Source organism: Ahaetulla prasina, chromosome 2 (assembly GCF_028640845.1).
Source record: "Ahaetulla prasina isolate Xishuangbanna chromosome 2, ASM2864084v1, whole genome shotgun sequence".
In the NCBI taxonomy this organism is placed as follows: Eukaryota; Metazoa; Chordata; class Lepidosauria; order Squamata; family Colubridae; genus Ahaetulla; species Ahaetulla prasina.
This window is the reverse complement of record NC_080540.1, coordinates 286,174,104-286,462,461: the sequence shown is the minus strand read 5'-3', so window position 1 is coordinate 286,462,461 and position 288,358 is coordinate 286,174,104. Positions and strand designations below refer to the sequence as shown.

The following is a 288,358-nucleotide window of genomic DNA, read 5'->3' as shown; positions in this document are numbered from 1 at the left end:
AACATTTTCTAACCACCCACTGGTTCCATAGTAATGAACCATGTATCGTCGTCTGCGCATGCCTCTTGCGCCTCATGTGGGTTTCGTGTGGGGCGCCGGCTACCAGCTCTGCTTCTCTGTTACAACTGGATGGTGTGGGGGGAGATGCATGAGCTATTCTGGGACAAGGATCTTTTGTTTGTGGTCGCAATATAGCGCCATTAAGTTTCACTTACGTAATGTGAACTAAACTTATATGCGGGCGATACAAATAGTATATTTTCAGAAATTTAAATTGTCATGGGGAATTTTATGAAAACCTAATGAAAATGTTTTTAAATAATACTATGAATTTTTTTTAAAGTCAATTAAATTTAAAAAAAAGGAAAATGCTTCAGTATCGCACAAAACCCCTACCGCCCACCATGAAAGCTGGAACACCCACTAGTGGGCGGTAGAGATCAGGTTGACTACCATTGGACTAAAAGATCTGCAGGATGTCTTCCAACCCTGATAATACAAATTAGCCCACAGATAAGAGGTTACGAAAAAATGTCCTATCAACCAGCATAGAAAACTAATCTGACTGCAGTTTTAAACATTCTTGTGTATTTAAAGTACACTTAGGCAATAAAACAAAATTTCACAGATGCAATCACCCTGGGCATTTCATTGTTGCAACCTTCTACTTCCATGTAATACTAATTGCTATGCCTTTAGCCTGACTGACACTCTGCAAAGGTGAATATGGCTACTCTGTGTATCAGCTGTCATGGGGAAAAAAATGGCCAGCGATAAAGAGAACATCAAAATTATCTTCAGAACTGAAGGAAGAATTCATCTAATGAAGATTGCCTCTCCAGGACTAAAATCACGCTCAATATTTACCCACTTTGATATTCCTCCTGAGCTTGGATCAATCATTACAGTTGCATATTGTGTTCACCTTAATAAACATGTAAGGACTTCTCCTTCTCCTTCTCCTCCTCCTCCTCCTTCTTCTTCAGAGGATACCTCTATTCCCTGGTTGCAAATGCTTTTTGGCATAATTTTTTGGGGAGTGAGTGAGTGAATGAGTATTTTGTTTTATTTTGCTTCCCTTCTTTGTTTTCATGGCCCTTAATTGGTTTATACATTGTCTTTAGTGTCAAATACATTTTTAATTAGGTTATAAAGTATTATAAAATACAAAAGCAAATAAGGGGCCTCTGTGGCTCAGACTGGTAAGACAGTCTGTTATTAACAGCAGCTGCTTGCAATTACTGCAGGTTCAAGCCCCACCAGGCCCAAGGTTGACTCAGCCTTCCATCCTTTATAAGGTAGGTAAAATGAGGACCCAGATTGTTGGGGGCAATAAGTTGACTTTGTATATAATATACAAATGGATGAAGACTATTGCTTGACATAGTGTAAGCCGCCCTGAGTCTTCGGAGAAGGGCGGGATATAAATGCAAATTTAAAAAAAGTGGCTAAGATGCTGAGCTTGTTGATCAGAAGGTCGGCAGTTCAGCAGTTCGAATCCTAGTGCTGCATAACGGAGTGAGCTCCCATTACTTGTCCCAGCTTCTGCCAACCTAGCAGTTCGAAAGCAGGTAAAAAATGCAAGTAGAAAAATAGGTAAAAAATGCAAGTAGAAAAATAGGTACCACCTTGGGTGGGAAGGTGATCACATGATCACGGAGAGGTCATCGGACAGCGCTGGCTCTTCGGCTGAGAAACGGAGATGAGCATGGCCCCTGGAGCCAGAAATGACTAGCACGCATGTGCAGGGGAATCTTTACCTTAACGTCAGATGAGACAGCATTGAAGGAGCACGGGAGTTGAGTTGTGCAGAGTTTAATAAATTAAAAACAAAACTTTTAAGTGGCTCCCAAAACTCCTGTTAATCGATGACAGGGGTTCAACAGCAGGTGAGGGCAAACAGGACAAAGAAAAATTAGAGCTCAAAGAATGAGAGGAAAGCATGAGTATGAGGCTAATTATAGAAGCCTGGATGTGAATTCCAACCTTTGATCCTCAAAAAAATTAACCAGATTATGTGCCAATGTTCTTTGTGTAAGCATAGAAAGAATTGCACAGAGGAGCTATTTTTATTTTCTCCAAGCGATTGTCATCTTTTTTATTTAATCAAATTATATATACTGCATTTTGGCACCGCTTATGCCTTTTGTTTATTCTTTGTAGAGAAGCCACGAAAGCAATAATGTGGCTGCCATTTTGCACTTTGATTTAATTTGCTGAAAACTTGCTACCAACTACAATAGTGAAGGACTCATTTTAAACTTCTGTTTCTTCACAGAGGCACAATTGTAACATTAGCCTAGCTGGCTCCATGTGGGTCTTCTAGAATAGATCATTAAAATGCCATCTCTCAAAGGGACTCAACTGATTTTACATGCAAAAGAACTGTGGCCTAGTCTCCATTACCGATAAATGCCTCTAGCAGACTGGGATTGCACTAACAAAATGCAGCAGAAAATAGCAACCCTCTTTTCTACTAATAAATCAATTCCTGGGGACACAAGTGTCAGAAAAGCTAGTATACCAGGGGTGAAATGCTCCCAGTTCAGTCCAGATCGGGTGATCCGGTAGGGATGGGGGCAGGTAGTTCAGAGAACCGGTAGCAAAAATCCCTGCCCTCCCCCTAATCATGCCCACCCAATTGCCTGGTCCCCACTTGCCTACTTGGCAGCTTGCTGCTTCTTTCAGGCTCGCTCGCTTTTCCTGCCTTGCTTCAGCTGCTGTAATCAATTGCATCAGCTAGCAACTCAATCGGCCTGCCTGAAATCCATCTCATCGGTGAGCAACTCAATCTGCCTGCTTTGTCCCTTCAATTGGGTAAGTAAGGGAGGGCTTTAAAAAAAATAGTTGGTTTGGGGAGGTTTATTTTTTTTAGACATAGCAATTTAAAATTAAGAAAGTTTTAAATTTAGCTGCTTTTATCTAAAAATATAAATAAAATAAAATAATAAAATAAAATATTTGTGCAGCTTTTTGAGATTTGGTGTGTTTCTGTAGTGTTTCACTCTAACTACACAAACACACAAAATCTCACAAAGCTGTATGTGGCATTTTGTGTGTGAGAGAGTCAGTTGTATTGTGTTGTGTTGTATATGTGTAAAGTGTGAAAGTTGGTTTTTGAGCTTTTTGTGGCTGTGTGAGGTTCCTGCTTGTTGCAGGGGACATTTTGGGTGAAGTGCAGCTGCTTTTACATTGTGCGTCAGTTGTGTTGTGCTGTGTGTGTGTAAAGTGTGAAAGTTGGTTTTTAGTATCTCTTATTGTTTTGTGTACTTTGTTTATTATTTTTTTCATTTATTGTTATTGGCCATGCCCACCCAGTCATATGACCACCAAGCCACGCCCACCAATTAAGGCAGGCCAACAGAACCAGTATGGAAACTTTTTAGATTTCACCCCTGCCTTCAAGACTTTCCTCAGAGACCTATTGTTTTTTCTAAAATTCATAGTATTTTTATGAATATTAGCATTCTAGGAAGAAACTTTGAATGGGATTCATTGTAGATCATGACAAGTAGTAGAGATCCACGACTGAGCAAGTCAGTAGCCTGTGTTAAATTTTAGGCTGATAAATTGAGGTGGATTGTGGAAATACAAAGGGTGTTAGTAAGAAAAGATGATGAATTTTCTTATTCTCGGTGCACTGATGGTTGAAATTCAATTCACACGTAAGTATAGAAAAATCAGAGGGTTCACATATCTTCTCTGGGAAAATTAACAAACACCAATCTACTGTGTCAGCTATAGAAAACAAGAAGCGGGTTAGAATTGCAGAAGAAAGCAGCATAAATCATGTCCAATGAGATGATTTTTGAAAGCAAGTTGGGGGTATGGATTTATTGAGAAGCTAAGATTTCTATCTAATTTGGCAGATTGGATGACATCATGGAGCAAATTTTTAACCAAATCAGGTGACACTAGGTAAGTCCCACCTTCCGACACGTTCCATTTTTCCCTGGAGATAATCCAAAGAACCACCACATCTTCTGCACTTCTTTGTGGAAATAGATGCATGTTGGACAAAGGACAATGTCAAGGTTCCAGAAAAACCCCTTCTGCATAAAGAAAACTCAGAAGCCATTGTCTTTAAGAGTTCTTTACTAGCATGAGGAAACTGGCACACGATGAGTGAAATTCCAAAACTGAACTTCCGGATTCTTTTCCCAGTTATACAACCCCCAAGAGTCCCACCCCCCTGACCCCTTTGATGGTCACATGGTCCCACGTTCTCCCAGTTCATTCGAATATCCTCTCGCCACCTCTTCCTGCAGATGTGAACACCATCCGACCTTGACCGTCTGAAGAATGTTACCATACCCCTCAGCCCCCCTTCTTCCCCTCAGGGGAAAAATGTGGCAGCGTCTGGAAACCTAAAGTCTAGTATGGTTTCCAGGCCTGACAGACAAATCCTAGAAGACCCTCTGCCTTCTCCTCCAGAGATATAGATCAGGAATAGAATAGAATAGAATAGAATAGAATAGAATAGAATAGAATAGAATAGAATAGAATAGAATAGAATAGAATAGAATAGAATAGAATTTTTTTATTGGCCAAGTGTGATTGGACACACAAGGAATTTGTCTCCGATGCATAAACTCTCAGTGTACATTAAAAAAAAACATAAAATATATTAGTCAAGAATCATAAGATAACAATACTCAGTGATAGTCATAGTATACTAATAAGCAATCAGATCATACTAGGAAACAATAAAAACAATATAAGTTGTAAAGAGGATATAAGAAGCAACATGGTTATAGCCACAAGTGGGAAGAGATCAGTACTAGTAAGGATGAGAAAAAGAATAATAATTTATTTATTTATTTTATTTATTTATTTAATCATATTTATATACCGCCCTATCTCCCAAGGGACTCAGGGCGGTTTACAGGCACTAAAAACAGATAAATAGAATATAAATACAATATAAAACATTTAAAAAACTTATTCTAAAGCCCGTCCAATTAAAAATAGAAATAAAACCCAATTTAAAACCCAAAATTTAAAATCTAGCTCAGTCCTGCACAATTAAATAAGTATGTTTTAAGCCCGCGGAAGGTCCAAGGTCCAAAGCTGACGAAGTCCGGGGGGTAGATCGTTCCAGAGGGTGGGAGCCCCCACAGAGAAGGCCCTTCCCCTGGGCGTCGCCAGACGACATTGCCTCACTGACGGCACCCTGAGGAGACCCTCTCTGTGAGAGCGCACGGGACGGTGGGAGGTATTCGGTCGCAGTAGGCGGTCCCGTAAATAACCCGGCCCAATGCCATGGAGCGCTTTAAAGGTGGTCACCAAAACCTTGAAGCGCACCCGGAAGGCCACAGGAAGCCAGTGCAGTCTGCGCAGGATAGGTGTCATATGGGAGCCACGAGGGGCTCCATCTATCACCCGCGCAGCTGCATTCTGGACTAACTGTAGCCTCCGGATGCCCCTCAAGGGGAGCCCCATGTAGAGAGCATTGCAGTAATCCAGGCGAGACGTCACGAGTGCGTGAGTAACCGTGGATAGGGCATCCCGGTCCAGAAAGGGGCGCAACTGGCGTACCAGGCGAACCTGGTAGAACGCTCTCCTGGAGACGGCCGTCAAATGCTCTTCTAGAGACAGCCGTTCATCCAGGAGGACGCCTAAGTTGCGGACCCTATTTCTTCATAATACTGTCGTAGTAGTTAATCTGACAGTGTTCTGGGAATTCGTTGTTTAGTAGAGTGATGACATTCAGGAAAAAAACTGTCATGTCTAGTTGTTTTGGTGTGCCCTATAGCATCGTTCTGAGGGTAGAAGTTGAAACAATTTATGTCCAGGATGTGAGGGGTCTGTAGATATTTTCACAGCCCTCTTTTTGACTGGTGCAGTATATGGGTCCTCAGTAGAAAGCAGGTTGGTAGCAATTGTTTTTTCTGCAGTTATAGGTAGTAATTGTTTTTTCTGTAGAATAGAAACTTATGCAGATCTAGATTCATACCAAAGGTAAATTGAGGCAGCTCAATTGGGCTCATAGCATGGAATAATTTACCCAGATAATTCCACTAGGCCATGCCCACCCCGGCTCCACAAAGGCCAAAAAAAAAACAACACAATATGTCACGTGACATGATTGAGTTTGACACCAGTGACTTAGAAGGAAAGCAATTACAGCAGGGGTGAAATGCTCCCAGATCAGACGGGATCGCGCGATCCGGTAGCGATGGCGGCTGCTGGTTCGGAGGACTGGTAGCAAAAATCCCTGGCCCCGCCCCCCCTGCCTCTGCTGAGCCGCACCATCTGCAGAGGTTTTTTTTTTACTTTTAAAAGCCGGTTTTGCTTCAGCCGAAACAGGCCTTTAAAAGTAAAAAAAAAAAAAGGCTTTGAGGATCCCGCCCCTCAGCTGAGACCGGCAGAGACTTTAAACTTAAAAAAAAAATTAAAGTCTCCTCTGCCGATCTCACCTGAGTTCCTCATCAGCAGAACCTTACTTATACTCTTACTTGTAGAAAACATGTTTTCTACAAGTAAGAGTAGAGATTCTAAGGCACTTACCTGATTACTGATGAACGCATGGCTCTCTTTCCAGCCCGAAAGCAGTTTCAGTTTCAGCCAGACAGAATCAATCGCTCAGCTAATCTATTTCCTCGGTGATCAACTGGCTGGCTTTGCTGGCTGAGGAACTCTGGGATTTGAAGTCCACAATAAAATAAAATAATAAAATAAAATATTTGTGCAGCTTTCTGAGATTTGATGTGTTTCTGTAGTGTTTCACTCTAACTACACAAACACACAAAATCTCAGAAAACTGTATGTGGCATATTGTGTGTGTGTGTGTGTTAGTTATGTGTGTGTAAAGTGTGAAAGTTGGTTTTTGAGCTTTTTGTGGCTGTGTGAAGTGTGAAGTGCAGCTGCTTTTACATTGTGTGTGTCAATTGTGTTGTGTTGTGTGTGTGTAAAGTGTGAAAGTTGGTTTTTGAGCTTTTTGTGGCTATGTGAAGTGTGAAGTGCAGCTGCTTTTACATTGTGTGTGAGTCAGTTGTGTTGTGTTGTGTGTGTGTAAAGTGTGAAAGTTGGTTTTCGGTACCTCTTATTGTTTTTTTATACTTTGTTTATTATTTTTATTTTTTATTGTTATTGGCCACGCCCACCCAGCCATCGGACCACCAAGCCACACCCACCAATTAAGCCACGCCCACAGAACAGGCAGGGAAAATTTTTAGATTTCACCCCTGAATTACAGTATGGTGAACTCCACCTGGCATGGAAAGCCAGTGTTAAGGTCATCTGCTGCACTGCTGAAATTCTAGTTATGTGACTTTAAGCAGGGTTTAGACAAATTGATAAGAGCATTATTGTTTAGTAACAAAACTATTCAAAACTATTATAATCCAGGTGTACTCTGAAATATTCCTGAGTTGTTCTCATTTTTCCTTCCAGAACTTGCTGATTAAATAAATCTGAACAACTAGAAGCATTTTTGTGTATAACGTCATTGTTTTACTAGTATGTGAGAATGAATTTTGGAGACAGGAGGAAGAACCGCAGACTAGCTAATTTTCAGACAAGTGACAGCTGAGTCTATAGAAGGAATGGTGACATGGCAACAGTTTCAGAAGGAACTTTCCTTAGTTTCTTGAACCCTCCATAGTTTCTTATGAGCCATGGTGGCACAGTGGTTAGAGTGCAGTACTGTAGGCTACTTCTGCTGCCTGCCTGCAATTTGGTAGTTCAAATCTCACCAGGCTCAAGGTTGACTCAGTTTCCCATCTTTCCAAGATGGGTAAAATGAGGATCCAAATTGTTGGGGGCAATAAGCCGACTCTGGAAACCACTTAGAAAAGGCTGTAAAGCACTGGGATGCGGTATATAAATCTAAGTGCTATTGCTATTCTTGGACTGAGGAGGAGGAGACATACTTTCAAACCTAAAAATTCTATTAATCTAATTTTACAATAACATTAGAGCTCGTCCCTTTGAGTGTGTTTCTTGTCTGAACTACCTCACAAGGCTGGTCAATTTTTGCATTCAGCTAACTGCTGATGATCTTCATAAATTTTTAGACACATCTACCTGGTTATTCAGGAAACCTGTCTATCCAATCCAGTTAGACTACGCTGATGTTCCTATACTGAAAGTTGTGTACTAGCATTGTTAGTTGGATTTCAATCAGGAAGACCCAAGTTCAAGTCTTCAGTCAGCTGCATACTTGTTCATTTGGAGTCAATTCATTCAACCAAGCTCCCACTTTGGTTGTTGTTGGGGAAACAATGGAAGGGGAGTTTATGTATACCATATCGAACCCTCAAAAGAAAAGATTAATAGCTGTAATTCTTTTAAGCATCTTCATCCTCTGCCATTGGAAGGAGAAGCTAGCAGAATTTAAATATGAAAAGCAGAGAAACAATTACATGGCACACTATCATACTAAACACGCGGTAGGTTCAATTACTGGACCATAAAGACACAAACATTTTAGACTGCATTTCATTCTTCAAAGGAAAAGCATGCGATTATCTGCTTCTTGGAAGCATCCATCCATGTGGTAAGAAACAGTAGCTGGAAGGGCTTGCTAATCCTCCCTTTGTGCAGACCAGGCCATGTGGTTCAAAGGGCTTTCAGCCTAGGCCTGTAAAACAGAACAAAGGAAATGTACCGCTTTCAATGCGCAAGGCTCGCTTGGCAACAGGATGTGCGGATCAAAAGCCACAACTATGGCTGGGGAGAAGAGAAGATCGCCATGGCCAACCCAAACAGGCGGCTTCCTCCGGATGAAAATGCCTTGCTATGGGAACAGAATGGCTCAGTGTGCAGCAGTTGTGCAAAAGGCAAATTCCATGCCAGGAGTATTAGGGAAAATAACGAAAAGGGGAGCCTTTATACAAAGGTAGGATATCATTGCTCTTAGTAATAGACTCTACTAGTGTCATAATGTCACATTAAAGGCAGTGGTGGGAATCAGCTGGTTCGGGCCATTTTGGGCGAACCGGTAGTTAAATTGCTGGCTGGCACCGCCCTGCCCCATTCCTTCCAGAAGTCCGGATGTGCCCCATTTTGGCTCCCAGGAGGCTTCAGGGAGACCTCCTAGGCCCAAAATGGGACATGGGGATGGGGCGCGCTCCCCGCACCCCGTTTTTGTTCCCAGGAGGCTGCAGGGAGGCCTCCAAGGCCCAAAACGGGGAAAGGGGGGCGTGTCCCCCCCCCACAGCCAGTTTTTGCTCCCGGGGGTGCAGGAAGTCGAGTGTTGCCTGTCACACCACTTGGCCACACCCACCATAGCTACACCCACCTAGCCGGTCATTAGGGCAGGGAACTAGTTGAATTAAATTATTTGAATCCCACCACTGCATAAAGGGAATTGTAGACTGACAATCTACATTTTCTGAGCTGCAGAAAAATGTGCGGTGTAAAGTGTGTTTCTCATAAGATGTTATCCACTATTTTTTTAAAAACTTTAATCATGACTGTTTCTTGATAGGTTTCTCATTTTATATCCTTGTTGTATGCCTTCCAGAGTCACTTGTAGTGAGATGCACAGCCATATAAATTTGATATATAAATAAATAAAAAATAAAGTTTGATCTACTGGTTCAGGCACCAGGCTGGAACCTGATTTCTAATCCCATTTTAGGCATGGAAGTCAGCTGTATGACTTTGGGCCAGTCTCCTGCTCTCTCTCTCAGCCCATCCCACCTTACAGGGATGTTGTTGGGGAAAATAGGAGGGCGAAAGGATATTAGCAATATTTGCTGCCTTGAGTTATTTATAAAAAATAATAAGGGACACATACAAATAAATACTAAATATAAGTATATTAATTAATATTATCTATTATATTAATTAAATAGATAAAATGGATTATCCAGGTGGCTACATGTGCATTTGTCTTAGTAGAGATGCCTGAAATCTCTTATTTTTTAATTTTTTTTATTTCACATTTCTATCCCCCTACAATATCTTATAAGTAGTGTTTTAATGCTGCTTGGACCAGAAATAGAATAGAATAGAATTCTTTATTGGCCAAGTGTAATTGGACACTCAAGGAATTTGTCTTAGCTGCATATGCTCTCAGTGTACATAAGGAGAATAAAATACATTCATTAAGAATAAAAAGGTACAACATTTAGTGACAGTCAAGGTTACTAATAAGCTGTCAAATCGTACTAGGAAACAAATAAAAACAATATAATTGAAAGATACAAGCAATACGGTTATAATAATAAGTGGGAAGAGATAGATACCAATAAGGAAGAGAAGAAGAATAGTAATACAGTCTTAGTAAATTATTTGACAGTGTTATGGGAATTATTTGTAATTATTTGTAAAATAGAGTGATGGCATTCGGGAAAAAACTGTTCTTGTGTCTAGTTGTTCTGGTGTGCAGTGCTCTATAGTGTCGTTTTGAGGGTAGGAGTTGAAACAGTTTATGTCCAGGATGTGAGGGGTCTGTAGATATTTTCACATCCCTCTTTTTGACTCGTGCAGTATACAGGTCCTCAATGGAAGGCAGGTTGGTAGCAATTGTTTTTTCTGCAATTCTAATTATCCTCTGAAGTCTGTGTCTGTCTTGTTGGTTTTGCAAAGCCAAACCAAACCAGTGAAAAACACTGCAAAAGAAATCCGTTGTCAAATTTATGCTTTTATTCTTGCTTTAGTTAAGATGCCTTTCTTTACCTTGATAGTTGCATAAACTACAGGTGTACGGGGAGGTTAATATCATAAATTATGTGAATACATGAATTCAGAAGATGGTCTTGCTGCAAGAAACAAATAATGTTGCTTTAACATTAGGCACTAGTTATAAGGCAATGCCAAACACAGATGTCTTTTAGTAAGACTGTGATATTTAATCATATACATACACACAAGTGCTGAATAGATAATCAGGCAGGCAGTTAGATCTGAGTCTGTTTTATGAATATTCATCATCTGATTTAAACTCATGAATGTTTTTTTCTTCTTCGTCTGAATCTCCTGCAATTTATCTATTGTTTTAGTAATGCCTAGGAATGTGCCTAGGAAAAGTCAGGTTGTACAGTACCATAACAATCAATAAGCAGTCGCAAAATGGCCACACTCTTTGCACTGTTAAAATTCAGACCAACTACAGTTAGTCCTTGACTTAGGACCACAAATTGAGCCCAAAATTTCTATTGCTAAGCGAGACATATGTTAAGTTGTTGTGTTTTTTTTTATTTATTTATTTACATTTATACCCCGCCCTTCTCCAAAGACTCAGGGCGGCTTACAGTGTATAAGGCAATAGTCTCGTTCTATTTGTATATTTACAAAGTCAACTTATTGCCCCCCCCCAACAATCTGGGTCCTCATTTTACCTACCTTATAAAGGATGGAAGGCTGAGTCAACCTTGGGCCGGGCTTGAACCTGTAGTAATTGCAGGCTGCTGTGTTCTAATAACAGGCTTCTAACAGCCTGAGCTACCACGGACAAAAAGTGAGTTTTGTCCCATTGTACACCTTTTCTTACCGAGGTTCTTAAGTGAATCACTGCAGTTCTTAAGTTGGTAACATGGCTGTTAAGTGAATCTGGCTTCCCCATTGACTTTGTTTTCCAGAAGGTCGCAAAAAGGGATCATGTGACCCTCTCTCCGGACACTGCAACGGTCATAAGTATGAGTCAGTAGCCAAGCGTCTGAATTTTGATCACATGACCATGGGGATGCTGCAACGGTCGTAAGTGTGAAAAATGGTCAGAAGTCACTTTTTTTAGTGCCATTGTAGCTTTGAACCGTCACTAGATGGAGTGTTGTAAGTCGAAGAGTAGCTATATCTGTGTTGCAGTTAATTTGGAGCTCTCATAATATTTTGGATTCATAAACCACCTGTAACTAATCATTTAATCAATCACTAATCTTTCCTCCTGGGGAGGAAAGCTATGGCAAATCTAGACAGCGTACTAAAAAGCAGAGACATCACCCTGCCAACAAAAGTGCATATAATCTGGAACCCATACCACATCTCTGACATTAATACAATCGAATGCGTCCAAAAATATTTTACTAGAAGAGTTCTTCGCTCCTCCGAAAACAACAAAATACCTTATGCTATCAGACTTGAAATCCTGGGATTAGAAAATTTAGAACTCCACCGACTTCGACATGACCTGTGTTTAACACACAGAATCATCTATTGCAATATCCTTCTTGTAAATGACTACTTCAGCTTCAATCGCAATAATACAAGAGCAAACAATAGATTCAAACTTAATGTCAACCGCTTCAAACTTGATTGCAGAAAATATGACTTCTGTAACAGAGTTGTTAATGCTTGGAACTCATTACCAGACTCTATAGTCTCTACCCAAAATCCCAAAATCTTCAACCAAAAACTGTCTACTATTGACCTCACCCCATTCCTAAGAGGACAATAAGGGGCGTGCATAAGAGCACAAATGTGCCTACCGTTCCTGTCCTATTGTTCCCTTTCGTTATAACAAATTAACATGGTTGTTGAATACTTTTGCTTATATATATATATTTCTTTTATAATGTGTTGATTTTCTTATGTTGATGTTTCTGTATACTGTTGTGACAAAATGAAATAATCGAGGCTTTGGTTTTCCTAGTTGCAATGTATGGCTGTGAAAGTTGGACAATAAGAAAGGCTGAGTGCCAAAGAACTGAGGCCTTTGAACTATGGTATTGGAGAAGACTCCTGCGAGTCCCTTGGACTGCAAGGCGATCAAACAAGTCAGTCCTAGAGGAGATCAACCCTGACTGCTCTTTAGAAGGCCAGATCCTGAAGATGAAACTGAAATACTTTGGCCACTTAATGAGAAGGAAGGACTCCCTGGAGAAGAGCCTAATGCTGGGAAAGATTGAGGGGAAAAGAAGAACGGGATGACAGAGAATGAGGATGGAGTCACTGAAGCAGTAGGCGTGAGCTTAAATAGACTCCAGAGGATGGTAGAGGACAGGAAGGCCTGGAGGAACATTGTCCTTGGGGTCGCGATGGGTCGGACACAACTTCGCAACTAACAACAACAACAACTTATCATTTCTAAGTCTAACTTACCAAGGCCAATTTATCTTACTTTAGACACTTTATGCAAATTCTCTAGAGAAGACTCTAATGCTGGGAAAGATGGAATGAAAGAAGAGTGAGTGATTTTCATTGAGGTGGATGGACTCAGCTATATTGGCGATTGGAGCACTATTGGATAACCTGAAGAATAGAATAGAATAGAATAGAATTTTTTATTGGCCAAGTGTGATTGGACACACAAGGAATTTGTCTTGGTGCATATGCTCTCAGTGTACTTAAAAGAAAAGATACGTTCATCAAGGTACAACATTTACAACACAATTGATGATCAATATATCAATATAAATCATAAGGATTGCCAGCAACAAGTTATAGTCATACAGTCATAAGTGGAAAGAGATTGGCGATGGGAACTATGGAACGATTAATAGTAGTGCAGATTCAGTAAATAGTCTGACAGTGTTGAGGGAATTATTTGTTTAGCAGAGTGATGGCCTTCGGGAAAAAACTGTTCTTGTGTCTAGTTGTTCTGGTGTGCAGTGCTCTATAGCGTCGTTTTGAGGGTAGGAGTTGAAACAGTTTATGTCCAGGATGCGAGGGATCTGCAAATATTTTCACGGCCCTCTTCTTGATTCGTGCAGTATACAGGTCCTCAATGGAAGGCAAGTTGGTAGCAATTATTTTTTCTGCAGTTCTAATTATCCTCTGAAGTCTGTGTTTTTCTTGTTGGGTTGCAGAACCGAACCAGACAGTTATAGAGGTGCAAATAGGACCATGTTAGGGGTAGATCATCATGGAGGAAATTTATCTCTCTTTGTGGTCACTAAGAGTTGACACCATTTTATGTCAATCAATCAATCAATCAATGTTAAAGCTTTGTTCCTGATTTGGTTTACCTTCTAGATATCTTTAGCTGGACTGGAATCCCAACATTTCCAGCCAATGTTGCCAACATTGCAAGATGTTACATTTCTTCCATGGCAAGAAATCTAATAGGCACTAATGTGGAGACAACTCTTGAGATCTCTAGATTCTTCTGTAGCATCCATAGCAAAGGTGAAATCCAGCAGGTTCTGACAGGTTCTGGAGAACCGGTGGCGGAAATTTTGAATAGTTCGGAAAACCAGCAAATACCACCACTGGCTGGCCCCAGAGTGGGGAGGGAATGGAGATTTTTCAATATCCTTCCCCCAGGAGTGGGGAGGGAATTGGGATTTTGCAGTATCCTTCCTCTGGAGTGGGGTGGGAATGGAGATTTTGTAGGATTCTTCCACTGCCACGCCCACCAAGCCATGCCCACCAAGCAACACCACACCCATCAAGCCATGCCCACAGAACCAGTAGTAAAACAAAATTGAATTTCACCACTGATCCATAGGGAAGGTTCAAAAATAGAAGTTTGAATTTGAAGCCTTACATCTTTTTATGTAAATCACACACAGTGTGTGTGTGTGCATATGTTAGTTATGTTAGGTTACATTACATAATGCATTATATGTTGTGTTGTGTTGTAGTGTGATTTTGTTTTTTAGAATAGAATTCTTTATTGGCCAAGTGTGATTGGACACACAAGGAATTTGTATTTGGTGTATATGCTCTCAGTATACATAAGGAGAATAAAATACATTCATCAAGAATAAAAAGATACAACACTTAGTGATAGTCAAGGTTACTAATAATATCAAATTGTACTAGGAAACAAAAACTATACATTGAAAGATACAAGCAACATGGTTATAGTAATAAGTGGGAAGAGATAGATATTATTAAGGAAGAGAAGAATAATAGTAATACAGTCTCAGTAAATTATTTGACAGTGTTGAGGGAATTATTTGTTTAGCAGAGTAATGGCGTTCGGGGGAAAACTGTTCTTGTGTATAGTTGTTCTGATGTGCAGTGCTTTATAGTGTTGTTTTGAGGGTAGGAGTAGAAACAGTTTATGTCCATGATGTGAGGGGTCTGTAAATATTTTCACATCCCTCTTTTTGACTCGTGCAATATACAAGTTCTCAATGGAAGGCAGGTTGATAGCAATTGTTTTTTTCTGCAATTCTAATTATCCTCTGAAATCTGTGTCTGTCTTGCTTGGTTGCAGAGGCAAACCAGACAGTTATGGAGGTGCAGATGACAGACTCAATAATTCCTCTGTAGAACTGAATCAGCAGCTCTTTAGGCAGTTCGAGTTTTCTGAATTGGCACAGAAAGAACATTCTTTCTGCGATGCGTTGTGATGTTATTATAATTTGTGAAGGAGTTGTGATTGTGGACTTGCTGCCACAATCTTGTCTTTTTTGTTAAATAAATACCTTCGCCATGAATAACTGAGAATTACTTTGGGGGGGGGGGAATTAAAATAACTCTGTCTGGCTTCTATCAATTTTTATGTATCTATTCTTGGGCAAATTACTTATTATATACATATTAATTAGTCAGATAAGTCTGAGAAGTCTTTTTAAAGGGGAATAAATAACATTTTTTTCCTCTCAGACGCTTCTGCGGGTGGCGAGGTGAGGAGAGTCTAAAATGTTGAAAGCATCTTTTGTTACAGACCTGAATGGCTGCCTGAAAGATTAAAATTTGGCGGCCACGTGTGGCCCTGATTAAGCCGGAATTATTCTGTGCCTTTCTTTGAATATCAAGGTAAGCAGACACAAGAGCAGCTTAAGACCATTAGTCTTCTAAACAAAACCGGAGCCGCTCGCCAACCGCCGTCAGATTAAAAAATTAACACGTAGGCAGGGAGTCTATCCGGAATGGAAATTAATGCTCTCTTTGACCCAAACCTCATCAGTCACCTGAAGCACAAAGGAACATCATTCTGAGCTAAAGCAATATGCCTTCCCCTTGGAATTTAAAACAGCATGACCTCAACATTCGCAGTTATGGAAAACTTATTGAAAAGGAAAAGATAGAGAGAGGAAAGAGAGAATAAAGCTACGGGAGTCCATTATTTCTCCTGTAACTACAGAATTATAAACAAATGCATAATAGAAGCAAACAAGCATTTTTAGGAGGAGAAGGAGGAGGAGGAAAAGAAGAGGAGGAGGAGGAAAAGAAAAAGGAGGAGGAGGAGGAGGAGGAGGAGGAAAAAAGAGGAGGAGGAGGAGGAGGAGGAGGAGGAGGAGGAAAAGAAAAAGAAAAAGAAGAGGAGGAGCAGGAGCAGGAGCAGGAGCAGGAGCAGGAGCAGGAGCAGGAGCAGGAGCAGGAGCAGGACCAGGAGCAGGAGGAAAAAAGAGGAGGAGGAGGAGGAGGAGGAGGAGGAGGAGGAGGAGGAGTAGGAGGAAAAGAAAAGAAGAGGAGGAGGAGGAGGAGGAGGAGGGAAGGAAAGGGAGGGGAGGGGAGGGGAGGGAGGAGGAGGAGGAGGGAAGGAAAGGGAGGGGAGGGAGGAGGAGGAGGAGGAGGAGGAGGGAAGGAAAGGGAGGGGAGGGGCAGGGAGGAGGAGGAAGGAAAGGAGAAGGAGGGGAAGGAAAGGAGGGGAGGGGGGGGGAGGGGAGGGGAGGAGGAGGAGGAGGAAGAGGAGGAAAAAGGGAGGGGCAGGGGCAGGGAGGAGGAGGAGGAGAAGGAGAGGAGGAGGAGGAAGGAAGGGAGGGGAGGGAGGAGGAGGAGGAGGAGGAGGAGGAGGAGGGAAGGAAAGGGAGGAGGAGGAGGAGGAGGAGGAGGAGGAGGGAAGGAAAGGGAGGGGAGGGGCAGGGAGGAGGAGGAGGAGGAAAAGAAAAGGAGGAGGAGGAAGGAAAGGGAGGGGAGGGGAGGGGGAGGGGAGGAGGAGGAGGGGAGGAAGAGGAGGGGAAAAAAGGGAGGGGCAGGGGCAGGGGAGGAGGAGGAGGAGAAGGAGAGGAGGAGGAGGGGAAGGAAAGGGAGGGGGAGGGGCAGGGGAAGAGGAGGAGGAAGAGAAGGAAGAGGGGAGGAGGAGGAGAAGGAGGAGGAGAAAGGAAGGGATGTAGTTCTTGAAAAGGGAGGCATGATGATTGATTGACATGTTTGGCAGCCGCCACAGTATGCAAAGCACAAGTGATGGTGTCAGTCCAAGTACGAGGGCTCCATACCTTACCTTAAGAGATATTTGACAAATTAAAATGGACTTAATGAAAGGCAACAGTGACGATCAAAGGCCTGAAAAATGTGCAGAGACATCAGGGAATTAATACAGGTAGTCCTCGATTTACAACAGTTCGTTTAATGACCATTTAAAGCACATAAACTTGCTATCCCTGAAACTATTGTATGCGACCTGTCCCTTAACACCACACTTCGATTCCTACTATGCTACAGAGCCCCTGACTATGACATCGCACATGCGAACATGTTAACCTCACTACTAACTTGGGCTACCTCTTGCCCATATCCTCTCATCTTCCTGGGTGACCTCAATCTACCTCATATTAACTGGATAACAAACGAATGTACAACTGAACCCATCCATACTACCCTATACAACGCTGTCACAAATCTAGGTCTTGAACAACTAGTAACTAACAATACAAGAATCAACAACTGCCTCGACCTCATCTTCTGCAACAACCCAAACTCAATTTATGGACTACAAATAAAAGAACCCTTTTCCAACAGTGACCACAGCATGATAGACTTTTGTCTCAATATACGCCCTTACAAAAATCGTCATATTAATAGTATTCCAAACTACAATTTCAAAAAAAGCCAACTATGACCTTATAAATACCTACCTCTCATTTCTTGACTGACAAAATCTATTCTCATCCTGTATCACTGCTGAAGACCACTACAGAGTTTTCCTACTTGAAATCAATAGAGTCATTAAACTCTACGTACCACAAAAATCAAGAAAAACAAATTACCCATATCAATAAAAAAGCTTCAATCCAAAAAAAAAATCCCTTTGGAGAAAAAACAAAAAGGGACATGTAGCAAATTTCAAAAACCGATACAGAGATATATGCAACCAAATAAAAATTGAATGCACCAATTACCACACCAAGCAAGAAAAAGACCTTCTGCGCACAAATTCCAATCGTGCTTTTTATAATTTTGTGAACAACAAACTTAATGACTCAAGATCTATCCCACCACTAAAAGAATCTAACGGCAAAGAAAATAATGATGAAACAGTTAAAGCAAACCTCTTTAACACATTCTTCGGCTCAGTCTTTGTTAACAGTAATGGCTCATACCCCACATTCCCCAACCACACTAACAATGACCTAACACATAGAGATTTCACTGAAGAAAATGTTGAAAAAGCTCTTCGCAAACTGAAACCATCCCTATCTATAGGACCTGATGGACTATGTGCATACCTCTTAAAAAACCTTTCCACTAATATAACAGAACCCCTAAGCATAATCTTTGGAAAAGCCTTCACGACCAGTTCCCTTCCCAAACTTTGGTCACTAGCCACGGTCATCCCAGTCTTCAAAAAAGGAGACCCCAGCTTAATTGAAAATTACAGACCAATCTCTCTATGCTGTGTCACCTGTAAAGTTATGGAATCTATCATCAACCAATCCATTGTCCTCTACCTAGAAACAAACAATCTACTCTCTAATAAACAATTTGGTTTCAGAAAAAAATTATCATGTAACTTACAACTTCTTCACTGCAAAAACATATGGACTACAAACTTACGGGACCGCCTGCTGTTACCTCATGCCTCCCACCGACCCGTACGCTCTCACAGAGAGGGACTTCTCAGGGTGCCATCCGCCAAGCAATGCCGGCTGGCGGCCCCCAGGGAAAGGTCCTTCTCTGTGGGGGCTCCCACACTCTGGAACGAGCTTCCCCCGGGTGTACGCCAAATACCTGACCTTCGGACCTTCCGCCGTGAACTGAAGACACATCTTTTCATTCGCGCGGGGCTGGCTTGAATTTTATTGGTTTTTTAAATTTTCTTAAATTTTAATATCAATTTTAAACGGGATTTTAGTTTTTTATATATTTTAAAGTTTCGGGCTAATTATAATAAGTTTTTTAATTTACATTTTAAACTGTACATTGTATTGTCTTTTTTACTTCTGCCTGTACACCGCCCTGAGTCCTTCGGGAGAAGGGCGGTATAAAAATCAAATAAAATAAATAAATAAATAAAATAAAATAAATCTTGATCAAGGCAAAACAATAGATGCAATTTACATAGACTTCTGTAAAGCTTTTGACTCAGTGGTACATGACAAACTTCTCCTAAAAAAAATAAAATTTGAAGTTACCATGGCACTGAAAAATGTGACTCATGACCAGCTTTCACACTTGCAACTGTTGCAGCATCCCCATGGTCACGTGATCAAAATTCAACTGACTCGTGTTTATGACGGTTGCAATGTCCCAGGGGGTCCTGTGATCCCCTTTTGTAACTTTGTGGCAAGCAAAGTAAACAGGGAATCCAGATTCACTTAACAACACTGTTACTGATTTAACAACTGCAGTGATTCACTTAACAACTGTGGCAAGAAAGATCATAAAATGGGACAATTTAACAAATGTCTCAATTAGCAACAGAAATATAGTCGTAAATTGAGGATTACCTGTATATTTACAGCAGCTGACTGTTGGAGGTGAGTTACTGGCCCCAAAGGATAGGGTGCGCAACTTAGGTGTCCTCCTGGATGAACGGCTGTCGTTTGAAGATCATTTGACAGCCGTCTCCAGGGGGGCCTTCCACCAGGTTCGCCTGGTTCGGCAGTTGCGCCCCTTCCTTGATCGGGATGCCTTGTGCACGGTCACTCATGCGCTCGTTACCTCTCGATTATTGTAATGCTCTCTACATGGGGCTCCCCTTGAAGTGCACTCGGAGGCTTCAGTTAGTCCAGAATGCAGCTGCGCGGGTGATAGAGGGAGCTCCGCGTAGCTCCCATATAACACCGCTCCTGCGCAGACTGCACTGGCTGCCTGTGGCCTTTCGAGTGCGCTTTAAGGTGTTGGTTACGACCTTTAAAGCGCCCCATGGCTTAGGGCCTGGGTACTTACGGGACCGCCTGCTGTTACCACATGCCTCCCACCGACCCGTACGCTCTCACAGAGAGGGACTTCTCAGGGTGCCGTCCGCCAAGCAATGTCGGCTGGCGGCCCCCAGGGGAAGGTCCTTCTCTGTGGGGGCTCCCACACTCTGGAACGAACTTCCCCCGGGTTTACGCCAAATACCTGACCTTCGGACATTCCGTCGCGAACTGAAGACGCATCTTTTTATTTGCGCGGGGCTGTCTTAAATTGAATTTTATCTTTTATCAATTTTTAAACGGAGTTTTTAGTATGGAAATTTTTTAATGTTAGGCTAATTTAAATAAGTTTTTTAAATGGTATTTTAATCTGTATATTGTATTGTTTTATCTTGCCTGTACACCGCCCTGAGTCCTTCGGGAGAAGGGCGGTATAAAAATCAAATAAATAAATAAATAAATAATAAATATTTTAGGAAAATAATAGAATAGACACTCATTAAGAAAGGAAGTACTTTGGTTCTGCACTGCAGATACTATCCTGACTTATTTGACCAGACATCTCAAACTACTGTAGGGACACAGTGGCTCAGGGGCTAGGACGTTGAACTTGTCGATCGAAAGGTCGGCAGTTCAGCGGTTCGAATCCCTAGTGCTGCCGTGTAACAGGGTGAGCTCCCGTTACTTGTCCCAGCTTCTACCAACCTAGAAGTTTCGAAAGCACATAAAAATGCAAGTAGAAAAAATAGGGACCATCTTTGGTGGGAAGGTAACAGCGTTCCATGCGCCTTTGGCATTGAATCATGCCGGCCACATGACCATGGAGACAACTTCGAACAGTGCTGGCTCTTCGGCTTTGAAACAGAGATGAAAACCGCCCCCTAGAGTTGGGAATGATTAGCACATATGTGTGAGGGGAACCTTTACCTTTACCTTTACCTTTACCTCAAAGTACTGCTTAAATATGTGAAGGAGATAAAATAAGGCAAGAAGTGGTTTATCCTTATCTCCTCCTAAGGCCATGATGTGTTGCCCTTGGGGTGGGGAAGGCTCGTTTTTGCTCTCCCCAGGCTCCAGAGCCTTTCTAGGAGCCTAGAGGGGGCAAAAACGGCCTTCCCCACCCCAACCTCCGGAGGCCGTCTGGAGGCTGGAAACAGCCCATTTGCCAACTTCCAGTGGGCCCAGAAGATCCGAAAATCAGCTGAGATAGGGCAACGCTTGCATGCCTACCGATATGGCTCCTACGTGCCACCTGTGGGATCAGAAGCCAGCAAACGGGCCATTTCCAGCCTCCAGAAGGCCTCTGGGGGGGGGGCTGGGGAAGGCCATTTTCTCCCTCCCCAGGCTCCAAGAAAGCTTCTGGAGCCTGATGAGGGTGAAAAATGGTCCTACCAGTCCCACTGAGCCATCGCGTGCCAAAAGCAGAGGGAGCATGGGGTGTCATGTGCGCATGCATGGGGAGGCGCATTGAATTATGGGTGTGGGCACACGTATGCGCAACCCCCCCATGCCCTCCACGCTTTTGCCACACAATAGCAAAAAGATTAGCCATTATTGTTCTAGGGTGTTCTAGTTTTTTACTTCCTGAACAAGCCCAGGAGAACCTGTTTTGCCTAGTGGTTAAGGCACTAGGCTACAAACCGAAAGACTGTAAGTTCTAGTCTCACCTTAGCGACAAAGATTGCTGGGTAACTTGAGCCAGTCACTCTCTTTCAGCCCTAGAAAGGAGGCAGTGGCAAACCACTTCCCAAAAACCTTGCCGAGGAAACTGCAAAGCTTTGTCTAAACCAGGGTTGTCAAACTCAATTTCACTGAGAGCCTCATCAGGGTTGTGTTTGACCTGGGAGGGGAAGGGGGGCGTAGCCAGTGGGGGAATGGCCAGTTTGATGTCACTCATGTTGGGGGCATCTGTGGTGGCCAAGCCCTCTGCCAGAGAAAACAGGTTCCCAAGCTCTGTTTTTGGGCTGTGACAGCTTCCTGCAACCCTCTGCCAATGAAAACAGAGCTCGAGAAGGCTAGGCAGCCCTGCAGGCTGGATCCAGGCCTTGGGGCTTGCGTTTGACACCCCTGGTCTAAGCAGTTGCCAGGAATCAAAACCTGACTTGAAGATACACATACACAAACACACACACACACACACACACACACACAAAAGACAAACCCAAAGCTCTCAGGACTGAGAATGTGCAGTAGTTTCCCAGGACCCGGTTATTTACGGGACCGCCTGCTGCCACCGTTTGCCTCCCATCGACCTGTGCACTCCCATAGGGAGGGCCTCCTCAGAATGCCATCAGCCAAACAGTGTCGGCTGGCAACTCCCAGGGGGAGAGCCTTCTCTGTGGGGGCACCTACCCTCTGGTATGAGCTTCCCCTAGGACTTCAACAGCTTCCTGACCTCCAGACCTTTCGCCGCGAGCTGAAGACGTATTTATTCTTCCGCGCAGGGCTGGCATAAAATGATTAGTAATTTTAATTGGGTTTTTCATGGTTTTTTATGGTTTTAATGTGTATTTTAATTAATAGGCCAAATTGAATAAGTTTTTTAATGGGTTTTTTAATTGTATATTATATGCTTTATTGTGTTTTTACCTGGCTGGAAACCGCCCTGAGTCCTTCGGGAGAAGGGCGGTATAGAAATTAAATAATTCTTCTTCTTCTTCTTCTTCTTCTTCTTCTTCAATATTCTTACCAACTCTGATTTTGCTTAGATTTTCTAGGTTAGCCAATGTTGTCTAGGTGCTGTGTCCTGCTGTGCTACAAATTCCAAGTGGGGGGCTAAAGGAAGAAAAAGCTTAACTCTAAGAACAATTCAACAGGGGAAGCAATTACCTCCAACTCTACATGCTGAAAAGGTTCGAGGAGAAACTAGATGAAAGTCTGCTAAGGATTTTTTTTTTTAATTTCCACCAAGAAGGAGATTGGATCAATGGTTTGCTTAAATCCTTCCAACTCTATAACTCTACGTCAAAACATTCAAGTAGTTAACAACTCAGATACATTGGAGCTGTACACTGAATAAAAATTCTGGAATTTGCAGGTCCCACTGTCCAGCTTCTCTGCAGGTGGGCAAGATCAAGAAAGCAAAAACTATGGTGCTTGTTGTTGTTGTTGTTGTTAATTGCGAAGTCATGTCCGACCCATCGCGACACCATGGACAACATTCCTTCAGGCCTTCCTATCCTCTACTATCTCCCAGAGTCCATTTAAGCACACATCGACTGCATCAGTGACTCCAGCCAGCCACCTCATTCTCTGTCGTCCCCTTCTTCTTTTGCCTTCAAGTGTTCAAGTGTTTGCCTTCAAGTGCCTTCATTAGGTTCTTCTCCAGTGAGTCCTTCCTTCTCATTAGGTGACCAAAGTATTTCAGTTTCATCTTCAGGATCTGGCCTTCTAAAGAGCAGTCAGGGTTGATTTCCTCTAGGACTGACAGTTTTGATCGCCTTGCAGTCCAAGGGACTCGCAGGAGTCTTCTCCAGCACCAGAGTTCAAAGGCATTGATTCTCTGGCTCTCAGCCTTCCTTATGGTCCAACTTTCACAGCCGTACAGACATGGTGCTAGACTGGGACAAATAAAGAATCTTGGAAACCATAAGAGGAATGTCTTCCCTTTATTGACAGTGCTTTTGTTAACATGGAATCTCCTTGAATTATTAGAAGTGCTTCCTTGTGACATCTGGGCTAAGTTGCCATTTATGAGTTGAACTGCCAATATTCTTGCCTGCCATCTCTTGAATCTGATCTCTCCTCCATCTCTTCCCCAGCTTCCCCCTGCCCTGAGCTTTCACACCATCACATCTTGAGATTCCCCCAGGCTGGAGAAGAATTGGATTAAAATGTAGTCTGGAATCAACTCAAGTGTGTGTTAAAGCATCTGAGTTAAATTTCCCACTTGAGAGATGTGACTGTATGGACTCCTTGAGGTTCGGCGACAGTAAGAATAAGTGACACAATGCAGTTCAGGTTCTCTAACCTCCCTATTATAAGGTGTTGCAAATGCATTTCCCAAGTCACGGCATTAAGCAGAGTGATTACATTATTCATTTATACTAATTTCCTGCTCGGTAATGATTCAGCTGATTAGGAGCTTGTCATGCAAAAAACCCAGAAATTAGAGTAACTCATTAAAGGGAGAAGAACTCAGCAGTATCACTAACTTAGCTCCTCAGTTTGATGGAGGACTCCTGGCAGCATGTCTGCAGCAGTCTACTTCCATTCCCTAAATAGATGCAAGAAAATGTGGCCTACAAATCAGGGATAAAATGCTACCGGTTCGGCCTAGTTCTGCCGAACAAGTCGCCATGGCGACAGGTGGTTCAGAGAACCGGTAGCAACGGCAGCGCAAGGCTCCGCCCACCTGCCCAGTCATCATTACTTTCTGGTTTTAACCAGGAAGTAACCTATTTTTAGCCCTCTGCTCATGTGCAGAAGGGTTTGCATATGCGCAAAGGGTCTGTGCACGCATATGACATGTGGCGCGTGTACTTCCGAACCAGTAGGGAAGGTAAGTAGATTTCACCCCCACTACAAATGCTCTCTGTAGGGCCACTGCTAACCCACAGATTACAATGTGTTTTTAATGCTTTTTAAAGAATGTTTTATTTGTTAGTTTGATTGTGCACTGCCCAGAGTCACATCTGTGACATGGGCAGCCATATAAATTTGTTAGGTAAATGGTGGGTGGATGGATGAATGGACAGACAGATAGACAGACAAGACATAGATAGATAGATAGATAGATAGATAGATAGATAGATAGATAGATAGATAGATAGATAGACAGACAGACAGACAGACAGACAGACAGACAGACAGACAGCTTTTGAAAAATGTTTGGCAATGTTTGAGTATCTTTTGAGTAGAGAAGACTATGGAGACATGAAGGCATCTTCAAATATCTGAAAGGTTATTGTGCATAATACAAGTTAGAATTATTCAAAGTTGCTCCAGAAGATAGAGACAGACAGACAGAGATGAGAGAGAAAGAGATGGAGATGAAGAGCCATTTTGGCTGAGCCACAATGATGATTTAACTTTGATTCCACAGCAGCCATGTAAGTGTTTCTAGAAATCCCATAAGTAGGGCAAGGAGACAATAACTCTCCCCACTGTTTTTCCTGCTCCAACTTGTATACCTCACTTTATTTTTACAGTATTTTACATAATCATAATCATAGATATTGGGAAGGGGGAAATCCAAAATTTATACAAGATGGATGGATGGGTAGTTGGATTAAGAGGTACTCCAAATCCGCTCAAATAGAACAAATTCAGTAGCCCTGGAATACTTGAAAATTTAACAAACTTTGGCGATTCAGCCTTTGAATTAACTTTGTACTGAAGGAGAGGTTGGTCAAAAAGAAAAAACTATTCAGGTCTCCCAGGAGATAACCTTATCATTAGCTAAAATAGCAACTTGGGGAAACACACCAGGAATACAAGCAGCCCAAACCCAGTGCCTTTCTTGCCCATTAATAATTTAAGCAGTGTACCTACTGAAAAGAAACTGGACTACTTTTACTAACTAACTTCATTGTCTTGCTTTGGGGATAGTCATCAAACCTACCATGCACTATGGAGAACTCTCCTTGTTGACCTCTTCTTGAGTAGTGTATGGCCAAGGTGTTTAGGGTTCCAATACATCCATAGCAAATAGAACTCCGAGGCAGGTAGATTCCTCAAAGAATAGATTTATTGGACTATCATATTGGCACAGGCTGGTGAAAATTGACTCTGGATATTCCCATAATTTTCACCTAATTAAAAGTAAAAGTTTTTTCCCATTTCCCAAACAATCAGTCACATGGTCCAATCAAGGTGCCGCCTGGTTGCCTGGTAACATCGCTCCTCCTTTCTGTGGCCACCTGTGGGAATGTCCTTGGTTCCCAGGAGAAAGTATTTTGTTTGGTTACAAAACTCCATGTCATGTCCCACTCCTCCGCTGACGGCCGGGTCAGGGAAATCCAAATCAGGCTTGCCTCTGCAGCTCTGCCCAAAGTCCTAGCAAAGTCCTCAGAGCAGGCAGGAGACCAGTAAGTGACTTCAGCAAGATAAGTTCGACTTTGCCTGACTCAGAGACTGCCAGAAAGCAGATCCTTTATATAGGCCATGGGGTGTGGCTCCGTGACTCAGCACTCATTAAGGCCTGCCCCTCCCTTCCTTCTGTTGCCTCCGCCTATCCAATCTTCTGATGCGAGGGTCACTCCAATCAGCTGTTGTTGGAAGTAAACTTTCCTCAGGCTCACATGCTGTGGAGGAGGGGGAGGGGTCTAGCTGCTCCGTTTGCCTGGGCATGGAGCCAGGGCTGGGGCCGGGGGATGCTCCCTCCTCTGCAGCCTGCTTGGGCATGGAGCCAGGGCTGGGACTGGGAGGTGCCCCCTCCTCTGCAGCTTGTCTGGGCATGGAGCCAGAACTGGGGCCGGGAGGCATACATTCCTCCGTGTTCGGGAGCAGATAAGCAGACCCCGGCTGCGGTGAGAGCGGACAAGACACAACACTCCAGCTGTTTCTATTCTCCCCCTCCCTACCCCTCAGCTCCAGTGTGGTAATGCTGAAGTTTCAAACTTCGGCCAAGCCAGCTTCAGGGTTGATACAAGGATGATGGAAGTTGTAGTATAACCATTCAAGTTGCATATTAAGACAGAAAACAACTTCTTTGTTCTGCATTTAGATGAATATTGTGTCTTACACTTAGTACTACATATAAGGAAGGAAATTGAGAAGATGGAGTGAGTCCAGTTTATCGAGCAGATAAGTTCCTAGAAGAGAAAACATATGAAAATGGTTGGAAAGATTTGGGTATCTTTAACTTATTTACTTATTAGATTTTTAGATTTAGATTTTTATCCCACTTGATTTGCTTTACAAGTAACTCAGAGGAGAGAAGACTACGGGGAGACACAAAAGCCTCTTCAAATACCTGAAAGGCTTTTGTGCAGAATGCAGGCTAGAATTGTTCAAAAATTCAAAATATTATGAAGAAGTAGTAGTCACTTCAGCATCAGAAAATGTCTTTTAATAATGAGAGCTGCCTAACAATGGAACAGATGTTCTCAGCAGAAGTTTTTTGTTTTTTTTACTTGATAAATTCAAACAGACTGGGGTGTCAAATTCAAGGCCTGCAGGCTGGATCTGGTCTGCAAGGTGCTTAGATCTGACCCGTGGGGTTGCCCTGGAAACAGCAAAGGGTCAGCCCGCAGTGCCTCTGCCAGTGAAAATGGAGCTCAGGAAGGCCGCATGTGGCTCTCCCAGCTCTGTTTTTGACCGTAATGACCTCCTGCCACCCTCTCCCAGTAAAAACAGAGTTCAGGGGGTCTGCGCACTCCATCCTCCTGAGTTCTATTTTTGCTGGCAGAGGGCAGCAGGAGGCCGTCGTGGCCGAAAACAAAGCTTGTGAGCCACCACACACACACCCAACACGAGTGACATCAAGCTGGCCATGCCCATCAGGGCCACACCCCCACCCCGAGGTCAAACACAACCCCGATGCGTCCCTCAATGAAATCGTGTTTGACAGCCCTGAAACAGACAAAGGATGGCTATTTGTCAGGGATGATGTGGTATCATGTTCATACACCGGGCAGGGAAGGATTAGGCCTCTTCCATTCTGTAATTCCATGAAAAGGAAATCGTGAATGGCTGATCCATTGCCCTGTAACTAAATGAAAGATTGTCTGTCTTTGATCACCTCAGGACCAAATTCAGTAAGCCTTCCCCTGTGGTCTCTTTTTTTTTTTGTAATGTTCTCAAGCTATTCACTGTACAGCAATAATCCCTTGATATAATAAATTCAATCTACTTTGCTCTATCCTACCTGTAAGTAATTTCCAGGACCTCAGAGGATAACAAGATTAAAACAAATGATCTCCTCTTTTGAATTCTGCATTCTGGAATGTCTCACGTCATCTTTCCATCAAGCTGTTCCACTTAGTGCAATTAAGAAAAAATACATCACAGGGCAACAAATGATCTAACTCCCTTTATGCTCTCCTCTCTTTGATAAAATTACCCTCTTTTCATGATTCATGTTGACATTTTGGAATCAATGCGGCTTCTGAATTAATTTAGTTTTTCTTACAGCAAGCCTGTTTCTCAATTGCAGGCTTCATGATTCTTATGATTGCTTTATTCCCTCTTTTCTCTTTTTTTTTCATGATTTCTGATAATTTTTGTAACTTTCAAGATCTTCTTCTGCAATCTTACATCTCCTTTTACAGATGTAAGAAGGATGCATACATTATTCCCTGATTGCTTTAGTCTCTTCAAAGAATTCAGAAGGTAGACATGGAATTTTGTCTCTGACCTCAACAAACTTTAGCGTGAAGAGGAAGGATGTTGTTGTTGTTAATTGTGAAGTCATGTCCAACCTATTGTGACCCCATGGACAACGTTCCTCAGGCCTTCCTGTCCTCTACCATCCTCTGGAGTCCATTTAAGTTCATGCCAACTGCTTCAGTGACTCCATCCAGCCACCTCATTCTCTGTCGTCCCCTTCTTCTTTTGCCTCAGTCTTTCCCTGTATTAGGTTCTTCTCCAGTGAGTCCTTTCTTCTCATTAGGTGGCCAAAGTATTTGAGTTCCATCTTCAGGATCTGGTCTTCTAAAGAGCAGTCAGGGTTCATTTCCCCTAGAGCCAGGGGTGAAATGCTACCGGTTCGCTCCAGTTTCCGGCGAACCGGTAGTGATAAAAACTACAGGTTCGGGCCAACCGATAGTTTACTACCAGTTCGGTTGAACCAGTAGTTTAAAAAGCGACCGGTTCCTGCGAACCGGTATTTCCGAAATCAGCTGTGCCGCTTTCTAGCTTTCCTGCTAGAAATCCTGCTTTCTAGTGAAGCTAAATCAGGCGGCACAGCTGATCCCCCCCCCCTCGCTGCTCTACTTACCTTCCCAAGCCTCCCTTTGGTGTGCATTGTGTATGCGCATGCATTGTGAGTTTTGTGCACATGCACGGCCAGCAAACCGGTAGCAAGTGGGTTCAGATTTCCCCACTGTCTAGGATTGACCGGTTTGATCGCCTTGCAGTCCAAGGGACCCACAGGAGTCTTCTCCAGCACCATAGTTCAAAGGCCTCAATTCAGAAAACAGAATATCTGCAAGCTATGTTCTTTATTTTAGAACTCTGAGACAAACCAACTGTTATAGCTTATCTTGCCTGAGCAATTATGATAACTCGTTGTTCTAAGAAAGACACTCTGGGAAATCTCAGATTGGCACTTGATTGTTAAACTCTTCAATAGACCATCTCAAACCAACATCATTCCTTTTAGATCGAGATGGTTGAAGCACCATATTAGTCCATTGCAACAACGACACAAGGCTAATCTTCAAGACCAATTAACGTCAAAAATCTAAATTATGATAAAGAGAACATGAGAACAATTCATTTTTATTTAAAATGGCTCTTTTTTTCTTTTTCTTTTTTTTTTTTTTTGAAAATGAAAGCAACAGTGCCAAACAAGCTGCAATTTGCAAATGTACGTCGTATCAGTTGTAGAAGCTGGCTTTCTCCGCCATTGAATTTGGATTTGTTTGGAGCAATATTGCAAAGCTGACTGTCCTGATCATTGTGACGAAACTTGACAAAAGAACGGCAATGTTTCTTAATGAATCTGGATGTCTCCTGATTGGATGGTTTTCCTGCCAGAGATCAGTGTTTGGCAGAAGAGTTAATGGGAAACAGCAGATTTGCATGGGAAATGCGCAGAAGAGAGGAAGAGTTGTTATCAGGAAGTAGGTGAAACAGAAAATGCTTCATTTACTCCTTAGTAAACCTGCAAGCTGTTGCCCGAATGCCAATTTTGCTTGTACATAGCCTCTTATAATCAGAATATAACTGTATGCTTATCATTTAGTTAAAGACTTCCATAGGTTTTCAATGTTTTGTCATCAAAATGAAAATAATTCTGGAGTACTTGTTCTGGGAGCTGACTCTTAAGAACGTATCCAGAGTAGAATAGATTTTTTTTATTGGCCAAGTGTGATTGGACAGACAAGGAATTTGTTTTGTTGCATAGGCTCTCAGGGTACATAAAAGAAAAGATAAAGATAAATCTACGTTTTATCTTGGGCAACGTTATGGAAATAATGTTCCATATTTTTTTGGGTGGCTTTTTTCGTTTCAATTCCTGGTCTAGGGTACAGCCTTTCACACCCGCTGCTGGGTCATATTTCAACCAATCAATCAGAATAGAACTGGAAGGGACCTTGGAGGTCTTCTATTCCAACCCCCTACTCAAGCAGGAGACCCTATACCACGGTGCCAAACTGGCAGCCCATGGGCCAGATGAGTCACGTGCCGGCCACGCCCACCCTGGCTCCGCAAAGGCAAAAAAGCCACAATACGTCACATCACGTGACGCAGTTGAATTTGATACCCGTGCCCTATCCCATTTCAGATTGGCGGTTGTCCAGTCTTTTCTTAAAAACCTCCAGTGATGAAGCACCCACAACTTCTGAAGGCAAGTGATACTTAAGCGAGCATACTTAAATGATCATCCATCTCGGTTACTGTTTTTGAGTCAGGTTTCGCCTAATCTGTACTTGTACCTTTGGGTTTTTTTTTTTATCCTGCCTAAGTGTAAAATCTTGCTTTTCTCTACATAAATTTCCTTTTGTCGGATAGGGCCCCCATTGTTCAAGTCTGTCAAGATCCTTTCGGATTGTTAGCTTATCTTCTGAGGTGTTGGCTGTTCCTGCTAGCTTAGTGTCATCTGCAAATTTAATGAGTTCCCCTTCTATCCCCTCATCTAAGTCATATATGAAGATATTGAAAAGTACTGGGCCCAGACAGAATTGGGCCAGGGGTGCTATTCAGCAGGTTCTGAAAGGTTCTGGAGAACCGGTAGCAGAAATTTTGAGTAGTTCGAAGAACGGAAAATACCAGGTCTGGCTGGCCCCAGAGTGGGGAGGGAATGGGGATTTTGCAGTATCCTTCCCCTGCCACACCCACCAAGCCATGCCCAGCCACGATCTCTATGACAGCCTTTTAAATATGGAGACAGCTACCATGTCACCCCTAGTTTTCCTATTCGGTAAGTTAGACATATTCTAGTTTCCTCAAGCGTTCATCATACAATTTAGCCTCCAGACCTCCTATCATCTTCGTTGCTCTTCTCTCCATACTTTCTAGGGTCTCGATATCTTTTTAGTATCATGGTTACTGGAACTGGACAAGTATTCTAAGGGTAGTTTCACTTAGGTTCAGACCGGTACAAGCGAACTGGTAGCGGTAACCTGAGGATAAGCCCGCCCATCTGCCCTTGTGCTATGTCGTCCTATTTAGCCGTGTTTTCTAAGCCACGCATATGTGTGCAAGCTGCGTGCACAAGCAAAGCGCATGCGTGGAAGGCCACACACATGCATGGAAGGCATGCTCATTTCGCTCACATTTTCGGTGTGCAGTGAACCGGGATAAAATTATATGAAACTCACCTCTGAAAGGAACACTATAACTTCTCATCTTGATGCTATCATTTTGTTGATGCAACCTAGGACTGCATTGGCTTTTTTGGCAGCTGCAATACATTGTTGACTTTTTACCTTTTAAAGCAGGGATCTCCAACCTTGTCAACTTTAAGCCTGGAGGACTTCAACTCCCAGAATTCCCCAGCCAGCTTTGCTTCTGGGAATTGAAGTCCGCCAGGCTTAAAGTTGCCAAGGTTGGAGACCCATGTTTTAGAGATAAAAACTAATAATCTAGATGAGACAAGGACTTAATTGGGAGGCAAATCAGGATCACAGCCACAAAGAAGAAGAGCAAGAGATTTTCCATTAAATCTCCACATGCCTCAAATCAGTCAAATACTTTAACTTACTAAGTTTGGTGCATTAAAAGGCACTGTGATTTATGATCTGGAAGCTTGCAACTTGTGGTGCCGGGTGAATTATAAATACCCCCACTTAGAATAATAGATTTGCCTGGATAGGTAGCAAACTAATTATAAAATATTGAAAACTTTACATAAATAACTGGAGAATTAGCCCGCAATGCTATACACTCAGGATAGTCTATTTGAGAGCTTAAATCCCCTGGGACTCGCATAGCATGCTAAGTGGCTGGGCTGTAGTATGTATGACTGCCCTAGAATTGAACATTAAATTAAATTTCTTCTAACACTACACCAGAGCAGGGTTTATGTTCCAAGTTCAAGCAACCTTGTCTTGCCAATCTGCCAATTCTAACTTTTGCAAAATGTCTGAAAAAGAGATAATAGCTTGGTCTCCCGGAGCAGGGGTTTTCAAACTTTTTAGCCTGTAGAAAGAAATTCCATTTTCTATCAGGCCATCTCTCAGGCTAAAAACCCTAGAACTCTATTAACTATAAACTTTTTTGTTTTAAGTACCACTAAACAGCAGTAAGCAACTTGTTTATTTTTAACTAGGACATAGAAAAAAAAATAGAAATATGAAGAAAAGAAAAAAAAAGATGAACTCTTTTTAAGGCATTTTAATAAAGTTTCAAATACAGCTAGCCCTCAACATACAACCGCAGCTGAGCCCAAAATTTCGGTTGCTACGTGAGACAGTCGTTATGTGAGTTTTGACCATTTTTACAACCTTTCCTACCACAGTTGTTAAGTGAATCACTGCCATTAGTGACATGGATGTTAAGTGAATCTGGCTTCCCTGTTTACTTTGCTCATCAGAAGGTCACAAAAGGGGATCACGTGACCCCAGGACACTGCAAGGCAGGGGTGAAATGGTTCCGGTTCGGACCAGATCGGTCAATCCGGTAGCAATGGCAGTGGGTAGTTCGGAGAACCAGTAGCAAAAATCCCTCCCCACCCATGCCCAACTGAGTCACGCGATCTTCAGAGCCTTTTTTTTCCTTTTAAAAGCATTTTTTAAAAGGTAAAAAAGCTGAAGTCTGCTAGGCAAAAAATGGGGGGGTTCATTTGAGAGAGAGAGAGAGAGAGAGAGAGAAAGAAAGAAAGAAAGAAAGAAAGAAAGAAAGAAAGAAAGAAAGAAAGAAAGAAAGAGGGAGGGAGGGAGGGAGGGAGGGAGGAGGGAGGGAAAAGGAGAGGAAGGAAGGACTACAAACCTGGCACTAGATGCAGTTTCAGAGGATAATCCAGGGCTGGAAGGGACCTGGAGGTCATCTAGTCCAACCCTACTCCAGCAGGACATTGTTAGTGAGTTTCTGTTTTTTGAACCCCCAGTCACATGACCCCCCCACCAAGCCACACCCACCAAGCCACGCCCACAGAACCGGTAGGAAAGAAATTTAGATTTCACCACTGCTGCAAGGGTCATAAATATGAGCCAGTTGCCAAACATCCAAATTTTGACCGTGTGATCATGGGGATGCTGCAATCGTCTTAAGTGTGAAAAAGAGTCATGTCACTTTTTTCAGTGCCTTTGAAACTTCAAATGGTCACTAAATGAATGGTTGTAGGAGGCCTCCCTGAAGCCCCCTGGGAGTGAAAATGGGGCACAGGTGGGGTGCGCTGTCACGCTGCACCCCATTTTGATCCTAGGAGGCCCCCCTGCAAGCCAAAATAGGAGCCAAAATGGCTCTGTGGTGTTTAGTTTGCTTAATTGAATCCAAGGCTGGATAGTCCTATAAAGAAGAGTTGATCAATAAATTAGCAATTCACTATCAGACAAAATAAAGTCATCTTCATTTTCCCCACTATGGGTTTGTTGTGGTCCGCCAGCAGCCTGCGAAGCTGGCAATAGAGTCAGACAGTGATGAAGTTGAAGAAGAACATGGGCCAGTCCTGGAGGCTAGGAAGGAACAGATGAAAGCTCTGCATCGGAGGCCGAGGTGGGGCCAGGGCCATCAGGGAGTGAGGTGCAGACTCCAGAGCCTCACAGTCACAGAGGCTGACAGTAGTGAAGCAGAGGATCAGGAGGAACCTGTTCCTAATGCACGCATGAGAACAGCTGCCAGAAGGCAAGAGCAGCTCAAGCAAAGAGGATGGAAGTAAGGCCAGAAGATGATTGGCCACTCCCATAAGGCTTAAAAGACCAGCAATGGCGTTTGGGCTCTTTGCCGGAAAACAACGTTGATAGCTTCATCTTGTTGCATTTGTTTTGTATCAGTGTCTTCTGAACTTTTGCCAAGAAAGGCCTTTGGCAGTTTGCCTAATTGGACCAAGGTTGATGATAGGACAGGAATTGTGTTGGGAGGAATTTGTTTTAATTTAGTTGAACTACGCTGAGAATGAATTAATTCTCAGCTGTTCTAATTGTTTGTTTTTACACTGACTGAGTTTCCTACTATCTACTTGGGCCTGGGTCACAACAGGGTTCATCTTTTGACTTTCTGTTGAAATTATACTATTTATATGGATCTATTTCTATAAATCAGCACAGAACATGTTCTGCTCTCTGTGTCCTCTGAGTCAGGAGTCTCCAACCTTAGTAACTTTAAGGCTTGTGGACTTCAACTCCCAGAGTTCCTCAGCCTGGTTCTGTGGGCGTGGCTTGGTGGGCGTGGTGTGGCTTGGTGGGCGTGGCAGGGGAAGGCTAGTGCAAATCTTCATTCCCACCCCACTCCAGGGGAAGGATACTGCAAAATTCCCATTCCTACCCCACTCCAGGGGAAGGATTTTGCAAAATCTCCATTCCTACCCCACTCCAGGGGAAGGATTTTGCAAAATCTCCATTCCTACCCTACTCCAGGGGAAGGATTTTGCAAAATCTCCATTCCCATCTTACTCTGGGGCCAGTCAGAGGTGGTATTTGCTGGTTCTCCAAACTACTCAAAATTTCCACCCCCGGTTCTCCAGAACCCATCAGAACCTGCTGAATTTCACCTCTGCTCTCTCCCAGCTTCATGCAAGAAAAGTCAATGGGGAAGTCAGCAGGAAGTCAAAAGTCATTTCTTCTCCCTGTGCTTTTTTTTGCATACCCACGGTCATTCTGTGTCTTTGTTTTACTAAAGAAACATTTCTGAAGCAATGACCCAAGGGCTCGAGGTTTTGTCTACTAATCTAATAAATTTGTGGAACGGAAGATGCAAAAACAAGGACATGCAGATTTGTCTGTATTGACTCGCCTGATTTATTCTGTGTGAAATCTCTCCTGCACATCATTTTCACTTCAACTGTTTTCTTCTCTATCTAAATGCAGTGTTTTGCCAAACCCCATGATAAACATATTCACTTTGCCAGTTTATAAAGAACGAAAGATTGTTCAAAGCAGCCGTGTTAGACAAATAGGCATGCAATTACCATAACTCTATATTCATTTGCATAATGTGGCTTTATGAAGGAATTCAGGTAGAGTGGGATTTTTGTTCGTCTTTCTTGGTTGCAGACTTCAGTATTTTTCTCTGGAAAAAGGATTATTACCTTCCTGGTCAACAGTATGCAGGAAACTGTATGCAAAGTCAGCCATGTATAAAGGCAGAAAATGCTAATAAAGAAGGATTTCTGGTTTTTACAACGTTAAGCCTTTTAAATTCATACTAAGCCTGCAAGAGCTCAAAACTCCATCCCCAAACTTCTTCAGGATAGCAATTTAAGAATTTCAGAGTCTCAGTGAGATGACCCCATACAAATCAACGGTAGAGTCACATGGTGAGATCACAACTGGCTTAATTTATGGATAATTTAAGGTAGATACAAGTAGTCTTTGACTTACAATAGTTCATTTAATCACTGTTCGAAGTTACAACAGCACCAAGAAAAAGTGACTTATGACTGTTTTTCACACTTAAAACAATTGCTACCAACCTGCCTTCCATTGAGGACCTGTATACTGCATGAGTCAAAAAGAGGGCTGTGAAAATATTTACAGATCCCTCGCATCCTGGACATAAACTGTTTCAACTCCTACCCTCAAAACAATGCTATAGAGCACTGCACACCAGAACAACTAGACACAAGAACAGTTTTTCCCCGAATGCCATCACTCTGCTAAACAAATAATTCCCTCAACACTGTCAAACTAGTTACTAAGTCTGCACTACTATTAATCTTCTCATCGTTCCCATCACCCATCTCCTTCCGCTTATGACTGTAACTTTGTTGCTTGTATCCTTATGATTTATACTGATATTGTTTCCTGATTGCTTATTTGTAGCCTATGACTATCATTAAGTGTTGTAAGTGTTGTATCTTGATGAAGGTATCTTTTCTTTTATGTACACAGGGAGCATATGCACCAAGACAAATTCTTTCTGTGTCCTATTACACTTGGCCAATAAAAATTCTATTCTATTCTATTCTATTCTATTCTATTCTATTCTATTCTATTCTATTCTTATGACCCTTGCAGCATGATCAAAATTCAGATGCTTGGCAACTGACTCATATTTATGACAGCTGCCGTGTCCCAGAGGACAAAGGACACTAACTTAACAATTGCAGAGATTCACTTAACAATCGTAGCCAGAAAAGTTGTAAAAGGTGCAAAATTAACACTTAGCAACAGAAATTTTGGACTTGGTTGAGGTTGTAAGTCGAGGACTACCTGTATTTAAAACTGCAACAGAAAAAGAGAGTCTTAGAGATTACATATAAACCAATGTTCATTTACTGAAGCTTCTTCTATGAAGAGCTGGCAATCACTCTAATATCTGCCCTCCATGTCCAATTTAGAGTTTACAGTTGATGCTGCCAAATTTTTATTTAACTAGTATTGATACACTGAACTTTGCATCTATTCAGGAACCATGAAGTCTAGATGACAATAATGCATTTATTGAGAATTAAGGTTCATTGAATAGTTTCCTCAATGAATACTTGGTAGATCCTCTCTTCACAGTTAACCATTTAGAAATAAAAGGTTAACTTGTGGTTAACCTTTTTAAGTTTAGGTTAACCTTTTTAGGTTTAGGTATGCCTAGTTTAATGAAAAGAAGGACTGGGGAGACATGATAGCAGTGTTCCAATATCTCAGGGATTGCCACAAAGAAGAGGGAGTCAAACTATTCTCCAATGCACCTGAGGGTAGAACAAGAAGCAATGGGTGGAAACTAATCAAGGAGAGAAGCAACCTAGAACTAAGGAGAAATTTCCTGACAGTTAGAACAATTAATCAGTGGAACAACTTGCCTGCAGAAGTTGTGAATGCTCCAACACTGGAAATTTGTAAGAAAATGTTGGATAACCATCTGTCTGAGATGGTGTAGGGTTTCCTGCCTGGGCAGGGGGTTGGACTAGAAGGCCTCCAAGGTCCCTTCCAACTCTGTTGTTGTTTTTATTGTTATTGTAAATATCTGTAGAGATTCTTAGTCATCCAGGTCATGGTTGTCCCAAAGGTGCTTTTTCAGGAGGCAACTGGTCTTTCTTAGTTTTTCCTTCTGAAGACGTTTCAGTTCTTATCCAAGAAGTTTCTTCAGCTCTGACAGGATAGTGGAGAATGGAAGGATTTATATTCCTTTGCAGACAGCTGGTCATTTGCGTCCTTTTACAGGGTCCTTGAAGCAGTTGGAGGTTTATCTGTGTCCTCAGAATCACCTGAGTAGTGCTCCTGGTTCCTGTAATCTACTATTTTTTCCTCTTGAAATCCATTCCTACTCCCACACCATTCAAAGGGTGTTCATCCCCAATTGTGTAGCTAAAAGCCTGTAGAGACTCTCAGTCATCCAGGTCATGGTTGTTCCAAAGGTGCTTTTTCAGGAGGCAACTGGATTTCCTTGTTTTTTTCTTTTAAAGATGTTTCGCTTCTCATTCAAGAAGCTTCTTCAGCTCTGACTGGATAATGGGAAATGGAAGGATTTATGCTCCTTGCAGACAGCTGGACATTTGCATTCTTTTAGAGAGTTATTGAGGCCACTCTTGTGGCATCAACAACTCTCTAAAAGGATGCAAATGACCAGCTGTCTGCAAGGAATATAAATCCTTCCATTCCCCACCATCAGAGCTGAAGAAGCTTCTTGGATGAGAAATGAAAGGTCTTCAAAGAAAAACCGGAAAGTCCAGTTGCCTCTTGAAAAAGCACCTTTGGGACAACCTGGATGACTGAGAATCTCCATAGACTTCCTGTCATGATCCCATCACCAAAAGTTGGCGGTAAATCAACAGGCACCACCAGTTTAATTCAGCTGCTAAATTAGCAGAAGCATCAGAAACTCAGCTCACATTAAATGAGAGTTTTTCTTTCAAACGAGAATGAAAGCCATCGATTGTCGACCACTGAAGTGAGACTGCAGTCTCCCCCTTATATCCATGATGGTTTCAACCTGTTCCTTGTAGACTTTCCACAACAGCTGCAGCAGCTGCAGGTGGTAGCCTTAAGCAGAATACATCCGTGAATGGAATTGGATTATTTTGCCATGAAGAAAAATTCTGATCAATTCTCTTGCTGGTAGTGTATGCAGCAATGATGTTTTTGCTGTAAGGTAATATTTATTTTTTCAGTAATGCACCCATTGAAAGCAGAACTCAGAGGCAGGTAGATTTCCCTAAGAACATCTTTATTGGATACATCATATCGGTACAGCCAGTGAAAACCAACTCTGAAGGTTCCCACCGTTTTCACCTAATTAAAAGAATAATACTTCCTCCCTCCCCAGTGTCATCAGTCACATTCAGTGGTGGGCTGCTACCGGTTTGGACCGGTTCTGGCAAACCAGTAGTTCCGACCAGTGGCTGGGCCCACCCACTTGCCCTAGCGGTATCACGTCACGCGTGCTCACATTTTTGGTTCCAGGCAAGCCGGTTGTTACTGTATGTGATGCCCACCTCTGGTCATATTGTCCAATGAATGTGGCTGGCAGGATCCTCTCCTCCTTCCCCGGCCACCTGTTACGATGACCTTGGTTCCCACAGGAAAACTTTTATTTTGACTGCAAGCTGGGCTATCTACTTCCCCTTCTTTCTCAGGCTTCGTGGCAACTGTGAGGCAGGACAAGATGGCTTCAGCCAGGTTCGCTTCAGAGTTGACACTCAGTTTACCTGAGTGTGGATAAGGGGTGAAAGATATACTGTATTTCTCATACTTATTTCCTAACAAGCATGGGCAGGATGATGCCCATAGCAAATGCCCTTATCTTCTTCTTCTTAAACCAAAATTCACCCAAAGAGAAACATTTCTCATGTCCATTGCATGTGAAGAAAATCAATATAAAATGTTTTATAGATGGCACCTGAGAAACTGACAAAAATGTTTTAAGGATAAATCAGCTAAATGTTGGAAATGTTATCAGTTACCAGGATCTTATTATCATACGTGGTGGACATGCCTGGAAGCCAGAAACTATTGGGAGAAAATAAAGGGTTGGTTAGAAGAAATGACCCAACAACATATTGATTCAAAACCGGAGTTGTTTTTATTGGGGATCCTACCAGAGAAAATTAGTAAAGAAAATATTTATTTGATTATACATGTAATTACAGCAGCAAGAATTGTTTTTGCGCAAAATTGGAAAGCAGAGAAAATACCCCTGGAAGGAGAAATTATTAGAAAAAATTTAGATTGTGCAGAAATGAACAGATTAACTTTGATGATTAAAGAAAGAGAGGATTCAGAATACTTTAAGATATGGGATAAATTTTATTATTGGTTAGAAAAAAGGAATAGATGAGCAATGGACAATTATGTAAGAAAAGGGTAATAATGTATCTGTGGAAAAATGGTAATAGTTTAAATTGGCGTGAAGAAAGAAGAAACAACAAAAGATGGAGCCGGGAAGAAAACACCAAAACGTCACATGGAAGGAATTACTGATGTTTTAAATGTATGTTTGTCTATAAAAAAACTTTTTTTAAAAAAAAGAGAAACATTTTTCCATACGTCCTTCAACTTTGTATGCATTGCTAAAAACTTTCTGGAAAAGCCCTTTCATGCTTAAAACGCATCGTCTTGTAAAGATATAAGCTTCTTTCATTCTTTATACCTAGGTGATAAAATAAGTCTTCTGTAGACATTGGAATGATTCTATAGATAATGGTTATGAATTAAAATTATGCTGTAAAAGAAGTGGGTGTATCATGGCCTGGTTAATAAAAATGGGCTGAATTCAATTCATTTAAAGCTTGATTTTATACAGGCTACCTAGATTGAAGAGGTATATTTTCAAGAGGCTATAATATCATTTTCATTTCTGACATTATTCTGACAGGATTAACAATTATATAAGAGTTTGGATTTACATTGTAATATGCTTCTCTGTCTCTTGGTATGAAATTCAATGAGATAACAGCAGGGGGAAAAAATCACTATTGATTTAGACACCTTGAATATAAAATGATGCCTACTCAATGTGGGAACGGTGATTTCTTTCTATATTTTGTTTAGACAAAATCACCCCTTGCATCTCTACAGTAATATGTAAATGGGGTAACCATCAGCATCTGTGGTGATGCCCAACTTAATTTCCAAGGAATCTGATGCGAAAAAACCTTTGTAGATCCTCCAAGATACTCCAGACAAGAGCACAACAATGAACAATCTTTCATCTTTATTGTAAGGTTACATTAACAGAATTTGGCAAGTATTCTTCCCCTCCTTTATACGTGTCCTCCAGAAAACCAGGGAGGCTTGCTTCTGAGACTCTTCCCATAGTCTCCCTCATTCTATGGCCTGAGATATCTTTCACATAATGGCGACATAATATATACATATATATATTCCCCATTCAGTTGTGTCCAGTTCTTAAAGACTGCCTGGACATTGTTTTAAATTTACCCGCTTGGCTTTCATGTCTAAGATAGGACTGGAGTCCACAATCTCCTGGTTTCCAGCCTGATGCCTTAACCCAGGGGTGTCAAACTCACATCATCAGGATGTTGTCATGTGATGTATCGTGACTTTTTCTCCCTTCACTAAAACTGGTTGTGGGTGTGTTCAGCACGTGATGTATTTGGCCCGTGGCCTGTGAGTTTGACAGTCCTGTCTTAACCACTGCACCAGACTGATTCTCTTGTATGTATGTAAGTGTGTGTGTGTGTGTGTGTGTGTGTGTGTGTCAGAGGTGGGTTTCAGCAGGTTCTGACCAGAAGCAGAAATTTTGAGTAGTTCGGAGAACCGGTAATAACAATTCTGACTGGCTTCCCAAGTCCCAGCTCATTGGGAGGAAATGGGGATGTTGCAGTAACCTTCCCCTAGAGTGGGGTGGAATGGAGATTTTACAGAATCCTACCCTGCCACGCCCACCAAGCCATGCCCACCAAGCCATGCCACGCCCACCAAGCCACACCCACAGAACCGGTAGTAAAAAAATTTGAAACCCACCACGTGTGTGTGTGTATGTATGTGTGTGTGTGTGTGTGAATACACAAATCCGTATGAACGCGCATACACACACACACATATATTGTAGATAGATAGATGGATGGATGGATGGATATAGATAGATAGATAGATAGATAGATAGATAGATAGATAGATAGATAGATAGATCTTTGCTCCCAGAAGCACGAAGCTGAAGCCTGAAGATGACGAATGAGACTTCGTCGAAATGTCGCCAAGACACTTCCAATTTTACGCGGGAGAAAACCCGAATAACCAAAGACCTACATAGATAGATAGACAGATAGATAGAGATAGATAGATTTTGTTTTTCCTTCCTTTACAAAATAAAACATGATTCCTTTGTGAAACTGTTATGAAAATGAAAAATTAACAAGACAGCACAATCATTGACCATTAAGCCCTTATAAGAGCTTTTAAACAGGAAAATATATTCAAATTTCAAACTCAATGCAGAAAAATGGCTATTTGTAATTTGAATTAAGGTTTGGTTTCAGACCAAACCACCGACTGTTTTCACAAAGTTATACCTTGTCCTAACACTTAAGCTATGAATTCTTTTATTCAGGCCAGTTTTTGGAAATGCACTGACCTTAGAAAGCCATATAAGAAAGACCATCCTTAAAAATAAAAGTTAACTACCTACTTTTTGGATGCAAACAGTCCTCCTTAAATTCAGATCTATCACTGAAGTACGATTCAAGTGCAAATGTGCCCTCTTTCTATCTGAAATCAATATTTTTCCTTTAGGTCTCATTCTGAAGGGGAGGCTGCAGTTACAGAAAGCAATCCATAAAATATGAGATATTAGACTTTAACATTTGTAAGAGGGCTGACTGGCAAAGCAATTCGTAAATATATTTCTCCCCTGATATCTCATATAAAAATATAGGGAGCCAATTGCTTCATTATCCTGATATTAAAGAAAAGCCATTTCATATTTTCTCTTGATAAAAATGTGGAAAGGCACACACATAGACACACACACAGACACAACACACACATATCCCTGATGCGTTCTGAGGAAAAATATGACATAACTCGTGAAATATTTTCCTTTCCTTCGTTTCAAGAAAAAGAGGTAAGAGGTAGAACAATCTTTTGTTCTTTAAGAGGTAGACTAAGCTGAAAAGTGAACCCATCTTCAATTAGTTATCCAAGTGTCCATATTTTCTTTATTTACTCAGTGTTCCTAATTAAAAGCCAGCAACACCAGAAGAAAGATTGAGTTCTTGGGCATGCAACAATCCAAGGATCTGTATGGATTGGAAGAATAATTATACTGTGAAGAGCAGACATAAATGAGAAGAGCATCTGATTGGGCTGTGTTCACCCATTGTTCACCAGACCTGTTTGAGTCCTTATCAAAAAATGGTTGGGATGAAAATGAACTATTCAGTTCATACATTGGGCTAATTCACCAGGAGGTTTATTTGGCTTTGGCTAAGCACGTATGGACATAACGAACTGTGATTTATTCAACAAAGCAACACTTCAGAAGATAGGTTCAAGATCCAGAAGGATCTTGACAGACTTGAACGCTGGGCCCTTTCCAACAAAATGCACGTCAATAGTGAGAAAAGTAAGGTTTTACACTTAGGCAAGAAAAAAACAACTGCACAGGTATAGAATAGGTGGTACCTGGCTCATCAGCAGAAACTGTGGGAGGGAATCTAGTCAGGGGTGAAATCTACTTACCTTTCCAACCGGTTTGTAAGTGCAGGCACTGCATGCGAGCTTGAACCCTCTGTGCATGAGCAAACCCTTCTGCGCATGCAGAAGGTTAAAACCAGGAAGTAATGATGACCGGGCAGTTGGGTGGAGCCTCGCGCCGCCATCGCTTCCAGTTCTCCAAACCACTGGCTACCAATTCTGCCAAACCGGGAGCATTTCACCCCTGGATCTCATGAACAATCACTTAAATATGAGGCAGCAGTCAGCTGCCCAAAAAAGCCAATGCAGATCTTGGATGCATCAACAGACGGATAGCATCAAGATCATGTGAAGTGTTAGTACCACTTTCTACTGCACTGGTAAGACTGCACCTAGAATATTGCATCCAGTTTTTGTCACCATGATATAATAAAGATGTTGACACTCTAGAAAGAGTGCAGAGAAGAGCAACAAAGATGATTAGCAGATTGGAAGCTAATGTGTTTGATGAATGGTTGCAGGAACTCTAGTCTTGTCTAACATGATGACATGATAGCAATCTTCCAATATTTGAGGGGCTGTCACAGAGCGGAGGGGATCAACCTTAACGTATGGGTCTGATGGGCACTTGCCCGTGGGCCCCATGAGCACTGTACATAATAATGCACTGTAAATAATAATAATAATAATAATAATAATAATAATAATAATAATAATAATAATAATAATAATAATATCAGAGTTGGAAGGGACCTTGGAGGTCTTCTAGTCCAACCTCCTGCCCAGGCAGGAAACCCTACACCATTTCAGACAAAGGGCTATCCAACATTTTCTTAAAAATTTCCAGTGTTGGAGCATTTACAACTTCTGCAGGCAAGTTGTTCCACTGATTAATTGTCCTAACTGTCAGGAAATTTCTCCTTAGTTCTAGGTTGCTTCTCTCCTTGATTAGTTTCCACCCATTGCTTCTTGTTCTACCCTCAAGTGCTTTGGAGAATAGCTTGACCCCCCCCTTCTTTGTGGCAACCCCTGAGATATTGGAACACTGCTATCATGTCTCCCCTAGTCCTTCTTTTCATTAAACTAGACATACCGAGTTCCTGCAACCATTCTTCATATGTTTTAGCCTCCAGTCCCCTAATCATCTTCATTGCTCTTCTCTGCACTCTTTCTAAGGTCTCAACATCTTTTTTACATCGTGGCGACCAAAACTGAATGCAATATTCCAAGTGTGGCCTTACCAAGGCATTATAAAGTGGTATTAACACTTCACGTGATCTTAATTCTATCCCTCTGTTTATGCAGCCCAGAATTGTGTTGGCTTTTTTGGCAGCTGCTGCACACTGCTGGCTCATATCTAAATGGTTGTCCACTAGGACTCCAAGATCCCTCTCACAGTTACTACTATTGAACAAGGTACCACATATCTGGTACCTGTGCATTTTGTTTTTTTGGCCTAAATGTAGAACCTTGCTTTTTTCACTGTTGAATTTTGTTAGATAGTGCCCAATGTTCAAGTTTGTCAAGATCTTTCTGTATCTTGAGCCTATCTTCTGGAGTGTTGGCTATTCCTGCCAGCTTGATGTCATCTGCAAATTTGATGAGTTCCCCATCTATCCCCTCGTCCAAGTCATTGATGAAGATGTTGAAGAGTACTGGGCCTAAAACAGAGCCTTGGGGTACTCCACTGCATACTTCCCTCCATGTGGATGTAGTTCCATTGAGGACTACACGTTGAGTGCGGTTGGTCAGCCAGTTACGAATCCATCTGGTGGTGGTGCTGTCTAACCCACATTTTTCTACTTTATCTAGTAGTAGGTTTATCTAGTAGTAGTAGGTTATGGTCTACTTTATCAAATGGTCTACTTTATCAAACATATCATATAAATAAAGCAACATATATATTTTACTGCATATTTAAAATTAATGCTAGCATGCAAATATGTTTAATTTTAGCGACTATTTACATTTTTATTCCTGTGAATAGTTGTCGTAGGGGCCCCAGTACACTGCTTTGCCCGGGGCCCATAATGCTGTTAAGAAAGCCCTGGGTCAACAATTAATCAATGGAACGGCTTGCCTCCAAAAGTTATCTTGAAATATTTGAGAGATTGTTCCATGATTTTGCGAAACATCAAATCAGATATAGAGTCATTTCTGAAGTAATATCGACATATAATACAAAGCAGAGGCAGAGCAATCAAGGTTCATCAATCATGTCTCATTTTTTATTAGACCTTTAGAATATAAGTAATCAGAATTTTATGCTATTGGTTCATGGACTTGAATCGTAATTATATGTTCTATTTTAATTTCCATTTAGCCATAATAATGAAAAAGTTACGATAATTACTAAGATACATTTATCACTGCTGTCTTTGCTCTCTCGTGGTTTGTATTTTTAACAAGCTACATTAAGGAGGTCAAACATCTTTAGTCCTGATCTTGGGGGGAAATGTGTTTTGGGTTTTTTTCAAATTTGAAAGTGGGGGCCATAATCATGCTCAGTTTACCTGCACATGAAAGAGACAGTTATTTATGGTGCATGGATTTCACAGAACGATTCCATGTTCAAAAGGTACAACAATTAAAATAAAGACTTTCACTTAGATAGGGAATTATTTAAAAAGGTAAAGATTCCCCTCGCACATACATGCTAGTCATTGCCGACTCTAGGGGGCAGTGCTCATCTCCTTTTCAAAGCTGAAAAGCCAGCGCTATCCGAAAACGTCTCCGTGGTCATGTGGCTGGCATGACTCAATGCCAAAGGCACATGGAGCAGTGTTACCTTCCACCAAAGGTGGTCCCTATTTTCCTACTTGCATTTTTACCTGCTTTCGAACTGCTAGGTTGGCAGAAGCTGGGACAAGTAATGGGAGCTCACCCCATTACACAGCACTAGGGATTCGAACCGCTGAACTCCCAACCTTTCAATCGACAAGCTCAGTGTCTTACCCACTAAGCCACTGCATCCCTTATAGGCAGGGGTGAAATCTAAAAATTTTCCCTACCGGTTCTGTGGGCATGGCTTAATTGGTGGGTGTGGCTTGGTGGTCAGATGACTGGGTGGGCGTGGCCAATAACAATAAATAAATAAAGTATAAAAATAAAAATAAAAAAGTATAAAAATAAAGTATAAAAAACAATAAGAGGTACCAAAAACCAACTTTCACACTTTACACACACACAACACAACACAACACAACTGACTCTCACACAATGTAAAAGCAGCTGCACTTCACACTTCACACAGCCACAAAAAGCTCAAAAACCAACTTTCACACTTTACACACACACAACACAACTCACACACACACACACAAACAAAATGCCACATACAGCTTTTGGAGATTTTGTGTGTTTGTGTAGTTAGAGTGAAACACTACAGAAACACACCAAATCTCAGAAAGCTGCACAAATATTTTATTTTATTTTATTTTATTTATTTTATTTTATTTTATTTTATTTTATTGTGGACTTCAATTCCCAGAGTTCCTCAGCCAGCAAAGCCAGCCAGTATGCTCTCCCTGGAGTGCGGAGGGAATGGGGATTTTGCAGTATCCTTCCCCTGCCACACCCACCAAGCCACGCCCACAGAACCAACAGTAAAAAAAATTGAATTCCACCACTGTTTTACATGTGATGCATGTTAACAAAGAGTTGGATTTCGTTCACACAGTCAACAGCCGTTATCTTGATGTATTTTTACTCCCTGTCCTCCAAACAGATACCCAAACAGATGCACAAATAATTACTGACATACTAAGAAAAGTATAAAGTAAGTGTAGCTTTAAGCAAAACATACAGGTAGCCCAGGGTGTTGGAAGCTGGCATGGGACCAGGTTACTTGAGGGATCATTTCTCCCCAGTTACATCTCCCCATCTCATCATGTCTGACAGGAGGAGCATGTGTGGATTCTGTCAGCAAGAGAATGTGGTTGAGATGGTCCCTCAAGTAACCTTTGTTTACCAGGCCCCCATTTCTTCTGTGGACTCATCTGCCTCTTACCTGACTGTTGTCTAGCCCAGGGGTTTCCAACGTTGGCAACATTAAGCCTGGCGGACTTCAACTCCCAGAATTCCCCAGCCAGCAAAGCTGGCTGGGGAATTCTGGGAGTTGAAGTCCGCCAGGCTTAATGTTGCCAACGTTGGAGACCCCTGGGCTAGTCTATGGCTCTTCTTCCTGTCTCCCAAGGTCATTCCCACATACCACTATACTGGCGAAGTTAACTGAAACCTATGTCTGGTTGGGCTTGCTTGGTTTGGCTGGGGTTAAATTTCACCCACTGAGATTAGTTCACTTATGCAATACAAGCAGTTAGCTGTGCTTAATTGGCTAGCTAGCATTGTCTTGTAATCGTATTTAGTGCACAATGCCTGACTAGCTATGCTCAGGTAATACCATTGATTGGTTGGGAGAAAATGAAATGGGACAATGCTTATTGCAAATGCAACCCAGTGGTGAATCAGCAATTATCGATACTTTGAAGCAGCCCTGAAAATGCTATTAAAAATTCCTGTCCCATTTCTCAAATAATAATAATTATTATTATTTCCCATTTCTTAAATAATAATCTTGCATAGCTTCTTATCCAGAAACACTACACTACTAACCAGAGCATATAAAACATTTGCTAGATCAATTCTTGAATACAGCTCGCCTGTCTGTAACCCATACCACATTTCAGACATCAATACAATTGAACGTGTCCAGAAATATTTTACAAGAAGAGTTCTCCACTCCTCTGAATACAACAAAATACCTTATGCCACCAGACTTGGGTTTAGAAAACTTAGAACTCTGCCGCCTTCGACATGACCTGAGTTTAACTCATAGAATCATCTATTACAATGTCCTTCCTGTTGAAGACTACTTCAGCTTTAATTGCAACAATACACGAGCACACATTAGATTTAAGCTTAATGTTAATCACTCCAATCTTGATTGCAGAAAATTTGACTTCAGTAACAGAGTTGTTAATACTTGGAATACACTACCTGACTCTGTGGTCTCTTCCCAAAATCCCCAAAGCTTTAACCAAAAACTATCTACCATTGACCTCACCCCATTCCTAAGAGGTCTGTAAGGGGCGTGCATAAGAGCATAAACGTGCGTATCGTTCCTGTCCTATTGTTTCCTTTCAATATATCCAATTAATATAGTTATTACATACTTATGCTTATATACTGTATATGCTTATATATTGTATAGTTATTTCATGCTTATGCTTATGCTTATATATACTGTGTGACAAATAAATAAATAAAATAAAAAATAAAAATAAAAATAAAACAAATAAAATAAATTGCATTTGAAGAGCAAAACTGCCTGTTGTCCATTCACTTTAGCAGTAGTGTCCCTTTTCTAGAAAATAGAGAATCTTGGATTCAAATAAAATTGGAGTGGGACAGAATAAAATGTGTTTGCAGTTGTCTTTCGAGGTATGGAAACTACAAATTAATCTGCAAAAATCTGTGGTGTAAGTTGTCCAAACAAGGGGGGGGGAATACAAGCATCATTTTTAGATGCCCGTGTCTAAAATAGTTTTATCAGAAATTAGAGCTAATTTTGATTCCAAATGTTTGAAATTGGTATCAAAACAAGGTCTGCTGAAAACATTGTGAAGAGTACCCATTAATGGTCTGCTCTCATTGAGTAGAAAGATCTGCTAACTTTATTATCTTATAATATAATAAGGGACCTTGGAGGTCTTCTAGTCCAACTCCTGCTTAGGTAGGAAACCCTACACCACTTCAGACAAATGGTTATCCAACATCTTCTTTAAAACATCCAGAGTTGGAGCATTCACAGCTTCTGGAGGCAAGTTGTTCCACTGATTAATTGTTCTAACTGTCAGGAAATTTCTCCTTAGTTCTAAGTTGCTTCTTTCCTTGATCAGTTTCCACCCATTGCTTCTTGTTCTACCCTCAGGTGCTTTGGAGAATAGTTTGACTCCCTCTTCTTTGTGGCAACCCCTGAGATACTGGAACACTGCTATCATATCTCCCCTAGTCCTTTTCATTGAACTAGACATACCTAATTCCTGCAACCGTTCTTCCTATGTTTTAGCCTCCAGTCCCCTAATCATCTTTGTTGCTCTTCTCTGCACTCTTTCTAGAGTCTCAACATCTTTTTTACATCGTGGCGACCAAAACTTAATGCAATATTCCAAGTGTGGCCTTACCAAGGCATTATAAAGTGATATTAATACTTCACTTCATCTATGACATTATTTTAAAGGAATGTTTTTAAAAACCATTGATAGATGATATTCTCCTAAAGAGAAGTTGTAAAATAATTTTATAACAAGGAATTTTGAGGAAATATGGCTACATTTTTTATTAGGAAAAAAAAGAAATAATTCCTAATGGAAATGTCGAATACCCTTGACTTTCAAACACTGCCTATCAATTACGTAACAGTGACCCCTAGAGGCTTCCCTAAGATTTCAGACTTAAAAGTATTACAGTATCCAATCTACAAAATGTGTTTACCCCATCCTTTCTCATATAAGCTTGGACTGCATAGGTGCTCAACTATCAAGACTTTGGTAAAAGAAAAAAACAACAACTCAATTCTATCTCCAGCAGATATTCAATGTATTTCCTAAGAAAATATTCTGAATTTTTCCCTTCTTTGATTCCGCTGCATAATTGTATTTTCATTTCCTGGGAGAATGTAAGACTCCTTCTCTTCAAGAATAGGAGATAACTCAAAGGTTGGTGGTTTGTTTTTAAAATTGAATAAGAGTTGTCATTCACACTTAATAAATTTGGACCATACTTTGTTTTTTTAAATACTATTGTATTGCTAAGGCAATTAAGGCATAGCGAAGACAACTGCCATCCCGAATTTAGAATTTGTCCTGCTGATTTAATTTTCATGTGGTAACAACTCCATGTGGAGGATTGTAACATTTGCCATTGCCTTGCCCGTCTCACTGAGAGGCTTCTTGCCTCTTACAGCTTTTATTAAAACAAATATATCTTATAGCACTTTTACAAAGAAACTGCAGAACAGATTTGCTTGTTGATGCTGGATTTTTCTGTGGGATTGAAAAGGCTTGTTGGGAGTTTCAGGATATCCATACATATATTATTGGACAAATCTTAGTGTAAATAAATTCTCCTAGCATCAACGTGCACAGTGATAGAACTGGTCAGACAGAATAAACATATCAAGGCCAATTCACTAACAATGTGCGGAGACACCTCCACTGTGTGTTCAAAGCATACTATACTCCTCCATCAGAGGTGGGTTTCACATAATTTTACCACCGGTTCACCCAGCACCAAAAATATGAGCATGTGTGCGCCGTCCGTGCATGCATGCGGCATCACAAAACACAGCAATTTGCTCATGTGTGCTGTCTACACATATGTGTGGTGTCAAAAATACAGCAATATAGGACAGGATTGTACCCTGGTGGGGGCAGGCCCACCTGCAGGTCACCACTACTGGTTTGCCCGAACCAGCTGAATACCAACTCTGTCCTCCATATCAGGGGTCTGCAACTTTGGCAACTTTAAGACTTGTGGACTTCAACTCCCAGAGTTCCTCAGCCAGCAAAGCCAGCAAAGACTTGCCTGAGGAACTCTGGGAGTTGAAGTCCACAAGTCTTAAAGTTGCCAAGGCTGGAGACCCCTGCTCCATATACCTAAGCATGTTCACATTGCATTTGTCCTTACACAGAATGTGAACATAGAATCATAGGGCTGTAAAGGATCTCAGAAGTCTTCTCAGTGACAGTCCTTCAAGTACTGGAAGACAGCTATCATATCATCCCTACCATTCTGGTTCAGAATGCGGCCGCACAGGTAATAGTGGGAACAACCCGAGTCTCCCATGTAACACCTGTCCTGCGCGAGCTGCACTGGCTTCTGGTAGTCTTCCGGGTGCAATTCAAAGTGTTGGTTATCACCTTTAAAATGCTCCATGGCATAGGACCGGGTTATTTACAAGACTGCCTGCTGCTACCAATAGCCTCCCATCGACCCATGCGCTCCCATAGAGAGGGTCTCCTCAGGGTGCCGTCGGTCAAACAATGTAGACTGGCGACCCCCAGGGGGAGAGCCTTCTCTGTGGGGGCTCCTGCCATCTGGAATGAGCTGCCTCCGAGGATACGTCAACTTTCTGACCTCCGGACCTTCCGCCGCGAGCTAAAGACTTTTCTATTTCATCGTGCAGGGCTGGCTTAATGAAGTTTTTATTGGGGTTTTATTATAGTTTTATATTCCTTCAGCCTTTAATTTAAGTGGTTTTTAAATGTTTTTTTAACTTTTCTGAGTTGTGCTTTTACCCTGGCTGTAAACCGCCCTGAGTTCTTCGGGAGAAGGGTGGTATATAAATTAAATTAAATAAATAAATAAATAAATAAATCCCTAGACCTTCTTTTTGTTAGGCTAGACCTATGATGGGGAACTTATGGCACATGTGCCAGAGGTGGCACATAGAACCATTTCTTTTTTTTTTTTTTTCATAAAAAGTTTTATTTTTACAATCATATCAAATAATTCATCCAATGTACAGTTATATACAATTAGTCGGGCTTGCCCAGTCACCACTCCCCTTTTTAACACTCTTCCCTCTTCTACCTTCTTTTACTTTCCAAACCTTCCTCTCCTTCTCTTATCTACATCCGCTCCTCCCTCCACCCTACACCTTCCTTCTCCCTCTACTATCCCTCTTCCTTCCTCTTCTCCTCTTCCTACCTCCTACTCTCTTTTCTCCTCCTCACCATTCTAAAATGGTAACTATGCAGACCCGATCCTACATTAATTATATTTCTTCAATAATCCCTGTACATTAACCATCACTCCATCTCTACCAAACCCCCCAATTCCCTCCCCTTACCCCCACCCCCATCCCGACTTCCCAGAACAAAATGCAGGGTATCAAAACTAACAATCATAATCCAAAATAATTCCTAAATTATAATCTCTAGTCACACCACACTTAGTCACACTCTCAATTCCCCTCTCCTTCAAAAATATATCTAATACAAAATATTTCCTAAATTTACTCATATGCTATTCAATATTTTTTTTTATCTGGTACTTATTTTAAATATAATCAATCCACATTTTCCATTCTAGAATATATTTTTCTAGTGTATAGTCTTTCAAGTAAGCGGAGATTTTTGTCATCTCTGCCAGATTTGATACTTTGAGTGTCCATTCTTCGATTGTAGGTAATTCTTCTTTCTTCCAATACTGAGCAATCAAAAGTCTTGACTGTTATTAAGTTCAAAATCAATTTAGTCTCTATAGCTGTGTAGTCCATAATTATTCCTAGTAGAAAGAACTGCGGAGTAAACTTAATCTTCTTTTTCAAAATATTCTGCATGATCCACCATACTTTAATCCAAAATGCTTTAACTTTTTTACAAGTCCACCATATATGGTAATAAGTAGCATCTTCACAATCGCATCTCCAACATTTAGCAAGATCTAATATGTGTTTCTTGTAAACAGGTAATGTCATTTTTAAATTGTTTCAAATAATGAAATACTTTCCTTCTCTTCTACGGTGAGTTCAGGCCATTAACATTCCAAGATAGGAAACTTTTGGAACACCAGCCGCAGATCACATTTTACTTTAGGCCTTGCTCCTCCCACTGTTTCCGTTGTAGTAGTTGCCAGTTGTTGTTGTGCCTTCATCTCTTGTTCCTTGCGTTTAGCAGCAGCTCTAGTCAACCTTTGTTCTTTTGAATCTAAACCCGTCGTAGGTATTTCCAACACTTGTAATAAATCTTCTTCCATCACAATCTGTTCTTGTACCTGCTTCACTTCTCTTCCTTCACTTCAGCCTCCTTCTTCTAGCTTCCAATGGGGAAGACTTCCAACTTTAATACCTCAACATAAAATTCTCTTGCTTTTCCAACCGTATTGAAACGATATACTTTCCCTGCATAATATACTATTATACCAGTTGGAATATCCCATCTATATTCAATCTGATGTTTTTTAAGTTCATTCACCAGGAAGGCAAATTCCTTCCTAGCCCTTAACATTTTTGGTGGAATTTCCTTTAATATCAAAATATCTTGACCAGCAATCTGAATCTTCTCCCCCTTATATGAAGCTTGCAAAATCTGATTTCTCACTGTTCTGTTTGTAAAATAAATAACAACATCCCTTGGCAACTTTTTCTGCCTTGCTATCCAAGAATTCACGATATATTTTATCAATTTGATAAGCCACATCTGCTGGACGAGCTGCTAATATCTCAGCAAATACTTCAGAAAAAATTTCCCTTAAATTCTCTTCCTTATTTTCTTTCAAACCTCGAATTCTAAGAGCAAATTCCATATTTCTATATTGTATCAAAACTATTTCATCCTCTGTTTTTTCCATTTTACTTTGAAATTCATCCATTTTATTTTCTAATTTTAAATTATGTTGCTTAATTTCTTCAACCTCCTCCTCCAATAAAATCACATTCGTTGCCAAACTTCGTACTGCCATTACAAATCCTTCTTTAACTTCTTTATTTCCCACTTGAATTTCTGATATCTGCTCTTTCATTTCAGACATCTCATCAGTTATTACTTTAAATTTTTCTTCTATAAAGCCTTTTAAGTTCTCTTGTAACGCCTCTAAATTCAATGTTCTAGTCTCTGCTGTATGAGCTGGAGAGGCACCAGCTGATAAAGTTCCAGAGCTCTTTGTTACAGTAGACTTTAATTGTTTGGCTGCCATCTTCTATAAAATTATATATTTATTTATTTCCAACTTAATATTCACTTTAAATCTTCTTAACCTCTAAAAAACACAGTCTTTTAAAGCAGTATTTAAAAATCTCCCCTAGATTCTATCAGCAGGCAGCAAAGAGTTAAAGAGTAAAACAGCAAGTAACATGCAAATTACCAACTGCAGACGGAACGCTGAAAGTATCGCTTTCGCTTTCCACTCGTTAACTTGTTAACAATTCGCCTCCATTTTTTTACTGTTTTCAAGCTTGTTACAAAGTATCGGGGAATCGGCTTGGCTACTTGCATAAAGTTCTCCCACTTTCGTTCTGTCCGGTATAATCCTTTATTGTCCAAAATAAATCTCGGCATTTGGTCGTGGTGATTGGTTCCGCCAAAGCAGAAGAATCCTCGGATCTGGAGCACTTCGAGTTACTGGAGGGAACTTAACCCTTCAAACCCCTTTTTTCTCAGGGGCTTTAGGGAAATTCAACCTCTGCCCTCAGCTCACCACCTTCTCCTTCTCCCGAAGAAGGGGTTTTCCGAACCGCTGGACAGCAGATTTAAGCTGTCCTAGCGATTCCACATAATCCAGAGGTTGGTGATCGTAAAGATCACCGCCATCACCTACGGTGCCAAACCGGAAGTCCTCACATAGAACCATTTCTGTGGGCACCTGCGCCGTTGCCAGCTGGTCTTTGGGTTTCCAGCAAGCCAGATGGTCTTTGTGCGCTCCAGGGCACAGGAAACCTGAAGACCAGCTGGCCGGTGCATGCATGCACACCAGCCAGCTGGTCTTTGGGTTTCTAGTGCTCCAGCATGCGCCCATATGCACACATTCTGGTTTGGGCACTTGGTGCTGAAAAGCTTAGCTGTCACTGGTCTAGACATACCTAACTCCCTCAAACATTCATCATACAATGTAGCCTCCCTTTTTGTCTTGATTTCTCTTCTGTGCACTTTCTAATTTTTTGTGGTGATTAAAACTGTATGCAGTATTCAATGTGGGACCTATGACAATTTACTGCAGCCAACTCACCACAGCCATCTATGCCATAGCGTAGGACAACTCGCTGCAGGACAAGAGTTACACTAATATCAAAGAAATGGTGGAACAGCCCTGGTGGCGCAGTGCTTAGAATGCAGTACTGCAGGCTACTTCTGCTGACTGCCGGCTGCCTACAATTTGAATGTTCGAATCTCACCAGGCTCAAGGTTGGTTCAGCCTTCCATCCTTCTGAGGTGGGTAAAATGAGGACCCAAAATTGTTGGGGGCAATAGGCTGACTCTGTAAACCGCTTAAGCAGGCTGTAAAACACTATGAAGCAATATATAAGTCTAAGGGCTATTGATATAGAATCATCAAAGAAAGAATGCAAAAGGAGGGACAGAATGAACTGTGAATGGAACAAGTTAAAATAATTTTTATTTCTTTAAAATAATTAAATAGAATTGTTAAATTGTCCCAAAGCGAGTTGGCTGTGGTGAATTGGCCATGGCAAGTTGGCTGTGGAGAGTTGGTTGTGGTGAGCTGGCCGTGGCGAGTTGGCTACACCAAATTGGCTGTGACAAATTGTCCCATTCCTTTCCATGTGTGGCCTCACAAAGGTGGGAGCATTACATTCATGTGTTGTATAAAAATATCATAAATCTAATGATAAAAGGAGGACAATACAACTTTATAACATTGGCACAGCTACGGGTGAAATAAGGCTTCTTAGGACCCACTTAGGCCATGGAGAGGCACAAGTAGGAAAGGTCATAGGCAGAACTCAATTAAGTCTTTAGTTTGGACAGTCAAGGTAGGAGTTGAGTAAACTAAAAAAAAAAATAAGTTGCTCAATGCACATTATTATTAAGCCACTAAAATTCATTTACAGGAGTATCTTAGAGGCCAAATTTATGAAAAACAATCATGCCCCGAGTTTAGCTTTTTCATAACCAGGCTCTGAAAGGCTCATCGGGTTCCAAGTCTACTAGATGAATGGGTTTTGCTGGACGCTGCTCCCAAATCAGCTTTTCCACACAATTTAGCTACCAATAAGCCTGATAATTGGTCGAGAGTCCCCAAGCAGGCATTATTTGCTAAGGGAGAAGGGTACAAACTAGCAACGGAAGACAAGCGGCACAGCAGGGATTTCAAGCATCTCTATCCTCAAAACAGGAGTGGGAAAGGGCTTTGTCACTTTTACACACATTCAGCTGAAAGGTGTTCGGTCTCACTTCCCTAGCAATAGGCAATTCCTAAAAAAAAAAATTAAAAAATCCGTATCTTCGAATCTGTATTTAAATAGATATTTGCTCATTTTCCTCCAAATATGCAATTTTCAATTTTTTTATTCTCAAATATACATCCTCAACTGCAGATTAAACATTTTCTTTAAAACCAAGAAATGGGAAACTTAATCATTGTGCCTTTCAGCCTACAGGGAGTTGGGCTGAGTTTAGGTCCTCTTTGTGTCTGTAAAAGATTGGATTTCTCAAATATCCTCACTTCAACAACTCTATTAAGGTAAAGATTCCCCTCACACATATGTGCTAGTCGTTGCCGACTCTAGGGGGCGGTGCTCATCTCCGTTTCAAAGCCGAAGAGCCAGCGCTGTCCGAAGATGTCTCCATGGCCATGTGGCCGGCATGACTCAACGCCAAAGGCGCATGGAACGCTCTTAGCTCCCTATTTTTTCTACTTGACATCTCCATTAGTTCTCAGAATTTTCAACCAATACAGTCAACTATTTGTCTAGTTTACTATGAATTAGCTCTCCCCAAGTATTAAACAATGATGATATCTACAATAAGCTTGTAAGATGGTGAGAAATTCTAATCAAGAGAGACATAAAACATAGAATAATAGAATTAGAAGGGACCTTGGAGGTCTTCTACTCCAACCCTCTGCTCAGGCAGGAACTCCTATACCATTCTGGCTGTCCAGTCTCTTCTTAGTAATATCCAGTGTTGGAGTAACCAGAACTTCTGGAGGTGAGTTATTCCATTCATTAATTGCTCTCACTGTCAGGAAATTTCTCCTTAGTTCTAGGTTGGATCTCTCTTTAATGATCTTCAACCTGTTACTTCTTCTTCTACCCGCAGATGCTTTGGAGACTAGGTCAACTTCTTGTCTGTGACAGCCCCTCAATATTGGAAGGCTGCTATCATATCACCCCAAGTCTTTTTCTTTGTTAGACTAGACATACCTATTTCCAGGGGTGAAATGCTCCCGGTTTGGACCAGATCGCCTGATCCGGTAGCAATGGCAGCGGGTAGTTTGGAGCCGCCGAAGAGGTTGTAGAAAAGCAAGCTTTTAAAAGGCTCTGATGATCCCAGCTGAGCCGCGCAATCATCAGAGTTTTTTTAAAACTTTTAAAAGCATTTTTTCTTTGGCCGAAAAAATGCTTTTGAAAGTAAAAAAAAAAGCCTCTGATGATCGCGCGGCTCAGCTGGGATCATCAGAGCCTTTTAAAAGCATGTTTTTCTACAACCTCTTCGGTCGAAGAGGCTCTAAAAAAATGCTTTTAAAAGGCTCCTCTGGCGATCCCAGCTGAGTTGCCTGATCATCAGAGGCTTCTAAAAGCATTTTTTTACAACCTCTTTGGCCGAAGAGGTTGTAGAAAAAATGCTTTTAAAAGTAAAAAAAAAAGTGTTGGCCATGCCCACCCGGTCACATTACCCCACCACCACCAAGCCACGCCCACAGAACTGGTAGTAACAAATTTTACATTTCCCCCCTGCCTATTTCCCTTAATCATTCATCATATGGCTTAGTCTCCAATCCCCAATATTCAACGGTGGGTTTCCAATATTCTTACCACCGGTTCGCTGTCCGCACACATGCTCACTTCATGCACACGTGCACCTTCTGCACATGTGCCCGGACTTCAGTGCATGCACCCAGCCTCAAAAACATGCCTAAATAGGAGGGCATAGAGGAGGGGCGGAGGGGCAGGCCCACCCCCGATCTCTGCTACCGGTTCACTCAAACCGGTGCGAACTGGCCGAATACCATCTCTGCCATTATTGCTGCCCTTCTCAAAAACTTTTTTGAATCATGGTGGCCAGAACTGGATGCAGCACAGAGTTTTTCTAAAGTTGGCTGGCCAACATGAGAAGATAAACCTAGAGTGCATTGCATCTTGAGGAGAAATAGCTCCCAATCCAATTTTAGGTGCAGTTCTTCTTGTCCTTGGCCATGTCTGAAGAAACAGGCTCATTTAGGAGGCAAAGGTATGTTCAGCAGAACCTAGCTTTGTTCTCCACCAGGACTCTACTGACACCCAGTGTTATCCATCAGAAGCAAATGCCTTAACATTAAATCTAATGATGGGGATGGACCTAAAAAGGTTGTCTTGCAGTGAAACTGAAAAATTACTATTCATTCCCATGGTGCCTCCATGAGTGCTGGAGTTCTCAGAACTCCCAATTCATGGTCACGTTGGTTGAGAATTTGAGGGATTCTTGGTTTAAACAGCTAGAGGATGCCAGGTTGGAGATGGCTTGCCTATTCTAGACCTTTCACTCCCTTTGATTAGATTTATATGCCACCCATCTCAACAATATAATGAATCTAAGTGACTTACAATATAATAGTTAAAAAGTGTGGCTGCATAAACAGAGGGATCAAGATCACATGAAGATCCCGTGATTAACACGTAAAGTGTTAATACCACTTTATAATGCCTTGGTAAGGCCACACTTGGAACACTGCATCCAGTTTTGGTCGCCACGATGTAAAAAAGATGTGGAGACTCTAGAAAGAGTGCAGAGAAGAGCAACAAAGATGATTAGGGGACTGGAGGCTAAAACATATGAAGAACGGTTGCAGGAACTGGGTATGTCTAGTTCAATGAAAAGAAGGACTAGGGATGACATGATAGTAGTGTTCCAATATCTCAGGGGTTGCCACAAAGAAGAGGGAGTCAAACTATTCTCCAAAGCACCTGAGGGTAGGACAAGAAGCAATGGGTGGAAACTAATCAAGGAGAGAAGCAACTTAGAATTAAGTAGAAATTTCCTGACAGAACAATTAATCAGTGGAACAAGTTGCCTCCAGAAGTTGTGAATGTTCCAGCACTGGATGTTTTTAAGAAGATGTTGGATAACCATTTGTCTGAAGTGGTGCAGGGTTTCCCGCCTAAGCAGAGGGTTGGACTAGAAGACCTCCAAGGTCCCTTCCAACTCTGTTATTCTATTCTATTCAATTCTTCCCTGGGCCCTGCCAGTTGAAATGCTTTGCCTGACAAGATCTAGGAATTACCTTGTGATATAGACAATTTCCTATTCTTATTGCTTGTGATCTGGTCAATGGCTGTATTAAAGAATACCTATCAACCTGCATTTATTTAATCTATCACTTTTTTAACTGAAAATTAAATATATCCTTTTTCCTCCTTGATGAATAAATGCCAGTGAACTGTAAAACTATCCTACTAGTCCTCTTACTATCATACCAATAATAATCATCACTCATGTTTCGTGTATCCATTTCAATTCATTTGGGAAAACCATTTCATTGAAAAAATACTTTCCTTTTTTTTTTATTAAGCTCACCCTCACAACAACCCTGTGAGGTAGGTCATGATTTCCCCATTTTACAAAAAGGAAGACGGAGGCTCCAAATCCGATGTGGGAAAATTGCACACTTATTGAAGTGCTTCCGTAATTGGGTCAGAGTGCAAATAAATTTCCCAATAAACTTAACAAAAGGCTTTAGCAGCTTGACATTCGGCATTCACTATTTTCACTGAACAATATTATCTCGGCCTAATGTTCAGTAATAGAGATAAGAGCCTTGCCTTAAATTATAGTACATTACTCTAAAAATTGTAATTGCTCTGAATAAAAGTATTTATTTCTCTTTAGAGAATGATGGTGGGTCAATTTACAGATTTTTCCCATTTAGTTATAAAAAAATCTTCTATATAATATATGTACAAGAAATCAGGACACAATTTCTTTTCTTTTCTTTTTTTTTCAACTGGGAAACAATCTGTTTTCCTGATCTATTCTTGCAAAAAATGCACAAATAAAAAAAAGAAAAAGAAGAAAAAATGCTCATTATTTAGTGCTTGCCGGGTTGTCGCTACAGGATCGCCAACTTGGCATCGAAAAAGCTCAGCTTCAGCCTTCAGGAACTGCTTGACATCGCCAAACAAATAAAATAAAAAATAAAAATGAGACTTTTGAAGTCGTAAGACACAAAATAAAAGAGTAGGGTCCTTTCTTTCTTTTTTCTCCCCCCCCCTTTTTTTCTTTCTTTTCTTAACAAGATATCTACATCAAAAATAGAATAATAAAATAATAATAATAATAATAATAATAAGAGCTGAAAAAGGGCATTGGTTTTTAATGCTATTAGAAAGCTATATAAATGTGCAGAGGTCTTCTTTTTCTTCTTCTATCACAAAAGACCAACGGAAATCATAAAAGCGCTTCCAATTTCCAGAAATTTTTATCTGGGAGTCTCTTTCTCTCTCTTTTTTTTAAAGTACCTGTAAAGAAAATGGAGAGGAAAGACAATGAATGATGATGTTTTAAATCAGGGGTCTCCAATTTTGGCAACTTTAAGCCTGGTGGACTTCAATTCCCAGAATTCCCCAACCAGCTTTGCTTTGGTGGCTGGGGAATTCTGGGAGTTGAAGTCCGCCAAGCTTAAAGTTGCCAAGGGTGGAGCACCCTGTTTTAAATGATGTATAATTGTTCTTTCAAGTCAAAAGCTACAACCCAGCAAACCACGGAGAGCCTAACACAAGCTTCCCTATACACCGAAGTCTCAAGATGGCTGTGATAGTTTAACTGAACTTGCCAAGAGCCTCAATTTTCCACAGAAATCCACTTCTCATCATTCTTCTCTTCTCGTTCAGCTGAAAATTAGTCCAACGGAACTCAATGGGGGCACGCAGAAAGATTGAGCTGTCACTGGCTTAAGTTCCTGTTATTTCTTACAGAAATTGGAAGGAGGGAGGGGGAAGAATTGGAAGGGGGGAGTCCCATCTGCCTCTTGTCTGGTGCAAGAAATGAGGCACTGCCTGCAGATAAATAAGTGAATGAGCAGATAGGCCGCACCGGGGAGAAGAGCTCAAAGGGAGTTCTTCAGAATTGGTAGCCATTGTGACGGACAACAGTGTCTGTAAACACTGGAGGCTTCGGTCTAAATAAGAGCTTAGTCAAAGAAATCTGTCTTGAAAGCATCATACATCAAAATGGTATTTTGCTCCATCTTCTCGGGGCGCTGCAATAAAGCATTCCTGGGGATTGGTCTCATTTTTAAACTGTTATACTGAATGCACTTTTTTTTTTTAAAAAAAATAACTTTTTAAAAAGGGGAAGAGAGCCCTGTTTCTGTTTAGGGTTCCATTTCAAACACATTGCTGCTAAGCATTCTGAGGAGGGATTTTTCTAACTCAGAATTTTGCAGCACCTCAGAAATATGGTTTCATTCCTTGCCGTTCCCCACTACATGGAATTCAAAATATAAGGGAAATATTTGTTGTATGCTACCCAGAGTCACACTTTTGTGAGGTGTGTGGCCATAGGAGAGTTGGAGAGATGCAGATTAGGGAGGAAGGGAGGAAGGGAGAAGGGTGTATTAAAGAGATATGTGAGAGGGAGGGAGGGAGGGAGGGAGGTGGGTGACCATATGAGAGATGGAAACATGAAGATTATGGAGGGAGGGACAGAGGGAGGGAGGAAGGAAGGAAGGAAGGGAGAAGGGTGTATTAAAGAGATGTGTGTGAGGGGGGAAGGGAGGGAGGGAGGGAGGTGGGTGGCCATATGAGAGATGGAAACATGAAGATTATGGAGGGAGGGACGGAGGGAGGGAGGAAGGAAGGAAGGGAGAAGGGTGTATTAAAGAGATGTGTGTGAGGGGGGAAGGGAGGGAGGGAAGGAGGGAGGAAGGAAGGAAGGAAGGAAGGAAGGAAGGAGAAGGGTGTATTAAAGAGATGTGTATGTGAGAGAGAGAAAGAAAGAGAGAGGAGAGAGAGGGAAGGAGGGAAGGAGGAAGAGAGAGGGGAGAGAGGGAGGGAAGGTGTATTAAAGAGATGGGTGTGTGAGAAAAAGAAAGAGAGAGGAGAGAGAGGGAGGGAGAAAGAGAGAGGGGAGGGAGGGAGGGTGTATTAAAGAGATGGGTGTGTGAGAGAGAGAAAGAAAGAGAGAGGAGAGAGAGGAGAGAGAGAAAGAGAGGGAGGAGGAGGGAGGTGTATTAAAGAGATGGGTGTGTGAGAAAAAGAAAGAGAAAGGAGAGAGGGAGGGAGGGAGAAAGAGAGAGGGGAGGGAGGGAGGGGAGGTGTATTAAAGAGATGGGTGTGTGAGAAAAAGAAAGAGAGAGGAGAGAGAGGGAGGGAGGGAGGGTGTATTAAAGAGATGGGTGTGTGAGAGAGAGAAAGAAAGAGAGAGAGAGAGGAGAGAGGAAGGAGGAGGAGGAAGAGAGAGGAGAGAGGAGGAAGGTGTATTAAAGAGATGGGTGTGAGAAAAGAAAGAGAGAGGAGAGGGAGGGAGGGAGAAAGAGAGGAGGGAGGGAGGAGGTGTATTAAAGAGATGGGTGTGAGAGAAAGAAAGAAAGAGAGAGGAGAGAGAGGGAAGGAGGGAGGGAGGAAGAGAGAGGGAGGGAGGGGAGGTGTATTAAAGAGATGGGTGTGTGAGAAAAAGAAAGAGAGAGGAGAGAGAGGGAGGGAGGGAGGGTGTATTAAAGAGATGGGTGTGTGAGAGAGAGAAAGAAAGAGAGAGGAGAGAGAGGGAGAGAGAGAGAAAGAGAAAGGAGAGGGAGGGAGGGAGGAAGGGAGGGAAATCATGAGATCATTCTACTACACTTTTCCCCCCAAAACCTTGGACTGTACCTGATTATTTAATTCTTATGCCTCTTCTCCATTGTCCATTTCGACCTCATCTACTTCTGCTGTATCCGTAGCCCGGGACAAGATGTCTGCCATCAGTGCCTCCTCCAGTTTTTTCCGTACCTGTTGCACTCGCTCCTCTTGCTTCCTGTTGAATAATGCAAGAATCCATAAGGGAAAGGTTTTTGGTTCAAGCTGAACATGGAATGCAAAAAACGGTCAGCCAGCCAGCCAGCCTGCCTCACTATGCTGCTGTGGAAGGGCTACGTGCTGAGACACACATCCTTCTTTCTGGGTAAATCACACACCTAGCAAATGTTTTACATCTGCAGAAACGTTCAGGTAACAGAGAACACCCAACATCAAACACAATGCCTCTGGTTGAAGCACCAATGGGAAAACTACTCCCACGTTTATTTGAAATTAAAATCTACTTTCCCTATCAAAGCAGCTAGAAAGCGAAGGGGAGGGGGGGGAAGAGCAAGAAACTTGAGTTCTGTAGATGCCCTAGCCTCATCTTTTCAAAAACCATTTTTCCCCTCTTCCCCAGGAAAAATCTATCGACATCATCCTGTAATTATTTTTCTAGAGATTGAAATGCTCATTTGAAATCAGCTCCCATTTTTAAGTCCTGAGAATTCCCAATCCACCCATTCGAATCTCCACCTTCTCCGCAGCCTCTGCAACCTTGGGAAAATTTAGCACAGCTAAAGAAAAGCACTTTGAAGCTGTGCTACAGGTTTTTTAATGGTAGTTTTATTAAAGTGTGCAATTGCGGAGATAAAAGAAAAACTAATAGAAACTAAGAAAAATATAGAAGAGTAGAATGAGAAAAAGTGAAAAAATACTAAAAGAAATATATATTAAAGAAAAATGATATATATACAACTTCCACTTTCATCATGACAAATACAAGCAACTGCAGTAGCTTATTATCTTCTCTAATACTACAACAAAAATACTCTTCAACATTCAATGAGCATTTTACTCATTTGAATTTTACCTGTATTTGTGGTTTTAGGTTCTTGTTCCATTTACATTTTGTAAGAAATTCGTGTTTGTTCATTTTGAAATTCAGATCATTCGGAGTTGATTCCAGTTTTAAAACAGGGTTTTATTTTATAGTTTTGGGATCTTATGAAAAGTTTTTGAAGAACAATGATTTTTCATAATAATAATAATAAAAATAATAATTTAATTTTTATACCGCCCTTCTCCCAAAGGACTCAGGGCAGTGAACAGGCATATAAAATAATACAATATATTACAATAAAAACACTCTTTAAAAAACTTATTCAATATGGCCTAAAATTTAAAATACTCAGGCTACTTTGTCAGTTGTAAGTTTCTATTATTGTTCATGTTGTTGTTGTTTTGCTATTAAATAAATATTCTATTGATCAATGAAAAAAATACTCTTCATCCAATGTCTCATCTCATATTTAAACAGATTTTTAAAACCTCATTTAACTCTAGTCAAGAAGAATCTATTAGCTGTGATAAGAAACAATAATCTATATATTTCATCCTTAATCAAACAAACTAGTTTATTTTAGTTTAGTTTAGTTTATAATCCTCTCCTTTATTTTTAACACAGTAACATCAGTTTCTCTAAAAATAAAACAAAGAAATGCTCCTTCCCCTATTAACTATGAACAACTCTTTACAACCTCCTCATTTGTTCATCATTTTAAAAATTCCATTACGAAACAACAAAATACACTATACATTTTTAACTTTGACCAAATAGCCTTACTTTATATTCCTGCACTTTACTTTTAACAATCTTAATCTTTATTTCCTTTGAGTAGAGTCCTAGGACTTGATTTGTAAGTGCTCCATCACTGGAGGCTTTCAAGATTGGACAACCATTTGTCTGGGATGATATAAGGTCTCCTGGCTTGGATAGGGAGTTTGACTAGAAGACCTCCAATATCCCTTCCACCCCTATGATTCTATGAATTTCTAAAACTCTGGTCATTCTCCCAGGCCTCGAGATAGTACAAGACCCTCCTTTAGTTATGCTTGTTTTATTGTTCTTCTGGTTGGCTGCGATTTCTTTTTATATGTATTGTTTTTCTTTTTATCTGTAAACTGCCCAGAACTGTCAAGAAGTCCGGTGCCATCAAAACTGGATAAATAAAATAAATTTTAAAAACCCAATATCTATGAATCATTTTATAAAGCAAAGCCTTGAATACCTTTTCAGAACCCACCAAAGATCAGATTCTCCAAGAGAAATAATTTACTTAATAGAGAGCCCTTGAATCAATAAGACCAACCTCTGGCTACCTATCTGAATTTATTATTATTATTATTATTATTATTATTTATTGAATTTCTAGACCACCCTTCTCCCAAAGGACTCAGGGCAGTGTACAGCCAGGCTAAAAACATACACAATATACAATTTAAAAACTAAATTAAGAAACTTATTACACAATTGGCCGAGAAATTAAAATATTTAAAATCTAAAAACCCCAATTTAAAACATAAATAGCATTTAAAATTTAAAAAAACTAAACAATTTAAAAAGTTTAAGCTAGTTTAGGAAGCGTGGAACCTAAACCAAGGAGATACCTAAATGAGGTTCTGCAAGGATGTAATAACTACTCCATATTGAGATGAAAAGCAGTAGCAGAAGAAGGAATATCAGTTCTTGTACTGTTCAAATAGGGAAATATAGAGAAATAAAAGAAATTCACCACAATGCTATGGGAGTAGAATTGGAGTATGGGGTGCTGTTCTAGCACTATGGCGAGATGAAAACAAATACAAACAAAATTTAAGAGGGGAGGGGAAGGGAAGGGAAGCCAATTCACTTTTGGAATATGAGAGATTCTCACTTAATGATGGCAACCAGGACTTCAAGAACTGTGATCATTAACCCCATTGTTACATGGTTTTTCAATTTATAACCATGTTGCTTAATGATAGGCTTTCCAATCCTAATTAACCAAGGGCAACCTGTACTACTCTTTAAAAAGGCAAAAAAAAAAAAATCTCTTGGTTTTATTTTTAACTTAAAGTTTTGGAGATCAAACTTTAGAGTGGAAATCTACAAAAAGAAAAGAGGAAGGCGTGGAATGGATTTAGATGAATCCACGCATCTAAATGTTTGATAATTTAATTCTTCCCACCCACCACCCACCTACCACTGCATTACAGCTTAAAAGAACTGAATGCCTTTAAAACGCTAACACTTTTTTTTTTTATCACGGATAAGATATTACTAAGATTTATTTTTCTTGGTTTATTACAAAAAACAGCAACTTGGATTATTTGCATGCCAAGACTGCAAATGTACTTGGTAAAACAAATAAACGACAACAAAAAAAAGATTAATACATAGAAGTGCTATACAGTGCTGTTTACAGAACTTTTATTTTTATCTTTCCATATGGCATATTACACAGAGCCATATTTTAGTAGTGTTTGGGGGGCAGAGGATGTCAAAACTGATGAATGAGATTTATTTTTAAGCAACATCCAGGCAATGTAAAAATATTTCTATAAAATATAAAGCTGAGGATCTGGATAAAAAGCTATTCGATCCATAATATAATTGTCAGGACTGCCATGTTGCCCCACCAGCTGGGCTTTGCTACATGCCGGTTTAACGTAAGAAATTGGGGGAAGGAACTATGGGGCGGGATAAAGGAGGGCTAGCTTCAGGGGAATCAGAACCACCCATTGTGCCATCCTGTGAGACCCACTGGCAGTTCCAAAGTCACATCATGAAATATTGGTGGCGCAGTGGCTAGAATGCAGTACTGCAGGCTACTTCTGCTGACTGCCAGCTGCCTGCAATTTGGCAGTTCGAATTTCACCAGGTTGACTCAGCCTTCCATCCTTCCAAGGTGGGTAAAATGAGGAACCAAATTACTGGGGGCAATATGCTTACCCTGTAAACTGCTTAGAGAGGGCTGTAGAGCGCTGCGAAGTGGTATAGAAGTCTGAGTGCTACTGCTATTTAGAATATTTAGAATTCTTTATTGGCCAAGAGTGATTAGACACACAAGGAATTTGTCTCCGCTGCATAAGTTCCCAGTGTACATACAACAATAGCGATATCAGTGTCATTGTAAAAACACATTCATCATAAAACATTAAATACAACACTTCATGATAGTCATGGATACTAAATAAGCAATCAACATAAATCATACTAGGATACTAATTAAACAATTTAAATTGGAAGATACACGTAACAAGTTATAGTCATAGGAGGAGAAGATGATAGGTAATAGGGAAGATGAGAATAATGATGGTAATACTGCCTTTCGTAGCTAGTACAACAGTATTGTGGGAATTAGTTGTTTAGCAGAGTGATGGCATGGGGCGGGGGCGGGGGAGACTGTCCTTGTGTCTAGTTGTTCTGACGTGCAGTGCCTTATAGCGTTGTTTTGAGGGTAGAAGTTGAAGCAATTTATGTCCAGGATGTGAGGGGTCTGTAGATATTTTCACAGCCTTCTTTTTGACTAGTGCAGTATACAAGTCCTCAATGGAAGGCAGGTTGGTAGCAACTGTTTTTTCTGCAGTTCTAATTATCCGTGGAAATCTGTGTCTGTCTTGATTGGTTGCCATGCCAAACCAGACAGTTATGGAGGTGCAGATGACAGACTCAATAATTCCTCCGTAGAACTGTATCAGCAGTTCATTGGGCAGCCTGAGCTTTCTGAGTTGGCGCAGGAAGAAAATTCTTTGTTGTGCTTGTTTGATGATGTATACAACTAATATAACGCCATCTTGCCCGCCAAGCCAGAGACTGTTACCAAAACAATTTGTTTGAAAGTAATTGGACAGCAAAAGATAACTAAGGGATGGGGGAGGGGGATGGAAAAGGGAACCAGATGCTTCGGGTGCGAATCTTGAGATTCAGCTTTGCCTACCTTGTAACCAATATGCTCATTAAGGTCTGTTCTTTGGCCTAAAGAGTCTTTGCTAGCTAGCCAAGTTGGGATGGCTGACAGTAATAGTGGGCAGAACGAAGGAAAAGTATCTAACTTTGGAGAAAGGATGTGTTAGGAGTCAGAGGAAGAAGCTAAAGAGAAAAAATGAACGAGTACCGCTGACCATCCTCAGAAATGTATAGCTCAGTAAAGTCAATAAATGTTGACAATGCACAATGTAGACAATGCAGAGCTATGGATCCAAGCTATTTGAGGGTTGGGGTTGGGGTTAGGGTTTTGTTGTGCCTTGTCCTCCCTCCTCTCCTCAGCCGGGCCCCTCCCTCCTCCTGCCGGGCCTGCTATCAGATTCAGACTCTGATAATGAAGAGGAACGGCCTGGCATGCCTCCAGCCCCCAGCCCTGGCACCATGCCGGACAGAATGTCAGGAATGAACAAACAAACCTCACTCCTACAGCATGTGAGCACGAAGCCAGCCACGTGCTAGAATTGCCGGCAGCAGATCCCGAGGAAGGGAATTCACAGTGGATGGATCCCCGCTTCCAGAGATCTGAGAGGCAACATCAGCAGAAGGAAGGGAGGGGCAGGCCTGGATAAGTGTTGAGTCATGGAGCTACACCCCATGGCCTATATAAAGGATCTGCTTTTTGGCATTCCTTGAATCAAGCAAAGTCTCATCTGGTTTGCTGAAGTCACACCTTGGATTCCTGCCTCCCCTGAGAAATCTGAAAGGAATTTGGCAAAGCTGCAGAGGCTTCGTGGCCACGCTTGATACAGACTTCCCAGACCCGGTCGTCAGAGGGGGAATGGGACATGACAGGTTTGGCCTGCCCTACCCATGCTGGCAGGGAGGGAATGCTGCAGGCCCCATCATCCAGAGTATTCCAGCTGACGGGGCCCCGGAGAAGAGCCTTCTCTGCTATTGCATCTGCCCTCTGGAAGAGTGGTGGAATTCAAATTTTTTTACTACCAGTTTGTGGGTAGGTGGGTGTGGCAGGGGAAGGATACTGCAAAATCCCCATTCCCACCCCACTCCTGCGGCCACCCAGAGATGGGATTTGACGGTTCTCTGAACTACTCAAAATCTCCGCTACCGGTTCACCAGAACCTGTCAGAATCTGTTGAATAGCACCCCTGCTCTGGAACATCCTAAACACACACACACACACACACACACACACACACACATTGGTGTGAGGTTGGCCCCAACTCTCCTGAACTTTTGTAAGGGCCTAAAAGCCTGGTTCTGCAAATTAGTTTGAAGCCCCAAGGGGGAGGTTTCATATGGGAGATGGTTGGTAGATTAATAATAGATCCCACCTCTTTCCATCTCATCCTATCCCGCCATCCCCATCTTTTAATTGGGATACAGTATTTGGGTGTTTGTAATATTTTATTTATGTCTGGTATAGTTTTTATCTTTTTTAAGATTGTAAGCCGCCCAGCGTTACCCTGTGGTAAGATGAGGGGCGAAGAAATTTTAGGAAGAAAGGAAGGGGAAGAGAAGGGAAGGGAAGGGGAGGGGAGGGGAGGGGAGGGAAGGGAAAGGAAAGGAAAGGAAAGGAAAGGAAAGGAAAGGAAAGGAAAGGAAAGGAAAGGAAAGGAAAGAAAGGGGTAGGGAAGGCAAGGCAAGGGAAGGGAAGGGAAGAGGAAGGAAGAAAGGAAGGGGAAGGGGAAGGGGAGGGAAGGAAGGAAGAAGGGAGGGAGGAAGGAAGAAGAGGAAGGAAGAAGGGAAGGGAAGAGAAGGAAGGGAAGGAGGAAGGAAGTAGGGGAGTGGAGGGAAGGGAAGGGACGAAGGAAGGAAATAGGGGAGGGAAGGGAAGGGAAGGGAAGGGAGGAAGGAGAAGAGGGGAGGGGAAGGAAGGAAGGAAGGAAGGAAGGAAGGAAGGAAGGAAGGAAGGAAGGAAGGAAGGAAGGAATTATGTAAAGCACATGCCAAAGATGCGAGTTATGAATGCACAATACTGCAGAAGGAAAAGCCAATGTACCCTATGTAGAAACTGCTCTTGTTAAGTTGGTGATCTCCTCCTTCAAACCCATCCTTCTACTCTGCCAGAGTCCTCTAAAAGATGTTGCTCATTCTCTGCCACCTCTGTTCTCAGAGGACCAGACCCATCATTTTCTGTAGGCAAACCCATAGGATTCCCACCAGGTATGGTCCATTAAAATCCTTCCGCAGCAGAATATCCAGCAGGATCTCCAGACCAGGGGAATATTCCCTTTTTCCACAGCTGCATGGTTAAGCTAGCTTGATTTCACTCCTCATTCCATCTCCCAGTTTTTCTCCTCCCGTTCATGTCTTCCCTCCAGCCTTTTTCTTGGGCTAAATTTCTCTGGGAAAAAACGTCACCAGTCTTTAAGCAACTAGAATGTCCAAGTTCTTTTTAAGCTTCTACCTTCTCCTTTTGTAGTGTAACTGTTACCTCTTTTGGAGGGAAAAGCAGGGATCAGATAAATGGCTGCAAGTATCACTAGGAAAACGTAGGATAGACCCCGGGAGAAAATATCAAATTATTCCCAGACACCCCTTTGACCTCCAATGGACAGAGCTTTGAAATATCAGTCTTTTCAATTATTACATCGAAGTACCCTGTATTTTTCAGAGTATGAGACGCATCTTTTTTCCCCAAAAAATGGGTGAAAATCTGGGTGTGTCTTATACTCCGAACGTAGCCCTGCCCAGCTTCTCAAAGGGAGGTTTCAGAGGCTGAAAAAAGCATCAGAAACGAAGCTTCAAAAAAGAAGCCCCCCAACAGAGCTTCAGAGGTTTTTTTTTCTGAAGCTATTTCAAAGGCTTTCAGAGGCAGAAAAAAAAGTGTTTTCTGAAACGGAGTTTTAAAAGTTTCAGAGACAGGAAAGAAAGCAAAAAAAAAAAAAAAAAAGCAAGGCAAGAAGCTCACAACCAAGGAACCTGTTGCTAAAATTCACCTCTGGGAACAGCTGATTGGCGGTATTCCGGGAGGCCGATCCACCTGCCAATCAGCCTTTTTCTTATTTTCCTCCCCAAAAACTATGGTGCGTCTTATATTCTGGTGTGTCTTATACTCCAAAAAATATGGTACATCTTCAGCTAATCAGATAAGGCATCTTGGCAGTAGAGATTTGTCCAGAGGTTTTGTTCTTTGAGATCCAAAGTCTGCAATGGCAGCTTTATTGAAGATGTTGGGAGAATCCTTTCCCTTACTGGATTCATTTCCCTTCTCAGCTGGTTTGCTTTTCTGAGGGAATAACTCGGAACTCCGAGATCCCTTCCCTTCTCTGTTGTTGACATTCTTTCTCCTTCTTCTTCCTCTTCTCCTTTTCTGCTCCTTCTCCTCTCTTCTCCCTCCCACCTTTCTCATTCGCCTCCTTTTCCTTCTCCTAGAACAGGGGTCTCCAACCTTGGTCCCTTTAAAACTTGTAGATTTCAACTTGAAGTCCACATGTCTTAAAGGGACCAAGGTTGGAGACCCCTGTCCTAGAAGGTCTACTGTTGTTGTTTCTTTCTAGATGAAAGCCATTCCCCCCCCCATGTCCAAGACACATTTAGAATAGAATAACAGAGTTGGAAGGGACCTTGGAGGTCTTCTAGTCCAACCCCTTGCTTAGGCAGGAAACCCTACACCACTTCAGACAAATGGTTATCCAACATCTTCTTAAAAACTTCCTGTGTTGGAGCATTCACAACTTCTGGAGGCAAGTCGTTCCACTGATTAATTGTTCTAACTGTCAGGAAATTTCTCCTTAGTTCTAAGTTGCTTCTCTCCTTGATCAGTTTCCACCCATTGCTTCTTGTTCTACCCTTAGGTGCTTTGGAGAACAGCCCGACTCCCTCTTCTTTGTGGCAGCCCCTGAGATATTGGAACACTGCTATCATGTCACCCCAGTCCTTCTTTTCCTTAAACTAGACATACCGAGTTCCTGCTACCATTCTTCATATGTTTTAGCCTCCAGTCCCCTAATCATCTTTGTTGCTCTTTGCACTCTTTCTAGAGTCTCAAATAATAAATGTTTTTCAAATAATATTTTTTTCCCCCGAAAGAGTCCATCAGTTCTGGCTTCAGGTTTTAAGAACTTTGCAAAATGTGTTTTTTAGAAGGCCCCCATTTAGGCCATTAAATCCCTTGCTATGTGCAAGAATATAAATTAAAATATCTCTAACGAATGCAGCTTTTGCCAGATCATACAGGAAAAGGTAAGCCCATCTCCTTTTCTAGGTTTTAATGTCAGCTCACTTTTGCTATTTAAATATTTGTTCTGACAGAGCCAAAATTCTTCTACCTATAACTCAAAACCATTATTTTGTATCCGGCTTTTCAGGATCTTGATTGCTGTCTCTGTGATATCCCTTCAGTTGTCTCTTCTCAAGGTTAAGCATTCTCAATTTGTTCAATCTCTAGTCACTCTATATAATTTCTGTCTGCTGATAATCCTAGGTTGCATTAACAGAGGGACAGAAGCAGTGGTGAAATTCAATTTTTTTTTACTGCCGGTTCTGTGGGTGTGGCTTGGTGGGCGTGGTGTGACTTGATGGGCATGGCAAGGGAAGGATACTGCAAAATCTCCATTCCCTCCCCAATCTGGGGCCAGCCAAAGGTGGTATTTGCCGGTTCTCTGAACTACTCCAAATTTCCGTTACCGGTTCTGCGAACTGCTCAAAATTTCTGTTACCAGTTCTCCAGAACCTGTCAGAACCTGCTGAACGTCACCCCTGGACAGAAGGTGAAGTATTAATATTGCTTTATGAAGCCTTAGTAAGATCACACTTCGAATACTGCATCCAGTTTTGGTCCCCGCATTGCAAGAAAGATGTAGAGACTTTGGAAAGAGTGCAGAAAAGAGCAACGAAGATGATTAGGGAGCTGGAGGCTAAAACGTATGAAGAACGATTGAAAGAACTGAGTTTGTCTAGTTTAATGAAAAGGAGGTCTAGGGGTGATATAAACAGCAGTTTTCCAGTATCTAAGGGGCTGCCACAAAGAAGGAGGAGTCAAGTTATTCTCCAAAGTACCTGAAGACAGAACAAGAGACAATGGATCAGGGGTGGGTCCTACTTACTTTTACTACCGGTTTGCAATGGGGCTGTGCATGTGCACGAGCAAAGCTTCCTGATGAAGTCCGGGTCAATGGGCAGAGCCTCCCACCGGTTTTACTACCGGTTCTTGCGAAACGGTCCGAACCGGGGCCAACCCACCACTGCAATGGATGGAAACTAATCAAGGGGAGAAGCAACCTTGAACTAAGGAGAAATTTCCTGACAGTGAGAGCAAGCAAACAGTGGAACAGCTTTGCCTTCAGAAGTTGTGGGTGCTTCATCACTGGAGGCTTTTAAGAAGAGACTGGACAGCCACTTGTTTGAAAGGGTAGACTGTTTCTGTCGTGTCCCACTCCTCCGCTGACGGCCGGGTCAGGGAAATCCGAATCAGGCTTGCCTCTGCAGCTCTGCCCAAAGTCCTAGCAAAGTCCTCAGAGCAGGCAGGAGACCAGAAAGTGACTTCAGCAAGATAAGTTCGACTTTGCCTGACTCAGAGACTGCCAGAAAGCAGATCCTTTATATAGGCCATGGGGTGTGGCTCCATGACTCAGCACTCATTAAGGCCTGCCCCTCCCTTCCTTCTGTTGCCTCCGCCTATCCAGTCTTCTGATGCGAGGGTCACTCCAATCAGCAGCTGTTGGAAATAAACTTTCCTCAGGCTCACATGCTGTGGAGGAGGGGGAGGGGTCTAGCTGCTCCGTTTGCCTGGGCATGGAGCCAGGGCTGGGGCCGGGGGATGCTCCCTCCTCTGCAGCCTGCTTGGGCATGGAGCCAGGGCTGGGACCGGGAGATGCCCCCTCCTCTTCAGCCTGTCTGGGCATGGAGCCAGGGCTGGGGCCGGGAGGACATTCTTCAGCGTTCGGAAGCAGATAAGCAGACCCCGGCTGCGGTGAGAGCGGGCAAGACACAACAGTTTCCTACTTGAGCAGGACTTTGGACTAGGTCCAATGTCCCATCCAACTCTGTTATTTAGTTATTCCTTGTAAGCCTTTCTTTACACCCATTGCGGTTTGGCTGAATTATTTTTAAAATGTGACATCCAGAATTAAACATAGTACTTAAGGCAGGATCTGCAATGCGTGGGATGGAGAAGAATGGATCATCAATCCGAAACAAACATCTTTGTTTCCTCTAAGTAAAAAACAGAGTTGCAGATCTTTTGAGGAAGCATCAAGCTCTGGGAAGTCCTGGGGGTGGGAGGGGGGGAGGGTTGGCGGATGAGGGTGGAAGATGGTACATGGATTGATTAAAAATGTACAGGTATGACGGAAGGTATGTAACCGAAAAGCAAAAGAATTTGAAATGAAATCGGGGCTGCTCAAATACCACTTCAGACTGAACTGGTGGGAATAAGGGATTGGAAAGGGGGAGGAGGAGAGAGAGGGAAAGAAGGAAGTAGGATGGAAAGAAGAGAGAAGGATGGAAGAGGAAGGGGAAGAAGAGAGGAGTGGGGAGGGAGGAGAGGAAGTAGAAAAGGGAAGAAGAAGGAGGATGGGTAAGTAGAAGAAGGCAGAGAAGGGTAGAGGAGAAGGGAAGGTGAAGTTAAGGAAGGAAGTGGTAAACGAGCAGGCCCGAATAGGTAACAAATGAAAGTTAAAAGGTGATGGATAAATGACTGTACATTAAATATGATGACAGAAAATGAAAAAAAAAAAACCTTTTGGGAAAATAAAAAATAAATAATTTTTTTTAAAAAAAGGAGGAACCCTACAATAGACGCTGAGCTACTTTTCTCTCTTATAGATTTTATAAGAATCAGGGATACAGCTTTTAAAAAAAACCCAGACAGCAGCCGTCTTCCTCTCAACAAATCATGTGAAAAAGCATCATTACAAGTTAAATAAGAGTTCTGCGCCAGAAGCAAATGATTTGTCCATTAAAATGTTCAGCTTGATTTCCAGTCCTAATTTGTAGAAGCAGAACTGTGCGGAGGGGGAAAAAAAGATCCCTTCTATGCAAACGAATCAACCATTTGTGCCGATATATATATATATATATATATATATATATATATATTCTTTTTGTAAAAATGAATAGGGTATGGCAGGCTAGAAATGAGAAGCAGAGACGAACTTTCTAAAGCAGGCAAGTCTTAACGAAAAAGGTGGATAAAACAGAACGTATTCTGTGGTTTTAGAGTGCCCTCTGCTGGCAAATACAGGATATGTGAAATGCTGCTTTTTTTTTTTTTTTAAAGATCCTTTGGAGACTTTATTTTATGAGTCGATAGTCTTCTGCTGGAGGCAAAAAGAATAATGGGGGAAGAGAAACCCATGCTGTGTTAACTATTACACTAATATTACATTGCTCGGGATATGGTGAAGCTCAGAAATGCTTAGTCCAAAGTAAGTGGGGAAGTAAAGTAGGAGCAGTGGGGTGGTGTCATGTCCTCCGCCTGAATCAGCGGAGGAAGACGAGCCGGAACTGGTGCAGATGGAGATCGAAGGGGCGGCTTTGTTGGCTTGGGAAGAAAAGGGGGAGGAGTAGCCCAGTCATGCCAGAGCCTTTCAGGATTGGGACGGCTTATAGGCAGGAAGGAAGTTGGGGGGGCAGGATGACCAGGAGAGACTAAGCAGTGTTGTTGTGACCCAGGCCCAAGTAAGTAAGTAAGAAACTCAGTCCGTGAAAAAACAAACTTTATTCGAACAGCGTTGTTCAACTCAAATTAAAACAAACGCCTCCCAACGCAAATTCCTCAGTCCTATCGCAAACCTTGGTCCAATTAGGCAAACTGCCAAAGGCAAACGTTTCTTGGCAAACGTTCACAAGTCACAAAAATAAAGGCAAGATGTAGATGAAGCAGAAGATGAAGCAGAAGACGAAGCTACCAGTGTTGTTTTCCGTCAAAGCCCAAAAGCCGTTGCTGATCTGTTTTAAGCCTTATGGGAGGGGCCAATCATCTCTTGGCCCTACTCCTGAGTTGTCCTTTTTGCTTGAGCTGCTGTTGCCTTCTGGCAGCTCTTCTCATGCGTGCATTAGGAACAGGCTCCTCCTGTTCCTCTGCCTCACTATTATCAGGCTCTGGAAGCTCTGTGGTCCGTACCTCACTTCCTGATGACCTTGGCCCCACCTCAGTCTCATTACTGTCTGACTCTGTTGCCAGCTCCGTAGGCTGCTGACGGTCCACAACACAGTGAACATGAGAGATAGAGCTCAGGCGATGAGCAAGGACCACCCGCTCCTGATCCTCAAGCATGGAGAGTGGAGAGAAGGCAAGAACAGCACAGACTTACCCAACTACACAGGAGGAGAGCACCCCGCCCCTCCTCACAAGGCACACCTGGGGACTGAGACTTAAGGAGACGCTGTGGAGAGGGGCATTTGTCGGGAACAAACACTGAATTCATGGAGTGTTGAGTGCCAATGTTTGAACTTTCCTGGATTCCTTGCATTCTTTCTGGATTTCTTGTTTTGCAGCCACGATGCTCATAGCATTGGGCTGGACTATTTGCAGCCAGAGGCTGCTTGAGGTGTATGTATCTGTGTGTGTCATCACTTTGTTCTGGGACTTGCTAAAATTTGGGAGCGTTTGGAGAAATTTGGAACAATAAAGAGGTGGTTTGAACTGCCAGCTGCCTGTGTTATCTCTGTGCCATGCCCCAGGTCATCACAGGTGGTGGGATATTGGAGATCATGCAGCTGTGTCCTTTTCTTCCGTTCAAATGTTTCCAAAAACTGATCAATATTTAACAAGTTTTGGTAGCTATCTTACTGAGATTCATTTAACCTAACCAAATGAGGTTCCAATGGCAGCTGGGGAATTCTGGGAGTTTGAAGTCCATACTTCTGAAAGTTGCCAAGTTTGAAAACCACTGATTTGACCCACCCAACTTTAATTTACAAAAGTAAATCATCCAGTTAGCAGTTTTGGAAGAATAGCGATCCAGGACTATTAATCCTGGGCCCGGGTACTTATGGGACCACCTGCTGTTACCTTATGCCTCCCACCGACCCGTACGCTCACACAGAGTGGGTCTTCTCAAGGTGCCGTCCGCCAAGCAATGTCGGCTGGTGGCCCCCAGGGGAAGGGCCTTCTCTGTTGGAGCACCTACCCTCTGGAACGAACTTCCCTCTGGTTTGCGTCAATTACCTGACCTTCGGACCTTTCGCCGTGAATTGAAAACGCACTTGTTTATCCAAGCGGGACTGTCTTAATTTTTTTAACTTTTGAATTTTAATAATTTTAATTGGGGTATTTTATGAATTTTATGGGTCAAATTTGACGGTTTTAAATTTTCGGCCATTTATAGAATATGTTATTTTAATTTTTGTTTTAATTTGTATATTGTACTGTTTTTTAATCTGGCTGTACACCGCCCTGAGTCCTTCGGGAGAAGGGCGGTATAAAAATCTAAATAATAAATAAATAAATAAATAAAAATCAATTCCAATGTTACACTTCCAGTGTAACTTCATATTGCAGTTGTGATGCAATGCAGAACTTCTGATCGTTTTATCAGTGAAAATAACACGGTATCAGAGTAACAAAACTGGTTTATCCGAAAACACCAACAGTGTATTTTAAGATCTGAAAGGCTTATTATCATTATTATACTATCACTATGGTTATTCCACAGTGGACTGAAAAACTGAAACTACCACCTCCAATATGGAAACATAATCTGGTGCTCAGTGTAGAAGTGTTAGTTTCTCTCCTGCAACTTGATATCGCAAGTACAAAGAGGAGGTAGGATGTCTCTACCTAGAATGTCAAACCTAGAATGTCTCAGCAGCTTAATACTTAATGATATCGCACCTTGGTGTGGATTCGAATCATCAGCTACCACACAGCAATGGTCTTGGTTGAAAAGCAGAGGCCGCTGGAGGAGGAACGCTTTAAAAACTAAAAACATGGTTGTTCTGTCTCCTTCCCCACTTCAGACCCACGAGCTGGCCTTCAGCCAGTGGATTCACAGCTCTTATCAGTCCTGGCAGAGAAATTGCAGCGGCCTGCCAAAGTTCAAACAAATGACTCACGTAGCAAGACTTTCAGCTCTTTTTGAAACAGTTCAGCTAAACTTTTGCTTCCCGTGGAGTGAGAGCAGTCCCAAAGCTCCTTATATATCCTGTGGGGTGGGGCAGGAGCACATGTGCAGGGGTGTGGGGCTTTAGCTGAACTTCCTTTTGATGACGCCACCTCTCTAATCTTCTGAAGCACGGGTTAATCCGAGCTTGATTATTATTATCAGCTGGGTCTGAAGGCGTAGCCTGGGGAAGGGAGGAATCAGGGGATGACGGCCTCATTACATCCTCCAACTGGTCTGGTTCTGGCTCCTGGAGCCGAGCCACAGGCATCGGTGCTCCCGAGGTAAGCCTTACCGGCCCTTCCCCCTCACTTTCTGAGTCACTTTCAGGCATGGGGCCAGGTTCGGGGGCTGGAGTCACAACAATGGTGAAACCAGAAAACCTACTAACAAACTAACAGAAGTGCTAATTGTCTCCAGTTGTTCCACTGAAACACTATAGAACTGTGATGGCAAACATATGGCAAATGTGCCACAGGTGGCACATGGAGCTATATCTGTGGGCATGCAAGCTGTTGCCCTAGGTCAGCTCCAGTGCGCATGTGCGCACTGGCCAGCTTATTTTCAGCTGGACCTGCCCACGCCATCCCTCCCCTCCTAGGAGTCTCCACACAGCCCATTTTGGATGCCAGATAAGTACAGGGCTCGTGTGGAGGCTTTAGGTTAGTATTGGGTTTTGGGAAGGGCGTTTTTGGCCTCCAGAGGGCCTCCAGCGGGGGTGGGGGAGGCCGTTTTCACCCTCCCCAGGCTCCAAGAAAGTTTCTGGAAAACAGGCCTACCAGGCCTATTGGAAGTTGGGAAAGAGGCCACTTCTGTCCTCCGGAGGCTTCTGTCGTGTCCCACTCCTCCGCTGACGGCCGGGTCAGGGAAATCCAAATCAGGCGTGCCTCTGCAGCTCCGCCAAAGTCCTAACAAAGTCCTCAGGGCAGGCAGGAGACCAGAAAGTGACTTCAGCAAGATATGTTTAGACTTTGCCTGACTCAGAGAATGCCAGAAAGCAGATCCTTTATATAGGCCATGGGGTGTGGCTCCATGACTCAGCACTTATCCAGGCCTGCCCCTCCCTTCCTTCTGTTGCCTCCATCTATCAAGTCTTCTGACGCGAGGGTCACTCCAGTCTGCAGCTGTTGGCAATTGACCTCCCTCAGGCTCACATGCTGTGGGGGAGGGGGAGGGGTCTAGTTGCTCCGTTTGCCTGGGCATGGAGCCAGAGCTGGGGGCTGGAGATACTTCCTCCTCTTCAGCCTGTCTGGGCATGGAGCCAGGGCTGGGGCCGGGAGGCATACTAGGACATTCCTCCGTGTTCGGAAGCAGATAAGAAGGCCCCGGCTGTGGTGAGATCGGACGAGACACAACAGCTTCAGGTGGGCCTGCTAGGTCCAAAACGGAGCACAGGGGGGTCATGCACGCATGCATGGGGGAGCACGTGTGTGTGTGTGTGTGATGCACGCATGTGCAGGGGTGTGGGGCTTTGAATTATGGGTGTGGGCATGTGCACACAACCCCTCATGCTCCCCCCACTTTTGGCACGCTATGGCAAAAAGGTTAGCCATCACTGCCAAAGAAGATAGAATCATAGGGCTGGAAAGGACCCTGGAGGTCTTCTAGCCCAACCCCCTGCTCAAGGCCAGAGACCTTATACCATCCCAATCAAATAGTTGTCTAATCTCTTCTTGGAGCGCCCGCAATTCTGGGAGGCAAGCTATTTAATTGTTTAAATTTTAGATTTGGTTTTAAATTGGGTTTTATTATTTATATGTCTATTTTAAATATTTGGCCTATTTAATAAGTTTTTTAGATTAATGTTTTACTTTGTATATTTATGTTGCTTTTATATGGCTGTACACCGCCCTGAGTCCCTAGGGAGATAGGGCGGTATAAAAGTATGAATAAATAAATAAATAAAAATAAATTCCATTAATTGTTCTTATTGTCAAAAAATTTCTCCTTGCTTCTAGGTTGGATCTGTCTTTAACAAGCTTCCAACCCACTATTTCTTACTTTAAATCTCATAGAATCATAGGGCAGAAGGGACCTCGGAGGTCTTTTAGTCCAACCGTTTGCTCAAGCAGGACACCTGATACCATTTCAGGCAAGTAGCTGTCCAGTCTCTTCTTAAAATCCTCCAGTGATGGAGTGCCCACAACTCCAGGAACTACTCCATCAATTAATTGTTCTCCCGGTCAAGCAGTTTCTCCTTACTTCTAGGTTGGATCTCTCTTTAACAAGCTTCCACCCATTACTTTTTGTCCTGTCCCCCTGTTGTGACTCCAGCCCCCGAACCTGGCCCCATGCCCGAAAGTGACTCCGAGAGTGAGGGGGAAGGGCCGGTAAGGCTTACCTTGGGAGCTCCGATGCCTTTGGCCCAGCTCCAGGAGCCAGAACCAGGCCAGTCGGAGGACGTAATGAGGCCGCCATCCCCTGATTCCTCCCCTCCTCAGGATACGCCCTCAGACCCAGCTGTTAATAATCAAGCTTGGATTAACCCGCGCTTCAGAAGATTAGAGAGACTGTGTCATCAAAGGGAAGGATAGGGCAGGAGCCCCACCCCACAGGATATATAAGGAGCTTTGGGACTGCTCGCACTCCACGGGGAGCAAAAACTTAGCCGAACCGTTTCAAAGAGAGCTGAAGTCTTACTCTGTGAGTCATTTGTTGGTACTTTGGCAGGCAGCTGCAATTTCTCTGCCAGGACTGATAAGAGCCGTGAATCCACTGGCTGAAGGCCAGCTCGTTACTCCGAAGTGGGGAAGGAGACAGAACATCCCCAGGTGCTTTGGAGAATAAGTCAGTCCCTTCTTCCCTGTGGCAGCCCCTCTAGTACTGGAAGACAGTTATCATGTGCTTGATCCCCTTCAAATGTTGATAACCCCCAGCTCTAACATCAGAAATACAATGATGCAAGAATCCTGGCACACCATTAGTTTTCTCTGAGGGTTATATATTCATGTGTCTGGCTAGGTTGTGTTTCCCAAAGACTCCTGAAGGTTTGCAAACCACACTTCTGATTGGGTCTCTTTCAGTGGTGAAATCCAAATTTTTTTTTATTACCGGTTCTGTGGGCGTGGCTTGTTGGGCATGGTGTGGCTTGGTGGGTGTGGCAGGAGACGGATACTGCAAAATCTCCATTCCCTCCCCACTCCAGGGGAAAGATATTGCAAAATCCCCATTCCCTCCTCACTCCTGAGGGAAGGATATTACAAAATCTCCTTTCCCACCCCACTCTGGGGCCAGCCAGAGGTGGTATTTGCTGGTTCTCTGAACTGCTCAAAATTTCCACTACAGGTTTTCCAGAACCTGTCGGAACCTGCTGGTTTTCACCCCTGGTCTGTTTTGAGGGTGAACGAGGCTGCCTGTTTACTTCCAAAATCATTTTTTTTTACCAGAAGCTATATCTTTCAATATCAGACTGTAATTATTTTTTGTTAAAAAGTCTGAGTGAAAATTCCTACCCTTTTCTTTCTTCGCCATGCAATGCTTTCAAAATATCCAACATTTGGGGGAATGGGCATTTTATTGCTCCGCTTTTGCCTAATAAACACCGTGGTTGTTTACCCAAAGCCCAGCATCTCACAATTTGAAAACCTCAAAGGCTAGTATTTAAACATGCACTTAAGAATAATCTCAACACCAAGATTAATAAATATCCGAACCCCGGGTATCGGTATTTTGAAAATAGAGGAAAACGGAGCTGTATCGAAGCTAACCAAATCACGAGCACATTTCTTGCAGCAATTACCACGAGATCAGCAGGAAATCAATCACGGATAGCAGTAATAAAAGATGATCTGAGTCTTAAAAAGCTGGAGGTAAATGGAGCATTTAAAAAGAAAAATGCAAACATAATCAAGTTGGACTTGGTGGTGCAAGATTGGGAATATGCCCTTTCATAACTCCTACCGCACGCTCTGTTGATTTACTTCCTTGTTTATGAGCCATCACCAAGTGAACGTTGTGTCAGCAAAAGCTAGGAAGGAAGGAAGGAAGGAAGGAGGGAGGGAGGGAGGGAGGGAGGGAGGGAGGGAGGAAGGAAGGAAGGAAGGAAGGAAGGAAGGAAGGAAGGAAGGAAGGAAGGAGGCAGGAGGGAGAGGAGAAAGAAGAAAGAGAAAGAGAGGGAGAGAGGAAGGGAAGGGAAGGGAAGGAGGAGGAGAGAGAAAGAGAGGAAGGTAGCAGGAGAGAGGGATGGAGGGAGAGAGAGGTGGTGGGAATGAGGGAGGTGGCAGGAGGGAGAGGAGGAGGGAGAGAAAGAGAAGGAGGGAGGAAGGTGGCAGGAGGGAGGAGGGAGGAGGGAAGGAAGAAAGGAAGGAGCCAGGAGGAAGAGGAGAAAGAAGAAAGAGGAAGAGAGGAAGAGAGGAAGAGAAGGGAAGGGAAGGAGTGGGAGAGAGAGAAAGAGAGGAAGGTAGCAGGAGAGAGGGATAGAGGGAGAGAGAGGTGGCGGGAGTGAGGGGGGTGGGAGGAGGGAGAGAGGAGGAGGGAGAGAAAGAGGGGGGGGGGGGGAAGAGGAAGAGAGGGGGAGGGGGCAGGAGGGAGGGAGAGAGAGAGAAAGGGAGGTAGCAGGAGAGAAAGGGGGAGTGAACGAACAGGAGGGAAGGAGGCAGGGAGGAAGGTGGCAGGAGGGACGAGGGAGGAGGAAAGGAAGAAAAAGAAGGAGGGAGGGAAGGGAAGGGAAGGGAAGGAGGGGGGAGAGAGAGGGAAAGAGAGGGATGTAGCAGGAGAGAAGGAGGGAGGGAGGGAGGGAGAAAGGAAGGAAGAGAACAAGCAAAGGTGGCTGGAGTGAGGGAGGGAGGCGGCAGGAGGGAGGGAGGTGGAGGGAGACAGAGAGAAAGAGAGGGAGGTAGCAGGAGAGAGAAAGGAAGGGAGTAAGGTTTTTTCTTTTTTTTTAAGATACCCACAGAAAACAGTGCACTTTTCTCAGACACTACAAAGACACCATCCAGACACACTGTGATGCAACTCCCAAGATTTCTGATGCAGACATCTGGAGGGACACAGATCGGAAAGAACGAAAGAAACTGGGCTAACTGGGGTGAAACTTGAATCATGGCTGGCTGGGGAATCCTGGGCGTCGAGGTCCACAAGTCTTAAAAGTTGCCTGCAGGTGGACACTCTGCAGGTCTTCCAAAGAGCCCGGCGGGGTTGCAGAAACCCGGCCTGTCAAGGACTCACCTAATGTCTTCATCCGTGACAATGAAGGCCTTGCAGAGAGGCTGCGATGTGTTTAACCACACAGCTGGGTTTTTTTCCACGGCGGTCGAGAGTTGTCCTGTGATGGGCGCGGAACTCGTGTGCAATGCGCTGGCCACAGCCGACAAGAGGGTGTCATCGTTGTTCCCGGGGCCCACTCCTAGAGACCAAATAGAATAGAATAGAATAGAATTTTTTATTGGCCAAGTGTGATTGGACACACAAGGAATTTGTTTTGGTGCATATGCTCTCAGTGTACATAAAAGAAAAGATACGTTCATCAAGGTACAACATTTACAAATGCAAAATCGGCTCGTTAATACTTGGCATAGAGTGCTATCGGGGGGGGGGGAGGGTTGGGGGAGGAGGGTGGAAGATGGTATATGGATTGATTAAAAATGTACAGGTATGACGGATGATATGTAACCAAAAAGCAAAAGAATTTGAAATGAAATCGGGGCTGCTCAAATACCACTTCAGACTGAACTGGTGGGAATAAGGGATTGGAAAGAGAGAGGAGGAGAGAGAGGGAAAGAAGGAAGTAGGATGGAACGAAGAGAGAAGGATGGAAGAGGGGGAAATGGAGAGGAAGGGGAAGAAGAGAGGAGTGGGGAGGGAGGAGAGGAAGCAGAAAAGGGAAGGTGTTGTGTCTTGCCCGCCCTCAGAGCAGCCGGGGCCTTCTTACCTGCTCCCCAATACTGAGGAATGTATGCCTTCCGGCCCAAGTCCTGGCTCCATGCCCCCACAAACTGCAGAAGAAGGAGCATCTCCCTGCCCCAGCCCTGACTCCATGCCCAGACAAACTGCAGAAGAAGGAGCATCTCCCTGCCCCAGCCCTGACTCCATGCCCAGGCAAACGGAGCAGCTAGACCCCTCCCCCTCCTCCACAGCAGGTGAGCCTGAGGAGGGTTTATTCCCAACAGCTGATTGGAGTAATCCTCGCATCAGAAGATTGGATAGGTGGAGGCAACAGAAGGAAGGGAGGGGCAGGCCTTAATGAGTGCTGAGTCATGGAGCCACACCCCATGGCCTATATAAAGGAGCTACTTTCTGGCAGTCTCTGAGTCAGGCAAAAGTCGAACTTATCTTGCTGAAGTCACTTACTGGTCTCCTGCCTGCTCTGAGGACTTTGCTAGGACTTTGGGCAGAGCTGCAGAGGCAAGCCTGATTCGGATTTCCCTGACCCAGCTGTCAGCGGAGGAGTGGGACACGACAGGTAGAGGAGAAGGAAAGGTTAAGTTAAGGAAGGAAGTGGTAAACGAGCAGGCCCGAATAGGTAACAAATGAAAGTTAAAAGGTGATGGATAAATGACTGTACATTAAATATGATGACAGAAAATTCAAAAAAAAAACTTTTGGGGAAAATTCAAAAAAAAACAAAAACCGCCAAATAAGATCTCTGTCCCTAAAGCAGGGGTCTGCAAACTTGGCTCTTTTAAGACTGGTGGACTTTGCTGGCTGAGGAACTCTGGGAGTTGAAATCCACCAGCCTAAGGCAAAGGTTAGCATAGCAAATTCTACCTGTCATTGATATATAATGCAGGTTGTAAGTCCTCGGCTTACAAAGCACAGTGAAGCCCAACATTTCTGTCGCTACGTGAGACGTTGGTTCGGCGAGTTTTGCCCCATTTTACGACCGTTCTTGTCACCGTTGTTAAAAAATGAAATCACTGCCGTTGTTAAACGGGTAACATGGTTGATAAGTGAATCTGGCTTCTCTCGCTGACTTTACTTGCCACAAGGTCGCAAAATGAGGATCACCTGAACCCCTGTGGGACACTCACTGCAACCGTCATAAATATGAACCAGTTGCCAAGCATCTGGATTTTGTTCATGTGGCCACGGGGATGCTGCGATGGTCATAAGTGTGAAAAGCGGTCATAAATCACTTTTTTCAGTGACGTTGTAACTGCGAACGGTCACTAAACGAACTGCTGTAAATTGAGGAATCCCTGAAGTCTGTTAGAACAGTGTTTTTTTTTCCAACATGGCAACTTTAAGATGTGTGGACTTCAACTCCCAGCATTCCCCAGCCGGGATGTGCGAATGGATTTCCTGCATTTCAGCCCAAGGATTAAACCACTAAATCCATCTGCAAAAAGGGATCCATTAAAACTTCAACATTACCTTGAAGGCCTTTAGGAAGCTCCATGGATTTTATGATTTGCTCACTGACATCTGATGCACTTAAGCCTTGAAGCCTCTTCTCCCAGAAAAGCTAAAAAAGATTTTAAAAAAAACCAAGAACCATGATTAATGGACACTGTAATTATATGTTACTATACATGCACCCAAAAGGGGACCCGGTGGCTCAGTGGCTAAGACACTGAGCTTGTCGATCGAAAGGTCGGCACTTCAGCGGTTCGAATCCCTAGTGCTGCGTAACGGGGTGAGCTCCCGTTACTTGTCCCAGCTTCTGCCAACCTAGCAGTTTGAAAGCAGGTAAAAAATGCAAGTAGAAAAATAGGGACCACCTTTGGTGGGAAGGTAACAGCCTTTCATGCGCCTTTGGCATTTAGTCATGCCGGCCACATGACCATGAAGACATCTTCGGACAGCACTGGCTCTTCTGCTTTGAAACGGAGATGAGTACCGCCCCCTAGTGTCAAAAACGACTAGCACATGTATGTGAGAGGAATCTTTACCTTTACCTTTATACATATACCCAACCATACAGGTAGCCCTTGCATTACAACCATAATAGGGACCAGAAAACCTCGCAAGTGATGTGATTGATAAGCGAAGCGTCATGTGACCACACCCCTTTGTATGATCCTTTTCGCCACAGTCGTTAAACGAATTGGCTGGGGATGTTAAGTGAGACATCTCCTGACCATGACTTGCAACCTTCCCTGCTGGCTTTCCCATTGACTTTGGGGACAATTACAACTGGGGATACACTTCTTTTTACCTGAAGTGATTCCCAAAATACAGGTAGTCCTCGACTTATAACAGTTCATTTAGCGACCGTTCACAGTTACAATGGCACTTTAGGACCGTTTTTCAGAGTTCTGACCTGTTTAGCATCCCCACAGTATCAAGTGATCAAAATTCAGATGCTTGGCAACTGGTTCATATTTATGACCGCTTCTGTGTCCCAAAGTCATGTGATCATCATTTACAACCTTCTCACAACCAAAGTGAACGGAGAAGTCAGATTCACTTAACAGATGTTACTACAGACTTAATTTTCCTTTCCTTTGTGTAACAGGCGTAACTTGTCAACTGCATTGATTCACTTAACAAGTGCTGCAAGAAAGCTTGCAAAAATGGGGCAAAAAACCATTCTACATGGGGCTCCCCTTGAGGGGCATCCGGAGGCTTCAGTTAGTCCAGAATGTGGCTGCGCGGGTGATAGAGGGAGCCCCTCGTGGCTCCCGTGACATCTATCCTGCGCAGACTGCACTGGCTACCTGTGGCCTTCCGGGTGCGCTTCAAGGTGTTGGTGACAATCTTTAAAGCGCTCCATGGCATAGGGCCGGGCTATTTACAGGACCGCCTACTGCTACCAAACACCTCTCACCGACCCGTGCGCTCTCACAGAGAGGGACTCCTCAGGGTGCCGTCAGCTAGGCAGTGCCGTCTGGCAACACCCAGGGGAAGGGCCTTCTCTGTGGGGGCTTCCACCCTCTGGAACGAACTCCCTCCAGGACTTCGTCAACTTCCAGACCTCCGAACCTTTCATCGCGAGCTTAAAACACACTTATTCATCTGCGCGGGACTGGATTAGATTTTAAAGTTACTGGTTTTAAGGGGTTTTTTACTATTTATACTGTTTTTAATAATTTGGCTATAGAATAAGTTTTTTAATTGTCGTTTTTAATCTGTATTTATATGTATTTTAACTGCCTGTGAACCGCCCTGAGTCCTTAGGGAGATAGGGCGGTATATAAATATGAAAAATAAATAAATAAATAAATAAAACTTAACAAATGGTTCCCTTTACAACAGAAATTTTGGGCTCAATTGTGGTCGTAAGTCGAGAACTGCCTTTAGATTTTTCATCTCATGGCTCTTTTGTAGCCGTTAGAACAGGAGCCACTTTGACCTATTTTATCCATACAGCTGCAGCCCTTGACCACGGTTGAAACCAGGACTTCTGTTGCTAAACGAAGAAGTCGTTAAGTGAGTCACTGCCGGATCGTATGACCTTGTTTAGCCATGGTTGTTAAGAAAATCACTGCGGTTGTTAAGCGAATTCTACAGTCATTAAGCGAATCTGGTTTCCCCCCATTGATTTTGCTTCTCAGAAGCCATCTGGAAAGATTTTTAAAAATGGTAATCAAATGACCCCTGGGACATTGCAACCATCATACATACATGCAAATTCTGATCACATGACCATAGGGATGCTGCAATGGTCATAAGTGTGAGGACTGGTGATAAGTCAGTTTTTTTCAGTATCATTGTAAGTTCAGTCGCTGAGTGGTGCGGTGTTGTGACTTGTCCTCCCTCCTCTCCTCAGCCGGGCCCCTCCTGTCTCCAACTGGGTCTTTTATCAGACTCCGAGTCTGATAATGAAGATGAAATGGCCTGTCATGCCTCCAGGCCCCGGCCCTGGCCCCATGCCCGGAGAGGATGCCAGGAGTGAACGAACAAGCCCGATAAACCTCACTCATACGGCGTGTGTTCCTTTGGCTCAGCCGTCAGAGGAAGCCAGCCAGGTGCTGGAATTACTGACAGCAGATCCAGTTGAAGACAATTCAGAATTGGGAGGACCCTCGCTTCCGGAGATCTGAGAGGCGACGTCAGCAGAAGGAGGGGTGGGGCAGGCCTGGATAAATGCTGAGTCATGGAGCCACACCCCACAGCCTATATAAAGGACCTGATTTTGGCATTCCAACATTGAGTCAAGCAAAGTCTTAGCTAGTTTGCTGATATCGGACTCTATCGCTGAAGTCACAACTTGGACTCCTGCCTGCCCTGATAAACCTTGAAGGAACTTGGCAAGCTGCAAAGGCTTCGTAGCCAAGTCTGTTATGGACTTCCTTGACTTGTTCGTCGGAGTGGGAGTGGGACACGACATGTGGTGGCCTAGAGCTGGAGCTCTCACCTCACAATCAGGAGGCTGTGGGTTCAATCCTAGGTAGAGGCAAATATTTCTCTCTGGGCACAATGAGAATTTTATCAGCTGAATATCACTCCGCATTGGCGACAGGAAGAGCATCCGGCCAGTAAACACTCAGCTCCATTCAGTTGCCCAGACTCTACCCACCCAGTAAGGGATTATGGGGTCATTAAAAGGAGAAGATGATGATGGTGACTGTAAATTCAGTCGCTGAACGAATAGTTGCAGGTTGAGGACTACCCATATATAAAGATACTACAAACTGCTGTCTCATGCACACGCTGAAGGGAGACCTTTACAAATACTACCCAACTATCACAAAAGTTGCTGTTTTTCCCAGAAAAAAAAAAAAACATTCCCAAAAGGAGACAGAGAAAGAAATCCAAAGAATGCTCAGCCCAGCAATTTATTATTTAAACCAGGGGTCTCCAACCTTGGCCACTTTAAGCCTGGAGGACGTCAACTCCCAGAATTCCCCCGCCAGCAAAGCTGAAGTCCTCCAGGCTTAAAGTGGCCAAGGTTGGAGACCCCTGATTTAAACAATCCTTTTTTTTCACAGACCTCATTTTTCTCTCTCTCTATCTGCCATAATTAATCATCCTTCCGTGGTTTACTTTCCGCTGCCTTTTCACACTCAAGCTAGCAGGCACCCTTTTAAAGCCGCCTGCCTGCCGAGCGCAAAGCGAGATGTAAATGCACATTTGCGTTTCACGGGTTGTTTGAAAAACCACAAGCATTGGCAGCCCAGACAGTCCTGGCTAAGAATAAAATCGCAACCGGTGTGGGAGGCAGCAAAAAAAACCCTAAACCCTTCAAAGGTCTTTACCGAAACTGCTATTTGCATGGCCAATTATATTTCTCACTGCCTTGATGGACATTTCCACCCCCTCAAATATCAGCTTCAACGGAGGGATCTTAGAACTGAGGATGGGGAATAAAGGGTTAACCCTTTATTTAATAAAGGGTAACCCAACACACACACACACACTCTCTTAACAGTACAGCCCTTCCTTCCTGTTGTAAATTTGACATTTAGCTGTCACCTCCAGTCAATGCAAATCATTAGCCCTGGGGTGTCCAAACTTGGCAACTTTAAGACTTGTGGACTTTAATTCCCAGAATTCCTCAGCCAGCTTTGTTTTGCTGGCTGAGGAATTCTGGGAGTTGAAGTCCACAAGTCTTAAAGTTGCCAAGTTTGGACACCCCTGCATTATTAGGCTAATAATGCAAAGATGCACTTCATGCCCTACAGAGCGGGACCCTGGAGGTTTGAAACTCTGCAACAGGTTTGTCAAAGCGATGCTTGATAAGCCCGATGGGGATTAACGTCTGGTGAGAGATGACGCTTGGATAAGAAGCTGGATTTAATGGCCTAAAGCGGGGATGTCGAACCTCAGCAACTTTAAGACTTTGGACTTCAACTCCCAGAATTCCCCTGCCAGTGATAGACATCCATGCCCTAAAGCACTGTGTATTTTCTTTGAAGAGTGGAGTGGACTGGACTAGATTAGACTGGACTAGACTAGACTAAACTAGGACTAGGACTAGACTAGACTAGACTAGGACTAGAGTAGGACTGGACTACTCTAGGACTAGGACTAGACTAGACTAGACTAGACTAGACTAGACTAGACTAGACTAGACTAGACTAGACTAGACTAGAATAGAATAGAATAGAATAGAATAGAATAGCTTTATTGGCCAAGTGTGATTGGACACACAAGGAATTTGTCTCCGATGCATAAACTCTCAGTGTAGTTCTTTAATTTGGGTTTAACATATTGTAGGAACATAGGCACAACTCCAGTGGTGGGATTCAAATAATTTAACAACCAGTTCTCTGCACTAATGACCAACTGAGTCGGCATGGCCACGGCAGGTCCGGCCAGGGGGTGTGATAGGCTGCACTTGGCCTCCCGAACCCCACTGGGAGCAATAAAGGGCCGTGGGGGGATGCCCCCCCACGCTCAATTTTGGGTCTAGTAGGCCTCCCTGCACTTACTTGGGAGCCAAAATGGGGTGCGTGGGGACTCCTGGAAGGGGTGGGGAGGGGAGGGGTGGGGCCAGCTGAATCACTGCAGTTGTTAAATTGGTATCACAGTTGGTAAGCGAATCTGGCTTCCCCCTTGAATTGGCTTATCAGAAGGTCATAAAATGGGGATTACATGACCCTGGGACCACTTCCACCATCACAAGCAATGTCGGCTGGCGGCCCCCAGGGGAAGATCCTTCTCTGTGGGGGCTCCTACCCTCTGGAACAAACTTCTCCCCGGCTTGCGCCAATTGCCTGACCTTCGGACCTTTCGCCGCGAGCTGAAAACGTATTTATTTACTCGCGCGGGGCTGGCTTAAATTTTAAATTTTTAAATTCTAAATTTTTAGATGAATTTTAAGGGTTTTTAGATTTTAAATGTTTTTAAATTTCGGCCAATTATATAATAAGTTTTTTAATTTTGTTTTAATTGTACATTGCTATTGTTTTTATTTTGGCTGTAAACTGCCCTGAGTCCTTCGGGAGAAGGGCGGTATAAAAATCTAATAAATAATAATAATAATAATAATAATAATAATAATAATAATAATAATAATAATAATAATAATAATAATAATAATAAAAAAAATGTGAATCCATTGCCAAGCACCCAAAAGGAAATGAAGTGACCACGGGCATGCTGCAAAAGTCGTAAGTATGAAAAACGGCCGTAAGTCACTTTTTTCAGCACCGTTGCAATTTCGAACAATCACTAAGCGAACCGTTGTAAGTCAAGGACTACCCGTACATAAGCCTGGGGGGAAAAAAAACCCGTTTTGGCTGCATTAAGGAATGGATTGCACAGTGCTTGAAACAGCTACACATTTGTTCTAAGTCTGCTTAAAAGCCAGAAAAACAATAGGCAAACTTTAAGGAATAGCCAAAGCTGTATATTCCCGCGAGACCTTCTTCCAAATTGTTTTGAACTACATACAGCCCTAGTAATTATTCAGCCTACATTAATTGCTCATTAGGAAAAGGACAATATGTTTCTAATCCCATTGCATTTAGCTGAAGCAGGAACACAAGCGATACTAGTATTTTCATTTGCCATTTGCATGATTACTGGAAGGACTTTATAAAATGCTCTCATTTGTTAGTTTTAAATCAATTTAGGATACAATTATGTCAAATGTTATGTGATCCCCGAAGGGCACGCCTGGACTGATAATGTGACGGATGAGATTTGTATGTTAATGTAATTGCTTGGCTGCAATGCTCCCTGTGCAAATCATTAATACTTCATTGTCCAATTAACATCAATTTTAAGTCAATCATGATAGAAACCGCTTGGGTCACAAAGCTTCATTCACTATTTACACATTTAGCACAACTTAATTATTTTGTTGCCCGTTTTCCTTTGTCTTAAAGATCAATTGTTTGCTATTTCAAAAAAATAAATAAATAAATAAAATAAAATAAAAATGGTACCAGCTGGAAGAGGAAAAACAAAGGAGTTGTTTGGTTGCACAAGAAGTTAGTTCTGCAGCAAGATCAGTTGCTTAAGTGGCAATGCCTGAAATGACCTTATAACAGGCTGAATTAATTGTTCACGCACGTTGGGATCTGATAAATGATAGTATGGGAGATTCTGGCTGAATGTTGAAGAATATGTCCTTCCAGTAGTCATTCAGAAATAATAAAATAATTGAGGGTGGTAGGAACCTTCCAGCCTTATGAGAAGCTAGGCAAGCATTACAAAAAAAAATTAGTTTCATTTGGATCCTAGCATTGGGAACTAGTAAGGTGGGTTTTCTATTTCTGTGATTTTTGCCTGCCATCAGTCTTCCTTGGTCTTCTTGCCCAACCTAGCTCTTTCCAAATTTACTAAACTTTCATTCTCATCACTAGCCAACATCAATGAATGAATGAATGAACGAATCAATCAATCAATCAAAATCAATCAATCAATTACTCAATCAATCAAATCAATCAATCAATCAAATATTTAAAGTCCTACACATCTGAAGGACAATAAGTTCAGGAAAAAAATATATCGCACACACTTTTCTGTTTGGTCTTTACTGGAGATATGCTGTGAAAAAGGACTCCTACACTTTCAGCAGACAAAGCATGCGGTCTGCAAAGGAGCTATTTAAACCATTGCTCACAGAAATTATGGGAACTGGAAACACTAGTAATGCTGCAAAGGAGGGAAACTCTGGAGCACATGCCCAGAATCAGGACTGAATGGAAAGCCAGTGAAGCAGGGGTGAAATGCTCCCGGTTCGGACTGGATCACCCAATCTGGTAGCGATGGCGGCAGGTGGTTCGGAGAACTGGTAGCAAAAATCCCTGCCCCCCCCCCGCCATCCCAGCTGAACTGTGTGATCATCAGAGGTTTTTGTTTTTTTAACTTTTAAAATCATTTTTTCTTCGGCTTTTAAAAGTCTCTGATGCTTGTGCAGCTCAGCTGGGATCATCGGAGCCTTTTAAAAGCATTTTTTCAGCTGAAGAGGTTGTTAAAAAAGATGCTTTTAAAAGGCTCCTCTGATGTTCCCAGCTGAGTTGCCTGATCATCAGAGGCTTTTTTTTTCTTTTAAAGGCAAAAAAAATGCTTTTAAAAGAAAGAAAAGCCTCTGACGGTCAGGCAACTCAGCTGGGATCGTCAGAGCTTTTTAAAAGCATTTTTTTACAATCTCTTCGGCCAAAGAGGTTGTAGAAAAAATGCTTTTAAAAGTAAAAAAAAAAAAAAAAAGTTGACCACGCTCACCCAGTCACATTACCCCACCACCACCAAGCCACGCCCACAGAACCAGTAGTAACAAATTTTACATTTCACCACTGCAGTGAAGGTGTTTTTCACCCGAGGTGAATTAAAAGGCGGAGCATATAAAGTCCTGGGGGAGAGTTCAGCAAAGCCTAACCTAAATGTAGTATTCCCTACCTATACCTGCTTCTCCATCTTCATTCCCCCCACTCATACAGATAGTCCTCGGCTTACAAACACCATTGGGACCAGAATTTCTGTGGTTAAACAAGGTGGTTTTTAAGTGAATCATCTTTTTGCTACATTTGTTAAGTGAATCACTGCAGTTGTTAAGGGAGTCATACGATATATCAGGCTTCTTCCATTTACTTCGTCTGTTGGAAGCCAGTTGGGAAGATTGCAAATGGCAATCAGAATATGGACTACCAGAGGTGAAAGAGACCTTGGAGGTCTTCTAGTCCAACTCCTTGCTCAAGCAAGGGTCACTGTGGCTCAGACTGGTAAGACAGTTTGTTAGTAACAGCAGCTGCTTGCAGTTACTGCAGGTTCAAGCCCCACCAGGTCCAAGGTTGACTCAGCCTTCCATCCTTTATAAGGTAGGTAAAATGAGGACCCAGATTGTTGGGGGCAATAAGTTGACTTTGTATATAATATACAAATGGATGAAGACTATTGCTTGACATAATGTAAGCCGCCCTGAGTCTTCGGAGAAGGGCGGGATATAAATGCAAATAAATTAAAAAAAAGCAGGAGACCGTATACCAGGGGTGTCCAAACTTGGTCCCTTTAAGACTTTTGGACTTCAACTCCCAGAGTCCCTCAGCCAGCAAAGCTGGCTGAGGAACTCTGGGAGTTGAAGTCCAAAAGTCTTAAAGGGACCAAGTTTGGACACCCCTGCCGTATACCATTCTGGGCAAATGGCTGTCCAATCTCTTCTTAAAAACCTCCAATGTTGGAGTACCCACAACAATGCAAACATTGTAAAAAAAAAAAAAAAAGAAAAAGCCAGTTGCCTGATATTTTTTGATCATGTGACTGTTGGGGTGCTGCCACTGGCTATAAGTCACTTTTTTTTCAACGCTGTTGTGACTTTGAATGGTCATAAACAAATGGTTGTAAGTCAAGGACTACCTGTATGCATGTGGCAAGAGATCTATCCTGCCATCTGGCCGTCTTTAGAAACACTATCCTTTCCAGCTCTCAGATTAGCCTCTCTGCTGATTGGCTTCTAGAGCAGGGGTCTCCAACCTTGGCCGCTTTAAGCCTGGCGGACTTCAACTCCCAGAGTTGAAGGGGATTCTAGGAATTGAAGTCCGCCAGGCTTAAAGCGGCCAAGGTTGGAAACCCCTATTCTAAAGCCATGTTGGCCTAGTGGTTAGTATGCAGTATTGCAGACTAATTCACTGCTCACTGCCAGGAGATCGGTCCTGACCAGCTCATGCTCAACTCAGCCTTTTATCCTTCCGAGGTAGGTAAAAATGGGGACCCAGATTGTTGGAGGCAATACACTGACTCTGTAAATCACTTAGAGAGGGCTGTAAAGCACTATGAAGCAGTGTATAAGTCTAAGTGCTATTGCTATTGCTTCTAGCAATTCTTTTCTTACAGTGTTTGCTCACTCAAGAAACTTGACTAAATCCAGATTTGAAAAGAAATAACCGCTGGGTCAGGCAGTAAAAGCTGCTGTTCTTTCTTCTCATCCACTTAAGCTTAAGGGAAAGTGATGAAGCCATCAGGGCAGGTCAAGCGGGCTCATTATTTCTTTAAATCTGGGACCGCCAGCCTCTCCTTCGGCCTCTTTGTCCTTGAACCTGGATGGACCTCAACGTAAGTTGGTGAATCCCAACATACAAATGCACTTGAACTAGGCCTTTGTCACTGTCCTAGTTGTGTTTTTCTCTCCCTGGAGTGGAAACGGATCAGGAAAGGTCCACACAATGCACATGCGGTATGTGGAGAGAGGGAGGGAGGGAGGGAGGGAGAAAGAGAGAGAGATGATAACTAGATAGCTAGATGATAGATAGATAGATAGATAGATAGATAGATAGATAGATAGATAGATAGATAGATAGATAGACAGACAGATGATAGATAGATAGATAGATAGATAGATAGATAGATAGATAGATAGACAGACAGACAGATGATAGACAGATAGATGATAGACAGACAGATAGATGATAGATAGATAGATAGATAGATAGATAGATAGATAGATAGACAGACAGATGCTAGACAGATAGATAGATGATAGACAGACAGATAGATGATAGATAGATAGATAGATAGATAGATAGATAGATAGATAGATAGATAGATAGATAGATAGATATAGATAGAATAGAATAGAATAGAATAGAATAGAATAGAATAGAATAGAATAGAATTTTATTGGCCAAGTGTGATTGGACACACAAGGAATTTGTCTTGGTGCATATGCTCTCAGTGTACATAAAAGAAAAGATACGTTCATCAAGGTACAACATTTACAACACAATTGATGATCAATATATCAATATAAATCATAAGGATTGCCAGCAACAAGTTATAGTCATACAGTCATAAGTGGAAAGAGATTGGTGATGGGAACTATGAAACGATTAATAGTAGTGCAGATTCAGTAAATAGTCTGACAGTGTTGAGGGAATTATTTGTTTAGCAGAGTGATGGCCTTCGGGAAAAAACTGTTCTTGTGTCTAGTTGTTCTGGTGTGCAGTGCTCTGTAGCGTCGTTTTGAGGGTAGGAGTTGAAACAGTTTATGTCCAGGATGCGAGGGAGAGATAGACAGACAGACAGACAGACAGACAGATGATAGACAGATAGATAGATGATAGACAGACAGATAGATGATAGATAGATAGATAGATAGATAGATAGATAGATAGATAGATAGATAGATAGACAGACAGACAGATGATAGACAGATAGATAGATGATAGACAGACAGACAGATAGATGATAGATAGATAGATAGATAGATAGATAGATAGATAGATAGATAGATAGATAGATAGATAGACAGACAGACAGACAGATAGACAGACAGATAGACAGACAGGTAAGATAGGCAGGCAGGCAGGCATAGACCATTTAACAAGGAGGGGGGAGGAAGAGCAGGGGAGAGAGAGAGAGATGATAGCTAGATAGCTAGATGATAACTATATGAAAGTACACCCTCTGAGTTCTTTGTTTTATGTATCTTATAAATAGTAAATCTATGTAAAGGACATAGTAAAAATCATCCACTCCTTTGCCATTCTAAAAAGTAGGTAAATACAAGCTCAGATGAACAGCAAAACATGACATATCGCACACACCATGTTATTACTTATCTTGCAAAGAGAAAGCCAAAAGGGTGTACTCTCTTTTTCACAAGACTGTAAGTGCAAAAAATAATAATAATCCAATAGCAAAGGTTTATTTTATTTTCGCCACATTTAAAAGGCTAAGTGTAGAAGAAAAAGGTTAGATAGTGACTATATTCACCCCACATATTTAACAGGATTGACTAAAAAGCTCAAAAAGTTGATTTGCAAAAGACGCCAATGTTAATGCTAACCTTACTTTAGGTTCGCATGTTGCACAAATCCAATAAACCTGGTAAATTTATGCAGGAACCCAGCAGTGAGTTAATTCACTTTCTACATTATGGGTTCCTGAGTAAATACAGCTAATGTTCTCCAGCTTACTTCACCCGTTTTTGTTTTTTTTTAAAGCAACTTTTCCCAAACTTGATACCCTCCAGATGTGAGTTCAACTCTTAAAATCCTAATCAACAGCCCTGCTAGGTAAGAAATTCTGGAGATGAAATCTTACGATGGGAAGAGAGACCTCTGGCACATTTCAAAAGGGGCATCATTCCATTATCACCATTTTGAACTTCAAAATTTTTAGCAACGGGTTCTCTGCCTGGTTGCTGGGTGGGCATGGCCATGGTGGGCGTGGCCTAATCGGCTTCCTGCACCATGGGGGGGGGGCGTTTTTGCCCTCTCCAGGCTCTGGAGGCTTTTCTCGAGCCTCCAGGAGGCAAAAACGACCTCCCCAGGCTCCGGAGGCCAGAAACGGGCCTGTTTTTCTTCCCGAACTTCCAGTAGGCCCATTTTTCGCCCTCCCTGAACCTCTGCATGCGCCCTGTACTTACCTGCATTCAAAATGGGCCGCGTGGGGACTCCTGGGAAGGGTGGGGCAGGGTGGACGAGGCCAGCCAGGAGTAGGATTTGGGGGTTCTCCAAACTGCACGGAATCTTAGCTAGAGGTTCTCCAGAACCCCTGCGAACCCCCAGCAGCCAACTCCTGATTATCACTCCTCGTCTTTGACCTGTTGAGGTGGGCCAACCTCTTCTCTATTTGCAGCATCACACACCCCTCTCCTTGAAAGCTATCCTCACACAAAAAAACCAAAACAAAAGTTTCTTTTCCCCAGCAGCACCCCATTTTCACCATCTCTGCCCTGTTACCTCAATATTGGCTTCAACGACATCAGAATTTTTTTGGCAGGGGGGAGGTCTCCTTTGCTAACCAGCCATTATCAAAAGGATATCCTGTAAAATTAAGACCCGCTTGATAGCGCTGCCCACTGCTTCTCTGAAGAAGAAATGCTATAGAGTTAAAAACGAGCAGACTGGGTTGAGCTGACATTCAGCGGCCTCCTCTCGATTATGGAATTCGTGTTTATGCTGTTCTATTCAAGCTGTATTTAAAAGCAATCATTTTCTTTCAGTGGTTTTAAACACAGGCTTTCCCAAGTGGGCTGGAGTGCTTTCAGATCTCAAGAGGATAAACAGACTAGTTCTAAAGATCTTTTGCCTTCGTCTCCTGCTGGTTATCCTCAGAAAGGAGTGGAGCAGAAAAAGAAAATAAAGAGTTTTCAAATGCCCAGCATGTGCCAATTCAGGGATATCTTTTTATCCTGGTAACGGATGGCTGAGGGATATAATTCTAAATTACCAGGAATCGACTGAAAATCAAATAACCTCCTAGCTAACATTGGCTGGAAAAAGAATGCTTATGTCTCCAAAGTGTCTGAAATAGGAGTATCTGTTGATTTGGAAGACCTTGGTCCTCAACACTTTAAAGGTGGACTTGAAAACTTCTCCAGAAGCTGCCACAAATTGTAATTCTGTGGGTGTAGAAGAGGGGAGGTGCTGAATTCGTTGTTAAGCATTAGGCAAAGATAAAATCTCACTGGAGTCAAACTCAAGGTTTACACCTGCGTGGAAACTCTATGCCACAGTATGGAGGTAGATGGCCTTTTTTTTCCCCCTAAAAGATTTCATAATTTTTTGACTGGGGTATAGATAGTACTCATTTAATGTTGACAATTGGGACTGGTATCTAGGTCATTAAGTGAAGCAACAGCTAAGTGAGATGTCTATGGAGATTCTAGGTCAGCCAGGTCATGGTTGTCCCAAAGGTGCTTTTTTCAAGAGGCAACTGGACTTTCTGGTTTTTCTTTGAAGAAGTTTTGCTTCTCATCCAAGAAGGTTCTTCAGCTCTCTGAAGAAGCTGGAGACGTTTCTTGGATAAGAAGCAAAACGTCGTCAAAGAAAAACCAGAAAGTCCAGTTGCCTCTTGAAAAAACACCTGTTCTGTCCCCTCCTGGCCTCAGCCACGTGAGCTTGCTAAATGAGCCAGTAATTGAGTGCATGGCTGCTATCAGTCCTGGCAGGGAATCTGCAGCTGCCTGCCAAAGTCTCCCTTATCTTGGGGTTGCCGGGCAACCAGGAAGTCAGCAATCCAGGCCGAATGTTCAGCTCAATTCTCCACGAGTCAAAGAGTTCAGCTCACTTCTCCACAAGTCAAAGAGTTCAGCTCAATTTTTGCTTGTCACGGAGCAGAAGAGCAGCCAGGGCTGCTTTTATACTCTGTGGGCCTGCCCCACCCCTTCCTTTGTTGTAGCCACCTCTCGTATCTCCGAAACCTGGGATCTAGCCAGGCCTGGTTGCCATCAGCCGGGGAAGAGTCAGTGGATGGAGGCCTCATTATCTCCTCCACCTGGCCTGCCTCTGGTTCCTGGAGCTGAGCCAGAGGAGCCGACGCTCCAGAGGTAAGTCCTGATGGCCCATCCCCCTCACTTTCTGAGTCACTTTCTGGCAGGAGGCCCAGTTCGTGGGGGGGCACAGACACAACAGCACCTTTGGGACAGCTAAGTGAAATGACAACTGTGCTCATGATCTTATTTAGCGTTGTTTTGCTTTATAGACCTTTGAAAGTCATAAAGGTGAACATTGGTCATAATGTTACTTTTTCATCACTGTCACAACTGTGGATGGTTGGTAAAAAGGAACTCACTAACTGAGATCTATTCATATTTCTTACTGATTCAGATAGTAACCAGGTCCAATTCTGTGTAACTTTTCAAGTTCAGGTAAGCTTAATTAATTCAATTTCACTTAATAATTTATATCCAAATTAGCAAATAAGCTTATTATTTGTTTAAATTAGAGGTCTATGCTGGCTGGAGAATTCTGGGAGTTGAAGTCCATAAGTGGCCAAGTTTGGGGACCCCTGGTTTAAATATACTGCAGGTTAGTGCAGACAAAAGCCAGCTGTAGTTTCTGGCTTATTGTCCCTGACTAATAGCATGGTTAGAAAGACTGCTGTTATTTTTTTAAAGCATCTCTCTTCATAAATCTCATTTCCTTTCATCCCAATAAAGAGTTTACTAAATTGCATCCTAAATGGCTTGCAAACGCCAAAAAAAAAAAAAATCCAAGCAGCTCCTTCCTGCTTATGATAGCCATAAACCAATTTTTATCAAAACCTCTGTAACCATAAATGAATGTTCAGGGTTCTGTTAACCCTGTGCTGTTGGGTGCTAAAACTGGAACATATGTTAATCCAAGTGATATGTTCATTTGGGAGAATAAATTAAATTTGATGGTGGCTTTCAAGAAATGGTCTGAGATTACTTAATTAAAACGGAATTAAAAGTTAGTTGGAGCAGAGTCTTTGGGTGACCAGATGCAAAGAAAATGAAGAGGCCCCTGCAGTTTTTGAAGCCCTGGGCACATCTATCAGGAAATCAGAAACTCTTGTCCTCATTCCCACCTGCCAATCCCAGATGGGAACCCATGAAGAGGAACCAGACGGCATCTGAGTGTGTGCGGGATGTCAATTAACTGAAATCATTTGGGTAAAAATCTGGAGGGAAAACCAGTTGCCTTACCCTTTTGTCCAATTGTACAACCCAATAAATATTTCTAAGTTTGCATTACCGTATGCAAAAGTTATGCACGCGGAGATTGGCGACATATGGCCCACGTCTTTTAAGTACTCAGTAAAGCCTTTTGGAAGACACTGTCACGCTGAGCCAAGCTGCCTAGCTTTAATAAAGTTGTAATTTGTATAATATTGAATATCCAGCCCTCAAGGCTTAGCTCAGGCTTAGCTCTACTGTGGAAGAACATTGGGAGAAGAATGGATACTTGAACCAGGCCCTTTCACTCTTCAGAATTTTCTTATAATCCAAGAGAGAGCTGTTTAACCTGAATGATGCTTCTTTTGTAGCATTTTTGTCCAATTCGTGGCTCCCAGTTCAATGTTCTCTTCATAAACTGGTCTGAAAAGCTGGGGCACTTTCCCCAAATGCATCGGCAGCTATAGCTATAGTAATAATGCCTTTATAATTCTAGAACACATAAAAGATCTATCCTGAATCCTGTGCGAAGCAATACTTGGACATGAAGAAGAAAGGTGGATATTTACTACCGCAGAATGAATTCCAGCAAGTCTGTATCATTTTTTTATTTCACTTGGCTGCTAAACCAATTTTAAACTCCTTACCGAGTTGGTCAAGGGTGGAATAAAATAATATAGAAGTTTATGCCAAGTGACATTCTTTTGTGGGTTGAATATGCCTTCAACACATCCTGATGAACCTATTATGATATACCTTGCATTTAAGGGCATTAATAAGCCATACCAACATTATCTAGTTGGCTGCACTGACTGTAAGAGCGATTTTCCAGATTATCATATGAAATTCTTTCAAATGGAAAACAACAGGTACTGTGACATCCAACATTTGGGAGGGGGAGGGGTTCAAGGTTAAGAAGCACAGCTTGAATGCTTCTGGTTGGTTTTCAACTCAATCCCAGGTCTGGTTGGCCTCATAACCACACTAACTTGAATCTCAGGGAGCTCTGTCAACCAACTGGATCCCTCTTGCAGATCAAAGCTGGCTGAAGAATTCTGGGAGTTGAAGTCCACAAGTCTTAAAGTTGCCGAGCTTGGAGACCCCTGCTATAAGGATACACGCGCTACTTTATTGTAGTAAGGCGAATCACTGAAGAGCCAAGCTTCGTTCCTTATTACAACCACAGTTCACTCTTGACAAGAATATATAAAAGATGAGCTGAATCCTAAGGAGAACTAATTTTCAATCTGGAAACCTTCAGCAAGTCTACATCTTTCACTGTTTCCAGATAGCATAAAATACACCCTCTTGGGAAAGAATATTTGAGTTTCTGATGGGGGACAATTTTAAGAACTCCTGCATGAAAATGAAGTAAAACTATTTTAGAATGGCCTAGTCATCCAAAGAACTCAACCCAACATTTCTGATACTACAGAAATAATCATCTCAGAAAAGTAATTGGTTGTTTCACCCCATCTTAATACATTTAAAAATATGGAATATTATTATCCTGAAAAAAGTTACAGATAGTCTTTGACTTACAATGCTTCATTTAGTGACTGTTTGAAGTTACAATGGTGCTGAAAAAAGTGACTTATGACCATTTTTCATACTTATGACTGTTGCAGGGTCACATGATTTACATTCGGATGCTTGATAATGGATTCGCATTTATGATCGTTGCAGTGTCCAGGGATCATGTGATCACCGTTTGTGACCTTCTGACAAGCAAAGTCAATGGGGAAGCCGGGTTCACTTAACAACCGGGTTACTAATTTAAGAACTGCAGTGATTCACTTAAGAAATGTGGCAAAATTTGATTATTTATCTAATAACAGCGGCTAGAACAGTATTTGCACAAAACTGGAAAGCAGAAAAAATCCCGTTTAGAAGGAGAAATAATAAAGAAAATTTTAGAATGTGCAGAAATGAATAGTTTAACATTAAGAATAAAAGATAAAGAGGAATCGATGTATTTCAAGACATGGGGACTTTTTTATGATTGGTTAGAAAAGGAATATGAATAAAAAAATTAGAGATAAATTGGATAGGACAAAGGCAATTGAGAGAAAAGATTAAAAAGGAACAGATGACACCTGGGTAAATGGAAAAGGGGGAAGGAGGGGAAAAATGGAAAAAGTGTTATTATATAAATGCACATGAATGATGATATAGGTGTAATTACTAAACAAAAAAATTGAAATGAAGATGTATGTAAATAGAAAATTGGGGCTGCTCGAATATCATTTTGAAAAGACATTGAATTGAAAATGAAAACAATGGAGTAGAAATAGAGAGAGAAGTAGAGAGACGGATAGGAGAGGAGAAGAGAGGAAAGGAGAGAGAGGTATAGAAGAGAGGGAAAAGGAGAGGAAGAAAGGGAGGGGAAATTAGAGTAGGAGAGAGGGTTAGAAAGGGAGGAAGACGGGAGGAGTGGGGGAAGGAGAGAAGGGGAAGGAGAGGAGGAAAGAAGAAAGTAGAAAGGAATAGAAGAAGGAAAGGAAGAAGCAGAGGAAAGGTTGTTGTAAAATAAGAGAGAGGGAATGGTAGAAGAGCAACCCCAAATACATCCTAATTTTTTAGGATGAAGAATGAATTAATATAAAAGTCAACAGATAATATGTATGATTAATGATGGATAAGAGATTGTACATTTAAGTATGTTTATGAGAAATAAAAATAAACTTTTCTTAAAAAAAGAAATGTGGCAAGAAAAGTCATTAAATGGGGCAAAACTCACTTAACAAATTTCTCACTTAGCAACAGAAATGTTGGGCTCAGTTGTGGTCATAAGTCGAGGACTACCTGTATTTGATCTGATCTTAGAGATACATTTGATTTAGACACAATGCAAGGAGAGAATTCAAGAAAGTGCAGTTTCCAATTGATACAGGACCACCTTGGATAAAACAGACTCAAGTACATACATTTTCAATATTATTCTTCTAGAACAGGGGTGTCAAACTCAAGGCCTGGGGGCCGCATCCAACCCATGGGGTGCTTACAGTAGTGGCCAAAATTGTGGAAATCTTTGAAAAATGTATTGTCTAAAACTAGCTAATAACACCACTTTTTTATTGGAGTAGTACCATAAAATTATATATCAATGGAAAGACAATTTACCGTATATACTCGAGTATAAGCCGATCCGAATATAAGCCGAGGCACCTAATTTTACCACAAAAACTGGGAAAAACTATTGACTCGAGTATAAGCCGAGGGTGGGAAATGAGGCAGCTACTGGTCAATGTAAAAAATAAAGATAGAGCCAAGTAAAATAACATGAATATTTATTTGAACGAAAAACAATAAAAGTGCAAAAGGGGGAAGGAGGATTCCCAGCTTTAGAAAATTTAGAACTACGCCGCCTTTGGTATGACCTGAGCATAGCTCATAAAATTATCTGCTACAATGTACTTCCTATCAATGACTACTTCAGCTTCAACCACAACAATACACGAGAACACAATAGATTCAAACTTAAAAGTGAACCTCTCCAATCTAGATTGCAGAAAATGTGACTTCAGTAACAGAGTTGTTAATGCCTGGAATGTGCTACCTGACTCTGTGGTCTCTTCCCAAAATCCCCAAAGCCTTAACCAAAGACTATCTAGTATTGACCTCACCCCATTCCTAAGAGGTCTGTAAGGGGCGTGCATAAGAGCACCAGCGTGCCTACCGTCCCTGTCCTAATGTTCCCTTTAGTTGTATTCCTTTTATGTATTCAATTCATGCTTATATTTATATAATTATTTAATATGTATTTGACAAAATAAAATGAATGAATGAATGAATGAATAGAATAGAATAGAATAGAATTTTTATTGGCTAAGTGTGATTGGACACACAAGGAATGAATGAATGAATGAATGAGTGAGTGAGTTACTTCAACAACATTGTCTCACAGAAATTGACAATACAACTGCAAGCATGAAAATGAGTCCTCCTTTAGCTTCCAAGGGACCAGGGTGCCTCTGAAGGTCAGTGCTCTAAGCACTAAGAACCCAGCACAAATCTAAGCCTGTATGCACACCAATAGTGAAAATACCCTGCACAGTGTCTCTTGGCAGAGAAGGTTAATTTTCATAGACGTTGGGGTGGCTCTTTTTTTTTTTTTTTGGCAGGGCAATAAGGGTCTCTAATATCATTAAACCCAAGTGTGAGGAAAAAGACAGCAGCTAAAATGTTAAGGCCAGTTGTGTGACCTTCTCCAATACAGTTGGCCTGGCTGTTTGCCAAAACTTAAAACACCCTCCCATGCCCGTCCCCCTGCTAAAGCTTCTTTCTTAAAACAATTGTGGTCTTTGCCTTTCATTGTGCCAATCGACTTTAGAAGTCTGTGTGTGTGTGTGTGTGTGTGTGTGTGTGAGAGAGAGAGAGAGAGAGAGAGAGAGAGAGAGAGGGAGGGAGGGAGTGCAAAAGGGGGAAGGAGGATTCCCAGCTCTAAACAAAGGAAATCCCGGAATGCCAGCGAAGGCGGTGCTCATGTTCCTCCCCCCTTGCTCAAAAGCCCCAACTTGATATTGGAATTGGATGCCATTATATACCTGCTGAGGGGATAATTTGAATAACTTGAAAGATATAAAAGCTCTAAACATATTTGTTTAAAAATCTAAAATCTATACTTAAAATAAATGAATATAAAGTAATAAAGTTCTTTAAAGTTGTAATTCACTTTGCTGCTGAAAAGAAAAGAAGCTTAACACCTTAAATGGTATTTATTAACTGAAATATCATCAAATCAAATATATAATGAGGTATATTATAATGACCTTTGTTTTCAGAAAGAAGCATGATGGAAGTTTTTCAATAAAGGGGAAATATAGAAAAACTTAGTGTCATGCTCATATATCATCTTTACAGATGTTGTTAACACTATACTATGGCAGCATATGATGGTACAATGTTTCAATCAATTTCAGGATGAAAACTCATCAATGAGGAGGAGGAGTATAATTTATTAACCTTGTATGATATCAGTTTCTCAAGGACTCTAGAAGGACCCGAGGAAGAAATCTCTGCCCCCTCCCCACTTTCCCTTTCCAACCCAGCCTTCCAAGGGGGACTTTGAGGGGGGAATCTCTGCCCCCTCCCCACTTTCCCTTTCCAAGGCAGCCTTCCAAGAGGACCTCTCGAAAAGAGCGAAAGCTTTCTCCTGGCCGCTTTACCACCACCACACCTCCACGCCGGCCATGGCACGAGCTCAGATTGCCGGCTGGGGATGATGGGCGCTGCAGTGCGATCTCGGGAGAGACTAGGAGGGAAGAAAGAATGACTGTTTCCCCACACCCTAGGATTGGGGAAAACATTGACCCCCCCCTTAGTTGCGAGAGGAGGGTTGCGCTCAAAGCGGTCGCCCATCCATCAATCCATCCTTCCTTCCTTACTTCCATCCATCCATCCATCCTTTTTTTCCCCAGCGAGCGGTGCGTGTGTGACATGCAAGCAAGACGCCTCACGGGCGTGTGTGTGTGTGTTTGTGGTGGGGGTCTCGTCCCAGCCACCCACCCACTCGCTCCCTTTCCCTCTTCGGAGCGTGGGCTGTTCCCGTTCGCCCTGGCCTCCGTCCTCCGATCTCCTGCGCTGGGAGCGAGCGAGCGAGCCAGCGAACGGCTTCGGGCACCGCGGACTTTGGCAAGGAGGAAGGTGGGAGGGAAGCGGAGCTGCCGGCTGTGGGGGGGTTGAGGGGCGTGCAAGAGGAGCGAGCGTGGAAAGGCCTTTTTGTGTGTGTGCGTGTGTGTGCGCGCCTGTGTGCCCTAGGGAGGGAAGCGGAGCTGCCGGCTGTGTGGGGGTTGAGGCGTGCAAGAGGAGCGAGCGTGGAAAGGCCTTTTTGTGTGTGTGCGTGTGCGCGCCTGTGTGCCCTAGGGAGGGAAGGGGAGCGGCCGGCTGGGGGGGGGTTGGGGGGCGTGCAAGAGGGGTGAGCGTGGAAAGGCCTTTTTGTGTGTGTGTGCGCGCCTGTGTGCCCTAGGGAGGGAAGCGGAGCTGCCGGCTGTGTGAGGGGGTTGAGGGGCGTGGGTCCGCGCGGGCGGGCGGGGAGCCGCCAGCCTTCTCGGCTGAGGGAGGAGGGTTTCAACGGTGAAAGCGCCGGCCGAGAAGGCTGGCGGCTCCCGCCCGCCCGCTGACCTGTTAAGCCGGTCCCAATCCAGCCGAACGGTGAAAGCGGAGCAGCGCCGGCATGTCGCTTTCACCGCTCGCTGACTGGGACCGTGGGAGGGAAGCGAGCTGCCGGCTGTGGCGCCCGCCGAGCCGAGCCGCCGCCGCCGCCGCCTGGAAGAGGGAGGAGGTGACCTTCACGCTGGAGAGGGTGGGGATGGTGGGGTTGAGGGGCGGCAAGAGGAGCGAGCGTGAGGAAGAGGAGGAGGCGCGCCTCTTGCACGCCTCAACCCCCACACAGCCGGCAGCTCCGCTTCCTCCCTAGGGCACACAGGCGCGCACACACACGCACACACAAAAGGCCTTTCCACGCCGCTCCTCTTGCACGCCTCAACCCCCACACAGCCGGCAGCTCCGCCTCCCTAGGGCACACAGGCGCGCACACACGCACACACACACAAAAGGCCTTTCCACGCCGCTCCTCTTGCACGCCTCAACCCCCACAGCCGGCAGCTCCGCTTCCTCCCACCTTCCTCCTTGCCAAAGTCCGCGTGCCCGGTTGCTCGCTGGCTCGCCGCCGCTCCCAGCGCAGGAGATCGGAGGACGGAGGCCAGGGCGAACGGGAACACTGCACCACCAGGGCTTCCCGCGCCAATGCACAGCCCGCCAAGTTTGCGCCCGCCCGCTGACCTGTTAAGCCGGTCCCAATCCAGCCGAACGGTGAAAGCGGAGCAGCGCCGGCATGTCGCTTTCACCGCTCGGCTGGACTGGGACCGTGAGGGAAGCGGAGCTGCCGGCTGTGGCGCCCGCCGAGCCGAGCCGCCGCCGCCGCCTGGAAGAGGGAGGAGGTGACCTTCACGCGCGGAGAGGGTGGGGGATGGTGGGGTTGAGGGGCGTGCAAGGGGAGCGAGCGTGGGGGAAGAGGGGGGGGGGCGCTCCCCTTGCACGCCCCTCAACCCCCCCACACAGGCGGCAGCTCCGCTTCCTCCCTAGGGCACACAGGCGCGCACACACGCACACACAAAAGGCCTTTCCACGCCGCCTCTTGCACGCCTCAACCCCCACACAGCCGGCAGCTCCGCTTCCTCCCTAGGGCACACAGGCGCGCACACACGCACACACACAAAAGGCCTTTCCACGCCGCCTCTTGCACGCCTCAACCCCCACACAGCCGGCAGCTCCGCTTCCTCCCTAGGGCACACAGGCGCGCACACACGCACACACACAAAAGGCCTTTCCACGCCGCTCCTCTTGCACGCCTCAACCCCCACAGCCGGCAGCTCCGCTTCCTCCCACCTTCCTCCTTGCCAAAGTCCGCGGTGCCCGGTTGCTCGCTGGCTCGCCGCCGCCCCAGCGCAGGAGACCGGAGGACGGAGGCCAGGGCGAACGGGAACACTGCACCACCAGGGCTTCCCCGCGCCAATGCACAGCCCGCCAAGTTTGCGCCGTCCGCCCACCAGACACGGGAATGGGGGCCGGCCTGGGGGCGACAAATCTCGCGAGACCTCGGCGGGCCCGCTCCCGTCCTCCCATGGAGTCCGCTCGTACCCCTCCTGTGCGGGGTTCCCGAAGACGTAGACTCGAGTATAAGCCGAGGGGACGTTTTTCAGCACAAAAAACGTGCTGAAAAACTCGGCTTATACTCGAGTATATACGGTAATCAAGAATGTAATGCAATAACTTTTATGAAAGATTTGCTATTAGAATAGCAGTTACAGTATAAAGAAGAAAAGTGAAACACATAGAAAAAATGAGATATACAAAATTATCATGCCAGTTAATAATTAGTTGGGTAACCTTTAGCATGAATTACGGCCTTACAACGTCTTCCCATGGAGTGAACCAAGTCTTTTAGTTCTGCAGCTGTTATAATGTGAAACCAAGATTGAATGATTGCTTCTATTAATTGGGTTTTATTGCTGGGTCTCTTCTGACTAACGAGTTTCTTTAGTCAGTTCCATAGACTTTCAATCGGGTTAAGGTCTGGGTTATTCCCAGGTCATTCCAGCAGTGGAATAGGATTATCTTGAAACTCCAAAAAAAAAAAAAAAAGTGGTGTTATTAGCCATCAAATCTCAAAAATTCACTTTTCCCAAAAGGTTTCCACAATTTTGGTCACTACTGTAGATATGGCCCGCGGGACTGCCCTGGAAATAGCAAAGGACCAGCCCGCGGTATCTCTACCAGTGAAAATGGAGCTTGGGAGAGCCCTCCCGATCTCTGTTTTCATTGGCAGTGGGTGGCAGGAAGCCATTGCAGCCAAAAACGGAACTCAGGAGCCCATTTTCATTGGCAAAGCGCTCAGGCCACCACAGGGCACGCTCAACACAAGTGACATCAAGCTGGCCACGCCCCCCAATGTCAAACACAACCCTGATGCGGCCCTCAATGAACTCGAGTTTGACACTCCTGTTCTAGAACGTATTAAGAAAAGGAAGTCTATCACCACCCAACACACTCCATTACCTGTCTCGGCTGTTCAATCACTCGTTGGGGGTCAGATTTCACTTTGTTGTTAGGATGGTTCGTGACTTTGGTAACAGGCTGTTTAAAAATAGAAGCTGTTTGTCTGATTGGCAACGTTGTGTTTAAATCTGGTTTACCCTGTATTGGACAGGAAGGAGAGAAAAAATAATCATATATTACCTTAGGTTGATATACCAACCTGGTCGGTATGAAAAGTCAGTACTTGATCAAAATGATAAGATCCCAATATTTTTTCGAGCAGAACATGAAATGTCTCGTTAATTAGTTCAACAAAAGTTTGGATGTTATGGACTGGTTTATATTTGTATAATACATAATTCCTCAAAGCCTGGGATCTCTGCTTATAATGCCAAGAAAGTTTAAAAAAAAAACATTCTTGATCCTCAAGCCAAATTATTTCAAAATGGCAAAAAAAGAGAGGTTATTTTAATATTTGTCAGACTTCTAGAAATCTCCACAGCGTGAAAACTTTCTCTGCAACAAAAAATTGCATCATTCTGATGCAGAGATACTGTTGATCCAAAGCTTCTTTGAATGTTTTCGAGACAGAAAATAATCCACCCTTCCTGTTTTGAGAGGTTATTTTCAAGGATTGTCTAAAAAGTGGAGAAATGTGTTTATAAAACCAGTGTGAAATGAGGTCAATCAAAGATGGAGAAGACAAAAGAACGATGTGGTTTGTCACACGGCTGAATTCATTGACCTCGGATCAAGTGACATCTCTAAGTTAAATTAGAAAAACTGGACCAGAGCAACATCTGAAGAGAAACACTAGAGCAGTGGTTCTCAACCTTTATAGTGTTGCGACCCCTTTAATACAATTCCCCACGATGTGGCGACCCCAACCATAAAATTATTTTCGTTTTGAATTTATCGCGCCTGAAGCCATATTGGCTAGAGATCTGAACTGCTTGCGATTGCCTTGAGGACGGAGACATTAAAGCGGAGACTCCTCCCCTATTAAGTTTATCGCGCCTGAAGCCAGATTAGGCTAGCGATTGGGAGTGATTGCAGCTGGCTTCAGAGGGAGACATCAGAGCAAAGATTTCTCTCTTTTTTAATTCATTGCGCCTGAAGCCGAATTCGGCTAGCGATTTGAAGAGCCTGCAGCTGGCTTGTGGAGACAACCATCGGAGCGCGATTCTTTGACTCGCAAGTATACTTCCCATATTTCCGATGGTCTTAGGCGACCCCTGGCAAATCTTCATTCGACCCCCAATGGAGTCGCGACTCACAGGTTGAGAACCGCTGCACTAGAGAGTGCCATCAAGAGAAGAGAATATTGGTAGCTCAGGGTTGAATTGTGGGTTCTTGCTGCTCAACAGAGCCTTTAAAAGCATTTTTTTACAACCTCTTCAGCCAAAGAAGTTATAGAAATAATGCTTTTAAAAATAAAAATAAAAGTTGGCCACGCCCACCCAGTCACATTACACCCCCCACCAAGCCACGCCCACAGAACTGGTAGTAACAAATTTTACATTTCACCACGAATTTGACACCTCTGTCCTACACAGTATAGTAGCATTAAACTATTATTATTTTTTTGTTTACATTTATACCCCGCCCTTCTCCAAAGACTCAGGGCGGCCCCAACAATCTGGGTCCTCATTTTACCTACCTTATAAAGGGTGGAAGGCTGAGTCAACCTTGGGCCGGGCTCGAACCTGCAGTAATTGCAGGCTCTGTGTTTTTTAATAACAGGCTTCTCTATTGCCTGAGCTATCCCGGCAATAGTAAACTACTATTGTAGTTTACCCAGTTTGAAGGTGTTCCATAAACCGCTGTGGATTTTGCATCTGTTCATTTTGCAACTGCTTAAAATTTCCGCTACCGGTTCTGCAGAACCTGTCAAAACCTGCTGGATTTCATCCCTGGTTCAAAGACCTGTCCCCTTTGTCTGTCATAATGCACATAAAATGGGATGAGGCTTCATTTATGCAGCCACCATCAGGAGTGAAATTCAGCCGGTTCTATCCAGCTCGGCGAACCTACAGCAGCAGCTGCGGGAGGCTCCGCCCACCCGGACAGACATCATGATGTTGCTTTTTTGTGATAATTTTAAGCCTCTGCACATGCGCAGAAGGCTTTGCGCATGTGCGGATGCCACCGCGCACGAGCAAAGCAAGCGGGCGGACATTTGCGAACCTGTAGGGAAGGTAAGTGAATTTCACCCCTGGCCACCATGTAAACTTCTTTGATCTTCCCTCTGACCCCCCACAGTACATCTTTCTCCTAAAGAAAATTTTTGCTTTGTTTTCTTCTAGAGAAAGTTTTGCTCTGTTAGCATCAAACTCCAATCTCCACATCATTCTCCTACTCTGTAAACCTAATAAATCTATGGCAGAAATGGTCAGTTTTACACAAAAGGTTTTTCCAAGAGTCTCAAACCATACAGGAGAATCAAACTCCCTCACAAAAAATGGACATGTGTAATAGGAAAACAAAGCCAAGACTTTCACTTGTATTTTCAGAATAACAGAATTGGAAAGGACCTCAGAGGTCTTCTAGTCCAACCCCCTGCTCAGGCAGGAAAGCCTACACCATTTCAGAAAAATGTGTTGTCCAATCTCTTCTTAAAATGCTCCAGTGATGAAGGACCCACAACTTCTGGAGGCAAGTCATTCCACTGATTAATCGTTCTGTCAGGAAATTCTGATTTAGTTCTAAATTGGATTTCTCCTTGGTTAGTTTCCACCCATTGCTTCTTGTTCTGCCTTCAGGTGCTTTGGAGAATAGCTTGACCCCCTCTTCTTTGGGGCAGCCCCTGCGATATTGGAAGACTGCTATCATGTCACCCTTAGTCCTTCTTTTTTTTCTTCTATTCAATCATGTCCAAATTCGCAGAAACTGCCTGGACAAATCCCTGCAGCTTTCTTAGCAAGTTTTTCAGAAATGGTTTGCCATTGGCCTCTTTCTTAGGGGTGAAAGAAAATGACTTAACTCTCACGGTCTCCCAGTTTCTAGCTAGATGCTTAATGAATATGTACCAGTTTTCAAATTATTTCCCATTTGGCATTCTCCTTGTTAAACCTCCTTATTTTATCACCCTTTAATACTGCTTTAAAATCCGCACCCGCTCCTATCCTTGATCAAGGTAAATGCAAAGTTATCAAGGGAATTATTAAAAACGGTAAACAGATGTTGCCTTTCCCTTTTGATTTCAAAGGTTTTGCAACGAACGTATAGCCTGCTTGCAAGCAAACCTTGTTTTGATTGAGTGAATCGTTCCGTAATTTCTGTTTGTTCTTCTGCAATTTACTTGGCATCATCTTCCCTGTCCTGAAGTCGAAACTGCTGAGGTCAACCGTGTTCCCCAAGTATCTGGCCAACTGGGGTTTGCTTCGGAACTTCTTCCCACTTGGACTGCAAGATTGATAGAAGAAAAGGGGAAAAAAATGCTTTATTATTCAAGGCAAGGACTCCTTTTTAGACCACTAAATAAATGGGGAGATGTAATGGCACCAAAGAGTTACAAGCAACATTCAAGATGCTATTCAGGTGTAGATAGCTTGGGGATAGACCAAGGATGAGCAGCCGTGGCCCCTTTATGGCTTGTGGACTTCAACTCCCAGAATTCCCGAGCCAGATATGCTTTCTGGGTCCATCTTTTGAATATTCTCGCTCTTCCATTGCACAATTGCTCAGGTTTATTATTCTGATATGTAGTGGCCCTTTTCTCACAGTGAACAAATTGTTGAATTGGAACAGGAGAAATTCAGGCTCAACTTTAATTCCACTCAGCTAAGGACTTTAGACAATGGATTTTACATGAACTTACCAGTTCAGATATACTGTGTGTATCTTTCTATATTCGTAAATCTACAAGAGCTCCTTTATTCATGTTTCTACATTACTCAGTGTCTTTTTGCTCAGTTATGGTGAACTTAAAGGTATGACTTCAAGGCGGAATCAATAGCCTGACTAGGTGGCTCAGTGGCTAAGACACTGAGCTTGTCGATCAGAAAGGTTGGCAGTTTGATGATTCAAATCCCTAGTACAGTTCTCCTATGTGAGCAGGGGGTTGGACTAGATGACCACCAAGGTCCCTTCCAACTCTGTTACTGTTACCTCAAAAAATGAATTGGGGCAAGAACGATTCAACCTGACACTCCTCCTCAAAACCTCAGCACCAAATCTAAGCCACTTATCTATTATTAAACCAACTGACATGACAAGCTAATTCTACTAAAAGGAACTCTGGGCAACCATATACACTTGCTAAATAAATAAATACTTCATGGCATCAAAACATGCTTACATGGAACAGCCTAAGGAAACTTTTGGAAGGACATTTTCATTTTTTAATAAAATCTTCAACATCCCTGAAAGAGTTTCTAAAGCAGGGGTCTCCAACCAGCCTGCAAAGCTGGCTGAGGAATTCTGGGAGTTGAAGTCCACAAGTCTTAAAGTTGTCAAGGTTGGAGACCCCTGTTCTAAAGCAAGGCAACTTAACAGTTTACAAAAGGCTCTTTTTAAAAAAACACAATTCAGGGATGGGATGTTGGAAAATATTGAGCCGGTTGAAGGCTTATTTTGAGGGATCCTTGGGAGGGATCTTTGAGCTTGGTTGGTTGCCAAGTTAGCGTCATGAAACATCTGCAAGAAAACAGCCAAGCTCAGAGGGCATCAAGGACCATTTCATTTCAACCCTGAGCTACAGATATTCTCCTTGAGAGTTTATTCTCTCTGGCTGCGGCTCTGGAGCTTTGCAAAGCTATATAAAATTACAAAATACAGTCAGAATGAAAGTAGCTAGACTTCAGAACAGACATTTCGAAACTAAACTGCACCAGCAAGTTTCGAACACGCGTTTATTCAAATCTAAAGCTAACCTGACATTTTTCCCCAGACCTCTGACTAAAACAGGATTGTGTTAACAGGTTTCCTGTAAAGTTGTATTTTTTCTTTCTTCTTAAAGCACAGAGGCCAAAAAGAGAGACTTTTCTTTGAGTCATGCTTGACTTCTGATGACTTCATCAGCACAGCCTTGAAGGTTTTCTGGCAACCCTCCAAACCTCTTTCCATCCTCCGCTTCTGCCATTTTCTTCCACTTCCTTTTCTTGTTTACAAATCCCTTAGAATTCCTTAGTCTGCCATCTAAGCATTAACCAGGAACAATCCCATTTAGCTTTTGTGTGGTGCGGTGGCCTAGAGGTGGACCTCTCGCCTCACAATCAGGAGGCTGTGAGTTCGATCCTAGGTAGAGGCAGATATTTCTCTCTCTGGACAGACTGAGGATATATTTGCTGAACAAAACTCCGCACTGGCGACAGGAAGGGCATCCGGCCATTAAAACACTCTGCTAGCTTCATTCAGTTGCCCAAACTCCACCCCGCAAGGGATTATGGGGTCGCTAAATGAAGATGATGAATCCTGTTTAGCTTTTATAAAAAGGTAAAGGTAAAAGTTCCCCTCACACATACGTGCTAGTCGTTGCCGACTCTAGGGGGCAGTGCTCATCTCCATTTCAAAGCCGAAGAGCCAGCGCTGTCCGAAGATGTCTCTGTGATCACGTGGCCGGCATGACTCAACACCAAAGGCGCACGGAACGCTGTTACCTTCCCATCAAAGGTGGTCCCTATTTTTTCTACTTGCATTTTTACGTGCTTTCGAAACTGCTAGGTTGGCAGAAGCTGGGACAAGTAACAGGAGCTCACCCCGTTACATGGCAGCACTAGGGATTCGAACCGCCGAGCTGCTGACCTTTCGATCGACAAGCTCAACGTCCTAGCCCCTGACCCACCGCGTCCCTTATAGCTTTTATAGGATCAGCCAGAATCAAATAAGTAGATCCTCCTCCCCTGCATTTTCACATAGGTGCAAGCTTCATTTTTGGGGGGAGGGGGGGTGGGGGTGAGATCAGCCAAGTTTGCCAACAGAGCATTGGAATGGATTAAAAGCCTAACTGCATTTCCTTTTAGTTTGCACATGTCAATTAATTTCCAGCTGTTTTCATAGCCTTTTTGGCTCTGATCAAACCTACCACGTAGTCTTCAACAGGTATCTCCTAAGGGAATACACTGGGGGGGGGGAATTCTGGGCGGGGGGAGGGTTGAAGTCCACATGACTTAAAGTTGCCAAGATTCATCTAATCTCACCTTAGGAAGAGATACTTTGCAAATGATCATTTCATCCCCAGACTTCAAGAAAAGTTCTGTTGTTTCTAAGATGCATTGACAAGCTACCATTTCTGTCTTCACAATCCAAGCATGCACAACTTTGTCAAGTTTACTCCAGTGTTTAAAATATAGATATTGTGAAACCCATCCAGCTTCCATAAAGCATAGGACGACAATCTGAGCATCTTCTCCTATTAATCTTCCTTAGAAGATTTAGACCTTAGACCTCCAAGGTAAAAGATTATTCTCAGTTTCTGTCTCTTATTCCCTGAGCTGCTACAATAAACCGTGCTGTATAATGCTACCTTTAAAAAGGGCTCAGGAAGATCCCTGAGCACAAAATGCACACACACACCCCAGAAGGAAAAGGGCAAGGCAGATGAATGGGATGGGATGGGATGGGATCAGGGGTGAAATGCTACCGGTTTGGACCAGTTCAGCTGAACCGGTAATGATGGCAGCATGAGGCTCCGCCCACCCATCTGGTCATTACTTCCTGGTTTTAACCAGGAAGTAACCTGTTTTTTACCCTCTGCGCATGCGGAGAACGGTTTGCGCATGCGCAGAGGGTCCATGTATGCATGTGATGCATGTGTGGCGCATTCACTTTCCAAATGGTAGGAAAGGTAAGTAGATTTCACCCCGGGATGGGATGGGATGGGATGGGATGGGATGGGGTGCGGTGCGATGCGATGCGATGCGATGCGATGCGATGCGATGCGATGCGATGCGATGGAACGGAACGGAACGGAACGGAACAGAACAGAACAGAACAGAATTCTTTTTTGGCCAAGTATGCTTAGACACACAAGGAATTTACCTCCTGTGCAGAAGCTCTCAGTGTACACAGGCAAAGCAACAATGTAATAATAATAACCATCATCATAATAATACCAATAGGAGGAGGAGTAAGAAGGATAATAAAAAGGATAAATAGCAATGGTGCAGTCACACTACTTGGGTAAATACACATAGACAATAGTCAGCACTGTGAGACCTAAATGTTCACCAGTTTGACTGGTTGATTGTTCTCACTGTCAGGAAAGGTCTCCTTAAATCTAGATTGGATCTCTCTTTGCTAAAGCTTCCATCTGTTGCTTCTTGTCTTGCCTGCAGGTGCTTTGGAAAATAGGTTGACCCTCCCTCTTCTTTGTGGCAACCCCTCAAATATTGGAAGAAAGCTATCATGTCGCTCCTACTCCTTCTCTTAGCTAGACTAGACATACTTAGTTCCCTCAACCGTTCTTCATCTATTTTAGCCTCCAGCCACCTAATCACCTTTGCCACTCTTCTCTGCACTCTTTTTAGGGTTTCAACCAGGAGTGAAATGTAAAATTTGTTACTACCGGTTCTGTGGGTGTGGCTTGGTAGGGGGGTAATGTGATGGTGGGTGTGGCCAATTTTTTTTTTTACTTTTAAAAGCATTTTTTCTACAACTCTTGGCCAAAGAGGTTGTAGAAAAAATGCTTTTAAAAGGCTCCTCTCATGATCCCAGCTGAGTTGCCTAATCATCAGAGGCTTTTCTTTTCTTTTAAAACCATTTTTTTTCCTCAGCTGGGATCGCCAGAGGAGCCTTTTACAATGATAAAACCATAAAAAACCCACATTTAAAATATGTTAGGCCAGCCCTGCATGATAGAACAAGAAAGTCTTCAGCTCGCGTCGAAAGGTCCGGAGGTCGGGAAGTTGACATATCCCCGGAGGCAGCTCATTCCAGAGGGCAAGAGCCCCCATGGAGAAGGCCCTCCCCCTGGGCATTGCCAATCAAAATTGTTTGTGTTATGTATCTTTAAATATTTTGGCGGGAAACAAGCACGTTGCTGATTGGTTGAAGCCGCCGGTTAAACAGTATATAAGGAGAGGTTTTTCCCCAGCCAGGTTGCTGGGTTCACCCTATATTAAAGAGCTGTTGTCACTACCCTGGTCTCCAGCCTCGTTACTTCCCGAACTTAACACTGGCGACGAAGGTGGGATTTCGAGGTTAAGGAGCACCAGAACCGAGCTGAAGCACGGAAGAACCGAACCCAGCAAACCTAGGGCAGAAACGCGGGGATGGCCAGTTACACTCCGCCCGCACCGTTTGACCCAGCCAGAGAGAAATGGGGAACGTACATGACCCGTTTCGAGAGCTTCCTAGAAGCCAACGAACTGCAAGGAGTTCCAGACAACCGCAAAAGGGCATACTTCTTGAGCCACTGCGGTCCCGAGGTCATCGACATCGCGGAAGCCCTGGCAGAGCCAACGCCGGTACAATCGGTATCGTGGCAAACTCTGCAAACCCTGCTTAAAAACCATTTCGCGCCAACGCCGTCCAAATACGTGCGGCGTTTTGAATTTGGTGAGCGCAGGCAGCTGGAGGGCGAATCCATCAGCGACTACATGGCCGCCCTGCGGAAAGCCTCCAAAGACTGTGGGTACCGAGACCTGGACGAGGCGCTGCTAGAGCAACTTATCCGTGGGGTCAGAGACATGCGTTTGCGGAGGCGGCTGCTATCAAAAAGCAATCTAACGCTGGCAAACGCCCTGGACGAAGCCAGAGCGCATGAAATGTCCACCCAAGCGGCGGAGACCCTGCAAAAGCCACTCACACCGAAGGCGAGCACAAAGTCAACCCCGGTGCACCAAGAAGAGATCCAAACCGAATCCGACGGTGAGGATGAGGAAGGGGTTTGTCGAACCGAGAAACGCGACAAAGAAGACCGGGATGAATGCGGAAGTTGCGGAGGTCAACACCAGCGCCAACACTGCAAGTTCAAGGGCGCTACATGTCGGCGGTGCGAGAAGAAGGGGCACCTAGCTCAAGTCTGTCGAGCTCCCCAACCTTCCCGCCGAAAATTCAAATCAGCCAATCAGAGCGCGGGATCAGCAAGGCGACCTGTGATTGGCTCAAACAAAAAAGGCGCGAACTCGAATCAAACGACTGTGATCATAGGCCGCGCCACAACCCGGGTGGAGAAGAAAATCTTCACCAATCCCAAAATAGAAGGAGTACGGTGCCGACTCGAAGTGGACACCGGGTCAGCGATCACCATCATGTCCTGGGACACTTTGGCAAAGGCGTTGCCATCAGTCGCGAAGCGCCACCTGCAAACTCAACGGCTACGAGTCCACGATTACCAAGGGAATCGCATCCCTGTTCGAGGGACCACCTCTGTCCGAGTCGAGTACGGACCACACAAGAAGACCCTGCCCATCACGATCGTCGAAGGGACCCTGCCTAGTTTGTTGGGACTAGACTGGTTTCGTGCACTGGGCATGGGAGTGACTGGCATCTACAGAAGTGACTGTAACCTGAAAGACATACTCATGAACGAGTTCGAAGATGTCTTCAAGGACTGCCTGGGCAAGTACAAGGGGACCCCTATTTCCTTCAACTTAGATCCCAGGTAGCCCCATTAGGTAAAAGGCAAGGAGAGTCCCTTTTGCCCTTAAACCTAAGATTGACAAGGAGCTAGATAAGCTCATAAATCAGGGGATTCTGGTGCCAGTCGATCACGCAAAGTGGGAGACACCAATCGTCACCCCAGTAAAACCAGATGGGTCAGTTAGAATCTGCGCTGACTACAAGGCGACGTTAAACAAAGCCTTACAGAAAAGCGCTTACCCGGTTCCCGTGGTGCAACACTTGCTGCACTCTTTGGGGCAAGGGCAAGTCTTTGCAAAGTTAGACTTGGCTCAAGCCTATCAACAACTGCCCGTAGACGCCAACACAGCCGAAGCCCAAACGATTGTAACTCACAGAGGTGCTTTCAAGTGTACCCGATTACAATTTGGGGTGAGTGTGGCACCGGGGCTGTTCCAAAATTTAATGGAACGACTTCTGCAAGGGCTCCCAGGGTAGTCCTACTGATGATGTATTGATATCAGCGAAAATCTAGATGAATTGGGGAGCGTTGAGAAAAGTTCTGGGCATTTTCCGTCAGCCGGACTAAAGGTTAAAGTGAACAAATGCCAGATAGGGGTAGAATCCGAGTTCTTGGGCTACCGAATAGACAAGAAAGGAATTCACCCCACTGAGAGCAAGGTCAAGGCAATCAGAAAGGCTCCAGCGCCCAAAAACAAAACAGAGCTACAGGCATTCCTGGGGCTAGTGAATTTTTACGCGGTCTTTTTAAAAAACAAGGCGACCATTGCTGAGCCGCTGCATAAGCTGCTGGGAAAGAATACTGTTTGGTCTTGGGGAAAGTCGGAAGCTAGGGCTTTCGAAGCAGTAAAAAACCTACTCTCGAGCGATAGCCTACTGATCCAGTATCATAGCTCATTGCCATTATTACTGGTTTGCGATGCCTCCCCTTACGGGGTGGGGGCTGTGCTCAGCCACAGACTTCCAAACGGCACAGAAGCCCCTATAGCCTTTTACTCCAGAACGATGTCCTCCTCAGAGAGGAACTATAGCCAGCTGGATAAGGAAGCGCTAGCAATTGTGTCGGGGTAAAAAAGTTTCACGAATACGTTTTCGGGAGAGACTTTGAAATTGTTACTGACCATAGACCGTTGTTAGGGATACTGGCTGGCGACCGCCCAACGCCTGTGGCACTTTCGCCACGATTGACCCGATGGACTATCTTCTTAGCCGCTTATTCCTACAAGCTGCAGCATCGACCGGGAAAAGAAGTGGGGCATGCGGACGCTTAAGCAGATGCCCACTACCAGGGCGATCAAGACCCCACCCGGGACGCCCATCCTGCTAATTGACTCTTTGACTCTGGCCCAGTCACATCTAAGGAAGTGGCTCGGCATCATACCGACATTACTTTGAGGACTGTACCGGTTGGGTACAAAGAGGGTGGCCCGCCGGACGAGCGTTTTAAGGAATTTGTAAAAAAACGTGGGGAACTCTCGGCTCAAGGGGGGTGCCTGCTATGGGGCGATCGAGTGGTGATTCCGGAGAAATTGAGGGAAAGGGTATTGGACCTCCTCCACGAGGGTCACCCAGGGATCGTAAGGATGAAGGGGCTAGCAAGAAGCTATGTTTGGTGGCCACTCATGGACTCAGAAATTGCTGAGAGGGTAGGAAAATGCCAGGCTTGCCAAGAGTCCAGACCTCTACCCCCAACGGCCCCAGTCAGGGAATGGGAAAACCCCAAGGGCCCTGGTCAAGAATCCACATTGATTTTGCTGGCCCTTTCCACGGCCAAACCTTCCTAGTGGTTGTCGACGCGTTCTCTAAATGGTTGGAGATCATTCTCATGAAATCCATGACAGCCGAGGCAGTAATCGCAGCCCTGCGCCACCTATTCGCAACCCACGGGTTGCCTGACACGCTAGTATCTGACAACGGCCGCACCACGGCAACCCAGTTTGAGGAGTACTTGGCAGATGAGGGCATCCGACATGCCCTCTCTCGCCTTTCCACCCTGCGTCGAATGGCCTTGCAGAGCGTTCCGTCCGGAGCGCTAAGGAGGCATTGTCCAGACTCAAGCCAGGCGACTGGCAAACAAAGATAGATTTCTTTCTGGCCGTTCAGCATAGAACCCCCAGCACTGCTACAGGCAGAAGCCCAGCCGAATTATTGATGGGACGGAAGCTCCGGTGCCCACTTGACCGTTTGAATCCCCATTACACACCAGAGGGTTACAAGGGGGAACTGGGAAAAACTAGAGAAATGGGCATAGGCGACCGAGTGTGGGCCCGCAACTATGGGGACGGCCCAAGTTGGCTAGCAGGGCAAATCATAAAAGCAACCTGTCCAAAATCATACTTAGTTGAGTTAAAAGACAACCGAGTATGGAGGCGCCACATAGATCTGATAAGGAAACGAATAGCCGAACAACCCGAGCTAAATGAGACAGATCATGACCACTCATTATTTGAACCCACAGCTGACCATAACCCGGGGGAGGCGCAAGACTTAGCTGAGTTCCCGGAGGTCCAGCGACGCCATCAGGTTCCCGATGGAAACAGCAGGGAAAACTCTGCAAGTAATCCAAGGCCGGATGGCCTAGCAAAAGAGTCTGCAAGTAGTCCAGGGCCGGATGGCCTAGAGAGAGAGCTGGGAGGAGCAAACAGCCCCTCCGACCAGCTCAACCCACTCCCAAGGACGGAACCGCGCAGGTCCGAAAGAATCAGGAGACGCCCAGGTTATTTGCGTGACTACGTCGAAAAATAACATGTAAATAATATGTAAATAGAGGTAAAGTGTTTTCTGGGAGGGGAGGAGTGTTATGTATCTTTAAATATTTTGGCGGGAAACAAGCACGTTGCTGATTGGTTGAAGCCGCCGGTTAAACAGTATATAAGGAGAGGTTTTTCCCCAGCCAGGTTGCTGGGTTCACCCTATATTAAAGAGCTGTTGTCACTACCCTGGTCTCCAGCCTCGTTACTTCCCGAACTTAACAGTTTGATTGACGGTACCCTGAGGAGGCCCTCCCTATGGGAGCACACAGGTCGTTGGGAGGCTATTGGTGGCAGCAGGCGGTCCCGTAAATAACCCGGTCCTATGCCATGGCATAGGCATAGCATATGCCTATGCTATATATCTTGTAATGTTGATTCTTAGCCAACCCATTGAGAGACAGAGGGGAAAAAACAGCACAGAACTATTTTAACCAGGACATCTCCACCTAAGGAGCGCAAGATTCCTATAGGACAGTACATTATAGGGCCGTGATGGCAAATCTATGGCATGCGCACCCATGTCGTCTGGCACACGTCACCTGTTCCTCTTCCGGGTTTTTGGTGTGCATGCGCACGTGACGATTAGCTGGCCTTTGTGCGTGCGGCAGTTCTGGAAATTGAAACAGCTGGTCTTCCGTTTTCTGACATGAGTATGCGTGCTGGCCAGCTGATCGGCGCGTGCGCATGCGTGCCCGGAACCAGAAGATTTGCTTGCACACTGGAAACCCTTATTTGGCGCATGCATGCCCCCTGGGCAGCTCCTCTTCCTCGTTGTGCCCCTGATGAGCGCATGCGCGAAGTGCTCCCTGTTTGGCATTTGATGCTGCGCACGTGCATGCGCTCCCTTTTGGGCACTCGATGCCGAAAAGGTTCGCCATCACTGTTATAGGGAATCCTTGATTTACAAGCGTTCATTTGGTGGCCATCTGAAGTGCCAGTGCCACTGAAAAAATTGACATATATCTGGTCCCCACATTTACAACCGTTGGAGCAACCCCATGGTCATGTGATCAAAATTTGGATGCATACAACAGTTACAACATCTGTAGATTGCCTGTTGTGACCCAAGCACCAGTAGGTAGTAGGAAACTCAGGCAGTGAAAAAACAAACTAACTTTATTCGACGTTTAGCTGAGAACTCACAGTCTCCTGGTTTCTAGCCTGGAAACCTCAACCAGCCTCAACCACTAGACCAAATTACCTCTCTTGTCATGCCCAAAGCGTTGACCTGATTTAAAACAATTTCTTTGTTCTGGTGAATAAAATCCCAACTGGTTAACACCTTTGTAAGTCATAAATCATTAGTTATAATATATAATGGCTGGTCTATACAAGCCAGACCCAAACAGACCACTTTATGGCTTATATTTATAGCCTTAATATTTAAAAAGCCAAAAGGGGCCTTGTGGGATCATTTCCCAGGTAGGTAGCCAGTTCTCTCACCTCCTTTCCTTTCTCTTTCCCTGCACTGGAAATCTGAAGCAGCAGGAAAGAAGCAGACACACATATATTACAGGTAGTCCTCAAATAATGACTGTAATTGAGCCCACAACAATGGTGGTAAGTCGTGATAGTTGTTAACTGGGTCACCATGTCAAGGTCAATTTTATTGACCTTTTATGCAATCATACAGTGAATCTCACAATCGTTAAGCAAACCAAATGTTCAATTTGGGGCATTTTTTGCTAGAAACTGGAAGTAAATGCTGGCTTTCAGCAAAAACATTATAAACTGCCATCTCATGACCATGCATAAACGCAAGCTGGTTGCGGAAAAAATATAATCATGTGACCATGGGGTGAGGCCCGGCTATTGGAACTTCAAATCCAGTACCCTTTGCGGGGGTGGGGGTGTCCGTTATGATTTGAAACGGTTGCTAATCAGCCAGACATACGTTGAGGACTACCTGCCTGTATACCTTTTTGGCATATTCAAGCTTTATGATAGTATTTCTCAAGCTTGGTAATTGTGGACTTCAATTTCCTTTCCCAAAGTTTTATTTTTCTCCACTTTCCCCTATGTTCATGTTTTAGTCAAAGATGCATGGACTTCAGCTCCCAGAATTCCCCATGCTGACTGAGGAAGTCTGGGAGTTGAAGTCCATACGTCTTCAAGTTGCCAAGATTGAAAAAAAAAATACTTTAGGGCAGGGGTGTCAAACTCAAGGCCCGGGGGGGCTGGATCGGGCCCAGGGGGTGCTTAGATCTGGCGGGGCCACCCTGAAAACAGCAAAGGACTGGCCCGTGGTGCCTTTGCCAGCAAAAACACGGGAGGCAGTCCAGAGCTCTGGTTTTGCTGGCAGAGGATTGCAGGAGGCCGTCGCAGCTGAAAACGGAGCTCGGGAGCGCTCGGGCCACCACAGGTGCCCACGACAGGAGTGACATCGAGTTTGCCACACCCACTCTGGCCATGCCTCCTCCCCGAGGTCAAACATAGTCCTGATGCAGCCCTCAATGAAATCAAGTTTAACACCCCCGCTTTAGGACATTAAAGGGGCGGATAGAGACAATAACTAAGTGTCAGGGATTAACCAGAGGTGTGCTGAACCAGGACACAATTTTGCTCGGTGTATCTATTAAGCAACAAACCTCACTATGATTATTTCTTACTTATTTATACAAATACTTTGCATGAAGTATGAATCCCTTCATTTTAGCCCTAATAATTCCACTTTCCCTCAGAGCAATAAATCCACTAAAGACTTGCACTGATCTTGTTTTTAACACTTTGATTATGCTTTTCTACATAACCAGATCGTGTTAACCCAAAAGTATTTTTTCCAAAAGGCAACAGGACTTTCTTGGGTGTGTGTGTGGTTTTCTTTTTTTTTCCTTTGAAAACATTTCACTTCTCATCCAAGTTCTTCAGTTTGCTTCTTGGGTGAGAAACAAAATATTTTCAAAGGAAGAAAAAAAAATCTCCAAGAAAGTCGCGTTGCCTTTTGGAAAAAGCAACCATGACCTGGATGATTGAAATCTCCATAGACAAATAGCAGTACTTAGCAGTATTCCAAAGTCGTGTTTTAACCATCCAGAACTCCATCACTGATAAGGTGAATTATCTGAATTGGTGCAATCAACCAACATTTTATAGCTGAAGGCTGGGAGATTCTGTTCCTTCTGTGTTACATTGCCTTATGGCTCCGTATACAACGTGAAACAAGTACATTCATCTAGAAGAGAAGATTACCTATTTTTAGTGGTAAAATTAAGTTATTAAGTAAATTGAAATTAAGAACTGGAATCCCCACTCGAAAAAGCTTAAAGTGTAAGTAAAGATACTGCACCATGGAGCGTCTGCCCTTATTGTAAACTGTTCTTACATAAGGTTTTTGAAAGATTTATGAACCCTGTTCATTTCCTCTGCTTATCCTCAAGGCTTCTGAACATGCAACACCCTCTGTGTTTAAAACATGGCCATCAAGCTTAAACTTGTCCTTTTCTGCATTTTTATGGACTGAATTTTGAGCACCTACAACTGTTGTAATTTTTTTTTTTTGTTTAAGGTAAAGGAAAAGATTCCCCTCGCACATATGTGTTAGTCATTCCCAACACTAGGGGGCAGTGCTCATCTCAGTTTCAAAGCTGAAGAGCCAACACTGTCCGAAGACGTCTCCATTGACATGTGGCCAGCATGACTAAACGCCAAAGGCGCATGGAACACTGTTACTTTCCCACCAAAGGTGGTCCCTATTTTTCTACTTGCACTTTTTACATGCTTTCGAACTGCTAGGTTGGTAGAAGCTGGGACAAGGAACGGGAGCTCACCCCGTTACGCGGCACTAGGGATTTGAACTGCTGAACTGCCAATCTTTCAATCGACAAGCTCAGCATCTTAACCACTGGGCCACCGCATCCCCTTTTCTTTCTTTAGCCCCTTAGAAATCAATATCCTTCAACCTCATTCTAAAATGAAAAGAATCGCAATCAGTTATGCAATGTTCTTATAAGTATACATTATGTCTGTCCTTATGCTTCATGCTTAACTCTATTTTACCGAATAAACCACAGGGAATGGAATTCACAGAACACACTAAATCCAGAGTCATGAAAAACAATTACTGAGATTATAGTTTAAAGATAAAAGTCTGGTTCACCCAGCTGATTAAGATAATAGCCGGGCCCCCACAACCAGCTGAACCACAGACTATCTCACCTTACTTTAGTGTTTAGTGTTCCTTAGAACTCAGATTCTGAAACTTAAATCATGGTTTACCTGGTAGAATGGCGGGTTTGTACAAAACATTACGCCAAAATCAAACAAACTATATTGTCAGTAGGATTTGCATGGCCTGGAGCTGAAGCCAAAAATTCTTGAAACCGATACACTTTGTTCATCCATAATTATAAATGAGTAAGCTGTGTGAACCAAACCATTATCAGCAGCATTAGAAATAGAAATAAAATAATTTATAAGTCTCTTTTCCCCTTCCCACCATACTTCAACCCAGCTTTTAAATATTTATATATTCATGTATTTGTAACCTGGTGCCTTAACCAGTAGACAAAACTGGCTCTTGTATAAACATTATAAACTAAAGCCACCCACAAGCTGAGCTCATTTCCTGATGATAACTTGAGTACATGGAGAAGGGGCACAGAGTGGTGCAGTGGCCTAGAGGTAGAGCTCTCACCTCACAATCAGGAGACTGTGAGTTCAATCCTAGGTAGCAGCAGATATTTCTCTCTCTGGGCATGTTGAGAATATATCTGCTGAATATAACTCCGCATTGGTGACAGGAATCGCATCCGGCCAGTAAACCACTCAACTCCATTCAGTTGCCTAGATTCCACCCTGCAAGGGATTATGGGATCATTAAAAGACAAAAAGGGGAGGGGGGCACACAATCCTGATTTGCCCTTGTCTTCTTCTGGGATTCTTCTAAGTCTATTACTGGGGGAATTCCTAGTGGTCTGCTATCCGTGTACAAGTCCTGCTTACTTTTTCATAATCAGTCAAAGTTGGCTGGGTGCTCCCACCTGCCTGAGTTTTCAAGCATCATCTTTACCATGAATCAGCCGCAATACAACTGGCTGCTACTACAGATTTAGAGGCCCAGATAAGTAGTTTTTAATGCTTTCTTATGCAGGAAAGGTCTAAATTGCTTTAATGATGCCAGGAAGTGGCACCGGATCTGATGAAGAAAAGAAAAAAAAAATCTAACAGTGCTCAGTTTGTGGGTATCTTCAGTTTGTAATGTTGAGGAGCTGTGCTGGGATTTTTCAGTACCCTGCTGCATCTAAAGTTTTCCAGAACTTGTGAAACTTTTTTGGGGGGGTGGGATTCAAGAATAAGGAATTAAATGAAAGGTAGAGAAAGAGGGAAAGGGTGGAATCCTTTATACTCTCGGTTGTTTTCTTGCAGAGGTTTCATTACCCAGCTAGGTAACATCATCAGTCTTGCCCTGCCAATATTAGTGGGAGTGGTTTTGGGGGAGGGATTTCTTGATTGACCTGTTATATACCGTTAGCTTGTTTGTTGTTAGTTCCATGATTAGGACGTCGTTGACTTCTCGATTGTTGGTCTATTGTTAATCTTGGTGTTAATCTCTGCACATATGGATATTGATTGCTGGCCGGGAGGTGTTTTTGGAATGTCAACAAGACCATGCACATATATATACCCAATCTCCAACTTAGTACTCCTATAAAGGGGCATAGACAACATACTAAATCTAGACAGCATACTAAAAAGCAGAGACATCACCCTGCCAACAAAAGTGCATATAGTCAAGGCTATGGTTTTCCCAGTTGCAATGTATGGCTGTGAAAGTTGGACCATAAGAAAGGCTGAGCATCAAAGAATTGAGGCCTGGTGCTGGAGAAGACTCCTGGGAGTCCCTTGGACTGCAAGGCGAACAAACAAGTCAGTCCTAGAGGAGATCAACCCTGACTGCTCTTTAGAAGGCCAGATCCTGAAGAGGAAACTCAAATACTTTGGCCACTTAATGAGAAGGAAGGACTCCCTGGAGCCTAATGCTGGGAAAGATTGAGGGCAAAAGAAAAAGGGACGGCAGAGCGCGAGGTGGCTGGATGGAATCAGTGAAGCAATCAGCGTGAGCTTTAATGGACTCCAGAGGATGGTAAAGGACAGGAAGGCCTGGAGGAACGTTGTCCATGGGGTCACGATGGGTCGGACATGTCTTCGCAATTAACAACAACAATAGCGCAAAACCACTTCAGCCTGTCACCCCCAAATCAATCACAACTGAAAGCTGAAATACACCCGGTAAAGAAAGCCTGATCCTCAAGCTTAATTCAAAAGTTGGAGACAACTCCAGAGAACTCTCATTCCACAAATACAAAGAGGAGGACCTTCTGCTTCTTCTCTCAATGCCTTTATGATCAGACTCTCTCTTTTCCCCCCCCACTCCCCCTCCCAGCCAAGAGTTGGCTTTTGCAGAGGGTCAACTTTCTGAACGGATTGCATCACACAAGGCCACGGTGGTGAGATGATGCCCGAAGCTGGCCAATGACAGGCTGGCTCATTTGCATACATCTGGGGACACCAGGGAGGGGTGGGACATGACGCAAGACAAACCTTGGAAAGTGGAGATAATAAGGGTTTGGGAGACCAAGGGCACAGCCTTCAATCTCCTCCCGGAGAGACGCCCAGCTGCCTGCCAGCAATTTCTTGATTGGAAGCCAAGATCCTCTGGCATCATTTTAAACCACTTGATGGTTGACAGAGCAAAAATGGGACACAAACATTTCTTTTCCTAGGAGAGCAAAGTGTGAGTGTGTCTGCCTGTGTCTGTGTGTGTGTGTGTGTGGTGTGCGTGCGCACAAGCGCTGCCAACCGTTGGTGCTAAACAATAGCAAGAGAAGCCTTGGCTGGCGCAGCTGCTTATAAACCGGGGGGGGGGGGTGCAAAACAGTCAGAGAAGTAAAGTACAGATGCTGAACCGAGACTATAATTCTATTTGTAGTTCTATGGTTCCAGATCACCAACTAGGGCAAAGTTGGAATTGCGGTGAAAATCAGGTCGTCTGTAAAGAGGGATCTGTTTGCAGCTGGGAGGGACAGGGAAGTTTTTAAAAAATCTATGATATAATTGAGTTTGAACTGTCCATTAGGTCTGTCAAATTGTCCCCATTGTATGAGAAGAGCCTGTTCCCTAATCAAACTTGTCAGTGCGATACACACCACTAGCTTTCTAAAAAATGCAAGCAATATCACCCACCCACCCACCCACTCCTGCAAAATTTCAATTATTGAGTCTGTCATCTGCACCTCTATAACTGTCTGGTTCGGTTCTGCAACCCAACAAGAAAGACACAGACTTCAGAGGATAATTAGAACGGCAGAAAAAATAATTGCTACCAACCTGCCTTCCATTGAGGACCTGTATACTGCACGAATCAAGAAGAGGGCCCTGAAAATATTTACAGATCCCTCACATTTTTTTTTATTTGAATTTATATCCCGCCCTTCTCCGAAGACTCAGGATGGCTTACAACTGTGTTAAGCAATAGTCTTCATCCATTTGTATATTATATACAAAGTCAACTTTTATTGCCCCCAACAATCTGGGTCCATCCAGGACATAAACTGTTTCAACTCCTACCCTCAAAACGACGCTATAGAGCACTGCATACCAGAACAACTAGACACCAGAACAGTTTTTTCCCCGAAGGCCATCACTCTGCTAAACAAATAATTCCCTCAACACTGTCAAACTATTTACTAAATCTGCACTACTATTAACCTTCTCATCGTTCCCATCACCAATCTCTTTCCACTTATGACTATATGACTGTAACTTTGTTGCTGGCAATCCTTATGATTTATATTGATATATTGACCATCATTTGTGTTGTAAATGTTGTACCTTGATGAACGTATCTTTTCTTTTATGTACACTGAGAGCATATGCACCAAGACAAATTCCTTGTGTGTCCAATCACACTTGGCCAATAAAAAATTCTATTCTATTCTATTCTATTCTATTCTATTCTATTCTATTCTATTCTATTCTATTCTATTCTATTCTAGTGTGTTACTTTAAAAAAACTAGCAAGATCATCCAATTTGCAAAACTGAATCGGGGTTCCTTGTTCAGCTTCCTCCTTTCCGAAGTTTTATTTTTCCCTTCAATCTTCCTGCTTTTCGGCAGTCCCCCCCCTTCCCACGTCTCCAGCGTTTCTCAACCTCAGCAGACTTTAAGAGGTTTTATTTTTCAGCTCCCAGGATTCCCCAGACTGGCTGGGGAATTGTGGGAGCTGAGGTCTGTTGCACCTTAAAGTCGCTGGGGTGGGGGAAAAAAATAATTTCGCTATTCAGAAAAAGAGTCAGTGGGGATTTTTCTGCTTACTCCTGGGATGTAAATGAGAAATGGAAAACAAGGAGGGTAAGAAGAGAAGCTTACACAGTGATAAACAGGTGCCCCCCCCCAAAAGCCTTTAGTCAACTTGTATAGGAAGTCCTCGACTTACGACCACAACTGAGCCTCCACTACTAAGCAAGGCGGTTGTTGAATGAGCCGTGCCACAGTTTACGACTTATTTTGCCACAGTTAAGTAAATCACTGCAGTTGTTAAGTGAATCGTGTGGTTGTTAAGTGAATCTGGCTTTCCCCCCCATTGATTTTGCTTGTGGGAAGCCAGCTGGGAAGTTTACAAAAAGTGATCACACGATCCCAGGACAGGGCAACTGTCATAAATACATTCAGTTGCTAAGCACCTGAATTTCGATCGTGTGACCATGGGGATGCTGCAACGGTCGTTATGTGTGAAACCTGTTGGCGACGTTGTTACTTCAAATGGTCACTGAAGAATGGTTTCTAAGTTAAAGATTATCTGTAGCGGGAAAGCAAGAATACCACTGTCCTCTCCACACCCACCGACAAAATTTTCAGGGCCTCTGGTGGCTCAGATTGCTAAGACAGTCTGTTATTAACACAGCTGCTTACAATTACTGCAAGTTCAAGTCCCACCAGGCCCAAGGTTGACTCAGCCTTCCATCCTTTATAAGGTAGGTAAAATGAGGACCCAGATTGTTGAGGGCAATAAAAAGTTGACTTTGTATATAATATACAAATGGATGAAGACTATTGCTTAACATAGTGTAAGCCGCCCTGAGTCTTCGGAGAAGGGTGGGATATAAATGCAAATTTAAAAAAAAATTTAAAAAAAATCTTCAAATCATCTCAGCCATCCTATGAGAAACCGTGATTGATGCCTTCGCGCTGGTGGAAATACATATTTTTAAAAAGGGAAACATGGAGGGAAAATCCAGGCTGACGTTATAGAGATGCCTTGGCCCACACAAGAATATTCCCTATCTTCAATATTTTAGTTTTTACCACTTCGATTAAAGAAAAGAACATAACTACTTTTGTTTCCACATGGCGACAGGCTTCTGAACTTCATGCTTGATGTGGAAAAGAATGAAATTCTGACTTTGGGTTTTACCGATTAGGCCAGGGGTTTCCAACCTTGGCAACTTTAAGCCTGGAGGACTTCAACTCCCAGAATTCCCCAGTCAGCTTTGCTGGCTTGAGCGTGTCCAGAATTATTTTACAAGAAGAGTTCTCCACTTCTCTGATCACAACAAAATACTTTATGCTACCAGACTTGAAATTCTGGGTTTAGAAAATTTAGAACTCCGCTGCCTTCAGCATGACCTGTGTATAGCTCATAAAATCATCTGCTACAATGTCCTTCCTGTCGAAGACTACTTCAGCTTCAATCGTAACAATACACAAGCACACAATCGATTTAAACTTAATGTGAACCACTCTAATCTTGATTGTAGAAAATATGACTTCAGTAACAGAGTTGTTAATGCCTGGAATGCACTACCTGACTCTGTGGTCTCTTCCCCAAATCCCCAAAGCTTTAACCGAAAACTATCTACTGTTGACCTCACCCCATTCCTAAGAGGTCTGTAAGGGGCGTGCATAAGAGCACCAGCGTGCCTACCGTCCCTGTCCTAATGTTCCCTTTGATTGTATCCAATTCGTATGGTTATTTCATGCTTATATATACTTTTGTGTTTGACAAATAAAATAAAATAAAATAAAGTTGCCAAGGTTGGAGACCCCTGGATTAGACTGCTAGATCTTTATAGAAATGGCTTGTTCATATTATTATGGAAAAGCAAAAAGTTGTGGTTTGATGTTAATGCCTTATTTTACTGTAACAGAGAAAGTTGGAAGTCAATGCTTCTTCTTTTACCCCCTTTATTTTTCCTCACTTCTCTTTCCCCTCCCCCTCCCCCACTGCTTTTCTATTTACTTTGTATTTTCTATTTTACGGTAGTGGCCAAAATTGTGGAAACCTTTTGGGAAAAGTGTATTTTTGAGGTTTGATGGCTAATAACACCACTTTTTTTTGGAGTTTCAAGATAATCCTATTCCACTGCTAGAATGGCCTGGGAATAGCCCAGACCTCAACCCGATTGAAAATCTATGGAGCCGACTAAAGAAACTTGTTAGTCAGAAGCAACCCAGCAATAAAACCCAGTTAATAGAAGCAATCATTCAATCTTGGTTTCACATTGTAACAGCTGCAGAACTAAAAGACTTGGTTCACTCCATGGGAAGATGTTGTAACGCCGTAATTCATGCTAAAGCAGTGGTGGGATTCAGCCAGTTCGCACCACTTCAGAGAACCCGTTGCTAACTTTCTGAGCAGTTTGACAAACTGGTTGTTGGAAGAAATCCTTAGGGCAGAGAACCGGTTGTTAAATGACTTGAATCCCACTACTGTGCTAAATGTTAACCAACTTAGCATTAACTGACACGGTGAGAATTTTTATATATCTCGTTTTTTCTACGTGTTTCACTTTTCTTCTTTATACTGTAACTGCTATTCTAATAGCAAATCCTTCATAAAAGTGACTGCATTACATTCTTGATTAAATTGTCTTTCCATTGATATATAATTTTATGGTAGTACTCCAAAAAAAAAAAAAAAAGTGGTGTTATTAGCTAGACAATACACTTTTCCCAAACGTTTCCACAATTTTGGCCACTACTGTATAATACTTTATAACTCAACAAAAATGTTGACCGGGAACATTTTAGGTTTTTTTACAAACATCGCTCCAGCCATCTTATCCAGGCTGGAATAGCAGCTGCAAGGAACGCCTCTTGCAATTGGTTAAAGAAATACAGTAAGCTTGTTTTCTGGCTGATGCTAACTGAATGGAAGGATTGTGATCTCACACTGAGTGCTTGATGCTGAATGGGATATAAATGGGATGCGCTACATGCCTAGAACAGGGGTGTCCAACTTTGGAACTTGACGAGTTGTTAACTTCAACTCCCAGAATTCCCCAGGCAGTCATGGAGCCTGGAAAATTCTGGGAATTGAAGTCCTTAAGACACAATGTTGGTTGGCGGCCCCCAGGGGGAGGGCTTTCTCTGTGGCAGCACCGGCGCTATGGAACGAGCTGCCTCCGGGGTTACGCCAACTCCCCGACCTCCGGGCCTTCAAACGTGAACTGAAGACTCTACTATTTCATCGTGCGGGACTAGCCTAAGAAATATTTTATTGTAATTTTAAACGGGTTTTAAATCGGTCTTTGACCGTTTTAGTTGATTTGGCCATTAAATATTTGGTTTTAATTTGTTTTTAAATATTGCTATTTATATTTGTATTTTAATATGGCTGTAAACCCCCCGAGTCCTTCGGGAGAAGGGTGGTATAGAAATTAAATTATAAATAAATAATAAATAAATAAATAAATAAATAAATAAATAAATAAATAAATAAATAAATAAAAATAAAGTTGCCAAAGTTGGAAAGCCCTAGCCTACGGTGAGCATTTCCTATATGGCAACTTTTCTATCCTTTCTACCAATGGGCCAAAAGAAGGAAAACACCTGTATTTTTTAGTTAGAAACCGTGTCTCTCATGAACTATCTTGACAACAGAACCAGAACTGGAGGGGGTATCTTACGACCAGTCCTTCTACTTATGACCATTGTAGCATTCCCATAGTCACGCATTCCAGGGTCATGTGACCACCATTTGCAACCTCCCCAGCTGGCTTCCAACAAAGTTAATGGGGGAAGACAGATTTATTTAATGACCATGTGACTCACCTACAGTGTTCGCTTAACAACTATGGCAAAAAAGGTTGTAAAATCACCTTGGTTAGCAATGGAAGTTTGGAACCCAAATACAGTCATAGGTTGAGAACTACCTGTAATAGTCTAACCTTCATAGCAAAGCAATGCCAAGTGGCAGGTTCCTCAAGAAATGGTTGTCCTACTACTGAAAACTTTCAATCGGAACAATTTCACTTGGGAAAATGTTTATGGAGATTCACAATCATCCAGGTCATGGTTGTCCTGAAGGTGCTTTTTCAAAAGGCAACTGGACTTTCTTAACCTGAGAACAATTTAAACTGGGAACCAATTACAGGCAGTCCTCGACTTACAACATTCATTTCGTGACCGTTCGAAGTTACAACGGCACCGAAAGAAGTGACTTATGACCATTTTTCACACTTATGACCGTTGAAGCATCTCCCTCAGGGGTGAAATCCAGCAGGTTCTAATAGGTTCTGGAGAACCGGTAGCGGAAATTTTGAGTAGTTTGGAGAACCGGCAAATACCACCTCTGGCTGGCCCCAGAGTGGGGTGGGAATGGGGATTTTGCAGTATCCTTTCCCCAGGAGTGGGGTGGGAATGGCCACGCTCACCAAGCCACACCCACCAAGCGACACCAAGCCCACCACAGAACCAGTAGTAAAAAAAATTGAATTCCACCACTGAGCTCCATGGTCACGTGATTTACATTCAGATGCTTGACAACTGGTTTCTATTTACGACAGTTGCAAAGTCCCGGGGTCATGTGATCATCTTTTACAAACTTCTGACAAGCAAAGTCAGAAAGTCAAAGTCAATGGGGAAGCCAGATTCGCTTAACATTCGGGTTACTAATTTAACAACTGTGGTGATTCACATAACAAACGTGGCAAGAAAAGTCGCAAAATGGGGACCAAACACACTGAACAAATTTCACACATAGCAACATAAATTCTGGGCTCAGTTGTGATTGTAAGATGAGGACTACCTGTAACCAGAGGTGGGCTTCATATACTGTAGCAACCGGTTTGCCCAGCACCAGAAATGTGAGCGCACACATCCATGCATGTGTGCGGCATCACAAAACATGGCAATTTGCTTACATGTGCTGTCCACACATGCATGCAACATCAAACAACACGGCAATTCGCTCTCGTGTGCCATCCATATATGCATGCAGCGTCAAAAACACAGCAATATAGGACAGGATTGCGCCTGGGCAAGTGGGCGGGCCCACCAGCAGGTCGCCACTATCGGTTCGTCCGAACCGGTCCGAACCAAACTGAATACCACATCTGCCTGTAACCCATTTTTTCTACTGAAATTTGTCTTGTCTTTGAAAACAGACAACAAGTACACATTTCTCCTCCTCTATATTTGGGGAGCAAGGCTATTTCACACCTAGCCTGAACTTCTCTATTTCTTTATACCCTTCTTAAACAGCAACATCGACAGGTAGACATCAACTTACAACAGTTTGTTTAGTGACCATTCGAAGTTACAACCGCACTGAAAAAGTGACTTGTGACCATTTTTCACACTTATGACCATTGCAGCATCCCTACGGTGACGTGAACAAAATTCAGATGCTTCTGCAACTGACTCATATTTATGACGGTTTGCAGTGTCCCGGGGTCATGTGATCACCATTTGTGACCTTCTAAGTCAACGGGAAAGCCAGATTCACTTAACAACCATGTTATTAACTTAACAACTGCAGTGATCCACTTAACAACTGGGACAAGAAATGTCGTAAAATGAGGCAAAACTCATTTAACATCCTGCTTAGTAACAGAAATTTTGAGCTCAATCGTGGTCGTAAATTGAGGATTACCTGTACTGGAAAGTTCTCAGTCCCATTTATTTATTTTGAGCAGTTACAATAACAATCTTACCCCCTTGATCCATTCCTGCTGTCTCTCAGTACCTGACAGATTTTTGTCTGTGCTCAGAAACTCAGCAGACTTGGATCTGGTTAGTAGCTTTCCCAGGAAGTCACCAGAGAATTCCAGGGCTGGAAAGTCAACAGGAATGTTGAAAACCATCCCAGAAGGAAACAGTGACACACAGCACTTGTTACGTTGCCAAGAAAACTCCATCACTGAGTTTGCAGGAGACCAGCTCAACTCAAGGAATTCTTTGCCTTTAATTCTTGCTAGCCGTGGAATCCTGGCACTGGTCCAATCTAGGTTCAGAATCCTCCCACATTGTTGGAAGGCGGAGGGAAAAAAGCAAACTGACTCAGAGAGAAGGCCTCGCCTAAGGCTACCTAGAGGCTACCTAGAGCAGAGGTCTCCAACCTTGGCAACTTTAAGACTTGTGGACTTCAACTCCCAGAATTGAAGTTGAAGTCCACAAGTCTTAAAGTTGCCAAGGTTGGAGACCCCTGACCTAGAGAGTTTGGGGCAGAATGAAAATTTGAACTTTAATTCTTTGTGATTCATAATTAATAAGAGAGACCTAAACTTGCCTAACGAAAATAATGATTCATGCTTCGGTAGAAATATCTTGAGGGTTGCAAAGCAATGAGGCCCTTTTTTTTTTCTCAAAGTGACTACATGGAGAAGACCTCATCTGTGGCCTTGGTAGTGGCAAAATAGCCTTGTCTGATTAAGAAAAAGAAGATAATTGCAACCCTTGGTTGACTTTTTACAGAAAACTGGGGGGGAGGGAATGAATTTGGATCTACGGGTTTGATGAATATGGGGAAAGAGGGAAACCATCACATAAGAGAGAGAGTATAAAATAGGAATGTATTTATTTATTTATTTATTTATTTATTTATTTAATCACATTTTTATACCGCCCTATCTCCCGAGGGACTCAGGGTGGTTTACAGCCTATTAAAAACACAAAAACAGATATAAATACAGAATAAAACACTAATTAAAAAACTTATTAAATAAGGCTGACTTTAAAATTATAATTAAAATACTAAAACCCCATTAAAAACTAAATTAAAATTAACAACCTAGCCCAGTCCTGCGCAAATAAATAGATGTGTCTTAAGCTCGCGGCGAAAGGTTCGAAGGTCAGGAAAGTTGACGGAGTCTTGGGAGAAGTTCGTTCCAGAGGGTGGGAGCCCCCACAGAGAAAGCCCTTCCCCTGGGTGTCGCCAGTCGGCACTGCCTGGCGGACGGCACCCCAAAGAGTCCCTCTCTGTGAGAGCGCACGGGTCGGTGGGAGGCAGTTGGTGGCAGCAGACGGTCCCGTAAGTAACCCTCGTAAGTAATTTATAACTGCTGTGAAGACTGGAAGAAACAAAATACACTCTAAAACCCACATGTTCTCGAAAGTCTAAATAAATATGCCTACTGGGTTAAAAAACAACAACAACAGAGGATTTCTGCTGTAAACTTGAAACAGGCAGGTAAAAAAATGAATGTTTTTAAAACAGGGACTCTTTGTGGAAGCTCTATAATATTTGTGTTTCACACAGTCGTACAGAAAGCAGCTCTGTCCAAAATAGCATGGAATTCTGCATGAAAACCAAAATAAAAGTTGCTCTTGCTTTGAACCCTAATTCTCAGACTGGATTTAAACACCCCTGCTTAACCATAGTTGACATAATCATGGATTATTGAATAAACTAGTAACAAAACAACGTTAAACAGGGTCAAACCATATTAGTAGACCATATACTACATTAATAATAAAGGGCTAATTTTACTTTAATTTTACTTTAATTTTAGGGACACTGTGGCTCAGTGGCTAAAACACTGAGCTTGTCGATCGAAAGATCAGCAGTTCAGTGGTTCAAATCCCTAATGCCACATAACGGGGTGAGCTCCCGTTACTTGTCCCAGCTTCTGCCAACCTAGCAGTTTGAAAGCACGTAAAAAATGCAAGTAGAAAAACAGGGACCACCTTTGGTGGGAAGGTAACAGAGTTCCATGCACCTTTGGCATTTAGTCATGCCGGCCACATGACCACGGAGACATCTTCGGACAGCGCTGGCTCTTCGGCTTTGAAACGGAGATGGGCACCACCCCATAGAGTCGGGAACTTCTAACACATATGTGCGAGGGAAACCTTTATCTTTACCTTAATTTTACTTTTTATAGTTGCCAAATGGCTAAGATGTGGCCATTTGTAGAACTGCCTTATCTCTAATAAGCCTTTTTGGTGCTTTAACAGACCTTTGAGTCTGAATCTGTCCCTTGACCCAAAATTTTTAAATACATCTCCTGTCTGACTTTCCCAGTTTTTTTTTTTTTTAAAGCTGACTTTTTTTAAAGCTGACTTTCATTCTAGGGATGCAATGAGTTAAATCCTCACCCTATTTCATTTGCTTTTGGGGGTGTTTTTGTCTAGGTTGTTCCTTAAAATGTTTCTGATTATCTTAAAGGCCTGGAAAGATTTCATTACTAGAATGGCAGGTAAATGCCACAAATCCAATCCAATTTAGTAATAAGCAGATGGATAAATAAAACTGATCATTAATGTTAGTAAGTTAACTGGTGCAAGGTGGTCTATTAAAGGGAGAGGAAGACAAATGTTGGTTGTTTGGGTGCAGCGTGCAATAGTTTCGGAACATCCAAAGTGATGCTCTAAGTCAGGGGTGTCAATCTTGTTTTCATTGAGGGCCGCATCAGGGTTGTGTTTGATCTCGGGGGGAGGGTGCATGGCCAATGTGTGTGTGGCCAGTACAACGTCACTCGTGTTGGGGGCACCTATGTTGACCCGAGCTCTCTGCCTACGGAGCTCCCGACCTCCATTTTTGCTGGCAGAGGCATCACAGGCCAGTTCTTCGATGTTTCCAGGGTAGCCCCGATGGGCCAGTTCTAAGCACCCCGTGGGCCGGATCTGGCCCACAGGCCTTGAGTTTGACACCCCTGCTCTAAGTCACACACATGTAAAATAGGCCAGAAAAATCTGTGCATAGCATGCATCTTTCTTTTTAAACCATGTGTCTCCAACCTTTTTAACTTGCCTGGGCTGCACTGAGTGAAGAGAATTTTTTTTCGGGCCACATGTAAAATATATAATATAGTTCTTGTATATAAACCACATAATAATGTTAAACGTTTATTTTCTTGTGGGTGGCACATTACTGGCTGTCCAGGGCTGCATGCGGCCTGTGGGATGCGGGTTGGACACGCCTGTTTTAAACCGTTCCGAACTACTTTTAAGTTTCTGTTTCCCCCAACTTTAAAATGGAAAGTTAAATTCAGTGCCACGCTGGGGAAACTCGAAATGACAAACAGAAGTTACAAATCCACTCCTTCCTTCGTACTACAAGATGCCCAGCTCCAGTTAATAAGCCAAGGATGCTGGTTTCTCAAAAGAGAAGGAGGGAATATTTTGCTGGAACAAGGTAACATCTGTACAGGTTTGGCTCCCCAGGTGCAGAAGCTGCTGGGTACACGGCCTGCCAGCCACAGGAAAGGCAGCTGCTACAACCTCAGTGTGCAGTGCGCATGCAACAGGACAGATAAAGAGGTCTGTGGCTGTCACACCTGCCTTCCTGCCTTCCACCCCACCCCCCCTCAAAAAAACCCACCCCAGTTATAGTTTTGTAAGTGTATCCTGAACAGAGTTCATGGTTTCTTTGTTTTTCTCCAACATTTACAAAAGTCACAGGTGCAAAATCCAGTGAAAGCTTGGTACACTAAGAAACACACTGAACGATGTATCTCAAACTATCACAGGAAAGCCAACAACTTGAATTAACTTATATCACATCTCTGCCACTAAATTCCCTGTTCAGATAAGGCGCTTTCTTTCTGTGTTGTATTTTAAATACACACTCACACACCCAAATACACACAGCTGCGTAGAAAGAGGGGGGGAAAGAGCAGTAAGTTGCAAGTAGAGAAGGCTATTTCTTTAGCTATTTCTTTTCTAGTTATTCCTTCAAGTAAATATTACTTGCAAGAAATGTCCCATAAGGAAAGGGGAGGGGAGGGGAGGGGATGTTGGGTTTTGGGAGACAGGAGTAAAATAAGGTTTAAGTAAGTATTTTACCAACCCCCCAAAAACTGCTTCTTTATACCCAACTGAGCCCCCAGTTCCTTTTTATTTATTCTATTGATTTAAATATCATGGAACATTGAGGGAAATTTATGTCAATCTGTGGTAGAAAAAAATCAGGAAGAGCCTGATAGCACCTAACACATTTTAGTAAAAGGCTGAAGTTCACAAGGCTTAAGTTCACAAAAGCTTAAACCCTTAAATAAAACCCGTTCATCAGAAAAAAATGCTGCTAGACTCTTTTAGAAAATTATTTGAGACTTTCAAGAATTCGCTTCTCAATGGTAAAAGCTGGGGGCAAAGAAATGGGGGATTCTGGGAGCTGAAGTCCACACCTCTTCAAGTTGCCATGTTTGACAAACGATCTGCAACCACCTCATTAAAGTGTTAACTCACAGTTCGTAAGCTATTAGTAAAGACAGTAAGTCTCAGCCACAGTAACAAGCAGAGGATGGAGCTGTTTTCAGTTGGAAAGCGAAAGAGACAATATCAAGTTGAAAATCAAAGTTGAAGGCCCATTCAAGATCAGACGTCAAGGGGTTCTTCTGCCGTGCTCTCCAGCAGATAATAAAAATGGAGGAACACCCAGCCTTGGATTCCAGCCCACGAGAGCGAAGAGTAGAATCATGGGAATATTATTATTACAGGATTCCCTTCAAGCAGAAACAAGAATGCCAAGTCGCTTTGGTTAGCCAGACCTGTAGTGGAGTTTTGCGTTTTTTTTTTGGAATCTCCCCAAAATTGGGGAGTGTCAGTTCAAACCTCAAGAATGGCACACCAGGCTGATGGAGGAAAGGAACCACATGTTACTACTGCCTTGAGCTGAATAAGATTAAGCAGGGCTGCCTTTTAGTATAAATCTGGGTTCCAGTAGGACGCTTCCCTCATTTTACTGAAGTAATCCACTGAATTGTAAACTAACCAAACAGGCTGAGTTCGCACAGCTTGCTAAGCCACCAACCAACAGTGAAATCAATCAAGCGTGGCAAGCTGTTAGGCTTTAACTGTCTTGGTTAGGCTTGGGTGGGTGAGGGCAGGGTTTTCATACGGGTCACCAAGCAGTCGTCCAGGCTTATGTTCCAGTAAAGCCTCCCACTATCTCCCCCCCCCCCAATACACACAGAGCCAGAGAAAGAGGCCGAGGACGACATGAGCAAGACCCGTGGCCTCTCTCCTAGCCCCACCTAGGAAAGCCACATGTCCTGGACTTCACTCCACAAACATTGCCAAGTTCACCTTATCAGGCGCAAACAGCTCAGTTTTTCGTAGGAAAAAGTCGTTTGTTTTCACAGCGGGCTTCTCAGAGCTATAAATGGATCCATCCAAACAAACAGAGAGAGAGAGAGAGAAAACCATCTTGCCCCCCTCCTTTCCCCCCTCCTCCCACAGTAGCCAGCCCGAACTATTAACTCAGGGGAACTATTAACTCAGGGGATATGGTACAAACACGTGGCCCCGGACATCATGAACCAAGTGGAAAGAAATGAAGTTGAAAGCACCTTCCCCTGGGCTGCCAAAGTTTCCCTCGCTGGATTAAAATGTTCAAAACATGCAGTTCACCCAACCAGCCAAGTGGCTTGGAAAATCCAACCGAAACCATCGGAAGAACACCACGCTGAGGAGCTGAGGACGGAGGCTTCATCCTTGCCCCCATCCCCACTCTCTCCCATACCAGCTTTTAAAAACCAGGTTCCTATACTTGGCAAGCGGAACAGCAGCCCAGAAGTTTGATCCCGCTTCTGTAGGATTTTTTTTGGTGGAGGAGGGGAGGCTATCCTGCCACTTGGAGTTTGGAGAGGAAAGTTGGGCTGTCAAGAGTCAGAAGTTTAGAAACTGTAGAGGCCACCTGCGGTCTGATGTAATGCAGAACCAGGCTAAATCTGTCAGATGGCTATTGCAGCCCAAAAAGGTCGGAGGCAGAAAGGGGTTTATTTTCCCCAAAAGATAGGAAGATGAAACTTCAAGGATTGGAGGGAGGAGAGAAGGTGGGGGGGTGGAATGAAGTAAAAGAAGGGAAAGGAGTGGTACCCGAGGGGCAGGGGAGGATTCGGAGAAAATGTGAAATCAATCCAAGGGGGTTGGAAGGGAGGGACCGATCTACTGGAGCACCACTCTTCGCGGCGCGAAAAAGTTGGAAGTTCGAAAATTAGGAGTGTCAGAAGCCGCCAAGCTTTCCCGAAAGTTACCACTGCTAAACTTTCCCCACAAACACACACACACACACCGATTCCCACGCGCCTGAAAAAGCGAACTTTTGTGGGGGGGGGGTTCCCCAGACGCGTGGGGGACGAAACCGCTTCTTCCCCAGTTCAAACAAGCACCGCCTCAAAAAGTTGGACCTCTTCGGGAATGCCTCCCCCCCACACTTCTCTCTAGACATGCTCAGAGGCACCGCGGCCGCTTCTCGTCTGGCCAAAGCGAGACCCGGAGCGTTACGAAACCTCCTCCGGGGTTACGCCCTGACTCAACCCTGGCAGCTCGAGCTTCCTACGCGGGCGGGGAGGCCAGGTCTCCCGGGGGAGGCGGGCTCCGGCTTCTTCGGCGCAAGCTTCTCGCACCCACCCACCCACCCCCGCCGGCTCACCTGAAGTAGTAGACATCGCTCTTCCCGGCGCTGAGCCCCGATTTGCGGATGACCTCCTCTTTCTTCCAACCGGGAGGCAACGCCGGGCAGTCCACTCTCTTGCCCCGCTTCTCCATGCGGGGGCCTCGGCGGCGGTGCCCCTCGGCCGGAGACGACGGAGACGACGGAGGAGTCGAAACCGGAGAAAGTGGGGCGCTCCCCAGCCGAGGCCTGCTGCTGGCCAGCTCACCGGCCCCTTCGGCAGGGGCGGAGGGGAGAGGTCGGCGGCGGGGCGCGCTGCCGAGCAGGCGCCAAGAGCAGCGCCGGCCCTTTCTGACCGGGCAGCGGCGGAGCGGCTGTCCAGCAGCGGCGGCGGCGGCGGTTCCAGTGCCCACCCGGGGCAGCCTCCTTCTCGGCGTCCGCTGTTGCTGCTGCTGCTGTTGCCGCCGCCGTCGAGCCCTCTCGGCCAGTGCCGGGAGGAAGAGTCGGGGCTGCGCGCGCAGGGCTTGGCTTCGGCCAGGTGGCGGCGGCGGCGGCGGCGGCGGAGCAAGAGAAGGAGCAGGCGGCGACAGCGGCGGCGGGGGGAGCAGCGGCGGCTGCTGCTGCTGCTGCTGCTGCTTCCGTAACTGAGCCTCGGAATCCGTGTCATCGGCGCTCGGAACCTCGGGGTCATAGAGCCCGCGCGGCACAGCCAAGGGAGGGAGGAGAGTGGGAAGGATGACGGCGCGCCAGCCAGCCAGCCAGCGAGCCGCCGCGCCCACGCCCGCCCCAGCCACGGTCCCAGCCCCGGCCTCGGCCAGGCATTCCCGGCTTCCAAAGACCGCCCCTTTCCCCTCGATCCCGCCCCGCTTCAGCCTTGGAGCGGCGCCGGTCGATGCTGCCCGGTTGCTTCCAATCCGGCGCCTGCCTTGGGAGGGGGGGGGGCGGGCTTCAAAGGACGGTTTGCGAGCCTCGTGGTGGTGGGGTGTTAAGTCGCTGCCTTGACGCGCCTTCGAAATGGCTGGTCGGAAATCCTGGAATTCCTTTTTTTTTTTTTTTTTTTTTTGTGCCGGGAATTGAGAATTGAAGATTTATCATCGGAAAAGACAGGCGTGCCCGGGACCATGTGCAGAGTTCTTATCTCCTTAGATTTCCTCCCCCCTTCCCCAGGACGCTTAGTAAATCAATGTCTTTGGAAATGCGCGGAGGGTGACAACGATGGAGTTGCAACTCTTAGTCCGGACTTTTGAGCGCGTGCAGAATAGCTCTTCATGGCCAATATAAGACAAATAGATTTCACATATCTAAACTAAGACGAAACTTTCCAGCAGAGCTTCTGAGAGTGGGTTCCCCACCCCCTCCCGGGATACAACCTCTGAAGCTAAGAATCGGGGGGAAAGAACGGAGTTGCGATTGTCAAAATAATCTCTGACCACGTGCAGAGTACTCGCCCCAGATCATTCCCCCACCCGTCCCACCTAACTTGCCAAGCTGGAGCAGTAGTTTTCAGGAGCCCAGATTTATAAAGTAAAAACGAAACACCGCGTGGGTGGGCCGAACCCACCGAATTATAGCCGGGAGCTCCCACGCAGGACCTCAAAGGCCCGTAGAGAACCTAGAAGTGTTACGAGCTTCCTATGGGGAAAGTTTCCGGGCATGAAAATTGCTCTCAGATCTGTCAGCAGACGCCGCAGATGCGGGGGTTATTTGAGGGCGTAGCAAGCTCTTTTGCTGGTGGCATAGGCGAGGGAAGCGAGAAGAACTTACTGGGCATTCATAGGTTCGTGGAAACGGGTACATGAACTAGTCTAGTGAAGAGAAGGACCAGGGGAGACATGATAGCCGTCTTCCAATACTTGAGGGGCTGCCACAGAGAGGAGGGGGTCAAGCTGTTTTCCAAAGCACCTGAAGGCCAGACAAGGAATAATGGATGGAAACTGACCAAGGAGAGATTCAACTTAGAAATGAGGAGGAACTTTCTGACAGTGAGAAAAATCAACCAATGGAACAGAAGCTGCCTTCGGAAGTTGTGGGAGCTTCATCACTTGAGACTTTCAAGAAAAGATTGGACTGCCATTTGTCAGAAATGGTATAGGCAGGGTCTCCTGCTTGAGCAGGGGGTTGGACTAGATGACCTATAAGGTCCCTTCCAACTCTGTTAATCTGATCAGAAATGATGACGGACCCCCTTCGCCCCACATCCACTCTCTTCACGGATTTTCAAAAAAAACTAGATAAAAAGGCCTTGTAGAAATTACGGAAGTCCGTCTCCTGGCACTTGAATGTCGTTTAATGCTTCTACGTGGATCAAAATGAGCTTTTAAAGAAGATTAAGAGGTCGAAGGCCACTTAAAAGAAGAGAAGCGATCAGTGAAGTTAACGTGGACTTTTTTTTTTTTTTTTTAAAGAGGCGCTTCCTCGGCAAACTTTTCCCTAACTTGGCGCCCTCTGATGTGTATTTGGCTCCAGTGAAAATCAAAATACTACCCTGGAGAAGTTGGCTTCACAGGCTGCTATATTATCACAGTAGCTTAACGTCGTGGGGGGTGTGTGTGTTTAAGGTCCACCTGTTGCATTTCACCTGTTTAGTCAGGGCAGAGGTTAATTAAGTTGTCCTACGAATCCAGTCCCTTGGCAACATCGAGCGCCGGGGTACTACATAACCCAGAAAATGTCCCAAAGGCTCTTTTTCCAAAAGGCAACTCGACTTCTTGGGAGTGGGTTTTTTTTTTTTTGGAAAATGTTTCGCTTCTCCTCCTTAGAAGCTTTGATACGTTTTCAAAGGAAAAAAAAAATACCAAGAAAGTCCAGTTGCCTTTTGGAAAAAGAACCTTTGGGACAACCATGACCCGGGATGATTAGGAATTTCCACAGACAACTCAGAAAAATGGGTTAATTAATTTAAGAATATGATTTAAACTGGTTGTCTGAACACACCGTCGCACGTATTACAATTTCTTTAGCCCTAGCGCAGGGGTCTGCAAACTTGGCTCTTTTAAGTCTTGTGGTCTTCAACTCCCAGAGTTCCTCAAAGCTGGCTTTGTGGAACTTTGAGGAACAGAGTTTCAGCAAAGTTGGCTGAGGAACTCTGGGAGTTGAAGTCCACAAGTCTTAAAAGAGCCAAGTTTGCAGACCCCTGCCCTAGCGTATTGTTCGGCCCCAAACCATAAAGTTAACTTCTGGTTCATCATGTTCTCCAAACTCAAAACATCCTCCAGTGAACTTGGCGAGGTCCCTACAATAGGCTCACCCATGATTTATCACGAATAAACCACATTGGCTGGATATATATTTATACACCATACACATTATGTTTTGGGTTGATGTGCGGTGCGAACCCAAATCCTGAAATTCCCACTCAAGTTCGTTTGTTTTTTGTTTTTTGTTTTTTTTTTTAAAAAAATCTGTGCTGGCTTTTTCCAATCAAAAGGGTACAATTTTGTTCTTCTTGTTTCTATTCCCGAAAAGAAAGTGTTACCAACGTCTCCGACGACAAGTGCAACTTTCGATTTCGTTGCGAAACGGAGAGTTCCTAATATTAGAAAGGAAATGGGATTCTCCTCTTTTAGGGGGAATTAATCGCTTTTATTCACCACGGTATATTCTATTAGCGCACCAACGAGCCATGTAGGGGATCCGGCCCATCTCGGGTGGCCTTTTCACACGTGGTTATTATCCCTTGTTAAAGAGACGGCTTCAATCCCTTTCACTTTCTTAGGGAAGCGAATTTAACTCAGGAAGCGTCTAAACTAGACTTTCGTTTCGCGCTTCGAGCCCTTGGCAGCGAAGCACGTGACTTGTTCCTGGGACGGTCTCTGAACCCGCAAGCTAATCCTTAAAAGGCTGAGTTCGCACAACCCCTGAGCTAAAACGAACCTGGCTAGTTTGCTCGGTTGAAGGTGGCCGAGAAGCGACTTTCCGGCTTTAAAAAGAAAGAAATTCAAGGGTCTAAAGCAGGGATCTCCAACCTCCGCCTTGCTTTAGACCAGGGGTGTCCAACCTTGGCAACTTTAAGCCTTGGGAGACTTCCACTCCCAGAATTCCTCAGCCAGCAAAGCAGGCTGGGGCATTCTGGGAGTGGAAGTCCTTCAGGCTGAAAGTAGCCAAGGTTGGACACCCCTGGTCTAAAACAAGGCGGGGCGACCTATCCGTGATTGGGTCCCGCGTTCTCATTGGTAGGCGCGCGGAGAGAACAGAAGGATGATTGGACGGGCTGCTCTTAAAACTCCTCCTTCCAGGTTGGGCATCTCATATCGGGCTCCGGACGGAGGCGGAGCGCTTTGGCTGGTCTTGCCCTGCCCTGAGCCGCCGCTGCGCAAACGCCGCGCGAAATGGAGGACTCGGAAGGCGAAGGGGAGGAGACTGAGGCCGAGTGGCTCTTGCCGGGACCCAGCAGCGGACTCCGGAGAGATCCTCCTGGGGCCGTAGAAGGAGTCTCGTGTAAAGTCCCAGGCAATCTTTCATCCACCGAGGGATCTAGGCAACCTTGGTCCTCTGGACTGGGAGTGGGGCAGTGCGTACTCCGAGAGAAAGCACGGGAGATAAGATGGGGCTGGGGTTGGGGTTGGGGTTATGATCCGAATAAGTACATATAAGAGAGAGAGAAAGAGAGAGAGAGAAGATAGATAGGTAGGTAGGTAGGTAGGTAGGTAGGTAGGTAGGTAGGTAGGTAGGTAGGTATAGCCCCAGTAAACACGTGCATATATATGTGTGTGTGTGTGTGTTTTTCTGGTTATTCGGGTTTTCTCCTGCATAAAATTGGAAGTGTCTTGGCCATGTTTCGACGAAGTCTCATTCGTCATCTTCAGGCTGGTGTTTACAGCTTCATGCTTCTAGGAGCACGAAGCTGTAAACACCAGCCTGAAGATGAGGAATGAGACTTCCTCGAAACATGGCCAAGACATTTCCAATTTTATGTGGGAGAAAACCCAAATAACCAAAGACCTACATACAAACACCTGCGAAACCTCAGAAAACATACATATACATATACATACATACATACATACATACATATATGCATGCCAGTGGTGAAATCCATTTTTTTTTTTTGCTATCAGTTCTGGGGACCTGGCTTGGTGGGCATGGGAGGGGAAGAATACTGCAAAATCCCCATTCCCACCCCATTCCAGGAGAAGGATACTGCAAAATCCCCATTCCCACCCCACTCCAGGAGGAAGGATACTGCAAAATCTCCATTCGCACCCCACTCTGGGGCCAGCCAGAGCTGGTATTTGCCAGTTCTCCGAACTGCTCAAAATTTCCGCTACCGGTTATCCAGAACCTGCTGAATTTTCACCTAGTATGTTATGTGAGTCTAGCCCAAGTAGTTTATGGGTTCAGTGTGAAGTGGAAATTCAGAATAAATATATGAAGATAATCTTGTCTCTTGTGCCTCCCAGTTTTGTAGTTGATATCAGTAGTGCATTGGAGCTGATGGAAGATTTTCCTTTTGCAAAAAAAAAGGGGGGGGGTGGTTCAGGAGGCATCTTCAAAGTCAGAGTTTTATTTATTTATTTTGTCAAGCATATATAAGATTACAGATAAAAGTATGAACATGATTGTGAATACATGAGATGGTTATGAATAAAAGGGGTCATTAGGACAGGGACAGTTAGGAAAAGAGCATTCATACAGTTCCCTGCTTGCTCAAATGGGAAACAAACCAGGATCCTTTGCAAAAAGGGATTCATTTTGGCTTAGACAGGGAGACTGACTTTACTGGAATTTACTTCCTGGAACCTTTATTTCCTGGAATTTTACCCCCTCCTTCTGGGGAAGAGCAGGAGGCCTCCTAAGTGTTGTTTTTACTAATGTGTGATTGGTATTTAATCAGTTTTCTGCATCCATTCAACACTTTGAAGCAGACACTAGTGGCTGTGGCTATATTTGCATGGTAATCTTGGCCAAAATGTGTTTGGCTTTGTTGTAATTCCTTGTGCTGCGGAAATGCAGAGATTGAAATTATTCTACAGGCTGCAGTCTGCAACTCTGTGATATTTCCTCCAGAATGCGAAAAGTCTTTGCATCTGTTTATGTTCACAGAGCTTGTTAAACCAGACTGGTTTGCTCAAGAAACCCAGTTGCTGGGATCAGTTCGCACTGAACGATATTTTACAACTGGGTCACAAACCAGCCAACTCTTATTTGCAAACTTGTATATGAGATAGTGGGACGCGGTGGCTCAGTGACTAAGACGCTGAGCTTGTTGATCGGAAGGTCGGCAGTTCAGCGGTTTGAATCCCTAGCGCCACCTAACGGGGTGAGCTCCCATGACTTGTCCCAGCTTCTGCCAACCTAGCAGTTCGAAAGCAGGTAAAAAACGCAAGTAGAAAAATAGGGACCACCTTTGGTGGGAAGGTAACAGCGTTCCGTGTGCCTTTGGTGTTTAGTCATGCCGGCCACATGACCACAGGGATGTCTTCGGACAGCGCTGGCTCTTTGGCTTTGAAACGGAGATGAGCACCGCCCACTAGAGTTGGGAACAACTAGCACATATGTGCGAGGGGAACCTTTAACATAGGAAGATCCTAAGGATGCTTGATGCGAATAGAAAGAAAATGATGTATGAACTGTGGGGTGATGTTTTAAACAGAAAACTCTTTATCAATGGACATTAAAACAATGTTTGGATGTTATTTAACCAATAATGCATCACTGTTAGAAAACAACAGGTGATTAAAGCAATCCGGAATTCAGCATTGTGGTTTGAAAGATCCCAAAAACAGAAGTGATTGTGGCTAGGCTGAATGATTAAGGATTAGGAGGCTGGAGACCACAGAAGTAATATGAAACAGGTTTTTTTTTTTTCCTGAATGTCAAATTTGTTTGCAGGTTATCATGGCCAAGCTGTACCAAAAGGAAATGCTTGGAACCGAATCATTGTGCATCTGGATTTGGACTGTTTTTATGCCCAGGTAGAAATGATCTGCAATCCTGAATTAAGAAGCAAACCTTTAGGTAATTTTTGAATTTTGGTGGGTATTGCCATTCCGTAGGATATGTTAAAGGGTCTCTATTCCCGAACTCCTTCTAAAGAAACAAGCAATATATACCGTGTTTTTCGGAATATAAGACGCCCTTCCCGCCCTTCCCGCAAAACAGTCGGTGGAAATGTCTGTGCATCTTATAGACTGAATATTGGCCCATTTTTGGCCTCCCAAACCCTCCATGCATCTCATTTTCACCCTCCCCAGGCCCCAGAAGCGCTCTGTGAAAACGGGCCGCATGGAGAGTTTGGGAAGCCAAAAACGAGCCTATTTTTGGCCTACAAAGTGCTCCTGGGGGCTGGGGAGGGCAAAAACCAAGTCAACCCAATCAGATGTTTCAAACCAATTCGGGGGTGGGGTGGGGAAAGAGCCGTTTTCAGTCTGATTCAGAAAAGGGGCTCAGTTCTGACATTCAATCAAAATGAAACTGTGTGTTTTCAATTTCATTCATATTATGGACAGCTAGTGAGCAGATTGCTCACTTCAGTGTGGGACTGCTTCTGAACACTGAGAATAGTCTGTTTCAGGCTTGAAATGATACAAATGTTTTCTATCCCCACTATTTTGAGAGCCAGGTTGAGTGCCCTAGTAGCCTAGTTGTGAAAACATCCACCTCCCACTCAGAAGGTTGAGAGTTCAATCCTAGGTAGTGGCAGATGTTTTCCCTCCCAGGGTGCAAAGAAAAAAGATCTGATGCGAACTCCCATGTAGACGTCAGGAAGGGCATCCGGACAGTAAATACTCAGCTCTATCCAGTCCCCTGGATTCGACCCCAAATCGATTTCAGGGTCATAAAAAGGGATTTTTAAAAAGGTTGGTATAGCGGTTTAAGGCGTTGGAGTAGGAGGGCAACTCTACTCTAGCTCAGGAAATCACACCTTCTCAGCCCTAGTAAGAAGATTATGACAAACCACTTGTGAAACATTGCAACGAAGTTTAATGAGCTTGTTAGGAAAGCGTGCAGGGCTAGCTTAAATGTAGTTTTTAATTGGGGTTTTTTAAATTGGGGTTTTTAAATGGGGTTTTTAATTGTATTCTAATTTTTAGGCCGTACATTGAATGAGTTTTTTGTACTGTTTTTAACTTGTGCTATATGTACCTTTGTATTTTATTGGCTGTGAACCGCCCTGAGTCCTTCGGGAGAAGGGCGGTATACAAATTTAATAAATAAATAAATAAATTAAATAAATAAATAAATAAATAAATAAAGGCAAATAGATACACTCCTATAGACCTATTAGCAGCAGTCCATTTACACGAGCTAAGTAGTGAAACATTATGAGGTATCTTTTATTTAGAAGTGCTTAGTTAGAAGGCTAAATGTACTTGCTGCCTGCAAGATGCAATAGTTGTTTAGAAATTTTTTATGCCCTAAATACCTGCAGTTATTCTTGCTGCATAAATAGTCAATGATCTCCTAGAACAGGGGTGTCAAATTCAAGGCCCGAAGGCCAGTTGCAGCCTGCGGGATCTTAGATCTGGCCCACAGGGCCATCCTGGAAATAGCAAAGGACCAGCCCGCGGTTTATCTACCAATGAAAATGGAGGTCCTTCCATTTTTTGCTGGCAGAGGGCAGGAGAATCTCCCCCAGCCCTGCCAGGCCACCACAGGTGCCCCTGACATGAGGGATGTTGAGCTGGCCATGCCCACCCTGGCCACGCCTACCCCCAAGGTCAAACACAACCTTGATGGGATCCTCAATGAAATCAACTTTGACATGTCCTCGAACTTCTTAACTGTACTAATCAGCATTTGGCAAGGGCAAAGTCTTGTATTCGTTCATCCTTTGACACAGAAATGGGAAATAGAAAACAGAATAACAGAGTTGGAAGGGACCTTGGAGGTCTTCTAGTCCAATCCCCTGCTTAGGCAGGAAGCCCTACACCACTTCAGACAAATGGTTATCCAACATCTTCTTAAAAACTTCCAGTGTTTTGGGAATTCACAACTTCTGGAGGCAAGTTGTTCCACTGATTAATTGTTCTGTCAGGAAATTTATCCTTAGTTCTAGGTTTATCTATTTTTATTTATTTATTTTTATTTATTTGCATTTATATCCCGCCCTTCTCCAATGACTCAGGGCGGCTTACACTATGTCAAGCAATAGTCTTCATCCATTTGTATATTATATACAAAGTCAATTTATTGCTCCCAACAATCTGGGTCCTCATTTTACCTACCTTATAAAGGATGGAAGGCTGAGTCAACCTTGGGCCTGGTGGGACTTGAACCTGCAGTAATTGCAAGCAGCTGCTGTTAATAACAGACTGTCTTACCAGTCTGAGCCACCAGAGGCCCTTGGTTGCTTCTTTCCTTGGTTAGTTTCCACCCATTGCTTCTTGTCCTGTCCTCAGGTGCTTTGGAGCAGCGGTCTCCAGCCTTGGCAACTTTAAGCCCAGAGGACCAACTCCCAGAATGCCCTAGCCAGCTTTGCTGCCTGGGGAATTCTGGGAGTTGAAATCCTCCAGGCTTAAAGTTGCCAAGGTTGGAGACCCCTGCTTTGGAGAATAGCTTGACTTCCTCTTCTTTGTGGCAGGCCCTGAGATATTGGAACTGGAATTGGAATATTGGACTCTTAATGATACACATGACAGGATCTAATGTGAGACACATGAAGTTGGCTAGGCAGCCATGAATGTATCCAGAAATCAGCTCCATTGAAAAGATGGAATTGTAGCTGAGAGTAAATTTACACAAAGTTGCATTGCAAAGCTTTGGAAATAAGAGTTCCATTGTAAAAACTGTTGAAAGTTATTTGGCATGAAGCCACCTGTCATTCTTAACTGCTGTGCTTGTACCCAGGTGTGCAGCAGAAATACCTGGTAGTCACCTGCAATTATGAAGCCAGGAATCTTGGTGTGAAAAAACTCATGGGTGTGAAAGAAGCAAAAGAAAAATGTCCGGATCTGGTCCTAGTTAATGGAGAGGATCTGACTAAATACAGGGAATTCTCTTACAGAGTTACAGGTACTGGTTTCATTTGATCCTTTTAACACTGGAAAAGGTTTCCTTGGGTTTGGTTACAATATGCCCTCTCTGCCTAGAAAGACTATAAGTAGTCCTTGACTTACAACCACAGTCGGGACCAGAAACTCAGTCGCTAAGCAATGTGGTTCTTAAGTGAGTCACCCCCCAACCATGTGTGATTTTATAAACTTTTGTGACAAGGTCATTAAAGCGAATCCTACTTGGAAACCGCTTCTAGACTTCGTGCTTGAGGTGGTGGTGGGGAAGCAGGGGTGAAATGTTCCTGGTTCGGACCAGATCCCCCGATCCGGTAGCAATGGCAGCGGGTGGTTCGGAGAACCCGTAGCAAAAATCCCACCCACCCCCCATGCCCAGCTGAGCTGCATAATCATCAGAGGGTTGTTTTTTTTTACTTTTAAAAGCATTTTTCCTTCGGCCAAAAAAATGCTTTTAAAAGTAAAAAAAAAGCCTCTGATGATTGTGCGGCTCAGCTTGGATTGTCAGAGCCTTTTAAAAGCTCTTTACGGGACCGCCTGCTGTTACCTCATGCCTCCCACTGACCCGTACGCTCACACAGAGAGGGACTTCTCAGGGTGCCGTCCGCCAGGCAGTGTCGGCTGGCGGCCCCCAGGGAAAGATCCTTCTCTGTGGGGGCTCCTACTCTTTGGAATGAATTTCCCCCTGGTTTACGCCAAATACCTGACCTTCGGACCTTTCGCCGCAAACTGAAAACATATTTGTTTGTTCGCGCGGGGCTTTCTTAAATTGTCTAGATTTCGAATTTTAAATTTTATTTAAGTCTTAAACTGGGGTTTTTAGATTTTTAACCATTTTAATTTTCGGCCACATTGTATAATAAGTTTTTTAATTTACTTTTAATTGTACATTGTTTCTTTTTTACCTTGGCTGTACACCGCCCTGAGTCCTTCGGGAGAAGGGCGGTCTATAAATCTAATAAAATAAATAATAATAAATAAATAAAAGCATTCTTTTTACAACCTCTTCGGCCGGGAAAAAAAATGCTTTTAAAAGTAAAAAAAAAAGAAAGCTGGCCACACCCACCCAGTCACATTACCCCCACCCCCACCAAGCCACACCCACAGAACCGGTAGTAACAAATTTTACATTTCATCACTGGGGGGAGGGGGAAGGAAACTTTGATTTTGGGTTTTATCAATTAGATCAGTGCTTCTCAATTATTTTCTGTCATGCCCCCCTAGGAAGAAGAAAACATTTTTCGCGCCCCCCCGCACGACTTTCTTTCAGGCGTTTTTCTCCTTGAAAGGGAGGAGCATGCGCAGTCACATGTACTGGCAGTCCCACACTAAAGATGGCTCTGACAGGCTCATGTCACAAGGGTTTTGGACAGCCAATCAGATGCTCCCCTTGTTCTCTGATTGGATACAGAGACATAAACACGGGGCTTAGCTTGTTTGCCGAGGTCAAACGCGCCCCCCTTTACGGAGCCTCGCGCCCCCCCTGGGGGGCGCGCCCCACTATTTGACAAAAACGCTGAATTAGATAGATTTGTTGTTATGGAAATGGCTACTTTAAACTATTGTTAAAGACTTGAGGTTTGATGCTAATGCCTTATTCTACTGCACCAAAGGGAGTCAGAAGTCAATGCCTTTTCTTTCTCCCCCTCCCCCTTCTTTTCCACACTTTTCCCTTCCTTTTCCCTTCTCCTACTATTTGCTTTTGTATTTTTTTGTATGTTTTTTTTAGAATAGAATAGAATAGATTTTTTTTTTTAATTGGCCAAGCGTGATTGGACACCCAAGGAATTTGTCTTGGTGCATACGCTCTCAGTGTACATAAAAGAAAAGATACGTTCATGAAGAATTATAAGGTACAACACTTAATGATAGTCATAGGGTACAAAAAAGCAATCAGGAAGCAATAAGTATCAATATAAATTGCAAGGATACAAGCAACAAAGTTAGAGTCATAAGTGGAAGGAGATGGGTGATGGGAACAATGAGAAGATTTACGGTGGTGCAGATTTAGTCAATGGTTTGACAGTGTTGAGGGAATTATTTGTTTAGCAGAGTGATGGCGTTCGGGAAGAAATTGTTCTTGTGTCTGGTTGTCCTGGTGTACAGTACTCTATAGCAGGGGTCTTCAACCTTGGTCCCTTTAAGACTTGTGTTCAACTCCCAGTGTTCCTCAGCCAGCTTTGCCCCAAACTCTCTAGGTCAGGGGTCTCCAACCTTGGCAACTTTAAGACTTGTGGACTTCAACTTCAATTCTGGGAGTTGAAGTCCACAAGTCTTAAAGGGACCAAGGTTGGAGACCCCTACTCTATAGCGTCATAGTTTATGTTTTAACATAAAACTAATAAAAATTGTTAAATTAAGCGAATCAGTCTTTGCCCACTAACTTTGCTTGTCAGAAGCCAGTCGGGAAGGGGCACATATGACAATCACTGGACTCCAGGATACTGCAACTATTGTAAATACACGCCAGTTGCCAAACACCCAACTTGCAATCACATGACCTTGGGGATGCTGCAATGGTCGTAAGTGTGAGGATTGGTCATAAGTCAGTTTTGTTAGTGCCATTGTAACTTCAAACGATCGCTAATGGTTGTACGCCAAGGACTACCTGTCTTCCTACATCCGTCCTTCTTTTAATCATGCCTAATGCTAACTCATAAAGCATGATTTGTAAGCCACAATGGCTAGGACGGTAGACATCCCATATTAAATCCAAACCAAAAAAGCCCATGCTGTGGTTTAACATATTTAAATCTAGCCATTAAGGATGTAAACATGAATTACCATTTAACAAATCATGCCAATCCAGCCAAGTTTAGTGTTGTGGTCCGCCAGCAGCCTGCAGAGCTGGCAACGGAGTCAGACAGCAATGAGGCTGAGGAAGAGCATGGGCCAGTCCTGGAGCCTGGGGAAGGCTCTGCATCAGAGGCAGAGGTGGGGGCCAGGGCCATCGAGGAGTGATGTGCAGATTCCAGAGTCTCCAGAAGCTGACAGTAGTGAGGCAGAGGAACAGGAGGAGCCTGTTCCTAATGCACACGTGAGAAGAGCTGCCAGAAAGTAAGAGCAGCTAAAGCAAAGAGGACGACTCAGGAATAGGGCCAAGAAATGATTGGCCCTTCCCTTAAGGCTTAAAACAGACCAGCAATGGCGTTTGGGCTTTGCCGGAAAACAACGTTGATAGCTTCTTCTTGTTGCATTTGTTTCGTATCGGCGTCTTCTGAACTTTTGCCAAGAAAGGCCCTTAGCAGTTTGCCTAATTGGACCAAGGTTGGTGATAGGACTGAAGAATTGTGTTGGGAGGAATTTGCTTTAATTTAGTTGGACTACGCTGAGAATGAGTTAATTTTCAGCTGTTCTAATAAAGTTTGTTTTTACACTGACTGAGTTTCCTATTACCTACTTGGGCCTGGGTCACAATATTTAGCTTATTCATATCATGGTTTGGCAAAAGCATGTGAATCCAGTCCTCGCTAACTATTGTGACCCAGGTTCCTGGACCCGGACTCCTGGACTCGGATGATTCAGAAAGTGAGGGAGAAGACCTGGCAAGGCATGCTTCTCTTGGGCCCTCTCCCTCCCTGGCACCCACTCAAAGGGAGGAGGAGGGGCCGGCAAGGCTTGATTCTCCCGAGCCTTCTTCTGATTTGGCAACGCCCCAAGAACAGTTTTGGAGTGATGCAAGACTGCGCAGACGTGACCGGCGCGCGCAGCAGAGGAAGCGTTGGGACACAGCTAAGGAATGATGGTCATGCAGTGACATCTGCAGAGACTATAAATAGGAGGCGGGACTTCCTGGTTTTTTGTCTTGGACAAAGCAATTAATTTGCAAACTGTATCAATGGAGGGAAGAATATATTCGTGAGTAATTCTGGCCTTATCTATAATTTCCTCGTTATCTCCAGAGACTTGGCAGGCCCGTGGGTAGACGTGGCCAGGACATTTATCTATGTAATTAAATTAGAAGAGAAGGCCTTTGACTGACTCTTTGTTGGGAGTATTGGGGGAGGGAAACAGAACACTAACTGAATCTTGTGATCTTGTCCCTTCAAACATTTGTGTCAAATTTCTAGCAAGCTGGATGTCGCCATTCACTAGAGGTTTATCGAGAAAGAAGTAAATATGGAAAGACTGAAGGAATTCCTCTTTCTGCTCCCACTTTTGTTACACTTTGTGTAATCAAGCCAGGAGACCATAGCTGAGGATTTTCCTGAAGGAATTTACTGTGGAGGAATGATGTCATAGAAGTGTGTTCTGAAGTATTGTCCCTTAGGTTCAACTTGGTTTTTCAGGAAGGGGTCAATCCAGGGGTGAAATCTACTTACCTTCCCTACCGGTTCGGAAGTGCACACGGAAGTGCGATTTTGGACCCTCTGTGCATGGTCAAAGCCTTCTGCGCATACGCAGAGGGTCAAAAACAGATTACTTCCTGATTAAAACCAACAACATCCAGGCAGGTGGGCGGAGCCTCACGCTGCCTCCACTAGCAATTTTCTGAGCCATGCGCCGTCGCCTCTACTGGTTCACCCAAACTGATGTGAACTAGTAGCATTTCACCCCGGGTCAGTCGGTTCAGAGCAGAGGTGGCTAACTTTGTAGGCATATTTCCTACCCTGTTTGTGTTGATTCCAACAGTGCTTGTTCCTTTTAAATCAGGGATGTCAAAAGCAAGGCCCACCTTGAAGCGCACCCAGAAGACAACAGGCAGCCAATGCAGTCTGCGCAGGATGGGTGTTGCATGGGAGCTCCGCACCGCTCCCTCTATCACCTGCGCAGCTGCATTCTGGACTAACTGGAGTCTCTGGGTGCTCTTCAAGGGGAGCCCCATGTAGAGAGCATTGCAATAGTCCAAGCGAGAGGTAACGGGAGCATGAGTGACCGTGCATAGGACATCCCGGTCCAGGATCTGGCGAACCTGATAAAAAGCTCTCCTGGAGACGGTCGTCAAATGGTCTTCAAAAGACAACCGCCCATCCAGGAGAACGCCCAAGTTGCGCACCCTTTCCATCGGGGCCAATGATTTGCCCCCAACAGTCAGCCGCAGCTGCAGCTGACTGTACCGGGGTGCCGGCATCCACAGCCACTCCGTCTTGGAGAGATTAAGCTTGAGCCTGTTCCTCCCCATCCAGACCCGTACGGCTTCCAGACACCGGGACAGCACTTCGATAGCTTCGTTGGGGTGGCTCTCTATATGTATAGAGAGAGGGAGGGGATGAGACAAAGATGAAAACTGTATCTCCACCTTCCCAAAGTACAAATGAAATTGGGGATGACTCAACAAGAGGTTAAACATTACAGAATTGTAAAACATGGTAAACCTGTACAGTCAGAGTAAAAATGGATCTCATTGGACTTACCAAATGTGTGCTGAAATGCATCATTAAAATAAAATAAAGCTGAAGGAAGAGATTTTTAAGCAAATCTTTGTAGGTGAAAAGCTCTGTATTCACCATTAGACGGGAAACTGAATAAAATTAAAAAGGTTAGTACACACTCACGGCTAAGTTACACAACTGGTTATGGTTAACTTATCCATAATTCGATCAACTTAGTTTTTTTCGATTTGCACCATGCAGGTAGTCCTCTACCTATGACCTCAGTTGAGCCCAAAGTTTCTGTGGCTAAGTGAGACATTTGTTAAGTGCCCCATTGTATGACCTCTCTTGCCACAGTTGTTAAGTGAATCTGGCTTCCCCATTGATTCTGCTTGTCAGAAAGTTGCAAAAGGCGATCACATGACATCAGGACACCACAGCTGTCATAAATATGAGTCAGTTGCCAAATGTCTGAATTTTGATTATGTGACCATGGGGATTCGGCAATGGTTGTAAGTGTTGTGGTCCGTCAGCAGCCCATGGAGCTGGCAATGGAGTCGGACAGAGATGAGGCAGAGATGGGGCCAAGGCCATCGGGAAGTGAGGTGTGGACTCCAGAGACTGATAGTAGTGAGGCAGAGGAACAGGAGGAGCCTGTTCCTAATGCACACGTGAGAAGAGCTGCCAGAAGGCAAGACCAACTCAAGCAGAGAGGACAACTCGGGAGTAGGGCCAAGAGATGATTGGCTGTTCCTATAAGGCTGTTCCAACAACGTTGTAGCTGCGTCTTCTGCTTCAAATCCTTCTTTGTTTTTGTAGCTTCTGGACATTTGCCAGGAAGGGCCTTTGGCAGTTTGCCTAATTGGACTAAGGTTTGTGAGATAACTGAAGAATTTGTGTTGGGAAGGATTTGTTTTACTTTGAGCTGAACGATGCTGGGAATGAAGTAATTCCCAGCTATTCGAATAAAGTTTATTTTTCCACGGACTAAGTTTATTACTGCCTACTTGGGCCTAGGTCACAACAGTTATGTGTGAAAAATGGTCAAGTCACTTTTTTCAGTGCCATTGTAATTTCAAATGGTCACTGAACAAATTGTTGTAAGTCAAGGACTACCTGTATGCTGAAGTATAAACTGACATTCAAATTTTATAAAACCATGCTGGATTAAAATGTGTCTTTCTAGTTTGTGGTCCATGTTTTTTGGTGTGTGTGTGTGTGATTAAGGATAGATCTATCTACATGTATGTGGCTCCTAAGAGTTGACAACAACCTGATGGCACGTAATCAGGAGTGAAATGGTCTCGGTTCAGACCGGATTTCCCTATCCAGCAGCGATGGTGGCGGGTGGTTTGGAGAACCAGTAGCAAAAATCCCTGCCCTGTCCCATGCCCAGCTGAGTATAAAGTTTGCTTGGGTGAGAGTTGGGCATTTGTGTGAACTCACCTACTTCAGTTTGTAACCAGTAGCCTGTTGTGTTGTGTGAATTCAGTCAATTGTGGCCCTTAATAACCTTTATGGAGGGGTTTTTTATGTATATTGTGGTGGTTTTTATATATATTTAATAAATTTGTTGCATAATTTCTATATTTAATTGGAAGAATAATATGGACATTTTCTATATTTAAAAAGTTAGTGCTTTTAACCCAGCTATTACATATTAACAATTACGTGTATTCTTGTTTTAACATTTACAGAATTGTTAAAAACATTTACTCCGCTTGTAGAAAGGCTCGGATTTGATGAAAATTTTGTGGATATCACTGAATTGGTCGAAAAGAGACTGATAGAGTGGAAAAAAGCAACACTTCCTAAAATCTTTGTTTCTGGTCATGTATATAATAATCAGAGTAAGTATTATTATTTTTTTAACCACAGTATCATATTTGCACAGCAGATCCCATAATAATGCTACGTTGATAACACAAAGGACCTTGGCAGCATTGAACGACATTCAAGCTTGACATATAAATGCAGGTCATCTTCGACTTACAATAGTTCATTTAGTGACCGTTCAAACTTACAACGGCACTGAAGAAAAGCGACTTCTGATCGTTTTTCACAGTTATGACGTTTGTAGCATCCTCACGATCATGTGATCAAAATTCAGACGCTTGGCAGCTGGTTCATATTTATGACCGTTGTTGTATCCCAAAATCCCCTGTTGTGACCTTCTGACAGGCAAAGTCAATGAGAAACTCACTTATCAGCTGGGTTCTTCACTTATCAACTGCAGTGATTCACTTAACAAGAAAGGTCATAAAATGAGGCAAAACTCACTTTAAAAATGTCTCACTTAACAACAGAAATGTTGGGCTCAATTGTGGTTGTAAGCCAAGGATTCTGTATACAGATAGTGCTTGACTTACAACCGCTCATTTAGCAACCATTCAAAGTTACAGCGGCACTAAAAAATTGAGTTATGATGGGGCCTTTCACTTAACGACCACTGCAGCACCACCGCAGTCATGTGAGGAAACTTTGGGCCCTTGGTTCTGACAATCCCAGCTGAGCCACACGATCATCAGAGGCTTTTTTTTTTTTACTTTTAAAAACTTTTTTCAGCAGAAGAAAAAATGCTTTTAAAAGTAAAAAAAAAACCCCTCTGATGATGATGATGATGATGATGATGATAATAATAATAATAATAATAATGATGATGATGATGTTTTAATTTGTATACCGCCCTTCTCCTGAAGGACTCAGGGCGGTGAACAGGCAAATAAAATACAAATAGAAACATACACCATAATTAAAACAACCCTTAAAAAACTGGTTCAAATTTGCCAGAAAATTTAAAATAACATTACACCCCATAAAAACTACAGAAATTTAAAACCCACAATTAAAATTTAAAATTTAAGATTTAAAATCAGGCCAGTCCAGCCAAACGGAATAAATAGGTTTTAAGTTCGCGGCGAAAGGTCCCAAGGTCAGGTAGTTGTCGAAGCCCGGGGGGAAGCTCGTTCCACAGGGTAGGAGCCCCCACAGAGAAGGCCCTCCCCCTGGGGGGGCCGCCAGTCGACATTGTTTGGCTGACGGCACCCTGAGGAGTCCCTCTCTGTGGGAACGCACCGGACGCTGGGAGATAGAGGCCGGCAGTAGACGGTCCCGTAAGTAGCCCGGTCCTAAGCCATGGAGCGCTTTAAAGATGGTAACCAATACCTTGATGATCGCACGGCTCAGCTGGGCATGGGGAGGGGCAGGGATTTTTGCTACTGGTTCTCTGAACCACCCGCCGCCATCGCTACCGGATCAGGCGATCTGGTCCGAACCGGGAGCATTTAACCCCTGCTTTGGAAGGCTCTGATAAGGAACCAGTGACAGAGGCAGAGCCAGGGCTTTCCGTGCTGCCTCAGGTGGAGAGGTAGCTGTCTTCAGGGCCTGAGCTGAGTGAGGGGGAGGAACAGATGGGGCCCAACCCAGATGAATGTATGCATAGGGAGGAGAGGAGAGGAGAGCAAAGGAAAACAATAAGCTGGCTCTCCGGGAAAAGCAGACGTAGACACGAACCAGCACCTCCCTGGCTGGGAAATAAATAGGAGGGGTTTGGGAGGGGCAGTTGTCACAAACAACTGTTTATTTTTAGTATACATCAAGCAATTGGCTAAACCCAGGTTTGTTGGGCCTAATTGCGTTTGATTTTTTATTTTTATTTTTTTGGTTTATCCATGTGAATAAAAGACTGTTACTGCCCTGTTATAAAAAGGGGGGTTGTTTTACTCGTGAGTGAAATGGCTTATTGTTACTTGTGAAAAACTGGGTCAGAACAATTCGTAAGGATAAATCTGCCAGGTGATCTCGTAAGATTTTTGCTCCCCTCTTTCCTACACAGCTGTTGATTTCCACGACCCGATGCATGTGAGACTAGCTGTGGGATCTCAGATTGCAGAGGAGATGAGAGATGCCATGGTCAGCGGGCTAGGGCTCACGGGCTGCGCAGGAGTGGCCACCAATAAGGTCCTCTCCAAGCTGGTCTCTGGGACCTTTAAACCAAATCAGCAGACAGTTCTTCTGCCTGAGAACCGGCAGAACCTGATGGCCAGGCTCGATCACCTCAGGAATATCCCAGGTGAGCTGACCTTAGGTTTTGAAGATAAGATTGGACTTGACTTGAGAAATATTGCAACTTTTTGAATGTAGACTGATTTCCATTTGATATATTACTATCTTCTAGATCAGGGGTCTCCAACCTTAGCAACTTTAAGACTTGTGGACTTCAACTCCCAGAATTCTCCATGGTTGGAGACCTCTGTTCTAGATCAGGGGTGTGTCAAACTCAAGGCCCAGGGGCCAGATCCCACAGGGCCGTCCTTGAAATAGTGAAGGATCAGTCTGCAGTGCCTCTGCTGGAGAAAACAGAGCTCCGTTTCCGCTGGCAGAGGGTTGCAGGAGGCTATCACAACCGAAAACGGAGCTTAGCAGCCCATTTTCACTGACAGAGCGCTCGGGCCGCCACAGGCAACCCCAACATGAGTGACGTCGAGCTGTCCATGCCCACCCCGGCCCCCCGACGTCAAACACAACGCTGATGCAGCCCTCAGTGAAATTGAGTTTGACACCCCTGTTCTAGATGAAATTGAAATAAGAACATTTAATGAATGCTGGCCTTTAATATGAGCATTTTAAGATATTTTATAGAATGGTGTGATTTCTTTAAATTTAGAGAGAGGTGATTGTACTCCTTAGGTTCTTCCATAGCTTCTGCCAACATCTCAGCTATCACATCTGGCAAGTTTTCCCCTTTTTCCTCCTCTATATTTTGAACTCTTAAATAACAGTCAGAACGCTCCTCCTCTAGCAAAATAATCGTTCTCTCTTGATTTTTTGTCCACTGAAGTCAGTTTTTCCTCTAATTCTTCTACTTTCTTTTCTATCAAATCTGCCTTTTCCTCTACTTTTTGAATTCTTTCTTCATTTTTCCCAATCAACTCCTTCACTTCTTCTAAGTCCTCTTTCAAAGGACATCATCATGAAGTGACTGTATAACATTTTTTAACTCCATCGCCTCAGATGCTTTTTGTGTTTCTGTCGTGGAGGGACTCGCTGCTGAGTGCAAATGTGCTGTAATTTTCTTCATCTCCAAACTGTTTAGATCTAATTTGTAGTCCACTAATGGTTTCTTTGTAATCCAAATATCTAATCCACTCCATTGGGTGGATTAGAAAAAATAAAAAATGGAAAAAAAGAAGGAAAAAAGAGATCAATCACACATACCCCCAAGAAAAATACAAAAAGTATTGCCAATCAAACAAACGGAGGGGAAAAAAAGTGACGCCAATCCTGTGAAAAAAAGAAAAAAAAAAAAGAAAGAAAACAAAAACTCTTCAGGCTCTTCTTGACTTAATCCAAATTCCAGAAAGTCGGAGGTCACTTTTGTTATATTTGTCTGATGTATTTTGTTAACTTGTTTTGTCACTCCCTTTCCCCTTCGTGTTAGTTTGTATTTTAAGGTATGATGTCTTAAGTCCCACACTTCAGGCAGGAAAGCCATTGAGCCACGGTAGCGCAGTGGTTAGAATGCAGTACTGCAAGCTAATTCTGCCGACTGCCAGCAGTTCGATTCTCACCGGCTCAAGGTTGACTCAGCCTTCCATCCTACTGAGATTGGTAAAATGAGGACCCAGATTGTTGGGGGCGATATTTTGTAAACTACTTAGAGAGGGCCGTAAAGCACTATGAAGCAGTATATAAGTATGATTGTGATTGCTGTTAAAACCTAATGAAGATATTATAATTTAAAAAAAAATGAAAATACCAAGTAAGATGGGTAAACAAACAAACTTGCTTTGGCTCTGATACATGCACATAGGTGAAAGAAGAGATCAGGTGCCTTGCAGTTCTGTATGAACTTCATTTCATAGCCCATGCGAGGGTGATTTGTCTGATAAGCTGCTGTAGTAAATTCTCTTTCTTGTGCAGGGATTGGCTTTCAAACAGCAAAGCGCCTCCTGAATCTCGGGCTCTGCACTGTGCAAGATCTCCAAAATTGTTCAGCTGAGATTCTGGAAAAAGAACTGGGAATCCCAGCAGCCCATCTCATCCAGAAGCTCAGTTGGGGAGAAGACCATTCTCCGGTTGTCCCATCAGGAGCTCCCCAGGTAGAACTGAAAATAGTATCTAAAGATAAGAATGGCCCTATCCTTTGTTTCTGGGAATTCTAGGTGAACTGGGGGTTTTCCAGATGTGAAGACTATACATCTGATTGATTTCTCACTCAGCAAAGACCAGGGTTGTATATAGAACAGAACAGAACAGAATAGAATAGAGTTGGAAGGGACTTTGGAGGTCTTCTAGTCCAACTCCCTGCTCAGCCAGGAAACCCTACACCACTTCAGACAAATGATTATCCAATATCTTCTTAAAAACTTCCAGTGTTGGACCATTCACAACTTCTGGAGGCAAGTTGTTCCACTGATTAATTGTTCTAACTGTCAGGAAATTTTTCCTTAGTTCTAGGTTGCTTCTCTCCTTGATTAGTTTCCACCCATTGCTTCTTGTTCTGCCCTCAGGTGCTTTGGAGAATAGCTTGACTCCCTCTTCTTTGTGCAACCCCTGAGATATTGGAACACTGCTATCATGTCTCCCGTAGTCCTTCTTTTCATTAAACTAGACATATCGAGTTCCTGCAACCATTCTTTATATGTTTTAGCCTCCAGTCCCCTAATCATCTTTGTTGCTCTTCTCTGAACTCTTTCTAGTATATATATATCAGACTTCACAGAATTGGTGGTCCCAAGCCATCTGGAGAATTATCTTGAGAAATTTTGTCCCATTATAACTGAATGGACAGTTGCATTTCTCAGGAGGAGATCCTACAGACCCACATATTAGACTAAACAATTGCAGTTTGTTTCGTTTGGGTTTAAGGGTTCCATGAATAAAGCTGCTGTAGGTTTATAAGCCATAGCTTATGACAGGGGTGTCAAACTCAATTTCATTGAGGGCCACATCAGGGTTGTGTTTGACCTCAGGGAGGGGGGCACGTGGGGGGCATGGCCAGGTGGGGCGTGGCCAGCTCGATGTCATTCATGTCGGGGGCACCTGTGGTGGCCCAAGCGCTCTGCCAGTGAAAATGGGCTCCTGAGCTCCATTTCTGCAGGCAGAGGCACTGCGGGCCAGTCCTTTGCTATCTCCAGGGTGACCCTGCCAGCCAGATCAAAGCACCCCATTGGCCAGATCCTGCCCCCAGGCCTTGAGTTTGACACCCTATGTTTATGACAATGCAGGAGGGCATAAGTATGTTTAAAAATGAAAAGTTTCATTGATGTTTTTAATGACTGGCCGATGTGCCTTGATCTTTGGCCTAGTATGCTGGAAAGGTAGTTATTCAATAAATCATAATTAAACCTTTCTCGGAGTTGAAGTCTGCCAGACTTAAAGTTGCCAAGGTTGGAGATCCCTGCTTTATGTGATTTGTGCATTTATTGATCTAAATTATTATATTCATTGTTTTATCTTTAAACAATCTTTATACTGCAGTCTCTCAGTGATGAAGATTCCTTTAAAAAATGTTCTTCTGAAGCAGATGTTAAGAAGAAAATTGAAGAATTGCTCACTAACCTTCTGGAGAGGTAATTTTAACTTAACTAGTTCCACGGTATTTGGGGTCTGAGCAAGATTTTGAAACTGGGGGCTGCATTGTGTATGTGTGAATATATAAAACGGGTGGAACAAAGGCACAATGAGATCACAAGTAAATATTCAGTCCCTTTTTTAGTTATTTGCATATTAAACACTTCAGATTTACACACTTTTTTCACCAGTAGTTCCTTCTGGTGGGGTAGTAATCCTTGACCTCAGTTGGCCTGGCAGGAACATGAGAAAGTATGTTCACCTACAAATCCTCAAAACAATGTAAACTTCTGTTCTTAGGGTGGGGGGTGTCTCCATAGTTCTTGAGCTATGGCACAGACCACGATGGCAGGGAATTATACCCAGCATTTACCAGTTCAAGGAAGCCAGAATTAAGCAATAGCAAAAGCACTTAGACTTATATACCACTTCACAGTGCTTTACAACAGTGGTCACCAACCGGTGGTCCGCGAGAAAATTTTGGTGGTCTGCAGAAAAATTATTTGCATTTTTTATATTGCACTAAATACTATTTATCTTTTTTAAAAAATCATATTAGTGGTCCTTGGGATTTAAAATTATGAATTTAGTGGTCCCTGAGGTCCGAAAGGTTGGTGACCCTTGCTTTACAGCACTCTCTAAGCGGTTTACAGAGTCAGCATGTTTCCCCCACCAGCGGTGGAATTCAGCCAGTTCGGACCGGTTTGAGCGAACCAGTAGCACCAATGGATATTTGGCTTCGCCCACTCACCCCTGCTCTATCCTGTCCTTTATTTCCTGCTTTGTAGCTTATCTCAGTCACGCGGCACAGCTGATTCCCCCACCCCTCACTGTTCTACTTACCGTTGCTGACTTGGAAGGTAAGCAGCTGAGCTTCTAAATGCTCCATTTAGCTTGCGCTGCGTGTAAGCACCTTAGGCGCACGCTCAACAAACCAGTTGTTAAACCGGCAGCATTCCACCGCTGCCCCACCACCACCACCACCAATCTGGGTTCTCATTTTATCAAAACCTGGATGGAAGACTGAGTCAACCTTAAGCTGGTCAGGATAGAAGGAATCAAACTCCTGGCAATGTGAACAGAGTTAGCCTGTAATACTGCATTCTAACCACTGAGTCACCATGGCTCATTCACCACTCCACAATCTGATGATCTTTCTTACTGCTCCCTTTGTTCTACAGATTGCTCATTTAGGAGGTTATACTTGGTGAATTGCCAATTTGCATTAATGCTTGACATATTGTAGATTACTGTTCTGGATGGGGAGGGAATACTTCTCCGTTTCTTGAGCCAGGCCAGACTGAAATGTAGAAACAGTGGACATGTTGGTTGTTGATGGCTCCATGTTTTCAACAGGTTGTACAAAGATGGCAGAAAGCCCCATACCATCAGATTAACTATCCGTCAGTATTCTGCTACCAATAAATGGTTTAATCGAGAGAGCCGTCAATGTCCAGTTCCATCTCACTTGGTCAAGAGGATCGGTTCAGGTAATTGTGTCTCATGGCCCTAATTTCCTCCTTTGACTTGATGTCCAAGAGAGTTCATGAATATTGTATTTTTGGAGAATAAGACTCTCTTTTTCCCCCAAAGAAGAGGGTGAAAATCTGGGTGCATCTTATACTCTGAATGTAGCCCCACCCAGCTTCTCAAACGGAGCTTTCAGAGGCTGAAAGAAGCTTCAGAAGAGAAGCCCCCAAACAGAGCTTCAGAAAAGAAGCCCCCAAACAGAGCTTCAGAGGCTTTTTTTCTGAAGTTCTGTTTTGGAGGCTTTCAGAGGCAGAAAAAAGTTTTTTCTGAAACTCTGTTTCAGAGGCAGAAAAAAAAAAGCAAAAAAAAAAGCAAGGCCCAGAGCTCACAACCAAGGAACCTGTTCCTAAAATTCATCTCTGGGAACAGCTGATTGGGGGTATTCCGGGAGGCCAATCCACCTGCCAATCAGCTTTTTCACAGTTTCCTCCCCAAAAACTAAGGTGTGACTTATACTCCGGTACGTCTTATATTCCGAAAAATACGGGTATATTGCTTCCCCCCCTCCTCTCTTTCTCATTCACATAACATGCAACATTGGACTAAGTATATCAACTTTTCTAGTTGGCCCCCTTCAAATTTCTTAGGATTGCAACATTGGTAAGACCCGATTGTCTTGGAATTCTGGGAGTTGTAGTTCCACCATATCTAGTGGGTTGTAGATTGCCCATTGAACAAGTCTCCATTTGAAGCAGATCTCCATGTCACTCATTCATGCATCACCTCACATCTTCAGCTGGTGCTCCAAGGAAGAGTTAGATACTACTTTGGGAAGAGTGAGATACTACTTTGGGAAGAGTGAGATACTACTTTGGGAAGAGTGAGATACTACTTTGGGAAGTCCATTCCCTTATTTTATGAAGCCTTGTCCCAAATCCTCATTGTTGTCCTTGCCTCTGTCTATCAGCTTTTTTCTTCTCAAGTTCACTGGTTCTTTGTCCATGGACATCCTTCAACGTCATCTTCTCCATCTTTTCAATCTCAGCCGACCTGAACGCTTTCCTTCACGGAAACTAGATCAGCCTGCTTGCTCGCTAGGGAATGTCAATTCTTAAGCTCCTTAAGCTTGGAGAACAAGAATTCAGTTTGTCAGGTGACAGCAAGTTCCCAATCATTTGGAGCTTGGAAATACTCACTACTCAAAGGCATTCATTGTTAGTCACCATCTTCCCAGGGCGATTCTTACAGGTTAGAGGTTTTTTTTGCTGATTTCACAGTGTTGATGTCCCAGCTATTACTTTTCGGAGTATAAGACACACCTTTTCCCTGTTAAAAGGTGGAAATCTTGGTGTGTCTTATACACCAAATAAAGCCATTTTTGGCCTCTTGAAGCCCTGCCCTGCACGTCCCATTTTTGTGAAAAAGGGCTCATTTTTCGCAAAAACAGGGCGCGCAGAGGCTTTGGTAGCCTGCAGTGTGCTCCTGGGGGCTGGGAAAGGTAAAAATGCCCCCATTTTTGCAAAAAATGGGCTCGTTTTTGGCCTCCCAAACCCTCCATGTGTCACATTTTTGCCCTCCCCAGCCCCCAGGAGCACTTTGCACGCCTCCCAAACTCTGCGTGCCCCATCTTTGAAAAAACGGGATACGCAGAAGGTTTGGGAGGCCTGAAGAGTGCTCCTGGTGGCTGGGGAGGGCAAAAACTTTTTTTTCTTGCTTACCTGTTCGAAATCGTGGTGCGTCTTATACACTGGTATGTCTTATAGTCTGAAAAATACGGTATTCTCTTCTTGGAATTTCATCAATGCCTTAAAACCCACCAATTCCTGCATTTCTCCATTCCTTTGTTATGCAGAGTTGGAATTTTTTGTTTGTTTTCTTCTTGAATAAGAGTCTGCTTACATGATTTTTTTCCCCCTCCATGATTTATTTCCAGGAGACGCTAGTCTAAAGACTCACCTCGTTTCCATTCTTATGAAACTGTTTCGAAAGATGATCAATGTTGAGGTTCCATTTCACCTGACCTTACTGAACATCTGCTTTTCAAATCTTAAGGACCCACCAGCTTCTTCCAAGGAATCTATTCAATTTTATTTGAGTCAGTCCTCACCTTCTTTAAGCTCCAGCAAAGTTTTTCGCGTAAGTTTGACACTTCTTAATATACATAGAGTTAGGGGTGAAATCTAATTTTTCTGCTACCGGTTCTGTGGGCGTGGCTTGGTGGTCATGTGACTGGGTGGGCATGGCCAACTTGACCCGTTCCTCATACGGGCTGTGCATGGAGAGCGAGCTAGCAAGAGAGCTCTCCAACCTCTGTTTTTGTGCATGTGTGGGAGGGAGGGAGGGAGCGATCTGAAGCTGAGCCACCCAAACTTCTGGCAGCGGCGGGGGTGGCTTCTGAGCAGCCCTGAATCAGCCAGCCCCCTCCCCACTCAAGCAGCGGCTTCCCTGCTCAGCCCCAACAAGCTATGCATCCATGGTGCCCGCACCAGCATCCGGAGAGAAACAGAGAAGAAATGCTGCTGCTTGAGGGGGTGGGCAAGGAGAATGGCGAGACTCAGGGAATAGGTCAGGTGGAGCTGGCTGAGGTGAGGTTGCCTAGAGATGGAGCTTTCACCTCACAATCAGGAGGCTGTGAGTTTGATCCTAGGTAAAGATAGATGTTTCTCTCTCTGGGCATGTTGAGAATATATCTGCTGAATATAACTCCGCATTGGTGACAGGAATCGCATCCGGCCAGTAAAAACTCAGCTCCATTCAGTTGCCCAGACTCTACCTTGCAAGGGATTATGGGGTTGTTAAAAGGAGAGGATGGTCTGATTGTAGAAGGATTCTCTCTTGTATTTAGTTTAAAAGAGTTCTCATTTGCTATGTAGACAACAGAAGACAGAAATTCCGAAAACACAAGGATGGAACATCAAGAGGAAGACAGTGATGTTTTATCTGGAGAGAGAAACACAAGATGTGTCCAATCTCAGCTCCACACTCCTTGTCTGCCCACAGCAAGTGATCTTCAATGCCCAAGTCCACCGCTTCCTGCTGGAATAGATTACGATGTGTTCAACCAGCTTCCAAGTGACATTAAGGAGGAAATCATCTCTAGCCAAAAGAAGGTTAGGGATTCCACACAGACTTTGTGGAGCCATGGAGGGTCTGAACTAGGGGGAAAACCACCGTGCCATCCAAAAGCCAAAATAAGCTCCATTTCCTTGCATTCTGGAGACCTTGGTCAAAGTACTAGAACTCTGGCATTTTCTGGCATTGCACCCACAAATGAAGAACCACCACCAGAAAGGCAAAAACCCCATGGAGAAGGCTCATCCCAAAATCGTTCGAGCCCAGGATCAAAAGTGGCCTTCCCTCCTTCTGTAGATCCCAAAACGTTTTCTGAGCTGCCTGCAGAGATGCAGCAAGAACTGTTGACCGAATGGAAGAGTCAAAAGAGTGTTTCCAAAATGCACATCAGCCAAGTTGTTAAAGGAACCAAGAAAGGACAGAAATCATGTCCAGGGTCAAACAGTTTACTACGCTATTTCAAACCAAGATGACTATAATTTGGTGGAGAGACTATGCTTGCAGATGAAGTATGTATCTGGAGATAGAGCCTGTTCTGACCTAGGTTTCCTGAGACAGTAAAAAGCACACAATTAGTCCAGGGGTGAAATCTAAATTTTTTTTCTACGGGTTCTGTGGGCGTGGCTTGGTGGTCAGATGACTGGGTGGGCGTGGCCAATAACAATAAATAATAAAAATAATAAAGTATCAAAAACAATAAGAGGTATCAAAAACCAACTTTCACACTTTACACACATACAACACAACAAAACACAACTGACTCACACACAGTGTAAAAGCAGCTGCACTTCACACTTCACACAGCCACAAAAAGCTCAAAAACCAACTTTCACACTTTATAAACACACAACTCTCTCTCTCTCACACACACACACACACACACACACACAAAATGCCTCATACAGCTTTCTGAGATTTTGTGTGTTTGTGTAGTTAGAGTGAAACACTACAGAAACACACCAAATCTCAGAAAGCTGCACAAATATTTTATTTTATTATTTTTTTATTTTATTTTATTTTATTTTATTGTGGACTTCAAATCGCAGAGTTCCTCAGCCAGCAAAGCAGGAAGTCAAAGCAAGCTTTTTTTTTTTCTTCAGTAGCTGAAGAAAGGATGGCGTTGCCAGCCTGAAAGAGCAGTAATTATAGGTAAGTGAGGAGGGGGAATTGGCTGGGCATGGGTGGGGGCTTTTGTAAGTGGGGGCTGTTAAAAAGTGAGTTTAAAAACCTGTGAGGATCAGGAAACTCCTCTGGGATCGCCAGAGGAGGCTTTTAAAACCGGGTTTTTTTCTTTTTCCCCCCCCCTTCGGCTGAAGAGGGTTTTTTAAAAAAAAACTTTTAAAGGTTTATGATGATCTCTGCTCAGCCCAGCGATCATCAGAGGTTTTTTTTTTTACTTTTAAAAGCATGTTTCGGCTGAAGAAAAACTTTTAAAGGTAAAAAAAAACCTCTGCTGATGGTGCGGCTCAGCAGAGGCAGGGGGCGGGGCCAGGGATTTTTGCTATCGGTCCTCCGAAGCAGCAGCTGCCATTGCTACCTAATCGGAAAAGCCGGTACGAACCAGGAGCATTTCACCCCTGAATTAGTCCCAAAAATCCTCTTTATTTCAACAGCTGCGAATTATGTTCATTCATAGCCCGTTAATGAGTCACAAATAGTTTGTAAAGAGTCCAACAGAAGTCTGCCACAGTCCTTTGGGATAAGGCTGAAAAGTACCCACCTTTATCTCCCTTGACACGTACCCAATGAACAGCTGCCCATTGCACATGAGCGTGACGGAAACCTGGATGTTTGGGTGCTGGCTTGCACATGCGTGACGGAACATCACTCTCACTGCTCCCGCGTGCATGACGGCCAGCTGACCGGCGCACATGTGTGCACAGGAACATGTAAGAGGAGCCAGTGAGGCCGTGCATTCCACAAGGGGTGGTTCTGCAGTCCACTGGTGGCACACATTTCATAGGTTCGCCAACACGGGTATCGGTCAGTGATAGTGAACCTTTTCGGCACCGAGTGCCCAAACTGGAATGTGCATGCTATGCATGTGTGTGTGTGTGTGCGCCGGAGCGCTGGAAACCTGAAGATCAGTTGGTGGGCGCTCACATGCCTTTTTTTTTTTTTTGGCCAGTTTTCAGGCTGTTTTTGGACCGTTTTCAGGCCGTTGTTCAGGCCATTTTTAGCCCCCCAAAAACAGCCTGAAAATGGGCCCAAAAACAGCCTGTTCTGGAGCCATTTTCAGGCTGTGTTCTGGTGGTCTGGTGCCCATGACCAGAAGAGCGGCTGGCGATGGCGCACGTCCTCACAGAGAGGGCTCTGCTTGCCACCTCTGGCACACGAGCCATAGGTTTGCCATCACGGTGATAGGTAGTCATAACATAACATAACATCAGAGTTGGAAGGGACCTTGGAGGCCTTCTAGTCCAACCCCCTGCCCAGGCAGGAAACCCTACACCATCTCAGTCAGATGGTTATCCAACATTTTCTTAAAAATTTCCAGTGTTGGAGCATTCACAACTTCTGCAGGCAAGTCGTTCCACTGATTAATTGTTCTAACTGTCAGGAAATTTCTCCTTAGTTCTAAGTTGCTTCTTTCCTTGATCAGTTTCCACCCATTGCTTCTTGTTCTACCCTCAGGTGCTTTGGTGAACAGCCTGACTCCCTCTTCTTTGTGGCAGCCCCTGAGATATTGGAACACTGCCATCATGTCTCCCCTAGTCCTTCTTTTTGTTAAACTAGACATACCCAGTTCCTGCAACCGTTCTTCATATGTTTTATCCTCCAGTCCCCTAATCATCTTTGTTGCTGTTCTCTTCTCTGTCCTCAACTTAGGACCCTGATTAAGCCCACAATTTCAGGTATAAGTCGTGATGGTTGTTAACCGGGTCGTATCCAATTTTACAACCTTCTCTACTACTGTCATTATGTGAATGGAGCCGTTGTAAAGCGAACACTGATTATTAAACAAGCCCATTGTTTATTCTGTTGTTGTTTTGCCAGAAATCAGAAGTAAATGCCTGATGGGCTTAATGACCGCCAGGTTCACACACTTTGGCAAGAAAGGTTGTAAAATCGGTCATGGTCACCTGGTGACTCTTTAACAACTTCCACGGCTTAACAACCTTAAGTTCAGGTTCCAATTACGGTCATAAATCAAGGACTTGTGGTGCCTTTAATCCTTTATATCAGGAATTTGGCAACCTGAGGAAATTGGGTGAAGCGCCTGTCCTCTTTTGTTGGCCTCTGAAGCTACTTTTTTTTTTATTATTTGAATTTATATCCCGCCCTTCTCCGAAGACTCAGGGCGGCTTGCACTATGTCAAGCAATAGTCTTCATCCATTTGTATATTATCTACAAAGTCAACTTATTGCCCCCAACAATCTGGGTCCTCATTTTACCTACCTTATAAAGGATGGAAGGCTGAGTCAACCTTGGGCCTGGTGGGACTTGAACCTGCAGTAATTGCAAGCAGCTGTGTTAATAACAGACAGACTTAGTCTGCTGAGCCACCAGAGGCCCCTGTGACCATAACTGCTGAAAACCGGCCAAATGACTCCCTGCCATCTTGAGATTGGAAATGCCACAAACTGACAATCCCAAAGGTGCTTTTTCAAGAGGCAACTGGATTTGCTTGTTGTTGTTTTGCCAGAAATCAGAAGTAAATGCCTGATGGGCTTAATGACCGCCAGGTTCACACACTTTGGCAAGAAAGGTTGTAAAATCGGTCATGGTCACCTGGTGACTCTTTAACAACTTCCACGGCTTAACAACCTTAAGTTCAGGTTCCAATTACAGTCATAAATCAAGGACTTGTGGTGCCTTTAATCCTTTATATCAGGAATTTGGCAACCTGAGGAAATTGGGTGAAGCGCCTGTCTTCTTTTGCTGGCCTCTGAAGCTACTTTTTTTATTATTATTTGCATTTATATCCTGCCCTTCTCCGAAGACTCAGGGCGGCTTACACTATGTCAAGCAATAGTCTTCATCCATTTGTATATTATATACAAAGTCAACTTATTGCCCCCCCAACAATCTGGGTCCTCATTTTACCTACCTTATAAAGGATGGAAGGCTGAGTCAACCTTGGGCCGGGCTTGAACCTGCAGTAATTGCAGGTAGCTGTGTTTTTAATAACAGGCTATGTTACAGCCTGAGCTATTCCGGCCCCCTTTGAAGATGTTTCGCTTTTCATCTCCTGAAAAAGCACCTTTGGGACAACCATGACCGGATGACTGAGAAACACTGCAGTTTTTTACAAACTGACAATATCCTTTTCTCTAAACATGGAGGGAGGGGGCTGGGAAAAGGGGAAAAAAAACCAAAATTCTATTTTGCATCCCTTCACCCCCCCCCCCCCAATGTTGAGTGAAGTTCTCGAGCCCCCAAAAACCTTGCCTATCTCTTCTTGACATTAGACCAAATGTGGGCCTGCTGTGTATTGAAGACAAACTTCCTCACACCCTCTGGCAGGGTTTTTATGTTGTTTGTTTTAACATCTTTAATCCAGTCTTGCAATCGGTCACAAAGTTTACCAGGGTCATGGGCATAACGGAATTGATCACTGAAGGCGTTAGAAACCCTCCCAGATCCACCTGGACGATCATCATAAATTTGGTGTGTTCTGGGTTCCTGAAAGAGAAGAATTGGGTTTTATATCAAGAGTTCTGAGGAACCTTCCTCCCCACCTTCTCTGAATCGAGTGTGGATCGATGGGTTTTAACCTCTGGGAAGTGCAGGAATCCCTTTGACCCTTTCCTCCTTCTCTTCCCCAAAAGGCGATCGATAGAGTCTGCTGGTTCCCTCTCTCCAAATTTCTCCACCTAACCCAGGGCTGTCAAACTCAAGGTATTGGGATGGTGCTTAAATCCAGCCTGGGGTGCTGGCCTAGAAATATCAAAGGATCGGCCCATGGTGCTTCTGGTGGCTAAAGTGGGCTGTGTGTGCCCTCCCCCATGCCTCATTTTCACCCTCCATGGCTGCCTGCAGCACTCTGTTGGTGAAAACATGTTAAAAAACAGGCTGAAAACAGCCAGCAGTGTGCTGCAGGAGGACATGGAGGGTGGAAACGACTCAGGGGAGCCGCACGCAGATCCCCCATGCCCCATTTTGACTGGTAGGGTGCTGCAGGAGGCATCCATCCCACCCACCCACCACTGCCGGGGGGCCCCACCGGCCCATGAAGAACTACAATGCTGATCCGACCCTCGAAGAAATCCAGTTTGACACCCTTGACCTAACCCATCTGATCATAGTTTAATCTTGGCTTCCAGCATTCAAACTTTGGGTTTGCAAGGCTTTCTCCAACAAACTTTTTAAAGATGTGTAGAAAATGTTACATTCACACATTCAGGTAATAACATCAAGCCGTCATCTGACACTTCTGGAAAATGAGTAGAGTCAGGATCATTTAGAGCAGGGGTCTCCAACCTTGGTCCCTTTAAGACTTGTGGACTTCAACTCCCAGAGTTCCTGCTGGCTGAGGAACTCTGGGAGTTGAAGTCTACAAGTCTTAAAGGGACCAAGGTTGGAGACCCCTGATTTAGAGTGCTTCCAGCTTTCAGGTTAAATGTTTTCCCAGGAATAAATTTGTTTTGCAATACAGCAGCTCAAAATCCTTACTCTGGTAGTGGGCGACAGGCGTAGCCAGAAGAGAAAGTGGTGCCCCGAATATAAGCTGGAGTTGGAAGAAAATCGGGATGAACCACACTGATGGCTATAAGAAAGAACAAAGCAAACGTTGAAATCTTTTTAAAGAGCCATGCTCTCTGAATCTGAGAGCCGTCCAAATATGAAGTCCATTTTTATTAAACCACAGACTATGCTGATCATTGAACTGGAAGGAAAAGGTGTTTATGTATCCAAACTGTTGTGTCTGCGCCCCCCGAGGCTGGCCTCCTGCCAGAAAGTAACTTGGAAAGTGACGGGGAAGGGCCATCAGGACTTATCTCGGGAGCACCGGCTTCCCTGGCTCAGCTCCAGGAGCCAGAAACAGGCCAGGTGGAGGAGATAACAAAGTCTCCGTCCCCTGACTCTTTCCCCCCCACACACCTCCAGACCCAGCTGATGGCAATCAGGCCTGGCTGGACCCTAGGTTTCGTAGGCAGGAGAGGCAGGAACAACAGAAGCAGGGGTGGGGCAGGCCTAGGAAGTGCTGAGTTATGGAGCCACACCCCACAGGATATAAAGGCATCAAGAGCTGCTGTGCCTCTTTGTAGCAGGAAAATTTACTGTTTAACTGAGAGCTGAAGTACTGTTTGTTCCTGGGTGACTCATCGGTGTCGAGGGAGATAACAGAGACACTTGGCAGACGCTCGCTCTTTTGCTGCCAGAGCTGATAGTGCCGGCTAATTAAGCCATCACTCGGACGGAGGCGAGGGGGGACAGAACATAGTTTGGGTACCTTTTTTTTGGCAGTATGACACCATCAAAGTTTTGGGGTTTTTTACATTTAAAAGCATTTTTTCTTCTGCCGAAAGAATGCATTTAAAAGTAAAAAAAAAGCCTCTGATGATCGCGCGGCTCAGCTGGAATTGTTAGAACCCTTTAAAAACATTTTTTCTACAACCTCTTAGGCCGAAGAGGTCTTAAAAAATGCTTTTAAAAGGTTCTGGCGATCAGGCAACTCAGCTGGGATCACCAGAAGAGCCTTTTAAAAGCTTTTTTTCCTCTGGAGATCCCAGCAGAGATGCCTGATGATCACAGGCTTTTAAAAGCATTTTTTTACAACCACTTTGGCTGAAGAGATTGTAGAAAAAATGTTTTTTAAAAGTAAAAAAAAAAAAAGTTGGCCATGCCTATCCAGTCACATTACCCACCACCCCACCAAGCCACGCCCACAGAACTGGTAATAACAAATTTTACATTTCACTCCGATTCAACTCAATTTAATTATTCAAAATAATGGGAAACTATTTTAATTTTTGTCATTCACATTTTCTCCTTCCTTTGGCATCCTTTCTTTAATGATTCTATTAGACTTTTCTTCAATATTAGTGTAACTCTTGCCCCACGGGCGAGATGGCTGTAGCGAGTTGGCCGTAGCGAGTTGGCCATGGCAAGTTGGCTGCAATGAGTTATTGTAGATCCCCCCTGACAGTCCTTCTGATGAACTCTGACATAAAAGATAGGGTGATGACATGATCTAAATCAGGGGTGTCCAACCTTGGCAACTTTGAGACCTGGCTGGCAGGGGAATTCTGGAAGTAGAAGTCTACAGGTCTTAAAGTTGCCAAGCTTAGACAACCCTGGTCTGTGATAGATGGAATCTTATACCCCATGGGTCCTCAGAAACTACTTTCTGAATAAATGGAACAGATTAAAAGGGGAAATAATTGACTTCTTAAACAATTTCACCATTCAGAATAGTGTTTCTCAACTTTAACACAACTTCAAGATGTGTGGATTTCAACTTCCAGAATTCTGGGAATTGAACTCCGTATATCTTAAAGTTGCTAAGGTTGAAATACGCTGCTTTAGACTCTTGAAAGACTGGGGAAATGGAGCTGTTCCATAAGATTTAGGGTACCCAGTTTATCACTTAAAGCACCATCAATCTCATCAAAATAATAAAAAGCAGCAAAATTGGGGGACTTGCCACTCATATTTTGTTTGTTTGTTTGTTTACATTTATACCCCGCCCTTCTCCGAAGACCCAGGGCGGCTTACAATGTATAAGGCAATAGTCTCATTCTATTTGTATATTTTTTTACAAAGTCAACTTATTGCCCCCCCAACAATCTGGGTCCTCATTTTACCTACCTTATAAAGGGTGGAAGGCTGAGTCAACCTTGGGCCGGGCTCGAACCTGCAGTAATTGCAGGCTCTGTGTTCTAATAACAGGCTTCTCTACAGCCTGAGCTATCCCGGCCCCTATCAACTCTATCAACTGCATTCCACTGGCAAGGTATAGTGATATGAGTTTGAAGGGACATTGTTGTATTGGGACAAGGACAGAGGACTTAGTAGTTTGTCAGGTGCAAATGATCAGGACTAAACTGTTTTAAGTTGCACTCAAAAAGATTTATAGCTCAAGCTTATACATAAGAATCTAGTGAACTACTGTTCAATGCTACATTAGGGGTAGATAAGGGTCAACAGAATTCAAGAGGGGATTGACTTAAACCATTTGTGGGAATGTAACAATTCTAGGCTGATGGCTCACTTAACTCTGCCCCCAAGTTCTGCCTGTTCTTTTCCTACAGTTGTTTAACTAATTGCATTCATCTGTCTTTCCTGAATATTTGTGCCTGCACACACACATTTCTCCCTTAAACACCATAATTTTTATTTTCTCCCAGTAAACAATTACTTACAGTTTGTGGTCATTAAATTTTCATCATAGGTTTTTACGTGCAGCAGATAGACAAAATCTCTTGGCGAAACCATCCCAAAGCCGTAACTGTGAGTAATACTGCGATAAATAAAGGTGTCCTATGATTTAATTTAAAAAAGTCCACCAATGAAAATGCTGCCTAGTGAATTAAAACAGGTAGGCTGTCAGCTTAGGAAAAAAAGTATAAATCAAATTATGCAATTTTTTTAGCCTGAAATATTTTTTATTGCCCATCAGTGGACCTTACTTAAAAACTAGATTTGTAAAGTCATGTTTTTATGTATGAACTATCAGTGACTGTCTTAAACACTCTTCACTGCAATTCTTCACTGAATAAATTAAGGCACTACATATAATTGACACAGAACAAATATCCTTCATGTATCTATAAAGAATATGACCTGCTAATAGTTTATAGAGAACTTTAAATTGCTACATCCTGCTTGCCACTAATCACCCATTCAACAAATTTTTTATGCAGAAGAAAAATGTTACTTAATGATTCCAAACATTAGATGACCCTAAAGTAGAATAACTGGGCACCAAAACTATCAGGTTCAATCGGGTTTTTATATAAAGTTGGTTCTTTTAGTAAAGGTTTCCATGATTGGTTGCAAGAACCTTTCTTGTATTTTTAGAAACAATTCTAAAGATCAAGCTCATTGGTTATGTTCACACATGCCTAACTTGGTTATTGAATTAATCCATATTTACATGGATATTTTCACTGAACACTAAAACATAAAGTAACAAATTGTTCTCCTAACCATGAAAACAATTAACCAGTGGAACAATTTGCCTTCAGAAGTTTTTATTTTTATTTATTTATTTATTTTTGTCACAACATCATATAAAAAGGATTATATAGTATATAAACATATATATGAGTAAATATTAGGAGGTATAAGCATCAATATATATATAGGAAGAAGAAAAGAAAAGAAAAAACAAAAACAAAAACAATAGGACAGGAACGGTAGGCACGTTTGTGCGCTTATGCACGCCCCTTATGGTCCTCTTAGAATGGGGTGAGGTCAATAGTAGAAAGTTTTTGGTTGTGGGTGCTTCATTACTGGAAACTTTTAAGAAGAGACCATTTGTCTGGAATGGTATGGAGCAGAGGTGTCAAACTCACATGGTCATGGCGGCATCACGTGATGTATCCCGACTTTTCCCCCCTTCGCTAAACCAGGCGTGGGCATGGCCAGCACATGACACATCCGGCCCATGGGCCAGGAGTTTGACAGCCCTGGTATAATCTCCTGCTTGAATAGGTGGTAGGACCAGTGGTGAAATCCAAAATTTTTTACTACCGGTTCTGTGGGTGTGCCTTGGTGGGCATAGTGTGGCTTGGTGGACGTGGCTTGGTGGGCGTGGCAAGGGAAGGAATCTCCATTCCCACCCCACTTCAGGGAAAGGGTACTGCAAAATCCCCATTCCCTCCCCACTCTGGGGCCAGCCAGAGATGGTATTTGCTGGTTCTCCGAACTGCTCAAAATTTCTGCTACCGGTTCTCCAGAACCTGTCAGAACCTGCTGGATTTCACCCCTGGGTTGGACTAGAAGACCTCCTAGGTCCTTTCCAACTCTATTATTCTGTTTCCTGTCAGGTATTATGCCAATGTTTTTCAACATTGGCAAATTTAAAATTTCAACTCCCAGAATGCTGGCTGGGAAATTCTGGAAGTTGAAGTCCACACATCTTAAAGTTGTCAGGGTTGGAGAACACTGCATTATAATCCCAAAATGAAGAAGGAGCGGGCTTTTCAGGATCATAGTGGTATGCCTACACAGATATTAGATTTAAACAGACTCTGCATATTGTGCGAACATAAGCAAATTGTCTCTTTTCATATCTATGGAGATTCTCAATCTTCCTGGTCGTGGTTATCCCAAAGGTGGTTTTTCAAGAGGCAACTGGACTTTTTTTTTTTTTTTTGAAGATGTTTCACTTCTCATCCAAGAAGCTTCTTCAGCTCTGACTGGATGGCGGGGAATGGGAGGATTTATATTCCTTTGCAGACAGCTGGTCATTTGTATCCTTTTAAGAGAGTCATTGAGGCCACATGGAGATTTCTCCGTGTCCTCAGGGTCACCTGAATAGTGCAAATGGATGTAGAGGCTTCTTGGAACTGCTGAAAGGATTGTATTGTGGAGCTTTGCTTTCTGCAGGATGTTTTCTGTCCTGTGTCCCTTCACTGATGAACACAAGTGCAGTGTTGGGGATGAGTTTGTGTGGTCCCATCTCAAACTGAAGCGCAAATGGTTCCTATAGTAATTATATAATTATGCTGGAAATCTGTTCATACTCCAACATTCAACAGTGTTCATCCCAAAGTGCATAGCTAAATGTCTATGGAGATTCCCAGCCATTCGGGTCATAGTTGTCCCAAAGGTGATTTTTCAAGAGGCAACTGGACTTCCTTGCTTTTTTCTTTGAACACGTGTTTTTCATGTATCGTGGTAGTGTAGAGATGGTTTTAATGAAACAGCCAGCCAATTATGCACTTCAATCACAAGGTGAAAGAAAATAGACAAAGGACCTGCTTCACGCCTAGCCATAATACATCATAGTTTTGCCTAATGTTTAAATGCAGCTTTGGTTTTCCATTTTATCCTAAAATTGCATATTTTTCTTGCACAGACTTCAACTGTGGACTTCAACTCCCCAGAATTCCTGAACCAGCGGGGCGGGTTCAGGAATTCTGGGAGTGAAGTCCGTAAGTCATAAAGGGGCCATTGTTCCTCACCCCTGCTGTAGTAGTATGTGGCAGTGAACTTGGGAAACAGGAGGAGGAGCTATAGACTAAATAATCATCATGTAAAAGATATTTTAGTCCAGAGTGGACTTTTCCTTAAATTTCCAAACAATAAAAGAAAAAAAGGGAGCAAAAAATTTCAGATTTATAAAATTTTGTTACTGTACAGTTACAATAAAGATAGAGCTAGTACTCATAGTTGTACACTCTTCCCCAGACTACCTTGAAAGGCTAATAGAGGGCAACCATTGAGTACCAGAAGGTTCACTATCTATATCAGATGAGGAACGTCAGCCATTTTAGGACTTGTGAGTTCAACTCCCAGAATTCCTGAACCATGCTGGTTCAGGAATTCTGGGAGTTGATGTCTACAAGTCATAGAAGCAATAGTTCCCCATCTCTAATTCATATCCTCAAATAACACTCCAAAGTCAGCTAATTGTTGTCTTGTGTTTCAGTTCCCCTAGAAACAGCTACCCTATGAAAAAAAAAGCAATTTGCTAAATGCTAAATTGCAGCTGCTCTTCCTTATCTCGCTGAATCACCTGGTCAATTCTTTCTACAATTTTATACGACTGCAACGATTTGTCCCACTTGCTGCGATACTCAGGCTGGTAAACAAAAGGAAATAATTCGTGAGGGGGTACTTCCAGCAATGCTTCTGCCCGGTATCTGGAAACAAACATTTCAGGGTTAATTGAACAGAGGATGATTGCCAATATATCTCTGCGGAAAAGCCTTTCTAAATTCTCTAGGGATAAATTGTTGTGGGGAAGAAAGTGTTTTTTGGGGGGGATTTTGTATGCCCCTTTTGTTAAAGAGTGAGAGTTGCTAAAGAGTTGAGAGCAGTGATGGACTGCGGTTTAGACCGGTTCGGGAAAACCGGTAGTTGTGACCTGAGGGTGGGGGTGGACCCGCCCCGCCCACCTGCTCTGGGGCTATGCCGTCCTATTTAGCTGTGTTTTTAAGCCATTTGCATACGTGCAAGCGCACGCACGTGAGCAAAATGCATGCGCGCGTGTACTTGCACGCATTCAGGGTCACCTGGGTGTGGAGCCTTCTTGGCTGGAGGATATCTACTGCCCTGTGTCCCTTCACTATTGGAGACAGGTGCAAGGTTATTGGGGATGAGTCTGTGCTGCCTGCATCTCAAACTGAAGAGCAAATGTCTGCAGTTTTTCTGGAAATCTGTTCAATCTCGCCTGCACCATTCTAAGGGTGTTCATCCCAAAGTGCACAGCTAAAAATCTATGGAGATTCTCAGTCATCCAGATTATGGTTGTCCCAAGAGTGCTTTTTCAGGAGGTACCTGAAAAAGCATCTTTGGGACAACCATGACCTGGATGATTGAGAAACTCCATAGACTATTAAGAACTGTCTTGCTTAGCAACAGAAATTTGGGGTTCAATTGTGGTTGTAAATCAAGGACTACCTGAGAGATAGTTGACTCCTCAGCTGATGAAGATGTCAAACCATGGCCCCTCCCTTTGATTCATATAAATAGTATCCTATTAAAAAGTAAAGGTTCTCCTTGCACATATGTGCTAGTTGTTCCCAACTCTAGGGGGCGGTGCTCATCTCCATTTCAAAGCTGAAGAGCCTGCGCTGTCCGAAGATGTCTCCGTGGTCATGTGGCCGGCATGGCTAAATGCCAAAGGTGCACGGAACGCTCTTTCCTTCCCACCAAAGGTGGTCCCTATTTTCCTACTTGCATTTTTTACCTGATTTCGAACTGCTAGGTTGGCAGAAGCTGGGACAAGTAACGGGAGCTCACCAGTGGTGGGTTTCAAAAAATTTTACTACCAGTTTTGTGGGTATGGCTTGGTGGGCATGGCTTAGTGGGCGTGGCAGGGGAAGGATACTGTAAAATCTCCATTCCCACCCCACTCCAGGGGAAGGATACTGTAGAATCCCCATTTCCTCCCAATCAGCTGGGACTTGGGAGGCAGAGAAAAGATGAGGGCGGGACCAGTCAGAGGTTGGATTTACTGGTTCTCCGAACTACTCAAAATTTCCGCGACTGGTTCTCCAGAACTGGTCAGAACATGCTGAAACCCACCTCTAGAGCAGGGGTCTCCAACCTTGGCAACTTTAAGACTTGTGAACTTCAACTCCCAGAGTTCCTCAGCCAGCTTGTGGACTTCAACTCCCAGAGTTCCTGGGAGTTGACGTCCACAAGTCTTAAAGTTGCCAAGGTTGAAGACACCTGCTCTAGAGCTCACCCCATTACACGGCACTAGGGATTCGAGCCACTGAACTGCCGACCTTTCGATCGACAAGCTCAGCATCTTAGCCACTGCATCCCAAAGTATCCTATTACACGATGTCTGTTTGTGAAGGCAACCTTCTTTAGTTGTTCTCAGAATAGAGAAGCCTCTTTCAAAGTATCCTGCTTGTTGATGCTGCTCTTCACAGCTCTGGTGGGTAACCAAAGGCATCGAAAGCAAAAGTGATACTTACAGGAGTCCTGGAAATTCTGTTGAAGGTTTGGCCAGGACATCCATTTGTTTCTCAAATAGAGAAGAAAGCGAACAGGAATTAATAACCATTCTATATCTCTGCAATATCCGTATAATTTTAACTGCATAAAGTATTGTTTCATTCCTACTAGCAAAACTACGTACTCTGCAAGGAAACTTATTCCTAAATAAAGACATAGGCTGAATGAAAGGAATCAGTGGCATTTCAAAAACTCCGGAAAAGCTTTCTGTATTTTTTTTTAATAAGTAACCATCTTCTACCTAGGAGTGTCTGTGGAAATTCTCAGTCATCCAGGTCGTGGTTGTCCCAAAGGTGCTTTTTCGAAAAGCAACTGGACTTTGTTTTTCCTTGAAGACATTTTGTTTCTCATCCGAGAAGCTTCTTTAGTTCTGGAGAACTGAAGAAACCGAAGAAACTTCTTGGAGGAGAAGCGAAACGTCTTCAAGGAAAAACAAAGCCCCGTTGCCTTTTGAAAAAGCACCTTTGGGACATCCTGCCTAGGAGGGCGTCTCTATGCTCTAGCATCCTCTTTTTCATTTTATTTGCAAGGGACAACTAGTTCAAATAAGACAAACATAGATCATTTTCTTACCGTTGATTTTACCACTTTCCATCCTTCTGTATCATGGAGATAGAAAAGAACTTTTGCGGAGACCTCTTCAGCTTTTTCCTTATAATCCATCTAACTGGAAAGTTATGAAAGCAATGCATGTATCAGTGGCATGGGATATCCCAACAGCAGCACAGAAAAATGGAGAGATTTTTCTCTCCAGTGTTCCCTCAAAGGAACTTCTATTCAAAGTTTTTAAGCACGTGTGCAATAGCGCACACACACACCTGCAATAGCACCCACACACACACCAGAGGTGGCTTTCAGCAGGTTCTGACCAGTTCTGGAGAACCGGTAGCAGAAATTTTGAGTAGTTCGCAGAACCGGTAAATCCCACCTCTGACTGGCCCCACCCCCATCTATTCTTTGCCTCCCGAGTCCCAGCTGATCGTGAGGAAATGGGGATTTTGCAGTATCCTTCCCCTGGAGTGGGAAGAGAAATGGAGATTTTGCAGTATCCTTCCCCTGGAGTGGGGAGGGAATGGAGATTTTGCAGTATCCTTCCCCTGAAGTGGGGAGGGAATGGAGATTTTGCAGTATCCTTCCCCTGGAGTGGGATGGGAATGGAGATTTTGCAGTATCCTTCCCCTGGAGTGGGGTGGAAATGGAGATTTTGCAGTATCCTTCCCCTGAAGTGGGGTGGAAATGGAGATTTTGCAGTATCCTTCCCCTGGAGTGGGGAGGGAATGGAGATTTTGCAGTATCCTTCCCCTGGAGTGGGATGGGAATGGAGATTTTGCAGTATCCTTCCCCTGGAGTGGGGTGGGAATGGAGATTTTACAGTATCCTTCCCTTGCCATGCCCACCAAGCCACACCCACAGAACCGGTAGTAAAAAACATTTGAAACCCACCACTGACCCACACACTGAACCAGGGCAGGCTTCTTCAACTTGATGCCCTCTAGAAGGAACTGGGGCTATAGTTCCCAGAGTTCTCGAATCAAGATGGCCAGGCTGGGAATTCTGGGAGTTGTAGTCTCAACATAGCTGAAGTATGCCAGTTGGAAGGCTATTGTGAACTCATCCAAAACCCACTTCCTAATATTCTATCACCATTTCCACACGATTGTGTCCTACTTTCAGGGAATGCTTGTAATACAGGCGACTTCAAATCCCCTGTTGGCTTTGTAATCCGTGAATATCTTTGTGAATCAAGCTGTAACAATCCCTTTAAAAGATTAGCTCCCACCTGAGAGAGAAAGAAGAAAGGGAAGAGGATAGGAGGAAAGGTAGGGGAAATAAGAATAGGAGAAAAGGTTAGCTAGAGTGAAAGTAGGGAGATGGTGGAGAAAGGAAGGGGAAGTAGAGAAAGAGTAGGAGAGAAGAGAAGAAAGTAGGTAGGATGAAAGGAGGGAGGGAAAAGAGTGTGAAGGAGAAGAAAGGATTGCTGTGAAAAGGAAAAGATGAAATGAAAGAAGGGCAACCCCGAACATATTTGAATATAAAAATTGAAATAGTTAAAAAAAAAAGAATGAAAGAGAATGAACAGTAATAAAAACGGAGATATTAGAACTTGAGGGCGAAAGAAGATTAATAAAAATTATGAAAAAAGAACATATTGGCAAAAATTGTAACTAAGTAAAATATATTTGAATATATTGAATTGTATAAGGTATGATATGGCCAATACTCTGTTCATAAATCATGTATATGTGTAGGGGGGAAACTAAAAAATCAATAAAAACTTGTTCAAAAGAAAAAGATTAGCTCCCACCTGAGTCTTGCATTATATTGTTTTCTTGACTGCAGCATGAAGTGGTTTGCTACTGATTTCTCTCAGAAAGTTCATTTGATCCTCTGGTCCAGGGGTCTCCAATCTTGGTCCCTTTAAGACTTGTGGACTTCAACTCCCAGAGTTCCTCAGCCAGCAGGAACTCTGGGAGTTGAAGTCCACAAGTCTTAAAGGGACCAAAGTTGGAGACCTCTGCTCTGGTCCACTTTCCCAGGATTTTCTTTAAAAAAACCCTTCGATTGTTTATTAAAGCAGCGCATAAAAATACTTGAGTAGGGTCAGAATGGATGGGAGATCTCTAAGAAGACCTCAAACTCTAAGAATATCTGAGATTTTCCAGGACAAACTGCCATCAGATGTCTGTGGAGATTCTCAGTCATCCAGGTCATGGTTGGCCCAGAGGTGTTTTTTAAGAGGCAATGGGACTTTCTGGTTTTTCTTTGAAAGGTGTTTCGCTTCTTTTTCTTTTCCTTTTAAATATATGTATTTATTAGTTTATAATATAACATAGAAAGACAATACAAAAGCAAATATTTGGGAAATTAGGGAGGGAAAAGCGCCTTTGGTACAGTTTGAATAAGACATTATGATCTATGCTCAACTTTTTACTTTTTCATAATAGTAGGAACTAGCCATTTCTGTAACGACGAAGACAACTTTTTGACTGGATGGTGGGGGAATGGAAGGATTTATATTCCTGTAACTTTGTTGCTTGTATCCTTATGATTTATACTGATATTGTTTCCTAATTGCTTATTTGTACCCTATGACTATCATTAAGTGTTGTATTATTAAGTGTTAAATTTGTACCCTATGAATATCATTAAGTGTTGTAAGTGTTGTACCTTGATGAAGGTATCTTTTCTTTTATATACACTGAGAGCATATGCACCAAGACAAATTCCTTGTGTGTCCAATTTATTTATTTATTTATTTATTTAATTTGATTTTCATACCGCCCTTCTCCCGAAGGACTCAACAATTTTATAAATAGAATTAAAAAAACATTTTAAAAAACCTATTCAAATTGGCTAACCCCATTTAAAAACTATAATTGAAAGATAATAAAAACCCCAATTTAGGGTATATTAGGGTATGTAGTGTATTAGGCCAGTCCTGCGCGGTGAAACAAAAAGGTCTTGAGTTCACGGCGGAAGGTCCGGAGGTCGGGAAGTAATCGTAACCCCAGAGGAAGCTCATTCCAGAGGGTAGGTGCTCCCACAGAGAAGGCTCTCCCCCTGGGGGTCGCCAGCCGACATTGTTTGGCTGACGGCACCCTGAGGAGACCCTCCCTGTGTGAGCGCACAGGTCGGTGGAAGGCTATCGATGGCAGCATGCGGTCCCGTAAATAGCCCGGTCCTATGCCATGGAGCGCTTTAAAGGTAGTAACCAGCACCTTGAATTGCACCCAGAAGACCACCGGCAACCAGTGCAGCTTGTGCAGGAGAGGTGTTATATGGGAGCCACGAGCGGCTCCCTCTATTACCCGTGCAGCCACATTCTGGACCAGTTATTTTATTTTATTTTATTTATTTATTTTGTCAGAACAATATATGTAAGTATCATACAGAAAGGTTTTATAGTATATAAACATATATATGAGTAAATATTAGGAGGTATAAGCATATATATATATAGGAAGAAGAAAAGAAAAACAATAGGACAGGAACGGTAGGCACGTTTGTGCGCTTATGCACGCCCCTTATGGTCCTCTTAGGAATGGGGTGAGGTCAATAGTAGAAAGTTTTAGGATAAAGTTTTTAGGATTATGGGAAGAGACCACAGAGTCAGGTAAAGTGTTCCAAGCACTGATGATTCTGTTACAGAAGTCATATTTTCTGCAATCTAGATTAAAGCGGTTAACATTAAGTTTAAATCTATTGGTTGCTCTTGTATTATTGCAATTAAAGCTGAAGTAGTCTTTAACAGGAAGGACATTACAATAGATGATTCTATGAGTTAAACTTAGGTCTTGTCGAAGGCGACGGAGCCTCTGGGTGCTCTTCAAGGGGAGCCCCATGTAGAGAGCGTTGGCCAATCACACTTGGCCAATAAAATTCTATCCTATCCCATCCCATCCCATCCCATCCCATCCCATCCCATCCCACCCTACCCTACCCTACCCTACCCTACCTACCCTATCCTATCCTATCTTCCTTCAAGACAGCTGGTCCTGTCAGAGCTGAAGAAGCTTCTCGGATGAGAAGCGAAACGTCTCCAAAGAAAAACCAAGAAGTCCAGTTGCCTCTTGAAAAAAGCACCTTTGGGACTGCCATCAAATGTTCCCCCCCCTCCCCAGGACAAACTGCCATCCAACAAATTGCTGGCAATTTTATTTCTTTGAAAGAAGTGCAAATTGCCTTGCGCGGGTTTCCTGACGCTGTTGCCTTCCAGATGTGCCGGGGGCAGCTGTGATCTTCCCGTCTTCTCGAGATCCCCTCTTGGCTTGGACAAAAGGGACCGAACCGAAGGCATTAAAAGTCCCATCCCCGGACATAATAACCACCATGCCCATGGTACCCGTCCTCACCTCCGGGCATCTCTCGCCGCCTCCGCCTCCCGGGCTGCCAGCTGTAACTGCGAAATCCCAGCAGTAGAGGGCGGTGTGGCTGGCCGGCATTGTGATGCCTTGGGCCCCGAGGCCTGCTGGGAGTTGTGGTTCCGGGCTTTGCGCTGCGCTTCGCGTGAGCCAATGGACGCGCGGCAGTTACGGAGCATGCGCCTTGGAGTGCAAGCCGACGCCATTGGCATGGAGGGGCTGAGACGTTTTCAAACGGGCGGGCGGGAGAGCGAGGAGATCTCGCCGGGGATGCAGGTGAGATCGAGAAGGAGAGCGGTTGGATTTCTTTTACGCGGCCCGGAATGAATTAGACTGACCTCTGAAAGTGCCGAAATTCCCCCTCAGTTCTAAAAACAATAAAAGCCCGTGAGATTGTTCTCCTGCTTGAGCAGGGGGCTGGACTAGAAGACCTCCAAGGTCCCTTCCAGCTCGTTCATTCTGTTCTGTTCGACTGATAAATTCTGCACAGGTAGTCCTCGGTTTACAACAGTTCGCTTGGTGACCATTCGGATTAGAGCGGCACTGAAAATTCTATTCTATTTTTCACAGAATAGAATAGGAATTAGAATAGAATAGGAATAGAATTAGAATAGAATAGGAATATAATAAGAAATAGAATAGAATAGAATAGGAATATAATAAGAATTAGAAGAGAATAGCATTAGAATAGAATTAGATTAGAATAGGAATAGAATAAGAATTAGAAGAGAATTAGAATAGAATAGAATAGGAGTATAATAAGAATTAGAATAGAAGAGAATTAGAATAGAATAGGAATTAAATAAGAATTAGAATAGAATAGAATTAGAATAGAATAGAATAGAATTTTTTTTATTGGCCAAGTGTGATTGGACACACAAGAAATTTGTCTTGGTGCATATGCTCTCAGTGTACATAAAAGAAGAGATACATTTATCAAGAATCATAAGGTACAACACTTAATGATAGTCATAGGGTACAAATAAGCAATCAGGAAACAGTCAATATCAATATAAATCATAAGGATACAAGCAACAAAGTTACAGTCGTACAGCCATAAGTGAAAGGAGACGGGTGATGGGAACGATGAGAAGATTAATAGTAGTGCAGATTTAGTAAATGTTTAGTTTGACAGTGTTGAGGGGATTATTTGTTTAATTATGACCATTGCAGCATCCCTAGGGTTATGTGATTTACATTTGGATGCTTGGCAACTGACTCACATTTATGACCGTCACAGTGTCCCGGGGTGACCTACCCACCCCACTTTTTTTCTTTTTTTTTGCAAACTTCTGACAAGCAAAGTCAAAGTGAAAAACCAGGTTTGCTTAACAACCGAGTTACTAATTTAACAACTGCGGTGATTCGCTTAACAATGGTGGCAAGAAAAGTCGTAAAACGGGAAAAACTCATTTGACAAATTTCTCACTTAGCAACATACAATCTATGGCTCAATATTGGTCATAAGTTGAGGGCTGCCTATATATGTTCTGAGATGTAACTTCATGTGGCTTCTGGATCTAGTAGCCCAGGCAACCCCACGTAGGCTTTATGATTTTAGGTTATTTTCTGGTAAATGGAAGTAAATTGATGGTTTAGGCATGAAGTTTGTCTTAGGGGCATGGCAGAAACATAATATTAACTATGAACAGTTGGTAAGTCTGTTATCTCAAGGGTTCTTATTCAGGATTTGATTTAGCAGTTGAATTGGATGGATGTACAAACATGCATAATATTAGATTCTTTTGAGATTCACTTTCAATTAAAAAAAGCAGCTTTGCTTGCAACAGCTTACATCCTGTATCTACACTTCTAACACCAACAAACTTCAACATCTGGACTTGATAGGTGGACAAAAATGCCAACTTCAGTCTGAACATCTGGCTGGCTACACAGAGGACCATAATATTTTTATTTTTATAAGTGCCTTGGATGCAATCCCAAAACAACTGGAGCACCACTCGAACACCATTGACATTAAAGATGGTATCTTTAACACAATTAAACAAGAGCATCTGCCTATCCAAGGCCCCTGGGAAGGACTTGATCGGTGGATAAAAATATTAAATCCAGTCTAAACATTTGTCTGACTATGAAACCAACCATAATCTTTTTAATTATTGATTGAAATTATTTGAAATAATAAAAAATGTAAATTATTATTAATGTAGTTAATTGAAATAATAATTTAAGTTATTGCATAATTTATGGCTAAAAAAAAGATGGTACCAATAATAATAGATGCCTTTAAGTTTTTCCAGGTAAAGCTACCTTTTGCAAGTGACAGATGGGGATTTTGTGAGTACAGATGATTTTCAACTGGTGCCCCAAATATTTTGGAATCACAAAAGGCAGCTTTATTTGGAACATCTTGCATCCTCCCATAATACTTTTAACACCATCAAACAACAACATCTGCTTGTCTCAAGTCCTTCCCGGACTCAGGTGGATAAAAATGTCAAAGCTAGTCTAAATATCTGGCTGCCTGTGATGAACTATAATAAGAAGAGATTACTGGGTTGAGGTGCTAATTATAGCTCCTTTACAATGTAAATCACAATTGACTGGTTTCACACAATTCAGTAAGCCACATTATTACATTTTGCAAGCCATAATGCTTGGATAAACACAAAATGCTAAACTAGCAAACTTAGAAACCAGAAAACACTTTTTGCTGTCCAATTTAGCAAAAATATTATTTTGGTTTTCGATCATTAACTGTATAGTATACCTATAGCACTATAAAACTACTACAGTCAATATAACTTATAAATGAAATAATTTAAACAAAATACCTTCTCTTTGGGGAGGGATGTTAAATGTGAAAATTAAGGCAAATTTGAAAATGTATTATTATGTCTCAGAATGACTCAAAAGCTGTATTTTTATTTTTTTTTACTTATTGACAGCTCTTGAAAGCTTCAGGAGAAGTTGCAAAAGGCCCCTGAATGAAAAGTAATGTCCTGCTTGGTTAAAAAAAGTAATATCTGTTCTCCAGAAACAACTGTGTCATCTCTTCTTGCAAGTAGCCATGACTCCTTGAGTCACAGTTCAGTACAATACAAGGACAAATTGTATAATTCTGCCTCTCAAGCTTTAGAGGCCTATATTAAAGATTTCAATCTCAGTCTTTCATCGCCAGGCGTCAGAACTGGAAAAATTGAAATTCTTCCAAGGGCTCCTGAAAACTTCAAGTTCTCCGAGGATGATTTTGAGGCCAAGAGTGGTATGTGTGCATGTTTCCTTTTCAGTAATGTGTGTGGGGAGGAATCTATATTAGAGGTCACTCGGAAAATAACATCCAAATGTAAAGCTAATATATATTTCTTATTTATTCATTTATTTCTTAAATGTATTTATTTATTAAATTTTTATGGTACCCATCTTTCTGTAACCAACTCACACAATTTCCTGCTTTTCCTTATACAAGTTTGGTGTTATTTGTATTCCCTGCGTTATGTATATTTGTGGGTTTTTTTAACATGGGCTGGTGCAGGGGTGAAATGTAAAATTTGTTACTACCGGTTCTGTGGGCGTAGCTTGGGGGTAATGTGACTGGGTGGGCGTGTCCAACTCTTTTTTTTTTTTAACTTTTAAAAGCATTTTTCTACAATCTCTTTGGCCGAAGAGGTTGTGAAAAAATGCTTTTAAAAGCCTGTGATGATCAGACAACTCAGCTGCGGGATCACCAGAGGGAAAAAAGCTTTTAAAGGGTAAAAAAATGCTTTTAAAAATAAATTTAAAAAAGCCTCTGATAATCGTGTGGCTCAGCTGGGGGGAGGGGGACAGGGATTTTTGCTACCAGTTCTCCGAACCACCCGCTGCCATCGCTACTGGATCGGGCGGTCCGGTCCGAACCGGGAGCATTTCAGCCCTGGGTTAGTGATACATTTCATGGAGAATATAAGTGAAAATTAAGCCCATGTAGTTGATGATTTCAACTTCTTTCTCCTCCTCCTCCTCCTCCTCCTCTTCTTCTTCTTTGCCTTGATTTTCTAGAAGTATCTAATGTTATTTGGATTCCCTATCTCGTAGTGCATTTATGTTTTTTAATATGAGTTGGTGATACGTTTTATGGAAGTAAGTAAAAGCTAGCCCATGTAGCTGATACAATAATTGTTAGCCATTATTATTATTACATTCATATATTGCCTGTATTTTGTAGAAATGAAAGTGATGTACATTATGCTTTAGCTTCTTTTTCCCTCAAGAAACAACCCTGTGAGGGTGGTTGGGCTAAGAATGAGTCATTACCTCAAAGTCATGCAGCCCTCAGTATGACTTGAAATACTGGACACTAATTTGTCTTTGCATATTTATGTTTGTTACTTATGTGATGAAACAGTCAAAATAGTGTATTTGTATTCAGGTAGGACAGGTATTTGACAAAAAATCATATGTCTATCAAGAAAGGACTTTAGTTAGCAACGGTCAGTGGCTGATGAATCACCGTTATATCCTAAAATGATCCCTGTAGGTCCCGAAACCAGTTTTAACAGCTGTCCCAAACATTACAATATCAGCAAATCTCCCAAGATTTCAGCATTGTTATATGAAATTTTAGATCAATATAATGAAAATCTTCAAAAATTTCTGGGCTCCACATTCTTTAAAGTCTGAAATTTTTGAAGATTTTTCAATATATTGATCTAAAATTTTAGACTTTAAAGAATGTGGAGCCCAGACCATCATTTGATAGCACCCATGGTCTGAAAAAAAAGACCTCATTTCTTGATGAAAATGTGTCTTTTAATCTCTAGAAATGAGCCTCAACATTAGAAGGAAAAGATGGTATAGAACAGGGGTGTCTAAACTACGGCCCGCGGGCCAACTGCGGCCCGCGGGTCAGTTTTTATTGGCCCGCAGCAAATTCTGAAAATATAATTGAATATGGCCCTTTTCGGCCGCCTCCCGGTGCTTGCCCGATGGTTCGCTGCGAGGCTCGCGGCTCCTCCCCATGGGCGGGGAATAATGAAGGGAGGGGCAGAGGAAGCAGCGAGCGGGAAAGAGGCTGCTGGCCGTGCCTGACCCCAGCAGTTCTACCCTCGCCTTCCTCGGGCCGCCTGGCAAGGCTCCTCGCGCCTCCCCATGTCGGACACGCGTGGCGGCAGTGACAGCCATCGAGAAACAGGTGAGGAGGAGGCGAGCGGGAAAGAGGCTGCTGGCCGTGCCTGACCCCAGCAGTTCTACCCTCGCCTTCCTCGGGCCGCCTGGCAAGGCTCCTCGTGCCTCCACCCCATGGGCGGGGAATAATGAAGGGAGGGGGCAGAGGAGGCGAGCGGGAAAGAGGCTGCTGGCCGTGCCTGACCCCAGCAGTTCTACCCTCGCCTTCCTCGGGCCGCCTGGCAAGGCTCCTCGTGCCTCCACCCCATGGGCGGGGAATAATGAAGGGAGGGGGCAGAGGAAGCGGCGAGCGGGAAAGAGGCTGCTGGCCGTGCCTGACCCCAGCAGTTCTACCCTCGCCTTCCTCGGGCCGCCTGGCGAGGCTCCTCGCGCCTCCCCATGTCGGACACGCGTGGCGGCAGTGACAGCCATCGAGAAACAGGTGAGGAGGAGGCGAGCGGGAAAGAGGCTGCTGGCCGTGCCTGACCCCAGCAGTTCTACCCTCGCCTTCCTCGGGCCGCCTGGCAAGGCTCCTCGTGCCTCCACCCCATGGGCGGGGAATAATGAAGGGAGGGGGCGGAGGAAGCGGCGAGCGGGAAAGAGGCTGCTGGCCGTGCCTGACCTCAGCAGTTCTACCCTCGCCTTCCTCGGGCCGCCTGGCGAGGCGCCTTGCGCCTCCCCATGTCGGACACGCGTGGCGGCAGTGACAGCCATTGAGAAACAGGTGAGGAGGCGGCGAGCGGGAAAGAGGCTGCTGGCCGTGCCTGACCCCAGCAGTTCTACCCTCGCCTTCCTCGGGCCGCCTGGCAAGGCTCCTCGCGCCTCCACCCCATGGGCAGGGAATAATGAAGGGAGGGGGCGGACACACGTGTCGGCAGTGACAGCCCATAGCCACATCCACTCAGTCACATGAGCAGTTAGCCATGCCCACCGAGTCACATGAGCAGTTAGCCACGCCCACCAGTCAAATGACCACCAAGCCACACCCCAAAATAAGCCACGCCCACAGAACTGGTACGAAAAAAATTAGACCCGACACCCCCCCCCCCCCCCCCGTTCAATGGTGTGGCCCGGGCCTTTGCTTATTTTTCTGTATTTGGCCCTCACCAAAAAAACTTTGGACACCCCTGGTATAGAACGTTCTGTTGGCTGGCTGACAAGAATGATTACAAGTAACTTTTGAGATATTTCCTTTCCTAGAACCTGTAGATTAAATCAAATTATGTCTCTTCTTGTTTTAGAAAATGTCAGGCAGCATACACGTCTGGGAAGTAGAATTGCTTATGAGCCAGATATAGTCAGTCTGACTACAGATGATCTTTTAGCATTTCCTGCAGATGGTTCCCACTCTTTCAGGATTTCTCGGCCGTTAGCTCAGAGAAGCAATGTGAACAGGAGGTCCTGGACGGCATCTGCTTCTTGTTCTCATCACTGGACTTCGTCCTGCCGCGATAAAGAAAAAGAAAATTCTTTGAAAAATTCCTTGCTTCCCTCCTCATACCATGAAGGTAGCAGAAAGAGAGGCACACGATATAAGTTTCAAAAACATCATTCTGTGCTGCCTGGGAATGACCAGCTTGCCAGCCAAGAGACCGTGCTTCATAAGAATTATCCAAGATGGCTGACAAGCCATAAAACTGAGTTGAGCATTTCAGACATAAGCAGTATTCCTGAATCCAAATATCCCATCTGGCTGAAGAATCATAAACTTTTACTGGATTCAAGTAACGAAAATTCTACACGAACCTCACAAGATAGTCGGGAGTTGATGGAGTTTCAAAATATCAAAAGACATAATGATGTGTTGAGCCTAAAGCACGAGTGTGATATTCAATCAAATTGCCCAAAAGATTCTCCAAGTGCCTGTTTTCTACTGCAGGGTTTAAGAGAGCACAAGGATCCTCTTATAGGTAACCCGTAATAGCATTTATTTTGATGTCAGACTTTGTCAACTTTTGGGAATGTGGCACAGTTAGTGATTCAGTTCAGATAAAGTGAAGAACCATTTAACAGTGATTTAATGAATAAAGTGCAGTTGTTTATTTCAATTCCCAGAATTCATGGGCTGGGCCTGGTTAGGGATTTCTGGAAGTTGAAATCCACTGATCTTTAAAATTGCCGAGGCTGTGAATAGCAATTTAGATTTAGATTTAGATTTATTAGATTTTTATACCGCCCTTCTCCCGGAGGACTCAGGGCGGTTCACAGCCAGAATAAAAACAATAACTATATACACAATAAAACAATTATTAAAAAACTTATTAAATAACAGGCCAAATTTCTTTCTTTTATGTACACTGAGAGCATATGCACCAAGACAAATTCCTTGTGTGTCCAATCACACTTGGCCAATAAAATTCTATTCTATTTCTATTCTATTTCTATTCTATTAAAACCAGTTAAAACCATAAAAACCCCATATAATTTACATCAAAATATTAAAAGCTACTAAAAATTTCTATGCCAGTCCTGCGCGAATAAATAGGTAAGTCTTCAACTCGCACTGCCCCACAGTGCTTTGCAGCACTCTCTCAGGATATTGTCTCCAACAATCTGGGTCCTTATTTGACTGACCTCAGAAGGATGGAAGGCTGAGTCAACCTTGATCAAACTCCAGGCTGTGGGCAGAGTTTGCTTGCGATACCACATTCTAACCACTGTTCCCGAGGGCTCCTATCCCTGCTTTAGGTTCTTGTATTTATTTGAAAGAATACGCAATATGTATCCTATGCATGATATGTGACTCTTTCATTGTGACATAATTATTTTAGATGACACAGAGAAACTAATTCAGAAAGCAAGGAGGGCGCTGGAACCTTCCGCTGAGGAATCAACTAGTCTCCTGAAAAAGGACGGGAGTCCTTGTACAGTGGATGTACTAGAAGCAGAAAGATTGTGGGATAATGTTCCAATTGGTTTGTGAGTATACGAGAACCCCACTAAGTTTTTTTTATGGATACACAGTAAGGCACTTCAGCAATAGCCTGAGGAATACCAGCTTCTTCAATCTACCTGAATGTCATAAAATGATGGTGTTTGTAAAAGAAACATAAGAAGACCCCTGCTAGACCCTGTTGTCATAATGGTAAAGCCAGATTCTTCATGAGTTTGTCCACTCCCCTTTGAAAGTCATCTCTTTCACAAGAGCATCTTTAGCTTAACTGTATGCTCTCTATCTCTTCTGGCTCCTCACCCATTTAGCTTCATCAACTGACTCCAGATCATTGCATTAAGAAAGGAACACAGAGTTCCAGATTCACTTCTTAGTAGCTTGAGAAGCTACCAAATGGCAAGTGGCATCCACAGAACTCTTTGCTGCTAGTATAACCCACCAGTCCCTGTTACCCACTCACTTCACACTGGCTCACTACCCACCGAGGGACAAATAATTTTCCTTGAAGATTTTTAGCCTTTTTCTGTATGTCAAGAGCCAAGCCTGCTTATGTGCTCAATATAACCGGTTATTCCTTTTGTGCTTACTACATTCTCCACAGGATTCTCTGTTATAGGAGCGTGCAATGCTTTTGGAAGGTCAAGGGTGATTTGAGTAATGGCCAGGAACTGTGTCAAACGTGTGGGCAGGGCTGTGTTTGAGGAAGGTTTCTGTGTCTTTTTTTTTAAAAAAAATGTGATTTGTGTACTTTAAGAATGTATGCTCTAGTCTCCATATGTAATGAAGAGGGAAATAGCTGTCAGTATTCATGGTCACAAGACGACAAAGAAGAGAGTTGGGAAATGCAGAGTTACTTTCCCACAGGCTTTGTTAGCCATTGACATTGAATACAGAGAGTCCTTGACTTACAACCATTTGTTTAGTGACTATTCTAAGTTACAATGGCATGTTGAAAAAAGTGACATGACCAGTTTCCATACCTTGGAGCTTTGCAGCATCCTCATGGTCACATGATCAAAAGTCAGACACTTGGCAACTGGCTCATATTTATGACGGCTGCAGCATCCCAGCGTCGTGATTCCGTTTTGCAACCTTCTGGGAAGCAGAATCAATGGGGAAGCCAGTTTCACTTAATAACTATGTTCCTGTTGTGACCTAGGCCCAAGTAGTCATTACGAGACACAATCAGTCCTAAACAAACATATTTTATTAGATCAGTTGAGAATTACTTCATTCTCAGCTTAGTCCAAATTAATTCCAAAACAAATCCTTCAGAAAAAGCCCTTCGGCTTTATCACAAACCTTTGTCTTCTTTGGCACCCTGCCAAAGGCTTTTCTTTGCAAAACCCCACAAAGTTCAGAAACAAGAGACGCCCACTAGAAACAACACAGAAACAGTAGCAACGTTGTTTCCTACAAAGAGTCCAAGAGCCGTTGCTGCTCTTTTAAGCCTTATGGGAGGGGCCAATCATCTCCTGGCCTTACTCCCGAGTCATCCTTTTTGCTTTAGCTGCTCTTACCTTCTGGCAGCTCTTTGCGTGCACGCACTAGGAACAGGCTCCTCCTGCTCCTCTGCCTCTTTGCTGTCTGCCTCTAGAGGCTCTGGAGTCCATGCATCGCTCCCAGATGGCCCTGGCCCCATCTCTGCCTCCAACGCAGAGCCCTCATCTGGGCCTTCTCCAGACTTCAGGACTGGCCCATTGCCCTCCCCAGCCTCCTCACTGTCCAAGATATTTTCTTGGCAGGTTCTGAGCCTTCAAACTTCCATCACTAAATGGTGCAGTTGTTAAGTGAGTCATCATGTGACTGTGACTGATTTTATGACCTTTTGGCCGTAGTCATTATGCCAATCACATGGTCAAGTGAATTGTGTGGTGGTTAAACAAAACTGGCTCGAGTCCCCCATTGACTTTGCTTATTGGAAGTGGGATGGGAAGATCACAAGCAGTGATCCTGTGAGTCTGGGATGCTGCAACCATTGTAAATACTATGCCAATTTTCCAGTGCCCAAATTGTGATTATATGGCTGTGGGCATTCTGCAATGGTTGTAAGTGTGAGAACTGATTATAACTCACTTTTTTCAGCCCCATCGTAACTGCAGACAGACACTAAACAATAGTCGTAAGCCGAGAGCTATCTGTAATCAGCCAACCATGGCCAGATTTCTTTCCTTCCTTCCTTCCTTCCTTCCTTCCTTCCTTCCTTCCTTCCTTCCTTCCTTCCTTCCTTCCTTCCTTCCTTCCTTCTGTCAGGCTACCTCTGATTATAACTAGGAAAGAATTCACCTTGACTTCATTTGGAATAAAGAAAAGTACTTTTACTAGTTACAGTCTTGATGGCAGCTTAGTAAAGTTGGATCTGAGACAAAATATGGCTAACATATCATATCCCCCCAATTGTCCCTCCTCCTTCAGGAGGTCAGGCTTGTCTGGTCCAATGCCAGCTCCTTCTCGGCCCCTCGTGGTAATCTTCTTCCACAGGTCTCTAGTTGTCATTCATCTTAGGAATGCAGTTTCTGTTGGAAAAGCCCGCGCTCTTAACACTCAGCCGTTAATCACCCCTCCCACACTGTTATGTCAGCCGACACTCTTAATAGGCTCCTTTCCCTTACCCTGCATGGTGGTATGATACATCTCATTTCCTTAACTGTGTTATAATATAGAAATAAACATTTCACATTCTATCTACTGATATAAATTGTACAAAAGTATACGAAGATTGGAGTGGAGGCTGACACCTTCCTTCCTTCCTTCTTTCTTTCTTTCTCTCTCTCTCTTTTCCTTCTTTCTTTCCTCCTTCCTTCCTTCCTTTCTATCTTTTTTCTTTCTTTCCCCCTTCCTTCTTTCCTTCCTTCGTTCCTTCCTTTCTATCTATCTTTCTTTCTTTCTATCCCACCTTTATTATTTTTTCAAATAAGGTGGAAACACACTTTCCTTCTCTTATTTTCCCCACAACATAATGAATGCATGCTCTATTCACCAGCCCATCTCAGCAATTTACTTGCTTGTACTTAATAAAAAATCTTTTTTATGGTTCTGGAGACCTTTTATGTGAGATCCTCATTTCCTTGAAGTCCACTCCAAAACCTTTCTCTTCCTAAAACCCACACAACGAAAAAGGTACTCCTATTTAGTCAACAAGGTGACAAGTGTCTTGCAGACATTTGCCTGGCAACAAAGCTGGGGGGCGGGAGGGGAGGGTGGCAAAATCCACCTCAGTGATTCTTTGCTCATTTTGACATTTGCTCATTTTGTTCCGTCTCTTAAATTCGGCTAAGAATTGAGTTGCATTTTCAAAATGTAATTTTTCATAGAGGATAGTAAAGCTGGGGACAGGCTCTTTAGAAGGACTGGGGAGTTGGAAAAATGGTAGCTGAGAATCTGTCTGTGCAGTTTTATTGTTTTCTAACCCTTTTGACCTTGTGCATTTGTTGCTTGGTGAATAATAGCTCAAGTTTCAAGGGAGGGAGGAAAGGAAGGAAGGAAGAAAGAAAAATGAAGGAAGGAAGGAAGGAAGGAAGGAAGGGGGAACAGTACTGGTTACTGATAGTGGACCAAACAAGAAAAAGTTAACTTCACTCTTTTAAGCTAGGAGGCAAGGCTTAAAGATTTCTTACTGTCCCACAAAAAAACCCAATGCATGCATTAGCTTTAGCTGAGTGTACTTCAGCTTCTTCTTTATTCAATAATTCACTGTATCAAGAATAAAAACCTTGCCCAGCAAGAAATACCAAAAAGAAATTACAATAGCAAAGTGAAGTAGTTAATGATTAAATTTTTAATTACTCTGAGTCTGAGTCCTTCTGATAGGGTGGGACCAGTGGTTAACAACCGGTTCTCTGCCCTAATGATTTCTTCCAACAACCAGTTTGCCAAACTGCTCAGAAAGTTAACAACCGGTTCTCCTGAAGGGGTACAAACTGGCTGAATCCCACCACTGGGTGGGACCATCTGGTCCATCACCAATGACCAGAGTGGTACTTCGTAGTAAGTCTAATACAATTCTTGGTGTTAAAGGATGGAACTGACAAGAAATGAATATTGTATAGCAGGAAGTCAAATCCGCCTATTTTCTAATGAACTTAGAAGATTTGCCTCAAGTCCCCACATTTCAAATGCCTCTTACTATTTGGAAGTAGAACTGCTAATGTAGCCACTCCCCTGAAGGTGGAAGTTGTGATGCCATAAGATAGCTGTATCTTGCTGGTTGTGTATATGAAAGCAATGTATTCCCTGACCCACTAGCTGATGAAGGGTATCTTCCCAGTTTTCTTGCTCCATTGGGGACAAATAACCCTTCAGCCCTCTAGCCCTCAATGTTACATCTCTGGTATTAATAACCTGGAGACATTTACCTGGTGCCAGGGGTCAAACCTGAACTGGCCTGGCCGAAGCCATCTTGGGGCTTCAGTGCTGCCACACTAGAATAGAATAGAATAGAATTTTTATTGGCCAAGTGTGATGGGACACACAAGGAATTTGTCTTGGTGCATATGCTCTCAGTGTACATAAAAGAAAAGATACGTTCATCAAGGTACAACATTTACAACACAAATGATGGTCAATATATCAATATAAATCATAAGGATTGCCAGTGTCGTGTCCCACTCCTCCGCTGACGGCTGGGTCCGGGAAATCCGAATCAGGCTTGCCTCTGCAGCTCTGCCCAAAGTCCTAGCAAAGTCCTCAGAGCAGGCAGGAGACCAGTAAGTGACTTCAGCAAGATCAGTTTGACTTTTGCCTGACTCAGAGACTGCCAGAAAGTAGCTCCTTTATATAGGCCATGGGGTGTGGCTCCATGACTCAGCACTCATTAAGGCCTGCCCCTCCCTTCCCTCTGTTGTCTCCGCCTCTCCAATCTTCTGATGCGAGGGTCACACCAATCAGCTGTTGGTAATAAACCCTCCTCAGGCTCACCTGCTGTGGAGGAGGGAGGGTCTAGCTGCTCCGTTTGCCTGGGCATGGAGTCAGGGCTGGGGCAGGGAGATTCTCCTTCTGCAGTTTGTGTGGGCATGGAGCCAGGACTGGGACCGGGAGGCATACATTCCTCAGTGTGCGGGAGCAGGTAAGAAGGCCCCGGCTGCTCTGAGGGCGGGCAAGACACAACAGCCAGCAACAAAGTTACAGTCATACAGTCATAAGTGGAAAGAGATTGGTGATGGGAACGATGAGAAGATTAATAGTAGTGCAGATTCAGTAAATAGTTTGACAGTGTTGAGGGAATTATTTGTTTAGCAGAATGATGGCCTTCGGGAAAAAACTGTTCTTGTGTCTAGTTGTTCTGGTGTGCAGTGCTCTATAGCGTCGTTTTGAGGGTAGGAGTTGAAACAGTTTATGTCCTGGATGTGAGGGATCTGTAAATATTTTCACGGCCCTCTTCTTGATTCGTGCAGTATACAGATCCTCAATGGAAGGCAGGTTTGTAGCAATTGTTTTTTCTGCAGTTCTAATGATCCTCTGAAGTCTGTGTCTTTCTTGTTGGGTTGCAGAACCGAACCAGACAGTTATAGAGGTGCAAATGACAAACTCAATAATTCCTCTGTAGAACTGAATCAGCAGCTCCTTGGGCAGTTTGAGCTTACTGAGTTGGCGCAGAAAGAACATTCTTTGTTGTCCTTTTTTGATGATGTTTTTGATGTTAGCTGTCCATTTTAGATCTTGTGATATGATAGAACCTAGAGTTGAGGGATAGGTAGGGAGGGGATTAGAGATAACTGAGGTTGGTGTAGTCAAAATAAAATACTTTTTCTTGGGAACCAAGGATGTTCTGACCCCTGGCCGGAGGAAGGAGGAGTGAGGTCACCAGACCAGCGGGTGGTGCCTTGATTGGGCCATGTGACTGATCATTTGGGATTGGGGGGCGGAAACTTTCTCCAATTACGGTAGGTGAAAACCGAGGGACCCTTTAGAGTTGGTTTTCACCAGATCTGTGCCAATATGATACTTCCAATAAAGCTATTCTTTGAGGAATCTACCAGCCTCGGAGTTTTTTGCTTGCAATGGGTCTGTTACCTGGAACCCTGACACCAGGTTCATTTTGTCGGATGGGCAGGTCAGGAAGAAATTGGGAAGCTCAATCTCTTGGGCTCAATGGAATCTGGCACTGATCTTAGTCACAAAAAAGGATACAGGTATAGCATTGCCTTGTCTTGATGGAATTTGCATGGCTCCCTTCATGCCGAGAAAGCCCCTAGTTGACCAAGGGTCTTAGTTGAGATTAAAGCTACCAAAAAGGCTGACTTGCAGGCAAGGGTTTTAATGAGGGTCTGTCTGATGAGTTTGAAAGGAGCAGTTAGTTAGAGTTCTCAAAGCCAATAGCAAACACACAAAGGAAAAAAAAGGACAAGCAGCTAAAAATTGAAGGGAAAAACAGAATGATTGGGATTTGTGAATATATTGACGCATTGGGCTATTCTTGGATTGTAATGGTTTGTTTTTCCATTGCAGTGTATAAACATAATTCAGAAACTTTAAAAAGTGTTTCTTACTTCAGGTTCCTAATTTCTACCTTTCTGTCTACAGAAAATCTCCGGTACCTGTATCCTGTGTGGAGGAAAATTCTCCACCGAACCCCAAAGCCAGGATGGTCAATAACTTTTTAGAAGACTGTTTGCAGAATGGTCAACAGGTAAATAAAACATGAAGGGATGAACTGTAATGTTAAGCCTGCATTAGTTAAAGCAGGGTTTTCCAGAAATTTTGCACAATTCTCAATACCAGTTAGGTATATGGGTGATTGTGTGAATTTCATTGAGGCAACGATAAAGCCAGGAATGCTGGCATGAGAATTAGATATACATACATATCTATCACACTGTTTTCTTTCAAGCTAAGAAGTGTTATGCAAAGTGCAGAAAGAAAGTAAATAGTAAACAAAATAAATTAAAGGCAAAATATAAAAGTAAAGCAAATTTAAATGTAGATTCGACTTTTCCGTAATTATCTTTCTTTCCTCACTTTTACTGTGTCCATAAACCTATTCTTTTTGTTCTGTCTTTTGTTCTTTGATCATGTCATCTCTTTGGAACTGTCATCAACTTATCCAATCACAATTATCCTTTCTTCCTTCGTACATTTTTGTATTTCTTTTAATTTTTTTTGTATAACCAAATAAATTCAGAATACTTATTTCATACTGGTCATTCACTCTGGCATTCGCCAGGACTTCGCCAACTTCCTGACCTTCGAACCTTTCACCGCGAACTGAAGACATATTTATTCATCCGCGCAGGACTGGCATAGGGTTTTAGATTTTATTTGGTTTTAATTTTAGTGGGTTTTATTGTTTTAAAGATATTTTAATTCGGGCCAAATTGAATAAGTTTTTTAAATATTATTTTATTCTGTATTTATTCTGTTGTTTTTTATCTGGCTGTAAACCGCCCTGAGTCCTTCGGGAGAAGGGCGGTATAAAAATGTGATTAAATAAATAAAAATAAATAAATAATTCAGTTCATATTCATCAGGCATTCTTTTCTGACCATACTATTAGCCACACAATTCTTAAATTTCTCATTATAGATGGCTTGCTTTTATGTTTTCTCCCTTTTTTATGTTTTCCCTGGCATAACCAACTCTTGCTTCCCTATAACAATAAGAGAAACAAGCTCTTACACCAAGACATGTTTCCATTCATTGCAACAAACATTAAATTCTCACAAGAGACAGCATACTGTCTTTCTATCAGCATTTGCACATCTTAAAATGTCTCTTCTTTTTTTATCTTTATTAAACATTTTGTGAAGATACACAAATTAATCTGTTTGTTCCAATTGTTTACCATTGGCATATAATTTGCAATAAGTTGTGTTTTCCCTCAACTACTTTGATCTACCTTTTAATTCCAGAAAAACCCATATTCTGGAGGGAATCATGGTACTATACTTCTGTTTCAAGTACCACTGCTGTCCAAATGCCCAGAGCTTAAAGGAAATGTTTTGGTTAGACTTCTTAACTTCTAGGTTTTAAATATATGAATATAATATTTCTACCTTAGGACAGAGCAAAGGCTAAAGAAGAGATTTCCTACAGAGACTGCAAAATGTTCTTTATAGGTAATAGGAAGTAAACACAAAGGAAACATTCCCTTTTACATCACAGTCCATTTGGGAAAGATAATTTTTTTCAGTTTTGTTTGCTAGGCAGAGTCTTTCTTTCTTTGATTCCAGGAGAGTACGTTTTCAGGTGGAAATCATCATGGTCCTGTAGAAGCTTTGAAACTCATGCTGTTTAACCTTCAAGCGGTTCAGCACAGCTTTCACAAAAACAAGTCTGACAGACCAAATGAAGAGTCCCCAAAAGTAAGCGGCTCTATAAAATGAGATTCTCTATGGTGTTTAGTTATTGTATGCTTATCTGCATCTGGCTCTGTGCTATTAGCTCCTGACTGCAGGTTGGAGTTCCTAGATTTATTCTTGAATGGTGAGGCTTTGACATTTTCTCCCAAAGGTGACAAATCAGTGGATGGATGGATGGATGGATGGATAGATGGATGGATGGGTCCAAGGACCCAGCCAGGAAACACACCCACATGTGCTTCTACCTTTACACTCTACAGTTCGGAGGGGGGGAGATCACCTTCTTTTAGCTTCTTTGCCAATGAGTGTTTTCAGTTTCTTGTGAGTCCTACTGATAAAATTATTGGAATCAGAGTGCAATTACAGTTACATTATAGTTTGGTGGTTTGTTTTGTTTTTCATTCTATCACTTGATGTAGCCCTACAGCTCTGCCTTTTAGAAAATAAAAGCATCTCCTTTAAGGTCCATTTTGAGACAATAACAGCATGATATGGCATTCCCACCCACCCCACACACATAAAAGAAGGATAGAAAGAAAGAAGGCAGAAAATGAAACAAGATCAAATAAAGAGCAAGGAAGTATGCATATACAAGACATGGTAGGCAAAGTGTAGGTAGAAAAATATATAAGATCAGACTGTGATGGCAGGCGTAGCCATATCAGTGGGCACGCCGGCTCAGCTCCAGCACGCATGCGCATGCCAGCCAGCTGATATTCAGGCCTTCTGGGCCTACCAGAAGTAGGGAAACAGGCTGTTTCCTGCCTCCGGAGGTCCTGCCGGAGGGGGGGGGGCATTTTTCTTTCTCACCTGGCTCCAGATCCTCTCTATGCATCTAGGGAGGGCGAAAATAGCCTTCCCCAGGTCCTCTGGAGGCCCAAAACGTCCCATTTCCTAACTTTCAGTTGGACAGGAAGTGACGTTTTTGCTGTCCCCAGCCTCCAGAGACTCCTAGAGAGGCTCTGGAGGCTGGAGTCAGCAAAAAACATCATTTCCGGTCCAACCGGAAGTTGGGAAACGGGCCATTTTGGGCCTACTGAGAGCCTCTGAGGGGGTGGGGAAGGCTGTTTTCGCCCTCCCCAGATGCATAGAGTGGACCTGGAGCCAGGCGAGAAAGAAAAATGGGCCTATCGGGCCATTGCGTGCCAGGAGCTGGTGGGGAGGGGGGATTGCGTGTGCAGGGTGGGGCGCAAAGAATTATGGGTGTGGGCATGTGCATGTGCGAACCTTCCCCCCTCCCCCCCCCCAATCTGGCACGCGATGGCAAAAAGGTTAGCCATCACTGAGATAAGAGATCAAAATAAGGATCCATGGGAGGGCCTTTTTTGGGTGTTGGAAACATCTGAAACCAGCTGGAAGATAGATGTCACTGGAGAACATGAGGTCCAGAGCCTCAAGTGATGCTGTGCCAGGAGATTCCTTATCCATTTTCACCTTCCTTTTCCTCCTTATGGAAGAGCCAACGAGGAGAGGTATGCTCATTGACAAGTGGCAGGGAAAAAAGAGTCTGGACAGGGAGCATGTAGGTGGCATGACCATGTAGGGGGTGAGCGGCCAGCCATCTTCCATTCCCCAAATAGGCAACCTGTCTCAAGCTGCTTTCAGCCTTAAGGACCACGGTTAGGCCAGGTAGCACTAACAATGGTGACCTCCCATTACAAACACAGAAAGCTGGATGGGCCAGCAATCCTTGGGTATAAAAAGAAGGGGGCATGCAATAACAACACCCTCCATAAGACAAAGCGATGTCTTATGTGGCAGCATGTATGAATAATATTCCATCGGAGTTAAGGCAAATCTTGGCAAACTGGCTTATCTTCACATAGATTCCTCCTCACAGTTCGAAAGGAAGCAGATAATGAAAATGGAGAAGTAATACGGTAGCTTTGACAAATACAGGGGGAAGAATCTCGGTAGATGAGAAAAGATGCTACAAGGGGACCTCGCAACCCATTTTCTTAGCCTTCCGAGTTCCGATTCTTTCACTGTTTAGGACTGGTTAAACACATCTCTGTTCCAAAGCTTTTAATTGGTAACGTTATGAATGCTCAATTGAATGTTCGTTTTATATGTATCCATTGACTTTTGTTTTATTATTGTAACAGGAATGCAGGAGATGCGTTGAATAATCAAAGCAAAGAAAAATAACATACCTGTCTGACCAATTTAGTTAAGGACATAATTATGGCCACTTCATTGAACGATTAGATATGATTGGATTTGAGTCAACCCTTCCCTATAATCAAAACTAACTACAACTTTTTTCTCACCTCTCTGTAAAGTCCTCCCTATAATTAAGGAGTCAGGTCGTGCCTGGATCACAGACATTTATGAATACTTCCATTTAACAACAACAATAAAAAAAACCAAAGGCCTATTATACAGAAAAAAGTTAGAGAAGTTGAACTTACAGGGGTCTGTGATGTTATGCCAGTTATATGGGTGTTATGCTAGAAGGAAACCAAGCCCTGCATTCTTCAATACAGGTACTTCTTGACTTATACCAGGGGTGTCAAACTCAAGGTCCATGGCCCACATCCGGCCCGCTGTGTGCTTAAAACTGGCCCATGGGGCCCGCCTGGAAATAGCAAAGGACCGGCCCGCGGTACCGCAGGCAGCCAAAATGGGGTGCGGGGGTATCGCACAAGCCCCCCCCCCTGCCCGGTACCCCTTTTTGGCCTGCAGGAGATCTCCGTTCCATCTCTCTTCTCCCCCCCACACCAGTTGCCCAGCGGATGAGAACTACAATGCTGATCCGGCCCGCGAAGAAATCCAGTTTGTTACCCCTGACTCACACCCATAATCGACCCCACCATTTCTGTTGCTAAGCAAGACAATTGTTAAACGAGTTTTGCCCCATTTTACGACCTTTCTTGCTACACTTGTTAAGGGGATCGCTGCAGTTGTTCAGTTGGTAACGTGTCGTGTCCCACTCCTCCGCTGACGGCCGGGTCAGGGAAATCCGAATCAGGCTTGCCTCTGCAGCTCTGCCCAAAGTCCTAGCAAAGTCCTCAGAGCAGGCAGGAGACCAGTAAGTGACTTCAGCAAGATAAGTTCAACTTTGCCTGACTCAGAGACTGCCAGAAAGCAGATCCTTTATATAGGCCATGGGGTGTGGCTCCATGACTCAGCACTCTTTAAGGCCTTCCCCTCCCTTCCTTCTGTTGCCTCCGCCTATCCAGTCTTCTGATGCGAGGGTCACTCCAATCAGCAGCTGTTGGAAATAAACTTTCCTCAGGCTCACATGCTGTGGAGGAGGGGGAGGGGTCTAGCTGCTCCGTTTGCCTGGGCATGGAGCCAGGGCTGGGGCCGGGGGGTGCTCCCTCCTCTGCAGCCTGCTTGGGCATGGAGCCAGGGCTGGGACCAGGAGGTGCCCCCTCCTCTTCAGCTTGTCTGGGCATGGAGCCAGGACTAGGGCCGGGAGGCATACATTCCTCCGTGTTCGGGAGCAGATAAGGCCCCGGCTGCTGTGAGAGCGGGCAAGACAACATAATGTGAGTGCTAAGCGACTCTTGATTCCCCGTTGACTTTGCTTGTCAGAAGGTCGCAAAAGGTGAACACATGACCTCTGGACACAGCAACCACCATAAATACATGCTAGTTGCCTGGCATCTGAATTTTGATCACGCAACCGTGGGGATGCTCCAGTGGTTGTGTGACAAACGGTCATAAATCACTTTTTTCAATGTCAGTGCAACTTCAGTTGCTAAACAATTTGGTGTAAGTTGAGGACGACCTATACAGGTTGTCTTCGACTTACGACTGGTCACTTAGCAACTGTTTAAAGGTACAGCAGACCTGCCCAATGGTACAGGTAGTCCACAACCACAATTGAGCCCACATCTCTGTTGCTGAGCGAGACACTTGTTAAGTGAGTTTTGCCCCATTTTTATGACCTTTCTTGCCACAGGGGGTAAGTGAATCACTGTAGTTTGTTTTAGTAACCCAGTCGTTAAATGAATCTGGCTTCCCCATTGACTTTGATTGCCAAAAAGTCACAAAAGGTGATCAGGCGCCCTCGGGACACAAACAACGGTCATAAGTGTGAGCCAGTTGCCAAGCATCTGAATTTCGATCACGTGATCCCGGTTACAAAGGTGGTACGTGTGAAAAATGGTCGTAAGTCCCTTTTTTCAGTGCAGTTGCATCTTTGCCTGTACTTAACCCAGTTCTGAAATCCCAACAGCTGTCCCCCAATTCTTTAGTCACATGACTGCATTTCAGGTGCTCGGTAACCAGGACACATTTACAGCCGTTTGCAGCATTACAACATTTTTGTCCCAAACCTGCATTTACTTCCTGTTTTCAGCAACACCTGGCCCGTAACAAGCAGTTGATTTTCCTAACGACCACTGCAAAACAGATCATACATTTGGGTAGGTCATGTGGGTGACCCGCTTTATGCTCATCTCAACTTAAAACTACAATGGGCATGCTCCACTGAGCTCATAAGTCAGGGGCTACCTGTGAAGCGCATCATAATCAAGTGTCTCTAGCATGGCAGAAGTAGGGTCATCCTTTGGGGGTGGGTCTTCCTCTGTAGATCCTGTACCACAGGCCATCCTTGAAGGAAGCCTGACTTCAGCCTATCCCACAATGGCAAAGGAGACCGTTGAGCTATCTGGCTCACTACTGACATTGGCTCAGGCGGACAGTTTTCCTAAACACAGAAACATAGTGTTTCACAATGCCTAAGTCTGAGAAAGATTATGGCAGGAACGAGCTTTTTCATGGTAGAAAGCCCTTAAGAGTTTGCTGAGCTGAAGCAGTTTCCCAGGCAAAACGATGTGAAAAATTGATTGTCGATTACAGGAAATATCAACAGGTAAAAGGTTGGGCAACTGATGAGTAAATCTAGATTAGGTGTCCACACAGGCATATTGCAGGTTGGAAAGTTTTGTTTAGGAAATAATTGAAAGAAGCACCCTCCTTTACTGTTACTTATTTGCTTAAACTTCCTTGTGTCTTCTCGTACATCAGGATTTAAATCAGGGGTAGTCAACCTTTTTATACTACCACCCACTTATGTATCTCTGTTAGTAGTAAAATTTTCTAACCGCCCACCGGTTCCACAGTAATGCGCCGTGTATCGTCGTCTGTGCATGCCTCTTGCGCATCGTGGATTGGATTGAGGGGGGGCGCCGGCTACAAGTTCTGCTTGTCTGTTACAGCTGGGTGGTGTGGGGGGAGATGCGCGAGCTATTCTGGGAAGAGGCACTTTTGTTTGCGGTCGCACTATAGCGCCATTTTGTTTCATTTGCGTAACGTGAACTAAATTTATGCGCGGGCGATACAAATAGTATATTTTCAGAAATTTAAATTGTCGCGGGGAATTTTATGAAAACCTAATGAAAATGTTTTTAAATAATGCTACAAAAATTTTTTAAAAAGTGAATTAAATTAAAAAAAAAGGAAAGTGCTCAGTATCAGACAAAACCCCTACCGCCCACCATGAAAGCTGGAACACCCACTAGTGGGCAGTAGGGACCAGGTTGACTACCATTGATTTAAATGAATCTCTGATAACAGTCAGTGCCAAAGACACCTATCGGAAATACGAAAGGAGGTAGGTATTTTTTCATGGAATTATATGGAGCTCCAAATATTTAAACTTGAGTAAGTTGTATGATGATATTATTCTTTCTGGTCAATACCTTGGAAAGTGAAACATCCTTTTAAACTTGTCCTTGGATTTTCCCTCGAGGAGAAATAATAATAATAATAAAACAACTTCTACCTCAGGCTATGCTATTGAGCAAAATTTCCTTCTTTTTTCTTTTTCTTTTAAAAAGGTTTCAAGTGAAGATGAAGGTTTCAAGTTGAACGATTGTGATATGATCCCTGTGGCCCGGTCTCTTCAGAGGTAAGAAGTGCTGACATTCAGAGGCTGAGATTCCCAGTCTAGCTATACTGAAGTGTGCCTTGGTTGCAGTTGATCACCTTTGAAGCACCTTTTCCCCTGTCACAATCTAGGAGTTTTAGGATCCATGCCAGTAGCCTATCCTAAGGTGACCTTATGTGCATGTTCAACTCTTTTCATGTACAAGAGAAATCATTTGAACGTTGCCTGTTGAAGCTGGCATTTTCATTGAGAAAACCCTGAATGAGATGACTTACAGCTGCCAGATTGATGTGGATGTGGACAGATGGATGCAGCTGGGTCAGTGCGACTGGATGGGTACGGATGGCTCGGTGCCTCTGACTCAGTGCAGCCAAATGGATGAGGCCCAGGGGTGAAATGCTCCCAGTTCGGACCGGATCAGCTGATCCGGTAACAATGGTAGTGGGTGTTTCGGAGAACCGGTAGCAAAACTTTCTGCCCCTTCCCCCCCACCCCCATGCCCAGCTGAGCCACATGATCGTCAGAGCCTCTTGTTTTACTTTTAAAAGCATTTTTTTAACAACCTCTTCGGCTGAAGAGGTTGTAAAAAATGCTTTTAAAAGGCTCTGATGATCCCAGCTGAGTTGCCTGATCGTCAGAGCCTTTTAAAAACATTTTTTTACAACCTCTTTGGCCGAAGAGGCTGTAGAAAAAATGCTTTTAAAAGGCTCTGACAATCCCACTTGAGCCGCACGATCATCAGAGGCTTTTTTTTACTTTTAAAAGCATTTTTTCAGCCAAAGAAAAAATGCTTTTAAAAGTTAAAAAAAACAACAACTGATGATCGCACAGCTCAGCTGGGCATGTGGGGTGGGGAGGCAGGGATTTTTGCTACCGGTTCTCCGAACCACCCGCCGCCATCGCTATCGGGCGATCCCATCCAAACCAGGAGCATTTTCACCCCTGGTAAATCACTTTTTCAGTGCCATTGTAACTTCACTGCCATTGAACAGTCACTAGATGAATGTTTTTTTAAGCTGAGGACTACTTGTACTTTGTAACAGGTCCTATTAAAATGGCGAGGTTTTCTTTTTAACTAGACTCTCCTAAATTACATGACAAACCAATTTTTATTATGTTATTTTTAAACCTGGATTGGATGGAGAAGAAATTGTGAATTTATTTCACCTATAAATCTTAAATTGGATTTCTTAGCCCTCCCCTGAGCCACTTAAAATTTCCCTTTAGTTATACAGCTGGCCATGATGGGGAAGCATGTTACTGAACTAAAGCACACCTTGAAGCAAATTCTTTGATGCGTCATGAAAAATAATCTCTGGGTCAACCTATGGATATGCTACTCTCCTGTTGTTCTGTCTCCTTCCCCACTTCACACACACGAGCTGGCCTTCAGCCAGTGGATTCACGGCTCTTATCAGTCCTGGCAGAGAAATCGCAGTTGCCTGCCAAAGTTCAAACAAATGACTCACGTAGCAAGACTTTCAGCTCTTTTTGAAACGGTTCAGCTAAACTTTTGCTTCCCGTGGAGTGAGAGCAGTCCCAAAGCTCCTTATATGTCCTGTGGGGTGGGGCTCCTGCCCAACCCTTCCTTTTGATGACGCCACGTCTCTAATCTTCTAAAGCGCGGGTCAAGCCAAGCTTGATTATTATTATCAGCTGGATCTGAAGGCGTAGCCTGGGGAAGGGAGGAATCAGGGGATGACGGCCTCATTACGTCCTCCGACTGGTCTGGTTCTGGCTCTTGGAGCTGAGCCAAAGGAATCGGTGCTCCCAAGGTAAGCCCTTCCCCCTTATTTTCTGAGTCACTTTCAGGCATGGGGCCAGGTTCGGGGGTTGGAGTCACAACAACTGTCATTCCATCATCATCATTGGTTCTTTTCGCGCAAAGCGCATAGGACAGCAAGATTCTCCCAGTGAATCCTATCTGCGGCAGCATACTCTAAAAATATGCATGTGGAGAGAGATTTGAAAAATGCAGTTATGGTTTTTTTTTAATCCCATGTTGTGTCTAAGTAAGAGCAATCATCCTTCAGCCTGAACAAAAATGCTCCAAAGCCACATTTAATGATGCTTTTAGAGGTACATAATCTCCATTATGAGGAACATGTAGCGGCATTGACTTTGCCTGTTAGGAATTGAGTTCTTGGAATTTGGTAGTCTGGTTCACACATAATATAGTAAGTAAAAATGTTTTGTTTCAGGATCAACGTAATGTATAATATGCCGCTAATCGTGTGGACCAGAATACTATAGATTGCTCAATAAATCATAAATTCCTAGCTTGGCAAATTGTGAGAATACTATTGTTGTGGAATTAGTATGTCAATTAGCTTTATATTGTTGTATACTTACATTGTAAGCAGAATAGTTGTTGGTTTTTTTTCCATAGAGCTTTGCATCATTTATCTCGACTTAAAGGATTGGTTAACGATACAAGTGGTAGAGAAGAATCGCTCAAGACATGAAGCATTGAACGTAAATATATCTACAAAATAAATATAATTTAAAACATCAGTTAAATGCAGGGGCACATATTAAGATACTGATGAACCTATGAACTCAGCTTTTTTCCAGATCTTGTATTTATGTAAATATAAATGTATTTAACTAGAGTCTCCAGAGGCATATTATCTTTTATGAAACTTTGCCAGGCCCTAAAGAAATGTGCAAATTATAGAAAAGGGTTGCTCTATTTTGAGACTTTTTCTTCCTTAATAGCTTTTTCTATCCTAGTTGGGTAGAAATAGTGAGCAGCACAGGCATCTGCTAAAGAAAAAAGCAAGTTTTAAGCTCCCGAAAACTAATTTTATAATTTTTTACTATTCCTGGCAATAGATGCCAGAATACAAATGATTATTGTTACATCAGATGTGGTATGGTCAAAAATAATAATTGTATAAAGGGATAAGGATAATCCAGATGAAGAAATGAAATGTGAAGGTAACATTATGGTAGAAATGAGTTCTTGTATGTTACTCTGATAGAACTGCATAAATATAACTTATTTTTAAATACACGATTGGTCTGTTGGAATTTAAAATACTAGTCTCCAAAGATGGACTCTGTTTCCATATTTTTATTCTTCTTCCCCTAAACCACAGATTGGAGTTCAGCATAACAAATATTTTGGATATGCATAGAATAACATCACAATTCTCTGCAAAACCATCAGAGTTAAGCTATGTTGTATAGTGGTTATTACTGAACTCTGCTACATTGGATCTTTATCTTGAGAACCACTATTATTGATTCAGACAGTTGTTTCTGAGAAGACAAAAACATAGATGACACATACATTTGTTTTTCGCTCCAGAATTTGTCAGAGCATGTGGTTCTAGGCAATCTAAAAGTCTGATTCAACTTGATCTCTGAATGAGATCCTCCATCACTTAGTCAATCTCATTTGGAAAACTGCTTCAGTTGGGAGAAAACCCTTTTTATACATGTGCCAAAGACCATCAAATAGCTGGATCAACTTGGAAAGCGTTGATTCAATTTAGATGTCTAATTTAGAAAGGCAACTGAGTTCAGGGATTTGATTGAACTGCCTTCAAACTGCAGTCTTTTGTGCAGCTGTAATCTGCATGAAATGGTTGATTGGATAAGTGTTTCTATCTGCTGTAATTTATTCAATAAACTATGCTTTAACTATGATTAAGTGTGGTTTATGAATCTAAACTATGCAAACACAGGCAACCCACAACACCAGTTCATTTAGTGACCATTCAAAGGTACAACAGCAGGGAAAAAAATGACTTGGGTCCATTTTGCACAGTTATGACCTTTGCAGCATCCCCATGATCAGGTGATCAAAGGTTCTATCATATCGCAAGATCTCAAATGGACAGCTAACATCAAAAACATCATTTAAAAAGGACAACAAAGAATGTTCTTTCTGCGCCAACTCAGTAAGCTCAAACTGCCCAAGGAGCTGCTGATCCAATTCTACAGAGGAATTATTGAGTCTGTCATTTGCACCTCTATAACTGTCTGGTTCGGTTCTGCAACCCAACAAGAAAAACACAGACTTCAGAGGATAATTAGAACTGCAGAAAAAATAATTGCTACCAACTTGCCTTCCATTGAGGACCTGTATACTGCACGAATCAAGAAGAGGGCTGTGAAAATATTTGCAGATCCTCGCATCCTGGACATAAACTGTTTCAACTCCTACCCTCAAAACGACGCTATAGAGCACTGCACACCAGAACAACTAGACACAAGAACAGTTTTTCCTCAAGGCCATCACTCTGCTAAACAAATAATTCCCTCAACACTGTCAGACTATTTACTGAATCTGCACTACTATTAATCGTTTCATAGTTCCCATCACCAATCTCTTTCCACTTATGACTGTATGACTATAACTTGTTGCTGGCAATCCTTATGATTTATATTGATATATTGATCATCAATTGTGTTGTAAATGTTGTACCTTGATGAACGTATCTTTTCTTTTATGTACACTGAGAGCATATGCACCAAGACAAATTCCTTGTGTGTCCAATCACACTTGGCCAATAAAATTCTATTCTATTCTATTCTATTCTATTCTATTTTGCGACCGTCTGACAAGCAAAATCAATGGGGAAGCCGGATTCACTTAACAACCGGCTTACTAACTTATCAACTGCAGCGATTCACTTAACACCTGAGGCAAGCAAAGTCGTAAAATGGAGCAAAACTCACCAAATGTGTCACTTAGCAACAGAAATCTTGGGTTCAATTGTGGTCATAAATCGGGGGGAGACCTGTAATCTAAAGCATCTTCAATGTGATCAGAGTGATTTATCTTATAGTTGAGTAACTAATAGAAGAAGATCCACAGTGACTGGAGTTCCAGATTACAAGATAATTGTTCCCCACTCTCTTTCTTGAAATTAGGAATTGGTGAGAGCTTTTAAGGAGTTCTCTATGGGCCTATTTTTTAATATACTAATTTTAGTGGAAGCCTTGATTTGTTACTGCAATAGAATTTTAGTCATGGATATTCCCGATGTTCTTGGCCAATACATGAGCCATAATTTCAAGAAGTTAAAGCACACATGACTGAGAATAACCCAGGTTAGTTCCTTATGCCATGAAGCTGGAGAAGACTAAGTGAGGGGCTAAAAGCAATTCCTCAAACTAGTTCCTTCATTTCTCTTGTTCCTCACAATGATCAAGTCTGCACTGAAGATAGATGTATATGGGAATTTACTCATACCACCAGTAGCAACATTATGACTGTATCTGATCTGTATACTAGATAACTCAAGAATACCAACATAAATTTACCAACTCATTGATCAGAACTGCATATGACTGTTTTGATAAGTGCTTTACATTTTCAATTTATAGTGATATATAAATACCATTAAAGGAAACCATTGCTTTTTCAATGCTATTTTTTAGTAGTATACTCTAGCCCAGTGTTAGAAATGTACTAATTTGATCAGATTATGTAGGAGCAGTGCTGCTTAAGTTTAGTTTGCAGGTATGCTGTATAAAGGTTTGTAATGACCACAGGCATGTGGTCTCCCATGATCATCTGATCAGCAAACCTGGTATGGTTTGAGATGTCCCTTTGTTCTCAAATGAAACAACAAACACTAATATGGGGGAAAAATATGGGGAACAAATTATAAAATGACATTGTCGGCCACCTTCAAAGAAAATATTTATAAAATATTTTATAGGTGGCATTTACCCGTCCCCCCTGCAAGATTGGCTAAGATTTCTCTGAACAATTCACCGCACTGTTGGAAATGCAACATGCACAAGGGACATACTACCACATGTGATGGACATGTCCCAAAGCAAGAGATTACTGGCTTAAAATTAAAAAATGGAGAAAATGACTGGAGAAAAAATACATTTGAAACCAGAATTATTTTTGTTAGGGATTATAAAAAAAAATGACTAAAGAAATTCAGTACCTCATCCTCCACATAATTGCAGCCGCTAGAATTTCATTTGCCCAAAACTGGAAGCAACAATATACTCCAACAAACACGATGATTATAAAAAAGGTGCTGGAGTGTGCAGAAACAGATAAATTAACGATGAAACTTAAGGACAGAGGAAACGATTTATTATGAAATATGGAACAGATTTATTTATTTATTTATTTATTCGTACTTTTATACCGCCCTATCTCCCTAGGGACTCAGGGCGGTGTACAGCCATATAAAAAACACATAAATATACAAAGTAAAACATTCATCTAAAAAACTTATTATATAGGCCAAATATTTAAAATAAACATATAAATAATAAAACCCAATTTAAAACCAAATCTAAAATTTAGACATTTAAAATTTAAAACTCTAGTCCAGTCCTGCGCAGATAAATAGGTGTGTCTTAAGCTCGCGGCGGAAGGTCCGAAGGTCAGGAAGTTGACGAAGTCCTGGGGGAAGCTCGTTCCAGAGGGTGGGAGCCCCCACAGAAAAGGCCCTTCCCCTGGGCGTCGCCAGTCGGCACTGCCTGGCCAACGGCACCCTGAGGAGTCCCTCCCTGTGAGAGCGCACTGCCCGGTGGGAGGCATTCGGTGGCAGCAGACGATCCCGTAAGTAACCCGGCCCTATGCCATGGAGCGCTTTGAAGATCATTACCAAAACCTTGAAGCGCACCGGGAAAACCACAGGCAGCCAGTGCAGTCTGCGCAGGAGGGGTGTTACATGGGAGCCACAAGGGGCTCCCTCTATCACCCGCGCAGCTGCATTCTGAACTACCTGGAATCTCCGGGTGCTCCTCAAGGGGAGCCCCATGTAGAGAGCATTGCAGTAGTCCAGACGAGATGTCACGAGAGCATGAGTGACCGTGCATAAGGCATCCCGGTCTAGAAAGGGGCGCAACTGGCGAACCAGGCGAACCTGGTGAAAGGCTCTCCTGGAGACGGCCGTCAAGTGGTCTTCAAAAGACAACCGTCCATCCAGGAGAACGCCCAAGTTGCGTACCCTCTCCATTGGGGCCAATGACTCGCCCCCAACAGTCAGCCGAGGCTGCAGCTGACTGTACCGGGATGCCGGCATCCACAGCCACTCCATCTTGGAGGGATTGAGCTTGAGCCTGTTTCTCCCCATCCAGACCCGTACGGCCTCCAGACACCGGGACAACACCTCGATAGCTTTGTTGGGGTGGTCCCAACGAAGATGGTATGATTGGCTGGAAAAGGAATAAAAAATTAATGGATAGCGTATAGTAAAAGAAGATATAATGAAATGTTATATTTAATGCGTAGTAGGCATGTATATAAAATGTATTGATTATATAAATAAGTTGTGACAAACAAAATGCATATGTATATAATCGGCCGAAAGATAGTGGATATTACTAAAGATGCCGGTATTGGAAAGCTGTAAAAGTAGGGCGAAATTACCAAAGGTTTTTTTTGAAATGATGGAGGACTTGGAATTAAGAGATATTTGGAGAGAACATAATACAGAAGAGAGGGATTTTACCTTCTTATCTGACAGGCATCAATCATTTTCGAGGATTGATTTTATTTTGATTTCTAATGATTTGTATTCTAGAGTGAAGAAGACTAAGATTTGTTCAAGAACTCTGTCTGATCATAGTCCGGTTTGGATTGAAATTGATCGGGAAAAGGAGGCTAGGAGATCATGGAGGTTGAATGACAATTTGTTTAAATATGAACAAAATGTAAATGAATGTAAAAGCAAATGAAGAATTTTTATTATGAATATGAAAAAGAGACATCTATAGAGATGATTTGGGACGCTAGTAAGGCTTATATGAGAGGAAATCTTATACAAATGAATATTAAATACAAAAATAAATTGCAGAAAAGAAAAAGGAATTGGAAGAGGAAATTAAAAAAGAAAGAACAATTATTGATAAATAGCCCAGGAAATAGTAAAATAAAAGAATCAATAAATATATTAAGAGGTCAGTTTAATATGTTGATGGCAGATCAAGTAGCAATTAATTTACAATATGTAAAACATGATACGTTTAATAATGCCAATAAGCCAGGAAGATGGCTTGCCTATTTAATAAGGAAAAACAGAAATCACGAATGATTGATAAATAGAATATAGGGGTAAGGAAGTTTATCAAAAGAACTTGATTAAAAAGCATTTTAGAGTATTATAGTAAATTATATACTAGGGATATGATTGATGATACAGAGATAGAAAGATATTTACAACAACAAAATATTTGTGAGCTTACAGAAAATCAAAGAGAAGAACTGAATCAATTAATTACTTCAGAGGAAATTTTGTTAGCAATTAAACAACTTAAAATCGGTAAAGCACCAGGAACAGATGGTTTAACAGCTGTTTATTATAAAAATTTACAAAATGAGATGGTTGAACCACTTAAAGAGTTATTTAATAAAATTCAAATGGGAGGAGATGTTCCCCCTTCATGGAGGACAGCCTTTATTTCGTTAATACCGAAGGAAGATCGAGATGGTATTAAAGCAGAGAATTATAGGCCTATATCACTTTTAAATACTGATTACAAGATATTTGCCAAGATACTTGCTAATAGATTAATGCCAGTGATGAATCAAATAATTCATAATGATCAGTCAGGATTTATTAAGGGTAGGCAGATGAGATATAATGTGAGGCAAATTGTAAATTTACTTGAATATTTGGAACGAAACAACCAAGTATCAGCGGCTTTTTTTTTTGGATGCTGAAAAGCTTTTGATAGATTGGATTGGCAGTTTTGTTTAAAGTAATAGAAAAAATGCAATTTGGGGATTATTTTATCCATGCAATTAAAGCAATATATCAGAAGCAAACAGCACAAATAATAGTAAATGGTGGGTTAACAGAAACTTTTAAAATTGGGAAAGGGAGAGACGGGGATGTCCCTTGTCTCACTACTTTTTATTTTAACTTTAGAAATTCTTCTGAATAAAATACGTGGTTCTGATCGAATAAAGGGAATTAGAGTTAAACATCAAGATTACAGATTAAGAGCTTTTGCAGATGACTTGGTTGTTACTGTATCTCAACCAATATACTCAGCTACTGGTTTAAAAGATATAATTGGTCAGTATGGCAAAGTATCTGGATTTAAGGTGAATCAGCAAAAGACAAAGATGATAATTAAAAATATGAATGTACAACAAAAAGAAGAGTTAGAAAGAACTACAGGTTTTGAAATAGTTAAAAAGGTTAAATATTTAGGAATATATATTACAGCTTCAAATGTTAAATTATACAAAAATAATTATGAGGTATTGTGGCAGAAGGTATGGAAAGAAATGGAGAGTTGGAAGAAGTTACAACTATCCTTGTTGGGAAGAATAGCGGCTATAAAAATGAATGTTTTGCCCAGGTTTCTATTTTTGTTTCAAATGATACCGGTGCTTAAGAATGATATCAAATTACAGGAATGGCAAAAGGGGGTTAATAACTTTGTATGGATGGGCAAAAAACCAAGAATAAAATTAAAAATAATGCAGGATACAAGGGAAAGAGGGGGTCTTAAAATGCCTAACTTGAAATTGTATTATGAAGCAGTTGTTTTATCATTAATTACTGATTGGATTAATTTAACTGAGGAAAGAGTTTTGAATATAGAAGGTTATGGTTTGTTATATGGGTGGCATGCCTATTTATTATATATAAGAAAGTAGATAAAATATTTAAAAATAATATAATTAGAAATGCATTATTGAGGGTCTGGAGGAAATATCAATATAATTAGATGGAAAGATTCCAATATGGGCAATCCGAGACACATGATAGAAAATATAAATATATATCAAAAGATGGAGGTAGTTACCTATAAAGAACTTCTTTGTATGGAAAAGGGGAATTACAATTAAAATCTAGAGAAAAGATGGGCGAAGAAGGGAAAAATTATACATGGTTCCAATATGGACAATTACAAGCTAGATGGAAATTAGATCAAAAGATAGGTGTTAAGCAAACTGAGGATAATTTGTTAAAACAAATGAGAGATCAAGGCCAACAGCATATTAAGAGGTTGTATAATGTATTAGTAGAAATAGACTCAGAGTCCGAACTAGTTAAGGATTGTATGATTAAGTGGGCACAAAATTTTCAGCAACCAATAATGTTGGAAACTTGGGAAAGAATTTGGGTGAGGAATGTTAAATTTACACAAGCGGAAAATATGAGAGAAAAATTTTATAAGATGTTTTATAGATGGCATTTAGACCCCAAAAAGTTATCATATATGTATCTTAATGTACAGGCTAAATGTTGGAGATGTGATTGTGAAGATGCCACTTATTACCATATATGGTGGACTTGTAAAAAAGTTAAAGCATTTTGGATTAAAGTATGGTGGATCATGCAGAACATTCTGAAAAAGAACATTAAGTTTACTCCACAGTTCTTTCTACTAGGAATAATTATGGATTGTACAGCTATAGAGACTAAATTGATTTTGAACTTAATAACAGCCGCGAGACTTTTGATTGCTCAATATTGGAAGAAAGAAGAACTACCTACAATTGAAGAATGGACACTCAAAGTATCAAATCTGGCAGAAATGGCAAAAATTTCTGCTTATTTGAAAGACTATACACTAGAAAAATATATTTTAGAATGGAAAATGTGGATTGATTATATTCAAAATAAGTATCAGATAAAAAAATATCGAATAGCATATGAGTAAATTTAGGAAATATTTTGTATTAGATATATTTTTGAAGGAGAGGGGAATTGAGAGTGTGACTAAGTGTGGTGTGACTAGAGATTATAATTTAGGAATTATTTTAGATTATGATTGTTAGTTTTGATACCCTGCATTTTGTTCTGGGAAGTCGGGGTGGGGGTAAGGGAGGGAATTGGGGGGTTGAGTAGAGATGGAGTGATGGTTAACGTACAGGGATTATTGAAGATGTATAAATATAATTAATGCAGGGTCGGGTCTGCCCAGTTACCACTTTAGAACGGTGGGGAGGGAGAAAAGAGAGAGTAGGAAAGAGGAGAAGAGGAAGGAAGAGGGGTAGAAGAGGGAGAAGAAAGGTGTAGGGTGGAGGGAGGAGAGGATGTAGATAAGAGAAGGAGAGGAAGGTCTGGAAAGTAGAAGAAGGTAGAGGGAAGAGTGTTAAAAAGGGGGGTGGTGACTGGGCAAGCCCGACTAATTGTATATAACTGTACATTGGATGAATTATTTGATATGATTGTAAAAATAAAACTTTTTATAAAAAAAAAAAAAAAAGAAAGCTGTAAAAATGTAATTATGATTTAAAGACATAAACGTTGAATAAAAACAATTTTTTTAAAAAAGAAACAACCAAACACTAGAATGAGATAAGGTCTACCTTTATTTATAAAAGAACAATGATCATTGGGAACTTCTCCCTAATGGGCAGTAGCCAGTGTGATTAAAAAGAAGAGAGAGAGAGAGAGAGAGAAAAGCAACCTAGAACTAAGAAGAAATTTCCTGACCGAACAATTAACCAGTGGAACAACTTGCCTCCAGAAGCTGTGGGTGCTCCAACACTGGAAGTTTTTAAGAAGAAATTGGAAAATCATTTGTCTGAAATGATATGAGGTTTCCTGTCTGAGCAGGGGGTTGGCCTAGAAGACCTCCAATGCGCGGACTCTGGAGCTTCAAGAGGTGGACAGCAGAGAGGCAGAGGAACAGGAGGAGCCTGTTCCTAGTGCACGCGTGCAAAGAGCTGCCAGAAGGCAATAGCAGCTAAAGCAAAAAGGACAGCTCAGTAGTAAGGCCAGGGGATGATTGGCCCCTTTCATAAGGCTTAAAAGAGCAGCAATGAGCCATTGGGTTCTTTGTGGAAAAGCAACCTTGAATTCCATTGCTTCTTGTCAGTGTCTCTTGAACTTTGTGGGGGTTTGCCAAGAAAAGCCTTTGGTAGGTTGCCAAAGACAACAAAAGTTGGTGATAAGGCCAAAGGACTGTTTATGAAGAATTTGTTTTGGACTAATTGATTTGTTTTAATAAAGTAAGTTTGTTCAGGATTAATTGTGTTTGGTAATCACTACTTGGGCCTTGGTCACAACAATTAGATGGGCAGATTCTACTTGGAGTAGGTGGTTCTGAAGACACAAAGATTGAGAGTATAATGAATTTTTAGAGGCGATGATAATCACCCGGTTTCAGAAGCCAACCAGCATCTGATGCCACTCCAGTATATCTATGTGAATTCTGTACTAGCTACCACCTATCAGCAAGCAAACTGCCATATTCTGCATCAGCTACATCTCTTGTCCCCTGGTAGTTCATATGAAATGGATCACTTTTGCTCCACTAACTGCCCCAGGAAAGGCGGCAATTGGTATAAAGCTAGCACTGACAAAGGTGGTCCTTGCAATGTTCTGCAGCTGCTATGGTAGTATCTACTGTAAGACCAAGAGGACATCTAGAAGACAGAAGCAAAAATCATGTCGAGAGATTAGAGAACTCGATTGGAAACGACAGAATGAAATTTAACTCAGACATGCAAAGTTTCTACTTGGGAAAAATATAATGCCACAATACCGAATGGAGAATATGTGGCTTGTTAAGAGTAGTCTTTTGCAAACTGAATATGAGTCAGCAGTGGTGGGATGACTTCAGCAGAAGGATAATTTCCAAATTGTGGGAAATAATAGTTCCTCTATATTCTGCTTTAGTTACCCTCTGCCTTCAGAAAGCTGAACAAATGCAGAGTCATGCAACGAAGAGCGCTGGGAGTTGGGAACTTGATTTGATAACATTCAGTAGGAAAATCGGGTGAAATCTAAAAATTTTCCCTACCGGTTCTGTGGGTGTGGCTTAATTGGTGGGCGTAGCTTGGTGGTCACATGACTGAGTGGGCATGGCCAATAACAATAAATAATAAAAATAATAAAGTATAAAAAACAATAAGAGGTGTCAAAAACCAACTTTCACACTTTACACACACACAACACAACTGATTCACACACAATGTAAAAGCAGCTGCACTTCACACTTCACACAGCCACAAAAAGCTCAAAAACCAACTTTCACACTTTACACACACACAATTCACTCACACACACACAAACACAAAATGACATATACAGCTTTCTGAGATTTTGTGTGTTTGTGTAGTTAGAGTGAAACACTACAGAAACACACCAAATTTCAGCTGCACAAATATTTTATTTTATTATTTTATTTTATTTTATTGTGGACTTCAAATCCCAGAGTTCCTCAGCCAGCAAAGCAGGAAGTCAAAGCAAACTTTTTTTTTCTTCAGTAGATGAAGAAAACATGCTGTTGCCAGCCCGAAAGAGCAATAATTATAGGTAAGTGAGGAGGGGGAATTGGCTGGGCATGGGTGGGAGCTCTTATAAGTGGGGGCTGTTAAAAAATGAGTTTAAAGCCTGTGAGGATCAGGAAACTCCTTTGGGATCGCCAGAGGAGGCTTTTAAAACCTCGGGTTTTTTTCTTTTTTTTCCCCCTTCGGCTGAAGAGGGGTTTTTTTAAAAAAAAACTTTTAAAGTGTTCTGATGATCTCTGCTCAGCCCCGCGATCATCAGAGCGGTTTTTTGTTTACTTTTCAAGGCATGTTTCAGCTGAAGAAAAACTTTTAAAAGTAAAAAAAAAAAAACATCTGCTGATGGTGCGGCTCAGCAGAGGTGGGGGGGGCAGGAATTTTTGCTACCAGTCCTCCGAACCAGCAGCTGCCATCGCTACCTAATCGGGTGAGCCGGTGCGAACCGGGAGCATTTCACCCCTGAGCAAAATTATTTTAAAATTCAGTAAATCTAAAAGAAAACGAAGTATTTCATGGAAAGAGTGGAGGAACTGGGTATGTCTTGCTTTGGGAAAGGATAACAAGGGACTTGTTAGGGACATGGTGGCTCAGTGGCTAAGACGCTGAGCTTGTCAATCGAAAGATCAGCAGTCCAGCCAGTTCGAATCCCTAGTGCTGCATAACAGGATGAGCTCCCGTTACTTGTCCCAGCTTCTGCCAACCTAACAGTTTGAAAGCACATTAAAAAAATGCAAGAGGAAAAATAGGGACCATCTTTGGTGGGAAAGTAACAGCGTTTCGTGTGCCTGAGTCGTGCCGGCCACATGACCATGGAGACGCCTTCGGACAGTGCTGGCTTTTTGGCTTTGAAACGGAGATGAGCACCGCCCCTTAGAATTGGGAATTATTAGCACATATGTGTGAAGGGAACCTTTACCTTTACTTTTAACAAAGGTACAGCCTTTTTCTAATGTCAGAGAGACTGTACATAGAATAAAATCAAATAAAATTAAAAAAAATTAATAAAATCAAGTAATCGTTGACAGGTAGGACTGTCAAGGTTCCAGAAATACCTCTTCTGCGTAAGTCTAATATGGTTCCCAGGCCTGACAAGGACATTATAGCAGATCATTTTATGTGCTATGCTTAGGTCAGACTGATGGTCACGTAGTTCTAAATTGTCTAATCCCAAAATTTCAAGCCTGGTGGCATAAGGTATTCTGTTGTAAGCAGAGGAGTGGAGGACCCTTCTCGTAAAATATCTCTGGATTCGCTCTATTGTATTAATGTCCGCTATACAGTGCGGGTTCCAGGCAGATGATTGATCTAACTCAAGTCACATGCAACCTACAAGACAAAGAGAAGTGAAAGAAACGCAAAAACTACAAACAGAACTCCATTTACCTGATGTTCCACCTTTGTATCTCTTGCCAGAATTCCCATCCACCTGATGAGCCGAGACGGAAGGTCAATCTCATTCGTCAGTAAAAGAAGACCCCAGAAAACTGGTTCTTCCCAGTATGCGACTCCCAATAAAACACACAGCTTTATTCTGCACAAAAGGAAGGACACAGGAGAATCGTTCTCACTGGGTCTGTGGGAAGGCTACTTCTTCAGCAGTATAATTTTAATAGGTACTTTTCCAACAGCCCACCTAAAACCAACTCCTCTTAAGGCATCCTGGAATCAGTTTTCTGAAACCACAGACTTCATGGCTGTAAATAGATTAGTCATTGTGAAATCCTTCCTGCTATAAATTGTTCTGCTGAAAAAAAAGGGGATATCCTCATTTGCATTCATGCTCACACTGAAATTTCCATTACCAAACACTTATCATAAAATAAGTTGCCTTCATCATCTCCAGAAGTATTGGTGATAGGACCAAGGTATTTTTTTTTCCTCCCACCTTTTGATGCATGCGAAATTGTACTTTGCTAATACAAAATGGATAATTTGGGATTAGAGCTGAATGAAAGAGCACCTCCAAGCAACTTCTCCAAGCCAGAAAAGATTAAGCAAGAATGCCATGTAAGTTTCAATAGTTTACAAAGTTTGTAAAATATTTAGAAAGCTAGGTTAGTTCTTCTTAATTGGAGGGGAAAAAATCTGCATTATAACATGAGTAGGGAAATATAAAATCTAGAGAACGCACAACTAGACATTATCTTTTCTCCCCCATTTCTAGTTAATCCAGAGAAACTGTTTGATGGACCGAACTCTAAAAAGTAGAGTTTCTCACCCTACATAAGAGGGCAATAGTTAGGAACAGACAGATCTTCTGAGGTTGCTTTCAGTTTTTGGGAAGATCATGATGAGAAGTAATTTCCATAGTCTGGACACATGTTTGTCCTGCACAGGGTATGCAGTAATGCTATGTATTCCAAACTGACAAATTCATAACTGGAGTTAGGTCTTAGATAGTGACAAGACCTAACTATTTTTATTTTTTTATTTCATCAAGCATGTATTAGATAATAGATATAAGTATAAACATGATTATGAATACATGGAATTGATACTAATAAAAGGGAACATTAGGACAAGGATGGTAGACACACTGATGCGCTTATGCATGCCCTTTACAGACTTCTTAGGAATGGGGTGAGCTCAACAGTAGACAGTCTAAGGTTAAAGTTTTGGGGATTTGGGAAAAAACCATCGCGTCAGGTAATACATTCCACGCATTGATCAGTCTGTTGCTGAAGTCGTATTTTCTGCAATCAAGTTTGGAGTGGTTCACTTTAAGTTTGTATCTATTGTGTGCTCTTGTATTGTTTCGGTTGAAGCTGAAGTAGTCATATTGAATTTACTTATTACAGTAAATTAAATTACTTATTATTAAGTAGTCATATTGAAGTTACTTCATATTCATATTAAGTAACATATTGTTAGCTCCATTTAAATAAAATTCATACACAGTAACTCTGGTTAATGAAAACACTAGGTATGATTAAGGAAAGTGTGTTTGATGAAAACAATCATCATGATTTCATACCATTCACCTGACAAGCTAAACCCACAAGATGATGGCAAGGAAACCTATCTTGCATGCCCCACACATGCAAATTGGCTCTTCCAACTGAGTAGCAGGAACATTTAGAGTATGCCAGCAAGGCACTAAATAAATAGATCTGTTTGCATATATATATGTAATTTTTCAACCTTTATCTTAGTATCCCGTTCAGGCATTTTATCATAAATTATGAAGCTAGCTTGGTCTCCATAACTATAATTAAAATAGGTTATCCGTCTCAAGCCAGGCAGATAATAAAACTGGTCTGGCTAAGAGGGGAATAGGAAACTTTGGATATTGCAAAGTTAATATTGATTAACTTATTGTTAACTTTTCTTCCACAGTGGAAGAAAACAGCAGGAGAGAATTGGTTCAGTGTTTGTTTTAGTATTAACTCAAAAAATTCTGTACCTTACTTAGAAAATTGAACCAGGACAAGATAATTCAATTATAGAATTGAACGGCAAAGCTAAAAGAAAGGATGAAAAGAAGAACTTTCCCTACTTGAGTAAAGCAATGGATTTGTTTCCCAAGCTCATCAGTCAGTGTTATCTTTGATCATTACAGCAACAAAGCTGCCTGTTGCTTCACTGTCTTCCGGAGCTGCGAATTTTATAGAACATAGATTCATAGGGCTGTAATTGGGGATCTTACAGTGAGTCCAACCCCCTTCTCAAGGCAGGAGATTTTATATCACCCCAAAAGAATGGTTGTCCACTCTGTGTTTGAAAACCTCCAGTGATGGAGTATCCATCCAACTCTTGGTGGTAGTTATTCCATTGATGAATTGTTCTCACTGTCAGGAAATTTCTCCTTATTTCTAGTTTGCACCTCTCTTTAATAAGCTTCCCACCCACTACTCTTTGTCCTACTCTCAGGTGCCATGTTGAACCCCTCTTTTCTGTGACATCCCCTAAAGTACTGGAAGATGGTTATCATGTGTTGTCATCCCCCTTAACCCTTTCTCTTTGCTAGACTAAACATACCTAGTTCCCTCAATAATTCATTATACAGGTTAGCCCCTGGCCCCTTACCATTTTGTCACTCTTCTCTGCACATATATCTTTTCCATCCAGACATGTCCACAGAGTTTGTTCCAGAAAGTCAAGACAGCAGCCATGATGGTGATGTCAAAGCTATGTCCATTTTCATATATGTAATTTTTACTAAAGGATTTTTTAAATACAAATTTAAAAGCTACAAAATAAAAATAAAAAGGATGTAGAAAAGAGAAAAAATACATAATGAGGAAAAATAGGGAAGGATGGAAGAAAAAGTAAACAACAGTGTAGGTCCCGAAAAGAGAAAGAAAAAAAGTATTTAAAGAAGTGACTTCTAATCTTCTTTGCAGCAGTAAGGAGCTGCTGATCCAATTCTACAGAGGAATTATTGAGTCTGTCATTTGTACCTCTATAACTGTCTGGTTCGGTTCTGCAACCCAACAAGAAAAACACAGACTTCAGAGGATAATTAGAACTGCAGAAAAAATAATTGCTACCAACTTGCCTTCCATTGAGGACCTGTATACTGCACGAATCAAGAAGAGGGCCGTGAAAATATTTGCAGATCCCTCGCATCCTGGACATAAACTGTTTCAACTCCTACCCTCAAAACGACGCTATAGAGCACTGCACACCAGAACAACTAGACACAAGAACAGTTTTTTCCCGAAGGCCATCACTCTGCTAAACAAATAATTCCCTCAACACTGTCAGACTATTTACTGAATCTGCACTACTATTAATCGTTTCATAGTTCCCATCACCAATCTCTTTCTACTTATGACTGTATGACTATAACTTGTTGCTGGCAATCCTTATGATTTATATTGATATATTGATCATCAATTGTGTTGTAAATGTTGTACCTTGATGAACGTATCTTTTCTTTTATGTACACTGAGAGCATATGCACCAAGACAAATTCCTTGTGTGTCCAATCACACTTGGCCAATAAATTCTATTCTATTCTATTCTAATAAACATAATTAATAGTTTCTTCTCTCCCGAATTACAAATATACTCTTCCTCCCATATATACTTTTTAATCAGTAAATCCAGAGATCACTGGTTTGTTTTTATCCGTTTTCAGGAAAAAATCCGTAAAGACTTTCCAGTCTTTTACAAAAATAGTTATTGCTTCTTCCCTAATCAAACGAATCAATTTAGGCATCTTGGCAAGTTCACCATGTGTTCCACATATAAGTATGTGGAAAATGGTTATGGTCTGTCAGGTCTGTCTATAGTTCTGGGTTTCCAGATGCTGCCTTCAGGGACAGTGAACTATTCTACACCCTTCCTTTTTTCCTGTGCTGAATTCTTCAGAAAATTCTTACTTCCTGCAAGAAAAGCTGAGAACAAAACCTGTCACTGTTGCAGGAAGTAAAGTCTCCTGAACGCCTTTGAATCCGTGTTGATTCCTGGCAACTGCCTGGACAAGTCCCTGCAGTTTTCTTGGCAACATTTTTCAGAAGTGGTTTTTTTAATTGCCTCCTTCCAAGGACTGAGATAGAGTGACTGGCCCAAGGTCATCCAGCTGGTTTTATGTCTAAGGCAGGGCGAGAACTTACAATCTTGCAGTTTTTAACCTGGTGCCTTAACTACTACTCCAAAGGAACCTTAATTTTAGGTGGTGATGTTTCAAATATCATTTCCCTTCACTTTCACCCAACAAAACAGACTTCAGAGGATAATTAGAACTGCAGAAAAAACAATTACTACCAACCTGTCTTCCATTGAGGATCTGTATACTGCATGAGTCAAAAAGAGGGCTGTGAAAATATTTACAGATCCCTCACATCCTGGACATAAACTGTTTCAACTCCTACCCTCAAAACAATGCTATAGAGCACCAAAACAACTAGACACAAGAACACTTTTTTCCCGAACACCATCACTCTGATAAACAAATAATTCTCTCAACACTGTCAAATTATTTACTAACTCTGCACTACTATTAATCTTCTCATAGTTCACAGCACCCATCTCCTTCCACTTATGACTGTAACTTTGTTGCTTGTATCCTTATCATTTATACTGATATTGTTTCCTGATTGCTTATTTGTAGCCTATGACTATCATTAAGTGTGACTATCATTAAGTGTTGTAAGTGTTGAACCTTGATGAGGGTATCTTTTCTTTTATGTACACTGAGAGCATATGCACCAAGACAAATTCCTTGTGTGCCCAATCACGCTTGACCGTTAAAAAATTCTATTCTATTCTATTCTTTCAAACATCTGAATTCGCTGTTAAATAAGTGACGGTGGATGATTTGATACAGTTGGGAATATTTTATCCAAAAGCTGAATGGTAACTTGCTCTGAGAAGATCTGGATGGTGGTACAGCTATGCAGATATAGCAGGAATATAGCAATATTGTTGTGACCCAGTTCTACAGAGTTGCCTTTTAATTCTTTTTCTTCCTTTCTGCCCTAAAGGTGAAAAAGAGCCACTGGTCTCTTCTACATATCTTTCTGGTTTGTCTGTTGGCCTGTGCAATAACCACAGTGGTGGGGGTCTTGATTCTGTCTCTGGTTTATGCTAGCACTCTTGCCTTTAAAAGACAAGAGCATGAAGTGAATCTAGAAAATCTTGGATCAGCTTCCCGCAAAATTCCAATAACTTCAGCCTACAAGAGCCAGGTGGACCTCAAGTTCCAGTTTCTCCACCATCATACTAAATCCAAGGTATAACAAAACTATTTCTTTGCCATATTTGTTTTGCACAGGACAAATATTTGAAAATCTTTGTTTTTAAGGATTTTATCCCCGGATAAACTGCTATTATTTGGTGAAATCTGGCTAGCCTGCTGTTCTTTGGTGAAACTCAAAGAATAGGTAGATTCTTTAAAAAGGGGCCTAGAAAAACTGAACGGCAAAAACGCGTGGGTTAAAGCCAGGGCCGTCACTGATCTGTAAGGCCCCTTTGTGCAGTTCCCGCCCCGCCCCCCCCCCGGAATTGAATGAATGAACTGTAGAAGCTTCTTCAATGAGAAGCAAAATGTTGTGTTTTTTTAAATAACAACCAAGAAAGTCCAGTTGCCTTTTGGAAAAGCATCTTTGGGACAACCATGACGTGGATGATTGAGAATCTCCATATTTTGCCACCAGAGCATCAAGTCATGTCAGGGGGAAGCTGTGGCTTCCTGGCTCTTCATTCTACAGCACTTGTGCAGATGTGGATGGGCTTCTTCCTCCCCGATCCTGGCACCTGCAATGTGGCACTAGGCTACTACCGTTCCCATAATTTGGTATCTCCTAGGTCATGCATCTTTGTGTAGTATACAACTTTTACATCTGCTGTGGCAGTCCTTCCTGTTGAAGGATCAATCCTGGATCTGTGCTTTATTAGCAGCAACAATAGCCCATAGACTTATATACCGCTTCATAGTGCTTTTACAGTCCTCTCTAAGCGGTTTACAGAGTCAGCCTCTTGCCCCCAACAATCTGGGTCCTCATTTTACCCACCTCGGAAGGATGGAAGGCTGAGTCAACCTTGAGCCTGGTGAGATTCGATCTGCCAAACTGCAGCTAGCAGTCAGCTGAAATAGCCTGCCATACTGCACTCTAACCACTGCGCCACCTCGGCACTGTGTCTCTTGATCGTCACAGTTTGGCGATGTATGGACCTCAGCTCCTAGAATTCCATAACCAGCATGTTGGTTGGGGAATTTGGAGAGCTGAAATCCACACATCTTCAATTTACAAGGTTGAGAGATACTGTTTCAACACTGCTTTCAAACATTTTGGCACCAGCGACCAGTTTTGTGGAAGACAGTTTTTCCATGGACCAGTGGGAGAACATGCAACCTAGATCCCATGCATGCAGTTTTGCTCGCCCGCTGCTCACTTCCAACTGTGCCTCTCGGATTCTAATAGGCCCCAGACCTATCTGCAGCCCAGGGGTTGAGGAACCCTGCTCTAGTGTAATGTTCATTGACTGTTTCACAAATTTCAAACCTTAGTGAACTTTATCTGTAAGTAGACGCAAGCCTTTTCCCTTCCATTGCTTTTTTTCTGGGTTATAGATGTAGACAAAGTCAAAACCATTGCTGCTCCAGGCTGCCTAAAACCACAAAGATCAAAAAAAGATTCACACTATGGATCAGTTTGTTCAGATTCGATGATTAAAATGCATGTTTAAATAGCTGAGAAATTAAACAGGCATTATCTGATTAATCCACCAAGTTAATATCCTTTGATATCGAGAGGGAGCCAATCTTCATTGGATTTTTTTTAAAGCTATTTATGAACTGTATTAAAACCATTAATATTGTTATGCATCTACGACTTCCCAGATGCACCAGTTTCCAGGAGGTGCTATTCAGTGGTCAAGGTTTCGCAGAAATGGCGATGAATACCAGAACAAGGAAGAAATGGCCTTTGGAACAAGTATCAACGCTCAGCGTTCCAAGATGATGTTTGGGACTCTTCTGATCAAAAGCAAAGGGTTGCGTGCTCCACATTGGCATTTCAACGCCAATGAACAGGGTTACCTCTTAAAGGTAATGTTGAAAGCAGCATTTTAATTTACCTTAAACAACTGGAGAGGGGGAGAAAGACTATAAAAATAACTAATAGTGGACGAGTGGAAGAAAAGTGCTTACAAGTCGTCCTCAATTTATGATCATTTATTTATTTATTTATTTATTTTGTCACAATAGTATATATAAGCATAAGCATGAAATAATTATAGTGTGTTTTTTTTAATTTGAATTTATATCCCGCCCTTCTCCGAAGACTCAGGGTGGCTTACACTGTGTTAAGCAATAGTCTTCATCCATTTGTATATTTATATACAAAGTCAACTTATTGCCCCCAACAATCTGGGTCCTCATTTTACCTACCTTATAAAGGATGGAAGGCTGAGTCAACCTTGGGCCTGGTGGGACTAGAACCTGCAGTAATTGCAGGCAGCTGCTGTTAATAACAGACTGTCTTACCAGTCTGAGCCACAGAGGCTCAAAATTTGTGTTGGTAAGCAAGACATTTGTTAAGTGAGCTTTGCCCCATTTTATGACCTTTCTGGCCCCAGCTGCTGTGAATCACTGTAGTTGTTAAGTTAGTAACACGGTTGCTAAATGAATCTGGCTTCCCCGTTGACTTTGCTTGTCAGAAGGTGGTCAGCGACCTCGGGACACTGCAACTATCATAAATATGAGCCAGTTGCCAAAGTATCTGAATTTTGATTGAGGGTCCGTGGGGATGCTGTAACGGTCATAAATGTGAAAAATGGTCATGTCACTTTTTTTCAGTGCTGTTGTAACTTCGAACAATCACTAAAGGAATGGTTGAAAGTTGAGGACTACCAGTATTGAAACATCTGTGCATACACCTAAAGCAGATGTCGCCAACCTTTGGCAGCCCAGAGCAGGGGTGGGGGGGGGGACACAGGGGATGATTTTGGGGGAGGGGCAAGCACATTTTGGGGGAGGGACAAGCACGTGTATGCGCGTGTGCACACGGGCGTACCTGCAACATTCATGGCAATGCTTGTGCAAGTAGGGCCACAGGTGTATGGGACAAGGCTTGCACAAATGGGGCTGTGTGCATGCGTGGAGGCGCGTGCACTGGCCAGCCATTCACATGGCGGTTTGGTGACGATTAGCCTGCAGCCCGGTAGTGGGCCAAAACCCACAGGTTGGGGACCCCTGACATAGAGCACCTAATCCCTTCCATCCTCCCATCCCAACCCAAATAAGGCAGAGATTAGCTAGGCAGGCAGCATTTTCTCAAAAAACCCTATGAAATCAAGATGTCTCAAGATCACGTGAAGTGTTAATACCACTTTATAATGCCTTGATAAGGCCACACTTGGAATATTGCATTCAGTTTTGGTCGCCACGATGTAAAAAAGATGTTGAGACTCTAGAAAGAGTGCAGAGAAGAGCAACAAAGATGATTAGGGGACTGGAGGCTAAAACATATGAAGAACGGTTGCAGGAACTTGGTATGTCTAGTTTAATGAAAAGAAGGACTAGGGGAGACATGACAGCAGTGTTCCAATATCTCAGGGATTGCCACAAAGAAGAGGGAGTCGGGCTGTTCTCCAAAGCACCTGAGGGTAGAACAAGAAGCAATGGGGGAAAACTAATCAAGGAGAGAAGCAACTTAGGACTAAGGAGAAATTTCCTGACAGTTAGAGCAATTAATAAGTGGAACAACTTACCTGCAGAAGTTGTAAGTGCCCAACACTGGAAATTTTTAAGACGATGTTGGATAACCATCTGTCTGAGATGGTGTAGGGTTTCCTGCCTGGGCAGGGGGTTGGACTGGAAGACCTCCAAGGTCCCTTCCAACTCTGATATTATTATTATTAAATAATCATTTGGAGATAAATCTGATTTTTTAACTCTTTAACCAAGATATATTTAAAAATAATTCAAAGATTATTTGGTAAATAATCTGCCAGGTTATGGGAACCAAGGATAAGTAATGGGACAATTTACAGTCAAGACAAGAACTTGAGAACCTGTAAGAGACTCTTTGTGATGGAATGTAGTGAGGGGGTGGTTTCTTAGGAGTAAAGGAGTGTATTCCAATGGTGGGTTGTTATCGGTTCGCTCCAGATCGGGTGAACTGGTAGCAGCAATGGTGGTGGGAGGCTCCGCCCACCTGCCCAGACGCTTCTGCGCATGCGAACCAGTAGCAAACTAAATTGAAACCCACTACTGGTGTATTCCAGAGAAGTAAGAGGCAACTCAGCCTGAATATCATGTGTGTGTGTGAGAGAGGCTGAAGACAGCTGCTCCTTAATTGTTCACAGAGTATATTGTATATGCAGATAGAATTTTTTTTTTTACATTTATATCCCGCCCTTCTCCGAAGACTCAGGGTGGCTTACACTATGTTAGCAATAGTCTTCATTCTATTTGTATATTTATATACAAAGTCAACTTATTGCCCCCAACAATCTGGATCTTCATTTTACCTACCTTATAAAGGATGGAAGGCTGAGTCAACCTTGGGCCTGGTGGGACTAGAACCTACCGGTTCAGGAGCGCATATGCCGTGCTGTGTCATGTGCGCGCTTGGACCCTCTGGACCTGCGCAAACCCTTCTGTGCATGTGCAGAGGATAAAAAATAGGTTACTTCCTGGTTAAAACCAAGAAATAATGACAATCAGCCAGGTGGGCGGAGCCTCATGCTGCCACTGCTACTGGTGCTCCAAACCACCCGCCGCCATCGCTACTGGTTCGGACAAACCAGGCTGAACTGGTAGCATTTCACCTCTGGTTTACCCAGATCACAAATTTGGTATAGTTGTTGTTCAAGCCAAATCAATTTCAGATTCTCATTTGCTGAGGTATTCTCTCCCCACATGATTTCCTGGTCAATTGTAATATTTTGTTTTGTTGCTGATGTGTTTCACAGGGAACTGCATGGATTGGGGTAGTTGAAGCTGGTGGAGATACAATAGCTACATACAACGTCACGGCAGGACAAATTATTTTTTTCCCTCGAAATACGTTGCATTGGGTCAAGAATGTTGGTGTAGAAGAGTGTTTGTTCCTGTTGTTTTTTACAACCCATGAGGAGCTTCAAACTCTGGACCTTGATGATACATTTTTCTTGACACCCAAAGACATTGAGGCAAGATCTCTAAAGGTCCGTACAAGAATTCCAAATCCTATTTCGTAACAGATCCACAACTATTTTGACTGCCATGCTGAATATGTGCTGAATCGCCTGCTTCCTGGATACCTATCCATTGCCAAATTCGAATATCTTTCTGGATAAGGATATAAAATAAGCAAGCAGACTTTGGCTGAAGCTAACCTTGAACATTTTTTCTCCACGCCTTCCCTTCAAAAGGAGAAACTTTTAAAATCTTGCAACTTAATCTCTGTAAGAGAAGGAATGGCAGAACCATTCCTTGACCATGGAGTCAAAAGAGGAATCAGCCTAGAGTCTCTAAGACTAAGTCCAGCCCCTGCTGAATTCTGTTGACCCTTATCTAGTGCCAAAATAATGCTAACCATTACTTGAATAGATTCCTGTGCACAAGCATGAATAGTAATAAATAATTTTAACTGGACTGTCACGTGTGTTCTTGATCTTAGGCACCTAACAATCTTCTGCATTTGGCTCCTTACCACTCACCTCTTTGTAAGCAAAAAGTACCTTTATTGGATGAAATCATTGCCATTCCTACCTGGATCTACGAAATACGATATTTACTTGTGTTTTCTAGCCTCAAGGTGGTGTGGATTTCATCCGGTCATTCCAGAAACAAGCAGATGACCAAGCCATCAATCTTCCACCCAATCTAGCAGAGCTTGTTCAGAATGCCAACTACAACCAGTCAGCAGATATGCTTGTATGGCGGTACTTCTTTGACCTAAAAGGTACTACAGAGCCAGCTAGGGGGACATACAGAAGAGAATCACATTTGCCTTATAAGTTTTTTAGGTTTTTAAAGGGTGGTGACATCATCACATTTTCATGCATTGGATTTCCAATCAGATACAGAAATGTTTACCCTGGAAATAATATAGGAGTGTGATGGAATGGCATCCAGAACAGGGGTCTCCAACCTTGGTCCCTTTAAGACTTGCGGACTTCAACTCCTAGAGTTCCTCAGCCAACTTTGCTGGCTGAGGGACTCTGGAAGTTGAAGTCCACAAGTCTTAAAGGGACCAAGGTTGGAGACCCTGGTCCAGAAGTTCTTTCCCAGGGAGAAAAGAGACAATAAACTTGGAATCTTTGGTATGCAGGAAAAGGGTGAAGAACCACTCTCCCTTCCTGAGCAGTTCTTAGGGTGTTTCTAATAGCCATGCAAATAAGTGTTTAGTCAGCAAGATTTCTGTCTATAGGCAAGCAACAATAAAGAAACTATTCTGAAGTTACTGGTCTTGTCATTCTTAGTTTCTTTGGACCTGAAAAGGAGTCTCTAACTATACGGATCAACAGCCTGAGAGAATGCCTTCTCCCATAAAAGCTACACAACAGTTGCAATCATCACTGGAAACTCTTCTGGTTGTGTAATATCCTGCAGATAGTATTTTGGCATTGGCTAAGAAGGCCTTTTCTTGCCTGCTGCAATAAAGCATGCATTGATATTGCTACAGAATAAAAAAGATGGAAAGGACCTTGGGGGTCTTCTAGTCCACCCCTCTGCTGAAACAGGAAACCCTGTAACCATTTCAGACAAATGATTGTTCAATCTTTTCTTAAAAACCTCCAGGGATGGAGCACCCACAGCTTCTGGAGGCAAGTTGTTCCACTGATTAATTGTTCTAACTGTCAGGAAATTTCTCCTAAGTTCTAGGTTGCTTCTCTCCTTGATTAGTTTCCACCCATTGCTTCTTGTCCTGCCCTCAGGTGCTTTGGAGAATAGGTTGACACACAAACATCCCACCAGATTAAAGTCCATGTTGAAACTTTGTTATGACATTTGACATTTTTGCATTATTTAGGTCCTAGATGTTTGCAAAAAGAAAAAAAAATCTTTTGTGAATGTATGTATGCTTGATACTGGTACTATAGACATGATAGACCCCAATACTATAATTCTGCTCTCTGTCCAAAAAAAAATTGAAACAAAATCAAGTGATCTTTCTTATTTTTAAGTTGAAGAATTAAATCAAACACTTTTAAAATATAAATTTATAATCATATCCTTGTTAGCCATATAATTTCTTCTATGCCCTTTGAACCAGGTATGGAAAAGAACATCAAAAAATCATACTAAAATGATAATATATTGTGTTAAATAAAGTTAAAAAAATATTGTAAGATCAGCATCAATTACACAACTCTTTCTCAACATCCTGTTATTTTGAGAATATATTTCTCCATTCCTAGCAAGCTGCCCCTCCACATTATTATTGGCCAGAGGACCTCAATAGAATTAACACTCCATTGGTAGCACCCCTTTGGAATATTGAGCTGATGATAAATCATCTTGCAGAGAATCTATCTTCATTGTTGTTAATTTCGCCGTGAGCTGAAAACGCACTTATTTATTCAAGCGGGACTGGCTTAATATTAATATTTTTAATATTTTTAAATTTTTAACTGGGGTTTTATTATTTTAGGGTTCATAATTTTAAATTTTAAATTTTTAAATGTTGGCCATTTTTTCTAATATGCTCGGTTTTAAATTGTTGTTTTAATTGTATATTTTTGTGTTTTTTATCTTTTGGCTGTACACCGCCCTGAGTTCTTTGGGAGAAGGGCAGTATAAAAATTTAATAAATAAATAAATAAATAAAAATAATCATCAACACCTAATTGATGGCACATAATCAATCAATCAAAACTAAGACTTCCTGCAGGCAGAAAAGGTTTTGGGATTACTGTAGCATGCATATAATAAAAGTTCAGTGTGCCCGCTACACAACATGTAAAATATTAGCTCTCTAGCAATCAAAAATAATACTACATAAAATAATGGAGCTAACATAAAGCCCTCGATCATCACTCAGGAGCCTACCAATTTTTCCACTATGTTTATTTTCAATTCAGGATCTTCCAAATTCCAGTTTCCAGGGGGAGTCATCCAATGGGCTCGGTATGTAAAAGACGGAAAAGGCTTAAAACCCAATGAAAAAATTTACAGTGAATTTCTCCATTCGGTAAGCATCCTGGTAAAAATTGCAATCTTACTCTGGAAACTAGTTAAGGCAGCCATGATCTTTTGAAAATTTTATTTTGGGGGGTGGGTGGTGGTGGAAGGAGGTGTCATTAAAAACTCCTATAAAATGTGAGTTTATACAGTATACACAGTATGTATCCATTTGCAATATTGGAAATTATTTCACTCTTCTACAATTTGTGGACTAAATGAGGAGTGAAATCCAGCAGGTTCTGACAGGTTATGGAGAACCGGTAGTGGAAATTTTGACTAATTCAGAGAACAGGCAAATACCAGAGTGGGGTAGGAATGGAGATTTTGTAATGTCCTTCCCCCAGGAGTGGGGTGGGAATGGAGATTTTGCAGTATCCTTCCCCTGTCATGCCCACCAAGCCACGCCCACAGAACCAGTAGTAAAAAAATTTGGATTTCACCACTGGACTAAATAAATAATTCACTCCAGACTCCAAGGTATGCATAATATGAAAACATCTGTGGTAAATACAATGATCCACAATCAATTAAAATTTAAAAGCAAATAATGATAAGAAGGATGCCGTCACAATTTCCCCATTGCTACTGTTGTGTATGTGCAAAATATGTTTCTTCTTTTCAGAAGGAAGATGCTCTTACCTTAGCAACACTCCGGATCTCTAGCAATGCTTTACGTCAGCCCCATTTCCATTTCAATGCCAATGAAATGGGCTACGTCATCAGTGGCTGCGGAAAGGTAATAATTTAAGTTTAACCACTGTGATGCAAGCCAACATTTCCCAACATTAAGAATTCTGGGAATTATATGGTAGTTGAAGAATGCCACATTGGAGTAGAACGATGTAAGCTGCAGTATTGTTGTGGTCCGTCAGCAGCCTACAGAGCTGGCAACAGAGTCGGACAGCAATGAGGCTAAGGAGAGGCCAGGGCCATTGGAAAGTGAGGTGCGGACTCCAGAGCCTCCAGAGACTGATAGTAGTGAGGCAGAGGAACAAGAGGAGCCTGTTCCTAATGCACGCATGAGAAGAGCTTCCAGAAGGCAAGAGCAGCTCAAGCAGAGAGGATAACTCAGGAGTAGGGCCAAGAGATGATTGGCCCCTCCCATTAGGCTTAAAACAGACCAGCAACAGTATTTGAGCTTTGCCGGAAAACAACGTTGCAGCTGCGTCCTCTGCTTCGTGTACGACTTTGTTTTTGTGGCTTCTGGACGTTTGCCAGGAAGGGCCTTTGGCAGTTTGCCTAATTGGACTAAGGTTTGCGAGGAATTTGTGTTGGGAGGCATTTGTTTTACTTTGAGTTGAACAACGCTGGGAATGAGGTAATTCCCAATAAAGTTTGTTTTTTCATGGACTAAGTTTATTACTACCTATTTGGGCCTGGGTCACAACAAATATCTTCCCTAAGAAGATGTGTACTGAGTCTCATAGGTCCTGGATAAGTTTTATAAGTAGCCTTCAACTTACAACCATTCATTTAGTGACCACTCAAAGTTACAACAACACTGAAAAAAGTGACTTATGACATTTTTCACATTTATGACCATTTCAGCATTCTCTTTTTTTTTTTATTGAAAGAGTTTTAAAAAACAAAAACATTTTCCCCCTTTTTTCCCCCTCCCTCCCAAAAAAAAAAAACAAAAAAAAACCCTTCCCCCCCCCCCCCCGGCTTCCCGGGTCAATCACAAGGTATTGTTATACATAAACCAAGCATAGAATAAAATTTTCCCTTCCAATCCAAATAACCACATCCAAAGCTTTTCATCTCCCAACCCCCTCCCCATTACATAAAATAACTTTCTAATTATTCAAAGGCAATCTGATATTTCTTAATCTGATATCTGTTTTGTAGATAATCAATCCATTTTTTCCATTCAATTAAATATTTTTCCTGCGTATTGTCTTTTAAAAACGCTGAGATTTTAGCCATCTTTCCCTTGTAATAATTCCATCCATACTGGGCTATGGTCAGTTAAACACCTCGGAAATATCTTCGTTTTCTTCACCCTAGAAAGCAAGTCATTAGAAATTAAAATAAAATCAATATGTGAAAAAGATTGATGCCTATCAGAAAAAAAAGTAAAATCTCTCTCATCTGGATTCCATAACCTCCATATATCTCTAAATTCAAAGTCTTCCATCATTTCAAAAAAGGATTTTGGTAATTTTGCATGTATAGGTATCTTCTTGGAGGAGGTTCTCTTATCCCTTCTTGTATCAATTACTCCATTCCAGTCTCCTAATAAAATAAACGAACTATAATCCCAGAGGGTCAACCTCTCATGTAACATTTTGTAAAACTTTTCTTGTTGCTGATTAGGTGCATAAATATCTATCAGCAAAGTCTTTTTTGCATCTATCACCAGTTCAATAGCAATAAATCTTCCTTGAATATCTGCCTCAATTAACTTAGCTGGTATATCCTTCCTGATATATACAACAATTCCATGCTTCTTTTCCAAAGCTGATGCAACAAAATGGTTACCCAATTTTGAATTAATTAAATATTTTTGGTCTGATAATTTTATATGTGTCTCTTGCAAACAAATCACATCATTTTTAAATTGTTTCAAGTAGTGAAATATTTTCCTTCTTTTCTGAGCTGAATTCAAGCCATTAACATTCCATGACAAGATTCTATTTGCCATTACTGGCCTCCTGAAGCTTTGAAGCAGACAACGGAAGCGCCTCCTCCGGTATCTTCCGTCTAGCTCCTCCCACAGCTTCCATACTGGGATCCTGACTTTTACTTTGAGACTGTTGCTCTTCTTTACGCTTAAGGGCTCCTCTTGTCACCCTTTGCTCTTGTGGTTCCTCTAATACTGGCAGCAATAAAGGCTCTTGGATCACCACGCCTTCTTGAGTCTCTTGAAGTTTTTCTATCACTTCTATTTCGACTTTCAAAACTGTAGAAAGAAAACTTTGCCTTTAAAACAGTGTCAATTCTATATCTCCTTCCTTGATAGAATACTGTCAGTCCAACTGGCACCTCCCATCTGAATTGAATCTGATGTTTTTAAGTTCTTGTGTAAAAAGCAAATTCCTTCCTGTCTCTTAACATCTTTGAAGGAATCTCTTTCAACACCTTCAACTCCTGTTCTCCAATTTTAAAGTTGTCTGATATGAAACTTGCAGAATCTGATTTCTCATAGTCCTTTTCACAAAATAAACCACAATGTCCCGAGGAAGCTTTCTCTGTCTTGCAATCCAGGAATTAACTCTATATATTTTATCAATTTGGTAAGCTACCTCTTGGGGTTCCACTTCAATAAATTCAGCCAATGCTTCTGATATAATTTTTCTTAAGTCTTCTCCTCGCTCTTCTTGCATACCACGAATTCTAAGAGCTCCTTCCATAAGTTTATATTGTAATATCACAACCTGATCTTCATTTTGATCCACTTTTTTCTGAACACCTTTCATTTTGTCTTCTAAATGCTTATTTGACTGAGAGATCTGTTGCATTTCCACTTCCAATCCCTCAATTTTTTTACTCAGTCCTTGAACTGCCATGAGAATATCTTCTCTTATTTTTGCATTAAAATTCTCCATCATCTCTTTTTGCCTATCTTCAGAAAGTTTTAATTGTTCTTTCAATATTTCCTCAAGACTTGGTTCAGATCCCCTTCTTCCAGAAGGCTTTAAAGGTTTAGCTGCCATTCTGTCTTCAAAAGAATCAGGAATTCAAACTTAATAACTCTCCTTCCCTCCTTTCAGTATAAAAAAACTCCGTTTGTAACAATCCACAAATAACGCTGCTTCATCGTACTAAAAATTTTTACTTTCACTTTCAGACGCCATTTTAAAAGTCAATTAATCAAAGACAAAGAAAGGTTTCAAGTTTCAAAAAGGGAGTCGGTACTTGCCGTGCTGATTCTTCATCAAAGATCGAACGCTTGTGAAATTCCCGTCTGCTTAGAATATCAATCAATTTAATAAGTCCTTTAGAGCAGAAGCGACATTCCCACTCCTTTTTCCTGATAAAAACAGGAGCGTGCTGAAGTTGGAGGGAGTGGAATTCGGTGGGGTCATAAATCCAGGAAAATTCGCTCTTGAGAGCAAACCCCCTGTCAGACCTGCCACTCTTCCACAACTCTGATAACCTCTTTCACCCAGAGATTATGCTAAGCTCAGTGAACAGTGATTTTTTTTCTGTTTCACTGAGTTTTACAATCTTCTAACACGGAGTGCTCTGTTAGAGCACCCAGCAGGAGGGTGACGTCACTGGAGCCCATTTCAGCATTCTCATGGTCACATGATCAAACCTTAAGCTTGGCAACTAGTTCCTATTTATGTTGGCTGCAGGATCCCAGGGTCATGTGGTCATGTTTTGCAAACTTCTGACAAGCCAAGCCAATGGGGAAGCCAGATTCACTAATAACTGTTTTACAACGTTAACAACTGCATTGATTCACCTAACATCTGTGGCAGTGGTGGGTTGCTACTGGTTCACCCCAGATCAGGCAAACTGGTAGCAGTGGCAGTGGGAGGATCCACCCGGATGTCTCTGTGCATGCGCAGAAGCTTCTGTGCATGTGCAGAAGTGTCGTGCACAAGTGCGAGCATGCACGTGCCCACAAGCAAACCAGTAGCGATGGGATTTGAATCCCACTATTGATCTGTGGCAAGAAAGATTGTAAAATGGGGAAAAAAACTGACTTAGCAACTGTCTTGCTTAGCAACAGAAATTTTGAGCTCAGTTGTGGTCGTAAGTCAAAAACTATTTGTTTTTCAATTTCTGGTGAGGTAGAGTTGAGGAGGTAATAAAACAATCTATTGGCCCATGACAGATGTTACCATATCCATCAATTTATTTCCAAGAATGAGATTATCCTTCCCCCATCATATGGCAGCTTTTCCTGATGCATTCATACAGCTTACTGTTATATTAATCAGGCAATTTGCTCATAAAAGGAGGCCACCTTCACTGTGAATCAATCTGCAGCTATAAGCCACCTAACATGTTAATTTTGTAATAAGGGTAGTCCTTGACTTATGATTACAATTATTACTTGAATTTCCATCGGTAAGCAAGGTGGTTGTTAAGCAACTTATGCCTGGTTTTGGGAACTTTTTTCCATGGTTGTTAAGCAAATTAGTGCGGTTGTTAAGTGAATCACATAGTAGTTAAGTGAATCTGGTTCCTTCATCTGCTTCCTTCATTGTCAGAACCTGGCTGGGAAGGTTACAATGGTGAACCATGATACTAGGATGTTTCAACCATTGAGACATGGTGGCACAGTGGTTAGAGTGTAGTACTGCAGGCTACTTCTGCTGACTGCCGGCTGCCTGCAATTTGGCAGTTCAAATTCCTCCAGTCTCAAGGTTGACTCAGCCTTCCATCCTTCCAAGGTGGGTAAAATGAGGATCCAGATTGTTTGGGGAAATATTGCTGACTCTAAAACCACTTAAAGCACTGTAAAGCGGTATATAAGTCTAAGTGCTATTGCTCTTGCTATTGTAAATACATGACAGTTGCCAAGCGTCGGTATTTCAAGCACATGACTCTCGATATGCTGTGATGGTCATAAGTATGAGGCTTAGTTGTAAGTCACTTTTTTCAGTGCCATTGTAACTTTCAATGGTTGCTAAATAAATGATTGTAAGTCAAGGATACCCTGTAGAATAGAATGAAACCAAGTTTCTGGAAAGACAAGTACTGTATTAATTTGTTCTGGTGCATCTTATTTGCAGGTAGGTGTTATTGTTTCATCTACTCTTTCTACTGACTTTACCATTGAAGTTGGAGATGTTGTGTTCTTCCCAGTTGGAACCCAACACTACATCAAGAGCACATGTGATGAGGAGCTGGTTCTCATTTTGGCATTTAGCACTGGCAACCAGGTAAGACATCTGTTTGAGTTCCTAGAAATGTTGCTATACATGCCATGAGAAACCTACAATTTCATTAGGCCTCTACATCAGGGGTGAAATTCAGCAGGTTCTGAAAGGTTTTGGAGAACCGGTAGCAGAAATTTTGAGTAGTTCAGAAAACCAGCAGATACCACCTCTGGCTGGCCCCAGAGTAGGGTGGAAATGGAGATTTTGCAATATCCTTCCCCTAGGAGTGGGGAAGGAATAGGGATTTTGCAGTATCCTTCCCCTGGAGCGAGGTGGAAATGGCGATTTTGCAGTATCCTTCCCTTGCCATGCCCACCAAGCCATACCATGGCCACCAAGCCATGCCCACAGAACTGTTAATAAAAAAAAATTGAATTTCACCACTGTTCTACATTACTATGAACCAAGCGCAAGTGTTAAATGTCTGGGAGATCAAAATAAAACAAGTAACTGTATACATTATGGTACGTTGTATATATATTACTAAAATTGCTCTGTGCCCTTATCCATAATGCTGATGCTGATGCTAGCCGATGGCCTTCCTGTGGCCTTCCTGTGGCAAATTTTGAGTTTTGCTTTATTCCATAAGATCCTCAATGACTGCTGATCAGAATATCAGGGAAAACAGCTTCCCCCATACAGAGCTGCCTATTAGTTGTGATTACCATTGATTGAATAATGCTTGATTGAACCACTCTGTGTTTTTTATTAAGAGCCCCAGTGGCCCAGTGGTTAGAATATAGTATTGCAGGCAAACTCTGCCCATAGCCTGGAGTTTGTTCCTGCTGCGGCTTAAGGTTGACTCAGCCATCCATCCTTCTGAGGTTGGTAAAATGAGGAACCAGATTGTGCGGGGCAATATGCTGGTATTGTAAACTGCCCATAGTGCTGTAAAGTACTATGCCGCAGCAGTAAATCAGTAGTCTCCAAACACTTAAACCATAGCTCATCTTCTCAAGCTGACTTGGCAGAAGACCTGTAAGTAAGAATTCAGCTAGATTAAGATCTTTGGGGAAGACAAAAATGGAGTCTCACATATAAAAGCTGATTTCCCCCAGAAATGTAAAGTGCCACAGATTTCTATATCTTCTTGAGGGATTAAATCCTAGGGTTCTTCTTCCTGCCGTCCTGACTTAACACAAAGGAGGTGAGCCACTTAGTAGCTTTGGGCATCTGTGATAGGATTACCTATTGATGTACCCCTTGCCAAAGGAGGCTGCTGAAGAGCCAGATCTTCACAGATCTTATAAGAAACAGGAGATTGGGACCCATCCAGATCGTGGGGAGGATCTCATTTCAAAGGGCAGGCACACTTTCTCATAATAGTACATAATATTGCATATTATTATTCACATGTTCACATACTATTACTTCGATGATATATACTGTAAACACTGACACATACTCTGATGCCTCCAATCCATATGTTGTTTGTTTATTTGTTTGTTTATTTGTTTGTTTGTTTGTTTTGGCAGTTGCAAACTCTAGATATGGATGACTATTTCCATGCAACAGCAGACCAGATATTAGCCCAGCTGTTCTTCAAAAAGCAAGATGAATTTAAGAAGATCCCAAGGTTGAAGGAAGATCAGGCAATTAACCTACCATAGAAGCTTATCCTTATTCTATGTTTTAGATTTTAATTCTAATATATAAGCTACCTAGAGTTGCCTTTGCAACTGAGGTGGTACATCTGTTGATTAATGAAAAAAAAATCAACAGCAATAAAAGGACATCTCTATTAATTCTTTTTTTTTTTAAAGAATGCCAAAGGTACCTGTCATTTTCTAATCTCGTGGTTGAATTTTATAATATACTTCAAATAAAATAACTTAACAACTGATATGGGCATCCCATCTTCATTTGCAACAGTAACAGAGTTGGACGGGACCTTGGAGGTCATCTAGTCCAACCCCTTGCTCATGCAGGAGACCTGTCTTAGGGATTCGAACTGCCGAATTGCCGACCTTTCTGATCGACAAGCTCAGTGTCTTAGCCAATGAGCCACCTAGTCAGGATATTGAATTTAGTAGCTGGAACAATGAAGTGTACAATAGGACAGAGCACACAGTTGATTAGTTAGAGAGTGCTGAATCATGCATGAGGCAATCTACGCTATGATTGGTTGCTGTAAGTAAAAAGGGGGAGTTTCCCTTTCTTCCCGCCTTTTTCTTCTGTGAGTTCTACATACAGTTTTAGATTTACCTCATGATGTTCCTGTCTCCCTGTCGACTATCATGTGTTCTTTCTTTTCTGGATGATGACAAAGACTGATGAAAATTTAAATGTTAAATATATTTCTATAAAAGACTATAAGTTTATGTCAATTCTTCATCTGGACAGCTGCTGCACAATTCATTGACAATTCGCACCTGCACCTCTATGTTTTGGTTATAATTAAAGGCATTAGAACAAGGTTATCGACAGTTGCCAATCTCGTAAATTCCAGCACATTTTAGGACTTCAATGGTCTTGAAAAAATGCTAAGCAGGATCAAACTTACTTAGTATTTCTGACACTTCTAGGAAATTCTAGGGCAATAGGCTAGACTCGGTAAAATATTCTGGGATATGGCACTAGCCAATCACTTTCTTATTGTTGCTGAGAAAACTAGATAAGTATATCCATAAAATTACCCGCAGTTAAGCTTGACTTAGGATGTGTCTCTTTTTAGAAGACAATAGGCCCGCATTGTCTGTAATTTGCTATTGGTCATTCTCTCAGGGTTAAGCTAGATTCACTTTCTAAACCTTCAGAGACTAAGCTACCCTTAAGAATTTTAAAGCATCTTTTGGTCCTCAGATCCAAAGCATTGCAACACATATGTCTGGATCGGTGGTGGGTTGCCTCCAGTTTATTTATTTATTTATTTATTTATTTAATTAAACTTTTATACTGCCCTTCTCCCGAAGGACTCAGGGCGGTGTACAGCCTACATTTAAAACAATTAATAGACACACTAAAATAACAATTAAAAAACTTATTCAATAAAAGGCCGAAATTAAAACCGTCCAATTGACCATATAAAATACCCAATAAAATTACAATTAAAAATTAAAAATTTAGAATTTAAAAATCAGGCCAGTCCCGCTTGGATAAATAAATAAGTTTTCAGTTCCCGGCGAAAGGTCCGAAGGTCAAGCAATTGGCGTAAACCGGGGGGAAGTTCGTTCCAGAGAGTAGGTGCTCCCACAGAGAAGGCCCTTCCCCTGGGGGCCGCCAGCCGGCATTGTTTGGCGGACGGCACCCTGAGAAGACCCTCTCTGTGAGAGCGCACGGGTCGGTGGGAGGCATGTGGTAACAGCAGGCGGTCCCGTAAGTACCCGGGCCCTAAGCCATGGAGCGCTTTGAAGGTGGAAACCAAAACCTTGAAGCGCACCCGGAAGACCACAGGTAGCCAGTGCAGACTGCGCAGGAGTGGTATTATCCGGTTTGGACCGGTTCGCAAGAACCGGTAATAAAACTGGCGGGAAGCTCTGCCCACTGATCCAAACATCGTCAGGAAGCTTCTGTGCATGCAAAATGCGTGCACAAGGTCCAGTTGCAAACTAGTAGTAAAGGTAAGCAGAACCCACCCCTGGTCTGGATATATGGTTATATATACCAACACAAACATACGTGCACACAAGTATCTATGTATGTTTTTTTGGATTTATGTAAGGAAGTACACACTACCACAGTCCTCCTGGATGAACGGCTGTCTTTTGAAGACCATTTGACAGCCGTCTCCAGGAGAGCTTTCCACCAGGTTCGCCTGGTACGCCAGTTGCGCCCCTTTCTAGACCGGGATGCCTTATGCACGGTCACTCACGCCCTCGTGACGTCTCGTCTGGATTACTGCAATGCTCTCTACATGGGGCTCCCCTTGAAGGGCATCCGGAGGCTGCAGTTAGTCCAGAATGCGGCTGCGCGGGTGATAGAGGGAGCCCCTCGTGGCTCCCGCGTGACACCTCTCCTGTGCAGACTGCACTGGCTACCTGTGGCCTTCCGGGTGCGCTTCAAGGTGTTGGTGACAATCTTTAAAGCGCTCCATGACATAGGGCCGGGCTATTTACGGGACCGCCTACTGCTACTGAATACCTCTCACTGACCCGTGCGCTCTCACAGAGAGGGACTCCTCAGGGTGCCGTCAGCTAGGCAGTGTCGTCTGGCGACACCCAGGGGAAGGGCCTTCTCTGTGGGGGCTCCCACCCTCTGGAACGAACTCCCTCCAGGACTTCGTCAACTTCCGGACCTCCGAACCTTTCGTCGCGAGCTTAAAACACACTTATTTATCTGCGCGGGACTGGATTAGATTTTAAATTTACTGGTTTTAAATGGGTTTTTAGTATTTATACTGTTTTTTAATAATTCGGCTATAGAATAAGTTTTTTAATTGTCATTTTAGTTTGTATTTATATGTATTTTTAATTGCCTGTGAACCGCCCTGAGTCCCCAGGGAGATAGGGCGGTATATAAATATGAAAAATAAATAAATAAATAAATAAATAAATAATCTTAGACACTGAATTTAGATATTGCTGTTTCTTCTGAAAGTCAACAGGAAGTTGGCTTCTTGTTGAGTTGCTCAATTCATGTGTGATAAAATGTTTATCAGTTGGAACTATACTGATAGTTCTAGTGATTAATCTCTGCCAAGTACAGAACAAGGTGCTTTCCAGCAGATGTCTCTCTTTAGCTGTTTTTTAAAAATACATTGTTTAACTTAAAGTTTTGCTATATATTTTTCTAAAAGAACCTGTGGTTCAAATGGTATGCTTAAGTCATTTGGATACACTCACCGACCACTCAAGAGAGCAAAACCAAATATTGTTCCTATCCTCAAGTAGCTCAACAGGGACAACTGTTAATAATTAAAAAATATTCATTCAGGAAACTTTATAATAAAATCAAAGCTATGTTGTCCCATTAAAAAAAACGGAAACCAGTTGTTGGGATAGTAATAATATATAGGCAGATAAAAATGCCAAATCCAGCCTAAACAGCTGACTGACGACGTGACCGACCATAATAATTGTTTAGATTTATAAGGCCTCCAAATCATGGAGACAAATACCATAGCACAAAAAAAAAAACAACATGTAAACTTTTGATTTCTCAATAATTCAAAGGATGGTAGAATCAACCAAGTCTCAAAAAATACAACAACAACAAAAAAAAAACCCACCCCAAAAAAGCCCAAATACTGCATTTTAATCTTGTTGACTTCAGGTTCAACACGATTTCGGTATGTCAGTTCAATATAGTATTTGTACTAGATCCTGTATAATAGTGTCAGATTTTGTTTCATATTCAAGCAACCACAACCGCAACAGTTTGATTCTTACACATACTAAGTCAAAACATAGCATTGCATAACATAGAATAACTGAATTATACTGTTGGAAGGAAACACAAGGATCATTTAATCAGGCAAGAATCTTCTATGTGCAAAAATGGAAACACGCATCAATTCCCATAATGTATCATGGATGTTAAACTGATGGTATCAATGGAGATGGCAAAGCTGAATGGGTTTAGGACAACTTGCCATGGCCAACTCACCATGGCCAACTTGCAGCAGGACAAGAATTATACTAATATTGAAGAAATGGTGGAATAAAATAATTGAAGAAAGGATGCAAAAGGAGGGACAAAATAACATGGGAATGACAAAAATTAAAACATTTTTAAAAATTATTTTAAATAATTAAATTGAATTGCTGAATTGTCCTGCAGCGAGTTGGCCACAGCAAGTTGTCCCTGTGGCAAGGTGGCCGTGACAAGTTGGCCACAGCAAGTTCTCCATAGCAAGTTGGCCCGTTCTAGAGCCAATTGCTTTAATTAAAGACAAGAACTGATCCACCTGGAAACTGTTTCCGGACTTCATGAGCAAAACAGAAAAGATGAAAAATTAATTTTAGCTTTGGATAATTAGACTAATATTGTGGCTGCAGAAATAGTCTGTGTCTATTAGAAAGGTAAAGCAAAAAAGTTGTGATTGTAACCTTTTTGTACTCTTCTGCACTGAAGAAGTCAGAATTCACTGCTCCCTACGCCATTTTTTTGTTTCTATTATCCTTGTACTCTTTCCCATTTCTCTTCTCCCTTTCTTTTCTGATATTTTTCCTTTTTTTTTTTTTTTTGGCATTTATATCCCGCCCTTCTCCGAAGACTCAGGGCGGCTTACACTATGTTAGCAACAGTCTTCATTCTATTTGTATATTTATATACAAAGTCAACTTCTTGCCCCCAACAATCTGGGTCCTCATTTTACCTACCTTATAAAGGATGGAAGGCTGAGTCAATCTTCGGCCTGGTGGGACTAGAACCTGCAGTAATTGCAGGCAGCTGTGTTTAATAACAGACTGTCTTACCAGTCTGAGCCACAGAGGCCCCTATTTGTATTTTATATCATAATAAATATCTTAAAAACATCATGTAGTCCTTTAAAAGAAATGAGTCCTTGACATTCAGGGAAGAGACTGCTAAAGGCACAGATGGTGTAGCTTTTCCCACTAAAGGGCACAAAGATGAAACAGACTCTTATTCGCTTGCTTGTTGGTTTATGAAAATATTTGATTTTAATCCACTCGAGTGTGCTTAAACAAGCTAATAGCTGGCAGCAGATATATACAGATAATTTTTTAAAAATGTAAGCAAATAACTAGCACATAATCGTCAAAGTGTAGCAATATTAAAACTAGGTAACATCATCAGCAATATCAATATGCTAGCGTAGCATCTAGTTTGGGTAATGAAACATCTGCAAGAAAACAAGCAAGCTCAGAGAGCACCAAGGACCTCTCATATCAACCTGAGCTACAAATATTCTTCTTTATTAATATATGCATGGACAAGGTTGAGGCTTTGTTGCTACCATCTTGACTTTTTCCCTTCCCTCCCTCCCACCCACTCACCCCAAATTCAGTTTCTTCTGAGTGAGGATCTTGAGCTACCTCATCCTGTTTTATTGATCCTCTTTATATACTGTATTTACCCCAATCTGATTGATTGATTTATTGTTTGTTTATTTATATCCCACTTTTATTTAGCTCATATGCAACACACCTTCCTCCTCCTATTTTCCCCACAACAACAACCTTGTGAGGTCAGCTGAGAAAGAATGACTGGCTCAAAGCCATCCAGCTGGCTTTCATGGCTAAGGCAGGAGACGAACGTATAGTCTCTTTCTAGCCAAGTACCTTAACCACTCAATCAAACTGACTTGCTTGCTTATATTTATTTATTTATTATTGAGAAACAGGTTCAAGATGTTTGAGGAAAGCAGTATAATAAGATGTTGTACACATACATAGTTCTCAACTTACGACCATAATTGAGCCTGGAATTATAATTGTAAGTTGTTGTGGTCATTAACGAGGTTACTATGTGACCAAATCCAACTTTACAACATTTTTAAAGTAGTTGTTAAACAAAGTGGCAAGCAAATCTATTATACTGTACCTATTGGGTGTTCTTTGCTGGAAATTGGAAATAATCAACAGAAACAGACAAAAGGTAAGTGATCATGGGTCTTATCGCTGTGAGCCAGTTACCAAGCCTCCGAAATGCGATCATGTGACCGGGGAGGGATTGCAGCTGTCATAATTCTGGATCAAAAAATTGGATCATAAGTATTTTGAGTGGTGGTTTATTGTAACTTCAACAGGTTACAAAGCTGTTGAGGGCTACGTGTGAGGAAGTGAATGGATGGATATGGAGGGATAGAATGGGAAAAATTGAGTGCATAATAATAATAATACCTCTGATATAATTCTGACAAGGAAACTTTCACATTATTTTAAATGATGTCAATGCCACTATGTTTTTTAGGTATCTCTGGGAGAACTTAAAAAAATCAAACCACGGAACATAGAAACAAATGTGCAAATATTTCTGGCTTTATATCCTTCTAGTTCTTTTCAGGCTAACGTAGCATTAAAAAAATTCTGCAGGCTGATTAGAACTGAGAAAACTTCCAATCAATAACAAGAGTCATACAATATTAATGAAGCCTCCAAGCAAAATTTAAGCCCATATTGCATTAAAAAAAAAAACCTGAGAAATTGACAAATTGGTTTCCAAGATATCTTTTTCTAGGGTATATAATATAGCTTACCATTGCCCAGAAATAATTACATTAAAGTGAAATGGATTATCAACCAAAATCTCGGCAAGAGAGCTTATATTTGGCATATTGTAAGCTTTTAAATTTATTTTGCAGGGCTAAAACAGGAGAAAAACTGAAATAGGGCTTTAATAACTGGAATTAAATTGTGCTTCTTTGTTTTCATCAAAATGCAAAGGTACAGGAGACCAAGTAAATAAATAAGTGCTTATGTAAAGACAAAGAAGAGGATAAAGTTTCATGAAAAAGTATTGCATTTGTGAAATTCTCAACTCAATTTCATTTGCAAAGAGGGAAGAAGCATGTGAAATAACCATGATTGGCTATGCTTGTTGTCACAGACTCTTCTTTCAAGAGAACCTTGTGCTCCCATCCAAGGTCACTCTGCAGCTGGAGTGCTAGCTGATCTAAGTGACTGCATGATGACTTCCCCAACTACTCAACAGTTAGGTGCAATCATCTTACTCTTAAGAATCTCTCTTTAAAAAGCTAAATCAAAGGAAATTGGCTCGAAGGTTTTGCAGTGAGAAGGAAAGCAACTACATAATAATAGTGATTCATAGCTGAGATACCTTCTTTCTAAGATGTTTTATTTATTTATTTGTCGAGTACGTATTAGATAATATATATAAGTATAAGCATGAATTGAATACATAAAATGAATACAATTAAAGGCAACATTAGGACAGGGACAGTAGGCACGGTGGTGCTCTTATGCACATCCCTTACAGACCTTTTAGGAATGGGGTGAGGTCAACAGTAGCCAGTCTAAGGTTAAAGTTTTGGGAATTTTGGGATGAAACCACAGAGTCAGGTAGTGCATTCCAGGCATTGACCACTCTGTTGCTAAAGTAATATTTTCTGCAATTGAGTTTGGTGCAGTTTACCTTAAGTTTGTATCTATTATGTGTTCGTGTATTGTTGTGGTTGAAGCTGAAGTAGTCATTGACAGGTAGGACATTTAGCAGATGATTTATGAGCTATGCTTAGGTCATACCGAAGGCAGCGTAGTTCTAAATTTTCTAAGCCCAAAATTTCAAGTCTGGTGGCATAAGGTATTTTGTTGTGAGAGGAGTAGTAGAAGACTTTTCTTCTGAAATATTTCTGGACACGTTCAATTGTATTAATGTCTGATATGCAGTGTGGGTTCCAGACAGATGAGCTGTATTTTTGAATTGGTATATTACCGGAGAAGAAGCTACGCAAGATTAGGTTTACAACCCTTAATGCCTTTTTGGCATTGTTACAGTGGGCTTTGGCACTTAGATCATTTGATATGAGTACTCCAAGGTCCTTGATAGAGTGAGGGTCATCTACAAGGTCATGTCCACTCAGTTCGTATTTTATGTTCTGATTCCTTTTGCTAATGTGTAAGACAGAGCATTTGTTAGTTGAGATTTGGAGTTGCCAATTTTTTGACCATTCCGACACAAAGTCAAGGTCTCTTTGAAGGGTAGCAGCATTGTTAGTGATGTCAAATAGGTTTACATCATCGGCGAAGAAAACACAGTAACTTATAATATTCTATAATATATTATATTATGTTATATATAATATTCTCATCCAAGAAGATGTTTTGCTTCTCATCCAAGAAGCTTCTTCAATTTTGAAGAAGCTTCTTGGAGAAGTGAAGTGTCTTTAAGGAAAAACAAAGAAAATCCAGTTGCCTTTTGAAAAAGTACCCTTGGGACAACCATGACCTGGATGACTGAGAATCTCCATAGATGTCCAAATGTAGGGATTTCAATATGATTATTGCTGAGATTTTTGGAAGGTGAAATCTATATTTGAGGGGTACCAAGTACAGAACAAATTAACTTTAGCCAAATGTCTTGGAAATACCTGCAATACAACTAAGCCTATAGGATAACAAACATTCATTATTTCTTGACATCACTTTGTCTTCATTTACTGCATCTTTCAGAAAGGCCTCAAAATATTTCTGGTCTTTATGGCAAAGCGAGAACTGACTTTGACAAGGCCACAAGGTTATTTTTTTTCTTTAATGCTGGAATTTGTCTTATGTTCCATTTTTTCCATAATAAATCAAACAAAAATGGACTTTTGATCTGCATAACTACAGCAATTTGGAAGTAATTATGGAAATAATATGACGTTAAAAAAATAACAGGAAGGCAAGATTGTTGAAAACATTAAAGTCATTAAATTTCTGACATTTGACTATGAAATATTTTGGTGAGGAGAAATTGTGTCTTCTGTTTTTGAAACTCCACTTTAGGAAGATCCTAGTATAACTCCATAAACTCATGGATGGAAAGAACAAAATAAAAGCAGACAGACTGCACATACATCAAGAGATGCTTAGACATTGCACCATGGCAACAAGAGTAGGGGGAACATTGTCATGGCAACAGAGAAGCAACTGCTACCATAACATCTGAGAGGCTATCTAAACTTTCATAAGAATGCATGGTACAGTTCTTGCAAAGCTTCCCATAACTGCATTAACACATTAAACTTCCCTCAGTTCTGAATCAATCCAGTTACTAGCTTGGTAGCAGCTCTTAACACCACAAATGAACCAACTAAGCTGCATTCACACAGGACACCAAGTTAGAAAAGTGCAAACTGAGGTTAATTTAAAAAAAAAAAATCATGTGTTGTGGGAATGCATTCCCAAGCCTTTTCATAGAATTAGTCACATTCTGTGAAGGCAGAGTACAAGGAAGTGTTGAAGGGAGACAATTTCATATGAGCTGTGCTCTTTGAGTGCCGCTGAGGGCACCAGGCAAATACAGATAACAGAAGCAGGTATCAGTGTGGCCACCTGGAAGACTGAAGATGCTTTCAAATAATTTACAGACTGACATAAACCCCGAAAAATTGTAGTACTGAAAGCAAATATTTCCTGTAGGAAATCAGCATAGAGACCATTCTAGAAAAAACCCACTGGCATGTGCCTGCAAGAAACCTCATGATGGTTCTGGACTTATGCAGTAGAATCAGTCCTAATGTTCTGTGATAATATAGGTAGTCCTTGACTTATGACCGGTTGCTTAGCAACCTTTGAAAGTTATGGCAGACCTTACTCAAAAGCTACTTATCATCTGGTTCTGACGTGTCAACAGCTGCCTTTCCCTGCAGTCACACAACAGCATTTTGGACATTTGGCAACTAGCTTGAATTTACAGCCACTCGCAGTGTTCCATGGTCATGATTTATGACATTTTTTCCTCAGAAATTAGCATTTATATCCAGTTTCCAGAATGAGTTGACTTAACATGGCATTTGCTTTATTTCTGCCCCCCAAAAATGTCATAATGACAAGTCTAGTCATATGATGTGATCTGCTTTAGGATTGTCATGACTTAAAACCATAATTGCCAGGCTCAATTAGAGTTGTAAGTTATGAACTGGTTGTAGACCTCCTCCAAGAAAAAATTCAGTTGCAGAGGCACTGTCTTCTCAAGTATCATAACTGGAAAAGGACTCTATCAAAATAAACCTATCCAATTGAACTAGATAGTGCAACAGATTACCTGAGTGTGATCTGAATCAAAAACAGCATTCATGTGAGCATGGAGACAATTGATTTTATAGCACTAGCACTTAGACTATATACCGCTTTACAGTGGTTTACAGCAATCTGGATCCTCATTTTACCGGCCTCAGAAGGATGGAAAGCTGAGTCAACCTTGAGTCTGGTGAGATATATTTTTTTTTATTTGAATTTATATCCCGCCCTTGTCCGAAGACTCAGGGCGGCTTACATTGTGTTAAGCAATAGTCTTCATCCATTTGTATATTATATACAAAGTCAGCTTTTATTGCCCCCAACAATCTGGGTCCTCATTTTACCTACCTTATAAAAGATGGAAGGCTGAGTCAACCTTGGGCCTGGTTGAACTGCCAAATTACAGGCAGCCGGCAGACAGCAGAAATAGCTTTCAGTACTGCACTCTAACCACTGAGCCACTCTGGCTCATCCACCAGATGCCTTGCAAATTTGCTATTGCAAAAATTTGAGGACAAGTCTCTGGGTTTTCTGGGGTAGCTACTGGACTGCCCTAAAGAGATACGCTGTGTTTCTACTTGAGAATGTACTGGCCACATGACCGCAGAAATGTCTTTGGACAATGCTGGTTTCCTCAGCTAAGAAATGGAGATGAGCAGCATCCCCTAAAGTTGGTCATGACTGAACAGTGTAAACTTTTACCTTTAAAAAGTTTTGCTGTAAAGGAAGAGGGAGTCAAGCTATTCTCCAAAGCAGCTGAAGGCAGGTCAAGAAACAATGGATGGAAGCCAGTCAAGAGAGAAGCAACCTAGAACTATGAAGCAATTTCCTGACACAACAATTAATCAGTGGAACAACTTGCCTCCAGAAGTTGTGAATGCTCCAACACTGCAAGTTTTTAAGAAAGAAGAGATTGGACAACCACTTTTCTGAAATAGTATACTGTTTCTTGACTAGCGTTGGACTAGAAGACCTCAAAGATTCCTTCCAACTCTGTTATTCTAATTCTAATACTTTACAATGTAGTGGAAAACATAGGTTAAGACTTCTTTGGGCTTTCACTACCATACAGTAGACAGGACTTTAAAGTACGTCCATTGGAAATAAATCTTATCTGTGCTGTAATTTCCTTTTGGCCTCTTTAATCAACGAAATCTTCCCAGTAAATTAGGGAGACCTGTATGAGAACTAAGAATGGAAAACTCCCCAAACCATTTTATACTTAATAAGGTTCTATTGGTTTATAGAACAGCCTATCTTAATGTCTCCCTCAGCTAAACTACAATGCCAACATATCAAACTCAAAAACAGATCATGCCAAACCAATCTTATTTCATTCTAGTGACTAAATTAGTAGACCATACTGTGGACATAATATACTTAGACTTCAGCAAGGCATTTGATAAAGTAGACCACAACCTACTTCTCCGTAAGCTAGAAAAAAGTGGGATAGATAACTTCATCGCCAGATGGTTTCACAACTGGCTAACAAACCATACCCAATGAGTAGTCTAATGGGTCTAAGTCTACATGGAGAGAAGTAGGCGGTGGGTGCCACAAGGTTCCATCTTAGGTCCAGTACTCTTCAATATCTTCATAAACAACCCTGGCGAGGGAATAGAAGAGGAACTTACCAATTTTGCAGATGATACTAAGCTGTCAGGAATAGCTAACAACCTAGAAGATAGGTTCAAGATCCAGATGGATCTTGACAGACTTAAACACTGGGCCCTAACTAACAAAATGAAATTCAATGTAGAGAAAAGTAAAGTCCTACACTTACGTAAGAAAAACCGAAAGTACACATATAAACTGGGTGAAACCAGGCTTAATAGCAATGATTGTGAAAGGAATCTTGGAGTCTTAGTGGACAACCACTAAGTATGAGTCAACTCAATCCTAAATTGTATTAACAGAGGGATACAATCAAGATCAAGTGAAGTACTAATACCACTCTGTAAAGCCCTATAGTAAAACCACACCTAGAGTACTGCATTCAGTTTTGGTCACCACACTATAAAAAAGACTAGAAAAAGTGCAGAGGAGAGCAAGCAGGATAATTAGGGGACTGGAGACTAAAACATATGAAAAACGGTTGCAGGAACTGGGGTAGTCTAGTGAAAAGAAGGACCAAGGGAGACATGATAGCAGTGTTCCAATATTTGAGGGGCTGCCACAGAGAGGAGGGGGTCAAGCTATTTTCCAAAGCACCTGAAAGCCAGACAAGGAATAATGGATGGAAACTGACCAAGGAGAGATTCAACCTAGAAATGAGGAGGAACTTTCTGACAGTGAGAACTATCAACCAATGGAACAGCTTGCCTTCGGAAGTTGTGGGAGCTTCATCACTTGAGACTTTCAAGAAAAGATTTGACTGCCATTTGTCAGAAATGGTGTAGGGTCTCCTGCTTGAGCGGGGGGTTGGACTAGATGACCTATAAGGTCCCTTCCAACTTCTTTAATCTGTAATCAATTGTGGACTGACCATGCCAATTGAATAATATTTAACTCCATCAATACCCAGGCCTCAGCCTCCTCTCTTCCAGCAAAATCCAACTCAAGGATATGACCCACCATGTGTTACATACCAGTAACAGTTGGACTGATCTATGGCTTCCATAAAGACAAATCCTGAACTGGCCCTAGCACAAATGTTAAATTCTCAAGGACAGTAGGTTTGAGTTCTCAAACATCATACTAAAGGTATACCAGCTTAGTCAGGGAAGATATTGAACAACAGAATGAGCCAGTGTTTCTCATCCTTGGCAACTTTACAATGTATGGATTTCATTTCCCAGAATTCCCCAGTCCATACATCTTAAAGTTGCCAAGCTTGAGAAACACTGGTTTAGACCAGAGATCTCCAACCTTGGCAACTTTAAGCCTGTCAGACTTCAACTCCCAGAATTCTTCCCCAGCTTTGCTGGCTCGGGAATTCTGGGAGTTGAAGTCCAACAGGCTTAAAGTGGCCAAGGCTGGAGATTTCTGGTCTAGACTATTCATTTATGTAGTACTGGAGGAGAAGAGAAGAGCTGCAGGGCCTGTATTGGGCATGTAGCCTCCAGCCACAACTTTTGTGGCCCTCAAAGGTCACCTAGACTTCTACTGCTGAATGTCCACAAATTGCTACTTGACTCAGAATGATTTGGGAGTAGAGCACTATTAGAACTAATTGGATGCCATCAAGTCATTGTCAACTGTAAGCAGCCACATAAATAGTCTTTTTCCGCGTTGATGTGACCTTAACCTGATATTTCAAGTCTTCTAACAGTGCCCGGTCACCACTGAGCTTATCCACCTTGCTGCAAGTTGTCCTGTTCTTCACTTTCTTTCCATCTTTATCACCAGCATTAGAGCCTCCTCCTCCGTGGTAAAATCCAAATTTTTTTACTACTGGTTCTGTGGGTGTGGCTTGGTGGGCATGGCAGGGGAAGGATACTGCAAAATCTCCATTCCCACCCCACTCTGGGGCTAGCCAGAGGTGGTATTTGCCAGTTCTCTGAACTACTAAAAATTTCCGCTACTGATTCTCCAAACTGCTCAAAATTTCAGCTACTGGTTCTTCAGAACCTGTCAGAACTTGCTGCATTTCACCTCCTCCTCCTCCTCCCTAAATCTTTACATAATCTGTGGAGAATAATCTGAGTTTCCTCATTTTTGCCTTGACTGCCTAGGTGATGATCTATTCCACGATCCATTGGTTTGTTTCCTTGATTGAGCATTAAAATACCATTAAGAAATTGAAAGAAAACATAAACACAAAAATATTGTAATTTCATTTTGACCCCCTCCTTTTTTTTTAGTAAAGAAAGGAAAGGAAAGGAAAAGAGGTGCATAGAACTCTTGCCTGATTTGTCTATGGAAATTCTCAGTCATCCAGGTCATCTCTGCCTGATTTAATGCATTTATTTGCCTTCAATTACCTCTCTGCAACGACATTCACAAACCACAAGAATAGCAAAACAGAACACAAACAAGTGATGTCTGCTGGCAACTCCCAATCCCTGATAATATCCACAGTGGCCCAACATAAATATATAAATAAATTGTAGCTTCTAGATTTTCTGGAAAACAAGAAAAAAATAAAATAAAAGAAGGAGGGATTTTTTTTTGAAGATGCCTGTTATTTTTTTTTCAGTGGTGGGTTGCCCCCAGTTCGGACTGGTTCTATAAAACCGGTAGTAAAACCGGCGGGAGGCTCCGCCCACTGACCCGAACATCATCAAAAGCGATCTGCGCATGCCCGCGCGGGCACAATGTGAACCGGTAGTAAAGGAAAGTAGAACCCACCCATGTTTTTCCCCTCTTTTTAGCAACTGTTTCAGAACTCTGTTATATATTTGAATACATTCCATTTTAAGGCAGTTGGGACAGTTGACCATTTGAATGTCTTTGTTAGTTCTAGGAGAACAGCTGAGCAGCCTGTTTACAAAGATTGTCCAAAGGCTGGTTAGACCTGGCTTTCCCTGGAGAGGTGATTGTTTGATGCTTACTGGGTTTAGTGACTGCAAATGAATTTGAGGACAATTCTTAATTTTCTGATCTCAGTTTGGGCTATGCCTGTCAATCAGCATCCTTAGCTATGCTTGCTGAGACTGAGGCGTGGGAGATCTCCTCCTGCTTCAACAGCATTAAAATGGTGGGCACAACAAGAATTGAAGCCTTGCCTCCTTTTACATGTGTGATGCCCACCACACATACTAAAAATGTAATTTGATAATGTTGTTTTACATTTTTTTTAAAAAAAATCTTAATTATTCAGTTGTTAACATTTTATTACATTAATTAAATTGCATACTGCCCAGAGTCCCTCTACAAGGAAGATAGCTGATTACAAAGTTAGATATAGATAGATGATAGAGAGAGGAGAGAGAGAGAGAGAGAGAGAGAGAGAGAAGTAGAAGATAAATTAGAAAGAAAGATAGAAAGATAGATAGATAGATGATAGACAGACAGATAGAAAGAAAGAAAGAAGAGCGAGATAGAGAGATAGGTAGGTAAGTAGATGATAGATAGATGATAGACAGATAGACAGATAGAAAGAAGAGCGAGATGGAGAGATGGGTAGATAAGTAGATGATAGATAGATAATAGATAGATAGATAGATAGATAGATAGATAGATAGATAGATAGATAGAAAGAATAGAATAGAATAGAATAGAATAGAATAGAATAGATAGATGATAGACAGATAGATAGAATAGAATAGAATAGAATTTTATTGGCCAAGTGTGATTGGACACACAAGGAATTTGTCTTGGTGCATATGCTCTCAGTGTACATAAAGATAGATAGATAGATAGATAGATAGAATAATCCAAATCTTTTAAAGTTTACCTGAAAACCTGTTCTAGGAAAATGTTTCCTATTCTTCAGGGTCAAAAGTGAGAAATGGTTGACTTTTACTAATTCATTTTTAGTTCTCTCCCTTTCAACATTGCCTCTTTCAAGACAGATATTATTCTCATAATATAAAAGAGAGGAAAGTTGAATCTGAAAAATAATTTAATATTTTTCTGGATCTAAAACTGAGCTGCAACCCTGTTACCACGAAGAGGTTTAAATTGTAAAATATTATTTAGGCAGGAACAGTCTCGTATAATCTTGGGGGGAAATGTGATGTACAGATGCAGAGGAATAATATTCTCTGTATCTGTACATAGTGGGTTTTTTTTAAAGATTGGATGGGATTCTTCTGAAGTTCATCAAAAGCAGCATTTTTCTTTAAAAAAACAATAACATAATGCTCTAGAACAAATGAAAGATAGTTCAGCAGATTTATTTTAAAATATGCCTCAATAAAACCTGTCAAAGGCCAAGATAACCTAATCGAACTTTTATCCTCAACCCAGTGCAGTACTTTATTTAGGAAAATGTTTATGTTTAGTTAGTATCCAGCACACTCTCCCAGTGACAGCCAGAAGATTCAGATTAGATCAAATATATAGAGTAGATCAAAGTATCCCCATCCATCCATCCATCCATCCATCCATCCATCCCAAAAGGCACCGAATTTTCCAAAGCAAATAAAAATAATATTGTGAGTAATTAGCATGGACAATCCCAAAGAGAAGGGCCTTTATTATTGCACCTTTAACCCTTTTATGTACATAATAGCAATAGCACTTAGATATATATACCACTTCATAGTGCTTTACAGCACTCCCTAAGCGGTTTACATAGTCAGCATATTGGCCCACAACAATCTGGGTCTTCATTTTTTCTGGCCTTGGAAAGATATAAAGTTGAGTCAACCTTGAGCCAATCAGAATTGAACTGCTGAACTGCAGGCAGCCGGCAGGCAGCAGAATTAGCCTGCAATACTGCATTCTGACCACTGCGTCGTCATGGCTCTTGGCTATAGAATAGAAACTGAAATAATAGAAAACATAATAGAAAGTAAGACACCGGGTGATCTCTTCTCTATTCTGCACTATGAAAGAAACAATTTGATAGAGGGTAATGATGCAACCAATATGCCAGTTGTAAAATCAAGAGAAATATCTCTTTAAGTCAAATGTGATTGTACCTTGCTGCATTTTTTTTTGTTTAAAATAGATGTGTTTTTGAGGAAAATGATGTCATGGATCGGGTAATTTAGGCACAGGAGGAGCGTATATAATGCCCATGAAAATTATAAATATAAAAAGCAATCTCTCAGATTTGGTCAGTTTCTGATTCTTGTGCTTTCTATGTCTTACTGTGAGCTGAGGGGAAAAGTTAACCCCCCCCATATTTCTGCTATTTATTTAATTATAATCTATTTAATTAAATTTAAATTGGATTTATTTAATTAATTTACCTCAGTAATTGGTCCAGACACAAAAACGGTAAAGGCTCATTGGAGTGGAGCTTCATTCTTGGAATGATACTGTTTTATGGGCCTTGAAATTTAGAATGGTTTGCCTGTGTCTTTCTCTAGGATAGTTCTGGATTTTCCATCCTAATCTGGTAAACTCCGCTCCACGCCCCACATGTTTAGCATCTGAGCCCAAACATGGTTGCAGGGTATTCAGAGTAGGTTAATATGCCAGCTAGTTGAAAAGATGGAGTTGACTTCTATCCCTTTCCAGAATCTCTGTGATCTCTGTGCAGTTGGTCTTCGGTTAACAACCACTCATTCAGTGTCCATTTAAAATTGTGATGGCGCTGAATGAATGGTACCTATCACCACTTCTTGGAGTTATGGCAATCACCTATGGTCGTGAGATCACAATCCAGGCATTTAGCAAGCAGCCTGAATTTCTGACCGTTGCAGGATTGAGCGGTCATGTGATAGCCATTTGTGATCCGCTTTGCCCTTGTCTGATGAACAAAGTCAGTGGGGAAGCTGGCAGGGGGTCACAGCTGCAACCACATAACATCCTCGCTTAATGATCTGTGTGGTTCTCGCTTAATGACCATAAACAGTCAGGATTGCCATTGTTAACGGAGGACAGCAAAGCAAGGAATCTAAGTTCCTTCTGACTAGCAGTATAAGCTATTAAGCTTACCCTGCAGACTTGTTTATAAGCCTGACAGAGGCATGCATATATTTGAATGTAATGAGCAAGAGGTTTGGGTTGTTTTCTTTCTAATCTGTACGCCAACATTTATATTCTTTAAAGGATGTCTCTCAACTAAAGTACAGCATGTGAAGAATAGGAGACAGAGAGGGAGGGAAGGAGGGAGGGAGGGAGGGAGAGCTAATTTTCCAACACATGTGCACATCTTTTTCCAGCACTATTTTGATATAAAAGACAATGCCTCTAAATAACCTACCGGTTAAAAATAAATAAATAAATATACTGGTGTAAAATCCAGGGGGGGTTGTAGAGGATGGTGAAAATGTCAAAATGCTGGTCATGACAATGAGCAATGCCATAGAAAACATGGAAAACCACTTGCTGGCGCTGCCATCTTGATTTTTCCCCCATTGGTACCCCATGACTATCTTTGGAAAGATTCTATTTTCCCTCATTGAAACCCCCCCATGTATATATATATATATATTCACAAGGTAGAATCCTTGCTTACATTCTTATTTATAATTATTGATTATATATCTGTATATACAATCTCATCTTTTTCTTTATTATGTTATTTCATTTGTTAAATTTATTTGCTGCCCATCTTCTCATGGGCCTACTCTGAGCAACTTAAAAAAATAATATGGAGGGAAAGAGTCATAAAAAATGTAAAAATAACAATAGTAAAGGAACAAAACAATACAAATAAACAGTGGAACTATAATAATATGAAATTAAAAAGATGAGCAGATTGGGGAAAAGGAAGGGCAGATATAGGAGAGAGAGAGAATATCTTTTATAGATATATTATACTATAATAAGGCAGGATTTGAACCATCTCTCTCTGTCTCTGTCTGTCTGTCTGTCTGTCTGTCTGTCTGTCTGTCTGTCTGTCTGTCTGTCTCTCTCTCTCTCTTTCTCTCTCTCTCTCTCCCCCACCCATCCCTATGGTTATAATATACAGTCCTATTGATTTTCTAAGACATTTGTTCTTTTTTACTCTCATGCAATTATCTCCCCCTTTATGTACTTTCTAAAAGGTTTTCATAGGGGAGGAGAGTTGACTCAAAAGTGGTTTTGAACCAAATCTGAAGTTTTTTTTTCCTTCCAATGTAAGCACTTTACACCTTTCTCTGTCTTCAGAAGCAACTTAGTAGGCGATTGCAACAAGAAGTAACTGCAACCACTAGCACTAGGACCTCACAGACATCGTTTTGAAATTCTGGCTGGTAGTATGCCAGAGGTATAGATACAGAGCACCTCTTGCTATTACGCAAGGAAAGGGGTAGAAGCCTCTCCCAGAGAAGCATCTTTTGCTTCCTGAAAGGTATTTCTCTACCTGCTTGATACCTGCAGCATCTTTATCCTCCCAAGGGCTTTATCTGAGCCTAAGCAAGTCAGCTGCATTGCCAGATCCTCAGTTCCGTAGCTGCCTTTCGCCTGTCTTTCAATACCTTTATTTTCTTATGTCCATAGAACAGACAGGAGCAACAGTGCCAGAGAGAAATGGGCTAGTTATTTTCCTGCTGACAGACTCCAGAAGAATAATTTCACATCAAAAGGTATAAGTCGATTCTGTTTTTCCCTTGTCTGGCATCTTCCCATCTTTGCAAAAAGATTTTCTGTTTTTGTGTCCATCCTCTTGGGGGGGCGGGGGGACAAAATGATCAAATGAAATTTTTATATGATGAGGAACCTACAGATCAGCCTTTGGAAAAGGCAGCGTCTGCTTTGCTTGTTTGAATATGATGAGAAATGATTTTGTCTGCTGGGTATATTTGGCAGAGATGCTCTGGAGATAAGGCAGGAGGGAAAAACCCTTAAATAGGGCCAAGATGACTTGGGTTAAAATCAGGAAGCAGCTACTTAAGCGTGGGAAACCAAATCACTTGTATCTAATCCAATTTAGTTCTGCTGATTTCAGTGAAATATATTTCTGTCTAATGGGTTTACAGTATGTACAGCCATGTTACAGATGAAATTCAAGGGAGATTAAAAGCTCCAAGTTTACAAGTGGCACAAAAAGGCACCAGGGTCATTTCAGAGCTCTGAATCAATTCTGTAGTGCTGTAGAGAATGGTAGTCGGGGCCAATGTATAGGGAGAGTAATTCTAGGGTGTCATAGTAGGGGCTGTGGTGTATGCACGGGTCTACTGAATGTTGATGTGGGTTGTCACTCAGAATGTTTTGGTTTTCCAAAAAGGGGCGTACCACTAGACAAAGCATGTTCTTTCCAAAACAGATGAATAAATCCTGCACTTGGGGAAAAATGCTAGAAAGAAGTGGGGAAAAAAACCCCAGGTGTTAGTATTTCCATGTTCGTGTGCTATGCATTACATGGATCACATACAAATACAGTTTCTCAGCCTGGCAGGAGGTTGAAAGAGATCCTCAACGATAGAGGATCTATTCGGCTTTGTAGAATTAGGATCATCACTAAGCACCAATATGCTAGTATTAAATATTGTACCCGAGGGGTCTTTTTATTGCTAAACAAATGCAGATTTTTAGATATTGTACACAGTAATAGATATGTATTCTATAGATGTGACAAGAGAGACATTTTAAATTAGGAACATGGCATCTTGCAAATTCTTTCAGGAGCAGTATTGGATTTTTATGTTTACTTTATTCACCATCAGTGTTGTTACTCCAAAGTTGTCATTTCACTTTTCATTAGCTGTTACTGTTCTCTGTAGTTTTGATGATTTAATGGATGATGGAAATCCATTGTAATTTGGATTTGCAAATGATTCGATAAAGACCGTGAATAGATGTTGATTGGACTTCAAGGAATATTTCAGTTTTGTTTGGTTGGTTCAATGGGTATGAGTACTGTCATGATAGGTGAGGCTCGATACACTACTCACCCCATAAAAAGAGGACTCTGATTTTACAGGGTTGCCTCCTTCCCAAAAGATGATCAGATGGAAAAATTATCTGCTTGGTCTTTGTTTATGGAAATAAGAAAGTCATGAATCTATGCATGAGTAGCAGCAGGATCACCAGCATAGAGATAGGTGTACAGAAGGAGAGGTTAGTACTAACATTGTGGCCCCCATCTATAGTGTTGCACATATGCATGCCTACAGCATCCATGTGAATTTTGCTACCATCCTCTAAGCAAAACAATCCCAACATGACAGTTTCCTCCTATAGACCATAAAGTGAAGACCCATTCAACATATGGCAGCTATGAAGATGCCTTCATTTTATGTATATGCTCAAAACAAAGTAAAGAACCAAGAATAGATGTATTTTCTTTTTCTAAAGTCTTGTTGGGCTCCCAGATCGAGAAATTTCTTAAGAGGAGAGCCTGTAGACAGTGACAGGTAAGTAAGCATTTGTGATAAGGAACTCCCCCCCCACCCCCCGTAAACAAGGATGAAAAGCATACAAAGTAGACGCTACAAAGGCAGTAAGATTCTATTTTGCTAGAATAACAACCAGAATTTCTCAAATTATAGTTTTGTTATGTTCTGAGCTATTGGAACTACCATTTGGAACTGTTCACATTCTGAAGTTATCCCACCTGTTGAAGTCCCATTGGAAGGCTTATAAAAAGACTTCCTTTTTGAACATGAACTTGATCCTGTTCTTTACCATTATTATTTTTTTGGCTCGGTTTTCATGATTTGATCTCTTGGCACTATTCCTGCCTCCTAGCTCCTGGAACTAGACAGATGTTTCAGACTCAATCATCCTAACAAAATTCCCAGGGGGGGACACCTCTTTTCTCACTATGGCTGTTGCCATTATAAGCCTCTCTTAAATGATGGCGAGAGTCATGGAAGGATCTTCTCTGTTGATCATTCTAATAATCGTATTTGCTAGTAGTAGGATTCAAATAGCAAGGAATGAATAGTTGTTGACATGATCAAAGTTCAGTAGGTGGTAAAAGGTGCTGTCATCTAGCCAACATTTCTTCAGTGTGATTCTTCCACATGTGGAGTTCAATTCCTTGACCTTTGCCCTTTCTGAATAGTATTAAGAAGAATGTGACTCCAAAGATCTAGATCAGGAGTGTCAAACTCAAGGTCTGCCGGCTGGATCCGGCCATCGGGATGCTTACATCTCGCCCACGGGGCCAGCCTGGAAACAGCACGGTGCCTCTGCCAATGAAAATGGAGCTCAAGGGGGCTGTGGGTAGTCCCTGGTGTCCTGTTTTTGGCCGCAATGGCCTCCTGCAACCCTCTGCCAGTGAAAATGGAGCTTGGGGGAGGGGTGCTTGCAGCCCTCCGTGTCCCATTTTCACTGGCAGAGGGTTGCAGGAGGTTGTCGCAGCAAAAAACAGGGGATCTGTTTTCACTGGCAGAGGACTATCAAAATAGACTAAAAACAAAACAAAAGGAGAAATGTTTCCCCTTTTGCATTTGAACATGTAAGAAGGGGCAGGAAAGGAGAAAGGGAAAGGGGAAAGACAAAGAAGGAAAGAAAAGCAAGGAAGGAGAAATAAGGAAAGAGGGGAAGGAAGAAGAAAGAAGGAAGAGGGAAGGAAGAAGAAAGGAAGGAAGGAAGGAAGGAGGGAGGGAGGGAGATTATAATGAGAGTGAGGGAGGGTATCAGAGAAATCCTGGCTTAGCACTTGGCCACCACAGGTGCCCCCGACACAAATGATGTCGAGCTGGCCACGCCCACCCCTGGCCCTCCGAGGTCAACACAACCCTGATGCAGCCCTCAATGAAATCGAGTTTGACACCCCTGATCTAGACAGTAAACAAGGCTGTTACAGATGTTTTTCTGTACTATGCTTTAGCTCAGGGGTCTCCAGCCTTGGAAACTTTAAGCCTGGAGGACTTCAACTCCCAGAATTCCCCAACCAGCTTTGCTGGCTGGGGGATTCTGGGAGTTGAAGTCCTCCAGGCTTAAAGTTGCCAAAGTTGGACACCCCTGCTTTAGCTAATAGCAAACCACTGAGATTCACAAAGTCCCATTTAGGAGACAACATACAGCTAATGGGCCACCTATGGCCTGCTTAGTAGCCTTGTGCATCCCAATAGTAGTTTTTGAAAGCTGAATAAATTTGTCACTGCCAAATGTCGCTGCCACCAGGAAATGCTGCCAAGAGTTTAAAAGGCAGACTGTCAAGGGCTTCCAATGCCTCCAGGTGTCCTCAGGGCTGCCGGTTCTTGTGCTGCTGCTGTTCTGCTAGCTGCCGAACAGCCGATTGGTGCACCAAGTATTATTTTGCAGCTCACAATAATTTTTAATTTTATCAATGTGGCCTTTTTGCCTCTCCAAGTTGTGCAGGTCTGATCTTCATGCTGAACCTCCAAGTTTGGCCCTGGAGATACTAGATGTGTGGGCTTTTCATTCTCAGCTCCACCTTTACGAACTATTTCACCGACAATATATATGTCTTTTTAAGTTAATAAAATATTCACGTTTAGTCAAGAATGTTGACTTGTTTTCCATTTTATACAACTTTATTTTATATGCAATTTTTCTAATCTTGTGAACAAGCCTAAAATTTGTTATAAATTGTTCTCCTGATATATCTAATATGAGCAGAAACAGTGACATTCTACCGGTATGTTTATTCTGCCTTTTGCAGTGTGCTTCTCAGTCTGTAAATAGAAATGAATTGTGCATTGTTGAGTGTCAAGAATCTGTTAGCAGAAGGAGCAGCCATGTTGTAAATATGTCCAGATAGAAGTCGGTTGACTGATTATGTGATATCACATTACTGCTACTCCTTAGTGGGTCACATAGATTGACCATCTCCAGTATGATTGGTCCCCAACCTGACTCTACAGATCTTCTAAAAATGTAGCTGCCAGGACAGTTGAGTCCATCCATCTCTATTTTATTTATTTATTTATTTATTTGTCAAACGTGTATGATAACAGGTAGAAGTATAAACATGATTATGAATACAGGATAAGGTTACAAATAAATGGGGACAGTAGGACAGGGACAGTAGGCATGTAGGTGTGCTTATGCACGCCCCTTACAGACCTCTTAGGAATGGGTTGAGGTCAACAGTAGAAAGTCTAAGATTAAAGTTATGGGGGTTTGGAGAAGTAACCATAGAGTCAGGTAGTGCATTCCAGGCATTGACCACTCTGTTGCTGAACTCATATTTTCTGTAATCGAGTTTGGAGAGGTTTACCTTGAGTTTGTATCTATTGTGTGCTCGTGTAATATTGTGGTTTGAAGCTAAAGTAGTCCTTGACAGGTAGAACATTGCAGCAGATAATTTTATATACTACACTTATGTCAGACTGAAGGCGGCATAGTTCTAAATTGTCTAATCCCAAAATTTCAAGCCTGGTGGCCTAAGGTATTCTGTTGTGAGCAGAGGAGTGGAGGACTCTTCTCGTGAAATACCTCTGGACTTGCTCAATTATATTAATATCCGATATACAGTGCAGGTTCCAGGCAGATGAGCTGTATTCAAGAATTGGTCTAGCAAAGGTTTGTATGCCCTAGTTTGCAGTACAATATTTATGGAGAAGAAGTTACACAAGATTAGGTTAACAACTCTTAATACCTTTTTGGCAATGTTGTTGCAGTGAGCTCTGGCACTTAGATCATTTGAGATGAGTACTCCAAGGTCCTTGACAGAGTGAGGGACATCTACAAGACTGTATCCACCCAGATTGTATTTGATGTTCTGATTATTATTTTTTTTTGCCAATGTGTAAGACAGAGCATTTGTTGGTGGAGATTTGGAGTTGCCAATTGTTTGGCCATCTTGCTGTGGATTGCCCTCTTTCATTGTTCCCAACATTGCAGAATATTTTCTATTCTGCTTTGTCAATGTCCAAGTTTTAATTCCATAGTATATCACCAGATATGGGTATTGTAAATAATTATCTTTTAAACAAACTTATTTAGTAAGTCCTGAATTATTTGGTGCAGAAATGGAAGACACAATCATCATGGGCACAGATTTCTCATCAATCTAGGTTGGCCATCACTACCATAATCTATACTCTTCAAAAGGCAGTGTATGCCTATTCCATTATCCATGTCTATATTCCACACTTTTTACAGGAGGCTAAAAAAAATGTGAAGCGTAATCATAATAAAATAGCATTTGGATGTCAGGATCTAGATCAGTATTTCTCAGCCTTGGCAACTTGAAGATGTGTGGACTGTAATTCCCAGAATTGCTGGCTGGGGAATTGTGGGGGTTGAAATCCACATGTCTTCAAACTGTCAAGGTTGAGAAATATTCATCTCTAGGACCTTACTTATGTGCTCTTTGATGGATAAGATTTAGATAGATAGGAGGATAGAATTTAGAATAGAAGACAGGATTTCTATGAACTGTCATTCAGTTGGTAGAAATCATAAAAAATAAAGGCTAATGTTTTGTCTTTGGAAAGCTGTATTAAATTTGTGGAACGTTATAGGTAAAGTAAACCCGCAAATCCTTAACCTGCGCAATTTATTTGCATTTTAATCCTGGATGCATGAGATTGACATATCCCAAAGTGGTGTTTCAAAAGTTTCCTTTTTCCAGTGCGCTGCTTGGATAATCCATGGATGGGTTATTCATCAGCTTCTGCTCACTGAAATGATTTTATGAGGTCAACTAATGAAATTTCCAATAGTTTTCATTTAATATGTTTAATTCATATTAAGTGAATTTGAGAGCATAATGCTGTCATGCTAGCCCACTTTTTAAAGTGCAAATCCTGGAAATATATGCCTCTAATGACATGTTTCTAGGATCGAAGTGCCTTTCATCCAGTCTGCTTGCTTTGTTTATAGAGCTATAATAATTGAAACTAGTAAACAATGAAGTAGCTAACTGAGTTAGCTTGTTTGTATGCAACCTAAGATTTAGACAGGCACAACTTGGCTGAAACTTTCTAGAAATTCAACGTAACACAGGCTACTCAAGAGTGGTAATTTTTACAAATGGTGTACAATATCTGACCATTAAGGCTGACTCCTAAACTTGGGTTCAAAACCTATGCCCTCTCCATGGGTTCAAAACTTATATTCTTTCTTCTCATCTTTACTCTCTGTAACACTCAAGATATCTTTATTTTTCCCCACTTTGTATATAGCTGTTGCCTGTTTACATTCTCGCCTTCATACACTTATTTGGGGAATCTCTGGCTAACAAAGCCCTAATACCTGATCGCAGAAAAACCCTGCAAAGAGAGAACAGTGTAATTACAATATATAATAGCAGTGTCAGATATACTTCCAATGAAGATTTTCATGTTGAATGTTAATATGTCTTTGAACAAACACTTTATTTAAATTCCTGAATGAATGCACAGAAGATTTTGAAGTTCTTTCAGCAGCTGGGAGTTAGGAGCATTAGAAGTTGGGAGCATTATGAATGTTTGAAAGCTGTAATCCACTTGATAGATAGCACAGGTAAGAGAGATGAATTCCCCCCTAGAGTTCATTTAACTGGGATTATTTATGCCTCCCTATTAAATGTAATAAGGTCACATTCAGATAAAAGGGATAGTTAAAGCTATCAAAGTACTTTGGGATGCTCGCTATGTGTGGTACTAATTGTCTTGTCAATCAGAACTCCAAGCAGTGTTATCTGGACTGAATGTATAAAGTATCTTCCGAAATATTTTTTTTCTTTCTTCAAACGTTTAAAAGAAATCGGTGTGTAGTTCCTGTAAGAAGATTTAAACTAGCAAGTTCTATAAAGCAGGATTCTGGTTTTCCCTCTTTTTTCCCCACTTATACTGATAGCACTGTTACAATGCTGGAAATATATTAAATAGAACTTATGTTAATTTCTATAATACGAAATTCTCCAGGTTTGTAGGTCTATTGCTGGGATATTTCTGTGTGTTATCCATGTTTATGGAATGACTTACCGTTGTTTCGTCGGCATATTTAAAATATATATCAAATTGCAAAATACGAGATGGATCCAGAACAGACCTATTTCAAACATGCTGGCTGGAGAATTCTGGGAATTGAAGTTCCTACACATCTTAAAGTTGTCAAGGTTGAGAAATACTGACACAGGCAAACAACTTACAACTTTGCAAGCTTCTTGATAGGGATACCCCACACACACATACACCCAAGCCACAGCAAAACATTTGTTATAAGTCATTTCTTCTATTCTCCCCATTCTATATTTTCATGGCAAAAAAATTTTTTGGGGAAGCATATGATATGAAACCATCATAAAATAAAACTAAATGTGTTGATGTCATTCTATATTTTCATTTGCCAAATGTTATAGATCAGGTACCAGTCAGTGAGAGTCACATTAACTCCCTCATTGTTGTCTGGTAATGTGCAGAAAATATTTAAATTTGATTTTGGATCTCTATTTTGAAAGAACAGGTAAATGGTCCAGAAAAAACTTTCACCCAGGCTTTGGCAACTGTGATTGAAGCCCCTTTCCCCCTTTTTTTCCTTGGTTCCCATATAGGTTTGTTACCTTTGCCATCTTCGTTCTTTTTTGTCCCATGCTTGGTTTCATGTAGCAAATCAAGGGATGCATTTTTCCTTTAGATTGTTTTATGTATCATTCATTTTTTATTTGTAGATTTGGGAGGTCCTTAGAGGAAAAACCTCACCTTCATTTAAGCTGCACTTTTTTTCTTCATCAATAGAACGCATATGATATACATTTCTTCTTCTTCTTCTTCTTCTTCTTCTTCTTCTTCTTCTTCTTCTTCTTCTTCTTCTTCTTCTTCTTCTTCTTCTTCTTCTTCTTCCTCCTCCTCCTCCTCCTCCTCCTCCTCCTCCTCCTCCTCCTCCTCCTCCTCCTCCTCCTCCTTGCATTTTTGCTGTCCAGAATAGTTTTCCAGTTTAGAAGTCTACAGAATTATTTTAATGACAAAAATTAGCTTTAAGCTAGACCAAGACCTGACATCCATTTTACCTCAGAATGAATGGATGGGAAGATGGAGGGAGGAAAGAATCCATGCTGGCTGGGGAATTCAAAGTTCACATATTTTAAAGTTGCTAAGGTTGAGAAATCCTGGCTTAGAGAAAGATGAATACATGAACAATAAGAGTAGCCCCATTTTTATTGTACCCAGAATTTGTCCCCAAGTATTTAGCAGTGATCGTTATGATGTGTTAAAGAGATTGAAGCCCCCCAGACATAGAAGGAAGCATGTTAGTATTCAACAAGCAAACATGTTGATATCCTTCATCACTTTTCAGTGAGGTTTTTATATAATACTCTCTATCACTCTTCATTCTGGATTCCTGCATGAGTGAGCATTTTGATTTGAAAGATCCATTAACCTGGAAGACATAACCCACATATTCATTAAAGGTATTTAGGTCACGAGGGACTTAAAATGAAAGGCATTGTTCTGTTTCCCTTCCCCCAATACTCCCAGCAAAGAGTCCGTCAGAGGCCTTCCTTTTTTTTCCCTTTTATTTACATAGATACATGTCCTGGCCACGTCTACCCACGGGCCTGCCAAGTTTCTGGAGATAACGAGGAAATTATAGATAAGGCCAGAATTACTTACGAATATATTCTTCCCTCCATTGAAATAGTTAGCTCGCGCCAATTCATTAGCTCGCGCCAACTCATTACTTTGTCCAAGACAAAAAACCAGGAAGTCCCGCCTCCTATTTATAGTCTCTGCAGATGTCACTGCATGACAATTATGACTTGGCTTTGTCCCAACTCTTCCGCTGCTGCGCACGGCGATTACGTCTACGTGACCTTGCATCGCTCCAAAACTGTTCTTGGGCGTTGCCAAATCAGAAGGAGGCTCCATGGAATCAGGCTGTGCCGGCCCTCCCATCCCTTTGAGTGGGTGCCAGGAGGAAAGGGCTCAAGAGAAGCAGGGCTGGCCAGGTCTTCTCCCTCACTTTCTGAATCATCCGAGTCCAGGAGTCCGGGTCCAGGAACCTGGGTCACAACACTATCCTCACATGGGGCCCTTCCCCGGGGCTGACGATCGGGATGCGGTCGAGCTGGGTTCTGCTCATGGAAGGCCTGCACCAGGTCAGGGGCATGAGCGTCGGAGGCATCTACCCAGGAGAAATCAGTCCCGTATCCCTTCCACGCGATCAAATATTGGAAGCGACCCTTCAGCCAGCGGGAGTCTCGTCGCTGTGGACTTCGTATTCCTCCGATCCGTCCTCGGCGACAGTGGCCGGGTGCTGTTGGGCACCGAAGGGGACTCGGTGTGGCCTCAGGAACCAGAAGGGACCGGTGAAAACGGGTGGATCCGCATGGATCGTGGCAGGGTCAGTCGGTAGGCTACCGGGTTGATGACTGCCTCGACAGGAACGGGCGATGAATCGGTGGTCAACTTCTTTACCGGGCGGTCGGACGGGAGGTGTTTGGTGGAGAGCCACACCCGGTCTCCAACTGCCAGCGGGGGCGTTGCCCGTCGGGAGCGGTCGGCGGACCGTTTGTAATCCTCCTTTGCCCGATTCAGCTGCTGGCGTACCAACTGTTGGACCGCATGCAATTCCGTCAGGAAGGTCTGCGTTCGGGAACAGGAGAGTCGGTGGTGCCAGAGGAAGAGCCGCGGATGGTACCCACATTGGCAAAGAAGCGGGGTCATCTGAGTAGAGGTGTGCTGAGAGTTGTTAAAAGCAAACTCCGCCAGGGACAGGTAGTCGGCCCAGTTGTCCTGTTGCTGGTTGATGAAGCAACGGAGATACTGTTCCAGTATACCGATGACCTTCTCTGTACCCCCGTCGGTCTCCGGATGGTGCGATGACGACAGACACACCTGCACCTCCAACGCGGCCATCAGGCTCTTCCAGAAGCGGGCTGTGAACTGAACTCCGCGGTCTGAAACCACCCTGTCCGGTAGACCATGGAGGCGGAAGATGTGCTGCAGAAAGAGACGGGCCGTTTTTGCGGCTGTGGGCAGTCCGCGGCATGGGATGAAGTGTGCCATCTTGGTGAGCATGTCCACCACCACAAAAGGCCGGAGCGGGTCGGGATGCCTCAGGACGGGTTCTGTGACGAAGGCTTTCTTGAGGGCTGTGAATGCTTCTTGCTGCGGGGGACCCCACCGGAACGCAACCTTCTTCCTGAGGAGCTGGGTAAGTGGAGCCGTCAGTGTGGCAAAGCCCGGGATGAAGGTCCGGTAGTAGTTGGCGAAGCCCAGCAAGCGCTGAACATCCTTCACCCGACGAGGGGCTTCCCAGCTACACAAAGCTTCTACTTTACATGGGTCCATGGCTATGCCCTTGGGCGAGATGATATGCCCGAGGAATTCTATGGAAGTCCAGAAGAAGACACATTTCTCCAGCTTCGCATTGAGTTGTTGCTCCATAGCGTTGCAGAACCAGACCGGCGTGTCGAAGGTGGCTTTCCTGGACCGGGAGTAAATCAGGATGTCGTCAGGTAGATAACCACGAACCGATCCAACATGTCTCGGAACACGTCGTTCATGAAGTGCTGGAAAGCGGCGGGGCGTTGGTCAACCCAAATGGCATGACAGTGTATTCGTAGTGTCCGTGTCGGTGCGAATGCCGTCTTCCATTCGTCTCCTTCTCGCATCCGCACCAGGTTGTAGGCCCCCCGAAGATCAAGCTTGGTGAAGATCGTGGCCTCCCGCAACCTCTCCAGTAGCTCCGGGATGAGCGGCAGGGGGTAGCGATTCCGCACCGTAATGGCGTTTAGCCGGCGGTAATCACAGCATAGGCGCAAGTCCCTGTCTTCTTCTTCACGAAGAGGACCGGGGCCGAGAGAGGGACTTTGAAGGCGGATGAACCTCGGGCCAGGTTTTTGTCCAGGAAGTCCCTGAGGCGGCCAACTCGGGCTCCGACATGGAATACAGGCGTCCCACAGGCAGTGGTGCGTTGGGCAGAAGGTCCACGGGCAATCGTGGGGCCGATCGCGGGTAGTCGGTCCGCCTCCTTCTCGCTGAACACGTCGGCGAAGTCCGTCAGCTCAGGAGGCAAGGTGATGGCAGCGGTGGGGCGTTCTGGCGGCACAGGTGTGGCGGATGTGATCGACGCACTGCAGACTCGGGAAAGAGATGGTGTTCGCGACCAGGCCACCTGAGGATCGTGGGTCCGGCCAGGCCATCCCAAGGACCACAGGAAAATGAAGGTCCGCCGTGACATAAAACTGGATCGCCTCCTCATGGTCCCCAATAGCCAGGCGCAAAGGCTGGGTGGCAAATTTAATGGGGCGGACACCAGTTCTCGCCCATCAATTGTCTCTACCGCATCGGAGGGTCCACGGAACCACGGGGACCGCAAACTGGGTCACAAAGGCCTGATCCATAAAGTTTGTTGTGGCCCCTGAGTCCACCAGCGCATGCGCCTGGAGCCCGTCCGACTGGGTCCCCAACCATATCCGTGTGTCCAGAATCAGATGCCGAGGGGGCCCAGAGTCTACTTCCATAGCGTCCAGTGGGGGCTTAATGCGTGCCCGACCTAGGGTTTCCCGAGGTCGGGCCTGCTCCATTCGATTGGTCACGCTGTGATTCGGGGACGGCGTCGTGCCGCCGCTTTCTGGGGCAAGAAGCGGTAGTGGCGGGCTCCCACAGTACAGGCACAATCCCCTTGGCGCCTCGGTTCCGCTCCTGGGCTGCCAGGCGAGATCTGGCCGCTCCCAACTCCATGGGCTCTTCCGCAGCGGTTACAAAACGTGGGGCAACCCTGGGTGCTGGTGGTGCAGGAATTGGGGGCGCAGATGTCGACGGCGGGTCCCGGGGGGTGCGACGGGACGGTCGCCGTTGCAGACGGGCATCGAGGCGGAGACAAAGGGGCACCAAGTTGTCAAGGGTCCGCGGCGCCTCCACGCGGGCCAGCTCGTCTTGCAATTCCTCTGAGAGTCCCTCCTGAACGCTGGCCCACCAGCGCTGCATCATTCCAGTCAGAGTCCTGGCACAAAAGGCGAAATTGGCGATGTACTCCTGCAGGCGTTTCCCTTGACTGAGTTCCTTAAGGCGCCTGGTTGCCGCCAGCATTCGAACGGGTCCTCATACATGGTGCGAGGTGCTGCCAAAAGCGCTGTTGGTCCGCCAGCAGGGGCTGTCCTGGAGCAAGAGGGCGTGGCCCATCGAGCAGCCGAGCCGGAAAGAAGGTTAATCACGAAGGCCACCTTAGCCCGGTCGCCTGGGAAATCCTCTGGCCTCATAGCCATGTAGAGCTGGCACTGTCCCAAGAAGGTCGGGAACATCTCAGGCTGCCCAGAAAACTTATCCGCACGGTTATCGGGCACTGCGGCGAGGAGGAGGAGTGGGAGGATGGGGGGCTGCAGGCACATTCCTGGCAGCAAGTTGGCCTGCCAAGTGAGCCACTTGCTGCTGGAGCTGTTGATTAGCTGCTTGTAGCTGCTCTAACTGCTGCTGTACCTGCTGCTGATCCATCTTTCGTGGAAGATGTTTTAGTCAGGTCTTGGACAAAATGTTCTGTTTCCTTCCCCAATACTCCCAGCAAAGAGTCCGTCAGAGGCCTTCCTTTTTTTCCTTTTATTTACATAGATACATGTCCTGGCCACGTCTACCCACGGGCCTGCCAAGTTTCTGGAGATAACGAGGAAATTATAGATAAGGCCAGAATTACTCACGAATATATTCTTCCTCCATTGAAATAGTTAGCTCGCCAATTCATTAGCTCGCGCCAACTCATTACTTTGTCCAAGACAAAAACCAGGAAGTCCGCCTCCTATTTATAGTCTCTGCAGATGTCACTGCATGACAATTATGACTTGGCTTTGTCCCAACTCTTCCGCTGCTGCGCACGCGATCAAGTTCGTGACCTTGCATCGCTCCAAAACTGTTCTTGGGGCGTTGCCAAATCAGAAGGAGGCTCCATGGAATCAGGCTGTGCCGGCCCCTCCCCATCCCTTTGAGTGGGTGCCAGGGAGGGAAAGGGCTCAAGAGAAGCAGGGCTGGCCAGGTCTTCTCCCTCACTTTCTGAATCATCCGAGTCCAGGAGTCCGGGTCCAGGAACCTGGGTCACAACAGGCATGCTGTTATTATAAGCATGACTAATAGGCCTCACAAATTAGGAAACTAAGCTAACAAAGTGGGAAAATAGGAAAGTTGCTAAGACTAATGTAGAATTTTTACTTTGGTATGATCTTCATAGCTTTCCATTCAGAATAATGACTAGAAACTGAGCAAGTTACTTGGAAAGTGAGGGAAGAACAGCTGGGATGTAAATTGCTCTGATCACAGATATATGCTGTCTTGCCTTTTGGATATGAATACATATGCATTACTCACCTGGTTTTATAAAACACTTACCTCCATTTTCAGAATATATCCTACCCATTTCTTTGCCTGTTCCTCTATTGTTTTTCTTTCAAGCTCCATTTTCTTCTTTAGCCGTTGCTTTCTTTCTCCATAGAGAAAAGATACACATTGCTATTAAAGCCTGCTTTCAGTCTAAATAAATGCAGATAGCTTTGCAGCCTAGGTAAAAGGTCTTTGACAATCCTGATATATCTTTTAACAGTGCTAATACATAGTTGTCATGCATAAAAAGCTAGGTGTGGTAAAGATATTGGATCAAGGGTAGATATAATCAGTCAATAGGTAGATTAGTCATTTTTTCCTTAGTCCATCTAATTCCCTGACTACCTGGAGCTCTTAGAGAAAAGGTGAAAAAGATGCAGAAGGAAGGAAGGAAGGAAGGAAGGAAGGAAGGAAGGAAGGAAGGAAGGAAGGAAGGAAGGAAGGAAGGAAGGAAGGAAGGAAGAATATAAATATTGCTTTCATTATTGGTCTGAAAGTGAGAAACCCATTTTTCTTTTTCTCATTTAACCTCCAATTTTGGTTAGGAGTTATTGAACTTATGTTCAGAATCAGGTGCAGTTCTTGAATTCACAAACAAAACCACATGTTGACATGTAGCAGTAAGAAGCTTTCCAAAAGCAGCTTGAACATTCTACAAAGCAGCTTGAACACGTACAATGGACTTGATTGTGCTTTTTGGGAAACAAAAGGATCTAGAAACTTGCAAGTTCCTTTGGGATCAGAGACTGAGCAATACAGGAAGTTGAACTGTCTAGCTTCAAATAAAAATACGTTGATTTAGGCTAGCTATAATTAGCCAGCATGGCTCTTACCCTGATCTTGATAGGTTAAAAAAATAGATTGAAGGAATGTAATGGGATTTCATGGGTGGAAGATCAAAAGTTAGATTAAGCAGGTGCTATTTCTTCATAAATTAACTTGAGACCTGACATCATGGAACGAACAAAAATATTTTCAATTAATTAATGGGCTGACTAGACTATTTAAAAGGATTTTTTTGGAAGTTGAAAAAGAAAATTCAGATATTATGCCTTCAAGAGATGCAGATTAACCAATAAAATGTAAACCTGTTGGAATGTAAATATCTCAGTAAAAAAATTGTAGCCTTGGGCAGAAGGGAAAAATGAAGTAGCATTAGGGGTGAAAAAATTACCATGGAATTTGAGAAAAAAAAACCACCCCAAATTTATAAGAGAGAGTTATAATATTATGTTTTTAGGCTGCATTTGGAAAAATAACAATTGCTTCAATTTATGGTCCAAAAGACAACAAATAAAGTTCTGTAATTTTTTTTCTTCAATTACTTCTTGAAATTGCGTAGAGAGTAATTTTTATTCTCAGATATGAACCTTTTTTAAAATCTCCAAACCTGGATAAATCTGCTTTTGTAAAATGAACTTGGATAAACTCTTTCAAAATGTCTTAAACATTTATGAGAAGATCGTTACTCTCTCTGGAATCAAAGAGAGAGAAAGCTCTGCAAAAAACAGAAGGAGAATAAATTGAACCAATCAGAATTAAGGCACACAGATAACCCAGTTTGGAACTTTGAACAAAATATTCAATCAATGTGTAATCGAATTGCTTTTTGTTGTTGTTAGTTGCGAAGTCGTGTCCGTCCCATCGTGACCCCATGGACAACGTTCCTCCAGGCCTTCCTATCCTCTACTATCCTCTGGAGTCCATTTAAGCTCAGGCCTACTGCTTCAGCGACTCCATCCAGACACCTCGTTCTCTGTCGTCCCCTTCTTCTTTTGCCCTCAATCTTTCCCAGCATTAGGCTCTTCTCCAGTGAGTCCTTCCTTCTCATTAGGTGGCCAAAGTATTTTAGTTTCATCTTCGGGATCTGGCCTTCTAAAGAGCAGTCAGGGTTGATCTCCTCTAGGACTGACTTCTTTATTCGCCTTGCAGTCCAAGGGACTCGCAGGAGTCTTCTCCAGCACCAGAGTTCAAAGGCCTCAATTCTTTCAAATTGCTTTACAGGAAGTAAATGAGGCCTATAAGAAATTTATCAAATCAAACTATTTTGAAAAAAAAATAAATCAATTAAATTTGGGCTTACCAATTGTGTACTAAACTAGACAAAAAGAACTATTATTTCTATTTGGAAAGAAACAAATAGTCCTCATCTTACGATCATTGGTTTAATGACTGAAGTTACAACAACATGACAAATATGACTTATGACCAGTTTTCACGCTTACTGTTGAAACATCCCCATGGTCATGTGATCAAAATGTGTGTGCTTGGCAACTGGGATGTATTTATGATTCTTACACTGTCCCAAGATCATGTGATCACCATTTGCAATCTTCCCAGCCAGCTTTGGAAAAGCAATGTCAATAGCTAAAGCCATCTTCACTTAATGACTGAATTATTCACTTAACAATAGCAATGATTTGCTTAACAACTCTAGTAAAAAAAAGGTCATGAAATGGGGCAACTGCCTTGCTTAGCAACAGAAATTTTGGGCTCAATTGAGGTGGTAAGTCAAGGACTATCTGCTTAACTGTCTGGTTTGGTTCTGCAACCCAACAAGACAGACACAGACTTCAGAGGATAATTAGAACTGCAGAAAAAACAGTTGCTACCAACCTGCCTCCCATTGAGGACCTGTATACTGTACAAGTCAAAAAGTGGGCTGTGAAAATATTTACAGACCCCTCACATCCTGGACATAAAATGTTTCAACTCCTACCCTCAAAATGATGCTTCAAAGCACTGCACACCAGAACAGCTAGACACAAGAACAGTTTTTTCCCGAATGCCATCACTCTGCTAACCCAATTATTCCCTCAACACTGTCAAACTATTTACTAAATCTGCACTACTATTAATCTTCTCATCATTCCCATCACCCATATCCTTCCACTTATGACTGTAACTTTGTTGCTTGTATCCTTATGATTTACATTGATATTGTTTCCTGATTGCTTATTTGTACCCTATGACTATCATTAAGTGTTGTATCTTATGATTCTTGATGAATGTATCTTGTCTTTTTATGTACACTGAGAACATATGCACCAAGACAATTGTGTGTCCAATCACACTTGGCCAATGAAAAAAAAAATCTGTTCTATTCGGTAAATTCCCATAGCAAAGGAGATAGTGGAACGATTTGTTAAGTTGCTACACAAAATTATCTAGTAAACAGATATTGAATACTGGTAAAATTAAGGAGTATTTGAACACTATACTACTTACAAAGGTTAACAATCAACAGAAGGACGTTCTTAATAAACCCATAACAGAAAATGAAACTAAAATGTCAACTAAAAATACTGAAACCAAACAAAGCTCCAGGATTTGATGGCATCATTAAGACTATTTGATTAAACCATTAACTCAAGAAATGAATAAGATTCAGTAACACTAATAAGTTCCTTCATCATGAAAGAAATTTTCATCTCTCTGATCTACAAAGAAGAGAACATCCACATCTGTCCAGGGTCATATAAACCTATTTCCTTTTCCTTATTGAATATACGCTTCAATTTTTTTACATGGCAATTCTTACAAGGCCTTTTAAGCGAAATAATATAGCCTGATTAGATTGGATTTGTTTCAAAAAGGTGTGGGAGAGCATCAGTTATTTTTTGGATGTTATTGATGTATAAATTAAATTAAAATAGTGATTATGATCTTTCTTGCTATAGAGAGTGTTTTGATAACTTGGAATAGCATACCATAATGAAGAGGACACGACAAAGATTGTCCCCTTCCAGCTTCCTTATTTTTATTGGCATTAGAGCCATTGGCAAGGAAAGTACATCAACAAGACAAAATTAAAGGAATTAAATAAACAAGAACATAACTGGAAATTATATGCAGATAATTTTGTACTTACAACCACTAAGCTACAGGGTAATGGAATATGCAAAATAATGGAATCTATCTATTAGTTTTATTCAGTGTCAGACCAAAAAGAAGAAAATTTAAAATTTATATGTAACTTAAGAGAAGTAATATTTGCACCAAATAATGGGATTTAATATTGCTGCTAAAATAATAAAAATTTGGGATTGACAAAAATAATCAAGATCTGCTTTAAACATAATTATTCACAGATTGGAAAATATACAGCAGCAGGTACTTCAAAATGGAATCAATTGTTTTGGTTAGGAAGAATTTCACACATGAAATGAACATTCCAATAAAGCTTGAGTTTTTGTTCAAAACTATTTCAATCGCAATTGAAAACAAGGTATTAATGATAACAATAATAATAACAACAACAGAGTTGGAAGGGACCTTGGAGGCCTTCTAGTCCAACCCCCTGCCCAGGCAGGAAACCCTACACCATCTCAGACAGATGGTTATCCAACATCGTCTTAAAAATTTCCAGTGTTGGGCATTTACAACTTCTGCAGGTAAGTTGTTCCACTTATTAATTGCTCTAACTGTCAGGAAATTTCTCCTTAGTCCTAAATTGCTTCTCTCCTTGATTAGTTTCCACCCATTGCTTCTTGTTCTAACCTCAGGTGGTTTGGAGAATAGTTTGACTCCTTCTTCTTTGTGGCAACCCCTGAGGTATTGGAACACTGCTATCATGGCTCCCTTAGTCCTTCTTTTCATTAAACTAGACATACCCAGTTCCTGCAACCTTTCTTCATATGTTTTAGCCTCCAGTCCCCTAATCATCTTTGTTGCTCTTCTCTGCACTCTTTCTAGAGTCTCAGCGTCTTTTGATTGGTTAGAGAAAATAACATTATTTGATCTGGTCCAATTAAAGAATGATGTTATATTCATGGTACTGCAGGATTTGAAAAAAGCTGAAAAGACCCAAATTTTATAGCATACAATCAACTTGGAACACAGATTGGATCATATCATTTTATGGTTGAGATACCTCTATTGAGAGAGCAGGACTGCTGCACAAATATCTTTGGCCTGATTAAATTAGAAATAAATAGCTCATAGCAGATTATGCAATAATATGCAGTGTATTAAACATTTGATAGAGGAAAATAATTGACCCAGACCTATCAGTTCTCATCTGGTTATTAAATATTTAATTCATGAAGAAGAAAGCAGAAATAAATTCTCTTAGGAGCGAGTCAACAAATTATATATACTGAAACATTTGTTAATAAGTCAAAGATTTGTTCTTCTGTGTTCCAAGACTTCATCTTCAGAACTATCAGAATCATCTGACTGGTTTCAATATCTTTAAATAAGCAGAATAATATTAAAAGAACTGCAGAAACAAGGGAAACACTGACTTGACTGAATTTGAAAATATTATAAAATTTGAAGCATTTGCTAGATCCCATTTATTGTTATTGGATTATTATTACTAAATAATAATCATATTATTACTGAATAATAATCACATTATTCAGAAAGAGAACAAGTCAAATACTGTATGTTTAAGTGGATGCAGAATCTACATACAATTGATTTTCAACAATGGGAATTGCAATGGAAGAAGAACATTAAATTCATACCAAATATTATGCCAAATGGCAAATTGATTGTTAAAACAGACAGTCCATCCTAAAAGTTGTTGGAAATGCAACAATCAAGCCAGAGACTTTTATCATGTTTGGGGAGGTGATTTATAACAGAATTTTACAAATTCTAAAAGCTGAATTTCTTTTCCAACTTTTTTTTTATTCCCCTGACAAAAGCTTACATCCCTACAAAATTTAACACATTAGCATTGCGTTTGATAACTGCTGCAAAGATATTTTGCAGTTTCTATTAGAAAGTATATACAGTTCTCTATGGAGAAAAAAATGTCTAATTACATTCAGAGACTATGCCTTGATGTCAAAAAATAATTACATATTTCAAAAGTAAACCTGACGCAGAATTTAATTTACCTTGGAAACAATTTGGGGATTATACTTTTATATATCAGGGCTTGTACCACATTCAAAACGCATGTTTATCTTAATATATAGAACTAATATTCTAGTTTCAATCATTTAACAAATGAGAAAAGGTGTTTAGCTGTTAGATATAATTGCAAATTGTAACACTTGTAATGGTAGGTAAGAATGACCTTGGGAGACAGGAAGAAGAGCTATAGTAGTGGCCAAAACTGTGGAAACCTTTTGGGAAAAGTATATTTTCTAAAACTAGCTTATAACACCACTTTTTTGAAGTAGTACCATAAAATTATATATCAATGGAAAGATAATTTAATCAAGAATGTAATGCAATAACTTTTATGAAGGATTTGCTATTAGAATAGCAGTTACAGTATAAAGAAGAAAAGTAAAACACACAGAAAAAATACAAACTATCACCATGTCAGTTAATACTTAGTTGGGTAAACTTTCACATGAATACGGCCTTACAACGTCTTCCCATGGAGTGAACCAAGTCTTTTAGTTCTGCAGCTGTTATAATGTGAAACCAAGATTGAATGATTGCTTCTATTAACTGGGTTTTATGGCTGGGTTGCTTCTGTCTAACCAGTTTCTTTAGTCAGCTGCATAGATTTTCAATTGGGTTAAGGTCTAGAAACTAAAAAAAAAAAAAGTGGTGTTATTAGCCATCAAACGTCAAAAATACACTTTTCCCAAAAGGTTTCCACAATTTTGGCCACTACTGTACTAGGCAGTGATAAAAGACTTGCAAGATTGATGGGAACAAGAAGAGTCCTCCACTCCTCTGCTCGCAACAAAATACCTTATGCCACCAGATTCAAAATTTTGGGCTCAGACAACTTAGAACTTCGCCGTCTTCAGTCTGACCTAAGCATAGTACATAAAATCACCTGCTACAATGTCCTACCAGCCAATGAATACCTCACCTTCAACCAGAACAATACAAGAGCTCACAATAGATACAAACTCATGGTAAACTGATCCAAACTAGACTGCAGAAAATACGACTTCTGTAATAGAGTTGTCAACGCTGGAATGCACTACCTGACTCTGTGGTTTCTTCCCCAAATCCCCAAAACTTTTTCCTTAGATGGTCTACTGTAGACCTCACCCCATTCCTAAGAGGTCTGTAAGGGGTGTGCATAAGCGCACCAGCGTGCCTACCATCCCTGTCCTAATGTTTTTTTTTATTCGTATCCTTTACATGTATTTATAATTACGTTGACACTTGTATCTGTCATAAAATACATGCTTGATGTAAATAAATAAATAAATAAATAAATAAAATAAACCCTTAGAGATTAACAGTAACAGTAGCTAAAGACACTTTCTGTAGCTCTCCTTCCTGTCTCCCATGTACCATTGCAATTGTGTATGAATAGTATTTGGTGCCATCTGAATTACCACTAATTAACTGGGTGTATTTTGTTGTATACATAAACCACCTTACACCCAGTGTGAAATATTGTCCATTTCATGCAGAAATGGGCTAGAGAAAGATGAGAAAGGCCTTTCGCCAACCCTTTAGGCAATCACAGCGGGTAAAAAAAAATATATTCAGTTCAACATTCCTACAATTTTTTTTAATTAACTGAAATGGTGGTAGAACTAAAATGGAACAGCAGTCTTTGAATAATTAAAACCATGGCACTATTCCAGAAATGCCAAGAGCTTGGTTACTCACTAACATCACAGGATGTGCCCTTCTCCCCTAGCCTATTGTTTGAAGGAATTATTTTGCTTGAACATAAATGGTCTGTGTTGATTCATCAGTTATAGTAACTGACACTCCTCAGGATAGAAAAGTAAGCAGCCTGGTTACGCGACAGGACATTTTAAAGTTCTGAAGCCCCCTTATATCACCGTAAGGCTTCAGGACCACTTTCCCTTGTCACAGGAGTATATTCTGGCCCTGCAAAATTGATCTCTATAAATCCTGTCCTATTGCCAGTCTGTGGATGCAGATGGGAACAGACGATACTTGCCAGCCCAAGCAGTGTAGAATCATCCCTTGAGTTCTGGGAATTACTCTCCAGAGTTTCTTAATCCCACTAAACTGCTAACAAATGTTTTAATTCTATGGATTGCTATTTAGTCTTTTAGTATATGCCATATTCCTTCCGTAAAATCTCAAATGTTTTAAAACATTTAGAATCAATTTGCAATTATTGATTGCAATTGTACCATCCCCAATATGGGAGCATATTTTTCAGGGTGTAAATGTATATGCATATGTATTATGTATATGTATATATTAACCATTTTGAAATAAGACTTAGTTCAGAAGTCAATTCCTCATAGGAAAAAAAAATCAGATTTAAATTTTCTACCCAATGAAGTTCAAAGGTAAAAATAAAAATCAAACAGTTTATTTTAACTCTCAAATAAAAATACAACGATTCCTGATTTAACTGTATTTGTAATCTGCCGTAGGAAAGGATTATTCCACTCAAGACTAGCAGGAAGAAAAAGATTCAATTTTGCAGAAAGATCTGGATTTGCTACGGATCAGCAAAACTTTCCAATTCTGTTGGTTTAATGATGGCTAAAACGAAACTTTTTCAGTCTTACCAAGATTAGACCTGGATATGGTGTGAAAGTATTTTTATATGAACTTTACTTCTAGTGCTGAACACAAACTTATAATTAGATGCTTTCCGCCATCCTATTGCAAGTATATAAATAAAATCATGATGAAAATGTTTGACATCTTGAAATGATGAGGGCAATATGGCAAAACCATGGGTGAATTTAAAATATATCGCAAATGATTAAAGGATTTGTGGTGGTGCAACTAGAAATAGCATCGACTCGACTAACGATCGCTTTTTAATTCAGAGCAGGACTTAACTCTTAGAATAACAAATTGTCAGCATTGCAATGCAGCAGTCCAGACAAGGAACACATTCAGAAATATTAGGTCTAATTTTACTGTAAGGTTACATGAATAGAATATCACAAATCTAAAAGTAGGTTTACTTTTACGAATCTTTTTTTTTATTATTTTGTCACAACAGTATACACAAACAATTGTCATAGATAAAACAACATGTATTGAAGAAAATATATGTAAAAATATGCATCAATAATATTAATTTGATATAATGAAGGGAACAGCAGGACAGGAACAGTAGGCACTATTGTGCTCTTATGCACGCCCCTTATAGTCCTCTTAGGAATGGGGTGAGGTCAATAGTAGACAGTTTTTGGTTGAAGATTTTGGGATTTTGAGTAGAGACTATGGAGTCAGGTAGTGAGTTCCAAGCATTAACAACTCTGTTACAGAAGTCATATTTTCTGCAATCAAGTTTGAAGCGGTTGACATTTAGCTTGAATCTATTTTTTGCTCTTGTAATATTGCGATTGAAGCTGAAGTAGTCTTTTATAGGAAGGATATTGCTATAGATGATTTTGTGTGTTAAACACAGGTCATGTCGGAGTCGACGGAGTTGTAAGTTTTCTAATCCCAGGATTTCAAGTCTGTTGGTATAAAGTATTTTGTTGTTTTCGGAGGAGTGAAGAACTCTTCTAGTGAATTATCTTTCCCCTTTTACCTTATACAGTCCAAGAAACTAGGGAGGGTCCCTTCTGAGACCATGGCCCCCATTCCTTCTGCAGACTCAGCTACCTCTTATCTATCTATTGCTTAGTCTATGACTCTTCCTCCTGCCTCCCAAGGGAATTCTTGGCCTCCCAAGGTCCTTACACAAATTTAGTCAATCCAAAGATCATGCATTGAGTAGGAGGATGTCCCACTTCTGATGGCAGCTCCTGTTTGGGTATATGCATACATAGTGGGTATATAGTTTGGATATAAAGTCATGTACCAATTCAATTCAGAGCAGGCATGGTAATTTCTAGATTTGTATCACGTTTACTGGGAAGACATGGCTTCCAACCTGGGATGGGAGACAATGGTTTGTTTGTTTTTTTAAATGTAAGACTGCATTCACATCAGTGGCAAATGAGACCAGGAATGCCTGAGGGGAGGCAAAAATAGTATATGGGGATGCCTTTTTTAAAGTATACAGGTAGGCCTAGACTTGTAACAGTTCAGTGACTGTTTGAATTACAACACCACTGAAAAAAGTGACCTAGGACCATTTTTCACACTTATGACCGTTGCAGAATCCCCATGGTCACGTGACTTTACATTCAGATGCTTAACAACAGACTCACATTTATGATGTCCCGGGGTAATGTGATCCCCTTTTGCAACCTTCTGACAAGCAGAGTCAATGGGGAGGCCAGATTCACTTAACAACTGTGTTACTAATTTAACAACTTAACAATTGTGGCAAGAAAAATTGTAAAATGTAAAATGGGGCAAAACTCACTAAACAAATTTCTCACTTAACAACATAAATTTTGGGCTCAATTGCAGTCATATGTTACTGGAAGGGGGGCAGTTTTTCAATCTGCAAGATTCTGTTAATATAACCCTACAATAAAGGTAGTCCTAGTGCTGTGATGACAGGTGGCACACGGAGCCATATCTGTGGGCACGCGAGCATTGCCTTAGCTCAGCTCCAGCATGCATGAGTGCGCTGGCCAACTGATTTTCGGGTTTTCCAGGCCCAACAGAAGTCGGGAAATGGGCCATTTCTGGCCTCCGGAGGGTGGGGAAGGCGTTTTCACCCTCCCCAGGCTCCTAGAAAGCCTCTGGAGCCTGAGGAGGGTGAAAAATAGGCCTTCCAGTCCCACTGGAAGTTGGGAAATGGGCTGTTTCCAGCCTCCGGAAAGCTTCTGGATGGAGTGCGGAAGGCCGTTTCTCCTCAGGCTCCTAAACATCCTCTGGAGCCTGGGGAGTGTGAAAAATGGGCCTACCAGGCCCACAGTGCTATTGTGCGACAAAAGTGGGGGGAATGCGCGGGAGATGGGTGTGGCACACGCGCATATGACCCCCCCCCTGCTCTCCCCCCACTTTTGGCACACAATAGCAAAAAGGTTAGCCATTCACTGTCCTAGTGTATCTGGATGTGCTTCTTGTCTGGACTACCTCGCAAGGCTGACATCCATATCTGAAAGCACATCTCTTCCTCTCGCCTTGATAGTCCAAGAAACTAGGGAGGGTCCTTTCTGAAATGTTTGCCATGCCCCCATTCCTTCTGCAGGCTCATCTGCCTCATATCTTAAATATATATGAAAGATGCCTGAGAAAAGCTCACTTGTCAGCTTGGCTGAAAATAATTGGTAGCATCCAGGGATGAAAGTTTTCCCCCTTTTGTCATCTTAACATTTCCCTGATTTCATTACCTTGTCAACAAAAATTCTATGAAGGAATTAACAAATGTAAGCAAAGAATTTAAAATAAATAATAGGGCCGTGGTGTGGCTCAGGCTGTAAGAAGCCTGTTATTAAAACACAGCAGCCTGCAATTACTGCAGCTCGAGTCCCACCAGGCCCAAGGTTGACTCAGCCTTCCATCCTTTATAAGGTAGGTAAAATGAGGACCCAGATTGTTGGGGGGGGGGCAATAAGTTGACTTTGTAAATATACAAATAGAATGAGACTATTGCCTTACACACTGTAAGCCGCCCTGAGTCTTCGGAGAAGGGCGGGATATAAATGTAAACAAAAAATAATAATAAAAAAATAAATAAATAGCAAAACCCAGTAAAATGTATACATAACAAGAAAACTAAATAAAGCCACTGTCTAAGAGTACGATAATGTTTTTCTGCCTTAACCTAATGCTGGGAAAGATTGAGGGCAAAAGAAGAAGGGGACAACAGAGAACGAGGTGGCTGGATGGAGTCATTGAAGCAGTAGGCATGGGCCTAAATGGACTCCAGAAAATGGTAGAGGGCAGTGATGCCTGGAGGAACGCGATGGGTTGGATAGGACTTCGCAACTAACAACAACAACAAAAATAATTGATAAAGAAATGCTAAATTTAATTTCTAAAATTGTTGAGCTTTCTTAAAATTGGCAACCACAAATGATAAAACTGTGGAGGGTCCTTGGTGCTCTCTGAGCTTGGTGGTTTCCTTGCAGATGTTTCATTACCAAACTGAGTAACATCATCAGTGCTAGTCGGGATAGTGATAAAATGATAAAAACTCTTTATTACATTTCC

At 42.5% G+C, this 288,358-nt stretch overlaps 5 protein-coding genes across 13 annotated transcripts; 3 read left to right on the top strand and 2 right to left on the bottom strand.

The window, feature by feature from the left end:
• Positions 1–59,582: 59,582 nt before the first annotated feature.
• On the bottom strand, positions 59,583–141,422 carry MBD2 (methyl-CpG binding domain protein 2). Its single transcript, XM_058170747.1, has 7 exons — positions 140,674–141,422; positions 111,045–111,204; positions 107,821–107,958; positions 84,441–84,531; positions 82,296–82,473; positions 62,184–62,328; positions 59,583–59,837 (listed from the first exon to the last, which is right to left on the bottom strand). The coding sequence occupies exons 1-6, from the start codon at positions 140,787–140,789 to the stop codon at positions 62,199–62,201; spliced, it is 813 nt and encodes a 270-aa protein (XP_058026730.1). The 5' UTR covers positions 140,790–141,422; the 3' UTR covers positions 59,583–59,837; positions 62,184–62,198.
• A 3,458-nt stretch (positions 141,423–144,880) lies between these two features.
• On the top strand, positions 144,881–168,588 carry POLI (DNA polymerase iota). Of its 7 annotated transcripts, none has more exons than XM_058170736.1 (10): positions 144,882–145,071; positions 147,466–147,591; positions 150,424–150,588; positions 157,594–157,746; positions 159,732–159,968; positions 161,819–161,997; positions 163,379–163,470; positions 164,828–164,961; positions 166,875–167,077; positions 167,815–168,588. In XM_058170736.1, exons 1-10 carry the CDS (start codon positions 144,963–144,965, stop codon positions 168,484–168,486), a joined length of 2,070 nt encoding a protein of 689 aa, XP_058026719.1. In that variant the 5' UTR covers positions 144,882–144,962; the 3' UTR covers positions 168,487–168,588. The 7 variants fall into 7 exon arrangements, with proteins under 7 accessions (XP_058026721.1, XP_058026719.1, XP_058026718.1 ...); XM_058170735.1 differs by having other exon boundaries at positions 144,882–145,083; XM_058170741.1 differs by having other exon boundaries at positions 144,944–145,144.
• A 555-nt stretch (positions 168,589–169,143) lies between these two features.
• C2H18orf54 (chromosome 2 C18orf54 homolog) lies at positions 169,144–212,685 on the top strand. 3 transcript variants are annotated; one of them, XM_058170744.1, is made up of 10 exons: positions 169,144–169,162; positions 176,353–176,411; positions 189,373–189,689; positions 192,808–193,476; positions 194,338–194,485; positions 200,982–201,087; positions 202,628–202,759; positions 208,549–208,619; positions 210,988–211,073; positions 211,700–212,685. In XM_058170744.1, exons 3-9 carry the CDS (start codon positions 189,422–189,424, stop codon positions 211,061–211,063), a joined length of 1,470 nt encoding a protein of 489 aa, XP_058026727.1. In that variant the 5' UTR covers positions 169,144–169,162; positions 176,353–176,411; positions 189,373–189,421; the 3' UTR covers positions 211,064–211,073; positions 211,700–212,685. The 3 variants fall into 3 exon arrangements, with proteins under 3 accessions (XP_058026727.1, XP_058026726.1, XP_058026728.1); XM_058170743.1 differs by having other exon boundaries at positions 210,988–212,685; XM_058170745.1 differs by lacking the exons at positions 169,144–169,162; positions 176,353–176,411 and adding an exon at positions 186,648–186,739 and having other exon boundaries at positions 210,988–212,685.
• STARD6 (StAR related lipid transfer domain containing 6) lies at positions 172,487–186,175 on the bottom strand. The gene is made up of 7 exons (XM_058168105.1): positions 186,062–186,175; positions 182,175–182,268; positions 181,562–181,611; positions 179,647–179,773; positions 176,324–176,441; positions 173,631–173,724; positions 172,487–172,640 (listed from the first exon to the last, which is right to left on the bottom strand). The coding sequence occupies exons 2-7, from the start codon at positions 182,262–182,264 to the stop codon at positions 172,487–172,489; spliced, it is 633 nt and encodes a 210-aa protein (XP_058024088.1). The 5' UTR covers positions 182,265–182,268; positions 186,062–186,175.
• A 10,697-nt stretch (positions 212,686–223,382) lies between the features above and the next one.
• On the top strand, positions 223,383–244,477 carry LOC131192005 (uncharacterized). The gene is made up of 9 exons (XM_058170746.1): positions 223,383–223,794; positions 228,219–228,467; positions 230,078–230,284; positions 233,155–233,388; positions 233,975–234,128; positions 236,251–236,360; positions 236,976–237,089; positions 242,044–242,193; positions 243,666–244,477. Exons 1-9 carry the CDS (start codon positions 223,711–223,713, stop codon positions 243,798–243,800), a joined length of 1,437 nt encoding a protein of 478 aa, XP_058026729.1. The 5' UTR covers positions 223,383–223,710; the 3' UTR covers positions 243,801–244,477.
• Positions 244,478–288,358: the final 43,881 nt, after the last annotated feature.

Coding starts and splice junctions, on each gene's coding strand:
- MBD2 (XM_058170747.1), bottom strand. CDS start 140,789: ATGGAGAAGCGGGGCAAGAGAGTGGACTGCCCGGCGTTGCCTCCCGGT. Junction 111,205..140,673: donor AGCGATGTCTACTACTTCAG/GTGAGCCGGCGG, acceptor TCAATCTTGCAG/TCCAAGTGGGAAGAAGTTCC. Junction 62,329..82,295: donor GTCACGGATGAAGACATTAG/GTGAGTCCTTGA, acceptor ATTATTCAACAG/GAAGCAAGAGGAGCGAGTGC.
- POLI (XM_058170735.1), top strand. CDS start 144,963: ATGGAGGACTCGGAAGGCGAAGGGGAGGAGACTGAGGCCGAGTGGCTC. Junction 157,747..159,731: donor TCATGTATATAATAATCAGA/GTAAGTATTATT, acceptor TTTCCTACACAG/CTGTTGATTTCCACGACCCG. Junction 167,078..167,814: donor GCTCCAGCAAAGTTTTTCGC/GTAAGTTTGACA, acceptor TTTGCTATGTAG/ACAACAGAAGACAGAAATTC.
- STARD6 (XM_058168105.1), bottom strand. CDS start 182,264: ATGGATTATAAGGAAAAAGCTGAAGAGGTCTCCGCAAAAGTTCTTTTC. Junction 181,612..182,174: donor GGAAAGTGGTAAAATCAACG/GTAAGAAAATGA, acceptor TCTCTATTTGAG/AAACAAATGGATGTCCTGGC. Junction 172,641..173,630: donor GCCTGTCGCCCACTACCAGA/GTAAGGATTTTG, acceptor CTTCTCTTTCAG/GAACCCAGAACACACCAAAT.
- C2H18orf54 (XM_058170744.1), top strand. CDS start 189,422: ATGTCCTGCTTGGTTAAAAAAAGTAATATCTGTTCTCCAGAAACAACT. Junction 189,690..192,807: donor TGATTTTGAGGCCAAGAGTG/GTATGTGTGCAT, acceptor TTCTTGTTTTAG/AAAATGTCAGGCAGCATACA. Junction 201,088..202,627: donor GTTTGCAGAATGGTCAACAG/GTAAATAAAACA, acceptor CTTTGATTCCAG/GAGAGTACGTTTTCAGGTGG.
- LOC131192005 (XM_058170746.1), top strand. CDS start 223,711: ATGGATAATTTGGGATTAGAGCTGAATGAAAGAGCACCTCCAAGCAAC. Junction 223,795..228,218: donor AGATTAAGCAAGAATGCCAT/GTAAGTTTCAAT, acceptor TCTGCCCTAAAG/GTGAAAAAGAGCCACTGGTC. Junction 237,090..242,043: donor TCATCAGTGGCTGCGGAAAG/GTAATAATTTAA, acceptor TCTTATTTGCAG/GTAGGTGTTATTGTTTCATC.